The sequence below is a fragment of the Sparus aurata genome, chromosome 1 (genome assembly GCF_900880675.1).
Source record: "Sparus aurata chromosome 1, fSpaAur1.1, whole genome shotgun sequence".
NCBI classification, from domain to species: domain Eukaryota; kingdom Metazoa; phylum Chordata; class Actinopteri; order Spariformes; family Sparidae; genus Sparus; species Sparus aurata.
Window position 1 is genome coordinate 12,298,568 of NC_044187.1, and position 288,358 is coordinate 12,586,925.

The 288,358-nt window shown below is 42.3% G+C and overlaps 2 protein-coding genes across 10 annotated transcripts; both read left to right on the top strand.

Moving 5' to 3' along the window:
* Positions 1 to 89,115: 89,115 nt before the first annotated feature.
* fat1a (FAT atypical cadherin 1a) lies at positions 89,116 to 165,751 on the top strand. 9 transcript variants are annotated; one of them, XR_003985595.1, is made up of 32 exons: positions 91,107 to 91,286; positions 92,879 to 96,168; positions 107,990 to 108,304; positions 120,413 to 120,474; positions 125,597 to 125,926; positions 127,008 to 127,224; positions 128,341 to 128,409; positions 129,003 to 129,142; positions 136,683 to 136,958; positions 137,242 to 137,452; positions 138,050 to 142,120; positions 142,754 to 142,950; positions 143,050 to 143,203; positions 144,473 to 144,706; positions 147,998 to 148,384; positions 149,239 to 149,453; positions 150,831 to 150,968; positions 151,180 to 151,323; positions 153,154 to 153,351; positions 154,085 to 154,681; positions 155,247 to 155,469; positions 155,571 to 155,702; positions 156,138 to 156,295; positions 157,135 to 157,603; positions 158,354 to 158,507; positions 158,898 to 159,008; positions 159,145 to 159,785; positions 160,713 to 160,850; positions 161,128 to 161,190; positions 162,167 to 162,226; positions 162,624 to 162,659; positions 164,134 to 164,175. XR_003985595.1 is itself a non-coding variant. In XM_030430882.1 (30 exons), exons 2-30 carry the CDS (start codon positions 92,907 to 92,909, stop codon positions 164,796 to 164,798), a joined length of 13,944 nt encoding a protein of 4,647 aa, XP_030286742.1. In that variant the 5' UTR covers positions 89,116 to 89,530; positions 92,879 to 92,906. The 9 variants fall into 9 exon arrangements, 6 of the variants coding, with proteins under 6 accessions (XP_030286742.1, XP_030286732.1, XP_030286750.1 ...); XR_003985593.1 differs by having other exon boundaries at positions 162,167 to 162,659; positions 164,134 to 164,247; XR_003985594.1 differs by lacking the exon at positions 162,167 to 162,226 and having other exon boundaries at positions 164,134 to 164,238.
* Positions 165,752 to 176,341: 10,590 nt separating this feature from the next.
* Positions 176,342 to 212,350, top strand: mtnr1aa (melatonin receptor 1A a). Its single transcript, XM_030395968.1, has 2 exons — positions 176,342 to 177,024; positions 210,755 to 212,350. The coding sequence occupies exons 1-2, from the start codon at positions 176,841 to 176,843 to the stop codon at positions 211,621 to 211,623; spliced, it is 1,053 nt and encodes a 350-aa protein (XP_030251828.1). The 5' UTR covers positions 176,342 to 176,840; the 3' UTR covers positions 211,624 to 212,350.
* Positions 212,351 to 288,358: the final 76,008 nt, after the last annotated feature.

Below are 288,358 nucleotides of genomic sequence, written 5' to 3' on the forward strand. Positions count from 1 at the left end.
ATTTGTCTTTCTAAATATGTTCAACAATATAACATCCATTCCATCATCGTGCAGACACAAACATTTCAAGTTCACATTTGCTAAAGATGCTATAACACTGATAAACGTGTGTGTCTGCGTCATCTTTTCCCTAAATTCCAATCACTGCCCATTGAGATATATAACACTGAAAACGTTTTTTACCAAAAGTTGTGTGTACAGGAGGTCAAAAACACAGAGAAAAAGCTATGTTTTGGGAAGTACCTGTGTATGTGTGGACAGGGCCTCAGACAAAAGCTCCTGCAGCTGCAGAGATGCTGACAGCAGTACTGAGTCATGTCCTAGAATTGTGCAATAATGTATATTAATGTTGAATTATGACACGATTCTTTCGTAGGAGTTGTTCTTACATGCCAGAGTGGAACGGCTTTTGAGCAACTCGGGAAAAATATGTATCCACGCAGTTTACCGAGTGTTGCAGTCATCCATCTCCATCTGCTATTTTCCTTGGCAAGACGAGTGCAATGTCTCAGTCTTAAGAGACAGAAGAATCTGCAGTACAATTACAGGTTGTTCACGTTATTATGTCAGCAGGCGTGAATTATCTCCGGTCTTATGGTTTGACTTTCTGAGGTCTGCACAGAGCAGTCATGCTCATGCCGAATATGATTCATATGCATGTTCTCTGTTGGTTTACGTGGTTTGGATGTTTATCCAGATACACTTGATTGTGAGCATTTTGCACGTCAGGATGCACAATTGAGTTGCGGTGAGGGTGACAAAGTTTACATTTTGCTGCATCACTGGAAAACCGTAAGAAAACACTTTTAGCACAGTTGTATGTTTTTTGTGCACCAGATCCCATTTTACAAAAGACGAGGCGGTGAGTTACGTCTCTATATATATATCCGGCTCTCTGCTCTTTTAGACTACAATAGATCAAATTAAACAAATAGCAGTCAACACTCACTGGCGAGCACACAAACGCTGGCCTCTCGCGCAAACACACACGCGAGCACACACATCTTACACATGCACGCCTCTCATGCAGGGTTAAAGACAGTAGCGGCATCGGGTTTGCACTGAGGTCAACGCTATTTAGAGAGCAGACAGCCAGACTCCTGGAGCCGGCAAAGAAAAAGACGGACTGAAATACAGGAGAGACGAGAGAGGGAGGCCTGGTAACCCGAAACCGGGCAATAGTGGAAGTCACTTCACACACACACACACAGGCATGCATGCATTTAAGCCTACATGGATATGTGTGTGTGTGTGTGTGTTTTTTTTAGTGTGTGCGCGTACAACCCACTTTCTAAATTAGAATTTTTCCAAATCCATCTGTGACAGGAATGTGGCAGAGACGTGTATTTCTAGCAGCTGAACAGAAGGCAGCACAATGCCCCCAGTTTTAAGAGCATTTTGTACTTAACGTGAAGAGCAAACAACAACTAGAAAAAGGTTATTGCTTTTACGAGGGGGGGCACTGCTGCTAAATGTAATGAATTTAAAAGAGGAAAATTAGGAGGGATTTAAAATTTGGGACGAATTCAGACAAATTCAGATACCGTTACATTTTTTGGATATGTCCCACTTTGTCAATGCTAAATGCTACATGGTTAATCATCAAAATTATTGATTTATGTAATCAGTATTAACTATTTTACATACCTATTTTTAAATAGGTAATATAATAACGCAAAATAAAAAAAGGCATTATTATATTAGATATTGTGCGGTGACATGTTGATATGACAAGACTGTAGAAATGTTGCTGTTATATTGTGTTCTTATATACAGTGGTTATGAGAAGGCCAATCATGACTCGAGCCAAAGTGCAGCAGCAATGTCAACACACCGAACGAATAGCAATAAAAATCAAATGAAAGAAGGGCCAGAGGAAAAAATGACAACAATTATAGCCATGAAAAGGAAAGTTAAGAGCGAGGTAGTTGAGGTAACACGGTCCATGTGATTAATATGTGTCAGTGTGTTGGCAGAGGCAGAGCTCAGCAGGTGGCAGAGTTCAGCTGGACGACACTCTGGGACAGAAGCTATTCTTGAACAGTGTGTTGCGACCTCAGAGACCACCTGTAGCACTCACTTAGCGTGTTGCTGCCAGTATGTTTATTCTGTAATATGAACCGAAACGTTTGTTTGCACCGAAACAAACGGCTGACGAAACCCCAGTGCTGTGATGATAGCGTGTGGAGCGGGACGTTAATCTAACACCGCCTGAAATAAATACCGTGCCTCAAGAAAGAATTATGGCTTCATGGGCCGTCCTTCGTTTATCCTTTTGTGAAAACATACAGCAATATCACCCCCATATGTAACTATTTATGTGTGTATTGAGACAGTATTCGCTTGAAGCATCAACTTCAACCTAAGTTACTGTAAATCATTAAATTATGTGAAATAATAATTACTTAAAAAAAGTTAAGCTCATGTCATTCATGTCATTTTATGGAAAGTCAGAGAGTCCAAAACATAGTAAGATGGCTTATTGGCTGTTTTAGTTTCATTTAAATGCGGCAAAAATGAGAAACGGTAGGCAGCTCTATGGAATGTAGGTGTCTTTTGGATAAACCGTGTGAAGCTCTGCCTTCTCCAGTCACCTCAGTCGGCACATCTTCACCACCTGAACATATGGACTGTGTTAATTACCAAAATCAGACTGAAATGAATAAATAAGTCGTTTTTCCGTACCATACGTCCATGGTAGGGGGATACCACTGATTGCCGCATTCATTCTGGCAAGTGCAGCAGTCAGTCTTACATAAATATGTGAATGCTGTAGTGACCCTTTTGCGTAATGCTGCATAATGGCTGCACAGGCGCACACTCGCACTGCCAGAGGAAATGTGAATGGCACAATTTTTCAACATATGTTTTATTAGCCTCCCCATCCACAAGCACATCAATTTCTTCATCAGAAAAAAATCCTTTTCTTCGTGTTCCTCTCGGTTGATGCCATGATTCACTGTAAAGAGCCAGTGATCAGCGGGCTCATTCTATACATCAACATGAACGAGGCGCTTCGCACTGACCTTTCATGGTTGAGTGTGGGTGTGGAGAATGCAGTAGATGAGGCTCATCAACATGCACACATTTCCAGGAAGACCGGTGAAAATTATAAAGGGAACACTGCATGCATGTGTGAATTCATGTGGTGTTGTAAATGTGATCATTTTTTTGGCCCAGCGCTATTTTTCGGCTTTTGTTCACATACACTTTTAGTTCGGCTCCAGTGCGCAGAAAGGGTCAATTTCACCCTGAAAAGAAGGAGCCTCATGTTTATTAACCATCCTGCTAGGGCTGGGCGATATGGCCTCAAATCAATATTACGATATATTGAGCAACTCACCTCGATAACGATAAATGAACGATAAGTAACACCCCCCCCCCCCCCCGCACCTAAAAAAAAAAAAAAAATCCGGTGTATTTACAGAAATGCCACTTTAAAGGACTGTAAAACTACATTGTAGCTAAGATTTATATTATTTATTTAGTAGTTAAGAACAACTGATAGGCACACAATTGAACAGCTGAAAAGCACAGATTACTTGAAATGACAACAACTGAACAACTGAAGTTTAAAAGTATTAAATATACAGTCCCTTATAAACAAATTCTAAGCTTCTCGCTTCTCGCTTTTTTTATTTCTTCGAATTGAATCACATGGTTGTACTGCAGGTGGTGGAAGAGGTTGGATGTAAATAAATAAACATTTTGAGGACTTCAGAATCAGAATCTAAGACATGAGACAAAATAGTAGAGAAGTTGACATTGCTGCTTAATAATATGTTAACCTCTTGAGCATTACAGAACTTTTTTTACCATTATTCTCTTTATCATTATATATTTTTGATAGACACAGAATCTGTTTCAGAAGTCAGTGGGTCACATGACATGTAAGCTATTGAGAAAAAAAATCAAGATTTCTGCATATTAATATTCATATAAAATAGAGGAAGCACTAAAGTACAATAAACATAACTGTGTCTCATTCATCCAGTTTACTAATACAATCTGCTGCTGGAGTCACTGGGCCCCATGACATGGAAGATATTGAAAGAACTGCAATTATTTTGTATTAATATATTTATGCTAAGTAATTTGATGACAGTCCCTAAATCAGTTTCCAGCGATTCAGTGCCATGTTCTGGGAGGTGAGCTAACCGTCCTCCTGCTGCTCACACTGGGTGAACCTCAGTAAAGTCGCGGCTGGACCCGAGTAGAGCTTAGAATCAAGCCCGACCCGAGCCCGTGCACGTTGTGTCCGAGCCCGGCCCGACATTATGAGCCCGAGACCGATTTAAACCCGACAACTGTTTAATACGTGGGCTGTTATAACTGACGTTCTCCACTACAATTGCGAGTTGTTTTAACTACAGACATCTTAATGAATAATGCAACAAGTGCCTCACTTAATGCACTCGACAAAGCCGACAAATGTTATTATCACGGCCCACGACTTGTTTAAAATGGGTCCACACCTCCGACTTTCCTCCAAACTTGCTCAAAGTTAATTCTACTGTTTTTATTTTTTTCTTTACATCTTCATGCTCCATGTTGCACTTAAGCTACACAATCAGTGATGCCGGTAACGCGTTACTAGTTTTGTCATTTTCCTTAGTAAAAAATATATATTTTTGCTTTCTTCTTGCGTCTCGGGGAGTGACGTCACGTACGCGAGAAGTCACGTTTCTCAGCATGAGGACACTCACGTGTCAGACCACGCAGAGACACAAATGCAAACAACAATGGAGGGAGGAGAGAGATGCGCGTTTTCTAGCTGGAAATACAGTCATTATTTTGAGTGAATAAAAAACAAAAGACAAATGTTTGATCAATGGACCGGCCTGCCGAAGACAGTGGCCTGTTGCAGCCTTTGAACGCAGCATCATTACACAAACTGTCCGACTCACAGCGAGAGTGGGTTCACTTGATTACTAACCTGGCATAGCTGGTGTCGCATCAGCGGGTGGAGTTTGCCATCAAATTAATGTAAAAAAAGCACATCGGTATATGCCGGGGTAGATTAATCAAGTGGACCTAACATGTCCCCTGTCCCTAGTGGATGTTATGCCTATGACACCGAATATACCGACATGGCCAAAATGACGTCGATTTACGAAAATCGTCGTAAATTTCGGTATAGGTAAATTTTCGGTTTATCGCCCAGGCCTACATCCTCCCATCAAATAAATGTGAACCAGATAAAAAAACAAAAACAAATGTAATGTAAAACTTATGTTTTTTATTTTATTATTTTCGCATATTTTATTTATATGTAGGTTTTTCCGAATGATATAAATAAACTTGAAATGTGTATTTTTTTAGGATAACAAGTGCATTATCAGAATGGAACTATGATCTGTGAGAGGCGAGCAACACGCTAAACATTAAATGAATAGTTTGCAATTGTGTCAGGCACAAACAATGTTTGTTAGGATTTTGGGTTTCTGACAACCTCTGCGCAATTTAACAGTGACCCATGAACATTTTTGCTGTTCCTGACAAATGAGCAGAAATGGAGGGTTAAATGCATTAAAATGATATAAAAAATTGTTTAATTTGCATCTTAACTGTTTGTCAACATAAAATATATAGCACCTATTGTAGATTCAAACAGCGAAATAATGTTAATGATGAAAAAAATCTACATCAATCAACTGTATGTATGTATTTTTTTATATGTATGTATAGACGGACCTGATGTTGATTCCTCATTAATAAAATGATCTGTTACTGTCACACGTTTATTCCTCTTCCATTAGTCATTTGTGTTGTAACAGTTTTCCCTCACCTCCTCTGTGTACATATGTTCCTCTGGCAGTGTGCAGATTGGGAGGCTGTATCCCTTATAGAAATGTGTGCTGAGGTCTTGACAGTCTCGTGATGTTATTTCTGTAAAATTCAATTATTCTGACGCATCATGTGAGAGATGTGAATTAAATTGTCAAGGTTGGAGGAAAAATAACCCATAAGGGATTTACGGGATAAAAAGAGGAACATTCGAGCCGCATGCCAGACATGCCAATATGATAACAACCATGTCAAACTTCTATAGCTGGTTGATTTATTTCAGCAGACTGAGGTTTTCTGATTAGTTCCTTCAGTGCAGACTCGTACTGTCAACACTGAATGAGAAGGACAGACACTGCAAGATAAAAGACATATTCAAAAGCGGTGCAGGAGGTGTGATTTGAGTTTCCACTTCATGTGCTTTGAATTTTAATTTGTCTGTGATGAATACAGGCCCCTTAAATGCTCCCAGCAGGGTGTTACATGCCATTTCAGATCTACGGGGTGATGATTGATATAATTAGGAGTAATGGACCGGCCACCGATTATTATACTGAGGAGAATATGATCTGATTCAATGTACAGTATAATATTATATCCCTCTATAGTGTGAGCCTCAGACGGGATTTAAAAGAGCAAAAAAATCGGCTGACAGCAGCTACACTATGCGGAACTCAAAGACTGTTTGTAAAAATATGCCAGCACCTCCAGGACCATGCGATGATTTATTAAGTACATTCGTTATCATCACATTAGGATTCACATCATGTACAAGAATGCCAGTTACTCGGCACTAAACTCTTCACCTCTAACAAGTCAACAGACAGTCCGGATAGATTTGTTTGAACATCTGTACGGATCACCGTAGAGCGACTGCAAAGAATCTCTAATTACATTGTAGCATACGTGATGACTTTATCATGAAATACAGGCACACACACACACACACACACACTAGCTCTGGTAATGTCTGTTTTCAGCAGTTTTTGAACTGCCTTTTTCCGGCCTATCTCCCAGTCTTCTGCTGATCCTTTCGGGGTCACTCATCCTCCAGAGCTGCTCATCAGGGTGTTTCTGGGCTCATTAGGTAGAGCTGACAGGCTGGGTGGTGGAGCAGCAGCAGAGCAACCCACCTGCTGATCCTGTCGGGGTCACTCATCCGCCAGAGCCGCTCATCAGGGTGTTTCTGGGCTCATTAGGTAGAGCGGGGGTGCCCTGCCGCTGCTCCACCACCCAGCCTGTCCGCTCTGAACTTACCCAACAAGCTCAGAGACACTGCAGCTGCAACTGCCTATCGTGGTGGTATGTTTACTGGGGCAACTACAGCTCACAGTCCACTGTATCCACACCACTCCTGGCAGTTTGTTTAACACATCCCCTTAACACCAGACATTTTGACACTTCTAAGCAAGGGTAAGAGTATACCGTGGAACAGAATTGGATGTTTTTTTTCAGTAAACACAGATAGCACCGGAGTGAAAACTGCTACTCTGTGATTGTGCAAGAAAGGCAGAGTTTGTGAAAATGTGGGATCTTTTGTTTTTGAGGACTGGCTCTAAAACTTCCAGGAACTTTTGACTGAGCTGTTTAAGACTGAGAAACTCCTTTAAACATGTCTAAATCCAAGTCCACATACAGATTGACAGATAGATAAGCAATAATTTACAATCAGGCATAATTCTTCTGTACAGTGGTCCCTCGTTAATCACGGGAGTTACGCCCTAAAAATAACCCGCAATAGGCAAAATCCGCGAAGTAGTCAGCTTTATTTTTTACAATGATTATAAATGTTTTAAGGTTGCAAAACCCCTCACTACACACTTTATACACTTTTCTCAGACAGGCATTAACATTTTCTCACATTTCTCTCTTGTTTAAACACTCTCAAAGTTCAAACCTTCGTAGAAAAATAAGTACAGTATTATAGAAGAAACCAAAGACCAAAACCTGTTTTCAGGCCCAAACATTTGTTTGAGAAATAAAATATAAACGTTTTCCTATAAATAATTATGATGGCTTTTAGAAATAACAAATTTAATGTTAACACGCAACGTACGAGGTTGGACACATTAGAAATTATCAATACAGTAGTGACTCACGCGTATTTCACAGTTCCTCTGACCGTTACTCTTCGTCCTGGTGCCGCTCCACTGTAGCGTCTTTTTCCACTGAAGGCGTCGGTGCAGGTGTCTTTTTCCGAGTGAAGAACATAGTTATGGGTAGTTGTTGGCGCTCTTTTTTCTTCTGGGCGAGAAGATTCTTATAAACAGACATACCACCTTCGATTATATTTGAGAACTGTAATGAACGAAACATCAAAGGGTCCCATTCTTGTGCAGCTCGCTGAAGTTCATTGGCCATTCTCACCATGGTTGCCAAGCGATCGAGTGTCAAGTGTCCATCCTCCTCATCTTTATCAACACTTGCGTTCTCTTCTTCCTCTTCTCCCTCGTACTCGCTTGGTGGCTTTGTCATCTCTGCCAGGTCGTCATCAGTCAGCGGTTGTGAGTGGGCATCAACCAGGGCATTAATGTCATCAGGAGTCATATCATTAAAGCTATCTCCTCCGAGCTGTCTAGCCAGATTCACAGCTGCGTCTACCGCAGAGTGATGGATCTCATCAAGAGAGCATCCGGTAGGGTTGTGCACTGCCTCTGGCCACAGTTTTTTCCAGCAGGCATTTAAAGTTTCAGTTTTCATCTCCTGAATGGCCCTCTGAATATTTTGGAGACATGATGCAATGGTGTATTCACGCCAATAGGCCTGTAGTAAGAAATCTTGATCCAAGTCCATAGCCGCAACAAGATGTTGCAGGGTGTTGTACGTATAGAGAGCCTTTAAAGCGCGGATGGTGCCTTGATCCACGGGCTGAATCAGTGATGTAGTGTTTGGTTGCAGAAATTCGATTTGCACACCATCATATGACAAATCATCAGTGTGGCCTCCAGCGTTGTCTACGAGAAGAAGCACTTTAAAGTCCAGTCCTTTTCCTCTCAAATAACGCTTGACCTCTGGGATGAAACACTGTTTGAACCAATCCAGATTGAGCGCTTTTGTCATCCAAGCTTTTGCGTTGTGCATCCAGTAAATGGGCAACGCATTCTTATTTTAGTTTTTTAGGGCTCTAGGATTTTTGGACCTATAAATAAGCCCTGGTTTTATCATAAAGCCCGCAGCATTTCCACACATAACCAGAGTCACGCGATCTTTTTGGGCCTTAAATCCTGGGGCTTTGGCTTCGTCCTGCATTATAAAGGTGCGAGAGGGCATTCGTTTCCAAAATAAGCCAGTCTCATCCATATTAAAAACTTGTTCAGGCTTATATCTCCCTTCCTCGATGATCACTTTGAATTTGTTGTTCACATATGCCTCTGCTCCAGCGGTATCCGCAGACGCAGCCTCTCCATGCAGAGAAACACTTTTAAGTCCAAAGCGTTTCTGAAATTTCTCAAACCAGCCCTTGCTGGCATTAAATGGGCTTGGTTCTGCGTGAAAAGTACTTGTCGACGGCCTGGGATCCGCATCATCCTGCTCCTCGCTGACATGGACGTCATCGCTGTCAGCAAAAGTTTCATAAAGCTTTTGTGCGGATGATGTTGGTATCCAGCGTAATGTTCTTTTCCTGGAGTCACTGATCCACAAAGCTAAAGCAGACTCCATCCTTACGATTGTCTTGTTGCGGACAGTAAAAACCCTCTTTGCATCCTTGTTAAAACTTATTGCTGCTGTCGCCCTTATGTTATTCTTCTCCTTCTTTATGTAACGAACTGAAGATTAATTTATTCCGTAATGGCGCGCAACAGCCGCGTAACTTTTACCTTCCTTTAGCATGTCCAGAAGTCCAACTTTTTGTGCGATGGTTAGCATCGTTCTCTGCCTTTTGGGTGCCACCACAGGTGCCTTTGTCGGTGCAGAACGTTTCGTCGACATTGTGGGTTTTGTCAGGGAGAAAACTTGCAAACATACCGCACTTCAGTCACACTGCCAGTGATCAAAGATACTGTATACGTAAATTTGGCAAGCTAAACGCATTCTGTACTGTACAAGAAACACCGTATGGAGGAGATTGATTGACAATGGTCTACAGTCCCTTAGCCAATCAGGACGCAGAAGACGACGTGCGGGCTCTCCCTTAGCCAATCAGGACGCAGAAAACAATGTGCTGTAAAAAAAAAAAAAAAGCATGCAAAATTGCACTAAAAAATCTGCTAAACTGCGAGGCCGCGAAAGGTGAACCGCGTTATAGCGAGGGACAACTGTATACTAAAACAGGCTAGTAAGTTACAGTAAGCACAATAAGGTGCTATAGAAAAAAATGCCTCATACTAACAATGAACTCAATTTCAAGTCGTTGTTCAATCAAAGGTAATCAAATCAATATTGGTTATTGTTTTAAATAACCAGTTGATTGGCTTATTAATGCGTTCATTCAATCACTTGCTGTAAACACACGCAGATCTTTACTAAATTTGCCGCCACATGTTAGACAGCACTACCGGCACCCGTCTGACAATATGATAATGTTCAGTATGTATATGTCTCTTTGTGTGTTTACCAGTTTCATCTTATTAATCATGGAACTATAATCTGCTCCACTATGAGGAATTTTTCTGACACAGCAGCGGTATCCTCAGGGTGCATGAGAAGCATGTGATTGCAATTACTGCACTTGATTCGTTCCCAACATAATGATGTGTTTGAAACGCCATCACACAGTTGGAGTTTCCTTCTTTTTTTGAAGTGCACAGACCTTTGCAAACCACTGGTACACTTGTCTACTGTGATACACCTGTGGATTAAAACTTAGTGTGCCACAGATGGAGGAGAGATGTGCGTTTATATGAGAGATATGTTTGTTTATGGATTTTGGCAATATGCAAAATGTGTAGTTGGTCGATTATAGCCACCACAAAACGAGCAGATTTACACAACTTTTTTCAAAATAAAACTCTACAATTAATATGGGTTCCTGTGTATGTAACATATCTTGAAAGTTTAGAAGCTGCACCAGCAGAAGCTCTTCTTTCCCACAGAAAACACTGCCCCCGAAACACCTCATGGGTAGTCACGCCTTGACTTTGTGACATCACATTACATCACCATGTCATACATCTGCATCATTTATGCCAAGTGGCAAGTTTGGCACACATAAATCCTTTATCACAGCTGCTCTGTTGTTGTTAGTGGTGCTGGGTTGGTTGTGTGTGAGCTGACCAATCAGAGCAGACTGAGTATTTGGAGTTAAGACAGAAGGGTAATACAGAGCTACAGCCCTGGTCAGGATGAGAAAACTGATTTTGAGCACTAAGGCATGTAAATCTATTCTAGTTGTAACCCAAAATACAATTTTGCTATATTCATGTACCAACCAAAAAATGGTAATCCACTGCTCAAGTGTAGGAAGGAGATTCCATTATAACACAGATGTCTGCAATTTCTGTGTATTTGTGTTTGCCGTCTGAATCCTGATGTTTGTTTTTTTTTGTTTGATGAGCTAGTAGAGTTATTTGATCTTAATGCTAAACACACAGAATGATTTATCCTGGATGATTCACACTTCAAGGTATATTTTCTCACTTTACAGTCAAACAGTGTTCTTGTAATATGACTTCAGATAGGCAGAGAGCAGACCATTCTTCCTGGGGAGACTCAGATCTTTCGGCGTTCGCAACAAGCCTTCGTTATTTATGGGTGTACGTTTGGGTGGTTGCATCAGTGCTGGTGAGGCAACGGACTGAGCAAGCTGGTGTAAGGAAGGTGAGCGCTGTGGTTGGGCTGGACTTGGACATTGAGTGGCGGAGAGGTGGATGTGGGACAAGATCAAAACAATCCTGGATAACCTCTCTGACCTTATCTGTGATGAGCTGTGGCAGCTGGGCAGCTCATTCAGCCACCAGTCGTCCTACCTAGGTGCAAAATGAAGCACTTCAGGCACTTATTTTGTGCCCAGACTTTACAACAGATGTGTGCAGAGAAACATATCATACTGCATGGGGCAACTGCATGAAAGGTTTCCTGATCCATGCCACTCCTGCCGCCAATTACGTGTGAAATCAATAGCTTGATGCCAAATTTTAGCTTAACCTTTTATTGTGACCAGCCCAAGATACACCTGCTGTTTAATCAGAGCACTGATATGCCACACCTGCCACGTGATAGGATTATGATGGCACAGGAAAAGGGGCTTAAATCTTGAGATAAAAGTATGTTTATATATAAAAGTATACATATAATACCACAGTACTGTAGATGTATATTCTAGTGTACACTGTTATATCTGACGGCATCGTATTACAACAAAGACTTTATTTGATGACCACTAGGTCACTTTGTTGGAGATGTTTTACGGCCCAGCCTGAGGCTGTGGGAGCACAATATAAAGTACAGAGACAGTGAGCGTAAATCAGTGCACACGGTGAGCAATTTTGTGAGCAAGATATTTACAACAAAGCTTGAAGCTTGACTCCAGGGTGAAGCAGGCCGAAGTAACAAATATTACCTGAACTATCTTCCCAGTGAAAGAATTAAAAAGAAATTGGCTAAACTTAACTCCCTAAGAAGAACAGTAAGTACAGAATACTTATTAAGTAAGGGGCCATAAGGTATCACACCATTCAAGTACAACCTGAGCTGTAGGTGCAGTATGGTTACAACATGTAATCTTACGTTTTGAATCTCACTGCTCCTGTCTGTATTTATCTGTACCTTTGCTGTCCTTGTGCTGCTGTGACACATGAATTATCCCTCCGGGCGATCGATAAAGGATTATCTAAAGTTTATGTTCTTATTTAAGTCCTTGTGGCTCACTTACGATTCAGTATGCTTCATCTTAGGAGCGTCCAACAGCGTCTGAATTCCCCCTCCATCCACGACGTGCTGATGTCGGAGCGGGCCGGGCTGTGGGCGACAAATCTGACAATCACACCCACTCCACACAGCGATCTGCCAGGTGTTTTGAAATAAGGACCGAGCGTTTTCCGAGAGCTTTCTTTGATCATTCTTCACATCCTCACATGACCTTTGTGTGTAGAGCTGGGTGCAACATCACGACTGAAAGTGTGAGGCGTTATCCCCATCTGAACATTTATCTCGTTTGATCTCTGGTGTTGATGGCAGGTTTTCACGCTTGCCTTCGAGTGAAGCCGTTGGGGAGAGCTACGAACACGCTTGCTTTCAGACACTTTCACACGACAAGCTGTACAAACTAGTTTTTTAAGTTCTAGGTTTTAGCTGTTAACCACAATGATCAGCTCCTCCACCATTTTGTCTTCAACACTTCCACACACACTGAGCGGAGTCTATTTCAAGGGGGAGGGAGACTAATGCGGCTCTTTCTGTCCCCTGTAATCACAGAATTTCCTCACTCTCCACACTAATTTGCATACTGTTATTCGAAGACTTTTTCAGGATCAATGTGGCATTTACTTCCTAATGGAACTCTGTAATAGACCAAATGAAGATGGAAGAATCAGCCCCCCTATTGACACCTGTACTATTTAGTTTTGCTTCCATTGTCTTGATTCTCCGTAATGAAAATGGAGACTTACAAGACTGATCCATATTCTGCTGTGTGTCCCACGTGATTCTCTTATTTTTCACTATATTAGGGTACATTGTGGTCTTAATTAGCATATTGAGTTCTTGGAACTGTCCTTTGTGCAATAATGGATTGTAGGAGACCTCTATCACAGTATTCCCAGGCTCATACACAGTGTTCAGAGTTCAGCAGTGAACATTCAATCTGAGCTTCACAGAGGACACAGAGGCTTTTTATATGACAGCAGTCCAGAAGAACCTGAGTTTTGTATTTTCTCCATCATAATAAGCACTAGGGTTTCATATCTCCATCTTTTCCATATCTGTCATTATGGAAAGTTTTCTGTATGAACAAAACAAACGACTTCTTCTGTGTCATAAAACGATTGTAAAGTTACAGCTTCAAGTGTTGTTCTGTAGCCCCAAAAAACAGAGACACAGAGGCTTTGATGAACATACTTCTCTGCAAATACATTTAAAGGTCCAGTGTGTAGGACTTCAGGGGATCTAATGGCAAAAAACGAATATAATATTTATCATTTTGTTTTCATTAGTGTGTAATCACCTAAAAATAAGCATTGTTTAATTTTGGTCACCCAAGAATGAGCCGTTTATAGCCATCTAACCAGGAAATTCTGGATATAGCATTGTGGATGGAGCCCCATTCATTCCAATTAAAGCTGCTCAATGGCGCTTGAAGCCAAAAAATGCTCTGCTTCCTGGGTATATAATTTCCAGGATCTTCCGCGTTTTGTGGCCCATACAGATTGCAGACTGGAGCCGAGCCGGCTAACTGCCGATTTAGTCCCTGGCTTAATTGAAGAGGAGCAAAGTTATTCAATCGTGCTCTTTCTTCAAGACTTCCCAAATGTTGAATGATAGTTCCTACTGGCGATGGTAATCCCACGACATCTCCTCATGCCACCATGAGGCTCACACTTTTGGGTGAAATGTATCTGCCAAATTTTACGGTAATCCATTCAATAGCTGTTCAGATTACCTTTCAGATTTTCACCATTAACTTTTCATCTAGTTCCAGTATCAGACCAATATTTTGGTTTTGGACCAGCCAGCTGAATGCCAGCTGTGTTAGTGGCAACCAAACTGCATAATGGAACATAGAGGAATGTAAATGTTCCATTATATCCAATGTAGAGTTTCAACATTTCCTTGGCTTGTGGAAACTTGCGACATTGATTCTGGCCATTGGGTCGCGTGGATGCTCGTTTACATAAAAGAGAGAGCAGAAAGAAAGAGTGTCTTTAGGATCTTTGTATGGAGCGACCCTGGAGACTGCTTGCTTTGAGCAGAAAACCCAGCCTGACATTGATTCAATAACATGATTTTCTAAACCACATTGTGGCTGACTTAACATCGTAGTCCTGTCTCAAGAAAGCAACTAAATATTCATTCTGTTGCACATTACAGCTTTATCATATTGCTTTATCCGCAAATAGTTTCCTATCTGGAGACTATCTGGAAACTGGTCCATAAATTAGTCAGAGTAATAACAACTTTAGCAGAGAGATGAGGCATGTTATTCTAATCACAGATGTTGCAGACGCTAGACCGCCGAGCTCCAATGGCGATCAGGGGGGACTCTCGTATGCAGATTTCCCCCCTATGTATCTGGATCCAACACGTGTTAACCACCGAAACCAGAACAAAACACCCACAACAGACTGCAAACACATCCACAATACACTCGGAACAAAAAGGCCGTGTGCGGTGGAGGACCTTCTGGCAGCTCTTCACACTGACATGTCCACTAAGGAGTGATGGATGATCCACCGTGGAGTCTCTCTGCAGGCGGAGAAACACAGATGCTCGAGTTTGTCCAGTCCAAATGCTGTCTAAATATATATTTCTAAAAAAAAAACGATCCCTGCAGCCACCCTGAAGAGAAAAACTGTTCAGCTAAAGGGAGATAATTTTTTGTATCGGAGAAAAAAACCCACAAACCATCAAAGCCTCACCTCCCTGACTCATGGCAAGAAATTTAATTAGCGTGGAGTAGATAAAAAAAAAAAAAAAAAAAAAATGAATGGCTCACACGACAATGCAAATAGAAAGAACGTCATGTCACCATGTGCGCCAGTGTGTTTGTGTGTGACAGACAAAAGAGTTAGAGAGTAGCCTTGTAATGAAGAAAAGCTCGGGGATAGAGCTTCTAATTGTTTTTATAACTCACACCATATGGCAGATCAAGCTTGTTACGACTCACTGCAAACTAAAGCCAGGAACTAAAGCTGTACAAATCAAATTTTAAAAAACAAATGTTAGGACGGCAGTTTGCCTGCAAAATACCTCGACGGTGACACAAACGAGGAAAAAAATCCAATCATTTTCTTTGTTAGTCTTTGATCATTGGAGCCGATATGAAATCGTATTTGTCAAGTGGAGGACAGATCCAGGAGGATGCTCGAACAACTCGCAATCACAAGAGATCCATCTGGGATAAAACCACAAATGCAAGAGTCAAACAGAAAACAGTAATATGAGCTGTCGAGTCGATTTGATTTCAGGAAGTGAAAAGGTAAAACGTGGTAACAGGTCTTGGGGAGTACTGCTGCATGTGTGAAAAAAGTAGTTTAAGGCTCCAGATGAAGCTGCATTGTGGGTTATGTAGGCAACACGTTTTAATAAATAAGATGCGATATCTCTGGTTCTGCTGTATCATTTTAAGCTGTCCATAATGTGTCCAAAAGTGTTATAGGAGTGCAACACTACACCAGTGGAGCAATTCATATCCTAGTGCCTACGTTACCCACAATGCAGTGAGCCACTGAGAGGCATCACTGGAGGCAATTTATCTCTTCACATGCAGCTTCCCCTGCAGCCACGTATGCCCCGAGACCTGTAAACACGCATAACATTTTAAAAAAAACAATTGGTGGAGTTACCCTACAATCACACAAGAAAGACTTTCTTTTCAGCAAACTCTGATACGACACTTTGCTGATTTAATTTAAAGGTCAGAGTTTGTCTCAGTGCCAGCCCGTAATTTATGAAACATCCAGAAAGAAAAAGTAGCCCTGGACCTCGTTAATTACGGAGGCTGAAGTGTCATAATTAAGGATTTTGTTCATTCATTAAAAAGGGCCTGATGCCACTGGTGTAGCTGTGGTAATCAACAGTCAAATTACAGTTAGCTGGCAGAAGCCATATGGTGCCTGTAACTCAAAACCTCCAGTGTTTAATTAATCATAAATGTGGCCCAGTGCCTTTTTGCATTTTGAAAGAATGGAATTAAAGCATTAGACTTAATGCTCCCAAGTATCCCTTAAATTTTCTATGGCAATTAGGCTTTTGATAATGCTAATTGCTCATTCTGATCAAACGTTCACTCTCCATAATGGCAATCACGTGTTTTATGTCTTGACAATATAGGTGACCATATGTCGAAATTAGCTGTCACCTACAGATTCATGGGAATTTTTCCAGCAATTAAAAAAGGGTAAGACCTTTCAGATACCTGATGTGTCACCATTCATTCAAATCCGGAGAGCTGAGCCTTCAGTTTAATCTGTAATTAATGCAGACATTTTACAGGCTGCGCCGGATTTTTAAGTACCCTTAACTTCAAATACTTGTGAAGTGAACTCTCCACTGAGAACAAAATTTCCTTGATGGTCATTCAAGTGCAATTTAAGGTTTTAAAGCGTCGCCGCAATCCTCAGAAAAACACTTTTCTATGCAGTAATTTGACTGTTATGTCTATCAACTCTCACTGAAATAAGATCTTTACCAGGACGAGTCGAAATGAATTACCACATTCAGAGAGTGTGTGTTTTATTTATTTGTTTAATAGTATCATGATTACATGAGTACATGATTGTCTTTGTAAGAGCTCCACAAGGGTCATAGCCTCTGAAAAATAAAGAAACAGATCTTACTTTTTTAAGTAGTTTCTCCAAATTTACATCTTATTCTTCCTTCGATATCAGTCCTTCCCTCTTGGGATTGGTCGCACTACACTCGAAAGATGAGATGTGACCCGACTCTCTCAACGTTCATGTTTTTAACAATGAAAAAGGAAAAAAACCAATGTAAGCCAAATTAATCAACAATAGTTTTTGTTGGTATGTGACTTCTACAATGTCCCAACAGTGTACCTGGCAGCTCGATGATATCAGGCAAGCAGGATGCTTCACTTCTGTAAATCTGCTGGTTGTATATGAAGCCGGGTACATGCCCAGTGGGACAGGAAATTTAAACAAGAAACTCTCAACTGATTATGCAACAGCCTCACTTCAGTATGGATGCCTGTACTGTAAATGACCCTCATTAGCAATCAAGACCATCAAAAGAATATTGCTGTTCCTGTATAGTTATTATAGTTATTCTGAATGCCTGTCGCTGGGTTGGATTCTGATTCATTCCGGTCAGATAAGTCATAAAATTAAAGCAGCTTTTTTTTTTTTTTTTATGTCTCACAGCCTGAGGAGAGAAGCTGCTCTTAAACAAAGTTTACATTGTTCAACTATCACTATATTACAGATATTAATCTGATATAGCCACGGGTATCTGCCAAGTATTAAAAATACATTGACTCTTTTTTTTTTTTTCACACTCAATTATACAACAAAGACGATCAAGACTGTGGTGCCACTATTGTCCACAGGAGCAGCCAGAATCAACAAAAAAAGGACGACGGTTAGCGGCACCAGAAAAAGCTCCCATGCAAACCTGCGCCAGGCCCCATTATTGGTGCCTCTGGTTTGGCCGTGGGCCCCATCGGACCCTGCGGACCTATCTCACAGTGGACACATTGATTTGTCAATCGCAGCTGTTACTAATTACATTGACGATTGCTGCAATTTCATTCAGGTGTGCCGCTGCCGGGGCTCCAGCATTGTGTATTCTGGCTCCACTGGCACGTCGACATAAAAAGGGAACACGGCCATCATTCACTTCACTCTGTGCACCTCTGCTTCTCTTTCTACAGGACGAGTCAGAATGCGCTGGCCCGCTGTCATTTAAAAAGACTGTAGGAGATTATGTTCTTGTGCGCTCCGCTGGAGATTCAAATGAACACTTCACACGCCACTCGTCCGGCTGACTAAACCGCTGAAAATAACTTGCGATCCGCGCACACAAATGACGGACGTGAACGTTTTCATCCCGTCACCTTTCAGAATCTGGAGGCACAAGAGGATGAGTGTGCCGGGAGGGTGATGTCACACCTTTAATCATCGATCAAAACAATACACAGCAGGGTTTTTGACGCAGCCATGTGGCCCCACGCAGCCTTCTGAATGAGCATCCTCCTCCATCAGCGCATACAGATAAGTGCACATGTATCAATTAAAGTGTTCTCATATTACAGGCCCACAGATTTAAAATAACTTATTTTGAAAACAGGCTAAATGACACAAATTTCTTTACAGATTGTCCGCTCACAAGTAGCTCGGCTCCTCACCCTGCAGGATTGGAAAATACTGTTGAGATAAACGATACGGTTGCCAGAGGGAGCTAGGCACCACCTTTCCCTCTCACCTCTCTTCTCTCTGACTCTATTATCCTCTGGTTAACACTCACACACACACACACACACACACACACACATAGACACAGACACACGCGCACACACACTGTCTCTCACCTCCTCAACCCTTTTATGCTCATACCGCCATGGCATTTCTTAGAAAACACATTAGCCTTGGTACTTCTGACCAGCGGCCGTGACCAAAATAAACCCAAGTAAGGGGAGAAAGCCTTCTCGACAACAGACTGGTGTCTGAGAGCAGGTTGATGCACTGGTGGAACCTATAGGACCACTTGTTCAAGAAGTCTCAGGGCATTTTGATGTGAAATAGCATATCCATTTTATAAGGGGATGAGCTGACTGATGCATGTCTGAATAATAGCATTACTAAAATAATATAATAACCCCACGAACAGCCCAGTCAGCAAATAAAGTGATGGCATTCTGTGTTTCTGCAAACCACACATAGGTTCAAATCTGTATCTGTATCTACATTTCTTTAATCATGTTACGTTCACATTACATGTGTGTGAGCTGACTTTTACATCAGGGTGTGGAAGCATGAAACCATTTGATATTTCTAAAAGACATTGGGACCTTTCTCCAGCCATGCTTGTGGCAACAGTGCCGGATATTTTTGACAACATCTGTGGGCGATTTCCAGCCGTGTTTGCGGCAACAGAACCAGATATTTCTCACAATACATTGGGATGATTTCCAGCCGTTTTCGCGGCAACAATACTGGGTTTTATTGACAATATGTCGGGAACAATTTCCAGCCATGTTTCTGGCAACCATACCGAAATTTTTCTGACAGTACATCAGGATGTTTTTCAGCCATGTGTGTGGCAACAATACCTGATATTTTTGACAATACATTAGGGTGATTTCCAGCTGTATTTGTAGTGACAGGGCCAGGTAAGCCAAAACATGATCTTTTCCTAGCCTTTAACAGGTGCTCTTTGTGCCTAACCTGACAATGAGCACACTCTTACAACATAAAACAGAAAATTTAACATGAAGAAACATTCAACATAAATATATATATATATATATATATATATATATGTATATATATATATATATATATATCATGGACATGTGTGCTTCAGTATCACAACTATTGTATAAAACTTTAAAAAAAAAAACATATTTACTTGTACTGAGGGCTCCTGATTACTGTTTCTGTAGTTTAATAAAAACTACATTTTTAGCTCAGAATATTAAATCACTGCAAACATTCAAGTTTTTCGGCAGAGTCGCAACATTTCTTTTTTAACTTCCCTGAGATAATGGAATGTCAGTCTTTATATTGCTTGATAGTTTGTCCTGACGGCTGATGTTTATCAGGGTTTTATCACAGCTCTCTGCCACTCTGCCAAATTTAGGGCGTTTTTAACAATTAGATTAAAGCAGAGTAAGTAGAACTTCTTCTTGGCAAGTACTTCCGAAGTCATTAAGTATTTGAGTGTGTGTGTGTGTGTGTGTGAAGATGACACTTTGGCTAGCTTTCCTTACACTGATGGTACGTAATCACATGCAGCTAAAACAACCGACGAAGCATTGATGGTGCACAGATTAACGTGATGTATTACTAATCTTGCAGATTGTGGCTTTATTAGCCGGTGATTATACGACTAATCTTGTCCTCAGTGAGCAGGCCAAGTGGTTTAGTGCTTTCAAGGGTTATTTCTGTCTCGGTCCACTGTTCCACTGATCCAGTGACATATGGCACACTTGTTAGCCAAGATCTTCAAGCACTGTCAGACTGCGTCATCACAGTTCCCCTTTCCTGAATAACCTTGTCATGGTGGTGAACATGTCAAGCGGATGCACATTCAAATCACAGCACTTTTATGGAAATTCAGTCGAGCTGCTATCAGTGCGCTCCCTTTTCTTTTGCTTAAAATGTTTGAAAGTAGCCGGATGTTTGGGTGAATTACGAAATTCCTCGAGGTAAAAGACTTCAGCCGTGGTTGATTGAACCTGTGATTATAGGTGGGAACAGCATGTGCGGCTTAAAACTGTTGCGAGCGCTCCTTGAGCAGCTCGGATCATCGTCGAGGTCACCGCTACTTTCGGTGACGAAGACACGTGTTGCACCACCTGTGACCGCTTCACAATAAGTGTCTCTCCAGATCAAGCCAGGGTTGGTGAGTAATTCTCAAAGTATTTCTTTCAATATATTTGAAGAATGTCTCTTAACTTCCCCGTCAGCAATCAATAAATCTAATGCTCTGACAAATAAAAGGAAAAATATCCAGTTTTGCTGGCTGTTGTGAATGGAGGAGAAAATGCAGCCAGAATTTCCCAATACTGTACTATACTACCAATACTTTCTAGCTTGATAGCAGTGAGTTGTCATAACAGCCATGTTTGTTGTTTGGATTCATTAAAATAATGATAATTGTTTTCTAACATGTGACTGAGACATGACACAGTACAGTGCAGTATACACAGCTCAAGCCTATTGTTCAGCAGCTAGCTAACTCAGTAGCACAAAGATTTGAGACAGGAGAAAAAACAACCTCTCCATGACCGAATGACACAACACACGAGGCCCGACTCCTCAGGTCAAGACTCTGCTGTCCACTTACATCTGAAGGAGAAAAATCGTTCTTTTGAGGGCAACAAAGTAAACATCTTGGCCAGAGAATACAGATGGTTTGAAAGAGGGGCAAAGGAATCCATCTGTGCCAAACTGGACTGGAACGCCTGTCCTTGAACAGAAGAGGTGGCCTACGACATTGCCAATCACGCACCTACAATGCAGTACAGAGTTCCCTCCCCAGACAGCTTAACAACCATTCACACTGGGGCTCACCTAGCCTTAGCAACCCATATGAAGGCTGGATGATAACTGAAACTCAGAGCTCACAAGTGTCCTTAACGACTCTGTAAGGACACTCTCACGCAGAGTTTAAAAGCCTGCAACCCACCTGGATGACTGAGAACCTTCATCAACATCAGTAGCACAAAGCACACACCCTTTGCCAAAGAACAAGTGAACAACAGTGACAGACTGTTGTTCAGCTGCTAACCAAGTAGCAAAAAGCACACAGCCCCCGAGACAAAGCACAGAGCCAGTGTGGCAGCAATAGACTCGGCTTACGTTAGCACAAAGCACACACCAAGGGCTGTTGGGAGTGACTGGCGCAACGCATAGCCTCTTTGGACTGAGGGACATTCGTGACAGCTATTTTGCATGTGTTTACATGATTGTGACATTTAACAGAGTTGGTAATTTGTGAATGAGAACTTGTGGAACGTAGTGAAGTAGCCACTAATATATATCTCTCTGCTGGCCAGCGAGAGCTATGGGGCAATCAGTGTACGTGGAGAAAGGTAGTACATGATAATGTGTTTAAGAGGAGTAACTCTGGCTCTTCCTGGTTTCTCCAGTCTTACAAGTCCAAATTTAATGTGAATTAGGAGGCTTTGGACACGTTCAGTTCAGCTCTGAGACCGTGCAAAGAAAGTGAACATTATGCGGTGAAGTTGATATCAATGAGACAAAATGACACTGGATTACATGCATGCATTGTTTCTTGTAAATCCCTCGTACTTGTGAAGACAATTGGAATCTAGTGTGGAAATGGCGGACCCTGCCACGCACAATAAAAGCTTTAATAAAAAGATGTCATTACATAATCATCAAATTAGTAGCACAAACAGGGTTTAATTCCATTAAAAATATTACAGATTTTAATTGTAAAGCAGCCAAAGCAACTCATAGAAATGACTCTTAATCTCATTTCTCTTCATGTTTCATTCGGTTAATTCGACCATAGGAACGAGACGTAGTTTGCACTAATCCATCACAGATCATCTAAACAGATCCTGGAGCCTGGCATCTGACAGCATCCGTCATTCCGTATACTGTAGTGACTGGGGCTCATAATTAACAGCTGTGTCAAGATTTGTGTCCATAAAACCCATTAAAATGCAGCAGACGCGTCGTTATGTTGAGCAGCCTCCCTTCGAATGATCTGTATCCCGACGGCTGCATTCTTTACCGATACGTGTTCATGAATCACAGTTGTCAATGCTTTTGTAGATCGCTGATGACTACATTCCCACTGAACGCAATCAATTACTCTCCAGGCCTGTCGATACATTAATCAGGCTTTAGAGGGCCTATTAGTACTGATCAGAGACCACCGCCTGGACTGCATCCAATCAGGGAGAGCGACTCGGTGATCAGCAGGGTTTTCACTGAGCATTTAATTTGTCTCTTATCCTCCGGCACTTTTATATTATTAGTCTTGTTATCAGCGGAGGGATCAAAGAAAGTCCCTCGGAAAAGAAAAAGTTTTGTTTGGCTTCTTGTTTGTCACCGCTCCAAGCCCATCAGTCCTTTTATTCATTATTCCGTTATCTAAAAGTTCACTGAAGCGTCCTCGTGTTTCGTGAGTGACAGAGGCTGAAATCAGGACAGCCTGATGTTAATTCAATAAACGTCTTTACTGTCACTTATCTATTTGTTTTGATCTCCGGTGCGTGACTTGTCATCATCTTGGATCACATTTTACAGGTAATTTGCTGTGTTTCCATGTACTCTTTTTCTTTCACGCAGCAATCAAACATCCTCTCCGTATGCCTTGTCATCTTGAGTCAAAACTCCATCACAAGGACCGAAAGAAAAGGTCTCAAATTAAGCGGCTGATTAGAAACTATTACTTAATTATATACGTACCGGAGAAAATATAAAAAGCCTTTTGTGCTTCCTTATGGAGGCGTACTTGTCATAACTGCGCTAATGGCTTTGTAATTGTTTTGGAGATTTAAGTTGACTTGAAACCGCTCAGTGTGATATATTAGTAACTATTAAAGTCCTCTGTAATCACTTGAGGGAAGTAGGAAGATGGATTCTAATTATATAAGTACAGAAAATTAGTGCTCTTATAGTTTATTTTTAGCTCCATGTGAGCTCCACAAGGTTTCTGTGTTCTCAATGAAATATGGACAGTACGTTCAAGAACTTACTTTGTGACATCACAACTAGTTTGGAAGACAATCATGCAACTTACAGTTGTGATATTGAAACTTGAGAATACACAGAAAAAGCAGGCACCCTCCTTTAAACATTTTTAAAGAAGTTTTTAAACGCATGTATGATTCCATGACAAGTTTATTATGTGTCTATAGGAGACCTTTAAATGGTGTTATCAATGTATTTGTGGATGTTAATGGTTATTAAAAAAGGATCTTGACAAAATATATATATATATGTATTTGATGCAAAATTCTCAAAAATGAATGACATAATGCATTGCTGAAATTTCGCTTCACAATGACACAAACAATCTCTGTTATCACTCTCCTGTGCCTCAAAACCGCTCATCAGGCCGAAGCTAGCTGGTTAGCATGCTAACTTCAGCAGACATCTCTGCAACACAGTACATGGAGCACGCTCAGGTCTGGCTCCGAGCTATATTACAGATATTTTAATTCCCTACGAGCCAGCTCTCAGCCTTAGATCCTCAGGCGGGGCCCTCCTAACTGTTCCGAAGTCGAGACTAAAAACTAAAGGTGATCATGCCTTCGACATAAAGGCCCCTCGACTTTGGAACGCCCTGCCTGAGGAGATAAGGCTTGCAGGAAATCACTTCTTAAAACCCATTTTCATAGACCTGCCTTCATGTGATGTGGTCCTTCTGTTTTTATTTTTATTCCAACTATCATGAGTTCTCTTCTACTTATTGTATCTGTTTTATTTATTCCATTTCTATTATTTCACCCACGTTATTCATTTGCATCATTACCTCTGTTACTTTAATTATTTCATGCAATTTATTTTTATCGTCTTTTGTATTTGCAATTGTATTCTCGCTTTGCCTTGTCAAAGCACTTTGTAAACAATGTTTTTAAAAGTGCTATACAAATAAAGTTGTTATTAAAGCCGTTTTTGACCTAATGTCAACACTGCTGTTTCTTTACATTCTGTTAATAATGTTCATTTTTTTTTTGTTTTAACCTAAATTCTGGCCATATCTTACACACTGCCACAAGAAACATCGATCTGTTTTGTTTTTGTTGCTTTATTTCATATTAGGGGACCTTTGTTGTCATCAATAAAATGCTTGAAAGAAACTCACAATGCCTGTTGCTCCTTGTAGTCAGGAACTCGATTTTTGTCGCTACACAACAACACAATACACCCTCTTTCTCCTGACAGACGTCATTCAGAGACCACATGAGCTCTTTGTCAGTCGCATGTAAAAATAGGCGAAGTTAAAGTTTTGACTGACGTCGCTGTTTTTCCTTGAAGGACAGTTTGCAAAACGTATCTACTGATTCTTCATACAAGCAAGTAGAGCATCACTTCTGCATCTCAAGTCATTTATTATCCCCAGCAGGAGCTGATGATAAATGTTTTGCAAAAAGGTTCAGTTTCGTCCGCAGCTGGGACTCAAGGTGGACAGAGTGATTTAAGCAGCCCTGCAGGGGAAGGCAGTCACTGTCAACAAGCTAACATCACCAGAAGTGGCAGCATGATAAAGTGGGCCTCCAATGAGGCTGGAAAAATGAAAAGTCGATAATGCTTTTATGAGGGCCTGAATTACATTTTCCAACCATCTGTCAAGTGTGTTTTATTCAAAAGCGAAGTAAACACGGGAGAGTGTGTGCTTTTGTTCTCAAGTCAAGGTTTACCAAATGCTTCTGTGACACCTGTCCCGCCTCCTCGCCGTTATTGCTGAGGCGACATTGCATTTCATATCAAACCTGATCATCGCTGCTTCCTCTGACGCCAACTTTACCAAATAAGAAATCAATTCTCACTGCGGTGTGAATTTATCATCATTTCCTGGCTTTGTGTCTGCTGAGTCAATCCGCTTAGATCGCTTCCCCTTTAAATCGCATCCCTTAAACTGATTTTACTTTTAATCTGCTCCACCTCAGGAAGCAGAAACTTTTGGATGAGAAAACTTCTTCTCAGACATAATCCATATTTATAACCAACACCGACGTTGTGGTTTACATTGTGGTGGCTATGACCTTCACAGACCCTTTGAGTAGCTGCTCGATGGAGGGTGAAGCTTTGAAAATGTCACGTAAGTCTGATAAAAAAGAAACGCATCTAAAGGTTTTGATTCAATCTGCCGGGCGATCTCTTAGAATGCGACCCTCTCAATTCATTTCTGCAGAAAGTCGTTAGACTAGCTCCCTTTCCCTCGATCGCTGTTTATATTCAGTTTGTCAGAAACGAGAGAGCGACAGGTGCAAATCCTGCTAAACAAATGGATTGGGAGCTCAGTGCCCAGCTCAGCCATGATTACCTCCCATAAGCCCTATCAGCTGATGCCTCTGAGGCATGCGTCTGCTTCTCTTCATCAGCAAATCCACCGAGTGGGGGATCCGAAGAGGATTTGTTAGGCTCTAGTTTGGGTTAATCTGTTCACAGGTAAAGATAATAGCTAATCACCGGCAGGACGGTCCGCTCAGCCGCTGAACCGGTTTCCTCGTGGGCGGCGTGTCAGGTGGAGTTCAGTTCCGCCAAACTGCTGTAGCCTACATTTTGTCGACCTATATCTGAGCCCTGTACACGTCACGAGTAAGGACAGCGGCAGCGACTGGGTTAGTGGGTCGACAAGCTGCAGTTCGTTGGTTGCAACATAACGTGAATAGTTTAGAGAATCAAAGAAGTCTGCAGTAGCTGGTGTCAACTGAAGTTCAGGGTCGGTCGGAGTAATTAATCACGGTAACTTTACGAACTGTCACAATGAGATGAGAAATGTGCTCGCCGAGGTTGCATTCAATTATTATCTGTCAGCTGACGGGGGGGAAAGCGTTACATGATTCACCTGTACGCACAGCTGACAGATCGTTCAGCTACGGACACATCTTCTCCGGGATTATTATGAAACAAACCACGGAGTTCTGACCATGGCTAGGGAAAAAGAAAATCATCCTGGCAGAATATAAACCGGCCATTACCCGGCAGAAGATGTCAGCGAAGGTCATTTTTAGTTGGAGCTCCATCGCAGAGAAGTGGGACAGTGCTCAATCCTGCAGAGATCATGGTATCCACCACAGGCCTGTCAGTGTGGCGGCGCAGCTCTGGGAGTTTGATCCTCAACATGGTCACAGGCAGAAATATAAAATTGGATTAGAGCTGAAAAAGTATGGTAGCAGCCCAGAGTGTGTTTGGGCAGATCTTGTTTTCTTCTGCATTTTCAGTGCACGATATATTAATAATAGATCAAATTAGTAGATAAATAGAAGATATTCTGTCGTGCATGTGAGGCGGGCCAAACTGTTTTCATTTCTGCTCTTTTCTAATGAAGCAGATGGATCAGTTGGACGTCTTCCACTGGTCACATGCATCAACGTGAAGGAAGGAATTCATAATCAAAAGATATTAAAGTACTCCAAATTTGTGCGTCTATTTCTGATATAACATCTGTTTTTGTTTTGAAGTCTTACCAGATTTGAAGCTTCATTCTCATTGTTCCGGAATAAAAACAAATATTTTGTCATCTCTGCAAATGCATTTCTGTATTATTAATGTTTTGCCAAAGCCCTTCTCAGAACAGCGATTGCTGAATAACCCTTTCTGTAAGTGTACAAAGCAGAATTTCATTTCTGCACATGCCAAACTGCACAGGGTTGTTTTTAGCCTTTCCAAAATTGTAAAAAGCAACAGAACAAATGTGTAGGAATGGATTAAAAGATGTGTTTATCTGCTCTAAATTAAGCTGCAAATGGTAGTATGTCCCGCTCACTAGCTTACCTTCGTCACTGTTAACCCAGCATTAAAGGAGTCATCACCCGGAAATCGCAATTTCTCTCGTTAAATCATGCATATTGGTGTTGGACCTCTGTTGAAACTTGCCTGAAAAGCTGGAGTTTGAAAGTGGCTAATTTTTTTCGCTGTGGCTCTTTTTCCGAACAGGAATAGCGCACAAAAGCACGAGATTTTGACTCTGCTCCTGTGGTGACGTTACTACAGGAGGCTACTTGCATAATGCATCGGCTCACAGCCGTCCTCAGCCAGAGTGAGCACGCTGAATCTGCTTATTTCTCTGTCATTTTCACGCCATACATCGTGACCGCCAGCATTAACACTCAGGTCTTACATGTAAAACACGAGTGTGAAAAGTAAGAAGGCAAAAAAAAGAATTTACCATTCAGAGACATCCTGCTGTAAACGTGTCTCTTCCACCGTCTCTGCCTCTTCACTCTCCCGTTCGGTTTCCGACTCCGGCTCGTACATAAATGCCTGAATTCCGTAAGGTTCGTCATTTAGTGTGTGCGCCATACATATTAATACAATGCACATCCGGACCGGTCAAAACCTTGCGCATAATCTCGCGTGACAAAGTCGCGGTATGAAAAAGTGTCAGAACAAGCTCTATGTTTGATTTATTTTTTATTTTTTTTCTAATAAGTTTTAAGAATTGATCCAAAGCGATCCAAGAGGGACAGGATATGTAAAAAACCAGGTGATGACTCCTTTAAGTTCAAGGACGGAGAGCATTTTGTTAGCTTTCTTATGTGATAAATGAACGTACTGGTATTTCACCACTATGTGGGAGTCAGTCCTCTGCTAACTAGTGCTGAGGTTAACGTTAGCATCTCTGTCTTTGTTTATAGAGTTTTGATTCAAAAAATGAACAAGGTGAGGAAAAGCGTTCGTTACCAAGTATCAGAATGGAATAAAATAAACCAAAAAAATGTCAAGAAAGAACATATTTTCACACTTTTTTCCTTATGAAACAGAAAAATAAAGACTTTTGAACTCGAGTGCCTCTCTTACTTAGATGAGCCTTGTTAATCATTGTAAAACACTTGTTATTCAAGCTCAAATTAACGAGCTCCGTGGCTAGCTTAGCTACTTGCTAACAGCAGCTAGTCAGTGCCAAGGCCCCAGGGAGAGTGCCAGGCTTGGGGCCCAAAAAGAAATGTTCTACATGAGCTTACCTTGTGAACGAAGTGTCTCTCAAAAAGTGTATCGCTCTGTTTCTTTGAGCGTCACAAACCCCAGCATAATGACTCCAGTCACTGTCAGAATTTGAGCCATTCACTCAAATAAAATTAGCTGGATCGGTCTGTGTTTAGTCTCTAGTGCACACGCTTTATGGGCCCCACAGTGCAGAAGACCTGGGTGTGTTTATTGGCGGGAAGTCGAGCCTTTTTGGCTTCCTGTGCCTCTGAGCAGCTACAACAGGAATGAACGAAGCTCCGTCTCCAAGGCTAGGCCCCTGTCGTTTGGGAGTTAACGTCAAATTCAGGCAATTTGTTTTTTTTACAAATGAAACCTTTTACAGTGTTTCCAGCCACGTTTATCATCTGAGATAACACTACATTCTACTACTCATTCTCTTTTGCAGTGTGAAACATACTGTCAAAAATTCGAACAACGCAGCATTAATTCAATGAGGTATGTAAGCTACGTAAGCCAAACAGAGCGACGCTAGAGTGAAATAACAAGAAACTGTGACATCTTCCCCTACAGTGTGTCTGCTTATGACACAAAGACTGACAGGGGGCCTAATTAGCTCTACACTGTGATACAATGCTGCTCCTATATTTCCACATCTTCTACATGGATAATTAACCAGTGAGGTTGCTGACTCTTCGTCCGGGACCTGCACAGCTTTAACCGATTAGCATGATATCATGCATGTAGCATTCGTGTGCATATTTCAAACCCCCTTTTTTTTTCATAGTGTGTTTAAATTAAGCCTGCTGGAAACATTCAAAATGACAGCCAGAGACATTTTCCCTGTCTGAAATCAGACACAGGCAGATAAGAACACAAGTCTGATTGTTTTTTCTTTTCGCACCAGGCGGTGTATTGTCGCTTTGTGTTTGGGCTAAAAGAAATGAAAAATCGTGAATGCACAATCATCCGTACGATCTTGAATATTTCTCTGTGACTTTACGCGTGGAGAAACCTCAGTAACCATTACACTCCCTCCAACATGCTCATGTTCCTCTCCCTTCCTTATCAAGTGGCACACAGCTTCGAATGAACAAGGTGGCTGAAAAAGAAGTCTTTTGAAGCTTGTTAACAGTTACATGGTTACAGTGGGGGAGCTCCACTAAGGGTGCTCTGTCTCCAGCGACAGCCGTTTGGAGATTCATTTGTCATCATCCATCTGATCCTCTCTGCCTTCTAATTAGGAGGGGAATACAGGGCTGCAGTGTCTGCGAGAGAAAAAAAAAACAGGAGAAAGAACAGAGGCTGAGCGTTCCTCTTTGGATGCAGAGAAAAGGCTGTGAGAGCTGTTTGTGACAGCGGGGTCCTGAAATCACAGTCATTGTCTGACGAGCCATCGGGGGCTGATAAATGACTCTCGCTATTACAATATTCTCCAGCTAAATGGCTGCTGAACAGGTTGGTCATGGACATGGCAGAATAACTGTCCATTATCACGAGTACCCAAGCACGTATAAAGAGCTATACGTTTTAAAATGGTCTGGTTTCTATGGTGTGCAGACAGTGCTCCGTGCTTCGAGCACTGAACCATAAAGTCATAAATCTGGCGTGAAAATACACAGAGGAAGACGACCTGCGCAAATATTGAATGTACTGAATATGCCGGTGGGCAGAAAGTAATTAAGTACATTTACTCTATATACGTTTCAGAAGGAAATATTCTATTTTCTACTATACTACATTCATTTGAAAGCTTTAGCTAACAGGTACTTTCATTTTACATATAAAAACATGCCGTCAACTTATAAAAAATGTTGTTCTGTCGTAGATTAAATCCCTCGCGTCCCCTCGCAGGTGTTTTCAGTTATTTTGCTGATTAGACCTGCTGCGGTTGGAGCTCTGCTGGGATTTATGTGGGGGTCATCCTGCACTTATAAGACGATGATAAACTTGTAATAGCCCTGTAAGTAAACTAACAGCCCGTGAAGTCCTGGCAAAATGACTTTTTATCTCGTTACACACAATAATCACTTGTACGTGAGTTATTGTCTTGTGTGCATAAGATAAAAGAAATAAATCATCTTTCATGACCTTGGAGCCTCCAGAATAGTGTGTTTTTTGAATTGTTACTGGTTTGAACACTGTTGGAAACAGTTGGTATAAAGTAAGTGCACAACTCGAGTTTAGATGTTTTAAAGCAGAACTGAAACTTATTATATCTTCAAATGTTGCTTTATATCATTAGGAAGTAAATGTTGATTGCGCAGTGTATAGATTAATGTAACCATCTGCGTTTTGATTGGTATCCCATGAACCCTGCAAGACAAAATAATGCACCTGGGCATGAAGCCTCCAGGGGAAATGAAGACTGACCTGCAATCCAGTCAGGTTGGCAGCCTGGCACCATTTCTGACTACTTTCACGTCTTAATTATACACTTAATTACTGTGTAAATTCACCTTTTGTCCCGTGTTATTACTATTTGCGGAAAACGGAAACGATGCAGCTGTCTTTGACACAGCGGCGCCAACATTCCACCACCCAATATATGAAAATAGATTCTGAGTAAATATGCAATTAATCGATGTAGTAAATCACGGGGTGGTGTCAGTTCTGTATGTGTGAATAATGTGGTGATTATGGACGAAGCGATCGTGATAAATGCGGTCATTGCAACAGCGTTTGTGCCATATTTAAATGAAACACAATGTCCTGAGTAGACTGATAAATACATTTAATATATTTTTGTTGTCGTGTTTGTCCTCTGAAATATAAAAAAAGCACATTCTTTTCAACCAATTTCTATACATTTGTTTATCTTACACCTTCCTGAACTGTGACTTCCTCTTCTCACCCTTGCTTTTCCCGCTGTCTGCTGCAGCTGTCCCCCCTCGGTGTTATAGGGACATGGCGGTCAGTCATGTTGGTTCCCTGCAGTTTCAGATGACCTCTCTGTCTGTCAGACACTTCACACCTGACTGCCAGCTGAAATCCCCGTATTATGGCCAGCGGTTCCCTGCTGGGTCTTGAAATGCTCCATTGAGCATGAGGGGGGTGTTTAGAGTCGGTATGGTCTTATTCTGAATAACCTCTGCTGCCTCCTCACGCAGCCTCACACAGAGAGTTTTAATGGATTGGTGGTTAGAATAACAGAGCGCCACAGAGACAAGGCTGGTTTAGGATAAACCCTGTGGGAAACGTTGTTGTGATGTCAAAACTCAGAACCTTTGACCCTCTCATACGGTTTGAAGGCATGCGTCTTCTCTCCTGAAAGTCACTGAGATGTAGAGCAATATGTTTAGGCAGCGCCCTGTGTCTTAAGCAGATGGTGCGACATAAAATGTGCCATCCATTACGGGCTGCGGTGCTGTAAATCTACACATGTAGGAGACCCCGCACCACATTTCCATGCTGCATTTCATGCCACACAAGACCTCCGAGTCGATGCCCATGTCTTAGATTTATTTCCACAATTCCAATCGGCTGGTGTCATGCTCACTGACAGCTATTTCCCCATTTGGAAAAACAGCGGAGGCAATCAGACCTTTGTAGATTGGATTGAAATGTCGTATTTCAGTGCCGAAAATGGTTGGAAGCATTTGGAAGGAGCGTCCAGGATATCTGTAAATTATAGGTGAGGGTTAATCGCTCACACCTGGTGTTCTCTGAAAAAGAAATGTAACATCACTTTTAAAGCATTTTGGACTGCTTTGGACTACAGTTGGACTAAAGTTTGATTGATTGATTGATTGATTGATTGATAGATATATTTTAGGGCTTTTTTTTATCAATGAATCTATCGATTTTTAGGAGAATTATTCTAACTACTATTTTTTGTTACTCTCTTTTTATAACAACAAATTTACCCCAAATAACAGTTTGAATAAAATGACACCTGTCATTTATATTTCAATATTTTATTATGTGCAATCCTAACCTAACAATCAGAAGCAAGGCATGTTATTTTGCATGGATAATTACTACAGAGGGTGCAAAACAGACATTTCTCTGTGTAGCGTTAAGTTTTACTTTGACTTCAGTACTGTTATTTCTAATCCAGCGATGAGGACAACCCATCACTAGTAGGACCAGTGGGCCAGCAGCAGAACAACATAGCAGCTTTGTCTTTTGGCAAACTGATCAGTGGGGGTCCATGGCCGCAGTACTGCTTACTTCATCCTGCCCTAGCCCTAATATTTTTATTACCGTATACTACCATGGGGCATTTCTGAGATGTATATTTTAAATGACAAAACAAACAGAATTTCCTTCAATACTGGAATTAAAGTTTATGTATAAGTTGTGGAAGTCACCTCTCTTCCTCCTTCAGTGTCAAACCCGCCCCTCCACTCTTAGTCCCAGTGCTCATCTGGACTTTGGAATTTTCCAGACCCGGTCATGGTTTGATCTTTGTCATTTCCTCTGATCTGCCTCCTCAGCTGCAATTAGTCTTAAGATATAATTATAGATACCTACGACGCAGGTTTTGATTTATAGTTCAGCATCGGATTTCGCCGGCTAATGTGACCACCTCAAAACCAGACAGACGTATCGTATGTGACTGGGCTGCGTCCTGCTCTACTTATATTCCCCGCAGTGTGTGTCTTAAATAAGTGAGGTGTATCCAGACAAGTTTTATTTCAGCTGTCTCATTACCAAATAAGTGACTGCCGTAGTGTCATCTCTTGGTTTGCATTCTTTCATTTACTTGGATTTTACAATTATGGTTTGAAAAAAATCTCAAGGTTATAAAGCATTGATTTGTTTCACACTATATGGAGGTATAAAATCACAGGAGCACCTTAAGTTGGAAGTTGTTTAACAGTTGCCGCCTTTCGAAACAAACAATGAAGCTTGCTAGTGAGTTTTCTTAATCTTCCTTCGAGTTGTTGTTTCCTATGTAGTCAACCCTCTGTTAACGTAGCATCAGCTGACGGTAGACAACGTCAGCTACCTCGCTATGTCAATGGGCTTCTTTTTAAACATCGTCACTTACCTGAAGGGGAACGTTCGTTTAAAGGACAAGCAGAGGAAAGATGCTGAGGAGTGGGGCAGAAGTTGGAGCAGAAAAAAAGCAGTTGAAGGTTATGAATATACTCGCTTACTGCTCTTCCTCACCTGTCCACCAGCTGCCTCGGCCTGACCTTGTCCTCTGCCTGTCCAGCTCATCCCAATTAGTCGTTAACCACAGTAAGCTGCAGTGAACTTCCCAGTTCTCATACTTTGTCTCTGCCTGATAATCAATGCTTTCTCCTGTACCTGTAGCAGTAAACAGCTCTGTTTCCTGAATGTCTGTTCTCTGTGTGAATTCCCTTTCGTACGGTCCCACTTGCCTGCTGGTTCTGTGTATTTGCTTGATTTCAAACCTGCCTGCCAGTTTCCGACTGGAGGCCTGAACTTTGAACCAGTAGGACTGCTTCAAAACAACACCTAAGTCTTCCTTTGGGTCCAATTACCTGTTGTCAGCTGACCTCAACTGAGGCACTGCTCCAGAACAGGCTGTAATTGTGGTATCCGTTTTGTGTCCTTATCTCGGCCAATTAGCTAGATACCAAGGGATCGAGTAGATCAGAGTCAGTAGGAGTTTAAAGCCACATTATACAACCTTATATACTGTATATCAAGCTTGTTTAAAATACAATCACTTAGCCAAGGACACACATTTAAATCAGCCCCGCTGTGTTTTATAGATTAAAGCAGAAGTTCCCTGTCGTTTTCTTTCAGATCCCTCTACTTCTGATTCAGAGAGAATAGAATAGATTTGCAATGTTCCTGAAAAGCAGCTAAAAACTTTAATTCTTTGAAAGTCATTGTATTTTTTAGTCATGCAACAGCATGTCTCTCTCATGCTTTTTTGCATCTATCAAATAGTATTTTGATATATTTAAATTAACCTGGAAATAGACAAGTGTTGATTGCACACTTCCATGGCTGTGGAATCATGACATTCACTATTTTGCCACCAGGCTAGAAATTCCTGGGGAAAAATAAAGGCTGACATGTTGTCCACTCAGGCTGGCAGCCCTGAGTGGAAACGGAAAGCATTCACTTCTGCGTTTGTACAACAACATTGTGAAAAAACAATCCTTGAGCAAATGGATCCGCGAAAAACAACTGTCACAGTTTCTACAGGCTTTCTCTATTGCCAGTTTATAGCACGGCAGTCAGGAGGCAGTTTTCAAAAGATTGCAATCTGGAACGCAGTTCCAAAAGTTTGTGATTTCAGGCCCCTCAAACAGTGTTGTCATGTGATTCAATGGCCAAAAAACAACAGAAGTTTACGGTTTTATGCTAAAACTATTGTTGTGCAAAAAACGAATAAATAATTTAATGTTTTGTCCTGCGTTGTTGCCAGTTGCTGCTCTGAGGAGAATGGAAAGTGATCCGATTGTCTTTGCGACAGTGGCAAGGATAATACCACTTGGAAATCTGATTCGGCTTCACTTGAAAGGACCAGAGGTGCTATACCTAAACAATCCCATATTTAACGAGCCAATAGTTATCCCTGTCGTCTTAATTTGATCACAAGACTATGCGTGTCTGTTCAGCTCCGTAGATGATAATGATGATCGATTCCATCGTACTTTTGCCGTGCTGTAATTAATCACAGCAGCACATCCCAGTGTTCGGGAGCAGTAAGCTTTAAGTTTATGCTCGAGTCAATCTGTCACAATCAGGTGGGGATGTGAGAGGGAGCCGACGAGCAGAAGCAACGCTGCTGGTCAAACACCAGCTGGAAGTTTGGTAATCACCACCTGGACATGTTTTTCTCCACAGACTCTGCATCGACCCTCATCATCTTCCTGTCTTGGGTTTTTGTACCTGTAAAGTCTGGAGCTGTTAGAGCCAGATAATTGTCAGCTTTACGTCTTTCACAAACTTGTCCGTGTTGTTTTCTGGCAGTGTAGCACCAACGCATCAATATCCAGATCCTAAGTATAGTTTGTCTCACGTGCGACTGTGGTCAAACGAGGTGATTGCGCTTGTATGTGGTTGATCTCTCTGTGGACCACTCCTGTAATCTAGGATTCATCCCATCTGTTAGTCCTGCTGAGACTGTGTGAGAACTTCCAATTGAAAAACGGAAGGCGCGCGACCACGTATGCACCACTCGCACTCGGCTTTCCTGAAATGCGGCTGCTGCTGTTGTAACACAAAAGTTCCCATGGCGGTTAAACATGCTATCCACATCCAAGGTGTTCTGAGAGACACCGAGTCCTGGAGCGGTACTTTCGGTCGGAAGAGGAAAACAGCAATAACAAGCCACAGATGAAAGCTAAGATTAAGGGTGGAGAGGCAGCAGCAGACGCTTGCTCCTCAGATAATTCAGGTCTAATCTATGCTCTGCAGGTGTGCAGTTAGCACCAAGAAGGTGAGCCAAGCACCTCTACAAAGATTTACTCTCAGCGCTCACTCTGAGTTATCGTGCCAGTAGGAACCGCGGACACACACTAGCACACCCAAACACACACCGTAACACGGATGATTTCAGATCGCCGCGATTTAATTAAGAGCTCCGGTTTAAACAAGTCTGATGATCGTCAGAAATTAGCATTCAGACAAGCGTTGTGAATCATCAAGCTCCTCAGATGTAAAGCTTTTGTTGTGCAACGTTTTATTTCCTTTGTTGTGAACCTTTGTGTTTCGTAATGACCTGCGCATCACCTTGAACCTTGATTATATAGAAGATATGGTGATTGAATCAGGTTTGCATGATAGATGCGTGATTAAAATGAACCAAACAGAGAGAAAAAGTGTTAAGAGTTTTAATGGGCATTCAGACCAGGTGATGAGGGATAAAACTCACTGATCAACAGACACAACTCAAAGATTTCGTAGGAGCATTTAATATTAAAGATGGATACAGCTTATGTACAATAAATACAATAATAAAGATGCAAGTTACCCCATTTGAACAGGTGCAGGAAGGTGTCAATCAACCCCAGTCACGTCCTGTGGGGGTGGACCTTTAACTGTTGATGCTGTTAGCAGGAGATTTAACCTTCTGAGGCGATTAGATTAAACTAACATCCTCTGTGCTGTAGCATCACTTATTTTGTATTAATTAAAAAAGAGTAAAGATGATCAGATAAAAGACTTTTCCACACCTTCAGTGTAAAGCGCCCTGTGGATCTGAGGCTGCACACCGGCTCAAAGGAAATTAAAAATATAGCTCGGGGCCACGCAATCATGTTTTAAAAGCGAGCACTATCATCACAAAATCAATGCCGGACAGGTAACCAATGAAGAGATGCCCGCGTTTCGTCTTTGCAGCGTTTAACGTCCTCGCCAGTGCATTCGGCAACGTGGTAGAGAAATGTGGCTGATGGCAGGAAAAAAGGGGATTGCAGTATTTCAAAATGTGCTGAGAAAACACGGGGCTGATTTTTTCGACGGGTCATCAGCTGCTTAGAATAGCTTCATTTATGCCACCTGCTCCAAATATTCTGTGGAAGAAAATGTTTACCACTTTCCGTAGTGTCTACAGAAAGCTACTTTGAACAATATCACTGCGAAAGAATCTCATCACAAAATAATCTCTTTTTAAACAGCCAGCCGTTTCTATTTTGCTCAGCAAAGTTTGTTTGGTATTATTTTTTTTTTAGTTCCCCGCTAGTCAGCATTTCCCTCACCATTTTTCCTACCAATTGGTTCTCTAAAAAACCTCCAGCACATTCTTATGTTCCGGCTCAGCAGGATAAGCTATAAAACTGCAGTTCATTTGTCTCCTCCGCAGATGGAGTATGTAGATGGCTACGGCCTCGTTCCGTGCCTCAGTGCTGGGGGCTGTGGTGTGGTATATGGTCGTGTTACTCAGCCGCCCCCTCCTCTGCGCAGTTAGCCAGCTCTCAGCTGGCAAACTCCCCTACAACTCCTTTTCCCCCACAGGAGCACATGCCAAATGGACCATATGTATGTGTGAGTGTGAGTGTGTGTGCACGATAAGTGAGGTAAAGAGCTTCAGCTGCTAAAAAATGATTTAATGGAGTCCAGTCTGCAGGTACATTTTTAAAAAAAAACTTCTGTAGCACAAAATGTAGCCATTTCTCAACAGCATTACTCCAATGGCATTATCAGTAGCAGCTCAGTTGTGTGTCCACGTCTCACCAGAAGCCGTATGATCTACATTCATCTCAAAAGGATTGTTATAGTGACTTGACCTCCAACTTGATATGGATTACAGCATAAGATAAGGTGGGAAATATTGGCAATTCTTTTCAAGAGAAGAGAGCTTAGGTATTTTCAAAAGGTTGCAAGATATTTCTTTGGGCATTTTAGAGTAAAAAGGTTGCAAATGGGTTCAAGTCGTAAACTCCTAATCCTAGCCATCTAAATTGGCAAAACTGATTGGGTTCCTATTTATGGTCCTCACAGGATATACCGAAATATATCTGGTGATTCTCTGACTCATCGACTTGTTTTAGCTTTTTATTACCTCATGTGATTTTGTGTTTCTTGAGGTTCAGTTTTCAATCTTATCTTGTGACAGTGCTTTACTTATGCTCTGCCTCGGTTTAGGCACAAAAACGCACTTGGTTAGGTTTAAGAAAATATCATGTCATGGTTTACAATACCTGTTTTGTCACCACAGACACAGCTGGGAATTGTCCTGAGATCTAGTTGTGTCACCCTTACAAATGTTGGAAAGCAGTCTCGAGCTGCAGTCACTGGCAAATGTACAAATGTGAACGCATCAGTGGTTTGATGAAATTGACTGCCGGCATTTTACTGTACTGCTGTACATTTACTGCTTATTAGCATATTTGTCATTGTTGCTGAGAATGTTGCCATGCTAACACTGGCATTTAGCTCAAAGCAGTGCTGTGCAGTTATAGTTTTATAGCAGGGTTTGCCAACCTGGTGATAGCAAACATGGTGCCCGCCAGAGCTATGCATAATACATGCAAACTATTAAATCAAAATCTACAGTTACAATTTTAAACCCTTTTTTTTTTTTTTTTTTAAGGGGATGTTATGAAACACTTTGCCCTCCATTTTTCTCTCTGTCCTTGAAGTTGCTCTCACTTCAAAAAGGTTGGTATTGCTTGAGTGTTGATGTTGGAAAAACTTTTTAATTCTTATTTTTACAAAATTGCTGCATGTGAACAAAGTCTGGTTGAGGTTAAGCAACTGACACTTTGTTAAGGTTCAGGAAAGGTCAATGTGATTCACTGTTAAGAACTCTGACTTAGGAACGTGCAGCTGGTCATGTTGTGGTGAAGGCAGAAGCAGAAAATGTGTGCTTAAGCTGATCATCAGTATTGTGTGGTTGCTTTAGTAAGCTCTAACCCCTGTCGCTTGAGCCAGACATTGACCGTCAGTTGTGCCATTCAGGTCTCAGTGCCGCAGACTTTCCCAGTGAATTACCTCTTTATACCAAAGTGTCACACTTAGAGATGGATGTTTAGAGCAGCATATTCATCCTCGCTGAATAAATCTTTCAGATGCCAACACGCTCAAGGACAGGGACTCCCTGAAGTCACGAGTCGTCCTTCTTCTGAAGTAATGTTTGCAGCTCTCCCGAGAGTAGCTGCAAACATTTTCCCTTTGCCCAACAGACTTTTAATTTTCGACATAAAACACAATCTGTACATTCTGAAGAGACTAGATTTAAATGTGTCGGACTTTGAAAGTATTTGCTTCCACTGGCAGGAACTCAAAGTGACTAGTGGCACATGCTTGAGATTCAAAATTTGTTTTGTTAAGAATTCTGGGTTTGGGTTCATTTGGGTAAACCTGTGCATCTGCGCCGTCTGTTGAATACCACTTTTTGGGTTTCGGATCTGCCGTCTGTTTATTTTATGAAGAATTCTGAAACAGGCGCTACATAGTCAAAATACAAGGTGTTTTTTTTTTTAATAATGAGATTTATGTGTCCTCGTGGGAGATCGAGCCATGGTTGCCTCGGATACTCTTGTGTTTGTTCCTGAGTCCTGTTACCTCCTCAGATCTCCGACTGCTGACGATCTCTGGTATGTGCCTGCAGATAGAACATAATCCAGGTCAAACAGAAGACAAGGAAGGCAGAATGAATCACTGCTAATGCAGCTGGGGATGGTGGAGCAGGATCTTTGGTGACAATTTCTTTTCTTTAACAATGTAACATCAACCCAAGAAGGTCCGGGTTGTCAGGAAGTTGAGGACATTTGATGAGCTGCTGGTGAGAGGAGTTTTCATTGCTGAAGGCGAAGTTCCTATTACCTTACATTAACATTGTCCTGCAGACAGTCTGCAGATAAATTGTGGTTCAATTTTACACTGCCTTGTGGGCAAAGTAAGAATATGATTCAAACTTTGCAGTACAGTAGCAGATCATCTCCATGTACCTACCTCAGTTATTTTGGGATTTGATTTGTTTGTACTCTCACTGGGCTCTTTAATTTCTGTTCAAGAAGTAGAAGCCGCCGTTATAATTTAAATTGTGCAGTTTTCTCTGGCACAAGAACACTCATTCCTGATGTTTTAATCCTTAATGTGTTGCTCACTATCAATATGTGTGTGTGTTCATGAAGACATCCAATTAAACTTGATCCAAAGTGACTTGTATATTTATATGTTTGAGTCCTGCAGCAGTGGCACTATTTGCCGGACGACGGTCTGTCAACACCTCAGTAAGAAAGAAAAACCTGTCTGTCCGTCTGACTTTGACGTCACTGAGCCGTCTCTCTTGAATCCCTTCAGGCTTTACAGTCCACGTTAATGCAGGGTGTTCTACTTTGGTGTGGGCTGACGATGATGACATTCACAGGCTTTATAGCGCCACAAACAACTGCCTCCTCTTACATTTGCTCCACAAAGAATGACACCGTGTTAATCAGAGAGCTTGAAATGGCTTCTAATTAAGTCAACAAGACGTCACGATCTTTGGAATCGCACAAGTTGTTTCCGGTGAACCTGCTAAAGGTGGGGGTATTCAGACAACCCAGATGCAAAAGTCAGTAAAAGCGTGCACTTTAATGTGTCTAAAGTATGTTTTTATTCTAATGTTAATGATCTCATTGGAGAATGTCACCTGATGCGAGTTGGTGGATCGCAAATCTCAGGAAAATATGAATTAGTGATTGTTTTTGCAATGCCAAATATTAGCACTGCAGAACAAAGAAAGCCTGTTTTGCAGGGTTATGTTAAGAAACTAAGGTTTCCATGTTTTTTCATAATAAAGCAGTTGTAAGTGCGGTATAAATATTTTGAAACTATGTCTTCAAACGAGCCCTGAGGACTTCCAGAAGTTTGTGGTGTGATGCCCTCAGCAAGGCTTTTTGAACATTAAGGCAGGCACATTTTATAGAAGACACCAAAAAATAAAACCAGAGAACTGATAATGAGCAGAATATGGGACCTTTAAGTGTCGAGATGTTGAAATAGTAAGTCCTATTTGAAATGGAATACTTGCTTTGTGGTTTTGTTTCGTCCCTGATGAAAGCTTGATCATGCATTTATCCCGTCTCTATAGCCAATTTCATGCAGGCTTAACCATTTTTTGGAGTGAGGTGCTGTGCATGGGTGGATTTGTTTATGTGAGTGGGTTTCATGTGGAGAAATAAGTGGAGAAGGGCCAACTATTTTTGAAAATGATTAAAACACTATATCCTGCCTCTTATCACGATTTTAACGGCGCCTGTTGTTTATTACGTAGCAAAGTCTGGGAACTGTGTTTAAACCTTTTTTTAAGTTTAGTAATTTAGTAATTTAATTGAATTTCATTTTACTGCCGGTCTTGGCAGTGTGCAGAATTTATTCTCGAGGGGCTCTGTATTTGACCATAATACACTTCTTAGATGAGGGCTCTGTACTCAGGAATGGATGGATGGTCAGAGCAGAAGCCAAATGGACACGGAGCCAAATTGTCTCTGGTGCCTTTGGAGAGAGAAAGGCGCCATTGTTGTTCATCTCGCCTCCTCCAGTGTTAGGCTCTGGGTCTGTTCCACGGATGGATGCTGTGCTTTTCTCTTCACACCCAGCCATGACTGAGAGCCTAAATAAAGAAATACGAGCAGGAGGTTTGCAGGATAAAGAAAAAAAGAATCTTTGTCTCTGTGTACATTTTCAACCATGCGCACTCGAATAAAATAAACCATTCAAATGGATTTCGAAAGCCACCCGTTTAGCAATTTGACAAACATAAATGAGCCACGTCTCTCGTTGTGAAGCAAAGACAACCGTTTTTATTTTTCAGTCCCGATCGCCAGACTTAAATGCGGCCATTGTGCTATTCTGCAAACTGCGGATGTGCTGGATTTGTGTATTTCACACACGCATCATATTGATACTTGCCACATCACGGTCAGTTCACAAGTCCGGAGGGCGACGGTATGTGGTGGCGTTACAGCCGGGCGCGACAGCTTCCAGGCTAGAGACTGTATAAGGATATTGCTTCTAAGGGTTTCAACATTTATGAGTAAGAAACAACCAGATATTTTAAACCAGATGTCACAACAATTTTTCGTCAAACTTTTGTTATTGGCGACAGAACCAGGTGAGCCAAGACACGGTGTTTTCTGAGCCTTAACCAAGTGGTTTTTTGGGCCTTAATCTAACCAGACCAGGCACAGCGCTGTCCCAGAATAAAATTGAAAAATTAAACATGAAATGAAACACTAAGTTGCAAAGTAATGAAAGAAAGTTTCGACATGTCTGGTTTGCAGAAACCTACCTCGCCTTCACTTATTCTAGCAATTGGGATGGCTTTTGAAAGGGCTGTGTTGAAGCATTCTATCATGCTGCACTTAACTGCCAGTCTACGTTTTTTTTTTTTTTACTCAGTAAGACTGTGACCTTGTGCTGAAATGAGTTTGTAATCTGTCTTTTGAAACTTAAATAAATGGAAAGGCAATTTTGGCATTCAAAAACAGACGGACAGATCATTTTAATACCTTTACATGAGGGAAGAAATGCGTTAGAACAGGGTATGGAAGAACTTGACATGCATGATAATTAAAGCTGGAGGGTCGTCAATTACCATCACACTTGAAGTGGTTCTTTTCTCTTTCTTTTTTTTGTTGCTAACTAGCAGTCCATGGTAGCAGCAGATGAATCATTCCCTCGACTGTGCGGCAACAGTTCAGCTGCAACTGACTGGACACGAAGGTGACTGCCTCATTTGACTGAAGGGCAGAAAAAGGCTAATAGACAAAAAAAAAAAAAAGCGAACCATGTGGCGAAGCTGCTGTTTCCAAGGTGCAGAATGATCCGGGAACCTCAAGCCAACGTGGACAAGAAATGTGTTCAGATTTGAAAATCTACAATTACATGACAATAAGGGAAATTCCAGCTACTGAGTAGACATGTGGTGAGAATGTTTTGTAAACTGTTCCGAGCCCAAGAATAAACTCTAAGTTTCATCACGAGACATCAGAGTTGATGAGTGGTGGACCGCGTGGTGAGACTGTTTTTACTCATTCTCAATAGAAGAACAACTGCCTGTATACCTTGATTGCTGAAATGTGAGTAATGCTTTTTTTATGATGAATTTCTAATTAAATCATAAGAATCGATAAGAAACTAGTGGTAAGTAATCATAAAATCAATCACTAGGCCAAGTGGGTTGACTCACTGACCACCTGTAGTTGAACCGCAGTTCAACACCCTGGGAAGAGCTCAAAGGTGCACTATGAAAGAATTTTCTACCTGTCGAATTCATACTCAAATAAAGGGGAGCATATCACCAGAGAAACCTCTCACTGCTGCTAACTGTTGCTGCCATTAGCGTGTTAGCCCAGTTAGAAATGCAGCTAGTGGTCCGTATAGTGAGCCCAGGGGAGTATTTTTGTTTACAACGCCCTCGATTATGTGGTTGGCCTCGATAATGTGGTTGGCATGCTAACTTTCAGTAGATATCTGAAAACTGTTATTTCTTCTCATTCTTCCATTTTAGTTCATTTTTTTAATGCTTTCAACTAAAATTATTCCATATCGCAACATTAAGCCCCCCTTTGAATTTTAACAGAAAACATGACGAGCAAACAAATTGTCAACTCTGAATGCTAACGTGCTGATGTTTGGCAGCCTTTCATTGTTTGTCATGTTCACCACCATCTTAGCTTAGCATGCTAATGTTTGCTAATTGGCACCAACACATGCACAGCTGAGGCTTATGGGAGTATCATTCAATTTGAAGGAAGCGGGTCATAAACCTATGTATTGCATTAATTGCACATTTGACCTGATGATGATGCTAGATGACAAGTCCGGATCAACAGAGTTCATCCAAAAGAGACCATGAATGTGTGTAAAAAGTTTTCAGTGCAATCCATCTGCTAGTTGTTGAGACATTTCACTCAAAACCACAAATGTAAACCTCAAGGTGACACACAAGGTACGTTAAGGAATCACTTTATGCATTATGATTCATCCTCTGGGGACCTTGAACGTGTGTTCAAAATGTCACTGCGATCCATCGGTTAGCACAAACTCCTCACACTGGAGCTGATAGTAGAGTATTTGTGCCGTCAAGGACCACTCAGATGATATGTGTGACCTTGAGAAACTCCCACTCAGCCACTGTTGTACAAGCAGACTTACCTTCATGGAGAAATTGTTCTGTATAATCATGAAAAGAAGCTCGGATAACATCGTGCATATGGCGTTCCATGTAAGGTGACAGTTCTTTAAGCCGTGATCCATGATAGTGATCTAACGGTCTGCGGGGTCGGGAGGGAGGGAGGGGCCGAACCTTCCGGGCGCTTTGTGACCTGAACATGTCTCGCTGATAAACTGTCAAGGGGGGTCCTGCTGAACTATCTACATTCAGCAGAGGTGAGGGATGCCGGTGGGACGGCCTTGCTATCATCATTCATCACTGACAAGCTGGTCTGCAATCCATATTTGTTTATCGCCAATGCATTCATTCTCGGCGGATTAAATCATATTTTAATCTATACTGTAGACGCTGTCATTTTAATTTTGGATGATGAAAATAATATATTGGTCACTGCCTAAATATGGCCGACCCGGAAAATAGACATACAAACAGAATTTGCAGCAGTTTGTAAAAGCTTCTTTCCCTCCCTTTTGAAAATGTCCATTAAACACTTTTTTTTTTTTTTTGATGTACTATTATAATCCCAAATTGGGAAATTCTTTTTTCCACTCAAATTACACACAGGTGCGCACACACAAACACACACATGCAGTGTAGAGGAGATGAGCGAAGGGGCAGCCACACATGCTATGGCGCCCAATGAGCAGTGTTAGGGGCCGGTGCCTTGCTCAGGGGCACCTCGGCAATGCCCAGGATGTGAACCAGCACTCTCCAACTGCCGGTCCACATCATTCTTTTTTTTTTTTTTTGGTCCGGGTGGGACTTGAAGGTCGCCGGTTCAAGTCCCCAAGCCAAGTCCCTACGGACTGAGCTATTGCCGCCCCTTTGTCTCCTGAACAGAGAAAAAAAGCAACGCAATTACCTGTCGTCGTCAATTTTTCCACCACCATGTTATTACTGGAATAACCCTGACCTTCAGACATGTACTGCACATAACTGCAGGCATTTCCATGTCCAAAAGAACATCCCCATACATGAAAGTTGGCATTCACGTTAACAGAAGTAACAGGGAACCTCACTCTACGCCGAATGTTGATGTAATGTGCCCTTTTTTATAATGTGCCTTTTGTGTAAAAGGGAATGGAAAGGCAATCCAGTCCTGGCCAACACACGGAAGTTAATTTAATCCAAAAACGTTTCTTGTGAAGTGACTTAAAAGTGACAAGGAGACGTTTTCTCTTCATATTTTTCTCACCAGCCGCCGATGTTCTTTTGCATAAATTTTCATAACAATATCTTATTTCTTGGACTTGATGTTAAAACAAAGACTTGATAGAAAAGATCACAAAGGAACAGAGTTAGATATGCCTGAGACATGAGAAAATTGGAGAAAAGAACCCGAGTAGATTTTGAGACAAATAGGTTTTTGACAGGTCCACACATTTCATATTAAGTGGTCAGAAATGTCAAATTACTAAATTACTAAAATTATTATGTGCGGTGTCCTTGAGTGCTTTGAAAGGTGCCTTTAAATAAAATGCATCATCATTATTATTATTATTATTATTATTCAGGAAAATTCCAACTGCTTACTTCTGCTTCTGCTCCAACTACACTATTCAAATTTAGATGGGAAATTGGAATACGGTTGCATGTATGCATGGGGATGAAATTGCAATGAAAGTCAAATGAAATTTGTTGCATTATTTTTTCACAGAAATTCAGATAGGACACAGAATAAACAATATCCCATTATTAATAACTGATTTTGGAGATAAAGAATACATTTAGGTAGCTAATGTGGTCATTTTAGGGACATTTCAAAGACATTTCAAATATGTTACCTGGTAATTAAAATGTAAGATGAGGAACTTTATAATGAAGTACACTTTGTTGTTGCTCCATAACAATTCAGAGGGAAATGTACTTCTCATTTCATGTCATTTATTTTAGAGTGAGAGTTACTTTACAAATTTGGATTTTATATATGACTACTATACTACCTGTATGGGAAAGGTGCAACAAGCCCGTTCGGCTCTACAAAGAATTTTAGCGTGTTCTAGCTCGTTGTTTTGGATTTGTCTCCACTTCGCTGTCTCGATTTACTCCCGTCACTCTCATCCACGGTGCTCTCGGCTGCAGTTGTTCCCAGCAAACAACTTGAAATGAGCCCTCGGTGCTCTATCTGCTCGCACCAGCAGACTGCAGACAGACAAAGTTGGCAACTAGCCGGTGAACACAGTGGAGCATTTGGCTGCTAGAAAGACAGATATTTCTCTGAGGAGTTGCTGGAGAACAAAAAAAAATAAATTAATAAATAAAAAACGGAAAGTGAATATTGGATTTACATTCATCGGGTCACCAGAGAAGTGACTCAAAATGAATGCTAGTGTCGCTCTGTGTGTGAAGGGTGTGTAAATATGCAAGTGTGTGCTGACATGTTCGCCACCAAATCAGTCATTGCCTGTTTCAAAGACTCTCAGTGGCTGCTTTTACATGTGTTTTACAGGATCATGATGCATTTGAAGACCTGGCTCAGCAGCAGACTCACCTGCCCACCCTGTAGTTTCATATTGTAGCAGATTCAACGGCCAATAAAAATGTGATATTGTTTTCCTTTGCTGTATTGTTTGTTTCACCTAAGTTCTTCCGCTGAATGTTTTCATCTTGTCCACCTGATTTGAACTCCCATGAAAGTTTAAGTGTCGACCCTCGATGGCCTTCTCCACTCTCGTTTCACCTCCAGGGAGAAAATCGCTCGTGGTGCCTCCACGGCAAACAGACAGTAAATATATAGATAATAAGACCATGAACAGGGAGGGTGCTAGATGTTGTGTGGTGTCGATCTCTCGGGAGATGATTACTGGATCTATACGGCTCCTCGCTGGTACACTCCAGCGCGCGGTTGTGTGAGGTAAGAATTGATGTGAATAAGTCGTCGGTTTACCTCGCACACCTGAAAGCCGCAGGAACCCGGCGGAAGCCCGCTGCGAAAGCCGTAGCTGAGGCAACATCAAGCTTACTCACTTTTCAGTTACTTCCATCTATCACATGCTGAGCTTCCTTTGCTGTTTATCCTCTGTTTTGAAACAACAAATGAGTAATAGGACGGCGAAATCGCTGAAGGCTGACCCGGGCACCGGAGTCTTTTAGGACTAAATAAGCCCGGACAAGGCACTGTTCCAATAATGATGTCCTTGCTTTGTAATTTGTTGTCGTCCCGCACATGGACACAGAACCAGCAATTTTCAAAGGGCTGTTCGCCAGAGGAAAAATGATGAATATTGCATGGCTTGTTTTGAGAGGCCTTTTAGAAGGTAATTGTTCCAGAAAAACAACTAATACATCTGCTTAAATCGGAGACATCCTCTTTAAGGTATTCAGAGCATGCAAAAGCCCGTCACTAATGCATTAGTAATTATCTCACTTCACACGGCGCTACTGTCTCAATTTGCCGCGCAACAATGCCAAATTTCCGACCTCGCTATCTCCTCGACAAAGCAAACATTAATTTGTATTTTTCCAACTGACGCTGTGGATATGCATGCGGCGGCCGATAAGAAGGCATTAATAAATTGTTGTCCTTTTTGAAGCCACCGTTTGAGCAAAAATACCATTTAAATGTCCACAACTGTGCTCATTTTTTTTTCCTCCACTGAAAGTCAATATCTCACTAACTCCGGCGATTATTCACTAATTTATGAACTCGCCGTCAATGTCAGTCAGGCTCAGTGAGCACAGAGAAACCAACGATCAAATAACATCGAAAAGTTCACAAATTAGAGAGTTTGTCAGCAGAGCTTTCGAGGCAAAAGTTCAGCAGATAACGGCGAACTTTTACCGCAACATTTTCCCACCCAGTAGGGACATTAGATCTGTTGGTGCCGTGATAAACCTGGCAGCTCAGCGGCACCGTTGCAAAGATGCACGGTGCCACTGTGAAGGGCTCTCTCGGTGTCGAGCATAAAAACAAACTGAAGTGGATGTGAGTCATCTATGTTAAGTACAGCACAAATTCCTCCGAAAATGACCCACATGGGTATAAATCAGTGTGACTGTCGCTCTGTGTCGGCTTCCCACTTCCAGAGCTCCCACTCACCATCACTGCACCGCGGGGGGTCGTAACAGTCTTGGTGGGAAATGAACCGCTGCACTGCAGTCAGGGGAACCTACAGCGACAATGCTCATGCTTCATATCATAGTACATCTAGTTCCTAGCTACCTTTAATAATTACAATAATGTTCTCAAAGGGTAACAAGTTAATGTTCAGCTATAAACTGGTGTCAGCAACACTAAGCGTCTTACTACTCAATTACCACACACGTTTCCTACAAACTGATCAATCTACAAGTTGTAAAGTCAAAGTTAGAATAGTTTGTGACTAAAGTCGGCCTGTAAAGACGGACCGGTGAGTAGACGAGCCTCCGCATTCAGCTTGACGACGTTTAATGTCCCCGACAACTCCTGCAGTCTGATTTCTTAGCAGATGCTGTAGCTCAGTCTGTAGGGACTTGGCTTGGGGGCTTGATGGTCACCGGTTCAAGTCCCACTATTAGTAGTAGGAGAATGCTACTTCACCTCCTGGGCATTGCCGGGGTGCCCTTGAGCATGACAACGACCCCAAAAAAACACTGCTTGTATAAAAATGATAACTTAAATTTTATCTTGTAGAACAAGTGCAAAAATGCAAACTGATTTCCAGATTTTGGGACACATCACTTGACTTGACTTGACTTGTCTTATTTATTTTTGATATAGGGGTTTTTTGATAATACTAACACAATATTGGGGAAATGTAAACATGTAATGTAATGTGGGATCTCGTCTTTGTCACTGTAATTACAGTAAAAAAGGGGGGTTAAATATTACGAGTTATTTATGCTGTAGGAGCAAACATAAGAACTAATGTGACTTTTGGCATCTAAAAAAAAATCTGAATCTGTAACCTTGAATGGTAAAGAATGAACGTTAACAGTCAAAGTCTGTTCAGTTTCTGCTGTATACATTTTTGGATGAATTGTTCATTGTCCCCTCGGAGCTCATACGGCAGCTTATTTCTGTTATCTCTGTTTTTTTTGTTTTTTTTTCAAATGCAGTCTTGATAAAGATGCCAAACTGGTGATGAATTAAGATTATCATCTGAATTGAGTACTGTAATCAATAATGTGTTAATCAAAAATACGCTTTTTTTCTTATCTATAATTCACTTTGATTAAAATAGATGATATCCATTTTCTGATTTTCTTGCTTTGGGTACGTTTTTGTACAAATAAAACTGATAACTGAACTTTCTCTTGCTGGTATAACTTGATTATGCCACTTTCTCGAAGTGGCCCTCGACTGACAAGCAGAGAACCTGAATGTTTTCAGTCTGTTTTGCTTGAAGAAGTTGACATAAATATGGTAAAACTCTTTGGATTCTAGTAACCCCTCAACGGCAAATGCAGCCAAAAACGCCCTCTTTGTACAGTCACCTCCAGGTTAATTAACACATGGAAAAGGAGCCATCTCCCCTGACTGCCACTCTCGGAGCCGTCTCCTGCCAAAAGCAGCTGCAGGTGGGCCAACCAATGAGCACAAACAAATCCTGCCTTTGTAGGTCACATTAATTGCATCCCACTCGAACAGAACATATCAACACCAGGTGCCGCGACCAGGAGGGTGTGTGAAGGCTGTGGCATCACACACACATTTGCCCACAGTCATCATTGTTTGTCACTGTCTTTGTTTCAAGAGAAATTTCAGCGCGACGGGGTGCCAGGAGAAGACTGGAGAGACTTCCGAGACGAGGCTGCTCAGACAAAAGCGGTTATTCAGGGTTGTGGCATGCATTTGCACTTATTTAACTTCATGAGTGTGATGGAAACAGAGGACCAAACAGGCTAAATTGGTAACGTTTGAAACGTCGGTATTAGCTTATCCAACAATCCACTGAACCTTAACTGTTTCCTGCTCATTTGACCTCAAGGTCGTGTCTCATTTCTGATGTGGTACCATGAACGATAGCCCCTCTCCACCACATACTCCCATGATGACCATCGATGCAGTAAATCTAATGCTCAGGGAGTCCCCGCAACAGAGCCGGCGAGTCTGCGGGCGGTGAGGAGGAGGAGGAGGAGGAGGAGGAGGCGCGCACCAAGAGGACTCGCCATGGAAGGTTTCTATCACTACACAGTCAGTTCTTATCGCTTTCCCCTTTGATGATAGGAGAGTGGGGGAAGATAATGTCTGAAGGTCAACTCTCAGCGCCGAGCAGGAACCTGATAAGGACTGAGTGAGAGAAACCTTCCAGTCCTGACCAACGACTAAAGCACTCACAAAGACACAGAATATTTTTTTTAAAACACAGCTTACACGCTGTTTCTAACATTAAGATAAGCAGCTAGTCTGTCGGGTGGATAAAGCTATAATGACCCAGGAGGTTAGCATGCCCTAGCAGTGGTTGAATGACATTTTAGACCTGCTGTTGCTAACACACTTTTAGCTATCCTGTTTAACGTATTTTTGTTTTCGGGTCAAAATCATTTCCAATGGGAGTGCTACGGGCACTTTGACGATAGCATCAAAATCGCTATTTTAAAACACTAAGAAGGCTCGACACAACATGAAACTTTGCTCATAGCATCACCAGGGCCTCTACACATGCACACGAGCACTGAGAACATTGTTTACTAAAAAGAAAGTTTTTGAAGAACTCACGTTAGCAGATGCTTGTTCCGCTAGCCGCCGTCCTGCCAGCCAGAAGTATCAAACTCTGAATGCGACTTAACATGGAGGTGAGTTAAGGTGGACCGCTCCTAAAGCTTAGTTCCATATAAATGCACAGATAGTTTGTTGCTTGGTCGTTAGCGAAGACTAATATTGACCTTTTAAGTTTAAAAAGGAGTGTGAGAAAAGTCAACATGCTTTTAGGTTGCATGTTGGCGCAAGTTTCGCTTTAAGTTTACGTTCCACTCAAAAATTGCCAGCAAGCTAGGCTAACTAGCTTCCGGACAGATTCGAAAGCTAGTTAGCCTAGCTTGTGGTTTCCTGAATCCCAGTAGCGGTTCGCCTACTGCATACCTCCCAACCCTCCTGACCTCATGGGACACTCGCCTTTTAATTTTCCTGTCCCTGTTTTCTCCGATAATTCTCCTGATTTCGGACAAATGTTGACACACCAAATTTCAGATGTCCCAGCAAGAAGAACTCTTGTTTCATACATAAAGCTTTAAAGAAATCGGGGCGTGCATTTTGTGAAATTGCACTACCTTCATTCACCAAGGCAAATAAACACAGAGGCTAGCAGGGAATCTATGAGGGGAACTGCTTGATATTACTTTAGGCCACAGGGGCATATTACTCTGTATTCTTTCCAGATAATTAAAATTAAAATTAAATTAAAACTATTAAACATAATTATTCTGTTGCAGTAAACTTAAAGCTGCTGGAAGCTAAGTTCCTGTTCGCTTTGCTGTCGCTATGAACGTGGTACAGTTATCACCAGATGTAACAGCAAAGAGGACGAACGCCTCTTTAAGGAGTTCTCCGTCCTGATTGGATAACCTGAGCAGGGATACCAAAATGTTTTATTTTTTTCCTTTTTTTTTTACTGCATGAGTGGGGGAAGGAGAGATCTCGAGTCTCGAGGTTGGCAAGTGTGGCCGCCTCTCCTTCGTGTGTCCAGTTGTGGTGATAGCAAACGTCCAGACTGTCAGCAGTCACAGCAACAAGCAACAACGAGTCAATTCCTCACATCCTGACACAAAGTAATGCGGGGTGCTCGCGTCACGTTGAACCGCGGCTATCGGTGTCACACACACAGCAGCATTCAGATGATTTTTATCTTTCCTCGGTCCCAAAGAAAACATGTTGTTACTTCGCGCTACACCAGGACTACTTATCACACTATCACACAGTCAGAATGCCTCGCGGGTTCTCCCCCCTTGCAGGTGTTCACCGCTGCTTAAGCAAGAGTGAATCTGTGGAAACAGTAGACGGCACTGCCTTCTGACCACACGGTAATATTTGGGCAGCTGTTCAGAGTTCCCACAGTCAGAGTTGAACTGAGCAAACCTTTGTAATGACACAGCCTGTTTTCTTAATCTGTCAGTATATTCATTTAACGAATTTCCCATTTAAACATTTTTTTATTGCCTTAATGCCGTTTGCCATTGTCAATAGTTGTGAAAGGAGAGGCCTATAGAGTTACAGGTACAGGAGCGTATTGTCAGATATGTAATTAAATTCCCCTTTTCTTTAAAACACGCTCGGCCCACGCACAATAGCAAATCCACCGGAACCAATCAGTTGTTATAAAGAAAATAAGCCAGTTATTTGGTCCTTATTGTATCCATATTCAAAGATGTGGGCTGTTCTCCAGTGATAACAGATAGCGGCGGAATAATATTATCTCCCCCTTTTGTATCTGAATTTAAATGTATTTGAATCACAATGGGAATGTGCGATATGCCATTCCGCAAAGATAGAAAGAACATCTCAAAACACTCGGATCTGTGTTTGTTAGCTGCATCTCATTTATGCGCACGTCTCAATGAGCGACTGAACTGTTTTCTTAAATGGCCGACGCCTCAATCCGCCCATCACTCACGCTCGCATTTGCAGTAACACATTTCTAACAATCACGTCGCTTCTTTCTCTCTCTCTCTCTCTCTCTCTCTCTCTCTCTCTCTCTTTAAAGGGCCTCGAATGCTTTCAGGCCAAACAGTTGTGAATTTAATTAAGCTCGTGTTATCATATTTCTTTTAATGTTGTCTTTTAATCCTCACACTGTTTCCCCTTGCAGCGGCAGCCCCTCCGCCGCGGAGACTAATGATCACTTCCCACAGAGAAAAAAACTTACAACCCAAGGATTTTCTCGCCAGTGTTGATATTGAATTACCAGAAACAATAATAACTATAAGGAGCATATTTTCTATAAGGTGCTCCAAATGCTACAGTACAGTTAATAGGCTACAGATTACAGTTAAATTGGACGTTAAATACTGAACACCCACATGCCAACAAGTGGATGGATTGTTCTCTTTGGGCTGAGGACATCAGCTTCAATGCCCCGGTAGCGCCTACAGCAGTGTGTACAAGTGTGTGTTTTATAGAGAGATTCAAAATACACACTGTGCGTCGCTCTTCACCACCCTTGCGCAGGGCTATGGCGAGAGCAGTCCAAAGTCAGCTCCACGGTCAACACACTCGTCAAACACAGAACCGTGGTCAGTGGCCTTAAAGGTGCTCTGTGTAAACATTTGAAGCAATTTACGTCATTGAATCCCTTTTTTATCGTTCATATGTGCAAGCATTTTAATGTCGCCGTTGCCCAGACAAGCCTGTGGATGGTTTAAGATGTTTTTTGTGAAGGACTTGGGTCTATTTCTCAGCACGGTCCACGGGACATGACTTTGTGCACGTCCTCGAGTGCCTCGTCTCAGTGCCAACGGAGAGCAAAAGTGGCCAACGTTAGTGTTCGGAAACCGAGTCCGCTAACATAAACTAACAACAACACAGAAGTCCCACAGACTGAGACGCATTTTCCATTTTCCCTACAACACTAAACCCAGAGTACATAATCAGCACCAGCTATTGCAATACAAAGTCATTTATTCATTTATATATTTTTGAATTTGAAAGGGTTTTATGAGTAAGGAAAAGCTCGACATGGCTTTAATAGCTCAGGGGGTATCCACAGTCCATGATGGTGAGTAACACTGAATGCTAAAAGCTCCACAGGGCAGCTTTAAGACACGTTTGCTGGTTGTTAAGTTGAGCGTTTTCTGCAGCTTTGTTGTTTTTTTCTTGCTCCCAAAACAAGATTTCCAACACGACTGAGCAACCGTTCCTCAATACCGATCCTTCTAAGCTCGGCCTTTGAGGGATTGTTATTCAACTAAATATGGCCACAGTGAACCCACCTGTTATATTCCATCTACACTGCAATCAGCCCAGTGTTTTAATAATGCCATAGAGACGGCGGGATGAGTACGTTACACGATCAGTCTGAGGGAAAGACGATTTTAGAGGATGGGTTTAGCTTTTCTTTTTTTTTTTTGCCGCCCGTTTTTACTGTCACGATGCAAGTGAGAAGCATCTTCCAACAAATGATAAGTGCGAAAAAGTAAAAAACCTTTAGGTCAGCATTGCGGCAAAGAAAGGCAGCTTTACTCTTTCATGGATTTAGCTTTTGATTACATTTTTATAACGTCCAAATAACAGCAAATAAACCCCCCCTACTGATCGTGTCACGCGTGTGTTTCAAACGTGGTCAACAGCGGTCGTGAAATGTGGAGGGGAAAAAAATTTGCTGCGAAGTCGACATTTAACCGACAGTAAAACTTCACAAATAAAATTCTGGGCAGGGAACAGCCGGCTATCTGTGAGGGAGTGAGGACAGTGTCTGCTTTCTAACCAGGTAGCCAGGTTTTTTATTTATTTATTTATTTTTTTATGAGCTTGATGCCTGAGTGAAAAATAGGGCAGGAAGGGAGGAGATAGAAAATACCAATACTTAGACTGACTGAAGGAATAAAATGAGAAAAAGGAGCAAAGAGAGGAGGTACAGTGAACAAGAGAGACAGATAATGCCTTATCTCACGGCGGTCAAGGGTACTTGCACCACAAAGTCTGACACTGCAAATAATCCCAGCTGGTAACTCTTTAAAGTTTCAACTCTTCACCACTGAAACTGTATCATCCCCCTTCGATCTATTTTCTTTTATTTAAATAGACATTCTTAAAAACTGACCTTGCAGTTTTCTCGCTGCATGCTGTGTGATGAAATTGGAATTGATTTTATTGATCTCAGGTCCATATGCATCTGAGTTTCCCTCGGCTGCCGTAACCAAAGACCGAGCTGCAGTTTCTCATTTAAACTGCAGAGGTTTTTGCGGGCGATCATGATGGTATAGATCTACTGATGAGGATGAGCCGGCCAATAATTGGAAAGTCCAACTTCACCATCGAACCCGCCCGATACGTATCGCTTTGGTCTTGTCAGAAATTAGTAGCATCATGCGGGTTGTGCAGTGAACAGCGTTTCACTTTGTCTTGTGTTTTGGTTGTTTCAAGTCATTGCATCAGTGCGGGGAATCTATTAGAAGAAGAAGAGAGTTGATGGAGTATCATTGACTTTAACATTAGCGTATTCAGTGACCATGACAAGTCCATCCACCACTGACCTGTAACATCCACAACCTTATTTTCTGCCGTGCTACATTCAGGGCCCAAGACTTTTTGCTTTCCTCCCAAGTCAATCTGGCAGCACCAATCGTTTGAACGACTGCCTCAAAACTGTTTGTGTTGTAACTGTGCAGGAGAAGCATTTACGTTGCAACGTACAACAGCATTGAACACTAATCACGAGGTTGCTGAATGGTCCAATATGGAATTAATTGCATATTTAATGGGCAGCACCACTGCCAACAACCCCAGTGTGTCACAGAAAAATTAATTGGCAACTATTTTGATAATTGATTAATCATTTGTCAGGCATAAACGCCAAGAGTTGGTTTGTTCCAACTTCCGAAATGTAACGATTTGCCACTTTTCTTCTTTGACGTTAACACCTTTCTAATCAGCAGCTGGACGGGATGGCGGTGGCGTTATTTCAAGCCAACAAGGCAGACAAGCTGATTGCAGTTCAAGTCACACCACTGGATATTTTTATAGACTCCAAGGGATATTTCCAACCCAAATTTTCCGAGGGAAGTCAGACCATCTCCATCCATTATCGCGGCGACCAAAACCAGTAATTTAAGCCCAACCAAGTTAATTTCCTAACACTAACCGAGAAGTTTTGTGCAGAAACGTAACCGGGGCATACCCACAGTATTGTGACAAGGTTGCAACGTAAAGAAACACTCAGTTTGAACTAAACTGTGGTTTTGGAGAAGCATACTTTAATAATATTTATTCTTCTGATTCAGTCGCAGTCTAACATACTGTGTGACACCAGACATGGAACTCCCATTCGCAGAAGTTTTACACATTAAGCAAAAGAATTAAAGGAGGTTCACGTATGCAGTGTTCTATGCACAATGATTTATCCATCCGTAATGGGTCTAAAATTAATCAGGAGTGATGATAATCCCACTTAACTGAGGACTCGTTCCTTATCTACCGCAGCACTCGCAGCGTCCTCAGTCCAAATGAATTTCTGCCCAGCTGTTCTTCTACATTATTAAGGAAAACTGGAAGGAAAAAAAAAAACAGAATGAAGAACAGCTCAGTTTTAGGCCTGTAATTAAACTGCGTTCTGCTCTGAAACCAGGGAGCAACATGTCACTGATGTTCATGAGATCCGTAGGCTCCATGTACCCCACTGAGGATCCTTTGAGATGACACCCCCCCAGCTCAATCAAACAAATGTGTGCTCTGTGTGTGGGTACTGTACCACAGGAGTGATGTAATGTTCTAAAATTAGAAATCCACTTTTTTTCATCTATTAAAGCCAGTATTCAAATGTTTTATCATGGCCTTCGCGCCTCACTACACCTTTGCTTCGCTGTCATCAGGAGTGTTTCACAAATAAATCTGTCCGTTCATCTGCCTGCGTGCCCCCCTTCCCAAACCATTTGCATGTGCTCACACCCACACACTCACTTTTTTTCTCTTTTTTTCCCATCCGCAATGAGATGCGAAGATCACTCGTAAGAGGCTCTCTGCGCCCCCTCATCCCTAATATCAGCCGGCTCTGTCTCCACTTGAAACGAGTAGTCGGCGGCTGGCAGCAAGTCTGGGGCGATGCCAGAGAAGCTTTGCGGCGGTTCAGTTTTCAAGTTTTACCACATCAGCCCATTAGGTCATACATTTATTACTCATGACAGGCCAGCGAAGGGAGGAAAGATAAGAAGAGATGAGATATCCCAAAAGTCTGAATTTCTTCTGAGGGTGAAATAGACAGAATATACGTAGTAAGGAAAGGAAAACACCAGCATGCTTTCCCTCCTGTCTGATACATTTTCCATGTCTCCCTCTTTGGGCTGAGCTGAGTGTGGTTCTTGTAAATCAAAGTCATCAGCCTCATAATCCCATGTTAAACCATTTGGACAGCGCAAAAAGGGGATGTGGTTCAGGTAAAGGGTAACCACTTCAACAGATAAGCTGGAGGAAAGATTGCGGTCATGTCAAAATCACTGAGCCCTGAGGCAATTTTCTTCCAGATTTGTTTTTGTTCGCCTGGCCTTTTTGTGTAATAACGCTTGTGTAACATAAACCCTTTAATTCACTATCAAATTATATCAGGCTGTGAGAACAAGAATGCTGCAGTGATGTCACATGTATGTGTAAAAGTTTAAGGACCATAAATTAAAAAGAAAAAGTGGAATTCAAGCTCACTGAAATGTATTTGAGTAGAAGAACAATGATTAATAAGGTTTTGGGCCTTTGAAAAGTGGATGGCTGGCATCCATGCTAACGCTTTTCAGAAGTGGATAAAATGTTTACAAAAGACAGTCAACATCGGATTTTTCATTAGGGACTTGACACCTGAGTTCCAGGCTGGCTTATAAAGCTTGTGAAAGGCCTACAGTCACACCTAAGTGATCCAGTGAGTGGATCCAATAAACGGTGCCAAAGCTTTTGAAACATTTCTTCATGATACAAATCATAGCCAAATGCCATTATGTCGGCATCAGAGATTTTTTATAATTCATTAAACATTCATTTATTTCTTTCGGCCACTTGGGGTCAGTGCAGCAAGCTGTAAACACAAGTCTGACATATTATCACCTTATAAATGCAATATGATGGATCAACATGGAGCAACATCAGCTTTCATTCATTTGTATCTGTCCATTCACTCTCCTTTTAGCTCTAGTTTAAGTAACAATGAAGTGTTAATTCAAAACATGTTTTTTGCTGTTTGCTGTTCTTCCAAAATGTATCAATATTAAAGTGTTGATTGTCCAAAAAGCACCAAACTCGACACTGCACTTGTTTGGGTTGTCAGCAACAAACCGGTCGAGTGTGAAGCAGATCAGATGAACGGCTCTCCAGATATGCCAATAACAGACAGACAGACAGACAGAGCTTCCTTGCTTTGTAGTTCATCTTTATTCTTCTACCATGTTCACCAGCTAGTCATTAACTTTTTTGCAGGTTGGTGCTGGACTATTAGCTTGACAGGAAATGCTTTAAGACTGCTAATAAGTTCCATAGAGCTTGGGGGGGAAGTGATCGAGAACCAGTGATAATTCTCTACGGGTTTGTCACTCGTGACCCCTTACACATTGAAAAATAGTTATGTGATCCATTCTTCATTTAGAAATAATGATTAGAGCTGCTTTAAGTTGTTGTTAGGATTCAGTTCCGATGCGCGGTGTTGGTAGCTTGTGAGGCTGCAACGCAGGTGATGCCCACAGCTCATTATTTTTAATTAGCCCTAACTTTTATGTCCATCACTACTGTCCTTTACCAAATACACGTGTCAACAACCGTTTGATCCGCCGATAATGCCACGAACGCGTCCAGAGTTCAAACAGAGGCCTCCGTGTTTTGATGTAACAGACCGTGTGCTCGCTGTTTAGTGGGAGATATAATAAATCAAGATGATAAGACTGCAAAGGACCATTAAGAGGGTTCACTTGTTAATGTATAATAATATAGGCTGAGTTTGGCACGGTAAATAATTTGGGTTTGTCGCTTTTAAATGAACAACAAAGGTGAAAAATGTTGGATTTTTTCCATTTATAATGTAACTTTAAAATAAATCGAATGTCAACATTTCTGGTTCGACAATGCAGCCTAAGTAAGGAGGACTCTGCTGTGGCATTCAGGCACCATTTTTCTAAGACGATACGGAGTGATTCCCACAGGTTTTGTTTCCCCGCCGCAGCAGAGATGCGCCGAGGCACGCAGGTCGACCGTGATAAATGTTCAGCATTAGAGATTATAGAGCAGTCAGTTTAATGATAAGTTGTGTTGCACTAAAAAAAAAATGACTTTGGTCTATTTCCTGAGGCTCACCTTATTTATTAGCAAGTACATGGGCAGCATAAAAAAACAGCCAGTTGATTGCTGGTTTCACATCACTGCTTTTGTCCATCAAGTGACCCGTATCTCACACACACACACGCGACTGGTACCCTGATCTCAAGGTGGATCATCCTCACGGTTGGCAGCAACATCCCATTTGCGGTCGACTCTTGTCTTGATGCGGGTCAAGGACTCAGTTGAAAAGGAAACGATTACCACGGAGAGTAGCCTGCGGGAGTATATACAAAAGAGGCTCACATTGATCCGTCTGCACAGAACCATTGAAGTCCACTTTTTTCCTCTTTGTTGTATGGAAATTAAGGCTGAATTTTGTGTGCCTGACATCAGGATGTATCCAGTTTGGATTTGTGGTTTGACTCTGCCATCTTTATATAAAACTTTTTTTTTTTAAAAAGCCAACAAAGCTGAAGAACTCTGTTTGTTTTCGCAGGTGTGCCATTTCAAAAGACTTCCCGCAGCACCTCTGAGATTTGATTTATCAACAGGACACAACACATGGTGAACGACGGCATTCTGATGAGTGTTTTGCCTGTTTGAATTTGTCCTCCATCACCACATATGAAACTGTATTCTGGGGCAGATGGCTTCCAGTGGAGGCAGTTCTTAAATCACCCATTTGATGTGCCAGTTAGGAGCCGCTGCAGTCCTGAATGTTATTGGAGGCAGAGGGGAAATGTAAAGGACTCATTAGGGTTTAAATCCAGACAGGCAGCAAGGGAGGGAAGACGAGGGGAAAAGGGAAGGAGAGAGTGGAGATTGTCGACTTTACAGTTTGCCAATGACGGGGGGGGTGAAATGATCCAAGAGGGAGTCGGAGTAGAGAAGGAGGCAGGCAAACGTCCTGGGGGAGAGCGAAAAATGATTATGGTAAATGATAGACAGCTGCAGGGGTCGGATGAGCTGCGATGATAAACGATACATAATCTGAGGCACATGAAAATCATGGCTCCGCTTGATTGACAGATAGGCCAATTGGTGGCCGACGAGTGGGGAAGGCAGGCTACAAGTCAAGACTGAGTCGGAGTCCATCATTCCGGCTCCCGATTTATTTGTCAGAGATAAATCTGTGTGCTCAGTATGACAGACGGAGTGGGCTGTGTGCAGCACTCAGGACGGAAAGAGACGGAGTGCACTAACTCTTCAGCGTTCACACGGGAGTCTGGTTCAAAGGTCCGACTGGGATGAATTATAACAGAGCCATCCTTAGTGGCCTGAGGTAACTTAATCAGCGAGGTGCGTCTCGCAAAGTGCTTTAAGACACACATCATGGAGTCGATTCAAAAAGTTCAGAATAGACACAGACCACTGCTGGCGGTTGAACCGCTCTTTATTACATTCAGCACGGCGTGCGAGTGTTATTACAGAGAATGAAAAACACTAAACATTTTTACCGTTTAGGGATTAATGGAGGCACTTCAGGGCTGATGTGCCGGATAAAGCCTTTATTAACAGAGTGGCTCTAAATGTTTTTCATACTAAACTGACTTGCTTCACGCTTCACACAAAACGTGTGAATAGAGGAGGGGGGGCTCTTCACGTCCCGGTGTCAGCGGTGTCGGCTTTTCAAGTACTTCTTTTGAATTTTTTACACTGTACTTAAAAATTTCATCTAATTTGCGATGTGCTTGAGTAATCACTGCAGTGCGACGATATGAGCCACACACTCACTGTATATAGAGAACAACCGCCCGGTTAATAGGGGTATTATTGCGAGGCTGTTATTGTGTCTGCTCACTGTGCTCTTACTTTGTCACCATGAGAGCTAAAGAAGGAAAACAAAAAGTAAACACATCATCTCGATTCATCCATCCCAACTTCACTGAATTACTATTTATAGTCCAAAGCAACACTGTACTACTGTAGTACTTACATGATACTGAAATCTGTACTTAAAGGGTAACTACACCAGTTTTATACGTGTTCACAGGTCTTAGGGAGTCCACACATCTCCAGTGATGTCTCTCTGTGGCCGAGTTGCATTGTGGGTAATGTGGGCACCAAGTTTTGACAAGGAAGAAGAATGTGTGGAATGAAAAAGGTAATATCTTTGGCTCTGCTGCATCAGTTGTGATCATTTGTTTAGAAACTACCCTTGATGACTTCAAGTGAGTGTAATGCTGGACCGGCGGGCTGCTCTTCAAAACTGTCGCCTTCATTACCCACAATGCAACACGGCCACTGTAGGACTCATTATGGACAGTTTAAAAACAAATTATCAAAATTGACACAGCAGAACCAGAGATGTCAGCTTTTTCAATGTCACGCATTCTTCCTTATCAAAACCTGGCGCCTGCATTACCCACAATGCAACACAGCCACTGAGTGACATCATTGAATGCAGTTTACCAGCTTAAAGGCAACTTCCTCTGAAGCCACAGAAGCCTTTATAGTACTTTGTTTTTAAGGTGTGCAGTAATTCTCCCCAAGATCTTTAAACACACTTTGATGTGTAAAATTGGTGAAGTTACCCTTTAAAAAGTATAGCATTACTCTTCGTATTGCTACACTATTTTTCAAAAAAATTTAAGGAGGTTAAACTATGTAAAGAGAAATTACTATATTATAACTACTGACTTACACTTAATGTGTTTTTCCTGTCCACTAGGTTCATTCAATGTATGTATGTGTACACAAACTGTTAGTGTGTACCTTTAACCCTCCCTGGGTGTAGAAACAGCTGTTGTCACTGCTGTACAAACAAAACACGTCCATTCGGAGCCATTAATCAAGTGAAACCTTCGGTAGCCCGTATCATATATCATTCAACATAAACACTTCCTGCTTTGTTACTGAGTAACTCTCACGGGCCGGCGATCGGAGCTTTGCACGAACATAGTCCGGTGCCCAAATTAAAAGGCATCATCACAATGTCCGTGGCGTACGAAACATTTAACAGACGTGGACTTTGTGTCGCGGTCGGCTGTTCTGTGAGCAACATGTCGAACAGCAGGAGAGTCCATTGTACGGCTGATAAAGGAGAATCGCCCTTGGTGAGTAATTGCCTCGCCTCCTCCAAACGTCCCTGCCCAAAGAGGTGAGGCCCGATTCTTATCAGAGAACAGAGGAAACTCTAAAGCTGCACTTACGGCTGACTAGTGCCGTTGTTCGATTCCTGTGGAAGGAGTAAATGAGCTGTGAAGGTGAGGCAAGAAAAGAGAGGGATCGACACCTTTCCACCATGGAAATGTGTTTACACTAAACCCTTCCACGTTACATAAGTCAGCAGCTGGGTAGTGTACACACAATACACACAGGAGCACACATACACACACACACACACCTTCCCAGCAGATGGAGACTTCATTATACGTGAAGAAACAAGCCCCTTTGTTTAGAGCAGAAGCAGAGCCAATTCTGACCACGGCAGAGGACCAGCAGTCTATTTCCAGCAGTAAATGAACTCCGTGCGGCATGTGATCTGCCCTCGGTGATAGTCTAGTGTAGTTTATAGACGTGATCAGAGGGATACTGAATTATTTTTTCATGGTGTTGTTTTTTTTTTTTTTTTTGTTTCTGTTAGAAGAAAAGCAATATGCGGGCCCTTTATAGAGACATCACACAACATTCTCTGCTCGCAGTGGTATTGTTTATTTAAAAAAAAAAAAAAAAAAAGATCCCTGTGCTGTTCGAATATGATTATATGTGTGTGTGTGTTTTTTTTTTCTTATTTCCCTGTCGCTCTGCAGCTCTGTAGTGTTCAACTGACGGTCCCTCAGCAGGTGGAACTGCATGCTGCTCTGGGACTCTGGGCTCGGATGTTGCAAACCACAAATTTGTCCCAACGAGCGAAGAGCGGCGAGGAAATAGATTGTTCACTCCGCGCGCTGGTGTACCGGTGGCCGCCAGCCCCGCGACCACAGAGACCACATTTCATTACCGCCATACTGCTCCTTTTTGCGGCGCCTCGGTGGAGCCAAACACGGATACCAAATATATGACATTGTTTCGATTGCACAGAAGACATGTAATACCTTGTAGGAGTTATAAAGAGATGCGGGTGCAGCTCAGGAATGCAGCGTAAAACAGATGTTGTTAATTAAAGGTCTCGTGCACTTCTGTTAACTGTCGGGAATAAATTAACTGCTGGATAACATCTGAGAGGCTTGTATTGCGCGATGCTAACGGGGGGGGCGTTCGTGCGATAAAATCTGTGATGGAAATTTGCATGTGTGAGATTTAATTAGGGCAATTAAGGTAGAGTACAACATGGAAGAGGATTAGGGCCACTTTTTTGACAATTTATTCCCAGAACCCTGACTTTTTTTTTTTAATTTTGCCTTTAACCTCAGAGTTCACAATTGTTTTTCCACAGTGGCTGTAATCCTCTTCCTTAGTGCAAAGTATTGTAGGCCTCATGTTCATTTCCTCTCCCTACCGATGAGTAATAAAAACGCAGTTAAGCAAATAACAGAAAGGTGCTGGTGAGACTGAGACAACATCTAAGCTCGAAATTCTTCATGTTCACCGAGCGTACATCAATATTCTCTACATGCTCTGCAGCGGTTCCCAACCTTCCGCCCTTTGCGTGCTCGGATACGTTCCAGCCCCCTCCGTGACCCCTGCGCAGGAAACATCGGGGCCAAGAAAATGTACAAGTGAGGAACGTTGTGTACGTGGAATCAGTCAATTACACTTGTGGCATGGCCATGGCCAGGTGAGGCAAGTTTATCCATGCTGCAAGAACAATTTCGCTCAGGCATTTCAAGGCGCATTCAAACGATGGATATGACTTCAAGCATAAAAGGAGAGGGAAGGTTTAAACACATTAAAGTATGAAAACAGATATAAATCAAAGGTAGATCAGGATAAATGGATCACTGTTGTTAATATGAGGCAACTGTTCGTATATCAGACCTGAAATGTACGCGGCAGTCCAGTCGCTTTATTTGTGTTTGCAAGGATCCTTGCAGCAGCGTTTTAAATGAGATGAGTCTCTTCAGGGAGACCTGAGAAAAGACTGTTGAGCCCACTGGAAATAAAAACGTCTCCCTGAGTCAGGCCTGGATATAAGTTCTCTGATTCACACTATGTTTTGAAGATGAACATCATCCCAGTCGCCAGGACAAAATGTTGGCAGGTAATGTTTCTGCAAACCACTCATTTTTCAGCATTCAAGGGAAACCCACGGACAATCTCCAGCCTTGTTTGTGCTGAGATGTGCATTTAAAGCCAAAACGTGTTTTCCTAACCCTAACCTAGTGTTTTTGTGTGCCTACACCTAACCGGAACATAAGCACAATGTTGTCATTGAAAGAAATGTAAAGTTGCACGATAAATAGATGTAAAGTTTACATATAACCGTGGTTTTGCATGATAGGGTTGAGATGATAGTGCATAATGTTCATGCTACATCAAATCAGATCAAGTTTTCTCCTTTTCTAAACACAGGCAACTGCTCTTCTATGTAAACATATACTGTACGGATGTACATCTCTCTCTCTCTCTCTCTCTCTCTCTCTATCTCTCTCTCACATCAGCAGTGAACCACAGGAGAGTGAAATGTTAACATATCCGTAAATCAGGCTGGAATACAGATGTGACATTTACAGATTACATCTCTATGACAGTCTTGCCCTCATGTGTGAGAGCGAGGTCAATCAGTGACAAAGACGTCTGCATGTTTCTGCCTCATTCACTGTTCTCTAGACCACAATGACCACTCCTGACAACAACGCTCATCTTTTTACCCCTGATGTGTTCTAACATCATACTGCCAGAGTGACAGAGTCTCTCTGAAAAGAATCCCGGAAGGTTCAACAAATGGATGAATGGATGGTCGGATGGTTGGATGGATGGATGAACAGATGGATGGATGGATGGATGAACAGATGGGTGGATGGATGGCTAGCTGAACAGATGGATGGATGGATGGATGGATGGATGGATGAATAAATGGATGAAAACATTGCTGGATAGATAGATGATGGATAATGAATTGATCAACAAATGGATGGATGGATGGATGGATAGATGGATAAATGGATCAACAAATTGATGGATAGATGGATGATGAATTGATCAACAAATGGATGGATGGATGAACAGATGGATGGATGGGTGGATGGATGGATGGATGGATGGATGAATGAATGGATGAAAAAATTGCTGGATATATAGATGATGGATGATGAATTGATCAACAAATGGATGGATGGATGGATGGATGAACAGATGGATGGATGGATGGATAGATGGATAAATGGATCAACAAATTGATGGATAGATGGATGATGAATTGATCAACAAATGGATGGATGGATGAACAGATGGAAGGATGGGTGGATGGATGGCTGGCTGAACAGATGGATGGATTTATGCATGAATAAATGGATGAACAAATTGATGGATAGATGGATGATGGATGATGAATTGATCAACAAAATGGATGGATGGATGGATGAGAAATTATATTGCTGTCTCATGGTGCCCATGGTAGGCATCAACTCACTAAAACTGAAAAAAATAGGAATAAAAGAATGTAATACCGTTGATGCGTGTGTGTGTGTGTGTGTGTGTGTGTGTGTGTGTGGAGAAGGCTGCTGCCCCACGAGTACCATTGTATCTCAACAAACCTCCTTTTCTCTTCTTCAGAGGCTAACAAGTGATTATGCAGCTAAATAAGCTCACAGGCCGGATGAAGAGGAGTCTCGGAGGATGCGTGTCTCACCACGCGGCGCAGAGCTTTGTGGTCTCAACACAAACACACACCACATGAGCGCGAGAGGGCTTCCCGTATAATAAAACAACCTACCAAACTATGAGCGAGGCGGCCACACACACTTCTCTGATCTCATTATTTCTGAAAAGATACGCTGACACATTTCTTCCTGAGACTGAGGGGTTTTTAATCCGACACCTCAATACCCGATACCCACTCGAGTTAAATTCTGCATTCAACAGTGTTTATGTTTGAGTTAAGCGCATCATCTATTAAAAAAAGAAGACTGATACATCTCATGCAAATATTCCCAGGGTGGATCCATGCAGTATTCACGAGATCGAGGCTTTGAATTCCTTTTGGTGAATACAAGATTACGCCCGCGCTAACAAGTGCGCTGTGGATGCGGTGTGCTTAATGGTCCATTGAAGGTGCAGATGCAGAGAGGTCAGCGCCGATGCCCTCCGATCGTTTTTCCCTCTCTTTTGCATACACATGCGCGACAAGCCGATGCCAGCTGCTGTCTGCCGCTGCCACGACTGTTCCTGAAATATGTGTGTGTGTGTGTGTGCCGTGTGTTTGCGGCACCATATCACATATTTTGAGCACAATATTAGAAAAAAATTCACAGATTCACGTCCCCCAGGAGAGTTGTTTGGATCTCGGGTGGGATAAATCTCCTCATCCTAATTGGCCACTTTACAAAAGGAAATGAGGTAGTTTTGAGAATTGCTGGCAGAAGTAGCAGTGTAAACAACCTTGGCAAATCAGCTGCTTGTTTATCTCACGGCAACATTGACTCTCAGCCTCTCGCGCTTTTCTCGTCTTGTTTGTTCCCCCCAGATTTTCAGCTCTCAATATGTAACATTGTATCATACTAATAATACAAACAACCGATCATTCCGGGTGTTACGAGGCAGCCGGTCCGCTCTAGGATTGGACATCAAGCCACACTCGTGCATCTCCACACTGTCAACGGAAGCTCACACGTTTCACTAGATATCTAAACTGGAACGTGCTTTTTCCTCGACACCCTGACACTTATTTCGTGTGAACTTCAAGAGAATACTTTGTACCTTGGGTGAGTAGTTTACCTATCAAGTGCGTACGAGACGAGATGGAAGAACACAGTTCCCGGGGTCCCCTCTCCTTGATAAAGCAATCCTACTAAAACTGTGGCACTGTCAGCCTCGTCCAAACTTTTAATGCCAAGGATCGTCTCCTCATCTCTTATATCACCACGCTGACAGCTCCAACATGGCAGTGTGAGGAATCAAGCTGGCAATACTTTTATACTCATCTTCCTCTTGGCAAAAAAAGACATTAAAGGACCAGAGCCAACAATACATTGATCTGACCAACTGGGTTTGTCTGTGTAGCCAAGGCTTGTATATTAGCTTGTTCCTCTGTTGCCACTGTTGTCCAAAAACTTAGAAACACATCAGTGAGCTGCAGTGTTGACTGAGTGACAAAAGTTCAATAAATTAATCCAGTTCATTTGGACTCGATGAAAGCTTCCTGATGAATTAAATAATAACTGGTTTGTCTTCATCCGTGGCTTTTTAGTTTGACTTACTCAGCCAAGAATCCAGAGATATGGTTCCAGGAATATTCCAAGATATGATCCACATATGATGATATCCATATTGAGTCACAGATTTCATGTTCAGAGGACATCCAACTCCCAGTGTGTGATCATTTTTAAACCATCTATCTATCTATCTATCTATCTATCTATCTATCTATCTATCTATCTATTTGGGGTTCATGTCATCTCAGCTAGATATAAAGTATGAATACAGTTTGAGTTATAGGAACATTGAGCTTGGATATTTCCATACATGAAGTGAGGTCATATTTGGACCACATACATGACAAACCTCGTAACGTATATGTCCTCATGGTGTATACTGAATCCATATTTGACCAGACCAGACATGAGCCTTTTCAGCAAAACTCAAGAGTATGCATCAGAAATGGTCCAAATTGTCTCGAAAATCTCAGAGTTATCCAATTTAAATATTTAAGTATTCTGGCTATTTTCATGCGGAGGCTTTCTCAACAATAAAACTACATAGTTTTTGAAAGTTTTACATTCTTTACCAGCAGCCAATGGGCTTGGGGCTGAGTGCCATAGACAGGGAACGTAACACTGTTGGTTTTGCTTCGTGCACAAATATCCAGGGATGCTCTAAGATATATTTTGTGTGCAAATCTGAACCAGATGCGGATTTAGAACAATTTCTCTTACCACTGTGGTGAATTCAGGGGATGGTGCACCCTTAGCGGAGGTATGCAGTGTTTCAAGAATGTATTTTATCCCCAAAAATAGACACATGAAGGACTGGCGAAGCTGGATGTTGATTGTGACTTCAACTCCCACAACATCCATTAATCAGACAGTGACTCTTCAGGCATACTTAGCATCAACTTGTGATCAATACTCTGTCCTTGCTCCACACTTGGAAGTTGAATGTTATTCTCACTGCTCTGATTTGCCACTTCTCTCCACATTCCCCATCATCCCCTGCCACCACCGTCACAAACTTGCACTCTGGTTCCCTCCCCTCAGGCATAAAGCACCGGGGCTAATTTGCTCTGTCTGCGCGGCGCTTTGAGATCAAACCTATCAGGCTACATTGTGAAAAAAATGGCCCGAGGCGAAACAGGTCTGGAATGAGGAGAGAAGCTGGAACGCCTGTGTCGATGATAGTATAACTGTGGGATATACAAGATAACAGTGATCACATTCACATGCAGGTGGCCATGAGCAGCGCTCTTACAGCTGTAATCAAGTGCAGTGGGGTGTAACATCGCTGCCCTCACCATACCGTAGTGTAATACACTTTTTATGTGGGAGTTACCAACGGCCAATGCTCCATTTTCTGTCATATAGCTTTGAGCGCCTGAATGGTCCACACACACACACAATCGCATGCACGCACGCACTCACACACACACACACACCTATACAACAAATGAAGACATCACACATACATACTAAACAGCTGTCTTACAGTTTCACACTCCCTCCAGGCTTGCAGATGATGAATGTGAGCAGAATGTAACCTTATTTAGAAAGCACATAACATTCTCTAGATGGGGAGAAGCTGACATTTTCACTATCCCAACTCCACTCTTTTAATGTTTTTGAATGTGATGTCAGCCTCGCTTTCAAGGCACATTAGAAAGACTTCAAAAACAAAATCTGTGTGTTTTCTTTTTTGCTTTTTTTTAAACATATTTTGTGAGAAGCTTGGCGCTATCTGTCTGTTATCTTCCATCGACCTTCCTCAATCCTTTCATCTCTCACACTCTATTTCACCATGAGTTCTCATTTCCATAACTAAGGAGGATACGATTAAAACCTCATGCCATATAGAAGGAAACGCACGCGTTAACGAGATGTTTTATGACTTGTGCGCGAGGGGGCTGACAGAAGAGACGCCCTGAAATGTTTCCCCCGAAAGATGAATTATAGTGGGTTTTTACAGGTTGTGTTTGCCAGTCATGCTGAAGCGAAACCCTTCCCTTATCCTCAAAATGACACGTGTGAAGTCAACTGTCATCAGGCTGTGCAGCACGTATGTACAGATCACGTCGGTAATTGACTGTTCACTAAGCCTCAGCTCCTCAGTTACTGCTCCTATGTCTGTGAAGCTTTTCATTCTGTAATGGCACATAATAGTTTATAATGACATAATGACAGCGCCACATTTACATGTTATCAAAATTAACTATGAAGAAAATTCCTTGCACTTTTTTAACAGTGGGTCGGGGTCAGGTTTACTCATTTCTACCTGGCAATGGTTCAGCTGTAGCTGGCTCACTCTGGTAATGGAGACGGTTGAAACGCCGTCTCCTGCTGACTTGTTTTAAAACAAGAATCCAATAAAAAAAAAAAGGGGGTCTTAAATGTGCACTCAACGGCCACATACTTAATGTCATGTCCATGGCGAACATCAGCATCTGCACCTTTTAGCTGGAACACACAAAAATAAAGGTTGTTCTTGTGTTGCAGAGTGGATTGGAACCAACACGGTGAATGTGCCAGTCATAACATATGAAGCTGAGGTTAGCAAGACTAAAAAAACCCGGCCAGAGCAAGATCAACTTTAAAAGTCTCTACCCACTCCCTTCAGGATTGCTCTGTTGCTCTCCTTGAGCGGCAGGGAGCTGTGCATTAGCAGCTAGCTTGCTAAATTCCACAAGCTCTCTTAGCTGTTTTATTCTGATAAATACATCAATAAACCCCTCTTTTAAATGCTACAGTCATAAAAACACAAGCAAAATAGCTGTCACGAACATACTACCTGGCACGACAGTTGCTCCATCATGCTGTAGCTGTGTGCTTTGTGCTTTTGTGTTAGCTAGCTGCGGAACAACAGGCTCCGGTGCTGTGTGCTTTAAGCGTAGCGCCTCGTTGTCATAGCTAACCATATATAATTAGCATTACCTAATCTCCCACATGTAATAAAGAAACCTACTGTAAGCACTCACCACTGTCAAGCTAGCATGTTAGCAGGCTACTGGAAAGCTTTGGCCGCGTTTCCTCTTCATGCAAATAATGTGCCATCCCTTGACATTGAACGTATGTAATGTAGCTGGATTATGGAAATACTGACAAGAGGATGTACCAACCAAGCTCCTGAACACCGAGCATCTTTTGTTACTACTGGCCCATGCACACTGTGATAATGAGGACAAATCGAAAGCTTGGCGGGAGTGCTATGCCTAGTTACGGTTACTAAGCTACCATTGAACAATTGCTGCTCAGGGGAGGGGCTTAGTGAGGCGGCAATTAATGACAAAATATAAAGCCTACATCAATGCATGAGTCACATTTTTATGCTTTTTTTTACACTTTTTATTAGATATTTAAACAATGATAATTTGTGTCACAACTAATTAATTAATAGACTATGAAGTATTTTTTAGTACTGCACACTGTTGTAGCGGTGCCTCTATATCTGAGGCACATACTTTAATGTTAACTAACGAGCCAAGTGAGTTGGTGTCACTGTATTCTCCATAGGATAGATTAAAGCAGCTGATCAAGGGATCTGGAGAGCAGAGATCACATTAGAATGAATTGTAAATTAATTAGGCCTATTTGTCATTGCCACGACTGTGCTGCGGAGCTGCACAGAAATCTGTACTTGTTGATTCTAGTAGCTGCAGCTGTGGGGGTATCGGATTTCCCCGGAGTGTCCGCGAGGCGCAGGCAGGCTGAGAAAAGAGTGAGCGTCTGGCGGCTGAGGTGCAGACAGACACGGCCCGCTGACCTTTGAGCCAGTTGCCGATCCTGCGGGTGGCGGCATGAGAGTAAATAATGGTGACACGCCTGTCACCTCAGGGTACAACTGCTCGGAAGCTCGCGGGGGGAGGAAGCTGTCATAAAGTCACCGGGGGCCAGATTGGGTGGTCCTCTGCCTCAGCTGAGGGGCACTTCCATTTAGCTGTAGAGGAGAGTGAATGGACTAAATGCACCGGCAAGGAAAAAGAGCAATTTCAACATATCCTTCACCAATAAACATAGCTGCTGAGGCATTAGCAAACAGAGTGGCTGTGTAAAAGCACAGCAGACTCCAGGGACCGTGAATTACACATGTTCTCTTCATGTTTTGGTCATAATTTAAAGCTGAATGAATCAGTATGTTCTATATTCAAATCAATGAAATGTGCAGTATGTAAGAGGTTGCTCATAATGATGCACCCGCAGATTAATTATTGCACAGCTTGTTTTTTTGCCTCTTCAAGCTCATCGTTTTGCTTTTACTGGATGGCCGGGTCACAGTGTTCTCATCAAACCCTTTTTCCATCAGCAGCAGCAGGCAGGCACTGATAAAAACAACTCCAAACGGCCGAACCAAGGTGCACGCAAATGAAACCGGCAACTAGCTGGTTGAGAAAGTTGATCAGTCTTAGGTACCATTATACAAATATAAAGATTTATCCTCCATATAAGCATTGTTCTTTCATTTCTGCGTCCAGAGTTCATATCACTGCATCTGCAAGACCACCGTAGCTGATAAAAGGTGACCACAGAGGAAGACGCCGAAAATAGCGGATATTGCACTCTGGCCTACGAAGATAAATGCCTAATTCTAATTCAACAAAATCAATTCAGTTCATTTGTCTCCGTCCGCTGCCAGAATGGTCCCAGCACCAACATGCTACTTAGCAACTTCAGTGATCAATAAAAAATAAAAGGCTGACAGAGATTTATGGCGGAGGCACCGTCTTAAGAATAAATGAGTTGGAGGGGAAGGGGAAGCATGTGCCTTTTGTTCGCAGAGTGTGGTCAATACTGGGGAAATGTATAGGTCGCCGGTGACAGTATAATTGTGTTGTGGCAATTCTCGACTGCAAGCTCACGGCACCGATTTTTCTTGTGTCGCTGGAAATGGGAAGTTGTAATTCCAGATTGTTATCGTCGATGTGGTTGAATCGGAGACCCTAATTGTTTGATTCTTTTTTTTTATCCAACTCGGTAGATAACGGCCAGACACCATTTAGCTGATGTGATCTTGATAAATCTTGACAAGAAAATCCAGTTTGTGAGATAAACAGTTTGTGCTAAAGAAAAAAAAAATACACATTACAGATCATCAAGATTTAGCATTGCTATTCATTTAGTGGCCGGTGGGCTACTGCTTGCATATTACTGATGGAGGAGCCGATGCCCTCACCTTTACGGGGTTACTATTACTTCTCATAATGGGGACCAGCAGACAGATAAACGGATAGAGATCCGATGGGAAAAAAGGGTTTCAGGACATTTTCGCATTAGTGGGTTCTAAACACTAAAGGATGCTTTCAGATTGGTTCCTGTGATATACTGTTTAAAGAATAGGTTGCCTCTTAAATTTGGTGTGTAAGTCATTATTCCTCCCTGCATTTTTGCAGCAATGCCCATTAAAAGTGTTTCCATTTTGTAATTACCTTTTTATATAGTAGTTTTAGTTTAAGTGAATGAATAAATGCGGCCCTGAACAGAAGAGTTGTGTCATTGTCAGATTTGAGAAATGAAATGTTATGTATGACTAATTTATTCCATATCTAGGTTTTTACCAAAGTGCTTAAAAACAGTCGAAGTGAAGCAGCTTTTTAATGAACTATTTGTAAATTATCCTAATGGAACCATGATCTCTGAGAGGTTAATGACACCATTGCACTAAATATTGAATAAATTGTTGGTAATGTGGTACTTTTTGATGATTAAACATGCGCCGGATCATAACGAACATAATAGGATAACTGGAGGGTTCATTGTTGGTGACGGACTCTGTCATTCCGGGGCTGGATTTGAATTACCTATCTGCGCACAACGGATTCACAGGTAAAGACATGCAAAATGTACAACTGGCGACAGAAGGGGTGGCTTTTATTTTGATGCAGTCACAGAAAACACAACGTATTGTCACAGAGGTTATCACTGACAGTGTGTGTATGTCATTAAAAAATGTATTTACAAAACAAGACATGGTCATCTGGGGGATTTCTTGACAATAGATCTACAACTCTAGTTGTGTTTCTGAAGAAGTAGCTGCACAGTGACTCCATGCTGTAGTATTAAACCACACCTACCGTCATCACAGACGTCACGAAATAAACCAGGATTGAAATCGTAAAGTGGATCTTCAGACATCAAAGTCTGTTTACAGGTCATGGTAGCACCTCTGCATATTTGAAAAAAATAAAAATAGAAAAAAGCCTCTAGAGGCTCCGAAGCGAGCTCTGCAAAAACGAATTTAAAAAACAAAAAAAATCCACAGGTGTGGAGTTTGAAGAATTCTGTCTGCTCCCCATTTGAATAAAATATATTTTATTAAGAAACCATCAGGATGGTCCCTAAAGTGTGCCGTGGTTAGCATTTAAATGTGTTATTCTCAGAGGGAACCTAAACTGAAGAACACAATAACATATGGCCAAGCATAATGCTGCAGGAGCATTACCCTCCCCTTGACTTGTGGGTCACAACATCAGCATCTGTGAAGAGAATAAATGTATAAATATGAATTTGGTTTATGTCTTACCATGAACCCACAAGCCTCAGTCATGTGCTCACGGTCCTTTAATGACATGCCTTGATGCCCGAGTCCCGGCCGTTCAAACGCTGAAAAAAGACTCAGGGCATAAACATGCCAGAGATTTTAAAAGGCTGAAGATTGGACTGCGTGTCTCACTAGCCAAGGGCAATTTCAGGGTGGAACTAAATGAATGATGATGATAATAACGTCTCAGGTTACCCCTGCGGTTCTGTGAAATATTTCTGTCCTATCTAATGTATTTTTGATTCTCCAGTATAAGTGATGTCCAAAGGCTCTCCAGTCACTGGTGCCCAGTTTGCTGCATATCGTTTGCCGGGGATGAAATAAAAAGATGAAATATTCACTTCAATTTCACCAACTTTGCGAAGGCAATGACATTTTCATGACTTCTTTACCGCTTATGATAAAATAGTTATATTATTCTTTATCAATATTTTAACTTCCATCCTGATGGCTTTCGCGCTTCTCACAAAAAAGATACAGATTTACCTGCTGCACACATTATTGCGAGGATATTATTCTTTTAAACTGAGCGCTCGGACATTACCATACGGTGAACTAATGACCATGTGGATGAAATAAAACCCATTCATTAAATCTGACAATTTCATAACATATGACTGCAATGACTCAGCGCTGCGCCACGTTACATTCTCTACATTATCCCGGTTTAAAGACAACTTGTCTCCCTCACTACGGGTCCGGATCGCTTCGGTTTGTCTTCAATCCCACGGGAGTCGGGAGATAACTCGGTCTGATCAAAGAATTTGAATGAATCATTCTGTAGTCTGTGGGCCTTTAGCCCCGGGGAGAGTCACAGCCTGATTGGATTTTCCACTTTCAGGAGCAATCCTCTGTAATGTCACTGACACCTCACTAAAGCAACACTGTCATAGTCTGTTATCTGGTTCAATATTCTCCTATTGGCATTTTCCTGTCAGCGAAAAAAAAGAGTGGGGGCATACTGAGAAAATGAGACAAGCGAGGGAATATTCCCTTGTTATTACCAGCCAGCAGGAAACAGAGGGAAAAAAATGGTGCTATGTTACACTGACACAAATACGAAGCGGCCTTTCACTGCGGGGAGTCGACAGTAACAGCATTTTGATACAGGTAGCTTTACAAAGGAGCACATGAAGCGGTTAGATCCACGAGTACAACAGCACTTCATCAATTATGTCTAGAGACTAAACATGCAGGCTTATTGACTCTCATGGGAACTCTGTCTGTTCAGTTGGCTTGTGTGTGTGTTTGTTTATATATATATATATATCATATCCTAAAGCATGAAATCTCTGAAGGAAATGTTGACATAGAGAGCTGTTTTAGGTGGAAAATGGACTATACCGGCTTTTTGTGACTCAAAAATATAGAGGGTATAAAAACTGTCCAATTTTCCCCCTTTCTGCATTTATTCACCTGAAAACGCTGCCAGCTTAAAATAGTAGATGAAAGCTCGTCTGCAGATTATTCACGGCAGTCTGTCAGTTGTACTTACGTTCATTTTCCCTCTCAGCTGGAATTCTCCCTCATCATAATGTATGAATATCGGATCCCCTCGGAAAAATATTGAATTGATGTACCTCCAAATCAGAATCTTACGCTTTCTTGCCTCTCTTTTCTCATTTTGGTGTTTCCCTTCTTTCAGTGTGATGCGAGTTCGACATTTGAACGTGAACGTCATCTTAGTTTGACCTAGAAGCTCAAAACGACGACAGCTTTTCCATTTTATACCCCTACTAAAGTAAAACAGTAGAGATATTGCCAACACAGTGCAATGCACCCAGCATACAGTACCGCCCTAATGTTAGCAACATTTCCTATCTAGCATTGCTAACATTTGCTAGCTCATGTTTCCAGCGTAAGCCAATGTTTCCTAGCGTTAGCTAATGTTCGTGAGTGCACAAACTGGCAACCGCTTCAGAGGGAAAATGATTTGACATTTGTTGACTTCAGCTCAGCGTTAAACACAATCTCACCCATGAAGCTGACTGGGAAAACTCCACTCTCTGGGGTAAGGACAACACTCTGCAGCTGGATATTGGACCCCAGACTGTTTGGATTGGCAGTCACACCTGCTCTATGTTAGTGGTCAGTATCGGAGCCCCCCCAGGGCTGTGTGCTCAGCCCCCTCCTGTTCACACTGACCGCACTCCCAGACATCAAGAGAACTCTACTGTGAAGTATGCGGACAACGACGGCCATCATTGTCGTCCGCATTACAAACAAAGATTAGAGTTCATATCAGGAGGAAATCAAGCAGTGCACAGAGACCAATCTACTGCTTAATTTCAGCAAAGCTATGGCAAAGAAGGAGGCAAAGACACCCACCTCTGTGTACATCAGTGGAGCTGAGGTGGAGCTGGTACATAATCGCCCACCAGCACGTGCAGCAGAAGAGACTAGACAATGGAGCAAAATTAGCAAACCTGAGTTCACCGTGGGGAGGGATGAATACATTCATTTCTCTCCTTTTGTTCCATAATTTATTCCACCGAACCGCGTTCAAACTGCGAGAGCACAGTTGGGTAGATGTAGGTACCATGTGTAATAATATATAATATGCTACAAGGCTCGGTTAATTAAAAATGAGATATGAGCCAGCTTGTATCCTCCAACTCATCTCTGACATGATGGGTGCGATGAGGGCTGTCTTAAATTACTATAGAAAGTTTGTCAGATGTTAACTTTTTGAACATGATTTTACTACCTAGAGGTACGTTCAACTCAAAAGGTTATTCAGCTATTCAATATGTCGTTTGTAAGGGATATTCCTTATACAATGCGGATATTCATTCTCAGATTCTCAATTAATCCCTCTGTTTGCTACCGCACATCTATATCACAGCTCATATATCATGTGTAAGATACTCAGTTTCAACCAGCGGACTTCTTTTTCTCGCCTCCGTCTGTACATCAGCCTCTTGACATCACAAAAAAAAACACCTCGTTCCTGGCAGTTTCATGAAATGAGCACAATTTCGTAAAAAAAAAAAAAAAAAAAATGATAAGCTGCTCTGTGCAAGAAAAATGAGAGAATTATATTTTTCAGTCCCGTAAGGATTATATGGCAGCAGAGCTCCTAGAATAAGGCAATAGACTGACACTGCAGTGGAGTGGTAGAACGAGAGTAGCTGCAGAGGTCAGGGTGACGGATGGTTTGTATAACATGCAGCTCCTTTGAAGCTTTTGTTTTTAGAAAAAAATACCTCACCTTTGCATACGGACTTGCTTCAGCTTTAATAACGCAGGTGAAATATTTCCTCGATTTCATGTGTATGGCATGGGATCCGTCTTTACGCTCTCTTCCCCCACAATACGTGTTTTACATTTCGGTGTTTGTGCTCATATCTCCGACTCGTGCGAGGCTGTCTCGCTGCGCTGACAGTGCTGCTGGCCCACTCTGGGAAACTGCCACTGTGCGGAACAGCCTGTTCCCAGGTGCAGTCATATCAAGGCTTCGCACAGGACAGCGATGTTTGAACACCCTAATCCCTCAGCCTTCATTCTTCCCGAACTTCAATCGACCGCCGCTGTTGCCACTTCCCCCCCACAACAACTACCTCTGTAATGTTTTGCACACAAGCCCAAAGAGGGCCCGGTCTGCAGGAGACACTCGTTAGACCTTCAAAGGGGAGCCGAACCTGCTTGATGATAAAACACTGTTTTGACCCGTCTCTTTGAAGAGTGCTACAATACATGAACTGTACCGAAAGGCCGGAGCACACGTGCGCTGCGCAAACCTGCCCGTCCACACACACACACACAGACACACACACGGGCATACATACAAAATGACACAGGGAAAAGATGGATAGCAGGAGCAAGTATAGTCCATTTCGCGGCAGCCTTCAGATCAATCCAAAAAGGAAAGGGCAGGGTTCTCGCCCTATCAGTATAACAGAGTCTGTTGACCTTTTTAAATGAGTGAAAGATACGCTAAGGTAAAGCAAACAGTGGTTTGTTTGCAGCATCATGGCAAGCTGTATTGATCCCTGTTCTGGGGAAAAGGTCATGCACTTGAGAGGTGATTGTTATTAGATAAGCAAAAAAAAAAAAAAAAAAAACAGACTGTGAACTTTTCAGTTTTTTTGCCGGCACGAAGGCTGACAGTGACATTTAATTGCATTAGCTCAGTATTATGTCAGCGCCGGATGTTCGTTTTTCATTAAATGCACATCGGAGTGTTTTTACATACTGCTTGGCATTGGCCGAGGACATCTGTGCTGAGTCAGCGGCGGAGTAGTGTGTGTGTGTGTGTGTGTGTGTGTGTGTGTGTGTGTGTGTGTGCGTAGCAGGTCATTAGCTAACGAGGGCCAGTCTAATGTCTGTTAAATAGCTAATAACTGCAGTCTGAGGGCAGGCAGCCAGAAAAGAGATGAATGAACTTCTCAGGCTGGTGCATTAAAAGGAGAAAATCACTCGTTCTTAAAGCGCGCCCTGTATTTATTCATACTTACCAAAATGTTTTAGGAACCGGTCCAGTTGATGGCCTCAGCCGGGAGCCGCGGCACAGCTGCGATGGTGACGATTTAATCCTTCGGGGCAGCTCCGACAGTCAAAGTTATGCTAGATGTGCTTGTTCTTGCCACTGACAGGCAACATATGTGAAAAGATTCCCGCAGAGATAGACCTGTTTGATGAATGACGATATCCTTTTTTCGTAAACGGAAACACGAGTCTCGTTCAATTTCTTTCCAAATTCATGGCTGAATATTTAATTGATCTAGATGAGGCAACAACTGCAGCAATTCACCTCTCGCGACATTTCAGAGCGAGACTTCTTGATCAAGACTGTTTCTGGTCACTACTGGATTGTTTCAAGACATTTACACATTGATACGTGTAGATGAGGTTTAAAAATACCGGAAATCCCCTTTAATGTCGATGGACCTTTGCAGTCCTTCAGGCGATCAGTCAGGGAGATATAAAGTCTACTTGTCTGCTTCTCCTTTTCTTTTTGTCTTTTCCTTTTTTGGATGTGGAGCTCAAACATAAATAATTCAAGGCTACCAAATTGTTATTGGCATATAAACAAACCCCCTGCTCTAATATATTCTCTCTACAGGGGGCACCCCTCAGGTGCTGTTCCATCCTTGCATAAAAATGTCACGGTGAGCCGATCACAATTTTATATACATCAAATTAACCGATGCTGGACACCAAAACATGGAGACACGTTGGGATTTAATCTGATTCGGCTATTAATTTAGGCTCCTAATAGCTGAGCTGTTACCTTCTAACATGCTGATTATGACATCTATTGTTTAATAAGCGCATATTAAGGGGGGATGTACTGAGGTGTGCTCGCTGTGACAGGCAGGTGTCTCAGGCTGTCACTCTCCACTTGCTGCCTGTTGCTCACTTGTTCCCCCATTTGCTTAACTTAACAATCTCCAACTGCCGAGATGACAGCGAGCAAATCAAACTCAACTCCAGACTTCGAAACATCTGCTCACAAAGTCACATGCGACATCACAGACGCAATATTCTCATTTTCCTACCATGTACGACATGAAACGTGTTCTGATGCCAGATGTGAACAGCTGTCCCGCTCGACTAGGATTTAAACATAATCCGGATGCACGACGTACGAGGGCCCTCGGAAGCCTTCATCTGATTCCCAAGACTCCTGCACATCCTGCTTAAAAGGCACCTTTGAACGTATGCATTACGCCTTTACAGCCCCAGGGCGCGGTTCAGTTAAAAAAAAAGCCAGATGCAGAATGAAATCTATGAGCATGAGTTACGGTACAACCCTGTATTGAAAATCAGTTGGCTGACTTGACTGATATATTTGAGCTTTCACGTCCTAACATCACAGCGGCATTACCAGTTCCAGCATTTACTACACTTACCAATTTGCAAACGTTACAGTGGGATTACTGAGTAAACTTGCCTCGAAGGCGACAAGTCTATTCTGCAACAAGTGTCAAAATGTCAGCAAGCATTGTGTGTGATGTCGCTGTTTGAGGGGCAGAGGGTGGAAAGTGATGTGTTTAAAATAACCCTGAGCACTCCGAGCAGGCACATTTTACCCCATTATATTTAATTGAATGACAGACAGTGAAGAAAGGGCTTTCACTCATGGAGCGGCTGACAAGCTCCTGCAGCGACGAGAGTAGGGGGGAACTTGATGAAAATGGAATGAGTTATTCTTTCAGGGTCTTTTTAAATTCTTTTGAAATGTTTACATTATGGAGAAGTGGTTTAAACAAAACATGACGCGATAATGACCCGTAGCGCCATGGTTTGTGCTGCGAGTGTTTGCTCTTACTCATCCCTCCGTGCTGTCCTTAGCTCGCCGGAGTGCCACTAAGAAAGAATGAATCCCATCAAACATTGATGAATGCCACTCTCCACCTGCTGCTCCACTGATTTGCATCTCTCTCTCTCTCAGTCTCCCGGCACTGTTTTTCCAGCTTCGGGTCTTGCGGGAAGGCAGGACTTGAATATGCGAACACACGTCAATTACAGCCCGCATCTTAAGAGCCGGCTCATCTGGATAAAATGTTGGATATTTTAAAACACACGAGCGTGACACGTCCACGCACGCACATGGTGCCACCAGCAGCCCTCTCTGAACATGTCCTGGGGGCAGATCATTTGCCATGAGGCACTTTGCTGTTTTCCCGCTGCGTGTGTCTTGTGAGGAGAAGAGACAGCACCGTTATTCACCTCACGATATCAGTTTCTCGCACATGATGCACCGTGAGATTACATTTTCTTGTCCTATTAGTAACAAGCACCACCAATATAGCAGAAATATCGCTCTATTACAAGTACGCGTGCTGGTATTAAAGTAAAACCAAAGCGGTTTATGTATCTCCAAATCTTCAGTCTTAATTATTCCCAACTCTCTGTGTTGTTCTGCTCAGTGCTCGTGGTCACCTGTTCCTACTGTTGGCTACAAAGTGCAGATAAAAGGTTTGGATATCAATTCAAATTGTACTCAGCAGTAAATTATGATTTTGAAAGTAACTAAGTAGATTATTTGATGTAATGCATACTATGGTATAAGTCAAATCACAGACTTGGAAAAAATACCTGAAAAAATTACTCAATAACCCAATTTGAGTAGTTGTACTTAGTTACTTCGACCCCTGGTAACTAGCTGCAAGATGCAAAGTTGAAACAATATTTCTGTCTGGCAGCCCGACAACCATATCGACAAGCTAACAAGCGCGGCAGAGCATTTTATGACAACTGGCTACTGTCGCTAAAAAGAGTTAGCGCCAGATTGTATTGTAGCTAGCCCTTAAAATCACCCTTAAAAACAATATAATAAGCTAATGCTGAGCTCCTTGGTCTTACGTGTAAACGAGTTAGCCGAACATGCTAACATTTGTAGCTTACATTTAAGCAGAAAATAACTTACACAAAAGTAACAAAGTAACATAATAGCTGACGTGCTAGCAGGACTTTCAATGCTTTAGGAGTGTTAGCGAAGTGGGCTAAGCAATAATGATGCTGTCTGTAGTATTTACTCGATTAAGACACTAACCTAGATTTTCATGAATGAATGACGTGCCGTGCCAAAAGCTCTTGCAAAGAGGATTAGCGCCCTGTTGCCATGGAAAATTCTGGTTCAGATTAAGTGTCAGGATGCACCGGAAGTCGCCGATGATTCATTCAAGGTGCCACGGGAGTTTTTTAAAAAAAGACACCATGCCTTGCTTTTTTGCTAAACCATGAATGGTCAGTTGCTGCTCAGTGGTTGAGGTTTAACACACGGTTCATTTAGCTGAAACGTGATCCACAATCTGTGCCACTTGTGTCAAAGAACTGGTGATTCACGCATTTCAGCAACAGGAAACCCACACTTACACAAGTCTAATTTGTACCTGCTGTGAGAAGGGACTCGGTCTGAACACGGTGGCCAGTTTGTTTACCGCGGATTGCTCAAAATATTGTCTGTGGGCAAGGACCGCGCTCCAATCCTCTGATGTGACTGTGCCAAGGACGCACACACGTTATTCCAGCACTTAGTCACACGAATGTTCTCTGTTTTGTACACAAGACTGAGAGAAAAAAACAAAAAAAACAAGGGAAAACTTTGGTCCTTTTTAGGTCCTTTTCATTGACTCCCGGGAGCGCGATGACATCCCCCAGATCTGAGGATTAGGAAGCAGTGCGAGGGCCTTAGGGCATTCCCTAAGCCGTCTAAATCTGAGACGCGATATGGCTGCTATTAGATAAGCAAATGTGTCTGTAAATACATAATACATGACTGCCAGAGGACCATGATTGGCTTGTTTTTTTTTGTACAAAGGATGCGATTGAAGAGCGAGGCGGTGTCTTGCAGAGACCCAAATGAATACACTGTGAAGTACTTAATGGTTCCCTTTTATTTGCAATTTTCTGTTTTCTGAGCACCAGTTTGTTGAAGAGAAAAATGTGGGCTGGGTGAGAGTGAAAGGCAACATCATCCTCGGGGGGTGGGGATCAAAGCAACCCCCCCAATCCTCCGTATCACTGTCTTAAAGCCCCGAGCTGTGAGTGAACATACAGCATTTGGGCGTCTGTTGTTTTTGAGTGGCTTGTTGACATGTGAATCTGTCCGTGCAGAGGCAGAATGTTTCTGACACGGGCGTCTGTTTCTCGCTGATATATACAAATTCACAACTTTTCTTCATGGCGACGGGAAAATTATCTGCGCTCCCAGGGTGGGAGATGAGTTGTGTGTGTTAAACATGAAGCGGAGCGCCGCATCATTTTAATGTGCTACAACAAGAAGATGGAGGTTTCTCTACAAACACGAGCCTCCATTACAAGGCTTTGCTAATCCATCCATGCAAATCCATGTCCAAAATGCGCCTTTTGTGTATAATCCCGACACAATTTCCGTGGGATTAGGATTTAGCAAGGGGGAGAAAAAAATGACTGTTGGAATACAGTACATCAAAAATATCAGTCAGTGTTGTGTTCAATTTGTTGTTGTTTTTTTTATATCCCCTGCAGCCTTTATATATTACATCACATCAAAGAGCCGGCCTCTCAAGAGGGAGACGGCCAAAGGAGGTGTGCTTCAGGAAAAGTGTAACTAAACACTGTATGTTCACATATTCACTGCTTACGCATGACAATAACACGCATACTGCGGAAGATATTAGTTTGCGTCTTAAAGCAGATTATAGTGCTTTAACTTAAATCATAGCAATTTATTCTACTTCAGTCGAGCTCGTCGCCTCGCACGGACGCTGTGCGGATACACTGCAATGCATATGGTAAGCAGTGATGATATGCTTAGCCCACACACACACACACACACACACACACACACACACACACACATACCCTCCAAAGATATTATCTCCCCGAGCCACCTACTCCATCAGCCAGTCAATCAGCACTCCACAGCCAAGAGTCTGCGGTAAAGAGGAGGAAAGGTATTGTGACACGTGGATACTGTTTTTCCGTGCGTCTGAGCCACGTGATTGTACGATGAAGATAGACACAACTCACTCTACCCCGACAGAATCTCGCTAGCTTATTTTAGCATATAGCCCTGAAAAAGGGGTAAATAGGTAAACCAGCCCAACAAAATCTTGCTACCACTAAAACTCACTAATTTACACAAATTGTTGTTCTTACACACAAGTTTGTGTCAGGATCAAACAAACGAGATCAGCCTGTCGTCATCAGATAAACATCCACAGAGGCAACTGCTTATTGTGACCCACATTTATACCTAGTGTTCGGTAGTGACCTCCAGTGGCTGCGGTAATAATTACTGAAGCAAAGGAGGAAGTCAGGTAACAGAGCTTAAAGAACAACAACGTCCAGATAGCGAGGAGGCTGTGGTGGGTCAGACAAACACAGGAAAGTGAAACCAAAAGTCAGCGTTAAATTATTTAGTGGCGTACTAACATCATGTCATGTACAAAACACAACGTAATGTTACCTCAATACAAGTGACCTAGTGTAAAGTCACGTAACGTTACGCACCGCAGTGTAGTGTAACGTAACATACAAAAGTTAAGTAACATAATTATTTGAACACAAACCAAAATCTTTTCTTAAAACTCACCGTGTATTGTTCGTAGCCTAAACCTCTCCAGTTGCAAATTTGTGATGAATTTCCGATATGCCTGCTGCCGGTACGTTCTGACGCAATTGTCGTGTCGTTTGGGTGATGGCGATAAAGGTCGTTGTGGAAGCTACAACCAGCTACATGGTTATCATGCATTTGTACAACATGCTGCGTACACGTCACCTCAGTTTTTGTTAGGCCTCACCAAATGGGTGTAACTTCTTCATTAGCAGGCCAGCCTGAGCCTTTTGAGATGCTAGTCGGCAGATTGTGTTACCACTGGACGAAGTGAGACTGTTTTCCCTCTTTCTAGCCTTCGTGCTCAGCTAAGCTAACTGGCTTTAGCCTCGTATTCATAAAACAAGATATGAGTGTGGTGTCAATATTCTTGTGTGATGCTGAGCAAGAAAGTGAATAAGCATGTTTCCGGTATTTTATGTATTTCATACCTAATTTGAATATATAAAAGAAGACTCAATGAAATATTGGAAAAGGTCGAATCCTCTTCAGTGCAATTTCTCTTACACGGACTGTGTTTTCAGGTCTAATGAGGTGAACAGTCTGTTTACCCCCCCCAAAAATTGAATGTACTACTGTGATCCACCTGGGGACATCTCCAGGGACAGCCATCTTATTTGGATTATGAACCAGTGAATAACAAAGAGCTTTGAAATGCAACCTCAGTCCAAACCAAATTTAGAGTTTATAAACAGGGAAAAAAAGCAGAGTGTGTGTGTGTGTGTGTGTGTGTGTGTGTGTGTGGGGGGGGGGGGGGGGGTTTGATTTCCCAGGAGGCGCGGCACAGGTTTTTTCGTGATGGCCTTGCATGCAGAGAGAGAGGTGCACTCATCTCTTTCACACGTTTTTATTCTTCACTTGCATGCTCTTTTAAAAAGCAACAACACCAAATAAATAATGCAGCAGTGTTAACCCTCCGAACAGGTCGCTCCAGATATAGCACAGCGTCTTCTTGTGTCAGTTTTTTAGGTAATTACGGAAGCTGCTGCAACCGAGGGGGCTTTGCTAAGATAATCTCCTGCTTTGCTTGAGGCAGCAGAAGACTTTATTTTCAGAGCACAGCAGTTTGTCTCCAGCTGCAGGGGGAAATTTCAATTGTTTATTATTACATATCACGCATTTGTTATGTTATTTTTCCAAAATAACGTGTCAGGTACATTGTGTGGCAAAATAAAGCTTCATTTTCAAGCCAGACAAAAAAAAAGGAGAGAGAGAAAATGAATTCTTTGGGTAGTGGTTCTTTGTGATAATGTATTCCCTCTCTGCACAGAGGGTCATTGTGAGAAGCGGGGCACCAGCTCTGGGAGGGTCAGGATCTTTACTTGAGGACAGCACAGAGAGGGTAGATATTGAATTATTCTAATCTCTTTTACAGTTAAGCTTTGCCTCTGGATTCAGATTCTACACAGATTGGGTGGTGGGAGGAACAGATACCTGGGTGCTCCATTGCTGCAGGCACACTACAAATCATCTGTATCTTCCCCTGATCTCGATCCAGTTTCAAGTTGCACCGGGAACCCTCAGCTTAAGACATTAGTCACGGGCAAAGGAGAAGTAACTCACTCGGCACGCCAGTCGGGGCCCATTCCTAACATCTCTCAGCAACATGAGGACAATCTGTAGTGGATTAGTATGATTTTAAGAGGAAATTGAGCCTGCAGTATGTTACATGAGAAACAATATGCAGCATGCTGCACACTGTGTCAGAATGAGGCATTGAGACTGAGAACGACACACGAGAATGACACACGATGTAGAGACATACCTGACATGTCATTCATTAAGCTTTCACACTCCGAGCAGTCACAGTGCAGTGGCGGGATTAGCAAGAAGATTTACTGAAGTAGTGTTCATGACTAATACAAGAAACTTTAATTTTTTTGGCTGATTCTCAGGGGCAGTTCTAGGGGGGGGGCAACAGGGGCCAGTGCCCCCGTAACTCTGAGTCTGGGCCCCCTGTGGCCCCCCTGACAGGGAGTCTGCATTAATAATACAATGACAGATTTCTTGCAATAATTTTGTTCTGAAGGGAAAGGCAGAAATAAAGTGTCTCAGCAGTTTACTACCCAATTAATATTGCTGAAATTGTAAACACTGCTTTGTCTGAATGAGGGATTTATCCTTTTTTCCGGGTTGTATGTGCCCCCTAACAAAAAAGCCGGCCCCAACCTGGCCCCCCTATTAAAACTGGTCTAGAACTGCCACTGCTGTTTCTGGCGGAACCTTTGGACCAGAGACGCTGCTGGTGAAACAAAGTAAACTTTGTTTTAGTGCGACACAGCAGCGTCTTTCCTCGGGCACTGAGAACACGCAATTCATCCTCAGCGGTATGTCATACAGCGTGCTTTAGTTTATGACTTATCTAACCCGAACAGGTCAGAATCCAACCCAGTGACAGGCACTCAGAACAATTACAATAATTATACGTAGCCAGTCTTATCACTGACAGTATCGTTTGCTCATGGAGGTCATGGAGGTATACAGTTAGCTCTGTTTCATACCCACTTAAAGGTTCCTTGCAGTATGTTTAAGTACAATTTGGAGGTGCTACTTTCTACTCTTTCTACTGCACTATATCTCATAAAGGAGACAATGTATTTTTTACTGCACCACGATTATATGACAACTTCTGCATCTAAACTGTATGAAGAGCTGATGAAATACAATGTGTAGGTAACACTTTATGATAACCATCATTAACGAATGGTTGATTTATAGTTAATTAAACTTTAGTTAACAGTAATTTCACTGTGGACAAACGATGAAAGGCTTTATGAGCCATTTATTGAGTAATTGTTTATTGTAAATGTAAGACTTGTGTTTCTAATACTTAAAGAGTGTGTAGTTCATCTATAAACATTACCTACATTACCTGACTGATAAAGGTTGTATAACTAAAGTTTAATTTACTACAAATGTAGCTTGTAAATGTATCATTTGTCATCAATCAAACCAACTTACTTTTACTATGGTAACATTTTCCATGCAGAACTTTATCATAACAGAGTATTTTTTTTACAAGGTGGCGTAAGCGCTTCCACCTGGCTCCGAACACTTCCCTCCACCGCTGTCAGTCTATGAAGTTGGCTTAACTTGTGATTAAAGGCGGCTGGAGATGGTCCCCAATGCAAACACTATACATCCATAAGGTCTATACGCGCACCAGGACCTGACCCCCAGCAGCCAGGACTGCAAACACTCGGGCGAGATCAAAGCGGTGGAAGCGGCCCAGGGCATCACCTGACCTGAATTCAATTAAAGCTTTACAGGCAGATCAGAGGGGAGGCTAAGAGAGGCAGGGGGAGAGAAGAAAGCCGTTTCAGATACCTAACATTGTCTCGAACAAAACTGGGAGCGAGATAGCGGGGCGAGCCGGGGAGAGAGGAGAGAGATGAAACATTACACACTTGCTCCCTGACACACACTCAATCTTTCCCTCCCCCCTTCTCTCTCTCTCTCTCTCTCTCTCTCTCTCTCCCCCCTTCTCTCTCTCACACACACACCAAACCCATAGGTCTCGTTCGTTTACTTAGCCTGTAGGCAAATGTGACTTTAATGAGCCGGTGCTGAATGGACATTAGGCAGAGATTCTCACGCTGGACTCAAACAGCCCACCACCACCACCACCACCACCACCTCCACCACCCCGCTCTCCCTGCTCTGGCATTTTTTGGCAGCCACTTCACAGCACAGTGTCGAGTTTAGCCGTTAACCACATGTTCCAGGAGCTGAATGAAGACATTCGATTCTCGGATGCTCAAGTGCATTCAGTGATCACTCCGAAAAAACAAACAGACTGCACAGCGGTTTCGCAGGAAGAGGGCACGAGAACGGAAGACATAAATGGAGAGGATTCAGAAAGCGGTATATATGAAATAAAAATCTGTGCAGTGATGGAATGTGGCCAATTTAGGTGCAATTTAGAGGTACATGTACTTCACATGAGTTTTTCCTATTTATCTACGACACCATATTTCCACGCAACCACATTTTGGAGGCAAATATTGTACTTTATACTCAACTACTACTATGACTTTAGTTACTTGTTGCAGATTACATTCTGCATCAGAGCCAAAGGGTGTCGCAATACCGTGATATTCAAGATAAGCCTGTGAATATTCATCTTTTGTTTTGTGAGTTCATCTGATCGCCTTTTCACTAGTAATTCAAGCGCAGTTGTTCTTTCCGCACACTTTTAACAGTTACGGTTACAGAGTCTCCATCTCCCTTCGCGCTAATTTATTCGCTGATAAAAGGAACACACGATAAAATTACAGATGGATTTGATGAGGAGCATTATTTTCTCTCATAATGTCTATAGGTATCACGATACTATCGTTATCGTGAATGCGTTTGGTCACAGTAATGGTGTCGTGACAATGTCAACAATGACTCAAATGTATCTCTATAGGAAATTGACAACAACATGAGTTGACCAAAGTTTGACAGTAAGGGGCAACAATCAATCAACCAAAAGTATATAGTGTTCACATACATGAAAATATATCTTTAATTTACTCTTACTTGTACTTCTGAACATTTACTGTCAGAAAATGGCTTATGATACTTATGTACATGGAAATATCAGATTACTCAAGCTACTATTTGTGAAGGTGAATTCCATTTTTACCAAAACACGATATCTTTCCTTTTAGTCAGTCGGGACTTTGGCGTACTTTTTAAAGCTCATGCTGCTGTGAGGTGCTGGCAGTGCAGCTAGACTGCAGGTCAACACACTGAGCTGTGCATGCACGGTATGACGGAGGAATCCGTGACGTCAGAGCTCAAGCTGTCCGCTGTCTGATCCTGACATGCACCTACTTTCAAACCGCGGTTGCTTGAATGACCTCCTGTGTAGAAATGATATTTAAAAAAATAATGGCCCTGCATAACATAGCAGGTGTTTTGATGGCTGGTGTGTATTGAAGAAATGCATCATATGAGGCTGTGCTGAGGGAGACAATAAGCTCCATGCGCAGGCTGCAGTTTGAAATAATTCATGAGAACCAGCGAGATTCATCAGCAAAGCGACAACAACAACAACAAAAAAAACATATTGGCTATTTATAACCAAAGACAACATGACTTTCTCCTTCAGATGTTGGTGTGACTTCCTTTCACCCCGCCCCCTCAGTTAGCTCCGTCACTTTTCCAAACGGGACTAATGTAGGCGAGAGAAGAAGAAGAAAAAAAAAAAAATCACGACTTTGCCCTTTACTCGAGTGGTGTTTTTTGTTGTTCTTGACTTCTGTCAGAGTTGCGATATTTCCGACATCACCTGAAGGCAGCAACATGCAACTCCACCTGAACCGCTGTGGAGGAGAGCAGCGAGGCAGCCCCGCAGCGCGCAGCTCTACTGTACCCAGCCACCAAGTGTGATAACTCTGAGGCTGCGAGCGGATCGGAACAGAAGGCTCAGAGGTCTGTGAGGCACCGAGGAGGAAGAGGGTGACGGATTCTCGCCAACAGACAAGCCTCGCTCAGCTGAGACAGAGAGAGAAAGAGAGATGATCGCGGCAGTAAAATACATTCACCCCCAAAACCGCCAGGATTTATGTGAAGTGAAGTTTTGAGCGGCAGCCGGCGATCATCCAGCTGGTCTGGTGAGTAGCTCTGAGTGACATTACGAGCGTCGAGCTCGCGCTTTGGTTTCTAAAAATTGACTCTTGAAACTTTGCGCTCAACTCGGAGCATCTTTGAGAGGGCGGCGAGGGAAAAGTGTGTAATTCTGGCCGACTTGTGCCAAAACATGCCAAACGCGCAAATACGCACGCCGAGCGCAACTCACACACCGCACACAGGAGCGGTACAAGTTGGCGACTTTGTAAAGCTGCATGCAAGCACAGGCTTTTTTTTTTTTTTTTTTTTTTTTTCCTGCAGGCGCACCGGCTTGTATCACTGCAGTCCGGGCAAGAGCAGTGAGACAGCGCCATCAATCGCACATAGCAGCCACACTCCTGAGCTCCCGTGGTGGGAATGTGCTGCAGCTTTTGGTCTGAGGAGCAGTCAGCATGGCTGTGTGAGGAGGGGGGTTGATGGGATCAGTGCCTTCATGGCGAGTGCACCTCCACCATCAGTCACCCTGCTCTAATGCCAAAATGCAAAAAAAGAACACACACACACACACACAACTCCATGACGCGCTGCTGGGCACTATATTTTCCGCCTAACCCAGGCTATTAAAAAACAATCACATTAGTAAGAATAATGAGAAGATAATCTCCGGAACTGATGTTAAAACACGTTTTGAAAAATAAAAATGCAGCAACACGCGCGAGGAAGTTTGCATTTGCAAGTGTTATTAATCTATTTATCAACATCAGTGACGCCCGGACCGAGCAGACTTCATCCAGCGTTTCAGGCTGGCAGCAAAACGATGATGTGAATTCACGGGTCATTTTTCAACACAGCGAGCATAAATTATTGTCTAGTTAAAAAACTATTTCTGTGGTGTTTTGTTTCCCCGCCGCCAGCTCCAGGTCAAACTAAACTCTCCTTTTTTGTTTGTTTGTTTATTTATTTATTTATTTATTTCCCCCCACAAAACAACCTCGTTAAGGCGCGTAGGTGCTTTGGGCTGCAGCTGAGGAGCTGAATATTGGATTGAGGTTGGGCAGGACGGAGGATTTTGCCCTTTTGTGAGTTGATCTCACGTGGAGTGTCCGGTTACCTCAAGAGTGCTTAGTTGGAGGCTCTTTCAGTTGAGCTCAGGAGCACATATGAAGATGAAATTGAACTATAAATTAAGCATGTTTGGGTGGGTGGGCGGGTGGTCGTTTAATTGCATCTCATATGTAGCCGAATAACAGATATGGTCACAGCGAGCAATTTGAGCAAAAAAACCTAACGACAATTTAAAATCTGCGTCATCTAAATGCCCCATCATACAAGTGACGTTTTTTTTTTTTTAAAGGGAGGCTCGTGTCACAGAAAAAAAAAAGATTAAAGGTTAAGTGATTTAAAACTGATCTGATTTACTTAAACACAGCTTTTTTGGGGCCCATTAGAACATTTTAGACAAATCTATATAACGCAGACACAGTAACATTAAAGTCCCCTGGTCCCGGGTTCACAGCGGAGAGGTTTTTACCCCGCTGCCAGCCGGTAAAGTAGATCCGGACGTGCGCAGCGCGGAGAGATACAGACCAGCTCCAGTGTGGGAGAGAAGGGGAGGCGGTGAGGTGGGAAAGAGAGAGAGAGAGCGCGAGAGAGAGAGAGCGAGGCTGCCTGCTGCCTGCCACTGCTGGTAGATGGAGTAACGGAGAGAGGGGAGGCAAGTCCACGTATTACCATGCCGAGATTTGGACTACAGAAACTACATGCAAAACCTCCAAATATACGAGACTTTTAAGAGAAGAGGTACGTGAACGGTTGTTCTTTTATCCCCCAACTTGCCGTCGCTTTTAAAAGTCGGCGGCGTTTGAGCTTCTGCATCTTTGTGGCGTTTCAAAAAAAAAAAAAAAGTTGAGCTCGGCTATTGTGAGAGAGAGAAACCAGCTCTGTCGGCTCCTCTTGTTGAGAAGTTTAGCCCTCAAACGAAAACTTATCAGCTCCGTGTGGTTTTCTGACACCGCACACATGGAGGTTTAATGTTCATGAGTTTGCGCGTTGTTGTTTTTTATTTGCTGGAGAAGAAGTGCGAGGCGGTTTTTTTCTTCTTCTTTCCCCCCCGAGCTGATTTGTGCTCTGCGCTTGGCTGCCATCGTCTCGCAGAGTGAATGGCTGTAGTTGGGGGATGGGGGTCAGAAATGAAACAGTCTGGAGGCTCCTAACTTCTTCAAACACTTGTCTTCAAGAAAGCTGCGGAGAAAAACCCGAACACAGCGAACGCTAAATGCGTTTTAATTATTTATCGCATGTGTAGAAATAAACCTTATAGGAGTTTCTGTTTCTTGCTTGGAATCTTTTTTTGTGTGTTGTGTATTTTTTTTTTTTTTTTTTTTACAATGGTCGCCCGCAAGCAGATGGTTCTTTTGTACCTGCAGGCGATAGTTTTTTTTTTTTTTTTTGGTGACTTCAGCTCCACTCTCGTCACTTATTAACCCCACATAAAGCATTAATAACTAAACCTCGCTCGGGCCATTTTGACACGCCAAAAGTAAATATTGTAGGTATTTATTTTGTTATAATCTTTCTTTTTTATGAGCGGCTCTCCTGCGTCCTGCTTTTTATTTGACTTTGTAGGCTCCGGACTCCCACGCAGCCCCGAGACGTTGTAAAAAAGCGGCTGTAAACGAGTGAATGTGCAATTTTAAAGCGTTTCCAGAGTCATCTCCTCTGTGGTTTCTTGCAGTGATTGCAGTTTCATGAGATGGGGAAAGGAGCGATCACGTGATCGTTTTTTCCTGATCACTTTCTGTGTTTGCTTCTGCACCTTTACAAGTTATTGTATTACACAGTTGAAGACGCTTGGGTCACTTAATATTTTTTTAAATCCACAGCCGGATATCACATTGCATTTCCAAGAAAGGCAATATTAAATGTGCAGCCTTTCGCATCAACAAGGAAAAATAAAGATGTTTTCATGGTGCCAGTTGTGTCTCCGAGCTAATTAAGATGATGTTTTGGGATAAATGAGGCTCCTCTGTTGTGAAGTGTGGCAGAGTTGGCATCTGGCACTGTGCAGACATGGGAGCAGTGCAGGCTCAGATCTCCTCACCTGACTGACTGCTCCTGCGCCTGCTTTATCTCATTTCCACATGGAACCTATTTAGCCATTTATCTGCCCAGCCATCACTTGTAATGATATTTAAAGCAGACAGGAGAGTGCTCAGTGAAGAAATGGATATGGCTTGAGGCGATCTTTCCGAAGGGGGTGATAGAACAAAATGATGATTTCAATGTGGTTGGCTATTATCTTAATTGTATTACTTGTTATTCTCTCTACCAAATGTATTTTGCATGAGAAAGTATTTAAATGCTAACTGTTCCGTTTTGTATGTTTTTTCCAGGTGGTTCTGTGAACGTTACGGTACGATAATGGGGAAGCACTGGGTTTCACTGCTTGTGCTGCTCCTGCAGCTCCTCTGTGACTGCGCAGGCAACCAGAGGACGGCGAGGGCCGCCACCATGGAATTCACCCACCCTGTTTACAACGCCACCATATACGAGAACTCTGCTGCTAAGACTTTCTTAGAGAGTCAAACCAAGATGGGGATCTATATCGCAGACCCAGCCTGGGAGGTACGGTACAAAATCATCTCTGGAGACAATGAGAACCTTTTCAAGGCAGAGGACTACCTGCTGGGAGATTTCAGTTTTTTGCGAATAAGGACCAAAGGAGGCAGCACTGCTATTCTGAACCGGGAGGTTAAAGACCACTACATGCTGACTGTTAAAGCCTCAGAGAGGAGCTCTAATGTGGAGTGTCGCACTCGAGTGAAGGTGCAGGTACTGGACACGAATGATCTGAGACCTCTCTTCTCTCCGACGTCCTACAGCATCTCTCTGCCAGAGAACACGGCAATACGCACCAGCGTCGCCAAGGTCACAGCAACGGATGCAGATATCGGTACGAACGGAGAATACTACTACAGTTTCAGAGAGTGGACGGACATGTTCGCGGTTCATCCAACAAGCGGCGTGGTGACACTGACCGGCAAACTTGACTTCTCTGAGACAAAGCTGTATGAGTTGGAGATCCTTGCGGTGGATAGAGGGATGAAGCTGTACGGCAGCAGTGGCTTCAGCAGCATGGCCAAACTCACAGTGAGGGTGGAGCAGGCTAATGAGCATGCACCTGTTATCACTGCCGTCACTCTGGTACCCTCAGATGCAGACAATGACCCCACTTATGCGATTGTGACAGTTGAAGACGGTGACCACGGACCAAATGGAGAAATTGCATCATTGAGCATTGTGGCCGGTGACCCTCTTCAGCAATTCAAGGCTGTGAGGACCAGTCCAGGGAGCAAGGAGTATAAAATAAAAGCCGTCAAAGAGGTAGACTGGGATAGCCAGCCGTTTGGATATAACCTCACTTTACAGGCGAAGGACAAAGGCAGCCCCCCTCAATTTTCATCTGTTAAATTGGTACATGTCACTTCGGCGCAGTTCAAAGTGGGCCCTCCTATATTTGAAAAGGCCGTTTACAGAGTCAATCTGAGCGAATTTGCCCCTCTTCATACACCTGTCACTATGGTAACAGCCGTGCCAAAGTACCCACAGCTAAAGTACGCTTTTAGACACAAATCTGACAAGAACAGATTTACCATCAATCCAGATACCGGCTTAATCAGTACTGCAGGACCAATCAATGCTGATTCTTCCCCCCGATTTGAGCTAGACGTGATCACCACTGACAAAAAATCGGCAACAAAAGTGATCGTTGACGTGATTGATGTGAATAACAATGCACCTGAGTTCCAGCAGACATCTTACAAGGCCACCGTTGATGAGAACGTACCCACAGGGACCAGTGTGGTTACGGTTAAAGCCACCGATCTCGACAGAGGTGAAAACGGCTACGTGACCTACAGCATCACCAATCTGAGCCCTCAGCCGTTTGTCATCGATTACTTCTCTGGTGTCATCAGTACAGCGGAGGTCCTAGATTATGAGCTCATGCCAAGGATTTACAATCTCAAAGTCCGGGCGTCAGATTGGGGATCCCCTTTCCGGAGGGAGGTGGAGGCATCAGTCACCGTAACATTAAATAACCTGAATGACAATAAGCCCTTGTTTGAAAATGTAGACTGTGAAGTGACTGTGCCGAGAGATCACGGCGTGGGAGAGCAGATCACAACAGTGTCTGCCATAGACGCTGATGAACTGCAGCTAGTACGGTACAACATTAAAGCTGGGAATGATCTTGACCTGTTTGAACTGAACCCGAACTCTGGCGTGCTCTCGCTGAAGCACACGCTGAGTGAGGGAGAGGCAGCTAAAGTGTCCCTTCATAGTTTACAGATCATTGCGACGGACGGCGAACACGAGACTCAGCCAATGATCATGAACATTACTGTCATCACGGCACGCAAGCCTGTCCAGTTAAAGTGTGTTGAAACTGGTGTCGCTACCATGTTGGCTGAAAAGCTACTTCAAGGCAGCAGAATCCACTCGCAAACAGAGCCGGATGACAACTTAATGGACATGCACTCAGTCAACCGGTACTCTCCCCAGTTTGTGGAGACTTTCCCAAGTGTTATTGAAGTTAAAGAGGACCTCCCCGTCGGGGCTCGGATTGTCCATTTAAGTGCCACAGACTCAGATAGCGGCTTCAATGGGAAACTCGTGTATGTTATATCAGGAGGAGACACAGAAAGCCGCTTCATTGTAGATATGGAAACTGGATGGCTTTTAGTTTATTCTCCTCTTGACAGGGAAACAACTGACTCTTACACCCTTAATATCACAGTTTATGATCTTGGCATACCGCAGAAATCCTCATCACGCCTCTTGGGGGTTAAGATCCTAGATGCAAATGACAATAGCCCTCAATTTCTGCAGGACTCGTACTCTGTTGAAATAAGTGAGAGCACACCTGTTGGGACAGAAATCATCCAGGTGGATTCAACAGACAAAGATCAAGGAGATCATGGCGTCGTTAAATATTCAATTTTGGGAGGCACGGATCATTTCGCCATTAATGAGGAGACCGGTGTGGTGACTGTGACCAAGCCATTGGATCGCGAGCTCCATCCAGTTTACGTCCTAAAGATTGCGGCACGTGACCAGGCAGTGAACGAGCCTCAGTTAGTGTCCACTGTGCCGCTTAAAATCACTTTGGAAGACGTGAATGATAACCCACCTAAATTTGTTCCCCCTAATTATCGCGTGAAGGTGAGGGAAGACCTTCCTGTCGGTACTGTGATCATGTGGCTGGAGGCTCACGATCCCGACGTTGGACCATCCAGTCAGGTACGATACAGCCTCATCGATAACGGAGATGGGAATTTTGAAGTAGACAAACTCAGCGGTGCTCTGCGCATCGTGCAAAATCTAGATTACGAGACAAAACAAGTGTACAACCTGACAGCAAAAGCTAAAGACAAAGGGAAGCCCATGTCCTTGTCATCAACCTGTTTCATTGAGGTGGATGTGGTGGACGTGAACGAGAATCTGTACAGGCCTTTGTTCCGATCGTTTGTGGAAAAGGGATTTATAAAAGAGGATGCGCTCATTGGGACTTCTGTGATGACTGTGACAGCTGAAGATGAAGACAAGGGACAAGACGGAGAGATTCGATACTCCATACGCGACGGATCCGGCCTGGGGATATTTACCATCGACGAGGAAACTGGTGAGTCTCTTTTTTTCTCAGTTCCTCTATAGAACAATGTGAAGATTGTGCTACTCTCTGAAATAGGCATACATCATCTTGAAATAATTTGCATAAGGAAAGTTTTATGCAGCTTGAGTTTATTCAGGCATATCAGAGTGTGGAACAGTGCAGTAAAAAGGAAGACTAACATGAGGCGGGTGAAGTTCCTGATTCCAGTCATTTTTTCTTTGGGAGAATTGACGGCAGGAACAGATGGGTGATCTGTCTCTCAGACCTGTGTAGACATTCCTCAGTAGTTGCCGCAGTAGTAAAAGATTCTGAGTGATCTCACCTCCTCTTTCCACACTAATGTTAACATAGTTTTTTTTTTTAAATGCACTCATTTCCTTTAATAATTTTAATTTCAAAAAGTGGTCAAGGATTGGCGGTTAATATCTTCCAGCAAAACTTTTAAAAAAAGTTTCTCATAACCACCAATTTTCAACATTGTACTGGAGGCAGGTTTTGTTTGCTTGTTATTTGGAAGAAAATATGTTAATACTTGCTCAGCTGCCCCGAATGATTTTAACAGCTGACTCAAATTAGCTCAAAATAAGCAGTCTGGAATTCCAGGAGTTCCTGCCCAAAACCTAACAATCACCTGATTTGGATGTTTTGGACTTGGCTGGCTGCCCTCCTTTTTAAACCTGGTATCCACATTCTCGGGCGGCTTAATGGGACTTTTTTTTCCCCCTATTTGAAATTAAATTTCTCTCTGCATTATACATATTTAATGTCTAAATGAGGCAGGGAAACTTAATGCATAATACATTGATTTCTCTTGGCACATGTAACCTCAAAGGTTCATATCTGCATAAGGACACTGGGATTGGAATTTATTAGTCTGCTGCTGACTTCTACTGTTGTAAAAGTACTTTATATCTTTAGTTTAATGTTTTTTTTTCTGCAAATCAGGTATATGTGAATAATTCCGCAAGTTGACATGAAGTTCCCTCAGTGAACCTGTTGGGAAATACTGTCCTCTGCAGCATGAGCAGACGAGCCGTTATGAAGCATCTGTCCTCCAGAGCAGAGTCAGCTGTGGTGTGTTTGTGATTGTTTCTGTGGTGGCGGTTTGATATTTGATTTGTATTAAGATTTAGTTTTATGAACAGAGATGCTGTGATATTTAAAGCTGGATCTGTCTGTGCTTTTGTGAAAAGAACGACAAGTGCCTACTTTGTTGTGTAAGTTCAGTTTCTTTGTATTTCTGTGCTTTGTGCTCATTTTGATTAGATTTAAATTGGACTGCAGTGCTACAGTGTAAGTCTTTGTGGGGCCACATGCAGGCCAGCAGCTAGTACGTTTTTAACTCAAAATCTTGTGTAGGGTACAGACTCATGGAGCCAGGTCTGATCTTCTACTTAATCCCAGAGGCCTATATTAAGTGATTATCAGGAGGTGCAATGATAGGATTGTCCTGGGTTGGGTCCTGTTATTATGGATTGCATCTGAGGTCAGTAGACAACTAAATACAGCCAAGGTGGTAATGCCCCTCCTATGATTTCACTAGATGAAGGGTGCGGTCTTTAAGGCTACCATATGCATTTAGAATATTTTACCTCTAAAAGAAAAACATAAGCACACCCGCCTTTATACTCAGCGCTGCAGCTGCATGTTGTGAATCTTAACCAGAGTGTTTTAAAATGGTTTAAAATTGGAAAACAAATGAAAAAGCGGCGTGAGGAAAAATGCCAGGAGCCACACACCTTCAGTTATGGAATTTGTGGGAAGGAGAGAGGGAAGTCTGTTCAAGTCTTTTCCTGTTTCAGACGACGCTTGCAATCCTAAACCCACGCAGTTGTGTTTGTTTTGAGTACACGGCCTATTGCATGGTTTTAGCTATGTTGTAGTGTTTTGTTTGTTCTATTACCAAAGTATAAATTACCATTCCTTCAGCTTTTCCCTCTTACAGTAGCATCCACAAAAACACAACAATGCTATTTTATGGGTAAATAAAAAAAAAAGTGTTGCTCTGCAGTGGACTCAGTGGTGTCTGACGCAAGAAGACGGAGTGATTCTCACAGAGTAGGTGTATCTAAGTATTCTGAACAAAGGTTGTATTTCAGAATGGACCGTGCTTCCTACCCACTTGACTGACGTTCCATAACCACAAGAGGAACAAACAAGTTATTTGTTTGTGAGGAATGGCAGTTCTATTTAAGAGTGGTTTTCTTTGTTTTGCTCTTTATTGACTGCTATCCCGATATCATTTACATCAATTTGAAGTAAAACACTGGTATGCAAGCCACGTCTTCTTCTTCTTCTTCTCCTGATATGGTTCCTTCCTGTCAGACTGCTCAGGGAGTCCATGGCAACTGTTTGCCCAGACATTCTCTGTGTTATTAAAAGCTCTGTGGTCGCTGGCTCGGTGCCATCTTAATTTAAACTTACTCTTATCAAGACTCTTTCTGTTTCTGGGCCCCCTCTCATGCTGTTGACCAAATGTACCTTTCCTCGCTTTAATTGTAAAGTTTGCAAGTGAAGTCACGTGAATTTTGACTGACAGTGACCTGAAATACCAGGAGCAGCAAAACTGAACTTTGACATACTAAGAGCAAGTTTATGTTTAACTCATTAACTACGTGGAGACTCGGCGGAAACAGAGCAAGCTGGTCATTCTGCCCTGATCTATTCATCTAACTTTATAAAAAATGTACGTGCCTGCCATGGTTTGCTAGAGGTTTTAGTTCCTTCACCAGCCAGCAGTACTTTGTTTTCCACCATTTTGTGCTGTGGAGGAGGCATACTCTGTACTTATGAGGGCTTGTGTGCCAAAAGTGGCTGGCTCCAGCTTTACATATTGGGGCCCTAGAGGTCGACCGATATGGATTTTAAAGGGCTCATGCCAATTTTGTGTGCCAAGTGTGGCAAATGGCCGATGTAATTGCTTTTTTTTTTTTTAACATTTCCTCTTTAGTAAAGCTCTGCAGCTGGTGCCCTAAAACCATGGAAAACAATTTTTAAAGATGTTAGCTCCCCCTGGCCGGACACTGACAGTGTGGCTGTAGAGTAATCCAAAAGAGCACTGTGCGCTGTATGTGGGTCAGTACTGAGGAAAGTTGTGAGGATTATAACTCCTTGTGCAGAGCCCACAATTTAAATATAGCCAAAGAAGTATGTGCGTTTACGGGGTCAGCTAATCAGCTGAACCCATCTGAGGTCGCCTTCCACTCCTAGTCATAACAGACGAGCAATAAAACAATACTTATCATGAGGAACGCAAGCAAGTCTCCACTCCTCAAAGTACACCTGACTCACATTCATCCTGACACACCTCACTTCAGGCATCATTCAACAGATCTAAAAGGCAAAGGTTTATCTTATTGTCAGTGAGTAACTGTCTTTTCATTTCCTATCGTCTGGGATGACTAAGGGAGAGGGTGCAGATCAGGAAGTATAGTCCTCATTGATCACAAGTTCAGGCAGACAATTCCAGGAATATGGGAGGTCAAAGAAAAAGAGACGCCCTGACAAGGCTGCCTTTTTTGCAGCACTTTTAAATAGACCGTTGCATGACTTGCTGTTGTGTTTGGTGAAAAATGTATTGAGGGTTTGAGTCGAAGGCTCTGTGGCTCTGCCTTTGGACAAAACTCCCACACTAGGCAGAAATCTGCAGTCAAAAATGCCTCTAGCCAAACACTGCTACTAAATTAGCCCCAGAGCTGTAAATGCAAATGTGTTACATTGTCAAGAGGCAGGCAGAGATGATGATGGGCAGTGCCTGATGGAAAATAAGGGAGGTAAAAGGTACGCTGCTGTTAAACCAAGTTTTACACCTAAATTCTCTTCTATCGATCTGTTTTTTATTCGATCAATATACTCTGATTTCAATTTTATGGAATATCACACACTCCTTGAGTAAATATCATTCAGCTTAGGTCAGAGGACAATCAATTTCTGTGTCTGCTGCACTTGAAAGTGAAGGCCATGTTGCACTGGAGGTGATGATACGGCGCCAGACACAGCTTACTTTGAAAATTGTGTTCAAAGCAAGTTGTGTCTCAGCTTGAAGTGAAATCATCCAGTATACAAGGTGACCATGGCAGAGTGTGTTCAGCCGAGATGAGACGCAGACGCTGATTGTATAAAATATGCATTGCCCTTTCTCGTTGGATAATATATGCATTGCCCTTTCACTTGAAGCTGTTTGCAGCCCGTGTTGTAAATGCGTCCTTTGTGAAAGCAAATGAAACAGTTTGATGCGTAATGACAAAGTCCTGTTAGTGTGTTTTCCATTTCCAGCAAAAAAAGTGAGTCCTTCCCCTCTTTTTCCACTGTCCTTAAGTTAAAGTAAAGCAGTTCTTGACGATAATGAAAAGAATGTATGCTTGTATTTGTTTATAGTCTGTCTTTTGACACACGTATAATTTGCTAAAAGTGAAATCTGTCACCGTCTGTCCCTAATTTACAATCCACCGCCTATATGTTTGAGATGAAAGTGGAACTGCAAAGTGGCACATGATTCCAAATAGTCTTTGCTTGAGTGCTGTTACTGTGGAGACGGGACCAGGAATGTGCAGCGGGACAAAGTTGATTGTAGGTTGCTAAATGAAAAACACACTTTCCCTCGTTAAAAGATGTTGTTCTCTCAGTCCATTAAATCTTTTTAAAGAAACTTAAGGCTGCCTTGTGCAGAGGATGTGCTTCATTGTGTGTTAACAGTTGTCATGCTAAGACTCTCATGAATTAGATTTATACTTTCTATTCCTGTTGATGTAATAATATCGCAGACTTTAAATTTTCTAAGCAGTCTCTCTCATAGCCGGACATCCACAAGTCAGTAGTGATGTTAAGTACCATTGCTTATTTGATTTAATGTTAAGACAACGGTTTTATTAAACACCTTTAGTTTGTCATAATTTCATACTTCACTGGTGCTAAGTAGAACAACTGCCGTGAACAGCTGTGTATGGTGTTATGTAGAACAAACAGCAGTGATATTTTAAAAAACATTAACATTTTCCCCACGGACACATCTGGGCATATTCACCAGGGGCTCTCTCTCTGCTAAATTATGGCAGAGATATAAGAGATACTGACATTCTTTTATCCTTTTATTCAAATTTCAGTGACTATTTCCACCATTTATAGCCAATTTCATGCTGTCTAATACTTGACAAGTGACAGCCCTGGCCAGAAATACACTCAGGTGAAGTGAAGTGAGTGTAGAAAAATACATTTTCCGGTCTATCAGCCCTATAAGTGCTATGGCCATGTTGGCTTTTTATCAAATTCTTAAAGTTTTAGTCTTCGCTGACACATTTTTTTATTGGTTACTTTAAGCATAGTGATGACTATAATGCTGTGCTTTTCTAACAGTATTTTAAGGGATTTTTGCCTGTATTACAAAGTGGACATAATAATAAAAATAATAATCCAGAATCCAATTGAAAAATCCCAACGGCTTTCTGTAGAGTGAACCGGGGCGATGCATTCTAGTTGTGAATTTTCATCTCTTAGTCTTCTCGTCAAGCTGTCAGCAAAAAAGGGATGAAGCAAACTTCCAAAAATACTGAAGCTAACAGCATTTTATTTGGTTATTCGAGGTTTTGTTGTTGTTGAAATGTTTTTCTGTGACAGTTAAAGAGGTATTGATCTGTGGTCTTGTACGGTGGTGTTTGGCTCAGCTACATGGACGGGAAGCCCAGAGGCCACGAGGGCGGTACCTGGGGAGATAGCATGAATCTCGTCTCACATTATCCTCTCTTGGGAAAATTGTTTGCCGTCAGCTCAGAGTCAACATGCTCATTTGGCCACACTGGGTTGCTGTATGAAAAGGAAATACAGAGAGCTACAGTGTAGTAAGGTAGAAAAAGGGAGGGGGTATAGAAATAAATGAAGACGGACTCCTCATTGTTATCAAGGACACAGGCAGAGAGCTCTTCTGAGCTAGGAGGTATAGTAATTGCTGCAAAATAATAGTGTGATATTGAATCAAGAAGTATTGCTCTGAGGCCTGTTCAAAGGCCTTTGAAATAACGCTGTTCCCAGTAACAATGGAAGCTTTGTATCGTAAGCTAAGTCCCAAGAGCTATCTCAACTGGAATTAATAGGCACATTTTAAAAAAAACGAGCAAAGAAAAACCTATTCAGGCATGCATCACACAGATGTAACAACTGTATCAAAAGATTATTTTCAGTCTCTTTCTAAGCAGTCAGTGCGCAAATAAATAAATATGTTTTTTCTTTTGACGTGAGTCGTGAATTCAGTATGGCTAAAGAAATTCTGAAGCCATTATCAGTCCTGGCTGTGTAACAGTTTTCTACCAGTTAAACAAACAAACATAAAAACAAGAGGATTACACTGACGTATAGAGTGTCAGTGTTCTGCATTGTTAGGCTGGCAAAATGGTGGAGCTTGTCTTAAGTACCATTTTCCCCTTAAGCCAGCTGTTGACAGCCATTTTTCTGCCAGTGCTGACAGTACACAGTACAGCGTGCGCAGTAATGCGCGAAGTGGAAAAGTCTCACTGGCTCAATAGGCTGAGATATTAAAAGAGATAAGATAGACAGGTTTTGTGTGTGATACTGTGTCATCGCTATGATTATCTCCGAGACCTATCCAAATTTATTATGAGCCTTTTGTGGCCTTCAAACAAAACAGAGGTATTAATGTGAGTCAAAGAGCCGTGGTACTTAAGGTAAGCCTGCTCATAGTAATACGTGGAAGTGGAACATTAAATACATAAATAGATCAGATTATTGAAAATCTAACACCAAAGTGTTACTCAGTAGAACACATACCTCCACCAAGGCCCTACATTTCCTTTTTGGAATCACACATAGATACCAGCCAACTAAATACAATACAAGATACTTGCTTTATTCCCTGAGAAATTAACACAATGTCGAAGAACGCACTACTCCACAATGTTAAATAAAGTAACAAAGAAATCCTGGAAATATTCCTTTCATCTGGACCTGCACCAAAAGTTAATGGGGCCTTTTTTGCGCCCTGAACCTTCCTCTATCAAAGTTTTGTGAAAGTCAGTTCGGTAGTATTTATGTAATCTTGTTGATGAACCAACCAACCAATCAACAACTATCAATCAACAAACTAATGGACACTGGTGAAAACAAAACTCAAAAACAAAGGTATTGCTAAAATAGGCATCTCAATGTATATTTAAACTTAACTAAGTTGTCTGAAGTTTTCTAAAAGTGGAAACTTACTCATTACTAAAATGAAATGGGTTGCGTCCATCTAGTTCTAACGTAGAGATTAGTAGTTACTGAATAGACCAACTAACTGCCAGATGTAACTGTTGCATAATTGAATAAAACAGATAATAATGAACATGGTTTAAACATGAATACATGCAAATCTATAGTAATGATGTAACCTGGTAAGATTTTGAATGAAAACTGTACAACAGTCTTTGAAATGACATTGAACACATATTTCCCAACTAGAATAGTTAAGTGATATAGTAAATCACTAGTTTGAAACTAACCTGTGCCACCCAGCACATCTTTCTCCAATGGCATAAAAAAATGTCTTAAATTGAAGGACAAATAAAGTCTATCTATATTAACTTAAATCATCTTTGGCTCAACCAATAACCACTGCATCATATTGCAATGAAATGATGAAACCAATGCTCCAAGCAACTCTTTTAATACACAACAACACAACATATTTCTGCCTTGGACTACACTTCAGATCTTTGAGTTTTTCAAAGGTTTCAGGCATTAATACCAACAGGCTTAACGTCTTTGAAGCCTGGATTTTGGCTACAGATGTCTGGGAACTATTGGGATGATGTGATATTAAGTTGCTGGGTAACAGCAAGCTTAGTTGAGGACTCTTTCTGTTACACCAGGCCCTACAACGTGGTAGAGGAATTTGAAGCATTCTGCCAGGGCTGTGGAAAGAGAGGTGGGGAGAGAAAGCACTGAGAAAGTTTATGTAAGCATGTGAGCTGGAGGCCTGAGAGACTGAGGAATGTGGGGTAGGGGTGAGCAGAATTAACTGAGGTAGTTCAAAGCAAGCCCCAACTTTTCAGTTGCAGAGTGAGGAAAGAAGTCCAGGTGTTTTTTGAGCTGGCTGCACAGATTCACAACATCTTAGGAGAATTTTTAATGCTTAAAGTTTCTAGTCAGAGTCGGAGCAGAAACTAGAAAATCAGCACGAGACAATCAGGATTTTATCTCAATCTTGTATCTACTGTATTTAGTATCTAGATTTTCTTTCACTTGAGAACTTGTGACATGCAGCGACGAGTTTCAAGCAGCTTTTCGAAAGCAGATTTCATCCCCTTCAAACTGTGCCCTCCCTGTGACTGTAAAGTTTGCAGAGAATGAACTCATTGTGTATCTGCACAGGACGTTGCTTCGAGTACACTCGCACATAAAATACCTGCTGGCCTTGATAATTCGAAATCCTTTGACTGTCTGAAGACTCCACCGCACAGCCACTGCGCTCAAGTAACTTTGAAGAACAAAGCCGGAGGGAAAAGAAAAGAGCAAGAGAAGAAAAGCGGAAAGCAAATCTGGCAGAGGCTGGTGCACGGTCTGTTTTTATTCTGCTTGTGGCCTAAGGGCAGGTTTTGCTTCTGCGTTAGTGGGTAGGTTAGTTATATGGGATGGGTGTGGCAACTAAATCCTTCAGATTCACCTTTCAAGTGCTTTGTTACAGACTGTCCTGTCAAAGGCCATGGCATTGATAGATTTTAGCGCTCTGTGCTATCGTACAAATGTATGGTAATTTGTCTGCCTTTGAGACAATTGCGAGATAAATATGAACAAAAGTGCCCAAGTTGGCATTTAGCTTGAAAAGGCCAAAGTGTGTACAGTAACATTCCTCTCACAGCTACCGCTTCATTCAAGTTTTTTAACAACAAAATATGAAGTTATCTCCTGTACGCTGATACGAGACGAAGAGCTGTGAGCAAAAAGCATGACCCTGGTGAAAGTGGAATTGTTCTGCTACGCTGGTGTCTGCCAGTCAAACGGAGGAGCACTCAAGCATGGGCACCTCCTTGGCAGAGGCACAAAAGATGTCTCATACTTCCCCGTGTGCCTCTTCTTCTCTCTTGTACTTTGTCTTATTAACACGTGTGCCTGTGCACACATGACCACCTCTGCTCCGCTGCACCTCTTCCCCCTCACACAAACCTCTCTAAGCATTTTACCTTCCCATTCATTCTCATCTTTGTTTAAAGGGCTTTCTCCTCTAATTCCCTCTCTGCGGGAGTCTGAAACATTTATCCTCCTATTCATTTGTGACTCCACTAAGGACGGCTCACATAAGCATCTGCATTTCTTTTATTTATGTCTTTCTATACATGTTTGGTTCCACTGGCGGTCTTTATTTTCCACCGCCTCAGTAATATCATAAATTAGTCATTACGTTGTTATCTTTTTGGCTAAATCATTGCAATCAAACTATAATGTTATATCTGTAACTCTTATTTTATGACTTCTCCGAATGTTTACTTGTGTTTCTGCGTATAGTCAGCTTTAAGCCATCACTTTGATTATACAGAAACATCTAATTTGCATTCTTGGTCGACGGCTGATTTTGTTTTTGCTGGGGGACTCTTGGCTTTAGGAAACATTGGGGAGCTACCTATTTTCCTTTGCCTGACTACCCTTCTTATTACATGCCTCAAGCTAAGTTGCGAGAGCTGTAATGATGACTAATGACAAGAGAGGATCCCAGCCCCAAAATGAAGGCTACGCTAAAGTAAAGCAGGGCGAGAGAATAAATGAGCTGTACCCTCTCACACCCCCCTGCCGTGTTGAATTTGAGAATTTTGTGACGAGTCATTTGGAGTGCTATCTGCTTCCTGAGAAATCTGTCATTACCCAAGGCGAGTTGTTTGTCTGCTCTCAGTTACACCCCTTCATAGAAGTCGATCGCGTTACTGTGTGCAAACAAAGGCAGCCGCAGCAGAGAGAGAGTCTACGTAAACTATTTGAACCTTTGAAATGTGTCCTTGTGTGTATGGTGCAACCCTTATCTGGGCCAGCGGTTACTGCCTTATTGTTGTAAATCGACAACACCCACACCCAGTTATGATACGGGTGTGCCTATACCATGAATCACTTTTATTAGTGTCAGATGATAACAAAATCAAATAGAGCAATACATTTCTGTTGTACTCATCCAGGTTATACTGGCATCCCAGATAACACAATGAATGGTTGTCATTGTAATGGTAGTCAGGGTTTCCATTGTTCCGAAGATATTTGTGTGTTTTTGTTGACCTTCATCACTTCTTTAGAGTTTGTTGATCTAATGAGACCTCACGTGTTCAAGTCATCCAAGCAATATCGTTGTTTCATTATCAGCAGCTCCACACAAATTTTTTTTGCCCTCAGAGGACATTGATTTTTGTTTTTGTCAAAGCAGCAAAAGGAAGTCATATCAAAAGGATATGACTGATTACAGTGAATAGCCAATCAAGATGACTGCCTCGTTATATTAATGTCTCTACTTAATGTCTTTGTCTGAAGTCAGTCATCTCAAAGATGTGCGTCTTCCGTCAGAAACAACATAAGTAAAGAAAAAAGAAAGCACCTTGCTCTTACGTCAATGAAAATTGATGAAAACAGATGTAAATGTTCTCATTCATTAGCTGGAACATGAAAGCGGTTATTGTGTCAAATCAAAAATGACAGCATAACCACTGTTTGTTTCCAGAAACAGGACCACATGTCACCTTCACTTTGAGATGCTTTTCATGCTTGTATAGAATTAAAAATAAATTAGTCGTCATACATTGGAAAGATGTAGGCACGTTTAGATCTGTCAACAAGGTTATGCTTGGACCAGGTAATCTGGTCAAATGATGAATGACAGCAGCAGAAATTAAGATATTGCTTCAGTATGGTAATAACTGGATTATTCCTGTGCATGTAAACACATTAAGTAACACTTTTCACAAGCAAACTAACACATGTGCACACACCCTCTCCCTCAAACACCTATACAAGCACCTATTTGAACACACACGGAAAAGTACACACACACACACACACACACACACACACACACACACACACTCTCACACACACACACTCTTATCCCTCTCCTATAGTCAGTCCGAATGTACCTACTGAGCACCTGGTGAGTGCTTGTAAGTGGGGTCGGGTGGAGATGAAAAGCACTAAAGCAAATTCACTCCTGTGAACTTTGCTGTTAGCTTTTCCCCAGAAAGATCAGAACGTTCACGCTGCTGGCCAGTTTGAGATGATTAAACATCTAAACTAGTGCCGACAGGTGAATCACTTACATCTGTGTCCAACAGAGCTGCAATGCTTTAGTCAACTAATGACAAATACGTTTGATGACATTAAAATGTACCTGATTTTTGTTTTATACGAATAACATTTCCTGCCGCAGTGCACAGAGGTGGACGTGCAAGACATCTTTGTGCTATTAAACCTTGTTGCATAGTGCATTTAGAATTTTAACTTAAATTTTTACCATTGTCAATCTTTACAACTCGCAGACCCTTGAAAGCTCTTTTGTTTGCTCAGCTGAAGTCTACAGCCCCCACATGGCAGTAAAAAAAACTTCCCTGCCAGTGAATGTAAACAGGAGAGCACCAACTGGTTGTTAATATCACAACTTGACATGTTTCACTCGAGGTGTCTTCAGCTAACCTTACCCGTTCGGGGGGGAGGGGGCTATGTTGAGGCTTATCTTCTTTTCATTGCCAGAAATCGATTTCAGAGATCACTGATTGTGCAGGCAGTGATGTGAGACTAAGGGCACGTGTTGCACATAAAAATGTTCCCTGACTTGATGCAGGCTAAAGCGTTTGTTTATGTTTCTCTTGTCTCTTAGGTATTATCCGAACACAAGAGCTGCTGGATCATGAGACGACACCTCACTACTGGCTCACAGTCTATGCGATGGATCGCGGCGTGGTGCCGCTCTCTGCATTTGTTGAGGTCTACATCGAAGTGCAGGACGTCAATGACAATGCACCGCAAACCTCCGAACCTGTCTACTACCCCTCCGTCATGGAGAACTCCCCTAAAGACGTGTCAATCATCCAGATAAATGCAGTTGATCCAGATGCCAAGGCCAGTGATAAACTCACCTACAGGATCACCAGCGGCAATCCCCAGGGCTTCTTTGCCATTAACGCCAGGACAGGTAAGATTGCTATTACTGTGATGGCAATTCATGTCACTATAAATTGCATCCTCAGAGCGAGATGTCCCTGATATTGTATCCGAGGACGAATGAATATGGCTGCTAGCTTGAGAAAGACACTTTAATACGACAAGAGAAATCAGCTCCTGTACTTATATAAGTCACTGCATTTTGCAGTGTGCAGTTTATCTAACCAATGGTCCAAATGATTAAATATTAAAAGCAGTAGCTTGTTATACAGCCTTATATTGCAAAGGTCACAATGTGTTCTTTTTAGTATGTAGGTATCATCTGGGATATCCTGACTTATTGGTACATATGAACTATCAACAATTCTAAAGGTCATAGACATGAAGCATAAATGAAGAATTGTGCTACATATTAAATTATCTTTGAGACTTGGGGAAGGTTTTGAGATGTTCTGTAGCGCATGACCGACAATCTGCTGAGCTTCTACTTCCCTTGTTTTTTTTTTTGTGGAAAGGAAGAGCAGTGTGAACACCATATTTTAACCCAGGACAGGAGTGGGTTGAGCCTACAGGGGTTTTTTCCACTCTAACACTCTAAAGTGTGTTCTCATATGGTACTCTGGAAATGGTGTGATGATTAATATTTCATCGGGTTCTTTTAAAGTTGCAGGAGCAGGCTATGTTTAGTTGAATAGCAGAGAAAATACTTGTAATAGGTGCAAAGTGAAGCTCCATGTGTGCGCAGAGCCTCTCAGTAAATGTACAGATTTATTCTCGTGATGCCGGACTCAGGACTCAAGTGTGATTCCATTGAAGAATTTGCTCTCAGTTTGTATAAACCCATTTGGAGCTATTAAGTTTACTGGGGTCATTATACAAATATAAAATAAACCAAGGACATCAGTTAGAGTTGATTTAAATTACTTCCATTTCTCCCTAACATAAATCACAGCAGCAAAATGAGACGGTTGAATTCTGTATCCGTCTCTATAAGTGCCAATTACTGAATTTGTTATTCTTTCTTACATAGCTTACACACGTGGCTTATTGCAACGAATGCAAGTGCTCATTAAACTGAAATGAGGAATGCGTAGTGAAGCAGTTGCTCCAGTTTGTCCTTAGTGACGTGTGTGGTCCTGTTTCCCCGAGGTTGTCACATCAACAAACTGGAGTTATTTTTGCTGGAAGTGGCAATGTGAATTTTCCGACCAAATAAGGGTTGATCATGCAGCGTGTCTCCCAAACAAGCCTTGCAGTAACACCGGGCACTCCTCAATGGACAGGAAAAGAAAAGAACAAATAAATGATAAAGGAAAATGGGTAGGTATGTGGACACTGAAGGTCTGTGCTTCGTGTACATGCATGACAGGATCAGCTAACACAGGCTGATAAGAAGTCTGGGAGGCTGAAGAAGTGGAGTCGAATTGAATGTTTATCTTCCAACAAAGCAGTCATACATGAAGCTATTTTAACAACATAGGCAGTCTTTCAGCCGTGAAGAAAATATCTCCACCATCATTTAAATCTCCAAGATGAATTCTCTTTTTTTAGCCATTCTATGGACGACTAGCCTGCCATAATATGGTGCCATAACTGGAAATGCATGTTTACACTGAAGCACCTGATGTGAAACAGAATGGCTTTGTTGTCTTTAATTTTTCAGACAAGGCCGAACAGTAAAGTCACAGTACATCACATATTCAGTAGGAGTTTTTATGAGGCTTATAGTCAAGTCCACTGTGGGAAGAACCTCTTTACTGTAGGATTGACTGTTTATATGTGTCAGAGAGCTCTCTGAAATGAAAGAACAAACTGGTTAGATGCAAGACACTGAAGCATAAGGATAAAACCAATTCATGCATATCAAAGCATGTTTAAACTTTTATCACCAGGACACCACCGCCCCCCGCATCGGGTTCAACACAGAGGAGTTTGCAGGAAGAAAAGTTCATTAAATCACTGCTTTGCTGCATTGATTTTCCTTTCTGTTTGCTTTCTTTCTTGTTTTTGAAGATTGCAGCAGAGAGTGAAGGTAGAAATGTAGGTGGGCAGAGAAAACGGGCAAAAAAACAGAGAGCAAAATGTAGCCGGTCACTAGAGAAGACAGTGATTTATGCAGAGTGCCAGTCAAAATGACAGCAGCATGATTATACAGACTTTTTTTTTATTATTTGAGAATTGGATTAAATGTGTTGAGGAATGATTACAAATTCTATTTCATTTTCTATCTGTGGTATTAAATGAGATCAAAATAGGCCTGATATCTGTCCACATTATCAATTCAATATGGCATTCTCGCCGCTTATTACAGGTTTTTGAAAATGTTTAAATTTACAACATGTAAGTCTCTGTAATTACATGTTCTAAAATTGCATTGGAAGCATAGTCCCTGTCTTGGCATATCTACAAAGCTCAGCAAAGGGGTGGGAAAAAGGAAAAGACGTTAAGGCCTATGTTTTGTTTGTGGGTTTTGGAACTTTGCAGGCATGTGTTTCCAAGCTAACTAGCTAGCCCTCTATCATGGTCTGCAGTCTTGTGCAGATTTCCAGGCTGCCTGTTTCAGACACATATGAAGGCTTCGCTTGACGCCTTGGGTGGCGTCGGTTGCCCTTTTTCCGCAGCAGACCCACAGTGGCTCAGTGAAGTCCAGGATGAAAGGCTTAGGCCTCCTTTATTTCTGCCAAGTAAACAAATCCTGCTGTTTTGGCTGTTCTCTGACTTTAGTTTGTCATTAAAGTGCAAGGCCAGCTCTTCTCTCTAGCAAACGCTATTGCAGCCCCAACGTCTGAGAGCTCAGAACTTAACGGTTTGATATACTCTTGCTTTGGAAAGGATTGGAACAGGGATGAAAAAAAAAAAAAACAGAGGCAGAGAGCTGTGTGGGGTGAAAATTGTGCCAGTCAGCTGGATATGAATTATGTGTTCTAAATCAGTACGAGATCAGTGAATTTGAATAATGCTGTTGGGGTGTGAAATTTTAAAAGATGAACCAGTGTTCAGTTGTCTGGTGGCACGGATCTCATCCCACCCACAGACATGACCGTGGTTGTTCCAGGCTCCTGAGCCCTGATTTGGCAGCTGAGGAGAATAGTTTTTTCCTGGCTAAACGACTCAAAGGCTCGCTATCAGCAGTATCTCAAAAAGATAAGGGCTGTGGAGATAGAGATGTGTAAAATGTCACCTGGTTGTGTTGTAGCGTAGTCAAAGGTTGTTGTATCATTTGGGTGTAGATTTAGAATAAGGATGGTTCTTCCACACACACAGCACTTGAGACAGCCAGCCCACCAGCTGTCTAGTTTTATTTTTCTCTCTATAGAAGAATTGTCAGATCTCTAGGCTAGTTCAACTGAGGTTGTTGACATGAGATGCCCACCTCTTCTGTGGGAGAGCGAGCAGTGTTCATTACCTGGTGAATCACTATCTCTCTTGCTTGAAATGCTGTTACCATGCTGTGACGTTGTGGATTTCAGCAGAGCACTTATGCAAGAATACACATGTATTAGAAAAGAGCAACAAGGCAGGCCGTGCAGTCAGGACACAGGCAAACAAATACGCACAAGAAGTTTTTCATATCGAAGCTAAGGAGAGAGAGATGGAGCAAAGATCACTAAGATAGTGATCTTATCTTGCTGAATGCTCATTAATCTACTTCCTGTTGTACCTATTCTACATTTCTGTGTAGTAGTAGTACTATCTAGAGCCTCTCTAATTGTCCCAGTGTTGTTCATTGACTTTTTAGAGCATATTATCTTTGTTCTATGGTGACAGGATATATGAGATTTGTGCTCAGAGCAACTAAAGCTTCTGTTGTAACTCCACCCTATAATGATGGCGCCTGAACGTATTCGTCACCAGACAATGATGTAGTTATTGCTGACAAGACCATACCTTCAATAGGATATGACTGACTGTACCTGATTGTGTTAGCCCTATAAATGCGGTTTTCATCCCAGTGGTTAAACACAAATAGAGAAAGATACACCCAGGCGAATTCTTTCAGTCGTATTAAACAATTTTGGCCCATCCCTTTTCTTCGCCTGCAGCCTGCAACTCATTGTTATCAATCGAAAAAGGAATGCCTTGGGTATTGCATTGGCAAGCTTGGATACCTTTTACAAGTTTTATGAGCATTTGTCATCCTCAGGGCGGAAAGAACAGGTAGGGGAAAACAGCAACTGGGACTGCAACTGAGAATCATCCACTTTCTCTGAAGCTCAACTCATATCAACTTATAGTGACACCCTCTGTGTTTGATGGAGAAAACACCCACACACACACACACACACACACACACACACACTGGTGTTACAAACACACTGGTGTTATCAGTGGCTTACCAAAGCCCCAACGACCATCAGGGGAAGTGAGATAGGAAATGGATATTTCCAACAACTTCCTGATGTTTCCGGTGATTAGGAGGCCAAACAATTGGCACAGCTTTCAAAAGAGATTGTGAAAGGAGAACGTGGAAATGAAAAATTGGTTTTCCTCTTAAAACTTCAAAGAGCGGTCATGGTGGATTATTTGGTGAAGATTTAAGTAACCATATTATCTTTAAACAAATCCAACCTGGGATCTTTTTATACAATATTTTTAAAACATGACATTAAAGCCCCTGTACGGAGTTTTTAACTGGATATAGAAAAGTCTCTGGTTTCTGCTGATGTGTCTCTGTTACCTACAACAGCAAATGAGCCCATCAGCGTGAAGATACGCTTTTTCTAAGTAGTCTAATTCTATACCTCTGAAAGGCATTGGTCGGGTCGGACCACTGACGAAACGATTTACGGCAGTCAGACCGGAACTGACGACATTCAGGATACGGCATAGCTGTTTTGTTGCTACGCTAGCCAGTGCTAACCGAGCTAAAACTTTTGTCATGGCTGATAATGAGACAAAGAAAAGAAAAAGAATTAGAACCGAAGACCAACGAAAGGCAGAGAGGGAATCCGATCGAGCTAGGGCTAAAACACGGATAAACATTGGCGATTCCTTCCAGAGATGGAGAGAGTTGCGGGGCTTGAAGGGAGGGTCGGATCCATAATTCGCCCGATTCCTCCTAGACAGGTTTGTAAATTTTATTTCATTTATGAAATGTAATGCGGGACGTAATTTACAGCAATACATGAATTCATGTTGTTACAACAAAGCTGGCTAACGTTACCACTAGATTAGCTCTAGATACTACACTCGTGAAAACGACAACAAACGTCTTAGATCACGCATCCATTTCAGCTGTGTGTATCAGCCCAGCCGACCTGCAACGATGCATCGGTAATATCCTCTGTCATTATAAATGATTCAGTTTCTTACTTAGAACAAAACATCCATCACAATCACTGTGACTTTGCTGTAACGCTAGCTCTGTAGCACCGTGGGTAATATATATAGCTGGGAAATTGCAGTGCAACAGCAGCATTACTTTGTTTCACCGGCGGCATATTATATTAAGTAGAAATACAAATAGACACATTACCTCGTCCATATGCACGCTGCAGATAGCTGCTAAAAAAAAAAAAAAGTTTTCAAAGCAAGTCCCGTCGTCTTTCCGACGTTTCCAAAACAAATCTACACGCGCCGGCCAGACAAACGTCTTCACGACAGTGGGCGCTAGAGCTCATGGGAAATGCAGTCTTCATTCCGGCAAAACACTACCGCTTTCGTCCAGCGGGGCCGCCAAAATCAACACTAAATGAAAAGTCTGTACAGGGGCTTTAACTCTTTCTTTCAGAGAGTGCCAAAGATTGCAGCATCTTAGCGTTGTGGGTGTCTAAAGTTTTAATTAAATCTTGACTTGTTTCTTAGACCATAGGGCTGAAGATTGAATCGAGAAAAACAAACACATATTCACCTCTCGACTATAAGAAACACCACAGGAGTGAGTGTGATAGACTGTGCAAAGTAAGGCTGGAAAAAAGAATGTGCAAATGCCAGGTCGACTGAGATAAAACAAAGCTTCGCGTACAGTCAGACAGCTGAGTGGATTTAACACTGTTGCTGACATTACAATATCACGACGCAGTGACCTTACAGTGCGCAGTGTTTTAATTTGAATGTTTTATTAGTTAAAATGTTCCTACTCAAGGGTTAGGGCCCTAATGTGGAAGCGCTCTGAGACACCACTGGTAAATGGACTAGGTCACCATTGTTGCTACACATCAAAATGGCTCACTGACTCAAATGAACCATACAAGTGAGCACTTCAGATGTGAAAGCTGTAGAATGCCTTGAAAATACAAAACAGTTCAAACTACAAAAGGGTGAGCAGTGGATGCACATTACAAGACAGCAACACATTTGACCTTACGTGTATTATACTGTGTAAATTCCTACCTATAATTTGCCACAGAGAATTTTATCCAGCGCCTAAGCTTGGTGACGCAGAGTCTACTCGCAAAAGCTCGTTTATGAACAGCTTACCAACCAGTGTCATGCTAGCCTTAGCCTGCCACAATAGTTCTCCAAGCTTTTTTCTTTTTCTCTACTGAGCTAATTACCCCCCCAGGGTATTTTGTCCCTGGGGCTGTACATTATTTCATTCAAAAAAGTGTGTTGTTGAAGAATTAAGCTGTCTAAGCTAACGAGCTTCCTAACTCTCAGTCAGCAGGCTTTGTTTCTAACAGGACACATTCAAAAAATTAATTCTATTGTCATATTGTCTTCCAACCATTAAGCTTTTTCAAATCAATTGACCACAGTTGAGGTTAAATAACAGTGCCTGAGTATTTTCATCGCCGGGTAGTTGAGCCATTTTGGTACTTTTATTGGTATGAATAGGGCTACGGTTCTATGGCTGTCCTTGAGAGCGAGACATTAGTTAATGACCACAGAAACATTTACTTTCAGACTTAAAATACGTACATATTTGGTCTCTTTCCATGTTAGATCTACAGTTCCTTGCTAAGGATTATATTTGGATCACCAATCAGCCTTCCTCGGAACTCAGAAGCTCATCTTTTTACATTTTTATGTTCAATAGTGAGCAGTTGATTGACAGATAGATTTATTTTTAAGGCATGGCCACAACAATACAACTGAGGCTGCTTTACATGTAAATTTGACAGATGCCTGATGACCAGTATGAAAACTAACAAGGTTTTGAAAAAGGTGAAAAGGTAAAATAACTAAACAAGACTTTCTTTGAGAAAATATGCCAAGCAATATGTATCAAAACCAAATAATCTGCCTGAGATCTCAATGTGCACAAACGTCTCTCCTGCACAGCCCACACAGTCTCATACTGTCACTATCTGTGCTGCCTTTTCCTCAGCTGCTCCACTGCTTCCAAGCATCCCATCCACTTACACAACTCCCCGTAACATTCACTTTCACACACACTTGGGAACCCGAATCCCCCACAGCCCCCAACACTTCCATGACGTGCTTGTCTTTTCAGATTACAAATAAGCCCTGCAGCTGTGAGGTGCTGATACATCTCAATCCTAATGTAAATAATGCTCCCCCATTCAATGCCTTCTACTCATTTTCACAAAGACCATATGTATACATCTATGTGTTTGCATTAGCTTATGCAGGCTCCCTCGCAGCATTTGTTAAATTCTGTGTGTTTCTGGACATCACATCGTGACATCAAGTCAGGCTAAACTGCTTTTTAAATGGCGTGCCACGCATTGCCTTCCCTTGAAATAAAACTGTCAGTAGGTCTTGTTCAGCAGTATTTTGGTTATAAAGCGACAAACAGCTCCTTCTTTGATTTAGCAATCCCATCTTAAACTTCCACAGTCCTTTGCATTTTGGTGTCCCATAGTTTTCATTTGAAAGAATAGATGGCATCACAAGCAGTGAAAGCAGATACTGTTCACAGTGTTGTTTTAGGCTCCAGAGGCAGACACTTAACTCATAATGAGGCTGAGAATATTGATATAGTTGTCTGAGGTTGAACGTTGGGTTTCGGAATAAGGGATGTTGCACTCCGTGTTCATTATTTTCCGCACGCAAGAGAGAAATAACAGGAGTTTGAATAATTAATTTTCAGAGCTTAGTGTCAATTCATCAACAATAAACTAAACATCTCAAGGACTTTTGAATTACACAATGACTCTGGCAGCTTCAGACATCCAGCACATTCCTGATTGTCTGGAATTGCAGCTAAATGCGTGTCGCATAAATATGTGTGTCACTCTCAAGACTGCTAATCACAGCAGCAGTGCCCGGGTCTGAACCGGCCCCAACAATGTCCTGGACTCCTTAACTCCCTCCAGGCCTCCATTTTGGAGCAGTGGTTGTAGCGCTCAAGGACATGGTTGAGAGTGCCACTGCTGCTTTGCTGTTGTTTTTCTATCCCTCTGAAAACAGCATGGCTATAATTACTGTCGGCCCAGCTCAGCCCACGCCTGAGGATGGCTTTCGTGTGTGTATATATGTGTGTGTGCATGTGTGTGTGTGTACTTGTGCGTGCGTGTGTGTGTGTGTGTGGGTGTGTGTGTGTGTGTGTGTGTGTTGTGACAAAGATTGTGGGTTGGAAGTGCAGACTTCTCTGGTGAGGTCTGGCTTACCAACCAAACATTTTACAGTTCCTTAACGTTTACGTAGCGATATAGAGGTATGCACCTTTATTGGCTGGACCACTAGCGCCAGCACAGCCTTACATAAAAAGGGCCGTTCCTGGTCAGCATGAAGCTTTTGCATGAGTGATCAAACTTGTGAGATGAGTTAAAAAAGATTCGGATTGTGTCAAAGTTCAGAAGTTGTGAATTATTTTCTGAATATAATATCAGAGATTTGGTATTAAAGTGGGCGGCAAATCCTGTGGTTGAGAGATCTGGCAGCATGCCGGACAAAAATGGAGCAGAAGCAAACCAAAAGCAGTTTTAGCCACAACACAAATAGCTTCTCTCATCCACAGTAGATGCAACATGTTTTTTGCATTTCAGAAGTGATTCCACACCCATCAGACATCTTGAAGTAGATGTTGGTTTCATGCGTCATCAAAATTCTTAAATACTTTGATTTTAAAAATGTGAGAGGGCAGTAAAATTTAGTTTGTGGTTCAAATCTGTTTCACCAAGAGGCCATGACATAAAACTGCATCACTGACTGTTGCTGAGCTGAAACAAAATGAATTATCATTATTGATTAGTGCATTGAAAGATAATGTATAATCAGCAGCTGCTTTCGCAGGAGATTGATCATCATTTCACAAGAAAAATGCAATTTAGTATCTCCCTTCTTTCATCCAATTAAAAAATAATCTGCTTTTTTTTGTCCAATAGGATGGTAAGACATAATGTTGGGTTTTAAAAATTAGTGGTGGACGCTTATGAAGAAAATGCTGGCATTTTGTAAGCCTTAGACTTCTCAGTACAGCCGTGGAACCCACTTTATGCGATTTGAAAAGAGGAACGTGGCAGACAATAGGATCAACGGTAGAAGCTCACTAATTACAGGATTGTCTGCTGCATTTGAGATGTGTATTAAGAAAACACAGTTTGTCAGAAAACGTCACAGCCCTGCTGTGAGAAGGTCAGCTCCCCGCTGTTGCCAACGGCACAACAGTATCTGGAAAGAGTCCCATATTTATAAAATACGCTTGATATTTATGACACTTTGCCAACTGTATCTCCTCTCTGGACAATAGACTTTCAGCAGGAAATAGTACATGAAAGCTGAGCGTGCTCCCTCGCTGAGCCTTGTTCAGCACGTATCCGCAGTGGAATAAGGACCAAATAACTTTTCACTTCCTCTTTAGTTTTGCTTTCCTAATTGCCTGTGCACTCTCTCCGGCTCATTTTTTCGAAACAAATGTCCTATTCTCGTTTCAAGCTGGTGGAGAGAGATTACTCCTGAACCAGAATAATTACGATTGTCGGGCAAGCATGTGCGCCAATCAACAAACAGCATTCAGAAACATCCTCCCGTGTGCCATTAACTCCGGTGTGCCTGCCGCTGCAGCATCAAAGTGTACATTATGTTTGAGATATAGGACTTTCTGCAGAGTGTGCAAGTCAGAAGTAAAACCAAGTTTCTCTTATCATGTGTGGACGAAGGCCACTGGTTTTGTGGTTTTTTTTTCATGTTGTGTTTGTTTCTGTGATTCTGCACTGAGAGTATAGTGTTTACATTACAAGCGCGGCATCTGTTATGACTCCCAGTCAAGCTGTGATTAGGCAGCTGATTTGTCGAGGATTTATGAATCAGAAACGTCGACTCTGTGTGGATAATACTGTCATCTGTATTCTGCTCTATAATACATGAACAGAGGAAAGGAGTTACCTAACACAGCACACAGGGGAGCTTAAAAACATTATCATCCATCAGCTCCAGCCTTGCTAAAGCACATGAATAATTAGTCAGCGTGGTGTGTTTTGATGTGGCACAGCAGAACTATTAGTCCTGATAGTAATAATCTACAGCTTGCTGGCTCATGTAACCCATGCTGATTCTTAGCAAACTTTCTTGCAGACTCCATGCATCACTGCAAAGAGTGATTCCTGCAGGTCGTGTAAATCTACTAAAGTTAATTTGTGTTGTCAGTTATGAAGCACTCAGTGAGGGGGTGTTCTGTATGTTACACTGTTGAGACGAGGAGATGGTGGCAAGTTTTCTCCTTGTGTTGATTCACATTTTTTCGTGCAGCGGGTGCTATTTTATGTTAAAGTAAGATTAACATCTAAATGTGTTGCCGATCAACATGTAGCTGTGTTGTTGTATGCAGAGAAGAGAAATCGGTTGCACCTACAGGAAATGTTTTCCCTAACAGAGTATCAGTAGACCTATATCTTTGCAGCTTGCTGTGAAGATTAAATAAAGCCTAAGAAGGAGAGGATAAAAAAAGGGGGGAGCAGAAGCGCCTCACTCATATGCCTCAATTGCAGTGCTGAGGGAGGGCTATTTCAGGACCTGTAAGTTGTGGCCTGCTATTCTCGTTGCAGGCATATGTGCCATTGATGGGTTTGGGTTTCGGAAATCCTTTGCTTTATGCTAATCAGGCGCAGTGTGGCAAGCAGACAGCTCTGGTGCGGTTGAAGTTGGCATGTCTACTCTACACTCAGCGTCTCTGCAAAGTTGCAATTACATTGGTAGTGAGAACAGAACACTGCCTATAACGTAGCCATGTAGCGATATCCTTCCCCCCATTTATTTTTCTTCCCTTCGTTTGTGAATTTGATTCTAAAGTGGATTGAACCGGAGGAACTGAAGAATCAGACTTGTTTTTTCAGAAGCCTGGCTCAACAAAGCCCCTTCTGTGTGACTGATGTCACACAACATCAGTCCCTCCACTTAAAATGAACACCAGCGCTCAAAAAGACCCTTAAAAAACGTCAAAGAGCAGCAGGTTTTTTTTTTTTCCTGAAGTTTCCTTTTTCTCAGTTTCAAAAAGTGCTCGAGCCTATGGGGCGATGTGTGACTGGCTGTCTATTTATTCAGCTTGTGGAAGAATTAAACACAGGGTGTCGGGGCTGTGCTGCTGTTTGGACACTCTTTGCAGACCTTTGTGATATTTCACATATGTAAGGCGGTGTGGTGGGCTGTCTGGAAACTGGCTTGACAGGGAAGACCTACAGGGAGAGCACTCCTCCAGATGTAAACTCTTAGCTCGAGGGTGACTGATGAGATAACCAGCAGGGTTCACATTATGTCACCCAACAGTGAGTGGGAGGAATTTATTTTGTTTAATTAATCAAATCTTATTTCTGTTTGGGTGTTTTCTGTCTGAGAAGTTTCTCTTTGGTTCTCTGATTACAATTTAAAGACGAGGAGAGGAGCTTCAAATTCAGTTAGTCCACCTTATAGCCTGGTTTTGTTCTGCTGAGGCTACCGACCATAAACAAGTTGGCTGAGTCGGCCATTTTACAGATGAAAACTAAAATAACAGAAGCTGTGAGACTTCTAACCTCCCTCAAACACATCTGTGGGATTTCTTTTCTGTAATTTGTTTGGAACTTTTATAAACTGACATTTACACTCTGATATCTCTGCGGGGCTCTAATACTCCCTAATAAATCAGCCCAGCCCATTTATCTGTTGGCCCCTTGAGCAGCATTTACAGTCATATTAAGCTTGCGATTCTATAATTGCTTTATTATGACAAAAGTGGTTATGATTTATACGGTTGTTTCTTCATGGTTAATTCTCTGTCTGTGTAATTAATGTTATTATCTTTGACTGTCTCTTACAGGTCTGGTTACGACTACTTCAAGAAAGCTGGACAGGGAGCAACAGGATGAGCACATTCTTGAGGTAAGCACTTTATTTTGGCACATTTTCAACCCTGAAGAAGGAACTGGAGGTCAGTTTTGGCCTCTCTTTCATGAGAAAATTATTAGTATCATATTATCAGATTCCTTCGAGGTCAAAACTTTCAATTTTCAGTTTAAAGAAACTGAGATTCTCAGTCTTTTGAGGAGGTGTTGTAGGAGGTGCAAGAAGGGTCCATTTGGAATCGTTCCTCCTTGTTCTGATTTCCGGATGGGGTGGGAGAGAGAGGTGGGAGTGATGTGGGAGATCCTGGTGACTGTTCCTTTGTTCTTTCCCACTGTTCCGTCTCGTGGATGGAGCAAGCCGGGACAGGAAACTGTTGTCAACCCTACAGGCCGATGTCTAAACTTGTGGGTTTTAATTGAGCAGGGCTCTGTTCTCTCCTGATGCTTCCCTACCTCTTTCTCGCCACAGACCCAAGGTTGATAATAGCTGTTTTAATTTTGCTTCCGGTGCTGACAGGGAGCAGATTGGACACCTTTTAATTACTGTTAGAAGTTACACAATTCAGCGATCACTGGGCGACGGTTAATGCTTGTGCATCTGGTGCGAGAGCGGTGTTGTATTTCATACTCTGATTGTACATTGCACTACACTAATTGCATTACAGGACTGAGAGTAAATGATAGGGAGGAAGCAAGAGAGAAATAAGGGAAAACCATTCAATTTTAAGTTTAGCCGACGATTTAAATTAAACAGAAAGGTTAGAATTAAACCAACCCGTTTAATTTGTAAAGACTAGAGGGTATCAAGGTCAGAAAAAGGTTCCCATGCAAACCCAAAGCTCCTTACATCACGTGGTTTGCTGTAGATCTCAAAGTGTTACCTCAAACATGTGGCTGAAAGCTGTTGAATGTTTTGAACTGGTGTCTGATTCAGTCTTTGTGTCTGTTTGAAAAAAAAAGTAGCTAATTCCTGCAAATCCGAGTTCATGAATGTTGTTATTTTTCTTCTTATTTGACAAAATGCCTCCAGACAGACATTTAATAACCACATTAAAGACTCAGCTTAGACTCTTGCAGTCTTTAATGTTAAGCCAAATTCAACACGCCTATTCTCTTTGTGTTAATATTCTTGCGTTTCTTTGTAACGTTTATTACTAAAGCTTGCAATGATAGATACTCTAATTCCACTGCTCAAAGAAGCCATATTTTTCCAGCTAATTTAAAGCTTCTCTTGCACATGCCTGTTAAATTCATATATGAGCAGCAGGGATAATTTCAAGCAAGTAACTTTTGACCTAAATAGGTAGAAAGTGGCTGAGCTGACACGGCCTGGGAAAAGCTGTGTAACCAGGGCAACTTTAGAAGTTTGTTGGTCACTAGGAATTCAGCAGGAAGCTCTTTATTGGGCTAAACATTGGTGTGGCAGCACGGACGCCTAAAGCCTACAATTTGCCCTCCCCACAACCACACACACAAACACACACCTTGGTGTATCCGCAGGGCAGCTAATCGAGGGCTAATCATGACTCAGAAGAATACATGTGTGTGCACATGCCTTTGTGTGTGAACTGGGTGCTGGCACAGCAAATCAAATCCAAGTCTCAGCTAGTGTTGAAGTTTTTTGTACGAGCTTGTTGTAGGAGAAGAGACTGAAACATGTGGGGCCGTGTGGAACATGTGGAGCAATTAGGGTGGGGGCTGTGTCAGCATTGTTTGCACCAAATGCCAAGAGGAGGTGGAGGGAGCGCAGGGGGTTTTCAGCTTTTTATGATGAGATGGATGGGGGTTGGTAGGCGGTAGTCGTGTGCCTGTGTGTGAAAGAGAGAAACAGAGAGAGAGAAAGAGAGCTAAAGGCAGAAAGGCAGTGAGGGAATTTAAGAAAAAGGCAATGCAGCTCCTGATGGTCTGAGTGTGGGCTCTAGTGGCAGGATGAGAGGCCTCCGTCCCAGGAAGGAGGAGGGGTGGGGGGTAAATAGCTAAAGTGGGACATGCCAGGACATGCTTAGGATTCAGGCTGGGACTGCAGAGGGAACATTAGAATGGAAAAGCAAAGGTGAATGGGTTGTTCACATCTGTTGTCTGGACCGTTTCCCAGCATGCAGCTGGCGAGATGCAGGGTACAGCCCCGGACAGGTTGTCAGTCTGGCTGATTTGATGAGGATATTCAATCCTACTTAGTCTGTTTTTTTCTGATGAATTGTTTAATCTATAAAAATGAAAACACACCAACATATTAAGACTGCAGTGATGTAAAGCAGCAAATCCTCCCACCAGAATATGAAATCAGTGAATATTTTGTTCATTTTCAACCTCAATGATGAGTTATTAATGCAGATTAATGAACCGAGCCCACGCTATATTAAGTCACAGTTATGACACAAAAACAGTTTAGATAGAAATACTTTGCTTTGATTAAGTTTTGAAAGTTAGTGTATAGCCTTTCTTGACTAAATATTTCCAGGCACTATGAACCCACTATTCATTCAGGCCCTATAGGTTCCTGTTCCTTTGGGAAGAACTGCTCCTGGAGCAGGAGAAGGCACTTTTATTTTTTTTATTTTTTATTTTTACAAGAACTAAATTGTTTCCTCTGGTCGAAATGCTTTTGATTAAACTCCTCACCAGCTTCAAGTCCTCAAACAGTTCTTGGTCCCTCGGGAAAGTTCATGCAGTGGAAACAACCCTGAGAGTAACGAACTTGTAACAATGAGATATTGTTTTTGCTCTGTTTAATTCTGGAGTTATTACAGCAGGCATGTGTGTCTGCTCTGCAATGCACGTTTGATAATTAAAAAAGAACGAGTTGCTTTATTTAAACAACTGGTGTGGAACGCCAGCGTCGGGTAAGTCTCCACGTTACTATCGCCAAGCACAACATACATTTCCATTGTAACTGACTTTAAAAATCCTGCACAGTTTAGGCCAGTTCCCTGGTTATGTTAATTTACATCACATGCATATTACTTACATTTGGTTGCTTAGATTATGTTTTGCAAAACGTCAAAAGAACATAATGGGTTGGCTTAGTCCACGTGACTTCGGAGCGGTGCTATACAGATGTAATGAGACACACTCCCTCTGATGTAACTTCTCTTCTTGTGGTTTGCCTAATTATCACACAAAAGGCTTTTGATGAACATGTTCCAAAGAGAGGCACATGGTGATGGACAGCTGGGTAGCAACAGTGCGAATGCATGCGAATGAGGTGCTGTGCTGGGACATTTCAATTCAATACTTTATGTCTCTTTCCAAAGTGCCACAGGGTGTTAAAATATAATTAGGGACATCAGGCGCTATACCTACACGTATTAGGCCAAAAAGCTCATGTGATCGAAATGGAAATGTTCATTATGGAGAGCAGAATGGGCCCCAGCACATCCTCCCTGTAATAGACACTTACTTTCAGGTTTCTTGTAATCCCATTTAATTAATTCTGCTCATGTGAATAGCACAGACAGCTGCAGACACTGTGAGAAAAACAAAAACACATTACTTTAGTAATTGAAACTATGGGACCAAATGGTGTGTGCATTGCCCTGGACTCCTGACTGGTTTTAGTGAGGCACTTAGCAGATGGTTTTAAATGACTGTGACATTTGTTCTACCCTTCTACAGTATTTTGCAGCTGGAGGCTAGAAATGCTCACATCTTTGCCAGCACTCAGACGCCCCTAACCTGCGAGTGCATTCTTCTTGGACTAGATTTTGAAATATTGTGTTTGTTTAGGTCAACCCGTGGCCTTTTGCTTTTGATTAAACTCCTCAAACTGTGCATTCAGATGTCCGAAGAGACATAATCATGGCACCGATTACAAAGTGTTAGCTTGTGCCGCCAGTAACGCTTGATGTCATGACTTAAATTAAGGGCCCATTAATGATTTAGTTGCGTGACGCTGTCTCTTATACAGAGTACTTCTGAGGTTTAAAAAAGCCTCCCGGCCTTCAGTGGAGGGCAGTAAGTCTTAATGTTTATTAGCAGTGCAAAATCTCTGTTTGGAAGTTTGACACACACAGCAGCAGACTCAGTGCAGCTGGTGCTATCAGAATGAAGAGGTGCAGCTAATTAAAAATAATTAGCTCTGGTGGCTTATTTGTGCACCAGCCATACAAGCTACTGTTATCATGATCACAGGCACAACACATTAAATGTTATTTCTGATTAGGAAAGTTTTTAGTTCTCTGTGGCAACCTCCAGATGAGACTAATTATGTTTACCTGAATACACCAACTCTAGCTTGTAACTAGTCATAAGAAAACGTCTCTCATGCTAAATCAAAGTAGCTCTCTTACCTTATTTTGTTTCTAAATTATCTGTTAATTAAACTGCCATGTGCATAAGAGCTGATACTGAAAAGTACACTCCAAATCACCAGATTTTACGGCTTGTGATGGCGTAACTTTATGCATAAAATTGGCTTATTTAATGCTTATTAGAGTATAATAGGGTCTCAAAAGACTGAAAGCCGGTGCTGCTCCTTACACAAAATGTAGTTGGACCGCTGAAAAATCTCTCTGTAGCATGAATGAAAATGCATAAAATCTTATTTAATCTATCTTGTTCCTACTGGATGATTTTGCCTCTCAAGACCCAAGATTGGTACTTGTAGTTCTGAAAGAGTCCTCTTTTTTTTGCAAGATCAAGAGGTTTTTTGTTAAGACAGTAATCATGCTGTGAGGTGAGATTATTAGGTTAAAAAATAAAGAAAACATCTCATCGTATTTGGGAGCCTGTCATTGATGTGTATTTACTTTTTTTAAGTTAAGAATATGTATTAGAAAAGACCTCTAGACAGCAAATCTCAGAGGGCACTGCCTTTAAATTTAGCTGCTAGTTGAGTTGCACTGAAAGAAGTGCAGTGAACGCATGAAGGAAGGCTCACACACATCCTTTTTGTTCTACTCTTTCATTAACTTTAGACTTTTGAATGATGAATTTCTAACACAGCTGTCTGGATCTTTTCAGATTCCTGCAATACTTGTACATAATGTTAAGTAAATAAAACTGTTAAAATAAACGCTTTTATGAATTCCACAGTGTGATTATAGAAGAGATTCATGTTTTTGTGACTTCAGGAGATACAAAGTTCACAACTCAGATAATATTTGCTTTCTTGTGGTTGAGCCTTCTTGGTTTGAGGTTTTGTATTGTTTCTCCCCCAGATCACAGTCACGGACCATGGTGTTCCTGCCAAATCCACCACTGTCCGCGTCATCGTCCGAGTCCTCGACGAGAACGACAACAGGCCGTTGTTCCTGGAAAAGATCTATAAGATCAAGCTCCCAGAGCGGGAGAGGCCTGAGAGAGAAAGAGCCGCGAAAAGAGACCCTGTGTATCGGGTCATTGCCTCTGATCGTGATGAGGGACCCAATGCAGAGATCTCTTACAGCATCGAGGAGGGAGACGAGAATGGGAAATTCTTTATCGAGCCCAAGACCGGCCTGGTGTCTGCAAAAAAGTTCTCATCTGCTGGAGAATATGACATTCTTACAGTGAGTATCTAATCCCAGGGCTTCTTCCTGTCATCAGCCTGATAGTCTCTCAGTGAGCAGAAATTGTTTGTTTTTTTAGAAACGGATGGTTGTTTTTTTACTGTTTTAGTATTCTCGTCTGTCTTCCTTTTTTATCAGTTTCTGTGCTAAAAAATGCAGTGAAAAGAGTCTCTGTAAAAGAGGCCAAAAGCTAATTGGTCCACTTATGTTCAGAATATAAGTTTCAAAAAACCTACTTTAAAACTTTAATGATTGTGTTCCAAACACCAGCCCGCAATATCCCAATTGGGGTCTAATTGCTACGGATATACACTATGCCTTCTGTATTTCTACAATCTTATTACTGTGGTACCTTAGTCTTCAGGATCCAAATTTGTCAATGTGACACTTCTTTTTGGCTGTCACAGTACAACACTTGATAAAATCATTTTCTGCTCATCATGGCAGCTGTTTTTAGCTGAGTATCTTAGAATTTCTGGGAAATAAATGTGTTATATATGTGTGAAAATGAATGTAAGCTGTCAATCTTCCACCTGTGAGAAGATTACCTCAGCAGGAATTTACTTTTTACACAGTTGGCCGTGGAAACTGCTGTGGTGATACTTGGTTTCAGCTGATTTTACCCAGATTTTATGTGCTAACAAGTTGTGTTTCCTGCTGCGAGAAGACATTGCTCTCCACAGTTTACAGTAATTGAAGCCCCCACAAAAGGTTGAATCACAATAGAACAGCACACAAAAGGTGTTTTGTCATTCAGAATATGAGGTTCTGTTTCCGTGTGGACAGCTCAGAGTACGGTAAAGCTTTTACGATTGAAACACAACCCACTTTGAGGCTTTTTGCCTCAAATCAGTGGTTCTTCCTAAAGTATATAGGCAATGTCTATAAAATGAAATATTGTGTGCTGGTATGTTTCATCTGTAAGCATTTACAAGTAAGCTACATACCAAACTTTCCTTTATAGTTACTTCTAAAGTGTTTAAGGCATAGGATCAACCAGAGAGCTGTGCAAAAACTGATTTGCACCAACATGTTCAAGAACACTGTTTAACACTGCCCACATTCTGCGCCTCTCTCTCAGATTAAAGCTGTCGACAACGGACGTCCTCAGAAATCCTCCACTTGTCGTCTGCATATTGAGTGGATTCTCAAACCAGTACTGCCGGCCGATGCTGCTCCCTTGCTTTTTGAGGAGTCTCCCTTTACCTTTTCCGTCATGGAAAGCGACCCTGTGGCGCACATGGTGGGCGTCGTCGCCACCGAATCCTCAGATGTTCCTGTGTGGTTTGAAATCACAGGTACTGCCTCCCTTCACATGAATCTCTGTTGTTGTGTGTGTGCATGCAGAACTGTACAAATGCCTTGTAGGTAGAAAAACTACTACTGAATGACTAACATAGCGTTTGTGTGTGAAAATGCTGGGCAAATATGAAAATATTCTTAAAAAAAGGTATTTGAGAAGATAATAATATTGTATAGTATACAAGGGGTCCAGGTCTAGGAGAGAAGTCTCTGGCAGCCACCTTAGCTGCCTTACAAAGCCAGCAGCTATATATTTTGCAAGAGTTTGCCTAATGGTATTTGTTTAACAATAAGTAAAAATATCATAATATAGAAATGTATAATGTAAAAAAGCAATTAAAATGTCGCAGAGAGAATAAAATGTTAGCTAAAAGCAGGAGAGCTATACCAAGCGTAAGCTACCGTAGCAGGGAAGAAAGATACGGCTAGCTTTAAAGCTAAATCTAAATGTACTTGGTCCATTACTATTATTTTGCTTAAGATAACTTTATTCGTGTTTAAATATATGAAATTGTAAATTTATATTGATTTAAATGAAATGTAAACATTTTTAAGTAGATATTAATGAAAATAACACATTTTCAAAAGATTGTCGTAAACTGTGCAGTATCTGCATTTTTAAAAATGTCCTATGTAGATTTTATTTCAGTTACTGTATGAAGGTAATCAGTATAAACATGCATTAAATGAAGGTACAATCAGTTCCGATTCTTTAGCACTTTGTCAGCCAGCCTAAGATAAACTGCTGGTTTCTGCTTTGTTATAACAGTTTTATATAAAACGATTGTAGCATGACTAAATCATTGTATAGCCAATTGAAATATCGTACTTTTCTTTACAACATTAATTGCCAACTCTATCCTGAAGTGCTAAAACTGAATTTGTAGTTTCTTGAATGTGTTTTTCTGTTGAACTTATGATAGTCACTGCATGCATGAGAAGACTTAAATTGACTGCTTTGAGAAGTGCTTGTCTCTTCTCCCTTCTTCCCAGCCTGTTCTTCCTCTAATCAATGTCTGACTGACACGTCTCTTTTTCTCCTCTCTTTTCTGTGCTCTGCTTCTGCTTTCCTCTTTTCTCTGGAATGTTCTGTTTGGTTGGATTTTTGCAAGACGGCATAGAGGATTCTGAGATGTTTTACATCCTTCAGATGGCTTGTGACCACAACTGTACAGCAGAAGGTAGCTGCTGGGATCTCCTAATAGGCTGTGCTGTATTAAGAGATCATCCTACATTGTGTGTTGGTGCTGCCTGTTGGCTGTGGTTGAAGTGTATTGTGCCACTGGATTGATGTCGTGCCGAATTTTTCCCCTTAAACCTGTGACCTGATTAGGAATCTCAAGAGAGCCAGGAAATCCCCCTCTCCTTACCTCGTGTGAATTAGAGCTCCATCTTATATCCACTGATTTATAGTTTATCCTTGAGCTTTCTTTTGTACTTTTTTCTTTTGTGTATCAAAGGGTATGTTGTGTTGTTAAACATCCGTCACTTTGTATTTGTGTACCTGTATGTGAGCACAGTCTTACGGTTAAAATGCATGAGCAAGCTTTAATGTGGATAATGTTTTTATATAGAGCAAGTCTGCACACTATGTAGCCTATCTATATATTATCAAGTCAAAGAAAAGCACAGCAGTAAATTGATGTTTGTCCATCCATCTCAGCACACCCATTCAATGTTTGTGTAACCTTGCTACATGCAGACAACCAAGCAATGATGCAGCTCTAATCTTTTGTCCTTCCTTGTTGTTTTTGCAAAAAAAATGATTCCACAGGTGGTAATTACGACAGCCGCTTTGACGTGGGCAAGGCCAGCGGAACCTTGATTGTAGCGCGGCCCCTGGACGCAGAGCAGAAATCAAATTACAACCTGACGGTGGAAGCCACAGATGGGACACGAACTGTCAGCACCCAGGTAATTGAAACACTAATGAAACGGTTGGAAGCTGATGAGGCAGTTGTCCTGGTTCTGTTTGTCTCATGTGAGAAATAGAGGGAGCAAAGGGACGGGTAATGAGTGAAGCGGTGGCCAAACTGTCCTGTTTGTTGGGATATGTTTATGTTGTGAGGCTATCGCTGCTTCCAGCTCGGCCACGACAAATGACAGTTTATACGTGTGAGTCTCATTACATCTCTACAAGACCTGACTTCTAACTGTATGAAGCTGCCTCGGAAAAAAAAAAAAGGTAATACAAAAAATATGGGATATGATAAGGCTGTTCTGTATGAATACATTTTATTATATTGTCTGGTGGTGCCTGGGGGATGTGGGTGAATTGTGTTATACTTCTGAACTTACTGTTGTATTTTAATGTATCAGCTCACCACAAGAAGACAGATCTTTTGATAGAAGCATACAATTTCAGACATTTTCAATAGTTACTTATTCACTTTCTTGGCGAGGTTGTATATGAGAAGATTCATAACACTCTCATATGTGTTGAATATTAAGCTTCTATACCACTAGCAGCTGGTTAGTTTTTCCCTCAATTTTGAGATATCCTGTAGACTAGCCATTGTTTATGTAGTGCAGATCTGAGGTAGGAAACAGAAGTAAAAGGACATCAAACATTTGCCTTAAAAATGCATAATAAGGCCATATTTTACAATGGTTATGTGGGATTAGGCTCGCTGTTCCCACCTGTTTGGAGCCTTCATGACAAGATAAACTAACTGCCTCCGGGCTGTAGATTCATATGTATCGTACACACATGAGAACAGTATCAATCTTCTCATTTAACTAATCGATGAAAGCAAATAAGCATGATCACCAAATTGTCAAACTTCATTAGATTTAAATAGAATGATCAGTTATATTTCTAAAGAAAGAAAGAAAGAGGCAGAAGGAAAATTCTTTGAAGATGTTTTTTTTTTAACTGCTTTTCAAACCCATGATATGGAAAGACAATGCTCCTCCTCCACTGTTCTCTGCTGTCCCAGTTGAGCGTTGAAGTTTAGGAATCTTCCATTGTCTCATTCCTGACGTGGGGCTGCTGTGATGATTGTGCCGTCTAGCCAGAGTGTACATTCTTAAGCCCCCTCCTCTTCCCTCCTCCCCTCTGCTGTGTCTTTCTGAACCTGTGAACCTTTGTTACTTCTCGCGGAGTGCCTCTTCTGAATGGACGCTAAATTACCAAACATTTTACACTCATACATATACAAGTACGCTCATGGCATCGTCTGGAAACTGCAAAATCAAGTGTAATGAAGCTTTCATGAAGAGGAAAACTAAACAAAATAAATGATTAGATACCGTAGATCATATGACCTTGTGTGAACCATTTTGATAAAAGATGAAACTTCCAAAGCACTTGCATACTTGCATTTTAATTTATTAATATGCTGATTTATTCCTGCTTGCATATAGCTTGCTCCCCAGCTGATACCAAAGCCGAACCGCCATGATAAAAGAGTTTGAGCATGCAAGTTGTCTTTGGTTTTTGTTCGGACGGTCATGCCTTGTCCATGAGATTTTGAACGTTTTTACATGATAGTTTGGGTCATATGGGACGGTGGCATTCAAAATGTTTTGTCCTTTGTCCTCAAAGGGGAGCTTCAGAGAACTGTAGCTGGAAAAGAATCTATTTGTTGTCACTCTGTATGAATAAAGCCTTTCATCATCTGGCTGCTGTGCTCCACTGAGCCTTTGGATGAAGCGCCGCCTTCACTGGCATTTTGCAACTCATCCGAGGAAGCAGCACGTCCTTTAGTTCAGGGCAGAACCTCAAAAACAGCCATAAAGCGCCTTTTTTTTCTCTTTCTCAGCCATGATTTTCTCTCTCCATAAAGCACTTTTTAAAAAGTCCTGGCAACAGACACTTATTTAAAAGCCTCTCAGCAAAACTGCACGCGGTGACATTTTAAGTCAAATTAATCACATTCAAAGGTTAACCTATTCAGAAGGTCTTATTCTCAGCAGGCCTTGATTCTCAGTGGAAATGGCTGTACCAGCAACCCTTTCACACTACAGGGAATGTTTTCTTTTTTTACCCCACAGAAAAGCTATGAAATTGTATGAAATGCCACAGTGATGTCATGTGTAGTAGCCACCACATCATGAAATCTGATTTTACAAAACATCAATACTGCATTACACGGCCACAATTCTCTTCAGTGCTTTAGTGTGTCGTCTGAGAAAACAGTCTATCATTATTTTTCAGTCTTAGTCATGTGTCAAATGTCTTTGTTAGGTTTCATCATATTTAGTCATCCTGTTTTTTATTGAGTCAAGTTTTAGTTGACCTGACTTGGCAAAACAGTAAGCATTTACAGGTAGTTTAAGTCAGTAAATCTTTCTAATCAAGTTAGTCTTTCTAGTCATCAGATCATATTGAACAGTTCAGTCAGTCGAGTCTAGCCAAAACCATTCATCTAATCATTATCTGGCAGTTCAGTTTTTTTGCCACTTTTATTATTGCCAGCTTGACTTACCAGCTTGTTTACGCTAATGGACTCTCCTGACTCATTCGGCTTAAACCCAAAATGCCGCCACTCCGGAGCTTTTAAGTGAGGCAAGTCCAATGTCCTTCTTCTTTGAAACGTCCTGGCTGAAATTATGCAGTCACTGGGAAAAACACCTATTAGCCTCAAGTAGCACATTATCTTCACTTCACCTGGCTTCATTTGGCGTAGGCATGTGCCCAGGTCTTGCAACGGTGGAGAAAATTCAGCTATTTGTTCTGGAATCGTGTTGGTTAACATTTTGGTGACAGTCGTATGAGGATAAACCTGAGCGTGAATGCAACAGGCGATATTGAGGTCAGCCAAAATGATCTAGGTCATATACATGTATCGATATGTGGTTAAGATATGATAAGTTGATAAGCTGGTTGTCGTGACAGACTTAATGCTACGTTTTGTTAAGGACAGCCTCATCATCAGCTTTATGAATCCCATCTCTACGAGCCATCACATCTCATTTGAACCCTCACACAAGAAAAATGGGTCAAAGAATAATCACTTGTACAGTATGTCAGTAGAAGCTTATCGCCTGCAACAGTGTGCTCTTTCTTACTGCCTGCACACTTTGAATGTGCACATTTTGTGACACATTATTAATAGAGCTGTGACTAGCTGTCATGCAGATAGTCGCTAGTGTGTAATATACAGTCCTGCGTAATCAGCTGACCACTGTAAGTCAGCTGTTTTCCGTAGAGGGAAGGGATTTACTGAATTTGTGTGCTGCATAAACCACACCATGAGATTTAGGGCAGCTGTCCAGGATATGCTGCGAGCCAAATAGGTGAATGAAAGAGGCATCCAGTAGCAGCAGAGACAGTAATTACCCACATTTTCTGGGCTAGCAATAAATACATGCTTGAATTTCAAAATGTATTGTTGTCAGTGACTTTTTCCCCTCACAAAAGGGTTGTGAGAGAACCGTGTCATGTGCTGACCTCCTTGAATTAAGTTGCCTTTAGCGTTGCCTTTACATTACCTGATACTTGATTGTGTTGAATGTCAGCAGCATACCGAGTGCTCCATATTTCAGCTAAGCCATCTGAGTGTTTTGGCTACTAACTTGTTTATCCGACAACATTGTTCAGCAGTAACAGTATTTGCTCAGTTAGCGGGGGTTAACAGACACTGTAAATGTCCCTCTTGCTGTGAAGTGCTGTCTTTGTAGCAGAAAGTAACCAGTAGGGCCGAGGATAAACCACACTGAAATGTGTCGAGGGCAGTTCATCTGAATATTATCAAGATTGCAATATCCAAATCATAGTGAATGCAAATGTACCATTCCCATTAAAGTCATGATTTATGTCACAATTGCAACAGTTGTCAAAATAATCACAAAATAAAAAAATGTTTGCAAGAAGATCAGCTCTATTCTTGAGGTAAGTTTCCTCGTTACATTTCAAGGAAGACCAGCAATAAAACAATCTCCACCAGATTGTACAGTATCTGTAGATTATAAAATACAGCTTTAGTAAAATCAGTTTTCTCTTTCTTTGCAATTTAAAATTAATCCAAGAAAAGCAGTAGGACATCATATGCAAAAGAGCTGGTAGTTGTTATTGAGTATGAATTTGTTTTCTCCGGGGAAAGCTTGCTGTTTACCTTTTAGAACAAGTCATACAACATTTCACCACAGATTAGATATATTAGATCACACACATACAGTGCACCTCGTGAAAGCTCAAAGTTGGACTTATCTATTCCTCAAATCAAAGTCATGTGGAAGCTGTGCTGCCAGACAGGCTGGCCTATTTTCTCTCTCCTTGGAATTTTTTTCCTTTCTTTTTGTTCTCTCTCTCTCTCTCTCTCTCTATCTATCTTCCCCCTCTCTCTCTCTCTCTTTCTCCATCTCTATCTCTTTCTGTCTTCCTTTCTGATTTTTCTTCCTCTCTCCGTTTCTCAAAAAGCTCCTCACTTATTGGCCAGGCATGCAGAGATGATGATTATTCTGTTTGGGAAGAATAAAGCGCAAACAAGGGCGCTGGATCTCGATGGGTAGTGGGCTGTGTTAATCCTGTTTTGGGAACATGTTGGAGTGCCCGGTGCCAGTGCCCTGCCTTTGCCCAGAACCTGCCACCTGGCAGGGGGGCTTCCTCTCCTACGCACTGCACAGGAGGACAATGAGCACAATGAAATCTCCCCCGCGTCCTGTTCTGGATACACTGCACAAGGTGTTTCGTTATTCAGAGGGCTCTCTTTGTGGTCTCTTAAGCATGCTTTTGTTTTCGAATGTCTATTTTATTTTCAAATGGCCGTGACAAACTGAGCCAAAGTATAAATAATTTTAAATCCAATCTCATTGTCCAGAGGTGATATCAGCATGAAAGCTCTTGGTCTGTGGGAGGTCTATGGGAAACAGTCGGCCCTTCTGTTACAAGCTTTCCATTTGACCGTTGTAGCTCTGTGAAGGCGTCTTTGAAGGATCAGCTGATGTAGACAAGGGGTGCTGCATTCTCGCTCGGGCACCTCATAGCCAGGAGCCGCGCCAACAAGGCAGCCTCGGCATGCAGCCCAGCCTCCCTTCCCCCAGTCTCCAGCTATATGACATCCTCTCTTGGCCATGCAGAAGTACCTCAAGCTGTTCTGCTCACAATCTGTTCTCGGTCTCCTGTTTCTCATGTTATCTCAGCCCACAAGACTCTCTTTATGTCGAGGGTTCACCATATTTACTCATACTTGCATGCTTTTTTTCCTTTTGAATCAAAGCTGACTACTGTATTTAGGACTCTTTTTCACCTTGACTTTTTTTTTTTAATAATAGAATTCTCAGCTCAGTGTGTTTTTTTCATTCTCACCCACAACCTGAGTTTTCTATATTTGACCATTTCCCTCAGATTTCTTTGGTTTTCCACTACCACTTCTCTTTTTTACTCTTGTCTCACCCTCACAGCACTTTTTTTCTCTAGTATCTCCATCTGTCACGTCTGTGTCTCAGTCCCAATCTTGTTCCTCCCGAGCATTCCCAGAGGAAGCCTTATACAAAGACTACAGAGCTCTCTTCCACAGCAACATTTCTGCTGCAGTCAGGCTGTATCATGCTGTTTTGTGATGTTTGGGGGGCAAAGTTCCTTTGAAGTGTTGTCGAGCCTCCTTGAAAAGGGAAAAGCAAGTTTGTGTGCATACGGGGGTTGGGGGGTTGAATAGCCTTTTGTGTGCTTTCTAAACTGTATGAAATAGTACATTGTGGACAGACGAGGATACTACTGACCAGGTTCCATTCCTTTCTGCTCCTTGACAGCACTATCTGCTGTCGCCACCTTACTCACTATTCACAAGACGTGCTATCTGACGCTGGCCAGATTGAGACACATTGGACAGCCTCTTTGTGTGGATGTATGTGTGGAAGTGCACAATGTACGAGCCTGTTTGTGTGTGTGTGTGTGTGTGTGTGTGTGTGTGTGTGTGTGTGTGTGGGTGCATGCATGTGCATCTACGTGTGCAAAAGGTGGATTGTGAGACACCAGGGACCTGGTGCTATATGGTGTCTGGCATGACATGAGAAGACATGCTTGGAATGAGATAGATTGCCAGCCTGCTGAGGTTGCTACATGCACCAGAGGCCCAATTTCATGCTCTTTTTCAGGGTGGACATCAGATTAGAAAAGTGTATTTATTTGATATTACACGTCCTGATTAGCGGTGTGACATGGGTCGCTCATGACACATGTCTTGTGGCAAACGGCCAGCTTACAGCACTGACAGACAGCATGCATCCCAGCGCTCCCCCTGCAAGATGACATCTGTGAGCCTCAGCAGCATTGCCAACATCACAGCACACAGCAGATTGTAAATGTTATCAGTGCTGTCAGGTTGAGTCTATATTTGTCTCTGATATAGGCTCACACTGCTCAACAAACAGTATTATGACAAAAAACAACAGTGGACAACAGTGGGACAAATCCTGGTCAGCTAGTGAGCTGTCAACTGGTCAGAGGTTTTTGCGACTTCAGCCCCCTCGACTGTTGCTGCAGCAAACAGCTCGTCCTCGTTGGTTTCCTTATGGGACATCACCCCCTTGTGTTTGGTATGCAGGTGTCTAATCTGGGCTGATCCCTTTGTTCCCCATGTTTGGCAACGGTAGAAGCCCCTCGCTGGTCTGGGAAGCAGAGATGGCATTCCAGCAGCTCTCCATAATCCTCTGTCGGAAGTCCAGTAGACGAGTGGCTGGTGTTGATAAAACATGCTCCCAGTGGAATTTTACAGTTTGGGGATGTTGTCTTTGTTGTGTGCGGGGAGAAAAAAAACCCCTCAGTGACTGCACTTTTGGCTGTCGAAAGCGTGTGGCACACATGTGTCGAAATTTGTTTCACGGATTTAAGTCAGAACAAGTTGTTTGTGAATACATGAGCAGGAGATTTCAAATGCAAACTTCGCTCTCCTAAAAGTTATATGTGTTACATATAATTAATGTCCATGGGTAGAGGTCTTCTCAATTTCCACAGTTGACAGTTCACTGTCATATAGTTTATTACACATATACTCTCAGTTTAATCACCGGCTCCTGTACTTAGCTCAGACTACATTTAGTTTCAATGTGGTTATTCAGCATTGATTTCTTGTTTTCACTGTTGGCTGCATCAAGTGGTCATTCAGTTAAAATATTGCTTTTGCCATCATATGTATCGATCTGGTCTCTGTCCACACAAGGGTGCTTATTACTGAAGAGCGTGGGTGAGGATTCTAAAGGTTCCTGTGTGTGTGTGTGTGTGTGTGTGTGTGTGTGTGTGAGTGTGTAAAGTAAAAATAAGAATCATATACACATCCTTTGACCTTTTTGAGTTCACTGCTTTCTATTTTTTGCAGCATGTACCACAGTTCTCTTAGAGTTTTTAGTATTTTCCTGGAGCAATTTTCCTCTGACACATGACAGTCCCCTAGTACATGGTGACAAAATTAGAAAACACAATCATTATTTCACATACATGATTTCTAAGATGATTTAAGTCAAATAAAAAAAAAAAATCTATGTTGACTTTGATTAACTTTTTTTCCTATAGGTGCTTATCCGAGTCATTGACACCAACAACCACCGGCCAGAGTTCTCTCAGAATTGGTATGCAGTAAATGTCTCCGAAGACCAACCAGCAGGGACTGAGGTCCTGCAGATCAGCGCCGTAGACAGAGACGAGAAGAACAAACTGACCTTTACACTCCTGAGCAGCACTGATCCCTTCAGCCTGAGGAAGTTTAGATTAGACCCAGGAACAGGCACTCTGTACACCGCTGAGCCACTGGATCATGAGACTATGCATCGCCACGTCCTTACCGTCATGGTATGACTCAATGACACCTGACAATTCAACAATAGTCTGATGAATTATATTATTTGAAGTTACTCCAAGTTTATTTTTGGAATTATTTACTTCATTGTAAAATTCAACATCCATGAAATTAAGATTAGCCTGTCTGTTTCTGTACTAAAATATGAATAATTTGCTGTTTTATTATGTTTCTGTTCAGGAATTAGTTGTCCCTTGAGGGCTCTCACGCTCTTGTCTGCCTCTGTTTTTTCTCTTCTCGCCTCTGTCTGTCGGGAACAACATTTTTCTTCTTTAGGTTCGAGACCAGGACATCCCAGTGAAAAGGAACCTTGTACGTGTGATTGTCAACGTGGATGACACCAATGACAATGCACCCTGGTTTATAGGCACACCTTACTCTGGCCGTGTGTTTGAATCTGCAGCCGTGGGCTCGGCTGTGCTCCAGGTCACAGCTCTTGATAAAGATAAGGGCCCTAATGCAGAGATCACCTACAGCATTGAATCAGGTAAATGCACAAAAAAGTTGCAGACATGTCCTTGGTTTTTGTTTCATTGCAGAAAGCTTTTGCCGTTAAGTAATGCAAATGTAATCCCCTTTGAAAATGCGTCATCTTGAGTTCTGCTGCCCACTGGATCTTGATCATGAATGGAATACTTTACAAAGAGTAGGAGACTGTTGGAGACTTTGTGTAGAGGGTCTCCAAATACGTGGGAGATGAGCAAATCCCCCCTCAGAATTTCCCACGATGACTTTCTCTGACAATAAGCTGTTATATGAGAACAAGAAGCATGCGGCTATTAGCTTTTTGCTTGAAAACATGCATATTTGAAATAGCTTAGATGACTTAATGTAATTGAATTGTGGCTTACTTTGTTTTGACTCATACTGAGAGAGTCAAAGACTGGCTTTGGAAAGGACATGAAGATATTTAATGTTGAAAAAAAAAAAAAATGACATTACAAATGCATAACGATCACAGCTTCATGACACACGCTACATGTGTTTTCATTTTTTTATATACTTTTGTTTTGCCGCATATTACAAGTCAGAATGAAAAATGGGCAAATTAATACACTATTCTTCTGTCTTCTCTATCTTACAGGAAACTTTGCAAACTCATTTGCCATCAACCCTGTTCTTGGGACAATTACAGTGGCCAAAGAGCTCGATCGCAGCAGCAAGACCCTGTATGAGCTCACTGTCAAGGCATCTGATAATGGAGTTTCTCCACTGTCAACCACAGCCACTGTGCAGATTGTGGTAACAGTTTCTGACAATGCAGCACCCAGATACAGTGAAAAGGAGTTTTCTGCTGAAATCAGTGAATCAGCTCATCCTGGAAGTTTTGTCAGCTTGGTCACTGCTGTCAGCCAGTCCTCTGTTTTCTATCAAATAAAAGATGGCAACATCAACAATGCATTTGATATAAACCCAAACTCAGGAGTGGTTGTGACCCAGAAAGTTTTAGATTATGAGACCACCCCTCAATACACGCTCATCATACAGGGCACCAACATGGCCGGACTTGCGAGCAACGCGACACTTCTGATTCACGTAAAGGATGAAAATGACAACGCTCCAATCTTTCTCCAGAAGGAATTCAAAGGCGTAATCAGCGAGTCGGCCCCCATCAACAGTGTTGTTCTGACTCATGAAAACTCCCCTTTTGTCATTCGAGCCTCTGACGCTGATTGCGACCAGAATGCTATGCTCATTTACCAAATTGTCGAACCTTTTGCGCATAATTATTTCGCCATTGACTCAAGCACGGGAGCCATCAAAATCACAACAGCTTTGGATTATGAACAGAGGAGTGTTTTCCGCTTCACGGTCCAGGTCCATGATCTAGGAATGCCACGCATGTTTGCAGAGACGGCAGCCAATGTGACCATTGAAGTAATTGATGTTAATGACTGTTCTCCAGTTTTTAGCCAAGAACTGTACGAGACAAACGTCATAGTGCCAACATACAAAGGAGTGCAAGTTATTAAGGTCAATGCTACAGACTCAGACTCTGGGCCTAACTCCAAACTTCTCTTCTCCATATCTGAGGGAAATATCGGTGATAAATTTAAAATGGATCCAATCACAGGCATAATCTCTATTCAGAACGTCACACAGCTTAGGAGCAGATATGAATTAAAGGTGCGGGTTTCTGATGGTAGGTTTGCCGCTGTTGCTACAGTAAAGATACATGTAAAGGAAAACAAGGAGAATAAACTCAAGTTTACCAAGGAGTCCTACAAAGCCTCCGTCCAAGAAAACTCCTCTGAGAAGAAAACACTAGCAGTCATTGCTGCTGTTGGGAACCAAGTGAATGAGCCATTATTTTACCAGATTTTGAACCCTGACAGCAAATTTGAAATCAGCCGCACATCTGGAGTAATCTCAACCACTGGGATTCCATTCGATCGCGAAGCACAGGACCAATTTGATATAGTTGTTGAGGTCACCAGAGAGGACAAATCTGAAGATGGGGCTCATGTACTTGTAACCGTGACAGTGGAAGATGTGAATGACAACAAGCCTATGTTTGTTAACCTTCCCTATCATGCCCTGGTCCAGATGGATGCAGAGGAAGGCCAGATCATCCGACAAGTCACAGCAGTGGACAAAGATATGGGCCAGAATGCAGATATCCGTTATGAGCTCAAAGAACAAGCGCACTTTGAAATTAGCCGCCCTGGTGAAATCTTCCTCAAAAAGAAATTTGAGAAGGAGTCGCTTAACACAGACTTTGTCATTGTTGTTATTGCAAAGGATAATGGAGAGCCAGCACTCTCAGCAGAAATTGAAGTGCCAGTAACAGTTGTGAACAAAGCAATGCCTGTGTTTGAGAAGGCTTTTTACAGCATTGAAATCCCTGAAAACATTCAGCTACACACACCTGTGCTTCATGTACAAGCCAATGATTCTGAAGGCCCTCGTATTGTGTACACAATCTCTGAGGGTGATCCTTTCAAGCAATTCTCAATTGATTTCAACACAGGTGTAATTCATGTTATTCAGCCGTTGGACTTTGAGACACATCCAGCCTACAAGTTAAACGTTAGAGCCACAGATTCTCTGACTGGAGCGCACTCTGAAGTATTTGTTGATATCATACTGGAAGATGTAAATGACAACACCCCAGTGTTCCTGTCAAAGGCCTACTATGCCAATATATCAGAGGCTTCTGTCATTGGTACATCCCTTTTGCAAGTTGATGCCAAAGACGCTGATACTGGCAATAATCAAGAAGTGTTCTTTCAGTTGGTTGAGGAAAAGGGGAAGAGTTCTGATTATTTCACTATCGACCGTGACACAGGAATAATCTCCACAGCTCAAGTTCTTGATCATGAGGAGATCCAGCAACACAAGTTGAGAGTCCGTGTTGTGGACGGAGGAGTCCCAGCACTTTCTAGTGATGTCATTGTGACGATTGACGTTACTGACCTGAATGACAATGCTCCCATATTTACAGAGCACACTTACAAAGCTACTGTTAGTGAATTGGCCCCACGTGGACACTTCATCACCCAGGTCCAGGCATCGGATGCTGATAGCTCAGACCAAGATAACTTGGAGTTCTCCATTAAATCTGGTAACGAGGAGATGAACTTTTCCATTGACAAACATACGGGCGCCATTGTCATTTCCAACCACCGCAGACCACATATGCAACCTCTCTACAACCTCAATGTGTCAGTATCCGACGGTGTATTCAGAAGCTCAGCTCTCGTCATGGTAACAGTTATTGGTGCCAACTTCCACAACCCCACCTTCTCTCAGGTGGACTATGTGGTCGAACTTGTTGAGAACTCACCTGTTGGTACTTTGGTAGCAGAAGCAAAGGCGACAGATGACGATGAAGGCATTTATGGGCACATAACATACCAGATTGTCAATGACTTTGCAAAAGACAAGTTCTCTGTCAATGAAAATGGAGAGATTTTCACTCTAGAGAGCCTTGATCGTGAGAATAACGCAGAAAAGGTTATTCCTATTTCTCTCATAGCTAAAGATGGCGGTGGGAAAGTAGGCTTTTGTGTTGTCAATGTCATTCTCACAGATGTCAATGACAATGCCCCACAATTCAGGGCAGCTGAGTACAAAGCCACCATTGCATCAAATGTCCCAAGGGGAACCTCTGTGGTGAAGATTGCTGCTTCAGACATGGATGAGGGAAGCAATGCTGACATTGAATATTCAATTGAAGCAGATGTTGAAAACGTGGAGGAGAACTTTGAAATCCACCCAACCTCTGGGGTCATTGTAACTAAAGAGAGTCTCATTGGACTTGAAAATGAGCTCTATGCATTCTTCGTCAGGGCGAAGGATACTGGGAATCCCCCCAAACATTCTGTTGTACAGGTTTACATCAGGATTGTTGCACCGGAGACTCCAATTCCCAAATTCACTGAAGCACATTACCGCTACACAATTGCTGAAGACCTTCCCATTGGCACAGAAATCGATGTAATTCAGGCTGAGAGTGAGCAACCAGTGCTTTACAGCCTTGTGAAGGGCAACACTCCCGAGAGCAATGAAGACGAGGTGTTTGTTCTAGACAAAGACAGTGGAACCTTAAAGCTTCAGAAAAGCCTCGACCATGAGACAACCAAATGGTACCAACTCACTTTACTTTCCCAAACCAAACATGAGAATTATGACCTAGTTTCGTCTGTCAACGTAAACATCCAAGTAAAAGATCTTAATGACAACAAACCTGTCTTTGAGTCCGACCCTTACGAGGCTGTCATTGTGGAAAATCTTCCAAGTGGGACTCAAGTAATCCAAGTCAAAGCCAACGACCAAGACTCTGGAACCAACGGCCATGTCATTTACAGCCTCGACCCCAAGCAGAACTCCCAGGAGATCTCTGAGCTGTTTGCTGTTAATAGTGAAACTGGATGGGTGACAACCTTAAAAGAGCTTGATCGCGAAAAGATGGAAAAATACACAATCGCTGTCCTAGCAACAGACCAAGGCGACAAAGTACAACATGTTACTGGCACCAGGGTGGAGGTAACAGTCGCTGATGTGAACGACAACCCGCCACGCTTCACCGCAGAGATCTACAAAGGCACAGTCAGCGAAGATGACCCTCCTCCCAGCGGGGTGATCGCTATCCTCAGCACCACAGATGATGATTCTGAGGACATCAATAAACAAGTGAACTACTTCATCACAGGTGGGCGTTTATTATTTTGTAAAATAGATAATTAGTAAGCCCAGAGAGTTTACTCTCTACTCCTTTGTGTAACAGTTTTTCATAAACAGCTTAGGGGGGATTATCCATTTATGCCACTTAATATGATGATAATATCTCATCTTTGAAACATTACACAGTCCTATTATCTGTTAGGAGTCTAAGTTATCGCCTAATCTGCTGAAGCTCAAGGCAAATATTTAGGTCATCAAAATACAGAAATGTATAATTAGCTGAATAATGCTTTGAAATAGACTGGGGAAAAATACTTCCTCTGGTGCTAATTAGCATGTGTGAATAACTTGTCCAAGTCTGGAAAATATGATGAGCAACCAGAAACCAGCACTGTCATTGTTTCATGTACATTTTTTGTAGTTTCTTTGTCTGCAAAGATTGCTTGTGTACTAGACGTGTTTGATTTCGAAGTGAGGATTTGCTGTCTGTACTAGTGATGAGCAGTAATTAAGAATTACTGATTGATATTTAGTCAAATGTAGTTGAATATTCAGGACAGATTTCTATCCTTGTGTCTTTTTAATGACTCGGGCTCTTTCCTGCTCTCCTGCTCCTGAGTTGTTGTCCTGAAGTGGTATATTTCTTTCTAACACTAAACAGGAGGGGACCCACTCGGCCAATTTGCCATCGAACACATTCAGAATGAATGGAAGGTCTCTGTCAGAAAGCCTCTGGACCGTGAAGAGAAGGACAATTATCTCCTTAACATTACTGCCAGCGATGGCATCTTCACTGCCAAAGCCACTGTGGAGGTCAAGGTGCTGGATGCCAATGACAACAGCCCTGTATGCGAAAAGGTAAAGTCACAGCATTCAGTTTGATGTGCTCTTTTCATCCTGGTATTCTATTCAGTATCTTTACCACTTTAATTTTCTTCTTACTCCATCCCTCCCCAGTCCCTGTACAGCGAGAGTCTCCCAGAGAACTCCCCTGCCGGCAGGCTCATCTTGCAGGCCTCTGCTACGGATGCTGACATCCGCTCAAACGCCCAGATCTCTTACGAGCTCCAGGGAGTTGGCTCTGAATGGTTCATCATTGACTCTGATACAGGTGTTTATCTGCATATACTCTATCCGTGTGATTATTTTTTGTCAGTGTTGCTGTCAGTGTAAAATAGTATTAGGGGAACATGTGTGTATATATATATATATTTTTGCTGACAGTTATTGAGTCAGATTATGTTCCAGTTGTGTTGCAGGTTATTCTAGATATGGGGGAGCAGGAGTATGTGGAACACACATGTTAAAGTCTCCCACCAATCACTCTTGGGCTTCTGCTTCAAGCCACAAAATCAAAAAGGCAGCTCAGCATGACAGCAGTCTTACATTCTGCACTCCAAGATTTGAGAATTGTTATCCCTCTGCACAATGCTACTGAGTTTTTTATTAGTGGTCCTGTGTGTGCGTCTGAATCATTATCAGCAATGGCAGAGTCGAGCATGTTTTCTTGTGCCCGGTTGTTATTTACTTATTCGTTTTTAAAAGAGCCAAGAACATTTCCCCACAGGGCGGCTGAAAGACCCACAGTGGCACCAAAATACAGAGTTGCACACTCAAATTGAGTTTATGACTGTGATACTTCTTGCCTGCAAATAATTTCTTTTAGGGGACCCCTCTTAAATCAGACATTACATCTGGTTGCCAGGGTGAAAAACACAAGAAATTAAAAAATGAAAAGACAGTTCATCATCATCCAAATTATTTTAAAACAAATTCAAAATAAAAGCACAAAACAAGTAGATCTAAACAGCTATACCGGACATCTGCAGCTGTGTCGAATCCAGGGGAAGACAATACGACAACAAAACCATCCAGCTGTCTTTTGGCAAGCCTCAATATTGAGTTTCCAGCAGCAGCGCTACTGTTATTGGGTGGGAATGTTCTGTTTTTTCTTCCTCAGTGCAGACAAGTGGGGTTATTGCAGATGAGGGTTGCCAAGAGGCTCTGGAGTTTTCCAGAGAGGTTGTGGTAACGCTGGCTGTATCATATCCCAGGACACTTCCAAGCTGCTCTTAGCCGCCAACTCTGATGGGTTCCTTCATCAGGCCGCTCTCTTTGCCATTTTTTTGCTCCTGCTGGGCTTCAGTTACTTATTTATCCGCCTCTTGTTTCTCTTGAAAGCCATTAGATGTTTGGATGCTTTGTACTTGGTTAGTAGACATCAGACAAGGGGGTTACAGCGCTTTGAAGTAAACAAAGTTTGTCCTCTCAAGCATAATATTTTGCTTATACTGATTTTATGTCTTGTCTGTAAATTCAGTGTTATAACGTTGTTCTTTAATAGCTAATAACATGAGCGTGTGTTCTGTCTCACCATTAGGGGAGTTGAGGACCTTACAGCTCCTGGACCGAGAGGAAAAGGATGAGTACATGTTCAAAATGCGAGCAGTGGACGGAGGAGGGCGGTACTGCGAGGCTGACATCCACATCACCGTGGAGGACGTCAACGACAACCTGCCCCAATTCTCATCAGATACTTATACCATCACAGTCTTCGAGAACACGGAGACGGGCACATACGTGACAAAACTGTTGGCAAACGATGATGATACTGGTGAGAAACAATTTTTCCATGACTGCATTCAAAAAAAACAATCACATAATGTACAGTGAGGAAGCTGGATCTATTATCTATTATATTGGATTCATTATCCCTTATCCCAGAGCCTGTAAATTGGAAATCCTTTGAGAATTGCCCTGTTTGAAAAATCTGCAGCACTCAGAGCTGTAACATCATTGCCACAGCGCAGTGAATAAATAATCAAATATTAAAACTATGTTTAAAATAAACAGAGCTCTTGCTGAGGCAATATAAAATTAATTACGGGTACAATACACTCAAAACTGCCTGAACTGTATGCTTAAAATGCAATTAATGGCTAATAAAAAAAGCAAACAAAGGCGTAACTTAATGTCATAAAACAAAAGCAGCACAAGATACATTTAGAAGGGTTTTTGGCATTCTTGTGCATGTGCTTCTCTGCTAATGCAGAGGTTATTATCCCTCCTTTATGCAACTGCATTACACTAAATGGCATGAGGGAGGGATAACAAATGTGGATTTTCATGAATGATCAAGCCCTCAAATTAAAAGCTCCATTACACTCTAATGAAATTCTTCTCTCTTCAAGCTGAATTCTCAAAAGGGTTGATTGCAATTTTCCATTTGCCTGGCGCAAACCCACAGGGCCACATATTTATCTGAGGCGTCTTCACCTTTCAGCAAGCACTGCAAACTCCTTAGAGGCTGGCATGTGGATAAGAATGAGAACTTAAACCATGCAGTTAAACAGTGATTTAAGCTCCTCGAGACTTTATCCAGGAAGCCATCGGACCTGCTGCCACTGATTACACCTTTAGTTAGGCCCGGCAGGACATTCTTGCTTGAAGAACCGTTTCAGCCTGTTCCCTCGTCAAAGGATCAACGCCCTCTCTTTCTATTCCACTTTTGCGGTTCCTCCTTTTTGGCTGGACTGACAGCTTGACAGAATGAAAAGGGACGGTAGAATTGGGTCGCTCGGAGTATAAAGCTAAACGGTGAAAGGAAAGAGCTGGTACTAAGACATTTCTTCCCCGAGGCTTTGCTGGCACAAAATTTGCCTCAAATCTTAAATATCAAGGATAAGGGAAGCTGAAGGAGAGGTGGGGAAAAAGGTGCTCCCTGCAGTTTAGCCAGCGGCAATAATTATTTAGAGTTACACTGAGTGAAAGCAGCGGGGCATTTGATTAGTATTTTTCTCACGTGTTCCCATATCGTACTCATTGAGAGTTATTTTCTTGTATCTTGTATTTTTGGATTTGGATACAAGCTTACACCACAGCTGGCAGTTCCCAAGCAAAATGTACAGTACAAAAAAAAATAGGCGTTGTAGCTTTGACCCAGTTCACTATGACTGCAGTTAAATGTCTTTGCAGCCAACCATCAAAATCTTAAGCCTACTGTAACCCTGCTCCTAAGAGAAAACAGTTGCCTTATCCTCGGTCGATATCTGACATCATACCTCTGCAAGGACTCTTGGAGAATGTTGGCGCTGGCCGTTGTATGCCACAGCCTCTATGATCTGCCTGCCCATTTAGCTCAAAATATGTTTGATACTTGCCCACGTTGCTGCTCTTCAGTTCAGCCTGCTGTTACAATCTCTGAAAGGGAGCACTTATCAGTGTGGAATGGTTACGAACCAGACAGACACAACAGACCCAAACTGTCGCCCTTGATCTTTGATAAACTAAAGCTATGCGAGTACACATTCCTTCTCTGATTCTGCTTTGTCCTTTATCGCTCTGCCTGGACCCGAGTGTCATCTCTTTGCTGTCTGTCCTGCCTCGCTGTGTTATTTATTTTTTTCCTTCAATTTCTCATGTTTCTCCAGTGTGGAGGAATTTAATCATTTTCTGCTTGGTCCAACTTGGTCCTGTGCCAGGTTCATACAAGTTCTCATCGATGTTGCCTCCAATAATGTAGAGATGTATTAAAGTACCAGCTGTCCTCAAAATGAAGTCTGTCTGTGGATCAGTGTGGAGTAAGCATGTTTGCTTTTAGCATATACAGAGATTTACATGAATAAAGGTGCTGTAGAACGTTGTCTTTAATATAGGGCTGTTTGATTGATCAATCTACTGATCATTTCCTTGAGTAATTACCTCTGCCAAGTTATGTTTTCATGCGGGTCTGATTAATGGTTTGACTGTTGGTTTGTCAGCAAGGCTACAAAAAAAAATGCTGAACAGACTTCCACAAAATTTGGATGTAGGATGGGTGTCGGCCCAGAATAGACCCCATTAACTTTGTGAGATATGATGTATTTCAACATTTTTGTATAAATTCTCAGGGGATAATACATAACAAAAAAAATCTGCCGTGTTTAGATGTCTGGTATCTATGAGTGAGTGCCATCCTAAATCTGGTGATCTTAAATGATGGTTAAGCAGTTATGGGTGGTTTAATGTGAATTTTCTTACTAGTTTTCTTCATTAAAGCAGCAGAAATTCCCACTTTAATTTTTGGCAGCCCAGAAACCTAATACAATTTTCTTTGTTTTGTTCAGTCGTCTGTCCGAAGCGCAGATAGATACAGTTTAATCATCATTTATGGCAAAGAAGTCGCCAATTACTTTTCTATTTACTTTGATATTGAACACTCCTGCCTTGGCAGCGAGATGACCATGTAATCATAAACATATGGGCACGAGGCAATGTAGCCAATCGAGATTCTGCACAATTCACTTAACCACCATTAAGCAATTGTCTCAAGGATGATGAGATCAGATAAAAGTGATGGGAAACCATATAAGCAGGGCTCCCTGTGGTAGTCTCTCCAGAATGATAATGAGATCCACAGAGGATGGGGGCACTTACCTGATAAATGGGAATATAATAGCGTATTCCAAATGGGGGCCACCTGCAGAAAGGCTTTATGATTATTATTGTGATCCGTCTCTGTCTTGTTGCTGGGAGCGTCTTGCTAGTGGGAGGACATGAGTTATGAGGACGGCATGGATTGGACGTTTACAGCTCCTGTTTATCAGTGGCTGCGTGAGAGATGGATGTTTTGGAATGAGAATAGAAGGTGACGACTTCAATCATTCAAGAATCAATACATCAATATAAGAATCAATATGCTTGTTCACGCCCTGTGCTCAAAGGGGTATTTCTGTTTATGTGGCTATCAATCTTATTGGTGAGGACAACATTTTTTTTACCAGCTTAATTGCAGAGATGTGTGTAGCAGGACATCAACAGACTGACAGTCTGACAGGTGCCACATTGTAACCAAGAGGAATGTTTATCAAAATACCAAAAATGATGTTGCTAAAACCCCTGAATTGTTCTTTGTCCATCATTCCAGGTCTTAACAGCGACATCCTCTACTCATTGCTTGATTCTGCGGATGGATTTTTCTCAATTGACGAGCACACCGGTGTCATCAGCCTGGAGCGTCCTTTGGACCGCGAGGTGCAGGCCGCATACGAGCTGAAAGCCCTCGCCACTGACCAGGGCTCCCAACGTCTCTCCACGGTGTGCCAGGTGGTGATCTCCGTCCTGGACATCAACGATAATCCTCCAGTGTTTGAGCACCGCGAATACACAGCTACCGTGTCTGAAGATGTGACGGTGGGCACACAGTTGCTTAGAGTGCAGGCTGCCAGCCGGGACACTGAGGCCAACGGAGAGATCTCTTACAGCATCATCAGCGGGAATGAGCATGGCATGTTCAGCGTGGACCCACGCACTGGTATGTGGTCTTTTAGCTTTGCTTTCCCTGTGCTAATTGCTTTTCTTGTCCTACTTCTAATCCAATTATATTTGATATTGAGTTCTTATAAAACCTAAGTTAATTTTACCAAATCAAATTAACTTAATCTGTCACTAATGGGAACCCAGTGAGTTTTTGACCAGTTTTTGTAGACACAAGCATGTAGAGTTGCCCATATTTGGCCGGTAAAGATGCATAGCAGTGTGCCAACAAAGGCACAGAAGAAGAAGGCTGCTAGCAGGCAAACATGGGTGTGTACACTGCACAACCTAATATTTTCATGAGGAACGGAATGCCTTCATCGGGTTTCTTATTATTCAAGGATTAACACAGTACACATTGTTGTGTTTCCAAAAGACAATAAACATGAAGCATCATTAGGAAATCCCAGACATCTAAGAACTCACTTCAAACTGTTCAACCGTCACTGACTTTAATTTGAGTTTCAGAAACTGCACATTAATTTGTCTCAACAAACAAATAGGATACTGTTCTGTTGTTTAGCCGCAAGCGGCAATGCAAGTTAAAGGAGCTGAATTAAGCATTAAAACTTTGAATTTCAAATGAGAGCAAATGACGGATGAAGATATGAGAGTATCAGGTGCATGTTCGGTTTATAACTCCAGTTATAAACCACTTAAGTTATAGCAGGAACTGATAAGGAATGAGTTACAGCATTTAACCCACCTGCAAACAAGGCTGCATATACAACAGGCACATTGATTTCAATATATACAGATGATATATTGGTACTGTTAACTGTACATTGCTGCAACATGACAACACCAGCTCTCTGTACCTTGCTTGACTTTCTGCTGTCTCTTTGTCCTCAGGCGACATCTTTGTGATTGAGCCGTTGGACTACGAGGTCTCCCATGAATACTACATCACCATCGAGGCTACAGATGGCGGCTCACCACCGCTCAGCGACATGGCCACTGTGAACATCAACCTGACTGATGTCAATGACAACGGACCTGCCTTCAGCCAGGACGTCTACACAGCCGTCGTCAGCGAGGACACCGAGCTGGGAAAGACTGTGATGATGGTGAGAATACACATCCCATCTTTAGGGTCATGTTTACTTACAGTAGGTGTTCGTTGGGTGACAACTACAGATTGTCACTATAAATCTGTGTGCGGGGTGAAAGACTGTTTTCATCACTTTCTCTTAATCATCCTTCAATCATTCACCTTCTCACTCAGTCGTTCATTTACTCCCTCACAGCTTCTCCTCTCTGCCTATTACTCACTTCATACACTATCGAATATCTGCACCTGTGGCAAATCACCATCTGGTGGCACAGCTAAATTAGGACCAATGCTCTTCATGCTCACTGCACCCCTGTTCTCGTGCATTATCTGACACACATGCTCACACAGTTTAATTGAAAGGCATTTGACTCATTAAGCCCCCATCCAAGATAAGGCTTTTTCTGCCTTTTGCATATTAAATTTTCGCTCCATCTATATCTCTTTCTCCACCCTCCCCTCATAAAAGATCCCTGCTTATGGCCATTTATCCGTGTGTCTAATGTACCTGAATGTAAATTATCCGTCAGAAAATTAGATTTTAATACCTGCCATTGTCTCATACTTGTAAATCTTCTCCGTCTGCTGATTTCCCCGGGGATCCCTTTCAATATGTGATGGTTGGTTGGTTTTAAGACTGTGCGTGTGCCAGTGTATCTGTGTGGATGGTGCGCAGGAGAAAGAGAAGGTTGTATGCATCTGTATGATGTTGCGATATTAGAGTTGCAAGTAACGATTATTAATTGTGATTAATCATTCTAATGTTTTATCTATACAGAGTCAGAAAATAACTAATTCCAGTTTCTCATCCGACATGTTGTGATGTCTTCTTTTGTCCAAAACCCCAAAATATTCTGTATTCTATTATAGTGAAGAGAGAATGAGACTATGGAGGAACCAAAACAAGAAAATGTTACTTGAAAAAAACTCACAATGATGAGTAGTTGCTGATTAATTTTCTGTCGATTACTTAATGTTCAGCGTTGCAGTAGTGCTTGAAGTATTTGTCTTTCACAATAAATATTCTAAAATAAAAAGTAATCAAAGATGATTGTAATAACATCCTAATTTAGTAAGAGTCTTACTCTCATAAACCTGGTTGGTTTGTCTTATGAGAATGTTTTTTAACAGTCCACCAACACTGAAATCCTGATGGTGCATTAAAATTCATGATTGTTTTGACTCACTCACCAGCTTTCTCTAGCGGAGCAAAAGAAAAATAATCCTGCTCAAGATAATTGTGTTTATATAGGACTACAGTGATCTCAGCAAGAAATGTGTGAAAGGTCAGAAGTTTTTCTGACCTTTCACACATACAGTAACATTGTCACTAGAAGCCACCTTTGAGGATTGTTGGTTGATCTTTTTTTTTGTTTTTTGGATTGATTCAAAGGTCTTTGCTGAGGATTTGGACGGGCCCTCTTACGATCACGTCCGGTACTCCATCGTCGACGGTAACCAAGGCAGCCCATTCGTCATCGATGCGGTCAGAGGAGAGCTGAAAGTTGCTCGCCAGCTGGACAGAGAGAGAGTAAGAGAAACGGCAGACACAATGCTGACTATACAGATAGAGTTTAATCCACCAAGCAACTAATTGCCCTCAATGCAAAATCCAATCGGAGTCATGTCATGCCTAATGGGGAAGCTTGTTTACTGATCTCCTCAGCATTATTGCTTACAAAAGCAGCTTTCCTATGTATGGTAATTCTCTCTCTCTCTCTCTGTCTCTCTCTCTTTGTTAGACTTCAGGATACACTCTGATGGTGGTGGCCTCAGACAATGGGGTGCCTCCTCTCTCCAGCAGCGCCATGATCAACATCGACATCTCGGACGTCAACGACAACCCACCAGTTTTCTCCCAGGCCAACTACAGCCTCATCATCCAGGTGAGGCAGGGGAGGGTCAGTGGAGACGGCTGATTAGAGGAGAGGATGAGAATAAGGTGTATGGGAAGGGAGAAAGAGAGGGGGAGGTGCACGGGGGATTGCAGTGGACACAGAGAGGGATTAACAGGGAGGAATAATGGAAGACTGTGCGACTAGAATGTCAAGAAGCAAGTCTGTGGATGGAGCAAGTACAGAGGTAAGGACAAGGAAGAAAGAAGGGAGGGGGAGGGAATTGCAAGACAGAGGCTGCATCTTAAGTATAAGAATGCAGATAGGGATGTTAGCAAAAGTCTTTAAAGCAGGAGTGGTGAAGAGAAGGAATGTGCAAGATACTAAGCTGGTAATGGATGGTTGACTGGAAAGGAAAAGTATGTAACAATGAGAAGAAGATGCACCTGTATTTATGGGAGATCAAAAAAGGAAAGAAATAATGATTCCAAAGGAAAGACAGAGGATGACTCATTTCCAATTTTTCTGTCTGAGGCGGCACTGTACACACGCGCGGCTCAAGCACTTTCGGATGAAACATTGTTTTTCCCCCTGAAAAAAATCCTGACTGGCTTTATTTTACTCACCGTGGAGCCCTGATCAAAGTGAGGCAAAAATTCACACTCAAACGGAACACGAAACAAAAAAGAAGCAGTACACATACTGTGCACGCCACCAGGATTATCCAGAGTTTCTTTCAACACGGGAGAACAAAAAGTTAGTTCTGAGTCGGGACATGAAAGAGTCAACAGAAGGGACAGATCTGAAGCTCATTCAGGGACACCAAAGACAAAGTGACGTGTTGCCTTTTACTGCGACTCATCAGAAGATGAGCCACAACATTCTGGACCTGGACAACTGACAAATACCGGCAGCAGATTAAGAACAGTAGAAGAAGACATCGGTCATAGCTTTGCCCAAATCTTCAAAGCGGCTATTATCAGTATTTTTATCAGGCTGTCACAGTATCTGATTTTCACTATATGATTAGCACGGCTGACAGAATTCACAATAATGATAATAATCAATGATAGCCACAGAAAATCTGAAGAAAAGAAAAAAAGCTCAGTCATATCCATCTTTAACTTTGTTTATTTGGTCTCTTTTTTATTTATAAATGACACTTAAACTACAAGTGTAGGGAGGTGGAGAGGTGCTTCATAGCCACACTCTCTGCCAAAATAAGAATGTTTCAGCTGCCTTCAAGTGGCCTAAAAAGTCTGTTTATTGCAGTGTTAATCATAGACTGTAGGATCATGGATGTGGAGGTGAAGCGAGGTGGAGCTGAGCAGGGCCGAATGAAGCCTGGTTGCTGACAGCTAGCTAGACTGCAGATGGCTAGCTATCACCTAAAGAGGCCGTACGCTCAAATACTATATTTGCACATTTACGCTTTAATATAATTTAAACAAGAAGTTATAAACTTCCAGTACAGTTGTCATGAATGGGTAAATGTATGCCCCATTTAAAACCATGACTGACGGACTGAAACATGTTAGTTTCTGCTGTAATGTCAAGTGGCCATATGAGGAACTGCAGTTTTTTTGGCATGCCTGCCATTGAGGTTGCCCCTTGCGCTTTTATTTTTTATTAAGAAAGGTAGTTTAAGTTATTGGTGATCGGTCTTAACAAGTTTAAATAGCTTCAGTAGAAAATGTTGTTATTTCAGTAGCCGTTGCATTCTCTCCCCTTGATGTGGGTGCATGTGTGAACTTCTGAAAAACATGACTATGTCAAACATCATAGAACTGAAGAGCTTCAAACATGATAGAAGTTAAGAGCATCAGGAGAGCCACCGCCTCTCACCACAAATATTAAACCCGCCTCTCTCGTATCCCACAGGAGAACCGACCAAAAGGCACAAGTGTTCTTCAACTCACCGTAACCGACCGGGACGCTTCCCACAACGGCCCACCTTTCACCTTTACCATCGTGGATGGGAACGAGGGCGATGCTTTCCACATCAATCAGCAGGGAGCTCTAGTGGCTGTGGGGGCGCTCAATAGGAAAAGTAAAGAACACTACCTACTTCAAGCACAGGTGAGTCACAGCACCGAGGAGAACCAGAGTTGAGAGGTGGTATTGATTGAACCGTCAAGCCACAGCAACCTGATCTATTTGTCTTCCCTCTGTTCTCCTGCAGTACCCTTTCTCTCTCTCTCTCTCTCTCTCTCTCTCTCTCTCTCTCGCTCTCACTAGTTCCCATCTGTTTTTTTTCCTCAACTAGTCAATGTTCGTGTCTGCATATATGTATTCTAAAAAAAGCTTCCCACCCTCTAAAACAACTGTATGCGAGGTGCTGAATTGAAATAAGCATCAGAGTGCATCTCGCAGGAGAATCATAAATCAAAGACATTTGCTTTGAGTTGGCGTCATCACGTGTGTTGCTGGGTGTTGATGTGTCACAACAGAGGAAAGAACAGAGGAGAAAAAAAAACGAGTGGGCAGATGGGATATGAAATGTAAGTGTGATGTCTTGTTACACACGAGATGCACACTCAGATTTGAGTCAGAGTTGGGTTGTTTTTTTTTCTTGCAGAGCTGATGACCATCTGTGTGAAAGTGTGAATGTTAAAAAGCATGATCTGTAGACGGATTTGTTGGCTTTGGTCTCAAATGCACCTTCAGTGTGTGGATGCTGTCAACTCTGGGTTATCAGGGAAAGAACTTGATTGCCCTCTGCTGTTGGAAAAAAATCATGCCTGCAGATGAAACCTCGCAGTGCACAGCAATTCTTTAATGCATGTGTCTCCTTCTCCTTCATCACATTTAGGTGTCAGACAGCGGCAAACCTCAGCTCATTTCTAGCGCCTTCATCAGCGTGCGCATAATTGAGGAGAGCGTCTTCCCTCCTGCAATCCTTCCTTTGGACATCTTCGTGACCACCACCGGTGATGAATACCCCGGCGGCGTCCTGGGTAAGATCCACGCCACTGACCAAGACATCTACGACACTCTCACCTACAGCCTCGCCCCCTCTTCCTCCTCCTCCTCGGATGAGAGCGGTGCAGTCTTCTCAGTGTCCGGCTCCGATGGTAAAGTCATCGCCCTGCGACCGCTCGATGTGGGCCACTACCCTCTCAACGTGACGGTGACTGACGGGCGCTTCACCACAGCTGCTGATGTCACCGTGCATGTCAGGCAAGCAACTCGTCAGGCTCTGGACAACTCGATTGCAGTGCGCTTTGCGAATATCGCCCCCGAGGAGTTTATCGGGGACTACTGGCGAAACTTCCAGCGGGCACTGAGGAACATTGCTGGAGTTCGGAGGAGTGAAGTGCAGTTAGTGAGCCTGCAGCCTTCAGAGCAAGGAGATCTGGATGTGCTGTTGACTCTGGAGAGATCAGGCAGCCCCTACCAGTCTCAGGAGGTACGAGCAGCCATGAGTAAACTTTCAACATGTTCATTTATAGCTGTTATTTTGTGGTTGAGGCCAAAGATGTCATGATTCTCTGTTTTGGGCTGCAACTAACGATCATAAATTCAGTAATCCTTCAGACTATCAAGTTTTTCCAGTTTTAGACAATTGTTCACATTGCCATTTGCAGATTACTTTTTGGAATTGTTTTGTCTATAAAATGTAAGAACAATTGTGAAAAAGTGCCCATTTCCGAGTCCAAACTCCTCAATAGAGTTTGACATCATATACGTCAAAGATAAACAACTATTAATTTTTTTCACAACATTTCAGTCCTCAGATCTTCATCAGGTAAATTGAAGAGGCGGACAAGAAGATATTTTGGTTCTTTTACAGAGAAATCATTTTAGCTCTGCCCGTGAATGTTTGGCATATTTTCTTGATAAACGACTTCCACCATTTTTCATTTATCAAGATCGTCCCCGATTGATTTTCTGTTATTTGACTAATGGACTAATTTCAGCAGTAAAATCCCCTTTATTGAGTCTTTCTGCATTCATGTTTCAATCTTCTTCAGGTCGTCTTCCGTAAGCTGAACTCCTCCGCAGCTGTGATCGAGGAGATGACGGGGGTTCGGATTGTGCGGGTGGTGCAGAAGCTGTGCGCGGGTCTTGACTGTCCGCTGCGCTTCTGCGACGAGGTCGTCTCCCTGGATAAGACCGTCATGTCCACTCACAGCACAGCTCGCCTCAGCTTCGTTACCCCGCGACACCTGAGGACCGCGACCTGCCAGTGTGAAGGTAGAGTGATCACACCTTTTGTACACGCAGATGGATGCACATTTACACATTAAATGCCTGTTAGAAAGCCCTGTTCTGAATAGAAATGTGTTTGCATTTAGGTGGCAGATGTCCTGTCGTGAACAACCTGTGTGAGAGCAGCCCCTGTCCTGAGGGGATGGAGTGTGTGGCTGATCCCAGAGAGACTATCTACAGTTGTGTGTGTCCAGAAGGCAAGACGGGCAAATGCTCTGGTAAGACCACCCACCTCTCAATCTGTGTTCCCTTCCCCCAACCTCCTTCTTCATGTAGTGAGGAAGAAAGTAATGTAAAGAAGTAGTCAATGTTTTGTTGGTTTGTTTGTTTAAAAGGGATAGTTCACCCTTAAGTCAAAAATATATATATCTCCTCTTATCTGTAGTGCTATTTATCCAAAACAAAATAATGTAGTTTGTTGTGAGTTCTTGTGTTTGGAGACATTGGCCGAAAAGATGTTTGTGTACTCTCAAATATAATGGACGGCACTAGATAGGAAGGATTGCTGTTGAGTTTCCACAAGCTGAGAGCCATCTAGTTCCACTAGATGGACTGATATTTCCAAAACCCAGAAACTCACACCAAAACAATCTGAACTGATAAGTATCACTCCAGGTACCTTTTCTGAATACTTGTCTGTTACCTCACGTCAGATGGCCACTCGCTGACGTTCAGCGGCAGCGGCTACGTGAAATACCATCTGATGGAGAACGAGAACAAGGAGTTGATGAAACTGTCTCTGAGGCTGAGGACCTTCTCCAGCCACGCTACGGTCATGTACGCTAAAGGAACCGACTACAGCATCCTCGAGGTATGTGTGTTAACATATTTGTCCGGCCTTATCACTCAGCCGTAACAATACAACAATACATCACTTCTATTCCTTCTGCCTCTTTATTCACTGAAATTTCATATATCATAAACCACATTTATGATATTCAAGACAGACTCCGCAGTTCTTAGCTGTTTTCCATATCAGAAGGGCTTAATAAACACAGAACTGACCCGGGCGCCATGTGTACTAAGACACTATGCTGAAGGGTTCAAAAAGCCATTTTTAAAACCTGGTTCACATGAGGGACTATGGGAATGTGGTGGTGCCTTGAAAAAAATCACACACAGGAGCTATTTTAGTGCTGGGAGGGAAACAGAAAGCAGTTTTCCACACATTCCTTTGAGAGTCTGTCTGGTGTAGCGCTCTGCACACCAGACTTTAGACTCAAACCTGGCCGGCTAAGAGGCAGTTATTGTTGATCAGACTGCCATGCAAGGCTTTTAATATCTCCAAACTGTTACATGTTTTATCTGGAGCAAGGAACAGAAGTTATCACGTTTTCCTGTTAAGCTAGGATTGTGCGATATTATCGAGAGGAATTTGTTTGCCCCTTATCAAGATAATAATGTGATGGTGATAATAAATTGATGCACTCTGTTTTCTGATAGGGAGTGATTCTATTCATGACAGTGTCAGACGTTGATTTATAACAGCGACTTGATGATTTTATCACAATTTCTCCGCCCAAGTTTTTAATCTAGTGCAGTGTTAATCAAAAAGGGAAACAAAGAGCAGAAGTGATGAGATGAATAACCCTCTGAAGTGTCCCGAGTGTTGATCATGTTCCAACTCTGTGTTTTAACCCTCTGAAACAGATTGTAAACGGCCGCCTGCAGTACAAGTTCGACTGCGGCAGTGGTCCCGGCCTCGTGTCAGTCCACAGCGCTCAGGTTAACGACGGGGAGTGGCACACCGTCTCACTTGAGGTGGACGGTAATTACGCCAAGCTTGTGCTGGATCGGGTGCACGCCGCCTCAGGCACTGCACCGGGCACCCTGCGAACCCTTAACCTTGACAACAGCATTTACTTCGGTGGCCATGTACGCCAGCACGCCATGGCCCGCCACGGGCGCAGCCTGCCCGTCACCAACGGGCTCCGCGGCTGCATTGAGGCCATCGCCCTGAATGGCCAGGAGCTGCCTCTCAACACCAAAGCCCACCGCGCCCACGCTGTGCTGGAGGACATCGTGGATGTGGCTCCGGGCTGTGCACTCGCACCTGCTGAGAGCTGTTCCAGCAACCCCTGCACCAACGGAGGAAGCTGCACCTCGCTGCCTAATGGAGGTACGTAATGTCTCGCTCAGCTCGTTGCACTCACTCGGATTTTCACTGGAGCTGTTAAAGTGCTTGTACTTTAGTACTTGCACATTTCCATAGATCTCGGTGAGATAAAGGAGAATTTTCTGCCCTGAATTCCTTACTTGATCATGTGTTGCCATCTTAACTGCTAATCAAACATGGCTCGCTTCCAGCTCAAGCAGTGAACCCATCTTTTATTCAGGACAGGGTATTAGAGACAGGGACCTTTTATCATAGTTGTGTAAGAACAGTGTTGCTGTTCTGTGTTAATTTGCAGTTAATATTCTTTTGCTAATAATGCAAACTCAACACTTCTGCATCTGTTTCGCATTAAAAACCTGCCAGAGGTTCAGGGGGCGTAATCCCTCACCGTCCCTGGAAGGCTTTTTAGTAAAACACCTGCAGGACGCGTTGAGTTTCAGTTACATCAGCTTAATTTAAAGCAAGAAGAAACAGTTTGGTAAGCATATTGTGACTCTGTCATTGTACTGCTGGAATTAATATAAATTATGCAGAATTTATCAAGCGAGCCATTAAAAGTAATAGTCCCAGTAATTTGTTTTTTATCCCCCTGGCTTTTATGCCTGGCTGACCTGTTTACCACCCCAGCTGCCCCCCCCCCAACCCCCTGCTGTTGTTTCCAAACTGACTTTGGTTTGAGAATGTACAATAGTGTAAAGGTGGCCGCTTGCTCAGAGTTTTTGTCGTCTTAAGATTTTCTTCTGAATTCCTCAGGCTACTTCTGCAAGTGTCCTGCGTCGTTCATGGGGACACACTGTGAGATTGGCCTAAGCCCTTGTGCCTCCAACCCCTGCCTGTACGGAGGCACCTGTGTACCTCGTGCAGACGACTTCTACTGCCAGTGCAGAGGGCAGTACTCCGGACAAAGGTAGCACAACTTTTTCTTCTCAGGCTTGATTATGAATAGAAAAAGTTGTCAGCAAGCATTGATGCCATGTTGGTAGAAAGATTTTGCACGTTTGAGTCAAAATGATAATTTCATTTAATACCCATCATTTTACTTCTGATATTAAAATAGTACTTGATACTACGAACAATAAATGTTGAGTTGTAATATTCATAGTCTGAGCCTGAACCTGCATTTCACAAGTCTGTGGGAGTTTGTAGAGCGGTAATCTGCATTCATGAATTATTACTTGACACGGTAGAATATCCTGCAGCAACATAAAACTGGCGTTTGTAATTTTCAATTCACTACGGAACATTAAACCTTTCGCACTGCAAAATCACGTCTCTTATAAACTTGTTTTAAATTCAGATGCCAGTTGGGGCCGTACTGCAGAGACAACCCCTGCAAGAACAGTGGAAAGTGTATCGACAGTCTGGATGGGCCAGTGTGTGAGTGTGAAGCAGGCTTCCAGGGAGACAGGTAAGCCACGTTCCAGTTTAATCCATAAGGTGAACTGTCTGAATTATTAAATATCTGATTACTTGCATCAGGAGTTAATAACATGCAGCATTTCACCTTCGCCCACCCCTCATTAAATTCCAATATATTTGCTCAGGTGCCTGAGTGATGTTGACGAGTGCATCAAGAACCCTTGTGGTAACGGAGGCCAGTGCCAGAACACGTACGGCTCCTACAAGTGTAACTGCTCGCTGGGTTTCAGCGGGCAGATGTGTGAACTCCGCGCCGAGGTCCGCAACGAGTTCGTCTCCACCTCCTGGAACATCGGCCTGGAGGAGGTGATCGGCATTGTGGTCTTTGTTTCCAGCATCTTCATCATGGTCCTCCTCTTCATCATCATCCGCAAGAGGGCCTGCCGCGGCAGGTCAAAGGACGACGACGACAAACATCTCGGAGGTTCAAACGTGCCTCACTCCTTTCTCCAGAGACCTTACTTTGATGCCAAACTCAACAAGAACATCTACTCCGACATCCCGCCGCAGGTCCCTGTGAGGCCCATCTCCTACACTCCCAGCATTCCAAGCGACTCTAGAAACAACCTGGACAGGAATTCATTTGAGGGCTCGGCCATCCCGGAGCATCCCGAGTTCAGCACCTTCAACCCAGACTCTGTGCACGGACACCGCAAGACCGTGGCTGTTTGTAGCGTAGCGCCCAATCTCCCCCCTCCCCCTCCCTCCAACTCAGTCTCAGACAGTGACTCCATCCAGAAGCCGAACTGGGACTATGATTATGACGGTAAGTCTGTTCCTGCGTGCCAGCATTAGTTACCTGTTCCTAGGCCGGAGGTGCATTTAGTTCCAAATAACTTCTATCAAGATATTTCCTGCATTTAAATCATTTAACGCTATCCACAGCATGTTCTTTGTGTTTCAGGAGCCCATTAGTGTGGGTGGCCTTAGTTCTAAGTAATCCTGAACATGAACCTACACCGGAGACTGGATAAATTAATTATCATTTGCTTTCAGTGGAATCCAATCATGATGATATTTAGTGAAATTCTGGGTAACACTATTTTTACGGGTCTATAATTTCCTGATTATTTCCTGGAGGTTTTTGTGGAAAGGATGTAATTTGGTCCTAATTATAGGGCAAACAGAGGCAGTGTTTAATCAGTAAACTTACAGTTCACTCATTCCAATTACTTGCTAGTTTAACCTGTAAATGTTTGTACAGGCAATTTAAAATATATGCAAATAAAGTTTCCTGGAATAAAACAAATAATGAATTAATATTCAAGGGTTTAAATAGAAATCACCAAATGCTTAAAAAAAGTCAACATAACCAACTAAATTCTACTTAAAATAGCCTAACTTTGTCTCCTTTTTCTCGATAATGGTACTAAATTATGGAGTTCTTTCCAGGAAACTTGCCAGGAAGTTGTTAGGAACTAATGGACCCTTAAAATAAAGTTAAATCGAAAATAAATTCCATTTAAATTGTTGTGGTTTGACATCAGTGAAGAGCTTTGTCTCAAACATACAAGTGGAGCACAGCTCATTGAACATGAATTTCATTATATTATGTGATTTTTCAGACATTACAACACAAAAATATACATGTTTGAAATGGATTATCAACCATTTAAATGTAGGAAACCCCATAAAAAATCCATCCATGTACTGTAGGTTAGCACTAAAAATCAAACTGTGCCTCCTCTTCCAGCTAAAGTGGTGGACTTGGACCCGTGCCTGACCAAGAAGCCCATGGAGGACAGTGCCTGTCACCCCTACAACACCAGGGGCAGCATGTCTGAGGTCCAGTCCCTCAGCTCCTTCCAGTCAGAGTCCTGCGATGATAACGGTATGCTGCCATTCAGCTCGTTCAGTCGTTCTCTCTTAGTCACAAACTAACAAGTTAGCTAGGTTTGAAAAATGCCATATTTGATAACATTTTGCACCTGTGATGAGCTTCTTTTCTTTTGTGCGATCAGCCTGCAGGTTTTTTTTTGCGACAGTTATCTTTGCCTTGTTGATTTCTCTGCTAACACTGTTTCTCTGCATGCTCAGTCTGGATGGCCCAAATGGTGACTCTTGGGTCACGTGTTCTTTTCTCTTTCTTTTTGCTGCGGGGGCTTCAGCTCCCATATGGATCAAATCAGTCCACAGATCCAGAACAAGGTTTTAAATAGGGGGTCCAGCCTGTAAGTCCTCAATCACTACCGGTACAGACGGAAGCAATCACAACAACTTGTGCTGTGTAATTCTCCTGGGATTATATATATATTTAAAAAAAAAAAGCATTCTGACCCTGTTCTCTGTTCAGCTGGCTCTCAGACTATCTGTGTTCAAAAGGAGTTTGATGACTTCCCCAGAAAGCAGTTATGTTCTGTTTGAAAATCATTCACAAGGTCGTTGACTTTGACAGCTGTCTGCATTTTCATTTGGTTTATTTACAAGCATGCTTTTTCTTCTTTTCCTTTTTTTGTTTCTCCATTTTTTTCCCCCAAGTTTAGCTACAAACGGATGTTTAAAGCAAACATCGAGGATCATATCGCCATGGTATACACGCGTTTTATTTTATGTTCTGCCTTTTCCTCTTCATATCGTAGCTATTACCCCGTGTCATTACAGTCATCTTGATAGGGATTGTGCTCCTGATAAGTCATCAAAACCTTCATCATTACCTTGAAAATGAGAAGGAATCCTGAATTGAATCACAAATTGAACATTTTCTAAACGAGTCGGTTATACTTCCTCGGGTTTGTTGTCTAAACGCACACAGGGTTTTCTCTGTGTTGGGGATGGAATAGCTCTTATCTCCGGGGAATTCCACTGATTCTTCCATCTGTACTGTCGATGGCACCCCGTAGCATCTCAGTATGTTGTTGTTGTGTGTTATCTTTCACAAACAAAACCCGACACCCTCCCCCTCCCGACACTGCCGCCTTCCACCATTGTCTTGTGCCAGCCATGAACCGCCCTGACATACCAAATGAAAAAAAAAAAAAAAGTCCAGCACTACGACAGAAACATTTGTGGGAAGTGTCGATTGTGTTGGCCTCACCCCCCGCTACCATGAACTCCATGTGTGTGCTTGTTTTATTTTCATATATTCAGAGCATTTGTGCTAATGCTAGCTCTCTCCCACCCACTCTCCTCTGCCCTGCCTCTCACAAGCCTCCACAGTGACAGTAATCCACCTTGTCAACTCTGTTGTTGACACTGTGGAAGGAGAAGGTACTCTTTTATTGCTTCCATCTGCCAGTAGTTTTGTCCTTGGTGTTGGGATGTGAAGTGCAGGTTTATAGAGCTGCCATTATCTTACACTGACAAACCAAAGATTGAGCCGCCAATTAAAAAGATACGCAAATACCAAATTTAACAGGCGCAGAAGTGTTGCCTTTGAGTCTCAGTATTGATCTTTGCCAACTTTTGAACACACACCTTGAAGAAGTCTGTGTAAGAAAATGGCAAACCTGTTGTGCATTAATGAACCTGTCACACTCTTTTATCATTATTTCAGTGTTTCATTGTCCTCATTTCATTCGTGTTCTCAGCCGATTGTTCTCTCCTCTCAGGTTTTAACTTGACTTGTTCTTTTCTCCTTTTCTCCTCCTTCTCGCCTCATATAAAGAGTCTTTTTTGGCTCATGATCTCAAGAACCCAAGAGGTGACTTTTTACATCTTTGTTTGCCTGATATTCACTGGTGTCCCCTCCCCCGATCCCACCCTCTAACTCTTAACCACTAACCCGGAGTTTAATGAGGAGGAGAGGGTTAAAGCTCCTCTGTAAGGCCAAGCCGGTGTGACACCGAGCGCTTTCTGCCTCAGTGGCCTCGTAAGGTGTTCTGTCAGACTTTCAGAGATTTTTTTAATCCCAAAAACACTCCCATGCATGTCTTTGATGCTGTGGCAACATTAAAAAAATGTTAATCCGACTGTTACATGATTAAATTCTGCTCAGTAACTAACTGGAAATGTGACTTGACTGGATGGAAGTTTGTGTTTGTGTGTCTGTGCTACTGCTGTCAAACAAACAGTTCACCCAAAAATGTTAATTCAGTCATTATCTACTCAATCGCATGCTGGTGGAAAGTCGGGTGAAAGTTTTATAGTCCACAAAACATATCTGGAGCTTCACAACAAACAGCATGGAAGTAGATGGGAACTGAAAAAAGAAACATAAAATGTGTCCAGCTCATCCGGCACATGAAAACACCAGACTGATTTGAAAAGACATTATTTACACCCTTCTTTCAGCCATAAGATTAACTGCTTAGCTGCTAAGCTAAAAAAGTTAGCACGCACCAGGTTTGAAGAGAGACTGCACTAGCTTCATGAAGAGAACATGATGACTGAATTAAAATTTTTAAGAGTTGATCCAGGATTTACAGGAGCTTTTCTCAAAACACTTGAAACCCTGACATGTACTGTGTGTGAAAGTGGTTTGGTCAACCCGAAATTTTAAAGATATAATTTGTTTGGTGATGTGGTACAGGTAAGGAAAAGTCCGCCTTTGAGTCACACTGAAACAGAAGTTAGAGTTTCTACATTTTCTCATTTGACACATTTACAAATGATACAGGTGAATATATAGGCGAAGTTTTATTACTAGAGGGTATTACATCAGAATGTAAAGATTTAATTGGATCGCTTAAAGCAGCTCTGTGGAGCTAAATTACTGTTAGCTACTGTTGCTCTCTGTTCCGATAGAGAGTTAACTTTTTGCCTCAGATCTTATTTGTGTGAAGTTTTAGATGATTCTTAAAACAAGAGAGAAAAGGGAGATTTTGCTGTAAAAGATACAAAAAACATTTTTTGTTTTCACAATTTGTTGGCACATAGCAAGACACCTGAATAAAGACTCAAGGAGACAGAAATAGGTGTAGTTTGTTTCATGTCCTTGTGTTTTGAAGTCTGTGAATGTGTCTGCAGTGTGTTAAGAAGTCGACCTCACTCAGTGGTGTGAATTTCAGTGTTTATTAATGAACAACTCATTGTGTTGGTGTAACGTTGTATTGTGTTCCTGTTGCATGGTGTGGCCTTTTAATATTAACATGATGGTGATTGTTAATCATTGCACTGAATGTTATGTCCTGAGCAGCACACTAATGATTGTGTTTGTACTTTTCTCGCTCAAACAGGATATCACTGGGACACATCTGATTGGATGCCAAGTGTTCAACTTCCTGGAATCCAGGAGTTTCCACAGTATGAGGTTGTTGAGTCGCCCGCCCCTCTGTACAGTGACCCTAGTGCCATCGACACCGACTATTATCCCGGCGGCTTCGACATTGAAAGCGACTTCCCTCCGCCGCCGGAGGATTTCCATGCAAACGACGACCTGCCGCCGCCACCTTTGCCAGAGTACGACACACTGCGGCACCCAGGCAAAGATCTGGACCCGGCTGCAGCTGGTCCAGGCTCTCCTGGGGTCCGCCAGCGCCCGGCCCTGCCCCAGCTCTACAGCCTTAACCAGTACCTGCCACAGCACTCCTACTCAAGCGACGCAGGTGACACCGAGGGGCAGGGTGCTGCTTCCACCTCAGCCACGACCACCCCGGCTTCTACCCTGGGCACCGGTGGCTACCGAGGGGGCTACCCTTTAGGTTGTAGTCGGGACTTTGACTCCTCAGCACTGGACAACATGTCCATGTCTCTGTACACGTCCACAGCCTCTTGCTCGGACATGTCGGCGTGCTGCGAGGAGTCCGAGGTGATGATAAGCGACTACGAGAGCGGTGATGAGGGCCACTTCGAGCGTCTGGTCATACCGGGGCTGGACTCCCAACAGCACACTGAAGTCTGACACTGGATCCAAACAAAAGTGCCTGAACCCACAGCTACACCTAATGTTAGCCCGTCACACATCGACCACACTAAACACGCACAGTATGTGTACACAGAAAACACACACACACACACACACACACACACACACACACATCGACACACATGATGAATTGAGTCAAAACAGCGGGGTTGTTGAGACTGGTTGTGAAGGCCAATCGGCTGAGAAGATCTCCTGAAGCTATAGCCGAGACTCTGTAGCATGGTAACATCTGCTCAGTCCAACTCCCGCCCCTTTGAGTCGGCGGTGCCATTGCTTTAAGTCGCTGTCATCATACACAAGAAGTGGATCGTCTGAAGGAACAGCATATTAACGTACAACAGGAAGCGCATCATGAAAAAAAAAATAAAGAATATTTCACCACAACATCTTTGTTTCTATAAATAAAACCAAGCAAAATGTTTTTATACAAGTCCTCATTTTCAATGTAAATTTAAATGTACAGTTTTGATTTCAAAGTTTACTAGGTTTTGTAGATATTCTATGCTTTTATTTTCAACAAAAAAAAGAGTTAAATGGTGTGACATTATCAGCCTTACTGTGCTTACATTCACGAAAAAAGAAACATGAAAAAAAGAGAAGAAAAGTGCGTGGCTTTTCTGAACACAGTGTACTCGTAAAAAGTTTATCGTCTCCTGCTCATTTCAAAAAGGGTCTTCAATGAACGACTGCATATTCTCGTGTTGTTTTTTTTTATTTGTTTGTTTGTAAATTTTGACTTTGAAACCTCTTTATTTTTCCACCAAGAAAATGGGACCCAATATATTTATAGTGCAGAGTTATCCATGGACACGTGACTTTTTCAGGTGTCTATGTGTGTGTGAGCAATGCTATGGTCTTGTTAAGGTTTTTATTGAATACTGCCACAAGCTCACGCTTTCCTACTGGCAATAAATTATTCCTAAAAAATATCCCCCGCTGTCCGTGTGCAGTTATTTCCTCACAAGACTTATGAATAGGAACAAGTGGTTGTTGTTGTGAGGAGTTATGTGGTTACTGTAATTATTGTTTGTGCAGAAAGACGATGAGAAATGTCTGGAAGGCTGAAATATTAATGGATATATTAAAGAAGTCACTTTTACTTTAGTGGTCTTAATGCTGCATTGTTTCCAAATGTATTTCTTCATTTATCTCATATAGAGATCAAGTGGAGCTGGTGTGATTAGTCAAACAGCAAACCAATCTGCAAAAATGGCAAACATTCACTGTTTTAGATTCAAAATTCAAAATTTTGCTTGTTTTCTTTCGTCTCAAAGTGAACAAGACTTTGGGGTTTTGAAGCGTTGGTTGATATATTCACATTTTTCAACTCAAGAAGCAGGCATGTTACTCTGTTTATATAAATCAACATCTTATAGATATCCAATCAAAATATCTGACGCTTTAATGAGAAAGCACATAACTGAAGATAAGAGCAAATTATTTGGCGGACCAATCAATAATGAAATTAACCTTCAGTTGCATCCCTACAGTCACGTATGACAAGTGATAAATTGACAAAGCAAAGAAGAAGAAACTTTTTCCTGGTTTAACTTCAGGTTCAGCTTTTAGTTGTATCTTGAGACAGCAGTGGTTACGGTGAGAGAAACCTGATTCCTTTGTCTGTTTTGGTCGCTTCAAACACAGCTGGAGATGATCTGAGGTCTCGTTAAAAACACCTGGTCTTGCTGGCAGAAACACAGCTGGAAATGTTCCTTAAAAACATCCCTTGGTGTCACGGTCGTAAAATGTTGAAACACAGTGGTTGATCGACAAAAATATCCAGTGGTTTCAAAAGCAGTCCTAAGCTGGCTCGGCAGCCTTCTCGTCTGTAACTGCACCACCGTCCTCTCCACCCGTTAAAGTTAGGAACATGATATGATACAAGAAATGTCCATCCTGCAACAATAAAATGCCAAGTCTTGGTTTATAACATTTCACTGTAACTATCAAGCCTCAGTGGAAATTGATTTTAACAAAGCTTCAGAACATTCGGGGGGGAAAACTGTGTTGACCTCTCCATCACATCTCGCCTCTCCTCAGTCTGACAGCTTGGTGTCACCTCCCTCCTCTGACTCCCTGCAGCTGCTTGTATCAATAAACCCCGGTTGTCTCGCACAGGGCCGATAAACTAACATGACCCCGACACCTCCAGGCCACGGCCCACCAGAACAGTCGCCCTGTGTGTGTTTTGGCCCGGCGCACAGCTCCACACAGGACCGACTGCTCTTCCTGCTGGGCTCTGTGGTGGACTGACGGTGACCTCTTGACCTTCAGTCACAACAGCAGAATCACTCCTCGCCTGACGACTGACGGTAAGACGTCGCGCTCCACAGTCTCTAATGAATCAGATCACGTCAGCATCAGGATGACCGCATGATGATGATGATGATGATGATGAACCACACGGCAGCAGAGTTTGTCCAATCATTGCAGACCTGAGGACCTTAATTCCTGTAAAGTCATTAAAGGATAAGTTCACCCAAAAACGAAGATCGAGACATTGTTTACTCGTCCCCGCGCTGACGGAAAGTCAGGTGAAGTTTCATAGTCCACAAAACATTTATGGAGCTTTTACAGCAAGTCAGCACTCTCCTAAACAACTGACAGCAACTGTTTACTCAGTTTCTAGTAATCTGTCGAGCCTGCAGTTATTCATTTAAAGGAATAATTCAACATTTTGTCAAATATTGTCTCCCTCGGCAAGAAAACAATGGATACTCCAGAAGCAACTGGTCCACGACAAGACTTAGTCCGACACACAACCCCTGTTGAATTAGCTTCATGGGTGCCAGCAGGGAGGGGGTGTTACATTTGGACAGAGCCAGTGACAGCAGAGCTTCCGCTGTCTCCAATCTGTTAGAAATTAATCCGAGGGCTTTCCTGGATCCAGCTGCATATCATCAGTGAGACTGGAATAACTCCTCACCTCTCTCTCTTCAGAATACATTTGGATCTGACAGCTAACAGATTCTAAAGTTATCTTTGTGAGGTCCTAACTGATCCATGAAGCTTCAGCAAATGATTTCTTAGACCAAAAACAAGAGTCATCAGCTCCTTTAAAAAAAAACATGCCTCATTAGGGAAATTAAGCCTCATTAGTGAAATTAAGACAAGTGGGTGTCGTGATCTCGTGATTCTGTTTTATTTTTCCCTGTTTTATTTTGATAGGTTTCATCCTTGTGTGTCGTGTTGTGTTACTTCCTGTCTCGTTTGCCCTCCCCTGTGATTGTCCTGATTAGTTTCACCGGTCTCTAATTAGCCTCCCGTGTATTTAGTCCATGTGCTGTCAGTTTGTCTGTGTTTGTTCTAGTGTTTCACCTGAGTCCTCTGCACTTTATTTCGTTTGATCTCAGTTTAGTTGTCAAATAGTTTGTCATTTTTTGGTTTTTCCCTTATTCCACCATTTTCCTGCCTGGATTCTTCCTTCAGGTCCTTTTTTTTGTAACTGTGCTGCGTTCCAGGGCAAGAGCATCACTTCACTCACAGTATGTCTGTAGAATAAAGACAATGTGCTCCTCTGCCTTTTTCCACCCTCAAAAGAGGCTCCTTCTTCAGAAACGGACAATTACTCGCAGATTTAACTCCCCTTTCACAAACAGCGCTCGGGTGTCTCGTGTGGAATGAAACAGCTCCTCGATCTCGGCAGAATGAGGAGAAACGTATAATCCAAACTCTGGAAAACGAGGCACTCATGTGCTGCTTAATCTCATGCTTGGTGGATCCAATTAACTCCGGGAAATGGCACCAGGTGTTTTTTTCCATTAAATAAATTAAGATTTCTTATACCTATTAATGCATTATTCATATTATGGAATCATGAGTGCATTTGCGTGGGGGAAGGGGAGGTGTTCTGCTTCGAGGGTTGCGTTTTACACTGGCGTCTGCTCGGGAGGCTGCTCTGTAATACTGTGTGACAGCCACAAGATGGCGGCACACAACTACAAGAACCAGCCGAAGGAGGACAAAGCTGGAGAAACACAAGCAGCCTCAGGGATCCTTCTGGCTGAACGATGGAAAACAAATAAGCACATTCATGGATTAAAAAAACCCCACACAGTCTTTATGCGATGTAAACTCGTCATTATTGCCCCAACACTGCTCATTCTACTGCCTGTACGCTCTCCTCTGCCTGTAAAAAGCCTCATGTAGGATGACAAAAAGGGTCACGCACCTTCTATGTATGCCATTCACGCACTTCATCAGAATTGCTCCTGCAGAAAGTGATAGCTATCAGCGTAATCCAGAATTTCTGACAGCGGGATTAGTTTTTCATCAATCGCGACTCCGGCGATGATTCGCTGTTTGCACAGCGTGTGTGCGCAGGGCCGTTAACAAATGCAAGTGGATCGAGGTTCCCGCGTACAATATGCAAATATCATACACCTCAAATATCAAGTCAAGTCGATCAGAAGTGCCTGAGAGGGAGGCGGAGGGATGTGATTAACTTAGAGGCTATCGCGCTGTTTAAACACGTCGGCGGACGCAGTGTTGACCGTCTGCACAGTCACTCGGTAGAGTTACACCGAGAACCCCTCTGAGGGCCACGAGTAGGAGGAGGATGGAGCAGCATTTCGCAGAAAGAACAAAAGGTACAAGGATTTTATTAAAGGAGCACTTCAACATTTCTTTTGAATGAAGATCAGTTCATCACGAGGAAACCCTGAGTAAGGCTGAGATGCAATCATGATGTCACGAGGGGTCGTCGGCTCGGAGACCAATGTCGTCAGTTTACTAACTCACCTTCTGCATTTCTTTAACTCCTAGTTCTCAACTCTAGTTGCCAACATTTCTCCATGAACTGACTCTGTTCAGTGACTCGGAGAGAGCAGCATCGCATTAATCAATAAATCATCAGCTGGACTGCTGCGAACATGTCTACAGAGCTCCAGATGACCATATGCTTCCACCCAGTGTTAGCTCCAGAAACTCCTTTTTCATCCGTTTTACTTTTATATCAACATTCATTTTCCAATTAAAAGTGAATCATTATGCTATAGATGAATTCCTCTACATCTTATGGCAGGTGAACCATTCAAAAGCACTTGGAAGAGCTTTAAAATGTCCCAGACTATTTAGCTTTTTGGAAATTGATGGTCCAAAAAAACATATTTATTCATTTAATCATCACAACCCAAGGTCTAATCTGTGATCTTTTATTTCTGATTTCTAAAAATACCCTGCAGACTATGGTCACACACAGCTGTGTGTTGGCTGCGTACCAATGAAAATTGTTAGCAACACAAATCTTTAATAGGAAACCCTGTGTGACAAACTGGAGGTGGAGAGTTCGAGAGATCTAACAAAAGCAATACCGGGAGATCCAGGACGAAGTATTTTGGGAGCTTTATCCACTAAAAATACGAACATCTGAGCTTCTGCTGCTTCAGTTTTCATCGTTTATTGTTTGACATGTCTCCTGCAAAATCCCCAAACTTTATCCAAATTAAAAATGAAAGATGTTTTACAAACATGAAAAAGAAGCTAAACTAGTCACAACATGAGAAACAAATAAAAAAAAAAAGTCCCCTCGACAGAATACAGTTTCTCAAGGGGGCCGAGACGCCACAGAATAAATAAACAAGAAAAAAAAAAGGGAGAAAAAAAAAGGGATTGTCTGGCGCTGTTCGTCTGTTCGACTGTACCGTTGTGCGTGAGAAAACGTGTGTGTGTGTGTGCGTGAGACAGACAGACGCACACACGCAGAGACCACTGACCCCAATAATCCTCTTTTTCTACCACCATACACATCTCTTTTTCCTGGGTGGAGCTCCGCCGCTGTTGTCATGGCAATGGGCCAAGAGGAAGAGGAGGAGGAGGAGGAGGAGGAGGAGGAAGAGAAGATGGTGTGTGTGTGTGTGTGTGTGTGTGGTGGTGGTGGTGGTGGTGGTGGTGGGGGGGGGGGGGGGGGGGGGCAACAGCAGATAAAAGCAAACACTCTGTGTTTCTCTGTGGGATGTAGTGATGACCAGTGAAGCAGCAGAGACATGCCGGGGCTGTGTCGAGACCGCGCTCATTACATTACTTCTGTCTCCTCTCCTTCATTTTGCTGACAGCTCCCCTCAAATGAGAGGCAGGAATGTATGCGTGTGTGTGTGTGTGTGTGTCTGTGTGTGTGTGTGTGTGTGTGTGTGGGGCGGGGGTCCTCTCGGCACCCTCCTGTCCTCATCACGTGTGAATCTGCCCTTTCCCTCCCCCACACGCAGCACTTCTCTCCCACTCTCATTTTCCCGCTCTCACCCTTCCCCTTATTCGTCCTCCTCCTCCTCTTCCGCCCCCCCAACCACAAAACTCATAACGGCTCCCTGGAACCTGTATCTCTGATTGGCGTGATGAAAACACACGACTGTGCATCTCCCCTCCGTCTCCCGTCTCCCTTCAATCCTCTCTGTTTTACCTAGCTCATGAAGTGAAGGAGCCTCTCAGGAGGTATTTTCAAGAAGACAACGCACATCTCAGTCCGGCTCACTTCGAATCCTGAGGATGCTTAATTGGCACAAAACGCCAACAAAAAAAAGTGAGCGCGTCTCATCTCTTCCGAGTTCCTCTGCACACCGAAGAAGGAAAAAAAACAACAACGACGTGGCGCAAAGCAGGCGTTTTCTCGGGTTGCATCTTTTTTTCCACAGCCTTATCCTGTTTGCTCTTTAAGACCGTTTTAGCGAATGCGAACCCTTGTAGCGGCGGGATGCTCTCCTAAAAGCATGCGAGTCAAAACAAAACACAGTATCCCCCCGCAGATACGTCTCCCGCCCTCTCAGAAGCCTGTTCGTATCTTGTCTTGGGGCTGAGCTACATGTTCCTATGCTTGCTCCTCTGCCGTGGAAATTACTGATTTATAAAACAGACTTCAATTATCCATTAGATAAAAAGTCTCATTGCTCTGGATGCTTATAAAGGCACGGCAGGGAAAACAGTGAATCATGGGCTCCGACGAGGGATACGGGAACTCTGAGCTACTCTCTCACGAGGAGAAGTAGTTTGACGTACATGAAATCATTACTGTCAGTCGTTTGTGTGATTTAATCATTTATTCAAATGAAAACTTAAAGGAAGGATTGCAAGTTTCCTCATTGCTTCGCTGGGATAGCATCCTTGCATCTTCCCCAGCAGACGTGACATTTGTGGCGCCGGCTGACGGGGTCGGCGCTGTAATTTGATTGATGTAATATCTGTGTGGGCGGAGAACTGACTATAGTTCATGATATCACTTCAATTCCGACAGAGAGACACGAGCAGCGAACCAGCTGGTTGCTTCGCACCATCTGTGGTTTGAGCTCTCCCGACGTTGACTCTTTTGACTCTCCGCGTCGCCGTCGTGATTAAGAGTCAGAGAGGCGTACGAGTGCTCGAGGTTGGAGGTCACGGGACCGCCGGTTGCCAGGAGTTTCGACAGTCCGGCCATTTTGTGGCGGGAAGCAATGTGGGAAGAGCTCAAACGCTGACAGACAGATAATTAGGAAAAATGGAAAATGCACGCAACCGTTTCCTTCACGGCCACGCTCGGTGTGTTCAGCAGTTGATTTCACAAAGGCTGCAGCTCATTAGGCAGACGCACTCCGTGAGAGAAGGAGCGCTCATAAGCTACAGTTCAGGGGTGGAATTTCTCAGAGATCACCCAGAAAATAAAAAGGCATCTGATGTTGTTTGCAAACTATTTACTTTTTACTCATAAAACGATGTTATGAATCTCTAGAGCGGCGACGCAGCTGTTAGCGCTGTCACCTCGCGGCGAGAGGCTCCCTGTGTGGGTTTTCCTCCGTCCGAAACACACGCAGGTTAGGTCACTTGGCAACTCTAAAGATTGCTTGTAGGTGTGAATGTGAGCGTGAACGGTTGTCTGTCCCTGTGTGTCAGCTCCGTGATTGACAGGCGACGTGTCCGGGGCAGACCCCCGCCGCTCCGCTCCAACTAGATGGATAATGGGATGGAAATGTTTGGCTGATATCTGAGGGAGAGCAGGCGGAGCTGGAGATGGTGGCCACGTGGATGTAGACGCTGAGGTGAATGCAGCCTTAGCGTTCATTGCCGGTTGTGTTCATTAATTATAGTCTATTTTTGTTTCTAGCTTCAGTTATATACTAGCCCATATTCACTGTTTACTTCTCCCACTACGTTCTTGTTTGTGGCTGCTGTAAATCACACTGGGCTGTAATTACTCCTCCTGTTCAGAGGCGGAGACTCTCCGTTCATAACGTGACCTCAACAGGATACACAATCAACCGCTGTTAACGTGTCGCTCCTGTTATATGGTGATTACAGCACGTGTGTCTAAGGATGGGAATTGTTAAGATTGTATGGATGACTGCGCCGTTATCGATCCTTTTTATCGGTCCAATTCTTCATTGATTTCTGATAAACTTATGTTGAGCTCGCTGTAGCAAAGGCTTGTCGTCATCTAAAACGGATATTCATACAGGATTCGTGCGGTTTTCTTAGTCAAGCATAAAATCATTCCTGGAATTTGAGCCGATTTTGCGTCACGATTTGTTTGTCGTCTTGCATACAAAATGTTGTTTTACAGATATTACCAACTAGCGCTGTCAGAGCATTTGACAGCTTTGTATGTGTCAAATCCTACACACCACACTGACAGTTCTACAAATAGCACAAGGGAACGGTGGTGGAACAACAGGCAAAACGCTGCCAAGACAGTCATCACACCAGTCATGTTTGTGGCAACAAAATCGGGTGTTTTAAACAATAACGTGGGACAACATGATCTTTTCCTCACCTTAACCAGACTGTAAGCACAGCATTGTCACACCTTTGAAACGTAAAGTTGCAACGTAAAGAAATGTAGAGTTAAAACACATCCATGGTTTGTACACTGCCAACATTTATTCTGTTGGTGTTCAAAGCCACACTTTGGACCGTTTCTTCCACTCCATCAGGACTCCTTTATATTGCAAGTTTTGAGCATTTTAGGGCAGACGTATGAGTCTGATGTCATCGCTATCAGAGGGATACAATGCTGATGGATTGGACAATTTGGGACCAGTTCTCAACGGATCAAGTTGTGTCTGGGGCACTAACACTAACACAGTGCTAACATTAGCAAGCTGGCTTAACTCTGACAAACTCGACATCACGATGACTCCCCCCCCCAAAATGTTGTAAACCGTGATAAATGCAATGTGGGCTTGTTGTAAAAACACATCTCGTATCAAAGTTTGCAGGGCCACGGGGCTGCGATGTGCTCCAGTTAGTAGTGCACCACGTATTTTGTGAGCTGTCATGACTCAGCAAGTGTCGAAATAACATGAATCAAAAGTGCCTGATGGGAATCATCGCCGAGCCTACAGGCCTTAAGATATCAGTCAACCGCTGCCATGAGAGCAGACGGCCCCGAGCAGCTCGGAAGCTGTTTTTAAAAATATGTCCAAAAAAGTTATTATCAAAAAAAAACCCAAAAACAACAACAACTGCAGTTTCATTATAGATTCTTTACAACTTAATAGAGAAGATAAAATACATGCATGAATCTAACTTGCAATGGATGAAACAGGAGTTATTCATTTCCCAGCTGTCGAACACAAAAGATACTATAATGTAAACCTTCTTTTTTTCTTAATACCATCATTTTCTGTTATTTACAGTGCGACAAAGATGTTGAGTCACAGGCAATGTCTACGTTTATCCAGCTCTAATGAAGTAGCTCAAAATGTTCCGCTCGTTCTACTGATGCTCCTCAAGCTTCTTTTATCATCCGACGAAAAAAGGAAATAACGTCTGAAGATTCGCCTCCCTCGTCCGCTGTTCCCTCACAATATGTTCTGCCGCGCCGTCTCACTAACTGCTGTAATTATTCAAAATGAGTCCGAGCACTTTATGTTGATAAACAGCGGAGAAACACTGTAATGTGTTTTTAAGAGCGCCACAGACGACTGCGTGCGCTGATCAATGTCTGCTCACAGAGGAACAGGCTGACCTACAATGTAACGTGGAGAGACGGATAATGATCGCATGAATGCAGTCAGCAAATTAGTCATAATAATGCGCTGTTTGTACCTTAAATTAGATGACATAAGGCGATAGGAGGGTGGATAAAGGAAGAGTTCAAGAGGCAGCTCAGGACTATTGTGGCGAGTAATTTGGTGATGTTACTGTGTCGGACAGAAACACAGATAAGTGCTTGATCACTGTATTATACGACACTTGCTAATCAGGCAAACACGCACAAACAAAAGAGAGAACTCGATAACTTTGGAAAGGAAAACGAGAGTTCAGCGTGTTCAAACTACGTGTTTTTACTCCGAAGTTGCACGCCTAACTACATAGAAGAGTCAACTTTGTGACGGTAGCAAGATTCAAACACTTGTGTTAAATTTAAGAACATGTATTTATAGATTTCGGTTGGTAAAGCCAAATAGGTCGTGGCTATGTTTTTGGCTCTCAAAGGTTTAAGCACCGACAGCTGCAGACGTCTTGGTGGGTATTTTAACGAGGCCAAGGAGGCGGACAACGCATACACATATTCTGTAGGTGAGCATCTTTATTAACGTAAGAAGAAGAAGAAGAAGAAGTAGAGGAAGACTTTTATGATCTTGTCTCAAAAACAGAGTTGGTGATTAACTGATCTGGCACTCACAAATCGACAGTCTTGTTCGTCACGGGGCCGGTGAAATGTAATGATTATTGTTAAATGGCCTACAGAGATCTGTCAGTTTTAATCTATAACTTTGTGTGTTTGGCTGTTAGTGGTCTGTCGATAAGTCACAAACAAACTGGAACAAAACTTGCATCGCGTTTTTCCTCAAAATCCACAAATATGCAAGTGAATTTAGAGCAGTAACGGGTCAGGCAGGAGTGGTGGCGGGCGAGGGGGGTTCTGTAACATGGGTGAGACAGATAAACAGATAGAAATGTGGCCACCGTTCTGTCTGTAGTCGCTCTCAAACGTGACATTCGGAAAGGACGCTTATAGGTAATGTACAGATTAAAAATAAACCGTCAGATGAGAGTTTTCACCTTTTTTATTATGACAACCTGTCATTTCATCAGAAAGCTCAATAGGCTGCAGAAGTATATGTGTGTATGTGTGTGTGTGTATGTGTGGGGGTGGATGGGTGGATGGGTGACCCATTTATTGTGAGCATCATTAACTAACAATAGCATAATCACCATTCTTTGTATAGAAATCCCAGCCATTCTCAGGGATGCTCGGGCACAACTGTTTTAATTCTCTGTGATAATACGTCTGCACAGTGGGAAGGCGAGTGGTTTCACTGACCCCTTAATTATACAGCTATAATGAATTCTTTGTTAAATAATGACGGGGGGACAACAAAAAATGCTGAATATTAAAACGGAAATGTGTGGACTCAATTGCAAATGTGAAATTTAGATCTAGATCATTGAAACGCTGCAATGTCCTCCAATCAGCAGCGCGCCCGTGCTCGAAAAAGACAACTTCCTGTATAAAAAGGAAAACATGAATGATCCGTCATAATAATAATGAATGGGCTGCTGAAATAAAGCAAAGCGAGCGACCGCAAAGCCATGAATGAACGCGCGTCTGGTAAATGAGGAAGAAGGAGGCAGCAGCAGCGAGGAAAGCGTCTCCGAGCCCCCGTCACGGCTGCAGTTCCGCCTCTCAGCCACCAGGCGTCAGTGTTTCTCCCCCTGACGCCGAGGAAGCCGCTCCTCTCCCGGACTGTTTTGATCACATGCTGGGAAGGTCTGAAGTTGCGGCTTCATGTCACACATGCGTACCGACAAAGTGAATGGCACACGGGCGCAGAAGTGACACAGAGGCGAGCAGAGAGCGGGGACGACTACCAGAGCTGATACAAAGCAGCTGGGGGAAGTCCAGAAGAAGACGAAGGAGAAGAACGGAGAGGAGGAGGAGGAGGAGGAGGAGGAGAAGCGCGCCTGGAAGAGGATGAAGATGAAAGCAGCGGGTGGCTGTGGTAGTATCCCACCACCGGCGTCTCCGAAACCCGGGCTCTGAGGTGGGGAGGCAGCTGGAAGCGGCGTTGAATTTGGGCTGCGTCGGGGAAAGTTCAGCGGCTGTATACAATGGTTATAAATGGGTCTCACCTGAACAGCTCCTCGCCAGACCCCAGCGACAGCGTCCTGAACCGCCCGCCGTGGGTGACCACAACTTTGGGCTGCTTCCTCATCTTCACCATTGTCGTCGACATCCTGGGGAACCTCCTGGTCATCATCTCCGTGTATCGGAACAAGAAGCTCAGGAACGCAGGTGAGCTCAGAGAGGCGTGCGTGCGTGCGTGCTTGGAGAGGCTGGGGAGGGCGCGTGGCTGAAATTCAAGCGACGTTTAAAAACAAAAACAAAAACTCTTGTGAGGTTTAAAAAAAAAAAAAAAAAAAAAAAAGTGGCAACAGTCTCGCGGACTTTGACACAGTTCGTTCATGAATTAACACAATGGCTTTTTTTTAATTAAATGTTTTATTTCGAGGCTGTTTTTGATGGAAACATTAATTTTTTTTCGTCATTTTTAACCAGTTGTCCGAGTTGGTTCTCAGAAATCCGAGCCGCAACGAAGCTGTCCTTTGCTCCTCATGTCATGTCATGCTAGTCCTTTTTTTTTTTTTTTAACATTTATTTTCCCGTGGTGCATTCCTTTAAAATCACTCCCCAAAACACTTAATAATACTTATAAATTCGCGCTAAAAACGGACAGTTCCGCTCGCTACAGCCAGACTTTTTCCGTTTCGCTGACCTACACCGAGAGAGAAAACACTATCGCAATTATTGACACCGTCTGAAGCCACGGGGAAACACCGGCGCTCATCCCACCGCCGCTCACACTAATGCTGCCCAGGCTCCCTCCACTGTCGATGCGTATCCAGCCGGGAGATTTGATTTAATAACGATAATGACAGATTTTTTTTTTTTTTTTTTTCATTTTTTATGTATTACCAGGTCGATGATGACACTCGCGCACGTGTATGTCTGCGTGTGTGTGCTTTGTGTGTGTGTGTGTGTTTGAACCTACACAACCACTTCAACGTGAATTTAATTATGATATGGACTCGCGGATTAAAAAAAAAAAGGAAAAAAAAAATCGTCCAGAGTTTGGACAACAGTGACACATCAGTGTTTGTCTTGCTTCGGCGAAGGTGGTAAAACGCTCATAATTTAATAGTCAAGAGAGGACAGAGGAAGGGGAAAAAAATAAAAAATAAATCCCCAAGAGGCTCCTGTCGTGTTGAGGTACAACACACACACTTTAACTGGCAGCTATGCGTATCATGGCTGTCATCATTTGGAGGCTGGAGTAGGGTGATTTGCTAAATACACTCCTGACATTACCATTTCACTCAGCGCAGAAATGTTAGGGTCAGAATGGATTTCCATCATGTGGGTAGAGAGCCCGAGAGCCCCTGCGAGGAATATTAAGCGTTATCTAGGCTGCGCAAGGATATGATTGACTCTCGCTGAGATTTCCTCCCAAGCTCTCCTGGCTTTTCACGATGATCACACGTGCAACTCTGCAGTAGCTTCGTAAAAACATCTGCAGCCTGAAGAGTTTGTCTGTGAGATTTCTGCGGGATTTCTGTCGAGCGCGTCGAGAAATCGTGCAAAAACACAAAGAGCGAGACAAGGAAGGGGGGGAGAGATAAATTTAGGAAAGTGCTTCTTTTGAAGTTGTTCCCTTAATTATGGATAATCACATGTAAGGAGGTCAAGCAGCAGGGATTTAATCAGGCATGTAGTTAACTTATATCATCCGCCTTGAACGTTGCATACGGTTCGACATTACCGGCTGGAAATACCATTTATTTATTCAGATCGTTGGACAATTCAATTTTTTCCCGAGCACCCTGAGGAAAAGTCCGACGTTCGAGGATCAAAAGGAGCTGATGAAAAATCCCCCAGCTTAATTGGGTTTTTGTGAAACTGTCCGCGGATGACAACGAGTCCCGCGCAGACGGATGACGTGGACGCTCAAGTTCATGCCTTTCAAGCGCATTTGCTACTTTCCATTCAACTTCTGAAGACGTGCATGCCTAACTTAAGGCCATTACAATCTTCTCGTCAAAGAGCCGCTGGCGAATTTGTATGCAAATTGTCAGACATATTGATTGATGCGAAAACTTTTCCATTCATGCTTTTAATCAGCGTTGGAATGTTTTTGGTGAGGGGTCGGCTGTCAGCGTTTGCTTTACAGGCCCTTATCTGTGGGAGTCTGGTGCCGCAGTTGATTGTTTGAAACTACAAATTTGTCTTGGATCAGCCTGAACTTTCAGTAGTGGCTTGTTTTTTTTGACTGCCGCTCTCTCTGTCATCAAAGCATTCGAGTTCCTGTCGTCGCATCGATTGAATCTCCTCCACCAAAAAAACAAAACAGGTTGGCAAGAAATTTCTTGGCATAGACTTAACGCTGTTGGAGATTTCGCAGCAGTCCATCAACAGGGGGATGAATTGAATAATAAGCAATGTAATATACTCAGTGGAGAACCTGGCAGGCACTGTGGCCACATATTGCAGGCAGCAGCAGCAGCACTGCTGTCTCTGCATGGCCAAACCCTCCGCCAGTGCACGAAATGGCCAGTGAGTGAGTTAGCATGAAGCCAGCAACACATGGTGAGCGGTTTGAGCTGCGTGGCTAGATACAGAGTCGGTGCTGTGAGCTCAGCTCAATGCCAATAAATCATCTTAAATGTACCTGTTCTGTTGCAGATAAGGAATTTTTCAAATCATGTTGCAGCAAAAAACAAAAGGGTGCCAGGAAAAATAAGTGTCACAACTGACTATTTCCTCTCAAGCTGTTATTGCAGGACATTAGCTCATGGGATCTATCGTGAAATGGGTTCATGACGCTGTTTTTTAATGACAAAAGAAGAAAACAGCAAACCTGGTAGCCCCTTGCGTGAATGCACGCTCACACAATCCCATCCTGATTGTGTCTATTTCTTCTTTCCATGCGACGCTCGCAGCTTCTCCGCTATGCGTAAACCAGACCCATTTATATCTCGTGTGTCAAAAGAGACAATATGCTGATTTGACATGCTGTGACAAAAAGGGGTTTGCGTTTTGAATTTTTAAGCACGGTGGCAGATGGAAAGTCTGAGCAGTCCTTGTTGGCCGGCAACAGTGGCATCATGCTCTTTTCCACTGGTGTGTTGTCAGCTTGAGTTAGTGACTGAGAACATCAGTGGCCTGTTGAAGGTCTCCGTGTTTCACACCACCTCTGTTGTTGTTGTTTTTTTTGTTTTTGTTTTATTTTGTGCTGCAGAAAAACTCGACATTCAGCAGCGCAGGAGGTTTAAACAGCGACTCACCCACCGCACCGCTCACAGTCAGGAGTGACGCGCTGGACTTCTGCTGCTGCAAAATAAAACCAAAGAGTGCCACAATCAGAGCGCGGCTGTCTGCTTTTGACTGTGACACGCAGAGTTTATCCTTTTCCAGCCTTGCGTGACTTGGCCACGAGCCGACAGAGGGTTATTTTCCGATCTTTCATTACACCTCAAGTATCTGTTACAGTATTATTGCTCTCCGCGTAATGAATATTTTTGAGGCATTAATGCAGAATTAAGTGGCATTTGCCTGTGTCTCCAATTAAAAGATGAACGTTTTAGGTTTCCTAAATATCCATTGGCTTTGTTTGGAGATTCTGAAAGGAAATTGGCTCAGCAGCGCGGCGCTAAAAAGCCACGACTGTGAAAAGACAACAAATCGTCTTCTGTAGATGTCGTACAGTAGATGTTGATTTGGAAGCATCCTGTTTTATTTTCATCATGAGGGGGAAAGCTGTTTGAAAAGACTTGTTTTGTGAGAAACTGTAATCCTTTAGACTAGGGTTTATCGGCACCGCACACATTAGTATCAACAGTGCACGAGCGTGATTAAAGCGGGGTACAGGGAGTTACTGAGGTTAAAGGAGGGTTACGCCAGAACAGAGCTTAGGAAGTGAATGGGACTTGTGGCCTCTTTGCTCATAATGTGTCACTTCCGTCTGATGTACCTGGTCATGTGAATCCATTCTCTGAAGCTGCAAGTGTTTTGATTCACGCTGTGCTCAGGAGCCATCTGCCTCACAGCACGCTGAGTGCCTGTGTTTACCGCCTATTCTGTCTGAAGCTGTGTGTTCAATAAAAACCCCCTCTGATTGTTAAAGTCTAGATGAAGAATGCAGCTGCACGGAGAGGACCCGTGTCTTCGGAAAGGTGGCAGGGACTGTCCTGCGTGGCTGCATAATGCATCCTCCGACAGCGGTATCGATATCGGCTGGCTGTATCATGTGTCCCCACCTCTGATGACATGGCCGCCTCGTTTGTGAACCCTGCTGTGCCCCTCTTTGGCTCACACCGCTACAGTTTCACCCACAGCGTTGGAGGGACGGGAGTGTTGAGCGCATTCCATCGGTGTCAAAGAAGTTCAGCTGTTTCCGGAGAGCTTCATTAATTTGCCATTACAGGGTACCTGCCGCATCCTGATCAAAGCCTTTGCTGTAGTTGTGTCCAACTCCGCTTCACACGTGTTTTGCGTATTGTTACTACACTTGGATGTTTGAGCTCCATTGTGTGAAGTAATGTAGGTGCAGAGTTGAACCCCAACGAAGGCTGTTTTTACATTCTTGCGTCGGAGGAACATTTTCTCTGCGCTTGAGTCTTTAACTTTTTTATCGGGAAGATCTGTTTGAGTCTGACAGACTGAAATCTCGCTGGTCATAATGTTTAAAAATGTCCTTTTAAGCACAATTTGACATGTGCACAAGGTGGAGTAAGCAATTCTGGAGAGAGATTGTTGAGTCTCACCGATGCACAACATCAGTGGTCTCCATGAATTGTTTTCAGGTTCAATAAACACAGATGATATTTGACCGGAAATTCTCCCACTTATCCGGGACATATAAATCTTCCAGGACACATGGACCGGGACCAATTCTTTGCTAACGGAAATCCTGGCTTAAGCTGTAATCCTTGAGATTTCAGTCCTGGTTGATTCGGTGTCAGTTGAAGACTTTAATCCAAAGTGGCGGCAGTCGGGATGTTTACATTACTAACTTATATTACAGCTCTGACGCGCTGACAATTGCAGAGAGAGGGCTGAATGTCAATAAAACAAGATTAGAAACAGTAACCATTATGGAAATGCATCACTTCCTGTGAATCGCTTGCCTGGTCGGTAAAGGTTAGGGTTAGGGTTAACCCTAACCCTAACCCTAACCCTACAATTAAAACTAACTACGTTGACTAAAAATCCCAAGGATTACTTCAAATCTAACTTTAAATCTAATTCTAAGTCAAAACTTGAGACCTTCAGTCAGTTTTTTCAATGAAAAATATGTGAATACTCAGATTCTCTCTTGATTTTTCAATGAGAGAGAAGGAATAAACGTAACTCTGACAAAAGACATTGATATATTTTTAGATTTTTGTGGGAAAACTATTCAAGACTTAACTTTTAGAGCGGGCTATCTTTATCAAAACACACAGGGAGGGGCTCTTCAAAGTTCCTCCTTTGTGAAGCAGACACAGCTTTTCCATAAAGTTCTTGCCGTGTTTTGCAGGAGTTCAAGTGGGCCTCAGAGCTTAAGTTTTGACAGGGGCCCTCAATAACGGAAAAGGCCAAAGGTTAGAAAGTACGCCTGTGTGCTGAAGTTGACATAAGAGGTGCTGTACTTTATCTACTGTATGTTTTCAGCCGAGACATTATCAGATTATGCTCCTGATAAAATAAACGGTCTCTGAGCAGTCGCATATTTTGTGCCTTTCATCACGACTGAAGTATTGGTTTCGGATATGATACCATCCACCCTGTTTGTCCCGGAGTTCGCTGTGATTTGGGCGAAAAACACAAGGTAACGCAAACCTTAATGCAATAAGACAACTTTACCTAATCAGAGCCCGTATCTCTGCTGACGGCACCCTCACCATTCCTACTGTTCGCCGAAAGATATGCGAGGGGCGTGGAAGTCGTAGCCGCTCACTGCGTTTGTCAGTTTCTGTGGTGATCGCTGTGATAAGCACAGTATGGCGGAGCGGCTTAACAGTATCAGGACTGAGGGGAAAAAAGGGCCTCAGTGGGTGAAAAACACAGACTAATTGGGGACCCACAACAGCCAGCAGGTCACGACTTTGCAATTAATTTATAGTTTGCCCGAGCTGAATAAATGATCATTGAGTGGGAGGGGATAGGGATCTCCTTATTTTACTCATGAGGCACTTAACTCCGAGCTATAGATTAGTTAATGCCCCTGCTGTCAGCCAGGACACGAAAAAAAAAACCAGAGCGCATGCTAACGTCCCCCCAAGGCTGCTCTCCACCTGATAACTTGCAGTCAGCACTAACTCGTTTCTCTCAGCGCTCCTCTGTGTCCTGAAACATGTAAAAGACTTCTTACATTTTCATTAATTAACCCCCCCCCCCCGACTTGCATATCTTTTATGCACTGATTTCCTGTCAGAGGGGCTTTTTTGGCTCTCGCAAGGATTAAAACACAAACATCGGATCACTCATAGATCTAATTAGGCGGGAGATATACGCGCTGGCTGTGGTTCCGCTGCCGGGGACTGTGTGCATGATGTTATCATTGTTTGTGATGCCAACCTTGTCCGGCTTGTTTGCTGCCGCCCTTTTTACTCCTGGACGCATCTGGGGGGGAGAGAGAGAGGGGGAGAGAGAGAGAGCGGGTGAGATAGAAGGGCTTTACAATAGTGCATGACAGTGGAGATAAAGAGCAGCAGATCGGCAGCGAGCCTGTCATACGAGGCAGACGCACGGCGCTCAGATTTTTATTTCCAATGACTCGCCATTTCACACGTATTAGTTTGTTGCTTCCGCCGCGGGTGACCGGGTTCATGCTTTTGTAATATTAATAGCAACAATCACGGGAAAATTGCACTGCACAGAAAAAAGAAAAAGGCCTCTGTTTTTGTTTGACCGCAGTATTTCAGTGTTGGCAGGTGCCACTGTGTCCTGCTGGGCTCGGGCCTCGTTCCAGGGTCACCTGAGAAAGAAAAATTGACCCAGCAAGTGCCCGTTTGACTTTGTCTACTCTTTACAAAGGTGCCTCGGCTTCTAGGTGATTTTTTTTCTTTCTTCTAATATTTGCGGGATTATCTGCACACACACAGCCCTGCCTGCGGTAATCCACTCTGTATATATGATTTGCATCTGCCGTACGATAAGAATGTAGGCTGTGTTATTCCAGATTTCCTCCTCGGAGAAAACACCTTCCTGTTTCTTTTCTTTTTTCTGGTTTGCATTCTCCGTAGCGTCTCGCATTCCCCCCCTCGCCAAGTTTTCCGCGCCCTCATCTCAGTCTCAGTCTCCCACCTTCTTTGTACTCCTCCTCCTCCTCCTCCTCTTCCTCCCCAGCTTACTCACCCTCACGAACGCACGCTCAGAATTTCTTTCTTTTATTTTTTTTCTTGTGTATTTTCACTTAAATTTGACCTTCCAGGCTTCATATTCCATGACACCCTGTCTGTTTGCATCACTCTGATCCAACACCCCCACCGCTCTCTAAGGATGTTATGTTGTCAGACCGCATACCTGTAGAAGAATTCTGCCAATAGCGCTTTGCGTCAAGCCAGTCGAGCAACAAGACGGTTATCACACAAACTCCGCGGATTCCTGATTATATAATGGCCAAGTGGGCAAAATGAATTAAGCTTGTTATTTTTGATAAGTGTTAAACAATGACCAGCCTGACATGGTCGAATTTAACAAGAACGGGCGCCTGGCATCTGGTCTCGTCCGTCGCCACCCCACTGCGCATGTTTCCCCTCTCTTGTTCTCATTCTGTCTCTGTCCGTCTTTCTGTCTTACAGAGGAGAGTGGGCTCTCACTTCAAAAGAAAGACGTAATGAGTCTATAAATACTTATACATACAAGAGAGCATTTTTGCAGCCATTTAAGATCTCTCCCCCCCCCCCCACTCTAGCTTCCCTTTTCCATGCTTCCCCTGTGCTATTTTTAATCATTTACAATATTATACAGTGAAAACTTCTTTCTGCTTCATAGGAGCTCGGGATGACGCACATGGGAAGCTTAAGGCAGTGAGATCAAGTAAAACCTAATGCTCATCCGAGGGGAACTGTGCATAACACATGCATACTGTAGAGTGCTTACTGTAGAGCAGCAACTATTTGATTACGCACACACACGGGAGAGGCGGCGGAAGCTCAGAGGTTAGAGATGCTGGCTGGTGATGAGAGCGGTGCCAGTTTGAATCCCGCGTGAGAGAATCAGATCAGGGATGCGAGGGGAACGCTCTCCTCTGCGTTTCAAGGTGCCCTTGAACGAAGCACTTAGTCCACCATCGCTACACGGTGGCCAACGGTGGAAAGGCTGTGGTCGGACTCAGCAGCTTCCAGCTGCGAATGCGTCAGATTGCATGATGTTAAAAAAAAAAAAAAAAACTGCTGGAAAAAGAAGCTGTGCTGGGTCAGTGAGTCCTCCTCCTTAAATCTTCCCCCTTATCTCTGTCCACTTATGTTATTGAATCATTAATGGGTCTAAAAACAGGGGCACGGCTCACACGGAGCACTAACAAGCAAACAGCTCAATCAGAAAAGCCTCGTCACTCTCTCTGGGCGCCGACGGGGAGATTCAGCTGAATGGCACGTAATGACGATTATTATGGCAGACACATGAATGCCATTTGATGTAACCCCTACGAACCCCCCCCCCCGATCAGCCGCAGCAGAACCGGTGCATCCGGGCTCAGACACAACACTTCCTACATGCTACAGATGACAGTTTTAGTAACTTCATAGCAAAGACGTGAGGGCAAAGCATACTAATAATAGTCCCGAGGTTGGAGAGATGCATGTTGTCTTTTTAAATTTAGTAACAAGGTTCAAACAAAGCCAAGTCAAAAATAGGAAAACAACAGGTCTTTTGTTTGATGTTTGCTCCTAAATTTGGAACGGAGGTGTCAGAATTTGGAGAACATAACAGAACGTGGAAAAGAAAGAAGCGAACAGCGTCTGAACGCTTAAATCTGTGTTACCTGAGACATTCATGGAGACGCGTATTTGTTCCTTCAGTCCGCACAAGGCAAGATTCTCCTCTGAAACAGTCTCATTATGTAATAACCCGACGCAAGAAAAGTTTTCCGTCTGATTCACTGTGGAACACACTGAAACGAAGAATCAAAGCTTATCTCAAAGGGACTCTATAATCAGTCCACAAGAAGCACAGTAAGCATGATGTTAAACTTTTTAAAGCCAGAAGACGATCAAGCGGTCTTCAGTAAAATCTTGCAAGTCTTTGCAAATTGCGAGAAAAACTCCACAAAACCATTAAATCACAGAAGAATGTCTTAAGATTTTTCATTTTCTAGACTGTATTCCCAGTTTTTAATTAGCTTGAGCTGTGAAACGAGGTAAATTGAATAGAGAACAGTCCAAAAACTGATAACAACATTGACCTTTGTTTGTTTTTTTATGGGGACCTTGTAAATTAGGGTTATTAAAGCTGCTCTAATGGATATTTTTATATCACTAATGGATTATATGACTGTGTGAATATGAAAGGAGACACCAGTTGTAGCAAACCCACAGAGAATTACCGCCAGACTCTGCAGTTTCCTCTAGCTCGGAGCAGCTTTTACAAAGACATTGAACGTATTGTTTTGGCTTTTATGGCCCGCAACTTTACTGTCTTGGTTCACGCTCACTGCTCTCAGCAATGTTTCTCACTATTTCCAATGCAAAGGAGCTGATAAAGCCTCTATATGCTATCTGCCCGGCACCGAACAACAGACGGACAAAGTTACAGACTACCTGGCGAACACGGTGGAGCATCCAGCTGCTAAAGAGATAGGAAAGAAGAAAATATTGGACTTACAGTCACGTAGGGTGGACACAAACAAATCACGATTGATTATTTTTTTATGAAAAAAAGACTAAAATTCTCTGATTCAAGCTTCCTCATGTGAATATTTTCTGGTTTCTTTACTCCTCTGTGACAGTAAACTGGATATCGTTTGATGATGTCATCTTGGGCTAACATTTTTTTATTTTATAGACCAAACAACTGATGAATTAATCAACAATGGAAATAAATGTTCTGGTGAACAAACCAACAGTGACTAAAGCTGCAATAACTGTCGGATTGACCAGTTCGTTGATCAAATGAAAATTATTTGCGTTATATTTTGATAACTGATTAATTGTTTCACTCATTTTTTCAAGCAGTAATGTCAAACATTTGCAGGATTTACTATTGTCAGCTGCTGTTACTTGGAAGTTGGACTGTTTGTAAAGAAGTAAAAATAATCAGGCAGTGACATTTATGTTCTGCAGTCAGCGGTTACTCATCAGCCAACATCTACGCTGAGAGAGATATAAATATGAGGATAAGTTGAAAATATGCCACTATATATATATATATATATATATACATACAGAAATACACTAGTCAGGCTCTGAAGAGATGCTTAGAAGTGCATGTGTCAGTGCTCTTACTCTGCATGCTCAATACTTACAGTTGTGTAATGATTTGTTGTTATCCAACAGTCGATCCTATCATTAACTGCTGGTTTGAGAAAACAGTCACTCAACCGTTTAATTCCGTCTAATCACTGATGAATATTTCCAGTATTAGATCTCTATTATGCAGCCCAAGTCCAATTTAGTTTCTCTTTGTCTCTGTTTTGCATCGCTAAAGATCGCTTAACTCAATATCCACTTCATATAACCGGCTCCATTGTAAAGACTCGTGTTGTTGAGGACTCTTGTTGTGGGACACATAAGTGCCAGTGACTCCTACACTTCCTTTTACCCGCAGAGGGAAGAGAGAACAGTGATTTATTTTTTTGAGTTTGTTTAAAGAAAATACCTTTTGAGCAGCCGTTTTCTGCTAATACAAGTCAGAGTTGGCAGTGCAGAGGTGTGCTCTAATTCTCAAGAGGCAGATTATGACACATTCTTCGTGTCCTGTCATGTTTGTAAAGTAATTAGTTGAGTCCTACGAGTCGCTCTAATGAGCAGGAGCTTAGTGTGCGAGATTTCCTTATCACAGTATGCTTTTGTTTAATGACCCATAAACATGCTCCCTGCGATTATTGTCTAAATGAGTGTATTTTGTCACACTTTCAGACACATTCACTTGGGTTCACTTCAGCGTTCCTTGGGCGCCGTCCAAAAGCAATAGGAAATTATGCAGTAGGAAGTCAGACGCTCATGCTGTTCACTGCTCAGTGAACTAGTCCGAGCCTCAGCTTCTCTGAGAATATGAGGATAAACTCATGTGGCATGTGGTATTATGAAAGAAAATAAAAAAATCTGATATATTTCATGGAAAATATTGCGCTGTGATAAAATTGTAGATGCGAGTAGATGTGTATGATATCGTTGCTGCTTGGGGACATTTATTAAAACACTCTTTGCTGACTCCGCTGCCACGGTCGACCTAATATCTCCTCGAATCCAATTTTAACTAGAAGCGTTGTGTGTGATTCAACACCAGATTAGACTTTTTTTTTTTTTTGTTTTGCTGCGGTTGCTGTTCACTGACTTAAGCAGAAGTAGATGTGGCAAGTTGAGCGGTCGCATCAGAATAGTCGGTGACAACAAATGGCAGTTTAAAATAACAAATAACGGTGCAACACAGATTTGTTCTGTCTGTTTATATGTACGGGAGAATGAGGGATGACATTCGGTGGGCTGAATGTTTATTTCACTTATGCAGAGATGCACCTTTTTTCCACTCGTAATACTCAGCGGCACGGGCTCACCCTCTGTATCTGCTCCGAGCTCTAATGAGAGGATGGCGGTGTTTTTGTTGATGGTGGTGCACGATGAAAGCGTGTTTGAGGATGAGGTCATTAGGTATGGCACTCGAGTATTTCCATTTCCATTTAGAGCTGGTCTCAAATTGTCGGGTGCCCGAGAACTGTTTGGCTCCGAAGCCATCAGCTCCTCTATCGGGGCCTGTGCATCACCCAAAATGACTTAAGTTGCATTAAGGGATTTTTTATTTCATTATTTGGGCGATCCACAGACAAAACAAGAGCAACAGAACACAGGGAACATTGTCTGTAACCATCACGCTGACAGCTAACTGTTCACTAATTGAAGTCTTGTTTCTGGCCTCCTGATAAATCAAAACTCAATATCCACTTATCTTTTAGTCCCGTTTGATTAACCAACTTGGTAAAAAACCTGATAGATAAACGTGGCTAAAACATAATTAGAGTTACTAGCAACCTCTTCACGTCACACGGTCGTAGTTTGGTTCATTGTGCTTATCAGAGATCCGACTCAAAGAAGCTTTAATTCTGGGAACTTTGGCTGCTGCAGAAAATATAATCAAGCATTTCGGTACATTTTACTATACTTGACAGGAGCATCCAGTGAGTTACAACACTAATCAGTTCCAGTTCCAAAAATGTGTAAGTGCTTTTGTCAGCTTATGGTAAAAATATGTGATGTTGGAGGCACGAGGGTGTTGCAAAGTGAGGGGAAGGAACGAAATATTAAATCAAGTTTATTAAAGGAGTCTTATGACTGTCATTGATCTCCAGAGGCCAGTTAACACTGAATTGGGAAGTAAATATAATGTAACGTTAACATTAAATAGTGGTAGTGTTCATCTTTTTAGTTTTACACCCACACCTACTTGTACTGGACAACATTTGCACCAATTAAACCAAGCAACAAACCATCTAGAGACGACACTGACAGCCGTTCACATGTAGCTCTCCCATCATGATTATTAATGTTTTTATAATAATAAGAAGAATGAGAATAGATTAACTGTTTCTCAAATGATTGTTTTGTTCAACCAACAGCCCCAAATCCAGAAATATCTAACTTACAATTATGTAAGGCTCGGCAAGTTGATTTGCATAGCGCAATTCAGACACAAGACACCTCAAAGTGCTTTACAGGGGCATTAAGATCACAGCAAATGAAATTAAAAATTGCATTTAAAAAATGCTATAAAACAAGTAGGAAGACATCAAGAAACAAAAGGTTAAAACAAGTTAAGAAATAGGAAAATAGAAAAGCTTTAAAAGACTAGAAAATAAAAGTCGGAGTGCAGTTTGAAGCCTTAAAATGTCTTCAGTGAAAGGCTGTGGCAAACAGAAAGGTATTCAGTCTCGATATAAAAGAGGTGAGAGTTGGAGCAGACCTGCAGTTTCCAGGGAGTTTGTTCCAGATATGTGGCGCATAACAACTGAAAACTAAGAAAAGAACCAAATCATCCTATTGAAGACATTCGAACAAGTGATGTTTGGCATTTTTGCATTAAAAATGACAAAGGAGCTTATTAAGTACCTTGAGAAAAACCTTCAGAATGTACAGTTACAGTAAATACTTTCTGAACTCAGTCAGATTGATGCTCCCAAGCTGCATCATCAAGCGAGTGAGTCTTAACTGGCAACCACTCCATGAGATTATCATATAATGGCTGGAATAGTGAGAGGAGTCTGAGGTCGTTAAGTTGGTGTTTTCACAACAGCATCAAATCATCCCCAGGTTTTTTTTTTGGGTCATGGTCATGTAAAAAAAATCCCCTGGACTAGATTCCATGTAACCAAAGCGGCGACTTCAGTTACATCAAATGGTTACATCAGAGCAGATTTTTGGCCCAGAGTCTTTTGTCAGGACGGGGGAAGTTACATGGACTGGTGTGGAGTTGGCGATATGCCCTCGGGGGCAGAGGGTGATGATGTTGCCAGAGGATGCGAACATCTTCCCCGCTGAAGGTGAAAAATGTTTGGAGCCGTGCGTCAAGTTATTGTGAAAGCAGAATATGAGAATCCCTCGTCCCCCTCCTTTGTAATTCAATTAGGTTTCAGAAAAAGGGTGCAGCACACGCTGTCAGGCAGAGGCTTAAATACAGTATCATCAGACCCAACATGAGTAATTGATCATTCATTCATCATCTGTGTCCATTAATTCCACATGAGCTAAATCATCCTGTCAAGAGGCCAAATTACTGCCCAACGCTGTAATTTTAGGCCAGTTTAGTGTGTGTGTGTGTGTGTGCGTGCATTTGTGTGAGTGTGTGAGCGGCTGTGCCTGTCCCTGTTAGGTCCAATTTAAGATTCAGACCGAGGACATTTTTGCAAAATGAGGTCATTTTGACCGAGTCTCACTTCTTCACATCTGCGGTTAGACTAATACAATAAGAATAAGAAGTGGATTTAGGTGAACTTCAGGTGAAGGGTTGAGGTCAGACACGCCGTGCTGAGCGTTAAGGGAAGGATAAGGGGCTTAAGAATGAACTTTGGCAGGGCACTTTATGCATGTGTCTAAACTCTCAGGCGTAGATGTATCGCTTTCTGTCAATGACATGTTATTTAAATACATATCTAATTACTATCGAGGATTTAGTCATTGTTGTTTTACTTTGCTTGAAAGAAGAATGATTTAATTTGAAAAAATATAAACTTTAAGAGCTTGTATTTGGATTTGAAACATTTAAAGTAATTTATTTAATTTCAGTAATTCACAGTATTTAGCTTTGGCTTTGGCTTCTATTTTGTACTGTACTGTTATGATGTTACTGTTTTGCGTCTTATGCACTGGATGCTTGTACATATGGAGATCAAGGAAATTAACTTACTTAACTGCAGTTATATGTTTCTCTTGAAAACAGCATATCTCACAGAGACGGGCCTTATTGTTATATGACAGATCTAGCGCTGTTCACTTACTGTTCATTTCCCCCAGTTGCATTTCTTGTGGCTGTTGACTCAGCCAATAGTCGCTTTGACTGACAGAAACCACCCAGCATGCTGCCCTGAATTCACAGCCTCCCACCTCCAAGATGTCCTGATTAGCCACTTCAAATCTACGATGTGGGAAATGAGCAAAGCTCAACCTTTAAATGAGGAAGGGTTAAGGTCGGACTCATATTATGGATACTAAATGCCTAAAATGTGAAAGTGTGTGTGTGTGTGTCTGCATGCTTAAATGTCATCCTGGAGTCACTGTTTGAAGCAGCTTTGAGTACTACGGCAGGTGTTCATATGTCAGCGCGATGGCATCACAGCCATACAATATGCAGTCTCAAAACTTTACAGGTGTGCAGCTGAGATCACAATGATGGGCACAGTTGAACCCATACTGATGACTAATATGTGATCCAATTGCAAGATGGACTCAGTTTTATGTAAACAAAACAGATATTAGCTATAAGTTAGCAATGCTTGCATGTTGCTGAGACTGGTTTGCTTATTTCCCAGATTCCTTTAGCTTGAGCTCCACAAACAAACAACAACAAACACAAAGAAAAAAGCTTGTCAGCGCGACGGTTCGCTCGGTCCATTCCTGAGAAACAAAGAATCTAATAGAAATATCACATGAGGGGTGGTGTATCCTGATTGCATTTGTGGTGTATGGGTCCATATTTCTCCCACCAGCTTGTTGATGTCATTGTTGCAGAATATTGTGTGTGTTTGTCAGTCATCACAGACTGGTAGAGAGACGGTTTCTATGTCATGTGTGGGCGGGTGATTGATGTCTGTCTCCCAGCTGCTGCACTGTGTGTTTACACGCCATGCTTATTTTTCTGTGAGTTTATTGTCGGCCCATGAAGCTTCTTTCCACAAGCGGATACAATTTCTATGTGCATACGCTTACGTAACCAAACACACACACGCACTATGTTTAAGTGAACTTCTGATCTTGTCATCATAATTAAGATGGGAATGGCTACACAGGATGCGACGCGCGGTCTGAGTGACGCGCAAATGTAAAAAGCGCTGGTGATGCGAAGAAAAGATAGTGGGTTTTTAATATGGGGATTAGTGAGAATATGACATTCTGGCTGCTCTGTATATGACTTTGAAGCAGAGCTGTTACAGGCAGTAAATAGGAAATTAGAGACTGTGTCCAAAGCTTATGCTCAGAGTGACATTCAGAAAAAAAAAAAAATGGCAAGATAAGCCCTTAACCACAGCAATAAAATACGGCTCATCTGTTCAAAGCTCCTCAAATGTATGGTATGTAAGTCTGGAAACACAGTAAAAAGATGACATTCAAAAAAAAATGCAGAAAGAATCCCAACTATGGGATAAGGAGATTACATTGAGCTCTTTCAGGTCAATTGGGGCCAGATAGGATGATGGAAATAACTGCTGCACAAACTAATCATATATAATAAAGCTCAACAGATGCTAAAGCTCTCGTCTGACCTCAATTTTCCATGGGAACAGAAACAATATATCAAAGTATACAAACGAGTGTTGGCTTTGGGAAGTCACAAAACTCATTACATTACGGCGCCGTCCGACCAAACCGCCATACGATCCTGCGTCTCGTCCGCGTACTCATATTTACATTTACAGAAGAAAATCTCACGGAACAAATGGGAATTCACAGAGTTACAAGGGCAAGACCGAAAAGATGGAGAGATTGTTAAAAAAAAGGGACAACTCTTCTATAAATATTTTGATATCGAGCAAACTAAAAGTAGCTACGGACTATGCAGGGCAACGGGTGCAGTAACCTCTTTAAGCTCCTCGAAACGAAACATGTCAGTGAGCACATGGAATGTTTGGTATGAACCCTGGCTCTCACACAAATAGCTCTGGGCCCTGACAGTTAAGGCAGATGCCACCGGCTTTGTTCACCTTTTGTTCACTGGGGAAAAAAGCCGTAAGCAATCACGTGTTGTCGACGTGTTAGCAAACGTGTCATTGCTGTGAGTTAAAGCAAGATTAACATTTATTCTTTGTGGTCTGTTTTTGGTCTCCAGCGACTCCTGAAGAAATGTCAAGCTCGTTAGCTGGTGAATGATGTAGTATTGTCATACGTTAGTCACCCCTCGCCCTCAGCACTCAGCCCGGCGCCTTTAGTTTTGCACGTTCTAACCCGGGAGTAGGGTGTACGCTCATTCTTGGAGGCATAGAACGGTTTTCCAGAGAAACACTTCAAACCGAAGGCTATCAGAACTGTCTATCGTTTTGATGTATCCCTTTCTTCACAGGCATTGCTTATGTCTTGGTAGCTAACTAGCTAGTTGGCTAACATCACATTGTGACCGCAGACTTGTGCATGACATTTGGACGTATTTCAATTTTGATTCCATATGACGCCCCAAATTTAACTCAAGTCCATCAGGGAAGTTGATGAACTCTGTGGCGCTCCTCTAATAAGTGTGCAGACTGGTGAGGGTGGGAGTGCGGGGGATGCTAATGTTAGCATTTAAGCGGTGCTAGGGGCCGGTTTATAAAGTAGTTCCCTTTCTTCTTTTGATGACTTGATAGAAAGCACGGATGATCAGTGCTTTTCTTTCTCCATCAGACACATGGCAAACAGCATTGTGATCATCCCAGGTAACCCGGTTGCCATGGTAACCCAAGAGAAATCCCCACAGCTAAAGGCGGCGTTTTGGAAATGTCCTGTTGCAACTGATGAGGGTGATGAAGGGTTGTCCCAGTTCACGGGGGAAGATTTCAGCCACCAGCCCCTGCAACTCCATCTTGAGGTGTAAATTGGCACTCAACAACAACGAGTAGGGGTAAAAAAATTGGGATTAAGGCTTTTTTTTCTACCGGTTGGTGCTCAGTAAACGGCATACAGAAGGTTTGTCAGAACAGCATGGGAACTGCTGGAAGTGGGGTTGATGAAAATAGCGAGAGTGAATCGAAACAGAAAAGCTAATGGCTCTAGAAACCTAAACAATGCGTTGAGAGCACTCAGCTGAGGGAAACTGTTGTTATGGATGATATTTCTCCGTGGGTTTGTTTCTACGAGCAACCGTATTAAGTAAATATTGATAAGGCACAAAAAGCAAAATCGAGAGGTCATCAAACACATCCACTTATGTGTGTAGAAACATAGAAACATGGTGGCCCTCCAATATGTGGCAGCAGATGGCTTTGGGGTACTGGTAGAAATACTGAAACCAGGGTCTTTTTAATTCCAAGCTGCAAATATTTCCCCCAAAACAAGACCCTGAAATTGCACAGCAGCTGCCACGAGAAAGTGGAGCAAAGAGCACACACACACGCAGCCACAAACACACACAGTTCGTGTTTCCATCACTTCAGAGAACATTACGTTGACTTGCATTCGTTTCCCTGCAGATGTACCGAAAACCCCTGACCTAACCCGAGTCTTCACCCTAAAATGTAATGATTTACTTTATGGTGACTTGCGTTTCCACCCCTAAAAGGAAGGCAAGTCTCCACAATGGGACTGTAAACAGATTTATCTCCCCACAGCACGAATAACGCACCCACACTCACACAGATACACACTCAGCATCAGCTGTGCAGTGTGATAAGCTCTGAACTTCCACCATGTATGAGACTGCCTCCACAACCAGTGTAATTTATATTAATAGTTCACTGAAAATAACTTCAACTGCAGGCATCGGTATTTACTATCACAGAGTCTCGTGCTGTCACGTTTGAATTAAATTATCAGGGGTAATAATTGGAATTGGTGACGTTAAAAGTAATATAGAAGTTATATGGCAATAGAACTTTCTGCTCTGCAGCGACCCTGCCAAGTTCACTGTCAGTTCAGGATGTAATGTGAGGCTTAGACGGCGCGGCGAACAATAAGGGCACGGAGGTCGGTTATGTTGACGGGTGTTCATACGCCGTACAAATATTTGGCTTTTGATGTCATTGCAGGTTCCCTTCCTGTCTATTACCACTAATTAATTTAATCCTGACCAACATTTTGTTCCGAGTTCAGTAAGCAATTCAGGGTAGACTCCCCTGTTCTTTAATGTTTCACGGCCATTTGTATTTCAAATTAGGCGAAAAGGTTTCCTTTCATTTCGTTTTTCAGTGATTGCCTTCAAAGTGTAAGCAGTGAGAGAGGAGGAGTGGCTGTGTTGTTAAGGTGAACACTCACAAAAGGGAAGGACGTTTAAATTCAGAAGTTGGCTTCGGATAAACAGACTGAAAGTGGTTTATATTAATTTGGCAGCTCCTAAAAGTTCGTGCAGCATTCCTGTGAGCACTATAGCGACGCGTAAGACATGTTCTGTATTTGATAAAGATGAGTTACAAAAAACATTTCACAATGTGTGATTTCAAAAATTGCAATGCTCACAGAAACTTTCCGTGTTTTGCTGTGGCTTAGCTCTGATTTTTTATTTATTTTTTATTGTACAATAACCTCAGTAACCTTGAAGCATGATGAGTGTGCTCATTTCATAATGAGTGGCAGTAACTCCTCATTAAATGCTTGCTTTCCAGGGACCTAAATGACATAAATGGGATCAATCCAATCTTCTGACAGGATCAAGCTGCTTGGTAATTGCAAATGGGAATCCAATCCACCCTGTAATTGGTTGCTGCTAGTTTTTGTGTGTGTGTGTGTGTGCGTGTGTGTGACCTGGTGAAATGTGAGCGCCTGAACTAGGCTGCATCCCAGTGTTGACAGTGGCACTTTTTTGGGGGAGAAAAAAATAAATAAGTGAATAAAATGATTAATTATTCATTTGATTGTCGTTTTAGTCTATGTTTACTTGAGAGCACAAGGCACGGTGACCCCAGACACAGTAAATAAGCCATGACTCGTTGACTAAAGCACAAACGTGCATAACACAAACTAGATAAAGAAAACATCTCCGCCAAATAGAAGAAAAACACAATCAATTACAGAAACTATGCAAGAATCAGGAAAGCCAGCTTCAGTAACTTCATGAGGCACAAACCAAGATAACAAGCGTGTCCCAGTCATGTTCATCACCTTGTAGCTGCACCATCTTTCTGTAGTCTCTATTCTCTCTTTATTTACCTCTGTCTAGCCAGTTTACTTGTGTTTTCTCACATTTCTTTTCACGTTATTTTGTTACATTTTGCACTGTTGCCCTGCTCATAGCTAGCTGTGTTAATAATGCCTAACTTTGAGGTAATGAAGCATAGAGTCTTTAATGGAGGGAGCTAATGTAGCTTATTAGCTGTGTTGCACCATCCAGTTTTTCTTAATCTCTCCCATTGTATGAACTGCTCAAACAAACAAAAATGGAATTGTTTGCAGGCAGCGGTGAAACAGGAGATGAGCATATGTCTTTGGAATGAACTGGGTGAACTTTTGTCCACTTAGTGACCGAGCAGTGCACCTCGCTCTTGGAGCCTCTTTTCCCTTTCTTCAATAGCCTTTTATTTCATGAAACAATGTACAATCTTGACTGAAAGCCAGGGGGAAATCAACAGCAAAGTACGTAAAAAAAAAAGAAAAAAGAAAGAGTTAGAAATCAAAAAGAAGTTATTGTTTCCTGAGCTTATGGTGACTGACTGGCCAGCCACTGTCGAAAGCAGAAAACTAGTAATGATCTCAATTTGACCTAGAAATCTCAAACTTCAGTTCAGTCTTGCTTTACAAGAGTTTCTATCATCCTTCCTCTCCGCCTCCCTTGCTCACTCCCTCAGCGAGGTTTCTTTTGCACTGTAGAGTTTCCACAGTTATCGAGGGTGTTCCACTGTTACCCGAGGACAGCAACCGTAGAAAAACAATGCCGCTTCCTGTTGTGGTTGCACAAAAGAAGACGCGTCCTCAGTGACTAAATTTGACCCTTGATCCAGTCATTTTAGCATAGCATAGCATAGTGAAAACCAGGGTTTGGGCACAATCTATACACAGATGGTGTCATGTTTTCTACAGACATTATACTGTGCAATCAATATTTACTTCAGACTGATCAGTTAAAGAGATAAGAACATGTCTTTTGGCAGTTTTAGCAGTGCTCTTGACTTTCTTTATCAAAGTGTCAGGTCACATGGGCACACACACACGAGCGGGATCAGATAGTGAACACACAAGCAACTTCAGATTATCATTTTCAGAGGTGAAACATGGCTCCGTTCAGGCCTAATATTCTCAGGCATAGAGGCTGTTTGTTATTATGCACCAACCTGCTGGAGTTTCAGGACAAAATAAGAGCAGAATCTGTTGTTTGAACACCCTCCATGTGACCGTCCGCAGACAGTCCCTCTGTTCATGTAGCTATACAGTAGCCCTCTGTCTGTCGGAGCTGGATGTGTATAGGCTCCTCTTACATAGCCCACTTTTGTTGGTTTTCTCGAAATTTTTTTGCTTTGTCTTCTGGAAATGAAGCAGTATTAGGAAAAAGAGGACAGATCTGCTTTTCTGTTGTTCTTTTTTTTTCTCCACCCAGTTGAGTTGAAGGTTGAATCTGTCGAATCAACGCGGCAGATTTTCGTTGTTCGGCCGCATGAACTGTAGATCCAGTTGCTTCAGTGTTGTTGTTTTTTTTTGTTTTGTGGAGCGTAATCTGTGGTTTTAGGTTTGTGTGCGGGATGTGCGAGGGAGAGAGAGAGAATCCGAGATCACTATACCGCAGCACTCAAACTTATCCCGTGTATCCTGGTTGAACTTTTAGTCTGTCTCCCCCTATCTGGGTCAACCCATCAGCCCCCCGCCAAGCTCTGCACTGGTCTGCCTTTCAGACAGCTACTCTACCTCTCACACTGGAATTACCTGTTGAACACTGAGGCAGGGTGGATGGGGCTCAGAAGGCACCTTTTATGTGAGCAGGACAGGTGGGGTAACAACAGCCTTAACAATCTTTTTTTTTTTTTTTTTTTTATTTCTTTGCAGATAATTTGTCTGCATTGTGTCCAAATGTGTAGTGCCTCAATTTAGCTCTTTGTATGTCATGAGGGATGAGGGATTGTCACTCAGGAGAGTGCTCACCTTTATTCTGCTGGTTGTACTCTTGTGTGCAGGTCATGTTTGTATGTGCAAAGGTCCATTTTGCAACAGTGACGCTTTTTTGGGGAAAATTGTTCTCTTCTGTGACTTTGCTAGGAAAAAAATTGCTTTCAAAGCGAAGCCTAGCTTCACACAGGTGACCAGCGTCGTGTGCGAAAATGTTTACAATTGTGAAGGATAAACTGCAGCACGGTACAGTGTTTTTGATGCGTTAATAGCCATAATGCGGTACATTTTATGTGAAAATAATTAAAAACAAAAATTCAAGTTCTGATGTAATTTTAATCCCCAGAAAATCTGACACGTCCCTGATTTGTAAAGTAAAGATTCCGCCACAAATTCTCACAGAGATGTGATCATATCAGTCCGGTGCAAATTGGCATTTCTGTTATATGGGGTCATATTTTTAGTCCTTGGCGAATAGAGCTTTAGATGGTTTTTAGTGATTCTGGGATAGCAAATGCCGATCTGTTTGCTCTAGACTGAAATATCTCAAGGAGTATCTGATGGATTTTCCATTAAATTTAGTACACACATTCATGGCCTCAAGAGGGTGAATCCTTAAGACTTGAGGCGATCCTTCAACTCTTCACCTCGACCCAGCATTAGAGACATATTCGTGTTTTTGAGTCACATGTTGCGACAACTATTGGATGGATTCTAAGCAGGGTTATTCAGACCTGCTTAACATCGGCATGTTAGCTTTGTCGGTGTTAGCATGTCGGCCTGCTGACGTTGCCATTTCACTCAAAGCGCAGCCTCACTGTGCTCCTTGTATGGCTGTAGCATGACTCTTAGTCTTGCTGGGAAAAAATGCATCTGAGAAGCTGCATTATTTGTCACATTTGGAAGGTCTGGGCACACATCATGCACACTAAACCTGTCAGTCTCACCGGGGTGACGATCATCATTTTAGTGCACGAGAAAAGATGTGCATAAAAATGTCATATTTGATTTGTGTCTATCACAGCCTCAAACAGATGTTTAGAAGAAGAAAAAAAAGGCAGTAGAATTACAGCGTTAAGGTTTAATTACGTAACTAATACATCACAGTTTCTCTGAACAGCGACCAGGGATTATTCTGCATCAGCAGTCTCACGCAGATGGGGAAAGGCATGACTTCCACGTCATTCACATGTCCTCAGTATCAAAGGGTTAAGGCGTTCTGGATTCTAGCGTCAGCAAAATAACCTGCACCTGCCACATTAATGACAGTTTGATGGAAGTGAAACTCAGCAGAAATACCTTCATTCAACTAGCGCGCAGCTGCAGATGGCGCTCCAGCGTGCATTGTCCTACTTTATTTGATTTGTAATCTTAGATGATGACAGTAGGAAAGGCTTCATTGCATGGAACTCAAAACAAATGTTGTTTAGTTTTTCTCTCCTTCATAGCAGATGCTGGAGCTGGATCGCACAGTGCGGCTGACTGGGGAGCAGCTGGAGCACTGTAAATCTTAGCAGCACCAGCAGCTACAAGAGCTGTGGCCACATGGTTCACTCAACGCGCAGCTCCTCGGGGGATCTAAAAGTACAGTATCCCCCACACACTGACCTGATGTTCATCAAGATCAGTGTGACGGAAAGAATTGCGCGTGCTCCTATGACTAAAGGTGACAACACTGGTCTTTTAACGCAGATGTTAGAGTTAGAGTTAATTTTCATGCCTGGTCTGACAAACAGGTTAATTTTTTTTTTTCACGTCCTGTTTTGCCACTAGTTCATGACACATGGAGACTGTGTAATCAGATTGACAACATGACATTGGACAACTTGTCTAGGGGGCTTTATCTGGAAGACGTGACTGGACCTGTCAGGCTGTGTCAGGCCACCAGCTGTGGGGGCCTGGCTGACATCCAGTGTGACACCACCCGTGGTGTTTTGTCATCTCTGCTCCCTAAGCAGAGAAAGTAAGTGTGGCAGACAGGTATTTTCACAACACATGATCCTCAAAATTGCAGCGGTGGCTGGAAGAAAGAGGCCCCGCAATTTTGAGACTGAGACTGCTTATTTACGTTTCCTAAGGTTTGACCTTGTTGAATCTGGCGTTGCACCCAAGTGCGATCACCTGCAGGACATCACAGCACTGCCAAGAAGAACAGGAGCTCATCAGCTGGAATGCTTGCGTGCTTAACTTTATCTAAAATGTGTAACTGTTAGCAAAATTCCTCTCTTATTGGTGAAAGAAAGTGCCCCACTGTTTCCGAATGTGCGCCGGACAAAGGACATTGTGTGCTAATCTGAGCGCATCCCAAAGGAATATCCTGGCCAATGGGAAGAACTTTCTCCATCTGATAAGAGAATCACACCGACCTGGATGTCATGAGTCAGGAAGTAACTCTGAATGTAAAACACAGCCCACAAAAAGACACGTTGTGTTTTGGTCGTTCAGGCATATTAAGCAACTGACCCTGTTTGTGTGTTTGTGTTAACTGTTGTGATTAAAATCGGATCCTGACATTTAAATAGTCTCCGGGCTACTTCCGCCAGGCTGTTTTTATGAAAACAGTGGCAGCGCTTGATGCAAACTAGAATCGGGCTGGCAGTGCATAATGCTGCTTTCCGCTCTGCTGTTTATGATCGGTACTTCCCTTAGACGAGAGGGCACTTGAGGTCAGTCTGTAAATCCCTTCTTTCTTTTGCCACACCAGGGTAGGACTAAAACCCCCTCTACCTAAATCCATGTCAGAAGTGCTCCCTTTTTTCCACTCTTCTCTCAGCAGCTGAAAACAAATTCCCTTTAAAGTAACGGAGAAGGCTATTGACAGACTCTGTCCGCCGGCTGTTTTATGTTTTATTATTAATGCACTGTATGTTCGCTGTGTTTTTTGTATTCATCCTAGACTCTTGAAATAGCTTCTGTAAGAGAAGTGAGGAGATTAAACTTGCCGAGAGTCTCATCATCCACGCTTGTCACTGGCTTCATTCATAAACACAATATCCGCAAATCCAATAGTGACCCAGGGACATAATCACTCTGCTTCTTCACAGGGATGCCTCCATCTCCCTCTCCCTTTGTCTCTCTGTTTTTATTCTCCTCTCCCTCTCTCTCCCTCATCCTCTCCGTTCCTCTTCCTCTTTGGATTATTATTAATGCAGTTCAAGCAAAGTTCCAACATCACAGTTGTTTTGTGTGCATTTTGTCACATTTCAGGAACTGTCGCCCCAGCTCTGCCGAACGGAGTGCCATTATAATCCATCCCCCACCTCTCCTCCTGTCATAGCGGTAGCTGGAAGATATTAAGAGTGAATTCCACAGGACCTCGCTAAATGCCCTCAACACAAAAAAAAGCAAACATATTATATCCTCTCATTCATCAAGGACTCATCTTTATTCGAGACTGAATTTGCTGGCACAGATACTGATCGCTGAATCATGTATGAGTTGCGGCGGCTCAGTAATGATGAAAGAAAATTCACAGGAGGAAGGATTTCTTCCAGTATAGACCAATATAATATATGAGGTCATGACGGCCAGGTGATCGAATGTGAAACCACATGAATCGACTGTGTTTGTTCAAGAAGGTGTGGCGGTAGGCGTAAAGTGGACTATACGTCGGATTGTTGTGGCGATTGATTTTTTTTTTTTCTCTCAGTCAGTCACAGTTTTTTTGCCGTAGCTTGCGTCAGTTACAGGGTTCATGACGGTTCAACAAATAGTAGTAGTAGTAGTAGTAGTAGTAGGAAAGTAGGAAAATGCATATAAATGAGTTATAATTGACGTTGTTTGTAGTTCGAGGCATCCTATCAGCAGTTTGACAGACCTTTTTCTTAATGACGGCCTGCGGGGAAAATGCCTTTTGGGCCACTGGGCAAAACTGGAAGCGAGGCTTAGCAGCACCGTAGAATCCAGGGCTGTTATATCTTCATGGTATTTAGTGTGTGATTACTCGGGGAATCACCAATTTGATAACTACCTGCTGCCCTTGATGGCGCCTCTTCCATCTTGGCCTCTTGTGGACAGCACTGGGTGTGACAGGCCCGGTATTTTTCAAGGTCATTAAAATCCCCACATATCTCCGTACTGCCATTAAATTAAAACCAGATATTTATAATTGGAATTCCCAATATGAGATGTGCATTTGACTATACATGTAGTGTCATTATAATAAGAATTTACATATATGCTTCAGGATATTGAACGTATTCACATTCCTCAGGTGTCATTAACATACATTTAAATGAATGTTCTGCAGTAAATTCTGCCAAGGGCAGTGGACTAAAGGCCTTCACGTGCTTTTTCTCCCTGTTCACTCCTACCTCGGTAACCTCCCCTGACAAGGTATGCAGTTAGACTTGACTTCTGACTGTGGGTAATGAAATGCCTGCAATAAATCATTAGAGTAGCGAAGCCACAGTGTGTCTGGGCAGATGTATTCAGGTGTGTTCCACCTGCTGCTCACCTTCAGCACATGCACATCATATGATGAAAGCACAAATGTTACAATTCTTAAATTAAAACAAAACACCCAGATTTGTTCTTCTCTACTGTTAAAATGATAAGTCTGCTTGACTTTACCATATGCAGGGGCACTTTCCAAATTAGACATGAAAAACACATATCCGGCCCGCTCCCGTTTGATGGTTGTAGAGATCGGATACATTTTTAGGGAAAGGGGATTCATGTTGTCTGAAGCAGTTTTGGAATTGCAGTTATTTAAAGTTATGTTTGACTCATTTTTTAGGCAAAAAAAGGACTTCAAACACATGCTTTTTCTCCCTGTTCACTCCTACCTCGGCAACCTCCCCTGACAAGGTATGCAGTTAGACTTGACTTCTGACTGTGGGTAATGAAATGCCTGCAATAAATCATTAGAGTAGCGAAGCCACAGTGTGTCTGGGCAGATGTATTCAGGTGTGTTCCACCTGCTGCTCCACCTTCAGCACATGCACATCATATGATGAAAGCACAAATGTTACAATTCTTGAATTAAAACAAAACACCCAGATTTGTTATTCTCTACTGTTAAAATGTGATCTGAACTTGTGTCTTCTTCCGTTTTAAGAAAAATCGCATCCGATCCATATTTAACATTCCTCAATGTAAAGCAGAACAGTTGGTACACAGTTGTTCGCACAGACTGCCGGTAGGAGGAAGACTTGAAAGGAAAAGATAAGCCAATAAGGACCTCAAAAAATGATAAGTCTGCTTGACTTTACCATATGCAGGGGCACTTTCCAAATTAGACATGAAAAACACATATCCGGCCCGCTCCCGTTTGATGGTTGTAGAGATCGGATGCATTTTTAGGGAAAGGGGATTCATGTTGTCTGAAGCAGTTTTGGCATTGCAGTGATTTAAAGTGATGTTTGACTCATTTTTGGGGCAAAAAAAGGACTTCAAACTGAATCACACACAGAGAAGCTTGTAGACCTTACGTTTTATTTTATTACAGTTGCACTTGTAATTCAATATTTGGTCGTGAGCTCCATTATATTTACTGACCTTGATATTTTTTTGTTAATGGAGTCTGTTTGTCAAATTGTTGTATTGGTATTGTGGTGCAATTTATTTATTTGGGATATTTTGGTACTTGTTACATATTCCAATTCCGAGGGATAATATATCGTCCAACAAAAGTTAGTTGTTGTGACAGGCCTTATTAGTCCGTAGTTTTATTTATATTGCACATATAGATACTAGACTACAAGATTAATATATTCTTCATGTCACAGAAAGCTCTTTTACCGAACTAAACAACTGTGCAGTGAGGGCCGCGGTCAGAGAGGTGAAAAATAATTCAAGGTCCACTGACAGAACTACAGAGTTTGCTGAGATGGCACATTTTGAATGACAACAGACAGAGCAGCACTTGCTGGGCGACATGTCAGAGTACTGAGAGACGACACTGCTGGAAAAACCGGCATGACTCCGAGAGCAAAGCACTGAAGTGATGCAATGAAAAATGAAAAAAAAAAAAAAAGAAAGTCTTCATCTGTAATCCAAAGCAATCTGGAGGAAACAGACAGCTCACCACCAGTCTAACAACATCCCTGCTGTAAAGCGTGAAGGTGGCAGTCTCATGCTGTGGGTGCTCTTTTCAGTGCAGGGCGACGGGAGGACTTGGCAAGTTGGAGGAAGAATGAATGCAGCAGAATTGGAAGCTTTTTGTCATGACACAGACTAGATGCATTGAGTCTCACTGATTAAATGCACAGTGCTTGGCCAGGAGGTGTCTCTCAATCAAAACAATAAGACAGAGATTGATGACAAGAAGTAGCGTACAACCATGGAAGCCGATGAAATTGAATAATTGTGCTCTATCATAAGTGAGTGTGAGCATTACAAACAATGTTGTGTCCAGCTCGTCCTCATCAGAAAAACGACCGTGTAGGTTGACTGTAAAAGCAGCTTATTGCGACCCATATGTACATTTCTAGTCAGGCGCATACCTCCAGTGGCCATCGTAATTGTTAAGACAGCAAAGGAGGATGTCAGGTGAAGTAGTATTATGCAGGAGGACGACAGTGTGAACGGATGGTTAAACAAACACAGGACTTTCACCTTGGAGGCGACTGTTCAAGTCCAATGTGAAAACAAAAGTTAACTTGCATCGAGTAAACCCCATAACCTAAATTGCATAATTTACAGACCAAATTTCCATCGAAACCACGGTGCAAATTGCGACCGTTCAACAAAGTTCCGGTAAGGCTATCACTGGTATGCTGCTGCAGCCGTTTTGTTTTGGAAGCAGTAATGTAGTTTTTTTTTGTCATTGGTAATCAACCTACTCAGTCATTTGGATACAAGGATGTGTTGGCGTGGCTAGCTAATTCAACGACTTCCTCCCCTGCCTCTCTGTTACACAAAATATCCCCTATTCGCCTGAATTTATAGCAACCAGATGAGGTAAAGGGGATATGTCTCCATTGACAGACAACCTATTTAAACGCGCGGTTACCTTGAATAACATTAACAGATTTCTGTGGATGTAAACACCGTTGGAAACATTTGGGACTGTACAATTCAATGAATTATAGTTCTAGGTCGTGTCATTTTTGGACATTCTAATGCATAAACATTATGTATTTTACCTTTAAACAAATAACATCTGTTATTGGATGAGAATTAACAATAATAATACCCAATCATGGGGAATTACGGTGTAATTTTGCTGCCTGTGTTTATGTTGATGTCAGTCGGGGGAGGTCACCACTGTGAGTAGAGGACTGAGGTAACTAAATTACAGACTGATTAGTGTGTGCCTTCTGTGTGGATATAATAAGCGGAACGTATTAAGATTATTTGATTGGATTTGAACCAAGAGGGAGTAACCTTCTTAATTTTACCTAATTTGATTTTTAGTCAAATTTGTGAATGGAGAAGAGCCAAGAGGCGGAGCTCGAGCTATTATACAATGGAGTCAATGAAAAAGTACAAGCAAAAGATTAAAGAATGAAATAGTCTCCTCTGACTGCACTTAAGCTAAGCTACATATCAAATCACAGCCCTGCCATATCGCTGCAGTGGCCTCAGGACAAGAAAGTGACAGTCCTGGCATGACCCAGTAAAAGCCAGGTCTTAAATCCCTTTGGAGAATCTGTGGAAAGACCTCGGCGAAGCTGCTCACAGAGGTTTCACTTTCAGCTTGACTGAACCAGAGTAACTGTGCTCTGAAAAATGGGACAAAATCCTTAATTCAGATGCTCCAGGCTGAAACAGACTCAGAAGTGTCATTACTGCCAAAATGTGTTTTCAGAGTATTGACTGGACTGGTTAGAACTCATTTGCATGGAATGACTGTTTGTCATTGTCAGTATGTCTGGAAAACAAAAACCTTTTCTTTTCCTTTTTTTACATCTCCTCCTCAAAATCGAATCAACATATTCCATTTTTAGATTATGCTGCAACACCATAAATCGTCACAAAAAAAAAACATTGAGCTGGCTGGACACCGTCTAAATACACTGTATATCTTTTAAGCTTTCCGATGTGTCAAAAATGCATTGCGAGCGACAGCGGCAAAAAAATAAAAATAAATAATGCTCAGATGTGCTTCACTTGTACCTAAATCCTAACAGAAATTGGTTAAAAGTGTGGGATTGCAGAAATGGAAAAAGAGACACATCGCCAGGCCATATCTCTCCTCGAGCCAAATGAAAACTCAGAGCGATGCGTCAATCACAGGACTAGTCACAGTGACAGAGACAGTGAGTGAGAGAGTCCAACAGCCAAAAGAGCCAGCTGCCTGTGGGCCTTTCACCACATGACCTTGTCAAGGTCAAGGCTGTTAATACTGAGTGACTTGAGTTTAAAATCCTGTAACAGGGTTGTTACAGTAAAGTATAGCCAAGGGAGAGAATGGGAGCCCCTTAAAGACAACTGCTTGCACCGCTTGTCAACACCTTCTTTGGACACAAAAAACATGTTCTCATTTGGCACCGTGCACAGAGCCCCACTAACGGCAGCCAGCCCTCATCTCTGCACATACACACACACACACACGCTCTGGCTTGTTTTTGTCCCTTAGGAGGCCCTTACATTGTCTCACATTAATCCTCAGAGTTTAACCTTAGCTATATACACTACACCCCCGACCCTTAGCTTTACAATAACCAAGCCATAACCATAAAATTTTAATGGTTTATCTTGCGGCAAACAGCTGTTTGTCCACGAATGAGAGTGGAGTCCCCATATTGGCACTGTGTACAACTGTCCCCAGGATGTAATTAATACAAGTGCCCATACACATGTTTGCAATCTATCTTTTTTTATTTATTCATTTAATGTTTATTTGAATAGGGACACGTATGTAGCATAAACTGATGCCACACACCACGGCATTTATAGCCCAAGCTAATTTGCAGTTCCCGTCCCTGGATGGGTTTTTAAAGCCCACAAGAGACAATACAAACACCACCTCAGCAATAAATATTTAATATTTGATATAGACAGAACAGTAGAAGACACAAACTGTAATACAATACAATAAAACAAGAAGCACACGATTATTCATGAGTACATGACTGATTCCTCCTCAAAAGCTGCTTCAATTTGACTTTTAAAATGAACCATGTCAGGATCGTGTTTGAGTTCTGCAGGTAGGAAATTCAACAGAAAAAAGCTGTTTGTCCAAATGAAGATTTGAGAAGAGGCACGTTACGGACCAGAGACCACAGAGCAGCTCAGGAGCCTGATTATTTAGCCATATTTATACATGAAATTTGATGAAATTATCAAAACTGAATATATTTATTTGAACATGGTTATGATGTGATCTTATTGGCTTTTCCTAAATTGTTATTGCTGTATTGCATATCATCATCAGAGGCTTAGTTGTTGTTAGCTGTAGATGCCGCTTATAACCACGAGGTTACATGATAACTTAAATGTGAAAATATCAGCTAGTGCACAAAATTTGCATGCGGGTCTAAATGAGTGTGCGTTTACTTATTGATATATTCCATTCCCTTATTCTAGCCTTAACACCGCACTAATCTTTATTATGTTTACAGCTGATCAAGTGATTACTGATTACTGTGACAGGTGTAGGTCAAAGTGAAAACAAAGAAGTCAATAATATGTCAGTGCTATTTCAGTTTACCATGTGATCATGTGATCTTGCCAATCCATCTTGCAAGGCTTCAAGCTGTGAGCTTGTGGCCGAACACAGCGGTTGAACCAACCAGGGTCATATGAACATGGGTGTACGCTCCATTTCTTTTTATTTTTCTGCCACCGTCTGGTTAGGTATGGGGAACTCAAATACCTGGTAAGGTAACAGGTTTGGGTTGAAATAAATCCTTTCAAAGCATTAAACGTTTCTGTTTGAAAGGATATTTCTCACATGTCTACTTTTCTGGGACTTTTATACCCCTAAAAGCTGTGACATTACAAAAACGGGATTGTGCAATTTTTAATGATGGTCCTGGAGCAACAATGACTACGGTTTTCCAAGAACACCAACACAAAGATATCAGATCCTGATGGGCTGCATGACGACCAGCAAGAGAAACGACTGTTTGTTTGAAACCAGAAATGATGGCTCTTTTATAGGTTTGTGCTGCTGTTTTAGCACCAGTTATCAGAACTAAAAAAGTATATTTACTTGAAAGAAGAGCTAATAACTGCGCTGGAGGCTTTTCTTAATGGAAAAGATGTTTTCATTCTTTTGTCAGTTGGCCATTGTAAGAATTCACCAACTCCCTCCCCATGTGGCAGCGCTCTCCTACTGTTTATTTGCTTGGTTAAAGTTAGCCTGTGATAGACAGTGACGGACAGATGGTTCTTCCAATCACCTGCCAAGACATTTTTCAAAGTGCCTGCACTTTTCTTGACAGTTTCTTGCGGAACTTTTCCAGATGGTTCTATGTAACAAACCATCTGGCACGTCAGATAATGTTTCCCTGCCTCCAGGTGGCCAAAATCATCAATCATCGCTGCCTTAAGTCATCATAACTACATGCCCTAATCCAACACTTATACTCACCTTAAACTAAATCTAATTCTAACCTGAGCCATAAAAAGACTTGACAGGTACCACATGGAAAAATGTGAGTCCTTTCTCTCAAGGCCCTCTCAAAGGTAGATGTATAAAATCACACGCACACACACATACCATAAAGCTCTCTAGCAGCCATGGGGTCTTGTGACAACAGCAGGTGTACCTAATTCCATATAGAGGGCAGCTGAATGACAGATATAAAAGGACAAAGCTTAATTAATAGCCACATGATCCCGGGCAGGAGAATGGTTGGTATGTTTTATGGAAGATAAGGGGCCACCGAGCTGATCAGTAGCATGGTTCTAATGCTCAGGTGAGACTGACAGGTCTGCCTGCAGGTCGGGGGATGGTGTCTGATACTGACAGACCAACCGTCAGCGCAGAAATGAAATTGCCTCCTGTGCCGCAGTGATCGAAGAGATATACGATGCGCTTATTTCCCATCTGACATGCACTAAATGCATCTTATTATCTGTGACAGGGCATTGTCGCGCACACAGAGCTGGATGTGGACCTGTCATTAGGCAACGTGATGTGGCGCTTACTACCTCACATATAACACATTTCACTCGTATGTAAGTGGCAGCTGTGAAAACGCTGTGGCTGGATGTTAAGATCCTCCGACATCCCCATGACAGGCCACTCAACAGTAAATAATGCTAAAACACAGAGGTCTGCATAATCAAGGAAAACTGGAGGCACAAATAAGTGCGCGCACACACACACACACTCACACACTCGCACACACACATTCAGAAGTGAGGCTGTTTCCGCAGAGTGTTAAAAAGATATTTGCTCTTTTGTCTCTTTCAAGTGCATGTCATGTATTTCACTTAGTAAAGGTTGTGGATCACAGTCGCTGTCTGTCGCCTCTCTGCATGCAACACTGTGCTCTCCAACAAGCCATGTCTAATTCTCCCATCAGTTTGGGGGACAAAGACTACACTTGCGTGCCCTTGATTACCGCCCAGCCTGTAGATCATGTCTGCCTTGAACGCACAATGCCGAGTCCTTGCTGGCAATTAGAATGTGCATTATTTTGTGACAGGGACCCCCCTCCCCTTTCATTATTCTCTGACATCAAATGGTGACAATTAAATGCAAGTCGTGGGTTCACGCACGCCAAGTCATCAGGGAAACGACCGAATGTGTTAATGCATTCACTTGAGCGCACATATGCACAAACACGCAAACAATCAAAATGTTACGGATGCATTCCCCTTCCCTCTCAGCGTCTAGCCTTGAGGCCATTTCCCTGTGGCTTATGTAACGAGGTAGCAACAAAAACAAATGGATGTCTCTAAAGGATTGCGCCGGTGTTTTTGCATGTTTTAGCATATTTACAAATCATGCACTTAAATTACTGGCAGCCATTTTACAATGCAGACCATTGCTTTTTGGATAAATAAAGGACTGTTTTTTAATTAAACTGTCTGCGCTGTATGAAAATGAAGATCCTTAAATCTTCACCACGAAAAGCACTTGCACTGTGACGGTTTTGCATTTGTCCGAGTTAGGAGTCTCTGGCTCTACTGGATAAAGGCGGCAGGGACCGATAAATCCAAGCATGAAATTGAAAACCACCAGGGTGACATTACCAGTGTTTCTCTCTGATCTATATCATCGATATTTTTCAACCGTCCTCTGTAAGTTGACATTCACGCTGTTCTTTTTAGACTAAATTCCTGATTACTGACACAAACGGCTGCTCAAAAGATGGAAATGCGCTAAAAACTAGCAACATAGTGCCACAGTCCTTTTTCAGGCAGTTCCAAAAATGTCTCTGAATGAATAATTTGGCTCTCTTTGTCTCGCTCATTTGGAATGACCAGTCTGCTCTGCCTCTGTTGTCAATGACTCATGTGTGCTCCCTTGTCTCTCCCGTGGGTGTGTGTTTGGTCTGCAGGGAACATCTTTGTGGTGAGCCTGGCAGTGGCAGACCTCGTGGTGGCCATCTACCCGTACCCTCTGGTCCTCACCTCCATCTTCCACAATGGCTGGAACCTGGGTTACGCCCACTGCCAGATCAGCGGCTTCCTCATGGGCGTCAGCGTCATCGGCTCCATCTTCAACATCACCGGCATCGCCATCAATAGATACTGTTACATCTGCCACAGCCTCAAGTACGACAAGCTGTACAGCGACAAGAACTCTGTCTGCTATGTGATGCTGATCTGGGCGCTGACTGTGGTGGCCATCGTGCCCAACCTGTTCGTGGGTTCGCTTCAGTATGACCCTCGAGTTTACTCCTGCACCTTTGAACAGTCGGCCAGCTCAGCGTACACGATCGCAGTGGTTTTCTTTCACTTTATTTTACCCATCATGATTGTCACCTATTGCTACCTGCGCATTTGGATACTCGTCATCCAGGTGAGGAGACGGGTCAAGCCGGACAATCGGCCCAAGATCACACCACACGACGTGAGAAACTTTGTCACCATGTTCGTGGTGTTTGTGCTCTTCGCCGTTTGCTGGGCGCCACTCAACTTCATCGGACTGGCGGTGGCGATCAAACCAGAGGTAGTGATTCCCCTCATCCCGGAGTGGTTGTTTGTGTCCAGCTACTTCATGGCCTACTTCAACAGCTGCCTTAATGCCATTGTGTATGGTGTGCTGAACCAGAACTTCCGGCGTGAGTACAAGCGCATTGTAGTGTCAGTGTGCACGGCACGCATCTTCTTCCAGGACAGCTCCAACGACGCAGGGGAGAGGCTCAAGAGTAAACCGTCACCACTCATGACCAACAATAACCAGGTGAAGGTGGACTCTGTCTGAACCAGAACTCAGAGGATCAGTGAGCAGACATGAAAGGATATGCTGTGACTGAGAGTTGAAAAAAAAAGAATAGAAAAAAAAAAAAAAAAAAAGCTGAGTAAGAAAAAATACCAAATATAAATATGAAGCAGCTTGTATCCTCTGAGCTGTCCACAGACTGACATATGGTGCTATCTGACCTCTGAACAATCACAGTAAGAACAGGGGTGCATATTATCTTTGTCTTTTATCAAGCACTTTTGTTTGCAGTACCTGTAGTACAGTAAATATATGATGTCCGTTTTGTTTTCATGTTTACAGTGATTATATAAATGTATCATGCATTATATAAGTATTTATTTTGTATGAAATGTCATGTAGTTAAATAGTAAAGATATATCAGGTTCCAGTAAAAATGAAGACAAAATTCTATCAGGCCAATATAAAAAAAAATTCTGGTTTTGAAATATATCCAGAAGTTTAGAAATGAAGTTAACCAATTTAAATAACCTCATTTGTGACACTGTAACACTAATTGAGTGCAAGCAATGTGGGTTGCTGCTGTCTTATTATACCCTGCAATACATTAGGTGGAATATATATTTTAGTCTCTCTCTCTCTCTCTGTCTCTCTCTCTCTTTCTGTCACTCTCTCTCTCTCTCTCTCTCTCACCTTGTGAGCTCATTATACTGTATGCATGGATATCAGGAACTGTTCATATGCAAAATAAAATCTGATATTGATGGAGGATGTGCGCTGTGTGAAGTTTATTGTAATTCTGTAAATGCATTCAGTAACTTTTGTTAACGTTTGCATTATTTATAAGCAACATTATGTAACTTTTGAAACTTCAAACAACAGCTTCAAAATCATTTGATGGTACAGTTTCTTGTAATATGGTGAATGGTGTGTCTGTCTCAGCCACACCACCCTCCCATCACCTGCTTCTGTAACTTCAGTGAGAGGGCAGGATCACTGCGTTACATTCAGGTTCAAATCAAGTTAGAACTTTTCAACACATAACACTGATGATCTAATGTTTCTTTTGTAGTTATCCCCTAAATAACGTCTGACAAATTATTACAGACCTTGGATTTGTCTTTTACGAAAAGTGGGGTTGCACTCAGAAACTGATGGGGGCACCAAATCGCACAAAATTTCAATTTCTACATAATGTTGCTTTAAACATTATTCTTACTCATTATCATAACAATGTATTCCCAAAAGCAACATCTGAGGTTCTGGTAAAAAGACTAACTAAAGAGAAGAAAATATGATATAAGTTGTATTTCAATTCAGTACAGAACATACCTCTGCCAAGGCCCAACAGTCCCCTTTGACACATCCATCCATCCATCCATTTTCATCCGCTTATCCGGGGCCGGGTTGCGGGGGCAGCTGCCTGAGCAGGGACACCCAGGCTTCCCTCTCCCTGGACACTTCCTCCAGCTCTTCCGGGAGGATCCCAAGGCGTTCCCAGGCCAGCTGAGTGACATAGACACACCAGCGTGTCCTGGGTCTTCCTCGAGGTCTCCTCCCGGCGGGACATGCCAGGAACACCTCCCGAGGGAGGCGTCCCGGGGGCATCCGAAACAGATGCCCGAGCCACCTCAGCTGGCTCCTCTCGATGTGGAGGAGCAGCGGCTCTACTCCGAGCTCCTCCCGGGTGACAGAGCTCCTCACCCTATCTCTAAGGGACCGCTCTGCCACCCTGCGCAGGAAACTCATTTCAGCCGCTTGTATCCGGGATCCTTTTCTTTCGGTCATGACCCAAAGTTCATGGCCATAGGTGAGGGTAGGAACGTAGATTGACCGGTAAATCGAGAGCTTCGCCTTTCGGCTCAGCTCTCTCTTCACCACGACAGACCGATACAACGACCGCATTACTGCGGCCACTGCACCGATCAGCCTGTCAATCTCCCGTTCCATCCTTCCCTCACTCGTGAACAAGACTCCAAGATACTTAAACTCCTCCACTTGAGGCAGGAACTCTCCCCCAACCCGGAGGGAGCAAGCCACCTTTTTCCGGTCGAGAACCATGGCCTCGGATTTGGAGGTGCTGATTCTCATCCCAGCCGCTTCACACTCGGCTGCAAACCGCCCCAGGACATGCTGGAGCTCCTGGCTGGAAGGAGCCAACAAGACCACATCATCCGCGAAAAGCAGAGATGAAATCAAGTGGCTCCCGAACCAGATCCCCTCCGGCCCGTGGCTGCGCCTAGAAATTCTGTCCATATAAATAATGAACAGAACCGGTGACAAAGGGCAGCCCTGCCGGAGTCCAACATGCAATGCAAACCAAGCTCCTGCTCCGGTCGTACAAGGACCATACAGCCCTTAACAGAGGGCCTCCGAACCCGTACTCCCGGAGCACCTCCCACAGAATGCCACGAGGGACACGGTCGAATGCTTTCTCCAAGTCCACACTGGACTGGTTGGGCAAACTCCCATGAACCCTCGAGCACCCTGCGGAGGGTATAGAGCTGGTCCAGTGTTCTGCGGCCCAGACGAAAACTGCATTGTTCCTCCTGAATCCGAAGTTCGACTATCGGCCGAATTCTCCTCTCCAGTACCCTGGAATAGACTTTCCCAGGGAGGCTGAGGAGTGTGATCCCCCGATAGTTGGAACCCCTTTTTGAATAGGGGGACCACCACCCTGGTCTGCCAGTCCAGAGGCACTGTCCCCGACTGCCACGCGATGCTGCAGAGATGCCGGGGGACTCCTGAGGCAGCTGACGGGTACCGGCAGGCCAAGTGTGCGGCAGCATGGGCAGCCGCGGCAGCAAAAACTCGGGCCTGGGAAAAGTTCGGGGAGGCCATGGAGGAGGACTACTGGTCGGCCTCGAAGAAATTCTGGCAAACCATCCGGCGCCTCAGGAGGGTGGAGGTGGGCTGTTGACCTCGACTGGGGACATCGTCGGGCGGTGGAAGGAATACTTTGAGGATCTCCCCTTTGACACAATCAAGCCTAATATAATATCAATTACATTTGAATCCACTAGATCCAGATAGTTATTTGGATTCACATCAAATTATACTCACCAGCTACGTAAATATGCCTTCTTTTTTTTCACTGAGATCCGTTATTCCCCTGAAGATCATAAACATTTAAAATGTCCAATAACGCTCTATCATGCCCATTATATCCTGGATTCGTCCCTTTATCTGGATTCGCACCAAAAGTGGATGGGGTCTGTTTAAGGCTGAAACCCATTCTCAATCTAGGTTGCGTATAAATCTGTCCAATAGTTTTTGTGTAATCTTTGTGACATACCAACCAACTACCACACACACAAGCAAAAACATTTGTTACAAACATGATTTATTATTTAGTCAGTGTGTGTTTTTTTTAAGAAATGTCATCAAGGTTTTTTTTTTTTTATAAATACTACTAAATGTGAACATTCAGTTGCTAACTTATTGGATACACACAGCTAAAACTAGCGTGAGGTGTTTGTGGTGATCAACATCTTTCAAACAAAAAAACAAAAACATTTTAGCCTTGCTTGAAGAAGGATGTGGCGCAGGGCTGTTGAAATAGTCCATTTTATTCAGGTGTACCTGGCATACACTGGCAACTGAGTGTATTTGTATGACTGCATGAACACCTTAAAATTATGTTGTTTGGCTGATCATCTGCATTCATTTTTTTGTTGGCAAGGATCAGCTTATTCTTGGCAAACAGCCCAGCGACAAATCTGCTTGAGCAGAGTGATTTTATCCAAAGTGGAACACGTCCAGCGAATATGATATGGCTTTGTACTGTGTGTCAGGGATTTTCTTTATGCATCATAAGGGCTGTATGTCTGACTCATTTGTGTGGACGCCATCAGGTTCTGTCTGCAAACAAATTTCAAGGTGAGCACATAAAAAGTGCAGATAGGCACAGCTGTCCTTCACAATGTAAAGGACTCTGTGATTGCATAGGAGGCAGGGACGGTATAGCCAACTGTACATCATCAGCGTTTGCATGTGTGTTTCACAGCATGCATGAGCAACCCGGTTAGTGGAACGCAGACAAAGGCATCATGCATCAAAGAGGAGGAGGCTCAACTATGCATTTGAAATCCACTTGGCTTACATAACGGCCACTGACCATCATCCTCAAAGCAAGAGCTGAAAGAGCCGGCTCCAAGCGCACTCCCTGCCCCCTTCTCTATCTGTTTAATCCCAAGAGCTGTGTGCGGTAGGAAAGGACTGAATGGGTTGGGGATGAGCAAATGTAAAAATCCCAGGGATTTACACTGCCCCCAAAGAGAGTTATACTGTAATCTGGGCCCAGAGATTTTTATAGCCAAGGATGTACAACCAAACAGAAGAGGAAAGTCAGGTGTTACATTACCAATGGTCCGTCTTCCATTACAGATTCAGTGCTAAGTAAAGAAAATGGAATGTGTCCTTCACTGTGACAAGGCCATAGATCAGCGCTCTAACAGAGCATAACCCCCGAAAGCAAAACAACAACAAAGCCTACAATGGCTTCAGTGAGATCATTTAGGCTGTGTAGACTTTGACAGGGAAGATCTCAATGACTTGATGAAGAACTGAAGAATATTCATAGACTGAATTTGTGTTTACAGTATCTATTCACAGGCTCTCTGCCAAGTCAGTTTTCCCCTTGGGGTGGTGCTGTGTTGAACTACAGTGTGTTAAAGGGGACTCTGTATGACTACGTCACACAAGAGTGAGTAGATTTTTTTATTTATTTTAGCTTCTTAATTCATTCTTGACTTGAAAACACATACAGTAACTACACCGTGGCCCCACAGACCCACCTCTTATCGCATGACAAAACTTTCATACTGTAGGTCACGTAATTACATTGGATGTGGCCTCCCGCTAGTAAGTAAATATCTTATAATTTTTTGAAATGTGTTGGTATGTTTCCAGGGTGTCAAGTATAAGGAAAAAAATAAAAAGATACCAAACACACATTCTTACCCCCATCTGAGTACTAAACATGAAAAATGACTGTATTTTCAGTACAATCAGTGTTCTGTTTTGTCACCGGTTTACGTTGCTGCGCTGCTCAGTGACTGTAACACTGTAATAGCTGTTCTATAAAGAGACCTTCTATCATCTCGCCTGCACGGTGCCACTGTGTCTTCAGTGTTTGTTGTGGCCCTGCTCTGAGTCTCACTGAAAGATGGCAAAAAAATTGGCTAAGATGCTGGATAATGCAGCTCTGTCCTCCCATTTTTCTCTCACAGACACATAATCCACCAGGGTTTTCAGTGCTGCCACCTGGGGCCCTGAAATTTCCACAGAGCTGCTGAAGGCTGGTATAGGACAACACTGCGCTCCATAGTCCGAGAAAGACAGCGGGGAGAAGATCATAATGACCTCTCGCCAGTGGGTGTTATGTAAAATGACAGGACAATGGTGTGTGTTGAAAAGAGAGGGAGACCGTCAGCAGCCTGGATGTGTTCGGACTAGAAAGACGCAACACAAAACAGCACAACCATAACATATCACTGTGCATACAACCAGCAATCCTTTACTTTTGTGTTCAACTACATATGTTTCTTTTCAGTGCACTCACCACCAGGACAATAAGCCCCTTGTCTTGTATTTGCTTCGTTCTTTACGACAAGAGCAGCAGCTTCCCTTCCCACATCATTCAGCTCTTTTCTCTTGCAGGTTTTCTTTTCTCGCCTTCTCCAGCTTTCATCCAATAATAGAAGTTGTTTTCACATACCTTTTTACCACTTTTCCCAGCGGAGCATGTCAGCTCGGGTTTCTGCTTGACCACACAAGAATGATATGGACTATAGATGGATGGAGAAAAAGGGGAGAATTGAAAGAAATATACCAACATAGAAGAAAAGGAGACTAGCAATGCACTCTGAAGATGCTCGCTGATGATGAATGGAGATACATGTATGAGCCTTTTTTTCTTGGAAGAGCAGCACATGTAGGTGTTGTCTCTCAAACACCAAGTCGACAGGGGAAGCAGCAGCTGTTTGCAAACATGGCGCCTGAGTCAAACAGGCTTATGTTGGTATATTCTTTAAAGAGCTCTTCACCTGCATCTTCAACGGTGGCTGTAAAAGGTTTGTTTTTATTTCAAGGGGAAAAGATGATGAACTTCTGGCTTCCTTGCACGAAATGATCTACTTCAAACCAGGCTGATACTTGTACTTGTTGATTATCCCTGTCGTCGTGGTTTGGTTTGTTTTTGCTTTAGTTATTTCCTGTCTTATTTTATAAGTTCCCCAATCGTATGTCGTGTTTTACATCCTCTCTTTGTCATCTTGCCCCCTTTTATCCAGTTTACCTGTATTTCATGTATTAATCAGTCGTTGCCTATTTTGTTTTTCTTTCTTTGTCTGACAAACACCTGTTCTGTTTCCCAAGATTAACCCTGTGTGTCCTGTATCTCCCTAGTTCCTTGAATTTCTGAATGTGTTCTCAGCGCTTCTTTGGTTTGTACTATTTTTTTTGCATTTTTGTACTAATTCTTGGATTTGCCCCGCCTGCTACTCCTGATTTTGTTAGTTGGACTTTGCATTTTAGATTAGACTTTTGAATTGCAGTTTAATTTTAATAAACCTAAATTTTTGGTTTCACCTGTTTGCCTTTGCGTGCTATCTATCTATCTATCTATCTATCTATCTATCTATCTATCTAACCCAAATGGCATTTGTTTACAATGCCATGATGATATATCTCTTGGTAGAGTGGGAGGAGTGGGAGGCAGAGTCCCCTCAGCAGCATCCCAGGTTTGATTCCAGCCCATGGCTCTTTTCTGCATGTCCAGTATCACTCTCTACCCCTTTTCCTGTCACTATATATGGCGTCCTATCAAATAAAAGCTAAAAGCCAAGAAAAAGCATGGCGAGGCAAGGAATAGTGTCCAAGCATTACCTCCTTTCATCTGGTGGACCTCAAGGATAAGTGCTTGGTCCCCTTCTCTTCTCAACTTTCTCAGCGTACAATTCTGCATTTTATGTGCAATTGCGTTTAAATACTCAGAGTGTGCATAAGGCTTGCGAGAGAGCCCTCCAAGTTATTCACAGTTTCACAAAGTGCTTACGTTTGATGCCATTCTATTATCAGTAATAACGTTCAGAGACAATGATCTAAGACCAAATGAAAATAGTTATGAAACGGCAAACACTTTACACATGTAAGGATCAGTGGTAAATGATTATATCTTCACATGACACACTTAACTCTCACGATTGCAGTATGCACCACAGTGTTGTCTGAGACAGAGTTCTGAGTGTGACACAACAGATAGGGAGATAAGATAAAAGAAAATGTATTGGTTTCAAATTGCAGCTATATTAGAAGTGGACATTATGCACACATCATCTTTTTATTGGTATGAGTGTGTTCATTACTGTGCGTGAGCAGGATATTGCCAGGAAAGGTACAATGATGAATCATATTTTATAAACTGGGTTTCAGGTGGCACTTACAGATTTTGATACTGATTAATTGTATGCCCACCCTTTCTCAGTATACTTTACACTTCCTCTCTTGGTCAGATAAACTGATTGCATGGTTTCTATCTGCTTGACTCTATGCCGATGATAGTCTATTGCATTTGTCCTTCCTGCCAGAAGACGGTACTGTCTTGGCGTGCCATGTTTCTTTGCATTAAAAGATAAAGATACTGTTTCAATTGAGTTTTTGTCAAAAAGGATTATGAAACTATCACATTATGTATGTAACTATCATTTCAGTGTCCCAGCTTACAATGTGTAATGTGAAAGTAGTTGTTTGTTGCAATGAACCCACAGAGAATGATTGCCTGACTCACTGCAGTTACCCTCAAAATTCAGTGGATGTGGCTATGGGATGGTAAATACTGATTTGTCTTCCTTAAACTCAGAGGCAGGAGTGACCTTAAAGAGAGCTGTACCTGAGGCCTGACTCACTAAGCTGGATTACTAACTGAAGTGGTCAATTAAAAAAACCTGTCTGGAAATGGACTGAGGTTAAACTGCTTTTTCTACAATTCAGAAAAGTCTCCTGGCTGATTCAACGCACCGATCCACAGTATCCACTCAATTCTGTATCCCCCGAACCCACAGTGGAAGTGTTTGTCAGTCATATTTTGCGTTAGGGTTATCAAAGGACAAGCAATTACACATACTTTGGCAAATGAATTATAATGGCAGTTCACTCAAGCAAAGTCTGTACACGAAGCCTGTGAAAGAGCCCCCAAGTGTTTGTCAGTTAGATTCTTCAGATTACATTTGATGCCATTCTCTTATCAGTTTAAAGGTCTCAGTCAATGACGAAAGATGACAAGAAAAACCACATTCCATGTTATCTCCAACAACATGAGGCATTTTGATCTCAAGTAGTTACAAAAACAGCATACAAAGTACACATTTAAAGGGGCAATTTGTAAACTATGGCCAGATTTTTTTTGTTTAAAACCCTCATAAAACGAACTGTGAGGAAACAACAGTATCGATGTTGTGTCAAAGACGTCTATGTGATGTTATGCAGCAATGTTCATTGAAGTTAGCATTCGAACCAGCTAGCTGCAGCCCGTCCTTACTCATAATACCACTTTAACTGCAAGGGGCGATAGTCCAGTATTCCTGTAGTTCCAGCTGGTAGATGATTTCCACTCAGTCTAATAAGTAAACAAAATTTACTTAAGAAATGTCAAGAAATTAGATATTTTTACACATATTTTAAGTTAACATATTACTGCAAAGAGTGTAATGAGAAGCAGTACGCAGTTATGCTACCCCCAATAGTTTTGTAGCTATCTTTGCAACTTCATTACAAATGACACCTTTTAATAAGCATGTTTGTGAGTCATATTTTTGTATTATAACATATCATCATAGGACAAACAATTACACATAATTTGGTTGTTCACTTTGACTTCCCCCATCAGCCAAGGTTACAAAGTGTTCAGAGTCCAGTCAGCTAAAGAGGCCACTTAGCTCCATGGCTAACTGAGCCATTTTTATGTTTTTTTTTTTTGCCAAATTACACCTTCAATTACATTTTCAGTCATATATTGCATCATGATGTATCATAATATGACAAACAACTTATAAAGATAATTTCACTTGAGTTTCCTCAAGGAAAGTCTGTGGGATTTAATAGTTACTCCAAGTGTGCATATAACCTGCAAGAGAGCCCTCAAGGTCGAGTCAGTTTTTGCAGTGATTACACTTGATGCCATTATCTTATCAGTTATAAAAGTCTAAGCCAGTGATGGTAGATCACCTCACAAACCACCATGTATGTTATCAAGTAGAACATGATGCCTGTCAGTCTCAAATGGTAGTGAAACAAGAAGCTCTGAAGTAAGGCTCAGTGATAAAAGATTCCATCTCAACATGACACGTTTAACTCAGTGTCAGTGTGAGCCAAAGGGATGTCTGAGAGGGAGTTTCCAGAGCAACACTATGTCTATGCAGCAACAGATAAGTGGATAAGATAAAGGAAAAGTTAAGAGGTTTGAAATTGGAGCTATATTAGCGTAGGAGTAGTGGACATTAAGCAGGCATCGTCTTTTTATTGGTACGAGTGTCTTCATTACTGTGTGCGAGCTCTGGATTATTTCATCCCAGGATATTGCTGGGAAAGGCACGACGGTGACTCACATTTGATGAACTGGGTTTCAGGAGGCTCTCAGACAATACCGACATTTTTCCAGTCCCTCATCCTTTTTATTACTTTGAGATTTAACCTTGCTGTGCGGTACATGTGTTCTGTATCGGACACAAATGTGCTGCTCCCGGTTTGTGACTTATGACGGAGAGCCCTGCAGCCACCTTGGATGTTCTCGAGGAACACTTTCCAGGCGTGTTCGAGACTCATATCCTAATAGAATGAGGTGAGGTGTCTGTGCCCTAATTAGTGTGATACTACTTTTACTTCCCTGAGATAATTAGAGTTAAATTAAAAGTCACTTTGCAGGTGATGTCATTTTGTGCCATGAAACACTGGAGAAGGTGTACAGCTCACTCACTCACACACACACACACACACACACACACACACACACACACACACACAATTGCAGATGACTATATCAAAACCCTTTAAACTCAACAGGCCCTTTCCCCAGAAGACATTTTGACTTGTCATAGCAGGTAGAGCACAGGTGCTACTAATAACACTAAAAACAGCTCTGTGCTATTCAATTAAATTATGCCCCTCTATATGACAGAGTAGCCTATTAAAATTCAATATAGCCATTTCTATAAATAGATCTCTGATCAATATGCAGCATGTATGCTTTAACATATTAACTTACATGAAAATTTAGATGGGCTAGGCTTGATCAGCTAGACCAGTTAGTATGTAAATGACAGTGTGATATAGAAAAATAAGAACAATACACACATTTAAGCAGGATTAATGGGTGTTTTGTGTGTTTGTTTGTTTTTTTGGTGCAGTGTACATTCTTCTTATCAACCCCCACAACCAAAGAGAGAGACAGAGACTGAGGTATGTATCTGCAGGAAATCTACCTGAATGAATCAGTGCAGTGTACATGAAAGTATTCAGGGCACTTCCCCTCTTTATTCCTGGATTACAGACAAGGATGGCACACGTGAAATTGGTTTTTCCTTCCCTTAAAAGCCTTTTCTGCTATAAAAGCTATTTTGCTCCAAATACAGTATTGTGTGTTCTTTGTCTCAAGATTATCCAAATGGGAAAGATAAACCAAAAAAAGCTCTTCTGGTTGAACTTAATTTAGCAACTTTGGCAGTCTTTGGCAGACATGATTAATATACTCTGCAGGTAAGTAAAAAGCCAACAACTCAAAATGTCATTACTTGTGCTTCCTGTCTTGCATTGAACTATGGAGGTTCACAACTGCCTTATTAATGCACCGTCCGCTTTTATATGTAAAAAGTAAAATGTAAAAGTAAAAACGTATTTTTTTTTACTTTTAAAGTGAGTGAAATCATGTATTGTTCTACAACAGTAGTCCAACAGGATGATCACTATTAAACTATATTTGCAAGGAATCTCTGTCTTTGTTGGTCTGTTATTCACATATCTTGACAATCGCTCCTCCGATCTACTCCACACTTGGTTAGTTTGTTGCTGAGGACCCACGGAAGCGCAGTGTCGAATTTTGTGAAATCGAACATGCAACATGTTTTATATCAGAGCATGTGAGCGGAGCTGAGCGGCGAAAATTTCCGTTCCCCCCTTACGTGGGTGTTTGCTCCTTTGCTCCATCGCTCAAAGTTATACCAGACAGCTCCGCTCAAAGACCGCTCTCCGCTCACCTAAAATTTCATTCGCTCCACGCTCGCTCAAATTTAAAAGAGGGAGCAATTCTGACGTTGCACCTATATGACCTGCAGGGTTCTCCCTAGACGGTGGAACAGCGGGTGTTAGTGGACTGCCGCGGTCTTCTCGTAAAAAAAGCGCCACCAGACGGGGACGGACGGGGACGGACGGACGCTCTCCCTGGACGGACGCTCCCCCCCCGGCTGACGGTGCGCCTGTCTGCTTGCTTTTCAAAATATTTTTACAAACTCCATCTCTCAACGAATGACCTCCTTGAAGGCACACGTGAGTCTGTGTGGACTTGTGCATGTCCTAGACTCGTGGAGAGCGGTATCGGAGCAGAACTGGAGCGAAACGGAACCATCGCTCTGGCCTTTGGATTAAAACCCGCTCTGCGGTCCGACTATATTTCACACGCTCCGCTCCCCGCTCGCTCCGCGCTCCGTTCCGCTCACATGCCCTGTTTTATATTAGTACATTTTGAATAGTTGGGTGTTGCTTCGGTGCTCTGAAAACGGAGACTAGCGTGGTGCAACATATTGCTGTGGTTACGAATTGCAATGACAGAAAAAAATCAGATGGTTAAAGGGGCAATATACAAGTTTTATATTTATATTACATTTAAATGACATTTGATATGGAAATGTAAAAAAAAATGGCTAAAATAATCAAAATAATGTCTATAAGTAGAAGTTTTGATATTAAGAGATCTATGTATTTTTGTTGTTGCAGATGTATCTACTGAAGTTAGCATGCTGACCACCTAGCCTCAGCCCTTGCTGGTCCATAGCTCCTGGAGTAGTGGTGTAAACACTTAACATTTTCCAGGTCCAGAGCTCCAAATACAAATGGTGGCCAGTTTTTACCTATTGCACCTTTAATTGACTCTGCATAAGTGGGGAGAAAGAAAAAAAAAATCACCCACGTCAGGGTAAATTCTTCTTTTTTTTTTTTGTTCAACAATTTTAAGAACATGTTTGAAGCCACACTAACATCAGTGAAGCAAGTGGAAATGAATATTAGTCCGGAGCTGTGAGCATGGTGATCTAGATGTCTATGTCTTTAACCACTCATTGCATTATTTACATTGAAGTGCAGTCATATTTCATTTAATGTTGGCAGCTATTTTTAGAATTCCGAGGGAAGCGTAGGCACGAAAGGTTATCTGGGTCGTGTGTTATTCCGAGGCTGTGTGTGTGTGTGTGTGTGTGTGTGTACGTGTGTGTGTTGTTTCTGTGAGGGAGAGTAAAGCTAAATGTGACTCATAGTAACAGGAGCATATAATAATAGACGTTGATGCAGGACGGACAGTTACATGCAGGTTCAACAGTGACGCTGCAAGTTTCGAAACAGAACAAAATCCTTACTACAAGGCAAAGCATTGTTTTGTTTTTTTTAAACTGAAGCTCTGATAACACACGTCAGATGAACGTGCTGAGATGAATTAATGGTTCGGAGTCCTCGGGGTTACCAGGATAATACACTAAATCATGTCAGGACCGGCAGGTTCCTTTTGAAATTGCAAAGTCAGGTGTTTTCCTCCCATCCATATGTACTTAGGCTGTGTCCCAATTCGGAGGCTCGATCCCTTTGAGTCCCCATTTTTGGGCCGAATACATCATAACAGTTTGACAAGGACTGACCCATTTCAATGGATCCTCCACGGGCTACCAAGAAATGCAAATATGCTTATTTTGCAGAATCGGTGTATGCTCTGCAGTCCCCGATATCCCATTATAATAGCACGAACGTCGTCCATTGAAAATCGCTGGAAATGGAACTTCCAGGCGATCATTCTGATCTAATGTCAGAAAATACAATTGGACCACAGTGTGTACAGCAGATATTTGCATTCATGTGCCAAAAAAACTAATGGAATTCATATGGGCACGTGTTCCAGTTCCTCAAACACGTTTCCTTGTTTTTTCCTATCGTGTTTTAAAATAAGAAACACAATTGGATGCAGATGCTATTTCAAAGTCTTTGCGCTCGACTGTTCTTCTGCTGAACGTACCTGAAGTGCAAGTTCAGCTGAGTGCAGCCGGGCCTTTGCTGCCTGGGTAGGTTTTGTTGGTTGGTTGCATCCAGGAGTATGTTTGTGTGACGGTTGGTTGGAGCTGACACTGTCTTACCACAGTGCAAGTCAATGAATGAGATAATACAGTTACAGTGCTCAGGTCAGTGATCATCAACCGAGAGGCTCGTGGAGCAAAATAAAAGGCTGTAAAACCTCTGAAATACACTCGTATTACACTAGAGTACAGCAGGGAATACTACTGTAGGTACCAAACGGCAACATACAACTTTGCATTTGTTGCTTTTTAAAAATGTATTGTTATTTACCTTCAGCAAATAGAAAAGCAGTGCAATAAAGACATGAAATGAAGGGATAGTGAACTGTTTCCCTTTACTACTTCCCTACATGTATGTGGACTCACAAGCATGAGTCATAGCAAAAAAGGATGTTGGTTTAAAATTTTAATGATAAGTTCAAAGAAGCATAAACAAGCAGGCTAGAGCCCAGAAAAGGCTTTCCCAAAGTGATCTTAATGTTTTCACCCGGGTCTGTTTGTTTCTTGATTGGTTTGTCAGCAGGATTACACAAAAACTACAGAACGGATTTCCACAAAACTTGAACGGAGGATGGCCCTCGACCCAGAATAGAACATTTTGGAGCAAGTCCAGACGGAGAAGAACATCCAGGATAACACGGTGGTTTTTGACATTTCTGTTAATTTTCAGGAGCCTTTCAGTGGCTTGTCTCTATGAGTGAGTATACTTTTTGATGCTGATCCCGTCATGGTTTGGGTTTTTAGTTTTGTGATTTCCTGTTTCACTTTTGTCTGTTCTCCCGCCCTTTGTTCTACTCACCTGTGTTCCATAAGTACATCACTCTCTCTCTTTACTGAGAGTCTGCTTGACTCACCTGCTGCCCCACAGTCCTTTGCTCCTTGTGTCTCCCTGGGTTAAGTTTTTCACTCGTCGATTTCTGTTTTGTTGCTTTGTCCTTGCTTTTTTAATTTTTACATTTTTTTTAAATTTATTTATGTATTTTTTTGAGGCTGGGACTTTAGCGCGTTGATTACGATTAATTAATTACACAAAAATTAATGCGTTAAAAAAAATAACGCATTTTAATCGCACTAATTTTTGCACCGCGGAACATTTCTCACTGGAAGAGTTTCAGGGGCAGTGTTGGGAGTAACGCCGTTTAAGTATAATGGCGTTACTAACGGCGTTATTTTTTCAGTAACGGAGTAATCTAATGAATTACTTTTCCAAAAGTTACAACGCTGTTACCGTTACCGACTATAAAATGTGGCGCGTTACAAAGTTAAGTTTCTCATTGAAGCTGACTCGGCTCTCAGCGACCAGAGCGGCAGAGCTGTTGTATTTTCCTCCGTGAGGCAGGAGGGAGGGGCGGGACAACCGCAGAGGTGCTGATTGGCTCTCTAAGATAGAGTGAGAGTTCGTAAGCCAATCAGAAGCTGTGTTCAGTTTACACACAAACCACACAGCCTCGCACACACAAACTAGCAGAGGTGAGCTGCAGAAATGGCGAGTCCAGAGGGAAAGTTAACGTTTTCAAAGTGGAAGTACAGACACTACTTTAACCTCCTTTGTCCACGTCCGTTTTAAGCAGCTCTAATCTAATGAAGCATCTCTCAACTGCACGCGCTTCTACAACACTAGTGACCAAAAACTCCTTTGTTGAAACTGTTGATGATGATAGCAGGTGTGGCTAACGTGAGCTCTGCTAACACAGAAGGACACGGAGCCGTCCGAGCAGCTATGCTGGATGTTTCTGCTCCAGCTTCACTAAGACTTGTGACACAGACTGAACTGAATGCAGTGATAGGCAGGTATGTTGTTGAGAACTTGCTCCCGTTATCAGCAGCTGACTCAGACTCCTTCATTGGCTAAATACCAGGGAGAGCAGGTGCCGGTCTGCCATGCAGAGAGACATTTTCTAAATACATAGATGCAGAGTACATAAAAACAATGCCGAGCTCAAAAGGGGAAGAAAAGAAAGTAACGCAAGAGTTACTTTTCCTGGTAACAAATTACTTTCATATTGGAGTAATTCTGTTACTAACTCAGTTACTTTGTGGGAGAAGTAACTAGTAACTATAACTAATTACTATTTAAAAGTAACGTGACCAACACTGTTCAGGGGTACCGATTATACTGGAGCACCAACTAACGTTCATGACTTAATACAACAACAATGAACGAAGAAGCAGATGAGACTGCTTTGGTTGGCCCCGTGGATGGGAAATTTTGTTTTAAAAAGCGGACGGATGGCAGCGTAGATAAGAGCATGCTATTGCTGCGCTTAATGGCAAAAGAGCGCGCGTCCCATGTGCCAAGGCTCTGCAGTGGACCCAGGTTCGACTCCCGGCCTGGGTCCCTTTTCTGCGTGTCACTCCCCCTCTCTCTCTCCCTGTTTCCTGTCATATCTTCAGCTGTACTATCAATAAAGCCATAAAAGGCCAAAACATTTTTTTAAAATTGCACTGGTCTGTTGGTCTTGAAAAAAAAACAACAATGTTTTGTTGCTTAAGCTTCTGTATTCAGTCATTATTCAATGGCATACTAAAATCCATGTGAAAAAAATTGCTTCTCACTGTTCTCAGGTCAAATATTTATATGCGATTAAAATGCGATTAATTTCGATTAATTAATTACAAAGCCTCTGATTAATTCGATAAATTTTTTTAATCGAGTCCCAGCCCTAATTTTTTTACTTTTTGCTGCCTGCCTTTGTTGCCTACATTTTGGATTTTTTGGGATTTGAACCATCAACTTCATTAAAGCTTGCATGTGTTGACATCTGCCTGTCACTGTATCTGCATTTGGTTCCATTTTTTGTCACTGTGTCAGATCCTAGATCTAATGATCTTACATTATGTTTATGCAGCTATGTATGACTGTCATCATTGACAAGCAACACATGAATGCAACCTTATATACAGCTGTGCAGCAAGCATCAATTGAGCTAGCAACGCCAGGGTCTGATCCCACTATGTTGCTAGCTCAATTTATGCCTGTCCAGTAACTGAAATAGGGCATTTATTTCTCAAGGCTGTGTTACCGTGATGTTTTCATAATATTCAAACTGCACAGTCACAGTGCCAGTGTATGCTTGAGAGCCAGCTGTACAGCAAAGGTCATCATCAAACTGAAGCCAAAAGCACAATTACTGCTATTAGATCATAAGAGGGTCATTCAGCTGGAATTAAATTTGCTATTTAGATAAAAGCAAGTAGATGCAAAAACACATACGGTCAAAGATGTCTGAGTAGAATTATGTTCACATGTGTAATCGAGGTCCATTTCTCAACTCTAATTGATGTTGAGCGGTATACTGGCAGGCAGCGCTCGCTCCAAAGGTTCAGTAGTATCATGTCGAATTTGTAACTACAAAGCAGGACACTTCTCAATATTCTAAACGTACTACAAGGAACTTTTATCTAGTTCTGAAAGAGCCTCAATTTAATACTGATGCCTCTTTATGACATCCATAAACAAACAAGACCCTCAGGAAGAAGAATTGCCTGTCTTTGGGTTGGATCCTGACGTAACCAGGTCGATTAAGTCATGAAGTTCAATATATTTTTTTTTTAGTGCTGAGGATGAATTGTGAAGTTTTACAGACTGAGGAAAGAAGCTGCTCTGTAGGCTGGTGTTAACAAAAACTGCACTTCCTTTCATTGTTGTCGCGTTACATTTATTCATCTTACGTAGCAACACGTAGATAAACGATCTCTTCGACATGCAGACAGCTCTGTAAAGAACATGCTGTGTCTTTCTTTCACTCTCTTTCAAATAAAATGCATGTGCTAACCAGAACACGATTTTTTAAAGAAACAAGGCGGTGAAAAACACTTCTGCTTTTGTCCACAGGGGGCGCCAGAATCAACACAAAACAAAAGTTCCTCGTAGCTGCTTTAACATTCTAGTATGCTGTTTTGTAATACTAAGTTGTAATATTGATGTCACTTTCAGAGTTTGTGGTTAGCCTATCGTAACACTGGAGCAGTCACAGCTTGCTAACATTCCCCAAAATGTTGAATTATTTGTTACAAATACAATAAAGCCAAATCAAACATATTTAATCACACTGATCCGTTCATTCATAACGGTTGGTAATTCACGCACCCAGAGAAGGATTTCATTATGCTTCATACATCTTTAATTATTATGATGAGTTATATACTGGTTATATGAGGAAGCCGTATATTTTCCAGTCAGAATTATTGTGGAGCCGCTGATCATATTAACCCTTTGGACATCTGCCCAGATATAACATTGTTTGTTTATTGGATGATGATGATTTCTTTATAATGGTATCATCAAGTAATTTGGATCCCCAAATCCTCCACCACCCAGTGAGGTCAAAAATTGTTTTGACTTGCCTCATTTAGTCCCTTCTTCCATTATATTCTTCAGAAAGAGGTCCTGGCAGTCTGCATTTTTTGTGCCCTGAAACTCTGAAACCTCTAGCTGTGGTACATTCAACAGAAGTTTCTGTCCAAAATCATGCAGCGAGGCACCAGAAAGGCTGAGTACAGGAAATGATGAATGTACGCCTTTTACAGAGTTTTGTCTTCCTCTTTCCTTTTGTTGCCTCCTCAGGGACTGAAAAGTCCAGGGGCGACCCCGGCAGCTGAGCTGCAAGGTGCACTTGAAAATCCTGGTGGCTCAGAGGCCTCTGCAGCACAGAGTTCCTTCTACAGAGAGTGTAGCTGTTGGTGGCTCAGACAGGTCCACACCTGTTGGATAAATGAAGAAACTTAAAGATACAATATGTAAGAATTCTGCCAATTTTTAAAAAAACATTTTGTTGAGTTGTGTACTAAAATGGCATTATTTAAAATGTTTCGAACAAAACTGAAACCCAGAGAAAACCAAAGTTTAATAAAGGGAGCGGCTCATTTCATTCGGGAGCATATCGCTAGAACTTTAAGAATAGAGGGAGGAAGAACTCTGCAAACACGACTCAGTGTAATGTGAACATTTGTGCCTGAGTCAGATAGATTTTCATTAGCAGTGGTTGTTTTCTGCATAACTCATGGGAGTGTTTATTCCCCCAGCGGTGTATTTTCTGTTGGGGTGAATTAATCTGTTTGCATGTAGATTAAACTGACTACTTTAATGTACATGAGCTGTGAGCCAGCAAGCGACGACACGCGGAGGAAGTGCATGTCTTTGTGTTTGATTGTGGTGAGTTCAGTCGATCACTAAACTCAGGACTCACCTGATGATTTGGTTCTCTCTCGTCCTTTTCCCTTCTCCTCTCTGTAATGTTACTTTAATGAAATCAAATAACATATCCCCTCCAGCTGCAGTCAGCAGTCAAGATTACAATACACAAACACCCAACAAAGGAGGTCACCTCCATGGATCGCTGCAGCAGTCAGATTTATAAACGGGGGAGACGATAAATCATTTTCTTAATCTCCTCTTGATGGTAAACAGCTCCCTCACAATAGAATGTGGTGTGACTCCGGGTGTTAAGTCTTACAGAAGCTCTGAGTCAGCTCCCAACGCCACCTGGCCCTCCCTAAACCACAATCACCAAATGTCTTTTGTTTTGTATTGACAGAGAAACCCTCAGCAGCAGAAATGACATATTGTGTGTTTGGCAAAAGACAATAGATAACTATAACGGTAATTAGAACTTAAAATACCTGCAGATATCCATCCTCATCGGTTTTCCTTCCTCTCACAACAGTTTCCCCAGGGTACGTGGTATGAATGGCGGACAAACACAGACCACTGTCGTGTTCATCCGTTTCACAACAAGAAGCTCGCCATCTCTGCTCCAGAGCCTCTCAGGGACCTCCCGGTGAGAGCATTTTCTTTTGTTGTCGGCGTGGCCATTGTTCCATCGAGGGTAGGTGCCACATGCTCCCAAGCCAAAGTCACCGAGGTGTCTGAAGAGAGCTGTGCTTGTGTAACAGTTATTACCCTGTGTGTGATAACGAGAGCCCGGGTAGTCCTTGTTGACGAGTGACATCTTGCATCTTGCAACAAATGGCAGTCTCTTTCAAGATGCAGTGGGAGACTAGCAAAAGTAGACAGTATATTAGTTATCATCAGCCAACAAAAGTCATTCCGATAACTCATTCTTGATGTATTGCTTGGTTCCATGTGTATGTTATTAGTTCCCTTGGAGGAACTCTCTGCAAGTCACGTGATCTTTTTTTTAAAGTCGCTTTTTCAGATTTGATTTCTTTAAAAACTAAAAGCTGTGCATCTGTGAGTTTGCCTTATTACACTGGCTGTAATGGCAACGGCGCTTCACCGCCAGTTCACCTCTTCCCATGTTTGTGCAGCGCTCACATTGAATAGACACCTTACTGTGCATTGACATCTCAAAGAGAATTAAGGAAGTCGTGATGGTTTTTCAAACGGATAAATCACTGTATTAAAAATGAGTGGATGGTTATTTTTAGCTCTTTTCATTATAAAGTGGCATATTCAGACCATCCAATCTATCCCTTTTCGACGGAGGGATGATGGCGTCTGAATGTGGAATTAGCGCATGCCTCCACAGCGTCTCTGTAAGATTTTTTTTACTTTTAATGACTGTACTAATTAAGAAGTCCTCCTCGGGTCCTGGATAAAAACAGGAAAAGCAATGATGGATGGGTTTGGAGACAAAGAAAGAAAGGAAGAGAGAGAGAGAGAGAGACAGAGGGAGACAGAGGGAGACGGAGAGAGAGGGACGCTCAAGGGCGGCCCCGGGAGATAGTGGTCTGCTCTCTGTTTCCAATCGCAGCGGGGGGTCCCTCTTAGCAAAGGTCCAGGCAGTGACACTGTCTCCTAATGAGGGAGCAAGACAGCTTTTGGACATGCTGGGAAGCCATTAATAGTGTTAACTGGGCTAGCTGGAGGAGAATATATCCCCTATGACATAGCATGTCTCTCTTTCCTCCCTCCTTGGAAGTCGCGCACACGCACATTCATACTGTACACGCCTCACAATCAGTCATTAAAAGGCGAAGACGAACAGATGTGTGGTCATTTCTTCACCTTGGCTCGGCAAGGTCAAAAATCATCATGGGAAGCGATCAGCGAGGAGACCCCAGCATACTGATACAGAATTACAATCTGTTACATCTGCCGCTGAGTGTAATTAAGTTAGATACTTAAGGTCATTAAGTCTTCATTGTCAGTCGTTACGTTGCTAGGCTGTGACTGTTAATTTAAGTGAGAGTGGGAAGCCACAAAGTGCAAATGTGATTCAGGCTCAAATATCAACCTTTGTTTGTAAAGAGCATAAAAATAAACTGAACACTTGTTGTCATGCACACAACTTTAGATGGTGAAACAACCTCAACTGGGGAAAAAAAATCAGACGTCTATTTCACTTTACATTCTGTCGCTCTACACATGTTCAATAAATCCAGTCGGAATCAAAGACCTTCATCTAGTCGACCCTCGGGAACACACGGCACATCTACAGGACAATTAAGTAAACACACGCAGCCGAGGTAGGCAAAGACAAATGGCCGCGCATCTGCTCAGAAAGACGTCGAGGAAGGCGATACTTGTGTTGCGCCCCTGCCGGGCTCACACACTGCACACACTCACCTACAGGAGCATGTCTCAGGGGGGGCAGAGTACCGTACAGGGGCTGCCAAGTCCAAAGTCACCCCTGTCTCAACTTGGCTAGATCTGATGTGTTACGCTGGTTTGTGACAAGACCTCTTCAGATACGTTCAATACCACGTTGATGCTGCCGTGCCCGCTTCTCACAACCGCTACCCAATTACTGGTCATGCTCAAGGGGAGAATTATTCTTTGCTGTTTTTCTTTTTTTCCCCACTGAGCTCACGTCACCGTATCTGCTCTCTCCCGGGTCACTGTGTTACCTGAAAACTGATCTTAATGGTCAATGAACGTGTAAGTTGAGGCGAAAGTTTTACACCTGTCACTTTTTAAAGATGTTTTGCAAATCATGAGGACATTTGACCTGAATTCCCTTGTCACAATGTCATATGAACAACTTTGATGCTATTTCGATCATAATAAAGCATCGGCAACCGAATCCCTGGATGTAAAAGGGGCTGAGATTCTTCCAAAAATGAAGCGCACATTTTGGTTTTTGGTGTCAAATTTGCTGCTCATTTTGTTAAATTTACATTGTTTTTTTTTTTTGCTCTATTGTTCTGCATTATGCAACAAACAGGTAACCAAAAGGCATGTTTGAGTTTACAGTAAATGATGTGAACTAACCCTCAAGGTCAAACACCCCAAACTGAAGCAAACAAGAAGTAATACAGTATAAAACAGAGTGTTGATGTTGGTGGGTTGCAGCGATCAGCCTCCTCGACGTAAAGTTCTGACACTTCAGCGATGTTCATGTTTGCTCCGGTTCCACTCTGGGGTCCACCATGACATCACCAGGAAACAGACTTGGAAACTCAGCTGCCCTTTAATTCATTACATTTGGAAACTAGGAGGCTCACTCGGAGAGAGCCGTTTTGGATAGGTTTCCAAAACAGCTGGAAATTACGGCTGTGCTCTGCTGACTCATCATCTCAGCACAGCCTCAACATTTTGTCTAATATCTCTGGGGGAGTTTAATGCAGATGATTCAGAGTTGGATGTGAGTAAAAGAGTTCAATTATGGGAAACATCTCCCGTTCTTTCAGCTTGCTTGGGAGAAAATGCCGCCAGAAACGTACGGAGGGAAAAACAATTTTATTTAAACCGCCATCACTTCACACAGCTGTTGTCAGTTATAGTGTAGCTCATCTGGGTGGCAAAATACTCATAGAATAAGTCTGTATTTAACATATCTGCGGTCCAGATGAAATGAAAACCACACTCTTGTCATTTTAGTTCAATTTTACTTGTGTTTTCTGGGTTTTTCCTTCCTGTCCTCTTGCGCTCCTCCACAGCTGCTCTGCACCTCCTTCATTAGCCTTTCCCTGTTCCCAGAGTTTTCCCACTCATTACCCTCACCTGTTCCTCCGCCTCACTCCACCTGCCCCCTCACCCCCTCGTCTCTTCGGTGCGTACTGAAACCCTGTCTTCAGCTCACTTCTGTCGCGTTTCCCTGATGTTCCTTCGCATGTTTGCCTGTTCCTTGTGTTGTCCCGCCTGCCGTCTCCCGCATTTGGCTCCACCTTCTCTGCTCTCTTTGTGACAAGCGCAGTATGTATTGATTAGACTTTCATCCTTTTTGAACCTTGTATTCATTTTTTGAAAGGTAATGCCTTGTCATAGCAGTTAAGGCTGAATTCAATATGCAACCAAAACTACGTATAAAAGGGTAAAAATGCACGAGAAATGGAAAAATAAAAACATTTCTTTAAAGCTGCACTATGTCATTTTTGTTCTATGGATAAACAAACTCAATAATCAAACTTTCTTTGCTTTCATGGCTGAATAAACTGACAAAAAAACACAGTTTCACACTGTTTTTTCATACTTATGAACTCTGTTTATATGTGGCGGACCCTGCCACCTTTCCAGCTTCAAACGGTGTTTGAACAGCTCGTTTACTCACTTTTGTGAAACTTCACGTTTGTATCAGAACCTCATTAAATATATAAATTCTGGGTTTGAATTTCACCTTTTTCACCCCTTTTTAAGAAACAAACCTGAACTTTACAGGTTGATAATCCCAGAGTATGTGTTTTTATCCTTTTATTAAAGCGGACGAGTGAGTCACATTGAACCAGCTTGTTTATTTGGCACTGATGTGACTTTGCTCTTCCGCTGTACTGTACGCTGCTGGTGCGCTGTGTGTAACATATGGGGTTAATGAACTGTGTTGTGCAGCACATATGTCTTCTCCTGCCCGGGACAGAACAGTTCTTCCTTTTGTCCAGGTGGCTACGTCCGGGCGAGAACACCCCACTGTGAACGGTGACACTCCAAAGGTCAGTGTGTTATACTTTTATGTGAACATGTTCCTGTATGCGTCTGTGTGTCTGCGGACGCGTTGACGGATGGTAAGTGTTGTTTTTCGGCCTTCGGTGTCACTTTGTAAAGACAGAAAGGCTATCTTGTGTCATTTAGCTTGAGCCTTGTCATTTTTGTCGCAGTTATTTGACTGACCTTGCCGTGTCAGATGGCTCCAAGAAGGTCGTGCGTGAGGACGGTGACTGAAAGACATTATGTTTTAAAACGGGTCTGTCAGAACCCACTTTTCCCCGCCATAATATATGGAAGCAGCACTCACGATTTAATAATTTGGGCCGGTCTTGAAAATGGTCATGGCTCCTTCCATATTTAATGGCAACAGATTACCACTGCTGACAAGGGGGCGAGAACACTTTCAGTCACGCAAGCCAGTCATAAGACTCAAGTAGTGTTTCACACAAAGAGGTCTAGTCGTTTGTAAAAAAAAAAAAAAGTATTTGAGTGTGATAGTGTGCGACACAAACTGAGTGAACTTGATATTATAGCTCGTTATTTAGCCACAGGCTGAGCTAATTAATGCTTGTGTCTGAGTTTCCACAGTAATGGTGCGAGGGGGTATGAAATAGCTCACTTGATCATAGGAACAAGATAAATGAGCAGTAAGAGGATGCTAACAATATGTGCTAACTTGTCTGAAAGAGATAATTGTTCCCTTCTTGCTTGGGAGCTCATCGGCAGTGCTGCCTCAACACTGATTAAGTTATTATGAGAGACATTGCAGTTTTCACCCACAGGAACGTGGGCCGTGAATTTCTCATTGTGTTTCCAGACTAGCGCTGTTTCCTGCGCTTTATCCTCTTCTTTGGAGCTGTGATATGGCGTGCGACTTTGACGCCCGTCCGTCACAAAAGACTCTATAGAAAACTTACCTACATTCCATTTCAGAGTTTCCTTTGTGCTCCGTGGCAATGTCCTTGCACTACATACCCTATGCGCTGCGGGGATTCTATAAACCGTCAACACATCTCTGCACAGATGGAGAGAACACAATGCTCCTGTACATTTACTGCAGGAGATGAGAAGTCGGAATCTCATTTGTTCTCCTCCTCTGCAGCCATACGTCAGGCTCAGACAAACGCTCGTGTCCGGATGTCGTTCACACAAGTGTGAAAAAGAGAAATACAGACATTGAAAATCACCTCCAACATAAACCACCCTTTTGTTATTTGCTTTGTACAGAAGTGCTGAACATTTTCATTTTAAAAAACCCAGACGCGAATCTTGTGTTAACGTTCCTGCTGTACCGCAGTTTTGTTCTCCTTTTTGTTTTTTATTCTTCTTTTGAACATTTTCACGTCCTTTTATCGCTTCTAAATCCCTTGAAAGCAAATATTCTGCTTAGTTCTCACATTTATGCTTCTGTGAGACTTTTTAATTATTATTTTTTAACAATATATTAATTATTACAATAGTCCATGAGAGGAATATTTTAAACATGCCCCCGTTTGAACTCTTCATTATATTTTCAGCAAGAATTTTTATTATTCAAACATTAAACGACTCACATCTCATTTATTTTTTATTTATTTAATTATTTATTTTTGCTTTAGAGGTCATATATCATATTCCTCTTTAACAAGTTAATATAGATGTGAGGTTCTCTAAATCTGGTTTTGTTGCTGAAAATGTTTTGCTGAAAATCCAACACAGATCATCTTTCTACTGCAGCTTGCTTCGATAGTCAACACGTTGGTGCCACTTTCTTTTGTTTCAACAGCTTGACAACGTTACAAATATCCAAACAGACTCATAATTAACAGTTTAAATGAAAAACCAAACCTCAACATCGATGACGAGATGCTTGCGTTCCTCTTCTTGGTCAGAACAAGGCATCCACCTTACCCACAACGCTAATCCACTGCCAAGAGTTGGGTTGGAGATTCAAGTGTATTATTCCAGCTAATGGCCTCGAGCTGCTGCCCTCAAGCAGAGATGAGAAGCAGATAGGCTAAAATGGTCTGGCAGCAACACATTTTTCAGATTTGTTGTCTTCAGTTCCAACTGATATTATATAACTGTGCGTGGCTCCCTCTGGAGCAGCCAAAGGCTTTTTATAGCTTCCTTTACATATGCAGTTGCACTCCCCAAAGCCTCGGAACAGACTTTGACGTATAAAAGCAGTGGAATTGCCCTTTAAAATTCAATTTGTATTGTCATTCGTATGTAAGCTCATGTACTTTAAAAGTGCAATATGTACGATTGTGAAGAAATTGCATGCATTATTCACTTTTGTATACCAATGTATGACTGAATTGTAATGTTAAAAAAAGAGACCTCAACCAAGCTGTCTCAGTTTCCTGCGCCGGTGGACTGATTCCTACGGGAAGGACTCGGGATGAATGGAAAAGACAAAGCATGTGACATTTACAGGAGCACCTGGAAAAGCCAAAGCATGTGACATTTACGGGAGCACCTGAGCGCTTTGTCAGCCTTTTTTCTGCTCTCAACTAAACACAGCACTCGCTAACAATAGCTTAGGAATGGACGTCAATAAACGGCCGGCACCCACAATAACAATAGTGACAATAACGACACATTTAATTTATAAGTGTCACTTTAGGAAGCAAGTAAAAATAGTCAATACATAAAGAAGATCATAAATCATAGTATACGCATGTGAATTAGCCGAAAACAAAGCTCCAGTGCTAAAGCTAACATTACGGCAAAGCATGTAAAACATAGGCTATGATGACATTGTTGTGTAAGCTGACTTAAGTTAGCCAACATCAACTGGCCAGCTTGGTAATGTGCATGACTTGCTAGCTAGCCAATGTAGAAAATCTGGCTGGTAAACTGACTGGGCTAGCTGCTTCCAAATTGCTTTGTCAGCTAGCTGGCGAACCTTACCTTAGCTTGGATGCTAATGTTATTAATAGAACAATATCATCTGAGTGGATATTACCTCCGCCTGGCCTTAGTTCTCCAACGCCACTGCATTAAGACCTGGAAGACTGCACTTCTTTAGAAAAAAACTGATGCAGTGTGTTTATATGAACTTGTTGGAGGAATCAATATATATTATTTACAGATGGAGGTAGGGAGAGAGAGAGAAAGAGAGAGGAAGAGAGAGGTGGGATTACAGTGAATCAGGGGAAGAAAGATCAACTCAGATGGGAGTCAAGGAAAGAGTGATAGAGTGTGAGTGCGTGTGTGGAGTTGGCTTGCCTGCTGCATGGTTGGCATATTCTCAGTTGGATGAGAGGACATTTATGTGATGTCAGCACGCATTAACCTCTCTGAAAATACATCCGAAACAAATAGGGGCACATGTGCCCAGATCCCACCAGCTCTAAGTAACAAGCCTCTGGAAGGAAGGGCTATGCTGGACAAACAGAACAGATCCAAAAATAGAAACGGGAGGATGAAAATGGAAGGCTTCTTGGTGGAGGAGAAAACACAGGCTTTCTAAGATTCTTGACAAACAGCGGATGAAATGTATAATCAGAATAAGGTAGCGGGTTAATTTGCGCAGCTAATTTTTTTTTTATGAAATAGATTACGTCCCCAATTTGCCACATCAGATTTGCACAGACGCAACACATTTGGCGTTCAACAAATCATTTATTTCAAGTAACACAACCTGCGCTGTTTGAGTTGGGCTTATCTTCAACTGTAATGGGACTCAGGCTGCCAAACAACAGGAAATCAGAGACTTTTCTGCGGACATCTTTACAGAGGCCTGTCTACACCACAACGTTTCGGATCAAGCCGTTGCACTTTGACGGCCGGACCTTGTTCAGAGCTGACAGAGCGCGGGAAGAGAGGAGTTGGATTGTGTTGACATCAGTGATCCTTCGTGTTCACACACAGTCACAGTTGTTGGACAGTGTTTACCTGAACTTTTCAATGCGAAGGTGCCGACCATATAATAATCACCATCTTGTTTCCTCCCGAGTACAAATTTAAAAACACGCTCTACAGAATCATTACCTGTGTGGCTATAAACTGGTTGATATATTTTATGAATAACCATATCTGTTCTCTATTTCTAATGCAACCCTGTGTGGTGCAATGACAAATAAATCGCGTCGAACCTTGAATTATTTTTGACGTTTTAAACTCAGTGGCACTGGCTCGTCGCCAAACAAATCTGTCTCCATAGTGGAGCCTGCAAAGACTTCCTCAAAACTTCCGCTCTGTGTAACTCGGGTGCATCTGTTAAGTAAAAAATGCATTAAAAAGAAAATGAGTCTGACATGAGCATCAATATTGTTGCATTTATTAAATTCCCAAAGAGTAGTCCGACCTTCATATATGCAAATGTAGGGTTTCATGCAATAGTTCATTCTATTTCTTGTAATGCAACAATAAATGAGTTTTTAAAGAACCTGTAACTTGCTTTCTCCTCTTCACCCCAGCCTGGATCTCACCTGCCGGGTCGCTGCAGCAAAGATGACCCACTGAATATCTAAAGTGTGAATCGGCCCATCTTAGACGCCATCTGTTGAACGCCCTGATTAGAGCACTCCGTCATGATTATACACTGTATATGTGAGAAGATGAGAAAGCTTCTACAATCTGGACTGAAAGCCACGTTAATTGGCCGTCAGCTAATTGGTCTAAGATGCCAATTATAAGAGTCTGAACGTGAGGTCGTCCTGTCCCCTGAGGACACAACTGTTCCACCCTGTGGAGAAACAAACATTGCATGCTGATGTCAATGACACAGTGTCAACAACAACAGGTTTCTCAGACCCGACATTACGCCAGTACAAAGCCTTCCAGTTCACACTACTCTGTTTAGTGATCTGTGCGTACTCCGACCAATCGCCAATTAGTGTTTAGGTTTAATTGCAATCACAACCACAGTAACTTTGTATTGTTGGCTTGATTGGTTGGAAAGTAAGGTTTGCCCCACACAGTTGGCCTAAGCACTACGTTACAGATCAGCATCAATGGCGCCAGAATAAGGTTTCAGGTGATTTTGGGATAAAGCTATAACATCAGCGTCACGGCGATAACGTCTAAGATAATGACCTCTAACACACGTACTTGCACCGTGTTTCCAGCTGAGTCTCACCTTCGAAAATGCAGTTGCTGTAGCCACAGAGAAGTGTTTCATGCTATTAGGAATAGTCACATTATTTAAGTCCAGATCAGCTCAGGATGCGGTACAACAGTGAAAGACCTTGTTGTGTTTATGTTTCACCAGCGGCAGCAAATAGTCCCTATTCGCACGACGCTACCACGGTGTCTCCCTGCATTCCTCACAGCAGAGTCGGTCCAGACTGTGACGAGCCCATCCTCCCACTACAGGCAGAAGTGTTCGAGCCGCAACGGTGTTAATCATGGAATCGGAGCTTCGTGGGTTATGTAACTAACGTGTAGTGTATTCTGTTCTGTTTTTAGGGTGACTTTAACATCTGTCTAGGGACTACAGATGAAAAATAGCCTCTTGGCTAATTCTGGCGCATTTACAGTAATGTTATTAATGTGCATTGTCCCTGTTTTCAAATAAACTAAACTTTAGTGCTGCATACCGCGTGTGTGTTGATGTGGATCAGATGCTCGATCGCAGAATGTTTGGTTTCATTTTGCTCGCAGTTCCTCGTGACTCAACATCATCAAACGTAACTTAGATTTTTCTTGCATGTTACTAACCCAAGTCGGCGCCACTGATCAGCGTCGCCACGGTACACACATGTTCCTCCCGAACATAAAATATGTGGGTGTATGATTTATATTGCAAAGAAAAATATTTCGGATTTTGATCTTTGACTTAGCTGAGTCAGTGGGTAGCCGGAGGAAGACGAAGGAGGCCATCCAGTAATCTCCATTTTCCTGAACAGAGAAGTGAGATCCAAAGCTCCATAAAAAGGTGAACCTTGATATTAGAGTCTTTTTACTACCGGACGGACACCGGTTTCATATCCTTCGCTGATGAACGCGAATTGTTATGTTAAGCAGTATTTCTCTCTGTGTCAATTACTATTAAATAGTATCTGCTCGAAAGTCTCCGAAAATAAACACTGGAAATCCCTTCCTGTAATATTAGATTCAAAGCCCAATTATTCATATTTCTGCTCTGACACTCTAACAATGTGAATAATTCATGTGCATAATTGATGATGTTTATGTGCATATGCATAATTACAAAGCTATGCTTGCTTAACAGTTGAAAGGACCCCTTGCATGTTCAATGAATGTGATTAGCTTTTGAACTAATTTGACTGTTTCTCATGCCGTCTCCGATAAATTTGGAGTACGCAGACACGCCTGGGAGCCGATGCGTGGGTTTGAATGGCCGCCGGGCGCTTAGGTGTGCTTTCTCTCGCATTAAGTAATCGGCTTGACTCCGCTCTTCTTTAATTGTTACCGCTGCCCTCCAGAGTTATTTGGGAGCGCACCTTGCTTCCTCCATTTCTTCACAGTGATGAAACTGTCCACCTACTCTTTCACTCCCTCCCACTCGTTCTCTAAAACCTCCAACCAAAGACAGTGAGGGCTGCTCTGGCCCTCTGGGCTTTGTCAGCCAGCTCCTGGCTCCCACATTACAGACAGTCCAGTGTTCTCCTAGTACTGCCTTGTGGGCAGAGATGCTAATTTGAAGTGTTCCTGGATGAGACAGCTCGGCGAGAATATAAGCCAGTGTCCACAGAGAAGGACTTATAATGCCTCCATGCTTTAATGCTCCTCTATCAGAAGTGCAAACGTGAGAGCTTGTTTTAGAAACCTGAATTATCCTGGCAGCCTGCGCTACCCAGGGAAAGGTAGCTTTTGTAGGTTGTAGCTCCCAAAAATAGTTTCACACGGCATTGACTCCTACATTTTTAATGCCTGTGCAGCGTGTAATGGGAGGCCAAATAAACAAGTTCCACGATACAAAATGAAGCAGGTTTATGCAAGCCAAATAAAACTGTTTTAACCTGAGGGATCCACAGATGTGACGAACTGAAGAGAGCTGTGTCGTGTGGCCCGTTGATCAAATCTGTGCAGCAGTTGCCTCGGAGTGATATTAATCCTGTAGCAACAAGAACGTCATTTCTGGAATAACTGCAGCCATTTAATCACTCGTCTTGCACCGTCTTAAATGTTGTCGAGGACTGATTTGCTCTTCAGCGCAATTATTGTAATAATCATTCAGTACAAGAACAGTTGGGCGCCGATGAGCCCCATTTTTATCAAGATTATTTGTCATTTTGACTTTATGACAGTAGAGACACTGGCAGAAAACACGTGGAAAGGCAGATGCAGGAAAGACAGAAGGATCCCCAGAGTGAACTGATCCGGGGACTTTGCTGGACCAGAATGACCCGTCAGCACCGTCTCCATTGCAAGCAGCTGTCAAATCATTCACATGATAATTTTCACTGTGTGTGTTTGTTTTCTTATCGCGTCCCCAGCTGGTTTCGCCGCCAAGTAAAATTTTGTGTTGAAGATCTCAACGAGCGCTGACAGTACAGGTATTTATGGCCCCTGAAGCATGAAGCGTGGTGATACTTTTGTTTCGGTGCCACCATAACATCAAAACTTCCTACATCCTATTCATTTTGGTTGCACTACTTTTCCTCTGGTTGTAAATTGGCAAAAAGTTTAAAGCTGAATACTTGTTGCACAGATAACTGAGTGTTTCTCGAACTAAATGCATTTATTCTTATCCTGTTTGAAGATCAGCACGCGGAGTGGTAGTTGATAACAACAGAGGAGCAAATTAAGAAGAAGGGATTTGAAGAAAAAAAAAAAAAAATGAGACAAGACTTCCAATTAAAGCTCTATCTGTAAAAGCAGCACACGCTGAAGCCGTCAGTGGACTCACAGATGTGGCTGCGTCTGCGACCGCGTCCCACTGTCGAGTCAACCGGCTGCTGTTCAGGTTCTCGGTAATGACGCGATTTGAGTTTTTGATTTTACTTGTTTCTTGTTTTATTTTGTCGTTCTGTCCTCATGTGTCGTGTTTTGCTCGTCGCTTCCTCCCTTTGTCCTTTTTCCTGCCTTTTTTTTTTCCCTGTTCACACGTGTTTCATTGGTTAATTAGTCCATGCCTATTTCAAATACTGCCAGCTCGTCTGCTCTGATTTCCACGTCAGTCCTGTGGCGGTTATTTAGGTTTAACGCTCCTTTTCCCCCCAGTGAGAAGATGATTTGGGGGAATGCTGCAGCTATTTATAGTATAGTATAGTCATGCATGGAGAGAGATAAAAAGAGAGACAGAGAGGGAGTGTTGGTGATGGGGGAACTCTGGCTGTGACCCTTGTGATCCTACCTGTTATCCCAGCACTTCCTTGGTTTGTACTTTACTGAGTTTTTGTATTCTTATAGTTCTTATTGTTCTGGATTTTGTTGCCTTGACTTGCCAGCTCCTGTGCTCGAACTTTGTATGTTGTATTTATTTGAATACAGTTGCTTTCTGTCCCTTTACCCTGCCTGCCTCCCGAGTGTCTCCCGTCTGGGTCCTCCTGTTTTTGCCACACGTAACAAGTAACACATGACGGGAATTTGAAGTGGCGAGTCATTACGGGAACGGTTGTTCATCAGCGGCGGTGTTTTTCTTCTTCATGGCTTCACTTTGTTTGAAGCACTTTGACAGGCCTTTGTGTTCGGAGGTGCCGCTGCGCTCTCGTGCGCGACACAGCTGCTCTATTATTAGTTTTAGTTTCAGCCAATAGAGCGACGAGACCACCGCGCTTCTCTCCGTCTACAAGTCAAGCCTTGATTGGTCCAAGGTCATTTCGTGCCCACGGTGTGGCATCCGCCTTGCGTCTCTTGGATGCACCTTGGATGCGTTTTTTTTCCGCTTCCAGAGCGGCAGAGGAGTGAGAATGCCTTGTGTTGCTCTTTCCTTACGCACATATTTGGCACGGACAACGGTTGTTTGTTTTTTTTTTCACTCATGCAATCATTTGTTTGTAGGCTTTGCCAGCTCAGCTCAGGGCCAGCTGTTGTCATGGCAACACCTGTCCCTTCGGATTATAGAGGCTGTCACCGGAGCCAATTCAGCAAAGGGATTTTAGCTGCCTGGTAACGTTTGTGCCTCTTTTACCAGATATGGCATCCTGTCTGTAAATCACTACAAGAAAAAACTGATGAAGAGAGTCTGCTACGGACAGTTGGTCTTTGTCGAAATACACGATAAAGTTTTGGCCGGATCTGCCCGCAACTGCCGCGACATATGCTGCCCAGCCTGTGAGGTCACGAGTGGCGACCCACATTTGAATTAGTGTCTCACCTGCACGGATCATTAGAAGGATATGAGCACGTTTTTAATGAGGGAAAAAAAAAAGAAAGGCAGCAGAGAAACATTTCTCCCCCTGACATCCTTCAGAGAGATCTATGACATACAGATTTGCATAGAGAAAAAGTGCGTGTGTGCCCTGTAGGTAACCTTTGACGTTCAATCACTCAAACCGTGATTGAAGAGATTTAATAGTGCAAGTCTGACAGCTGTGGAGAGAGAAGATGCCGCTCCTTTCCTTCATTTAGGAGATCAAGCGATGTATCCTATCAATTTAATCATCGGATCGTGTACTAACCAGCGTCGTACTCATTTCCAAGAAAATACAACAGAACAACCAAAAGAAAGAGGAAATGCACAAATACGTGTCTGTAGTAGTAATAATTACAACACAGCGCCCGTACGCTTTCCATCATATCTGTTTTCTCACCATTCACGTGTCAATCAGCCGGGCATTATTCATCTATACCGGAGTGGGAAAACAACACATTTGTGGGGCTGGGTGCAGGGAGTTGATGAATTGAAAAACAATGCTCGTCACTCAATAAACAGTGAAGTCTCGAGTACTTAATCTCATGCATATTTAATGAGGAGATATTAAAAACGTGCTCACTCATATTGGGCACGCTGAGCTGCGTGCTGCTGCTATTTTTAGATCCTCCTTCGACTGTTTCTGGCTCTGCACGTGAGGCTTTGGGAATGTCAACAGAAGGCTGCAGATAACAAGACGGAAAATAGGAAATGTCAGAGATGACAGAGCTGCTGTGAGTATCTTTGTGTATTTTTTTTTTTCCGCTACATATTGTCACCATGATTAGCGTCAGGCTTAGAGGTGAAACATTGGCCTTTTGCCTGTCAGGCAAAGGCATGGTTATTTAGGTTTAACGCTCCTTTTTCCCCCCAGTGAGAAGATGATTTGGGGGAACGCTGCTGCTATTTATAGTATAGTATAGTCATGCGTGGAGAGAGAGATAAAAAGAGAGACAGCGAGGGAGTGTTGGTGACGGGGGAACTCTGGCTAATGCCGGAGTGCATTAGCCAGATGTAAAAGTTTGGTATATGGGGGTCAAATACCAGTCTTCATCTGTATCGCCTCCACTTTATAGTCCATTTTTACAGTGAAGGAGTGGGACTCGCTTTCAGCCTAAAAATGAAATGCTGCTGTTAGACAATTAAATGAAAAAAATCCATCTTAAGTCTTAAAAGTTTATTATTCTTCCCGAAGACACATAAAGGGAATCTGCAAATGAGATGAGATCATCTGCCTCTGCCAAAGTGGCTCACTTTCCTTGTCCCCTTTTATGAAGCAAGATATCTCAAAATCTCCTGCAAGGATCAATATTTCATATGATGTGAAAGTAGGTGCTCATAGTGACAACTCTTTTACTGCCCGGTGTTTGTTTTAAAAATGACACAGTTGACTTCATGGACAAAAAGAGTTGAGTTTTGACCTTGAGTCAAGCTCACGGAGACCAAGCCCACCCCCAACTCTCCCTATGCCCACTGCCTTACTGAATTTGGTTGTCTCCAACTGCTCTCATTGATCAACACATCCTCATACTTAAACAACTGAATAGGTTTAACCCAGTGACTCCCACAGCTACATATATTACCATTCCCAAAACAGCACGATTGTTGCAGCGTACCAGCGGCAGGAGTTCCGAATCATTGTTGCATGTTCGCACCTTGGAGAGGTTCAGGCAACAAGTTTGTTAGGCATTAAAAATACTTGGATGGATTTATAAAAACATTGTGTTTAGCGTTCAAACAACTATATAACTTGTGAAACTTAACTTACATGCTGGCATGAGTTAACTACTTTAAAGATCTAGCCCATCGTTGACTTTTGTTTGATCCATCCATCCACCTGCTCTCTGCCTTATGTGACCATTGTCGGTCTTTACATCACGTCACCTGACTTCTGTCTTGGCTGCCATCATAATTACTGCGGCCACAGGGGGTCGCCACCTAATATTAGACAAACACATTTTTGCGAGTAAAAACCTGCTTGCACAGTCGACCTTTTTCTGGTGAGGATCGGCCGCATCAACCTGCTGCCAGAACGAGATGGCAGACAAAGTTAACTAACTGCTAAAAACATTGGAGAATTTAGCTGCTATGGAGTTGGATATTCTACTTAGCAACCAAAAATGCTGAAAGGAAACATTTGCATCCAGTCAGACACTTCAGCGTTCAATGAATGCAAATAACTGTTTGCTAACACGTTCACCCCAACAAGTTTATAAGGTGACAATATGCCAATTGTCATGTTAACAGCTTGTTCTGCTGCCGCCAAGTGGCCAGAAAATACAAATTGATGCTGTTTATACAGATGAAATTGAAAATCGTTGGTATAGACAGATATTTATAAACCACTTAAAATGCCTATTTCTGACCACACAGATTTAATGACACTTTGAATACATTAAAAACTTTTAAAACATTTTATTTTTTTTTCTCTTCCCTTCTGTGAAAAGTAGTTCCTCTATAAACTGTGAACATCGAAATCAACTCTGACATCATTCCCGGAGAAACATGTTGCTTAAGTGTAATGTAATTTTGTGGTTGCAGCAAACTGATTCTTTTCTCTTTTCTTAATCAGAGAATTGGGTCAACTGACTCTTTAAGAGAGAGTTTTGTCAAATAAATACTAGATAATAACCAAACATCTTGCATCCGTGCTGCCAAACTGAGCAAAACATATCCATTATTTTAAACTGTGGAGCCCTTGGCTGCATCCTGTTCTCATCTACTTGGCGTCACCCTTTTTCTTTTAATTTTACTTGTCCCCAATCTTTAGTTTGAAAAAACACTGGCAAGCCTAATGGTGTTGTGTGTCGTACGTGGAGAGCTCAGGTTCAAGAGAGAGCAGAATAATGTCTGTCAGCTTTGCGGTAATCAGCCTGAATTTTACTGGCCTGTTGAGATTTCTCCCGATCCTCACAATTAACATTCCACATCTGGAGCCGGGGCTTTCCATCAGGACGCCGGTTTCAAATGCATTTGAGGATTTTTTTGTCTGTCCCACTCTCAGGTCCACTAGAGCAATAATGGCTGGAAACTAATTCAAAACACAATTACGGTTCAGCTGTCAGAGCTCTCTGGGAATGTCAAATGCACTTAACAAAACAGTAGCTCTTATTGATGGTGGTCTCCTGGTGTCAGGTGTACCTGTTTTTTATTTTTTTTTATTTTTCTCTAATTTTATATAAAAGCCATGATTTTACAGTGTAAATAGATTTCACTTCATCATCTGATTTGTCAGACTTGTGAAATTAAATTGTGAAATCTGATTCAATAAGCAGAGCACGACAGCAAAGCTTCTTTAGATAAATGGATAATGGCCACTCCTTTTGTTTAAGGATCTTGTACTCGTTTCAGTTGCATCGCAATTAGGAGCACTTTGAATTACTCGTAACTGTCTTTCTGAGCATGTCTTAAAGGTGAAATTTGTATAGTATGGCCAGATTTTGAACGTAGCTCAGAAAACACAGGTGGCAGCTTATCCCTCATGATCCAGTTCGCCAGTTCGTCATTACTCTGCACTGTGCACTGTTCATGTTGCGTGGACCTGAAAACTCCCCTGACACAGGCAATCCATCTCAGTGACCACTTCATAACCTTAATTTTATTGCATTAAGGTTAAATGCAAATGAAGTCGTGTGCAAAGGCCGATTCTGAACTCTGTCCTTGCGTTCAAGATCACAACGACGTCAGAGGTTTGACGGACGGATGACACGAAGCACGGAGCAGAAATCCAAACATAAACGTGAAATTCACATGTTTCTGCAGCTATTTCTTTTGTTTTCCTTTCATGCACAAATAGGAACTTGGCAAAAAATCCATTACCGCGTGACAATAAAGCAATAAAATATTAAGTTGGCATTCAATGGATTTGCTGTCTCGGGCATGTTTTGTGTCTTTTCATGTTGAAACAGTGGGTAAAAATGCTGTGATGATCAAAAAATAAATACATCTAAAAGTCTGTTTCTGCTCCAGTTTATGTAATGCTCGACAGAGCTAAATCAAAGGTTTTTTGTTTTTTTTCTGGTTAAGTTCTTTTAAAAACATAAAAGTGTAAACAGATCATTCCTGCTGTAAACGATACTGACAATGTACATTATTCTCCCAATACGATACGGAGGAAAACGTCTCTTGGTCTTTTTCACCTTCCAATCAGGCCGCTCTGATGTGATGTGATGTGATGTGAAATGAAATCGACTGAGCGGTGATGTCATGATTAGTGTGTGGAAATCAGCTCAGCCTGTCAATCATCTTGCCATCACAGCACCCATCAAAGCCCCCGAGAAATGAAAGCCAAGGGCACAGTGATAAGACTGACAGGGAAGGGGGGGGGGGCGAAAAAAAGATGGAGGGGGGGGAAATGGGAAGCTTAGGATGTGGTGGAATTTCCGAGGAGCGGCGGAAAATATTAATGCACGAATATAAGTAGAAACTATATATATATATATATATATCGGGAAAAGACAGGACGTTCAAGAGCAGTCGGAAAAAAAAAGGTGTTTGCACTAATGGCAAATAAAAAGATGGAGTGATTATAATATTCAAAATCTTTGGGGCTTATTATACCGTCAGTCACATTGGGCTTTAGCTCCTAATCTGATGCCAAATAGAACCCTAAATCCTCTCATCTTCATTCCTCTGCTCACTCGCTAATGCAGGCCACTAAGGATCGGCATACATACTGCTGGCACAGATCTTTAGCGCCGACGTCCATTTTAAACCCATTCCCCGGCTGCAAACGCAATGTACCTGTCAGTGTGTAGTTTGAAGGGCATGTGATGGAACAGATGATCCGCTTTCCTATGTAACAAATGTACCGATTGTACGTTTTTTTGCCCCGGGCGCCGCGTGTTTCCCCGGTTGAATGCTGTTTCTTACATGGGCAGCCCCAGTGGGAGACAAACACCTAACTCAGCATTAGCTCCGTGTTCTGGATGCAAGGTGACACAGGCATCGAGTGGGATGACACAATGTGACACTGCACTCCCAACTGGTTGGAAGCACTGAGCGCTGGGCAAAAAAGGCGAGGCATGTAAGATGTGTTAATGTGTTTATATTGCCTCGTGATCCCTCTAGAGCTTTCCCCTTCCTCGTGTCTTACGGCAGAGCAAATAGAGCGGTCTCGGTGCCACAACTGCAAAATGTTCATCCGTCTTTCTCGAACTGTTAATGTGCAAAATGGAATATAAAACTGCAGCTCCATGTCTTCCATACTGATTGAAACCACATTAGAAAGCAGCGATCAGAAATTCATAAAGACTGCAGACATTTTTTTCCAGCCTTGATCTCAGGTTTTAGTCCAATTTCACGCAGGCTACACATATAAACAGACTCCATGCTTGACCGCTCCCTCGCCAGCGGCACACTAAAAATTTGCATTTATTTGCTCGGCCAATCATTGCAAGCTTAGCCTCTTCCCGCAGATGATGACCATATATAAGGGGCACCTTGGCGCTTGGCGTCCACTTTTACTCAGCTGCCAAAAAAGCAACATATACTGTGGACGACTTTTCCTACAGTCATGACCTCATCTCATGCCTGTTCTCTACTCCTCTACTTCCCTGCCGTGCAGTGGTGAGTTGAAAGCCCTGAGTCCTCTCTCCCCTGCTCTTGACCACTATATATCAGAATGATGGGCGGATGGAACTTCTAATTTGGCAGGAAACTTCCTTGGAAACAATTTACAGCTGAGGTTGAAGTGTTCGTACACAGTCACTGTGACACAGAACAGAGCTTTCCCACGTTTATTTATCGAAGTCCTTGGAAATACTACAGATACTACTGCAGGGATCAGACCAGAAAACACTTACATTAATACAAAACTTAAGTATTGCTATGTTTGGAATGTGGCAAAGGTTTAAACAATATAATCTCCGGTGTCTGTCATGCATGAGAGCCAAAAATACACACTTGAGCTGAACTGATGAAATAAAAGTATGTTGCAATTCAGTCTGATTGTCAGGCTAAAGCCTTCTTTACTCAACCAAACGCATGGCATACAGTGATTATTGTATGCGGGAAGCTTGTTGAAGACATGTTTTATTCAGATGTAAGTACTTCCATCGCTTGACATTGTAGTTTATTCTCCTGCCTGCCCTCGTATGTAGCTAATCTCTAAATATCTTCCTTACCGTCTCAGTAAGTTGCTTAAAATGAAATGTCTCTCTCCGGCTGGCTTCTGTTGAGTGTTCCCACTCAAATTGGTCAGATTGCAGGTACAGTACGTTCTTTGTCCAGTGACTTTTACAAGTGGCATACTTTGGTACAGGGAACACAGGAAATTGCAGAAGAGTAAGTGAGGGTTGAGTCAGCCCTTCAGAAATATGTAGGAGAAAGTGAAGTCCCACCCAAGCTCCTCACAGTGAACAGGTTCTACTCCCAGTAGCAGTACTTGTTATTGGAAGGTCACTGGTTTGATCCATGCATGTTGAAGTGTCCTTAGGCAAGATACTGAACCCCAATATATGTATGTATGTATAAATGACTGTAAGTCACTTTGGACAAAAGCCTCTGCTAAATGCCGTAAATGTAAATTCAACCTTCTGTGTTTCTGGATGGGAGGCCAGTGAGGGATCATTTAGCTGGTGACTCCCACTGGTTGCTTCGGGTGTCTACTGTACAATGGGGGGGGGGGGGGGGGGGGGGGGCGATCTGTTGGGTGATGTGCAGAACCTTTGTGAGAGCGTATTTATTGGGGCCAGGCCGGTCAAAGACAGGACATTTACACTGCATTTGAGATGTTTGGAGGCGGTCAGGCGGAACAGTGCACTATAGGCGGCAGAGGGCTGGTGCATTCTCTGAAGCGTGTTTTGGCCTATACAGTACTGCTATAGGTCATAGATGTGACATTGACGTCACAGGACAAAGAGCAGAACAGATCCGTGCGCTGAGGGAGACACTCTGAGCTCATGGGAGCGGAGGGACCCGCTGTCAGAGCGGCTGTTTTAACACGCGAACGTGAAGCCAAGATACACTTACTTCAAAACCCAAAACTTATTTAGTATTCACGGTAATGCTAGAGCCTCACAGTCCCCGTTATAAAATATAAAGATCCCACAGAAAAATAGGTCACGGTTTACTTCTCCGACCTTTCATGGTTCACTTGTTCGCACTACCTTCACCTCCTACAGCACATAGGGGTTGTGTGAAAGACAGTGCCGGTGCTGCAGATGACACACTGGCTGGGGGTTGCGCACATGAGGGGCACAGTCGGTCGGCTCCTCCGCAGCCTCTGCCAGCCATTTTTACGTTCGAACTTACAGTGATCATCCCCGTGTGCATCACACTGTTCATCCAAATGAGAAAGGTAAAGCATGCTTCTAACGTAGGTCATGAGTCTGTCGATCATCTCAAACCCACCTTGCCAGAGGTCGACGAAGGGCTGATAGCTATTATCTGTATTGCTGTAGCGCCACACTTCTCTTCTGTCTTTAACCTCCTCCGTCCTTGATGCAGGTGTGAGACTGGTCGGCCCCTCACTGAAATGATATTGTACTCAAAGTGAAAAACTACAAATTAACATTATTATTCTCAAAAATAAAGATGTAGTATGTCCTAACTCTGCGACTAATAGACCTTTTGTTTTGATATTTTGTTAAGTTGTGTGCTTACTGCACATTATCGTAAATGTTTCCAACAATGTTCAAACTCCTTCTCAACAATTTCTCTTCAGACTCAACCAGATTAAAGCAATATATCATTTAAAACCGACTAAAATTTTCATACCCCTGCATCACCATTCTTGTACCCAGTTTTCTTTATCCATACGACATTCTCATCTTTTTTTTCTTTTTTTTTTTTTTTTTTAGCCCTCACCTGGTTGCACCCCCTGCAGGGAGTATGGCCGTATTAGCTCGGCAGGGTGAAGTGCCCGACAAATCAACAGAAACTGCTTGTGTGGTCTGTTTGCAAAGTATCATTATGTCTTCCTCTCTTTGGAAACAAATCTGCCTTTTACAACAGTAAAAGGCAGCTCCTGGATGGAGATCAATAGCCTGGACTCCAGCAACTCCGAACAGCAGGAAACGTCTAGTGAAAAGTAACATGTAAATAGCAGAGAAAAATCCCATAATCTTCTGCGCTGGCTCAAAGGGGCTGCTGTCTGACGTCTAGTAGGTAGGGAAAAAAAGGGAAATGTAATTCTTTGTGAAGCTTGCTGTCTGACTTGTGCATGTCTTGCAGTTACCTTTTTTATTACCTCTGTATTTTCAGGGATGCTGATGCCTCTAAAGACGACTAGTTACAGATTGGATCAGTGCGCAGCTCAGCGGATCAATTTAGATACAGTATGATTGAAACATTAGCATTCATCTTCTATTTCTGCCTCTTTGAGTCTGCGCATGAATGTTAAATGTCACGGCCATCACCCGTAGTAATCAAGTAATATATAATTATGCAATGCAATAAAAGTTTTCTAAAAATATACCTTCAGTTGGAGTAGAACTATAACCTTTCTTCGATGACTGTCAGCTATGGCACCATTTGTGTTGACATTAATTTATGTGCGGTAAATGTCAATGACATTCAGTTCATCTTCATATGTAATTGATTTAAATTATCGGCGTCATTTACATTCTGCTGTAAAAGCACCGCTGTGTCCCCTCGCATCTGCCCGACTCTCAAGTGATTTAATACTGGGATTAATGATATGGGTGTTTATCGGTTTATTTCATTTTCCATTCCTGTTTTCCTTTTGCAGAAACACGCTGGATACGGTTGACCAGTAAAAATACAACTTTCTTATGTCACTGTGGTCAAAAGGAAGAGGTCAGAAGACATAATACTACGGAGGCAAACTTCAAAATCCTCTGTCATGTGTCATGGTAGTCAAACGCAAATGTCATACAATTATTTTTTTTTCAGTGAGACCAATAGCTTTTAAAAAAACAAACAAAAAACAACAGGTACAAGGTCAACTACGCTGTATGATGAAGAACAATCTTTGACTCTTGCTGGTGAACGATCAGCGGTTTGGAAGAATCAATTGTGAAAAAAATCTAATTCGGTAATTGCAGTGCAGTAATAAATTGCTTTAAAAACCTAATTAGTGCAGCTTTGAGACGGCACGACAGAAAAATCCATTAATATGTAACAGACATTTTATCTAATGACAACACAGGAACAAAGATTTAGCATTACTGACGTACTGTTTTTAATCGCTGAGGCCTACATTACACTGTACGTTAAAACATTGCGGTGACACCAACAGATACAAAATGTTTGCAATCATACAATTTATTCTTGGGTACACACTTCAAAAAGTTTTGTTTTCCAGTCGATGGGAGTAAAGGTAGGCAGCAGAGGCTTGTTTGAGTAGCTGAATGTTAAAATATCTCAGTGTTTTTGTCGGGGAGGGATGAAGAGACGAGTGGGAGAGAAAGAGATAAAGATGCATTAAGGATTAGATCCGAGCTCTGAGCCTAGTTCATTATCCCAACAGCAAAGCCACAAAAGAGGAATAAACAAATACTGTGATTCATCTGTTGGTTATTTAACGACTCCGCTATTTTCCTTTTCCGTATTTCTCTGTTTTCTCCTTTTGTCTGTCAGTGAAGTGCTCATGTCGGAGCATTATTTAAGCTCAAGACCTGCAAACCAAACTCTTCTGTCTACAGCCCTCAGCCCCTTTTGTCCCGTGTCAGTGAGAAGATCTTTGATCTGTACGTATGTGTGCTTTGTGTCTGAGTGTTTGTATTTTCCACACGTGCCGTGTGTTGCCAATCATGAGTGATGCTGTGCTCAACATTAAATAAGCACTTCATCCTCTATGATTAAGTAACTCCCATTCATTCTTTTCTTGAAATGAATATGGAGCAAAGGTCAGCGAATTCTTCATTTACACTGAAGCCTTCACTCGGGTAACGCAGGGCCGTGTGCTGTGCTCTGACAGCAGCTTGGCTCGTTGAGAATCTTATTCATGTTTCTCATTTCTGTGTGCTAATTTCTATATTCTGCATGCATCGACAAGTAAATGCGACGCTGAATGGAGCGGGAGCAGAATTTCATTAAAAACAGGAATAACAAAGAGATGTGAAAAGGCTAGGAGAGTCTTTACAGCCGGCCAATATTTGTCAGAGGTGATGTTGGTTACAAGGACGGTTATATAGTTTGTTGTTTGTTCAAATGTCTAATTCTACCCGTGTTTATATTTAAGTGACATGGACCTTTTGTGGCTCAAATGCTATTATTAGAATCAGGTTTCAAATCATATAAATGTAGGAACTTTGACAAATCATCGTTGTTTCTCTGCTACATGGAGGAAATACAATGGATGCTGAAAATCTGGACTTCTGGCCTCCACAGCATGTTAGATAACTCATTAGCTACCGTAGCGTTAGCATTCAACTACTTCCTGGCTAATGCAACCATTTCATAATGTGACGCGATACGATAGGAAAGACAACGCACATCATGCCTTTTTTTTTGTAAGACCAGGAAGTAAAACACACTGGATGTAATCAAGCTTGGAGTTTACTGCAGCATAACATGAAACACATTTCCGCAAAGATGTGAAAATTGTAATTTAACAGAGCAGGCACTGTCACTGCTATTGTGCTTCTTACGCTTTTGTGTTGAACATATCGGGGTCGGCTGAAGAGACGACAGTTCACGTACAATTGCAAGCTTGACTACTGCCAGTCATAAATGATTGTGTCCAAGATAGAAGTTGATAATTCAGAATGTATTCACACACTTCTTATCATACCTTTTTGAAGTGTGATTGAATCCTAATGGTAGCTGTTGTCTAACGGTAGCTAAGACATTAACAAATGTCGCCTTGGAACCATGAATTTTTGGCCTGATGTCTCCTCTGGATCCTCATTATATATGTGTCTTTTCAGTCGCAGATCAATCGAGAAGCAGGGAATTTCTAACAGGGATCCTTATATTTATGTGCCTTGTGTTGTCACATGGTCATGGCTGTGCCATTATGAAAACTAGACTTCAGAGCCCTTCCCAACACTGCACTTTTTTTGAGTTGTTATGCCTCTATTTCATTATTGTTGAGGAAGAAGGGCAAGAATCACCTGACTGCAGGACTCCAGTAGCAGTATATGCAAAGTAAAAAATGTAACATTGAACCAACCTGATGCCTGGAGACTTAAATGGAGTGACACAGCCCTCTTTCATTCAGGTTTGTTGAATACAAGCACTTAAATGAAAGGTGTAACTGCATGGATCGAAGCACTTTAACCTACTTAAGGTCTTGACAGTACTTTTGTCACCGGTGGCCATGTTGAGAAAGGTTTTTTCCATCGGTGAGAAGAACAGCACGCTGACAGAGACGGATGAATTGACGATTTCATCTTAAAGCCAGAAGAGGTGAACGGTCCTACAGTCATTCATTACACCAAATTTGTTCATGGAATTCGATTATTTTTATGGATTTTTTACTGCATTAGGAGGAAAGTAGAAAACAAATGAACACTTCGAGGTACTCAAAAGTCCATCATGTGGTGGAAGAGTGCTTTGGCAGTATACTCAGCTGGTCAGCTTATAAATAGAAAGTAGATGATCTCAATGAGCCTTCCATTTCAAGGAAACTTCACACTTCTCAAAAAGGGTCTGCTGCTCGGTACTCAACCGCTCCACTTTGGAGAACATCTTCGATTGGTGGTCACATAAGGACAATGCATGGTCCTTATGTGACTGCCATGTCCATGCCTCAGAATTAATTATGAAGATCATCTGTGTGCTGAATAAGATTGAGAGTAAAATGTGACATGTCACATTGGAAAGGTGTTAAAATGCTAAGCAGCTGAAAATGAAGCCTTGTGGGCTTAACACTTGAAAATGAAGGGTAAAGGTCAGGCCTAGTGTCTGGGGCAAAGAGTAAAAACAGAGCCAACACTGTGAAGCAGGTGAAACAAACTATACCCAGGAGGAAGTAGCCAAGTCAGGTAGCTTAAAGGGACAGTGTGTAATATATCAAGTATTTAGCGCCATCTAGCTGTGAGGTTCTACATTGCAACACTCCTTTGCTCACCGCTCCCGTTCTGAAGACGTTGGAGATGTTCCGGAAGCTACGGAACGGACAAGAAACTCATTTTCAAAATATGGACTCTTTCCCAACAGCGGAGAGTATATCTACTGATTCAAGTAATGAGGTAAAGATGTAGTTAGTTATTGTTATTGTTAGTGATGAACGCTTTCGCTGAGCTCCCTCTCAGTTCCGCAGTCAAGCTGGCTCTGAGCGAAAACGCGTTTAGCCTTACTACGTAGTACCACGTAGTGCTTTGTGTCTCTCTCGGCAGTCCATAGTTTTTTTAAAAACCGGAAAGACATGGCGGCCTCCATAGAGCTTGCCCGTGCTATGTATATTCAGGTAATTCTTCGCTTAGGAGGATGAGTCAGATTGTTGACAGAGGTAAATGTACACCAATGAGGACTTACTTATGAACGAAGACGTTGATTTGAGTTAATAAATTACTTAAATCGTTACACACTGTCCCTTTAACTTGGGATTTTACACACTATTTAAATGCTTGGGACTAAACTCGGTGACTGGAGGTTGCTCTGCTCTTCATGAGAGGTCGCAGGCGTGGGGTGGTTTGCTCATAAGTTACGGCTGCTGGAGGATCCCTGAGAACTGTTGACCTGAAAAGATGGATTGAAGTTAGACTTCAGTATTCTAGGCTTCCACAACTTACAAAAATGAAGAGTTGAAAGGAGACATGCATCAAAAAATCTAAATCAACTCTATAGTTTTGACCAGGTAAAATCATGTAGTAATCATGTAGCAAGGCCGTAGTTAAGACTAGGATTAACTTTGGTTGGTGCAACCGACATAAAGTCCATTCTAAAGATCGGTCTCAACAGAGAACGATTTAGCAGTTAGGCTTAGTAAAGACAAGTTGCAATCCAACCCATGGGGGTAAAGTGGGGGGGGGGGGGGGGCAACCCCATATTTCTGGCCCTCTTCCTCGACCACGCCCATCTACAAAACTCGACCACCATTTGGATCTCAACTATACACCAGAGACGTTGTGTGACTGCACTTGCATCGCTGTGATGCTATCATGTTGACAAAAACCTTTCCGCAGACAAACCGACACATAACTATAAGACTTCAGCCCAAACTATGGCACTCTACTTACCACTCTACTGTTTGTTTCGGATGTGAAGGGCTCCGCTGTCAACTCAGCAATAATATGTAACGTCCATTTCAGCATTTAAGATAAATCTTGACAAACTCTTCACACATTATCACATACTGTGACTTTTTGACTGTTGACGTTTGGTTGGGTTTTGGTACAAAAACTACTTGGTTAGGTTGAGGAGAAGATCATACTTTGGGTTGAATGACCTACATTCAGTCTCATCGGGTGTGAGAAGCGCTGTATTGGAGGCAACTGGATGTTCTTTTTTCTTTCAAAGAACTGAAACACATATCCAAACAAAACCACAGGTACAGCAAAGTGTTTGCCGGAAACGCCTGGTGAGATGATTTCAACCCGCACCTCTGAATGTTAGTGTTACATACAATACATACATATACAACTCTGTCATAGACAGTGCTAAAGACATATATAGTTAAACCTGTCAGGGATGTGAATGATAGGAGATGTGCACAAAAGATGCCTCTCAGAGCAACAACTACAGAGTGCATTCATGAACACTATGGGAGGAGAGGCCAGGTGAAAGAGCCTGTGATGCTGTGGAAATGTATGGGACACGTCGATAACATGACTGTGCTCATGAAAAGACTGGATGTGAGCTGAAACTTATTTTTTTTTTACTATTATCATCTCTAATGGGGTGAAAATAAATGATCATAAAATTACACCACAGAGCGCAAAGATTCAAAGTGCTACAGAGCCAAATGTCAATGACGGTGAGTCCATTAATGCGAATGCTTCGAGCTCTATATAATGCATCTGATTCAACCTGAATGTTTATGAATTAAACTGCAATGTTTTGTTGGCATCTCAAAAAGAAACTGCGGGTCGAGCATGGAAACAGTAGAAATGACCCACATTCCCATGGATCAAATATTAATGACACGAGCACACCAGTACAAATGAATACACTGATCTCATCCAGGACAAGTTTATATAATACTGCGTTTTACTTTGAACCGCCGAGTATTGTTTTGCAATAATTCTGTATGGACAGAGCTGTGGGCCGCCATGTTTGCACAGCTAGGGGGATGAAGTTTTTTTTTTCCTCATTGCAGCTGTGTGTCTGCTCTGTGTTAACTCTGACATGTGGGGTCATTTTAAAGTTGTTGGGAGCATCTCTAGAGACTTGTGAGGTGAGCTGTGTTTAAAGTGAGATCAATATTAAGAAGCCAACATATGTAAAATCTATGGGGTAGGTGAGTTTTTTTGTTTTTTATTGTATTGATGACAATAGTGACAATAAACGTACTGTTGATAACTGCAGATAATAACCAGAACCGGCTTCCTGTTTAGTGTGAAGCTTGTTACATGCTCAAGGTCAGTGAACTCTCTGTGTTGAACCATTAATTAACCATTTTTGGCTGCCAGCTGTTAGTTTCATCTTTTTCTTCTGCTGTCCACGAACCACAACGTCCCTTGTTTCACTCCAGATGGGGACATTTGATGTACATAATTCCCCTCTGTCCCCTCCTTTCCCTTAATCGCTATGCCGTAAATCTAGTTCATAAAAAAACGGCTCTGTTTTTTCTTCTTGTTCCTGTCGAATGTTTTTTTCACATCAATTGCTGAAAGTGCAAATTTTCTCTACGCTTATTGACATAACAAACAGCTGGTCAGACAATCGCGGACCAGTATATAAGTGTGATGTGGAAACTTGAAGCCCTCAGCGCAAAGTACACTGAGAGAAGAGGAGGAGAAGATTCCACTTTTTAGGATTTTTATATTGACTTTTTTGCCTGTAAAATTAAATAATTATATTTTAAAACATGACTCTGGTGTGGTGTGACAGCAAGTGGACTAACCGAGTGAATTTTGGTTAATAGATATGTGATTTGTGCATGATTGCAAAAGCTAAATTACTATTAAATCCGTCTGCTGTTTGTGAACTGTTCAGGAAGAGTTGCTATAGACTAATTGATCACTTGTCTATAGGCCTCTTTTTATGTTAAATCTGTTCAAATGAGGCAAAAAGCTGTTAAAACTGCCGTGCTGTCCATGAAATGTGTTTGACAGCAGTCCCACTGTTATAATCCCACAATCATAACTGTACAGGACGCCTCCTTTTCATTCCGTCTCTACCTGTTTGTCATTATTCTTGACATGGGGTCAAACTGGCAGTGTAATGATACTAACCATGCCAGTAAGCAGGTGTTTGTTTTTTTAGCTCTTTGTGATATCAAAGAACATAAGTACACATCAAAAGCATTAAAATGATGCATTAACTGCTTTATTGTATGATGATGTGCTGATGATACAGGATGACTATACTGATGTCACATGAATGAGTTACCTGTCAGTCCTGACTTCATGTTAACTAGTCTCACTAGTTCATTTGTAAAAAGGTCCATGTGAACACGAGCACCGGACCAGAACAAAAAATGCAACATTGATCAACTTTTTTCTGCGGTCCGGACAAATGAAGTGAAACTACAAGAGTAAATTCAACCCAAGAATGAATAAAGGCAGTTTGAATCCGTAATCCCCGCTGTGAGTGCTTAATAAAACACACTCTTATACTCGAGATCTCTCAATTTCCCCGAACGTTTTATTTAATATCTTTTGTTTTTTGACCCGATTTGTGTATCGCCGCCCTCGTGTTGTTCTCCCACTGAATGGAGGACTGAAAACTACATGCGCCTGTCAATGAGCTGTCTCTGAAGGATACTTTGTGCCCATGTGACATTTAAACTAAATTGATTTATCATGTAGCACAGTGAGGGGATGCTGTCTGTGTGTGTGTGTGTGTGTGTGTTACACACGGTGCACATTGTTTCACGACTCTTAAATCTGACCTTCTCCACTTTTTAAGGCATCAGATATATCGAGTTCAGCCACACAGACAGTACTGGGAAGTAAATGCATTGTTTGTTTTACTCGTTTCATGTGAGCTGTTGATAATTTTATATATATTTATAAAAAAAAAAAAAAACAGCAACATCCTTATTCTTTTTAAGACTCTATATCTACACAAAGGATTAAAATCCTGCTAGTGCGTCCTTTCATTTGCTACATTTTTGCTTTTACACTGCGTGCTGTACGTCATTATATAAATGCAGAATATACATTTTCTGGGACCTTGTTGAAGGAAAAGCACAGATGTAGCTAACAACGTTAATGTTGACTCTTCTCCATTTTAGCCCAGCGAGCCATGTCAGAGAGCCAGCACACACCACAGACCCTGAAACTGGAAGACCACATTGGAATATATCCACTGTTAATGACATTAATCACAATTGCTATATTTCTTTTTATGTCTCAAATGATCTATGAACAGTTGTGTGGAGTCGCTGCTCAGATTTTCTCTCCCTTCACAGATTATTTAGCGGAGATGTTGTGTGTATAAATGTCACGTGGTTCCGCTGCAATTTATTCTTACCTGTTTGCCCAGAACACCGACACTCATAACAACCTTTCGTGCGGTGTAAAGTTAATTAGCGCTGACATATTCAGTCCATGCAGTCATGAACGTAGTGTTCATTTCCATTCTTACTTTTAGTGATCTTGACATTGCTCTAAGCTGCAGCGCAGACGTGGTCTCTCTCTGGCCTGTGGATCATTGCCTGAATTAAATTACACTCCTGTCACTGTTTTAGTAGCTCTATTTACAGTTGCCTGCCTGTTCTCTCGTTGCCATGAACACAACCCGAGAGTTCACGCTGAAAGATCTGTGTGTGAAAGACAAGGACGAACACGCAGGGACAGTGTTGTTCATTCTTGGGCGTGCATGCACACAAGTGGATGTTCCTGTCACTTCGTCTTCTTTCTGATTGTCACTGTGATGTCTCAGAGCTGTCCATCAAGGAAACATGGGAGATCAGAAGGGAAACATGGTCCGTAGCAATGCCTCAGACCACTGAGACGCCACGGGCTTTTGGCATAATGTTAAATTCTATGTCATCTTGTTTATACAGTCATTTTATGTTCTATCCTAGGTGTTAAAATGGTATGCAAACAAAAAAAAATCTGGTAAATTATGCATGACAGCAGGATGACTTGCCCTGCACCATGTGTTTACCATTGGGGAAATAAAAAAAAAAAGAGAGAGAGAGCAAAGGATTATCAAATACAAGCCAACAAGGCCCAGAGGGACAAAATACGATCCTTGTATCATTTATGTGACATGTTACCTTTTGCAGAGACAATGTCTGTCAGTGGAAGGGAGATGAAATGTACTTAGCATAAACAGTAAATATTTGAAGCGCTGGAGCTCCACGCGACTTAACTTTGGCATACTTTTTAAAAATAGCACCATGTCTGCAAACAGTGAATAATTCAAGAACATACTTAAAAGCACACATGCATGTTTTAGCAATCGCGGTCAAATGCAACTTCTCATACGACATTCTGTGGTTTCGTTGAGAGGTAGTGTGTATAGTCTGACTGCTCAAAGACGACAGAAGCCATCGTATCATTAGTCCAGGTGAAAAGATTAGAACTAGATTGATTAGAAATTATTATTTAGCCTTGAAACTTCCAGACTAAGACGTTATTATGTCTCGAGTGCATATGTACGGCGCCACTGTCTCACTCCTTCCACTCAAATGTACAAACTGCTTTTTATGCTTCACTAAAAAGACTCCTTGCAGTTCAGTTTTTTAATGAATGCTTTCACTGGCTTGATTATATATGTGTTGTTGGTGCAGAACAAAATGGCAGTCATACGTTTTGAAGGTAATCAAATACATGCTGGCCTGAAAGAACCCTCAGTCGCACAGTGATGTTCCAATTCTGCACCTTAATGGGAGAGTTGCAACAAATGAGAGTCTCATTCAAACCTCCGCCTTGCTGAGGACAAATTATCAGCCGGTTTGCAGAGAGGCAGAGGCACAGACCCTTTTATACTCTTAAATGAAGTTGAGATTACTTCTAGAAAGTGTCCTCGTGGAAGGGCTTGAGACAGAGCTGCCCGATTTCTTTCTTTCTTTCTTCTTTCTATCTTTTCCTTCTTTCTTTCACCAGAATAAATGCTGGCAATGAACATTTCTGCAAACCCCGGATGTGTTGAAACTTAATATTTCTTTATGTTGCAACTTGCGTGATAACGCTCTACTTAGGCTCTGGTAAGGTTTAGGCTACAAATAATAAATGGTTAGGGTTAGTGTAAGATCATGTTTTGGCTCAACTTCCTGTGAAAAGTATCCTTTTTTTTCTCCACAAACACAGCGGGAAATTGTACAGAGGTCTTCTAAATATAAACAAATGTCGAAATGCCGTGGTCCTTCATTTTTGGTGAATCTAGATTACAGTCCAGTTACTCCAAATCTCCAATCACACACATCGGACCTGTCAAAGAGTGCTGGGACAAAAGAGAGGTGTTGCTGAGGGGGAAATGGATGAAGGGGGTAGAGTCAAAGTAGATAATGTTGACTGGTAGAATTGGCTCCTAAATTTTTTTATTTTCTTTTAACTTAGTAGAGTTTAGAGTTTAAGTTAGAGTTAACTGGATTTGGCCCCAGTAACCCCTGTGACCCCTTGAAAAAGGGGGGAATAAAAGCGGACACATCCCTCACGGAAAAAGCGGAAGAAAACTAAACAAAACGAAACAAAATTTATTTTTGCAAAAATCGGAATATAGCTATTTGTGGTCTTATAGTAACGTATATCCATGTGTACTTCAGCTTGCGGTCTTGCCAGAGGACTGGAGGTTGATGGACAGTACACATCTCCTTTGAGGTTTACAGAGGTGTTTGTTCCTCCAGAGGGCTGAATAGAAGGTTTGTCCTCTCCTGTCAGGGCCCTGAACTGTGTTTGTCAGAACTGTCTCTCCTGTTATAGGAGGATGAGTAGCACTGTTGGCTCCCTTTAAAACAAAAAAAAAAAAAGCTCAGTGTCTAGTGTCTTTACCTGTTTAAGAGGCACACTTGTACTCTTTAGCAGATGTGAAGGTGCTCAGATAAATCCAGCTTTTTTGGGTCCACTCTTCTGCCGTAAGTTACCCAATATACACACATCCCTTTGTGTTTTGTGATTCAGCGTGATTTGTACCGGGAACACAAACAAACTTTACTTTCAAAGCTTTATAGAGCTCATTTCTCCCAGAGACAGCCTCTGCATACTCATCGTCTTTAAGGAGATCGAGGTTTGTAGCTTTTCTCCTCTTTCAGACACGAATGACCTCATTGTCAGCATCCATCTGCTGATGTATGACCGCTACCTTTTTGTTTGCAGCCTGTATGGCAATTTGTAAACAGGATGAAAGCAATAAAAGTACTTCATCTCCTTGTGACAATTGCCTCAGGTGAGTCTCTCGGTCACAGGGACAGTTGATGTTCTTTGGCCTGAGGCAGATACATACTGAAACCCATTTTCCCTTGTCCTTGGACCTGCCTCCTGGCTCTTCAGACCTGGCAACTTATCATCATCTGCTCAAAGGAGAATATTCCAAGGCATGAATAGTCAGCACCAAAGCTGCTTGGGTAGCTTGTTGTTTTTTCAATCCCTCTGTATGCATGACTTGGGTATTTGCCATTTGAAGCAGTACCTGCCGCTGTGCAGCTGGGTGGCTTCCTGTGGAGACTGCATCTGTTCATGTGCATTGTCTCGCATTGAGCACAAATGAACAATGAATTCGGACATATACTGCAAATCCATGAATTTGTTGAACAAATAGATTCAGGGTTGCATTGTCTGCAGGGGTTCCATCCAACCAGTCCTCTCCAGCGCTTCTAAAGCTTGGTAGGTGCTTCTGTATCTGTACTGTATGTATTTTCCAATACAAAATAAGTCTTGGCTGAACTAATCTCTTCCAGTAGTTCCTCATTCTCAGTTTAACTCTTGCTTATATATGGCTGCAACCACGTTCTGGACAGAGCTGTGTTCTCTCTGGAGGTAATTATGCCCCCCTGCCTCCTTGCTTCTCTGTTCCTCAGGAAGTGCGAAAGAAATCCGTCACCATCTTGAAGGATATGGCCATTCCCTGAAATTGGCTGAAGAGAGGACAAGGAGCACTCTACAATAGGCTCTCCTCAGAGGAATGATACACAAGAGCATCCATCGCAGAAGTCTTTTACTGAACCGACACATTCCGATATTGGAAAACTATTAGCTACTGGATTTTTGCAGTTCAACTGGAGGCTGCATCTGATGAGGCTCGTGGCAGAGTGCTCAAAACGAGGGTCATGCCCACAGAAACTACCCGCTCCAAACGTGACATAACTGCAGTATCGAACAAATCTAATGGATCCAAGATACAAGCAGAAGTTGTGGCGGCAAATGGTGTGTAAGTCACAGAACCCATATGTGGAGCCAATGAGAAAAATGGTAAATATTCCTCCTCCTCTTTTATGCGACACCCACTAAGGACAGACATACTTTTTTCTTTTTCGTGGATTGTCTGCTTTTTTGCTTTCTGTGTCTGAAAGGTTCATGCAGAACATGATCTCCTTCCTCTCCTAAACAAAAACTCCTCTGTAGAGGTCAAAGTACGACATGCATTATAGAACTGCGTATGAAAAATGAAAAACTATAGAACCTCATTGGTCAATTAATTAAAACTGTCTTTCATCCCCCCATCTCTCTGGGACTACACTTTGAAGCCTCCGGGAGTCAGCCGCCTGTGACCACAAAGTGACGCTTCATAAATCATCATATGTGATTTAATTAACTATCATCTCAAATCTTTCTCCGCTGTCTGCCTTCCACATCTTACTGTGGACTGTGGGACAGAAGAGGGACTATTTAGCTCTCTAAGCGTAAGACTTTTACATAAAACGGCGCGAGCTGTGAACTAATCACATGGACAGTGAGTGAAGACAGCGTTCTATCTTTCTTCATCTCACGCTCTCTCGCTCCTCGAAAGAAGATGGATGCTGCTCCACAAGCTGCTTCCTGGAGGGACGATGATGGTTGTTTAATACTCTAATACACTGGCTAATGCTGGTTCTCTTGAAACGAGAAACGAGCCTCTTGAGAAATGCTAGCAGTGCTATTAGTCATTATGAGCTTGTCATCTTTTCTGAATCTTAATTTTAAAATCGATTTTAAAATGTTTGATGATTTATTTTTTTAATTTATTTGCTCGTTTTTTACTCCTTTACTGCGTGGTGTACCTATCAATTGTCTATAAAACGTCCTTGTCTAAAATTAGATGTTGTTGTGAGTCATTTTATAATCTAAAGCTTCACAGTGCAGGATTCTAGTGGCAACAGTTTGTTATGACAATGTGACGCCAATGTGACGCCAATGTGACGCCAACATGTCGCCAATGTGACGCCAACATGTCACCAACGTGTCGCCTCTGGACATCCACCTTAATATCTGGTTCAGTTGTCGATTGGTTTGGGCGGGGAGGGCAGGAATGTGCTACAGCCTTTATACCCCTCTTTTGGCTGGGGCGGCTGGTAAAGCTGGTCGTCCAGTTATCGGGAAGGTGGCTGGTTCGATTCCCAACTGCCCCCCCGCCACACATCGAAGTACCCTTGAACCTGCTAATGAAGCCCCATAGTGAAGATAGTGGTGGCACCAATGTGTGAATGAGTGAATGTGAAGTGTTGTAAAGTGCTCTGAGTGGTCAGTAGACAGGAAACGCTATAGAAATAAAGTCCTTTTAGCATTCTCTCTCCTTCTCTTCTTTGCCGCAGAGGCTCTCTGAACTCAGTCCTACATCCATTTGTATGGAGCAAGTACAATAAATAGATTATGATCTCGTTCAGAATAAATACACACAAGCTTTTCAGTATTTGTGTCCATGTCGTCTGTGTTGAGCCACAGTACGAGCAGGCAGTTATAAGATTTAAGTGGATAAAAGAATCCTTGCTGTCTGCTCTTCCTAATCCGTTCTCTCACACGGTTACTTTTTTCTTTCACTGCCGTGTATTTCACTGCAAATTTTGGCGTCGTCGTTTCCGTGTCACATCTCCGGGGCGTGACCCTGTATTTGCGCCGATCGGTCCTGTAGTGTGCGAACGCCAAATGACTGCAGGACTCACAAAGACAAGACGGAAAGGTATGTAGTGTGAACAGGACAGCGAGGTGACGACTTTAGAAGTCGTGTGGTGTGACCGAGGCATATTGGAAACCTGCCACTTCACATTCAGCGTATCTCTGCCTTTCTGATTTGAATATGTGACTCTTGACTCCTCTGTCTCTTTCCTTCTCATCCCCTGAGCTTGTGTCTACTCAGGCTCCCCCCTTACTTCTCTTCATTAGGGTAGCTCTCATTTCTCGTCCTTGACCCCAATATCAAACTCGTTCCTCCTAAAGCACTTTTAGCAAACTCATCCAGGGTCAGAGTCAGACTGCGAGTGTTCAGAGACTGTAAGAGTATGTCTGAGGTTTATGTTTGTTACCTCTCTGTGGCTGATTAAAGAAATCAGACATGGCTTAAAGATAGCAAACAGTATTGTTCTCTGTGTGTGTGTGTGTGTGTGTGTGTGTGTGTTTGTGTGTGTGCGCGTGATTCTGTATCTCAAATAACAAATTGCAGGAGAATCGTTTCTCAGCCTAAGGGGGGCAATCTCATTGAGACACGTTGCTAAAGATACGTCCTCTTTACAGTTCGCCTTGTGGCAGACACAGAAGGTCGGTGTACCGTCTGCCCCGTGTCACTAAGTAACTTTTTGTTATTGAGCGTGTTTTTAAAAAAATAAACTTTTAAACTGCAAAAGAGAGAAGACAGTACGCTCTGAACAGGTCACACTCCAGCCACACTTCATACTATAGTATAAAACAGAAATTTTACAGGGTGACTGTGGCTCAGAAGGTAGAGCAGAGGCAGAAGATGGTGGCCTGCTCAGTAGCCGACAGACCAGACTGTGGTTGTACACCCAGCATCCAGGTGTGAATGTGATCAGGGTGTTACTGAAATGACATCATCGCTCTGAATAAAACAAAGACTAAATGATTTTGAACACCCTTGGGTCTCGGTGCTGCATGACCATGGAAAACAAAGATAATGGCGGTTTTCAAATGGTAGAAAACCTACAAAACAACCAGAATGCACTGTGCCTCAATAGATAAAAAACACTCCTGAGGGTGGGTTGTGTGTGGCAACAGGAAAAAGTAAGGTGGCCAGCTGGACAATGAACAAGATAACGGTGCATATCTGATCAGCGCTGCTTTGTTTTAAAGTTTGGGCAGAGGTGTTTTTTGGCCACCATATTCACAGTACAGGAACGATATGGTGGCCAAGTTAGGTTAACAATCTGTCTCTATTGCAGCTAAACCGTATTCTCAAATATGTGTCTGAGAACAGTTTAGGAGAGAAATAGGCAGTGTACCGTAGTAACAGAATCTTGGTTTACACCAGTACTGCCTAGTGTGGACAGTTTCCAGTTATAATCTTCGGGTTCAAATCAGTTGCATCAGTCAGAGGATTTTTGCCATCATGGAGAGAAAATCATCACTGTTCATTTGCATATACTACCAACAATGAAGCTACTTGAATATTGTCCCAGTTTAAGTACACTTGTACATAAGTGGCTCAGTAATTCAGTAAATGCATGTAGTTACTTCCCCCCTCTGGTTCCATTAGCAGAAACTCCTCTGCAGATCAGTGCGCTGACATTTGTATAATTACTTGAGTCACTGAGGATGAGTCTGTATTTAGCTAAAAACTTACAGCTGCATCAATCTGCAGCTGCAGCCGCAGAGCTGCACGCTGACTACACCAGGGTCTGCTTGTACTCATAGAGCTGGGGTTATAATGTGTAACCTTTTTCTCTATTTCACACCGGCTGTGCCCTTTAATGGACTCTATAGAGCCGATATAATCACTGGCTGCCATGACACTCACATAATATCTCCATGCCTTGTGTGTCACTGACAGCCATATGTTATTGACTGCAGTAAATGGGGGGAATCAAGCCAGCAACACCTCACTGCACCCTTTCACACACTGGAAATTGTGTGTGCGTGCGCGTGTGTGTCAGTGTAAACACAGAGAAGGCACACACACAAAAACACAAAAAACCATTTCAGATGGAACAGGCTCAGGGCAAGCCCAGGGAGGAACGACACACCAGCAGTGAACAACAGACCCATCCTTATCACCAAGGGAAGGTAGTGGAGGCAGTGACAGTGAAAGGTGGGCTAGTGGTGACTTCACACAACCCCGCTCACGACATCAAGTCCCCAAGAGACAAGACTGCACTGAAGGGCAGGGCACAGACCAGGACATTTTGACCAGCCGGCCTCAAAGTGAAGATCACAGCTGCGTTTCAACAGGTAGATAACATTTAGATAGAAGCCTTCTTTTACATGCAATACGTATAAACGAGTACATTCTTAGATTGCGACGCACGAAAGAGTTTATAGTCCCCGCTTTTTCACAGCATACCAAATCCAATTTTCTTTAAATATGTTTGTGAAATGCTTCCATGAGAAGCAAAACCATTTAGGCATCCAAATGAGTAGACTGAGGACATAAAACTATAAAATGCTGTGCTGAAGTCATAAACAAATCCATATTTGATAAAAATGTCCATCCCTTCACCTGCATACAAAAAGGCCTCATCAGCAGTCTTAGTTCTGTTCCAGTTTGAGGGCATCAGTGCTAATCCAAAGAAATAATTCTACGGAGTTTATCATTTTGAGAAATATGTTCATGTGTTGAGTGCTGAGTGCCAGATGAGAAGACTGGTACCACTCTCATATCTGTCTGTTAAATATTTAGCTGGCACCAGCTCAGCTTAGATGACACAAAGAAAGGGGTAAACCGAAAATCTTCAGTTCAATATGTTTAAAAGCAGCAGGATGCTTGTAAACTCAGCCTGCCAGGCGCCGACTCACTGCAGAGCGACCCCTAGGCAGACGTATTGGAATCCTTATTTTACATGTTACTTACACTTTGGAGAAGAAAGACTCAGTCGTGAGCCGAGGAGTGAAGAAAGAAGGCAGTAGAAATCAGCCTGACAAGGACATTTTGAGCTGTTTTTTTTTGAGTTGAGTTGTCCAGCTTTCTTTCACTGAAGATGTATTTTGTAGGAAATGGCCTACACGTTTACTGCTGCTCACTATATTGCGATCGCTTCTCTTTGCTGTCGCCGTCTTTGGCTGTAGCAACTCGCTGCCGTTTGCAGGCAGCTCAGTGAGAGCTACCAGCTAATGGTCCCAGTGTCTAACCGGTGTCCCAGAGTATGTGGCAGGACACCAGACTGTGACTGACAGATGCCAGTTTGAAGACGGGGGGAATACAGAGGTCATTTACAGCGCCTCTGACCAGCACTATGACCCTTGGGATGAGAAGAAACTGCAGCCGTGGGCAGAGATGCATGAAGCAGCAAACTCACATTGTTTTGGAGAGTTTTATTGTGTTTGTGAGGTCAGACAGTGTTCAGGCTTGAATTCAGACAGTGTGCAGTTGTATTTTTTCCTGTTTAGTGAGGAAAAGAGGTATACAAATATCTCTTTTCTTAACATTTTTGTTACAGCATTTACACAGTCATTCTGACATTCTCTTTCAAATTGCCCTTTCAAAGCAGACCTGGGGTGTTCGCCTCCAGCCATTCAAATGCACAGCTCCTACCTCTGAGCACAGCGCACTTGACTGCGCTTTACATTCATGAAACGAGTGCCTATAGATTAGCTCACAAAGAGCAGGTCATGTCAGATGTTGTACATCAATAAAAAAAATCAATATAAAAAAACATATCTCTATTGTTTTATTCCCTGCAAAATGCACTGTGCTGCAGAATACTGCTTAGAAATGCATGATTTTTTTATTTTTCCTAAAACTACACAGGTGGCCTTGGCTGCTATTTTTAACAACTCACTTAGACGTAGTCCCTTAGCAACTAACAGCCCTGTGAAGCTTTGAGGTACTTTGTGTTGAAAGTTTATTGCTTCAGCTCTGCCCTGTTGTTAATTGTCCACCACATAATTCTGTATTTCTATGCAAATGATCTGTTGCCTTGTCCCTCTATTGAATCATGACAGAGTGGTTATTTTGCTATCGGGCTGATTGTGTGTTAATTATCTGAAGGTGTTTTCATTTCAAACAGAATGTCACAGCCCTATCACAATTTTGCTCTTACCCTTGAACTGAGTGTTCAGTGTTTGGAAGATTAAAGTGTGTGTTGTAAAATCTAGATTTCAAGAGCACATTGAAACAATGATACTGTTTGCCCTCACATTTTTATAAGAGCTAAACATTTACGATTGCATTTGCTAACTCAAGTGCTTCTTTTTCCACAGTTTTCCTATAAGAATGATGTGTTGAAATGTTGAGAGAATCTGTGCTCCTCAAACATAAATATTAGTCCTCCTTTTTAAAAACCAGGTCCAAACCTGTCACCATTATCTCCTGAGAGAAATAACAGCATCTGTTGCCTCAAGCCTGTGTTTGGGGCCAAGTGAAGGCAGAAATTAACCAAACTCTGTGCAAGAGAATTACAAAAAATGAAACGCAACACACAACTTTTCTCCAGCACAGCATGTTATATTTAACGTTTTTAGCCATCTTTCTCTCATTAGGGTGGCTGCTTTCAGTTTCTTGGTGGAAACAGAAATGCAAGAAAAATATATATTACCACAGATATAGAGCAGAGCAGACATAGCAAGTCTTTCATCTGAACCCATCGATGGGAGTAAATGTTAAACATCCAAATCTCCAAATCTCTTACATCTGTTAATATCAATGGATAATAATGTGGTTGAGATATGCAACTGTGTTATTTGAGAACAAATAGAAATCCAGCAAACAGTACAAAAATTGCCTCAAGTCTAATTCGTCTTTTAGCCCCTCTTAAAATAACCCAAGTGGGCCATATCTGTACTTTACCAAACTCTATTTGATATTCTGATGAACTGGCTGAACATGGCTCCAGCAAGAAGCATGGCCAAAGGTTCCTCTCACTCTTTACTTTTAATTATTGGTGTTCTCAAACGCTGAGCTTGAGACATTTTTAACCTCATTTTGAGATAAGGGTAATGGCATTCAGTCTGCGATTCCCTCCCTACATCATTTACCAAGGGTTCATGCCCCTTTCAAATACATTCAGTCCCTTCAGGCAGATTATTCCTAAATAGGATACCATCTTCTTTTTGCTCCTTTGATAGTTTACTGACCAAATTTCTCTTTGGGAATGTTTAAAGACCCTTCAGATAAAAGCCTGCTCTCTGATTTGAACAGGTCCTTGTGCTCTGGTTGTGTTGTGAATATTTTAAGACTTATAGCCACAGTGAGGAAACCAAAGTAATGACTCTACTGATCTCACTAACTATGTTCTATTTTGAAGTGGCGTCTTTGAAAGAGAGTGTCTCCTAACGGCTATCCTATTTGAAAATTTGACAAGACAGATCCTGCTCTTGTTAGAGTTGTAAATGACATCATGTTGAACACTGACTACGGACAAAGGTCAAGGATGGTCCTTGCTTTTTTTCTTCATGTTTATGGAGAAAAAGCCCAATGACTGCTGGGTTTGTCCTTAATTATTTGTGAAGTGCCTTAAGACTCAGTTCTTGGAGTACATTTTTTTTCTCTGTCAATGCACCTCCCGGTCACTTAGATGGGAAACGAGTAGAGGTTTGTGGGATGATGTAACGTCTCCTGATTAAATGTCAAAAGGTCATAGAGCTGGTCAGCACTCACATGTAAAACCACCGCTATTCATGATTTGGTTCTCATACAAAAACAACACTGAATGGCATTCAGTAGAGCGCATACCTCTGCCAAGGCCAAACAGTTCCCTTTTGTCCGTTTGTGCTAACTCATAGATACCAGAACACAGATACATGCATTATCCTCTGAGTAGTTCACGAAAATGTTGTATCACACATTTTAAATAAAGTGAGGAAAAAAAAATCTTCGATCTAGGCCGTTCTCCAGATCCGCACCAATCCGAGTTTATGGGTTCTGTTTTGGGCTTAGACCCGTCCTCCATCCAACTTCTTGGAAATCTATTCAGAAGTTTCTGTTTAATCCTGCTGACCATTGAACCAATCAACAAACAAACAAACCAACAAACAGATGCGGGTTAAAACATAATCTCCTTGGTGGATGTAATGAAGTGCAATCGAAAACATCAAAACAGCGTTTGTGCCGAAAGAAGAAATGTTGCGATCAAGCAGCATTTTTCTATCCCAACACATTTGGCAAAAAAAAACTATTTAAAATCCAAACAGAGCCCAGAACCCAGAAGTTGGCTTACTTGAATTCTCCCTAATGGCTCCATCTTGTGCTGTATTTGGAGCATACGAGCTTCATTCATTCACTGTCAGTGTAAGCTTTGTAGTGTGCAACACAGTCCAGCGTCTTGGAACGTATTTGTGATGCTCAAGCTGTTTGGCGATTTTCTGGAACAATTAAGGAGTGTAAAAAGAAGCTTTGGGAACATCTCCACTATCATGATGCTGATGTCTTTTGTTGAATGTGGTCAGTGGTAAATACAGGAAGTGATGAGACTTTCCAATGATAATTTAACTTGGCGCGTCAGATGGTTCGTTACAAAGAACCATCTGGGAAGTCGTCCTTGGAAACATTTTGAAGAAGAGCACGCATTTCTAAAATGGACTTGGCAGGTGATTAGATGAACCATCTGTCCATCGCCATCAATCAGTGGCATAGCATGACAACTCTGACATAGCAAGAGAGTGCTACCAATGGAGCCATGTTGGAAAGTCAAAGTTTTACAGAAGTCAGCCGGAAGAAGAGTGTAAACAATTTTTCCATTGATAAAAAGCCTTCAGTATCTACTTTCCTCTTTTTTAAAGTGAAGAAATACTCATCAGTTCTGAAATGACTGATGCTATAGCAGCATCTACACCAGCCTCTGTAGGAGCTGCCATTATTGTTTTCAAATGAACAACCACTTCTCTGCTGGTCGTAACACCTTTACCACACCTGTCAGTTGTTCCTCAGAGGACTCTGATTGGTCCAGACCACTGTGATTGGGTCACAAGCACCTGAACCCTGGCAAGATGGATTCATGTGATCCTGCAAATCTACTTGCCTTGGAAGGCAAACGATAATCAGTTGGTGTAATGCCAAATAACTGATGATCATGTGTTTCCATGACCTTTGAGTTATGACTTTCATAAAATAAGAGTGTGATGCTGATATGTATTTTAGTTTTTGCTTAACAACTTCAACAATTCGTCCACAGTAATGTCTAAATTTATCACATCACCTTAATATAATTATAATCTGCCATTAAAAATGGATTAATACATGTAAATTCCTACAAATTGTACCATAGAGCCTCTCCAACATGGGAGCCCTTGCTTCACATCCCTGTGTGCTTCTTTTAACTTAGCTAAGGGCCGGATAAGAAAACACTCATATGAATCATTTTTTCATTGGCCAAAGAAGTTTTGGAAAGCACTTGCATGCCAACTGGAAGCACAAACTTCCACACGGGTCATTTTAGGTGGCAGTGACAACCCATTTTGTTATTTAGTGTGCTGTGTGCCTGTTTATTGATGTTCAGATGCTGTGCTTTCTTTTGGAATGCAATTCACAAATTACAGTTTCCAGAGAGAGCCATTCAAAATCAGCAGATCATATTCTGTGCCTGATCTCACAAGCACAAAAGGATTGAAGTGCTCCTTATAGGAGTCATTTCAATTTCACTTTGTTTGGAACATATGGAGCACACGAATGGACAATGGACAGATGGATTATGATGCCAAGGATGTCTGAACAGAATTTATGGACGCCTTGATATCACTGAACCAAGTTTTGTAACGACCATCTTCACAATGAGTTCTCATTCTCAACTCATTGAATACAGCAGCTTGATCAGTAGCCTTCAGCTTGAGAATATGGCGCTCTTACCTAACCTTTCCAACATCAGTTTTGCACATGAAGGTCGCTGCGGTCAAGCGATAATACATCATATGCAAAGCCTGTTTAGACTTTCAAAATACAGCTTGCTTGCGATGGCCAGAACTCAAAAATGGACTCAAGCTCAAGGATCAAGTAAAGTCCAAAAGCCCTTAAGTTCACACGGGAGTGGCAGTACAGACAGCAGAGGAGGGCAGGATTCAAAAAACAGTCCCAAGCAATAAACTTTGATGGATCAGGCAAAAATCTAAGTCCAAACAGGCCGAGGTCATACACTGGAAAACAACTATGAGCAATGATTGCTGGAAGATTAATCTGCTAGAAGAGAGCTAAGATGATCTGGCAAATGGGTTGTTACAACTGGGAGGATAAATTCTGAACAGGTGGTGAATGATACTGGGGTGGAGCGAGTTGTCACATTGTTGGTAAACAGTATGAGTTTTGGACTGTTATACTGTCGATCTTTGGCTCCCAAATTAATTGGTTAGTTTGAGGAAAAGATCAAGTTTGGTTACAATAACTACGTTCAGTTTCACAAGTTATGTAACAGAAGTAACATCAGTATTTCTCTCACCAGAGGAGGCTCGTCCATAGAGGCAGAGGAGGTTGGTCCTCCTCTATTTTTGAGAGGCAAGAGGAAGATCAATTTTTTTTTTAAGAAAGAGTAACTGGTTGAAATAAATCATTACCAAATCTCAGTATCATTTATAAAATATTATATATATATTATATCATTAAAAAAAGTTTCTTCTTTGGAAGAAAATCCACTTAAAACGGTTCAACAGTGACAGCTGCAGACGGAGGAGACAGAGCAGTCTGTGAGAGGAGCAGGGAGCAGGAAGGTGGGGGCTAGAGGAGGACGGAGGGCTTCTGTCCTCCGTAAGAGGGATCTCCTTCCATTGACTCAATGCATTTAAGATTTTTTCATGCTGATCCATGATTGGCTAAGATACGTAATTTGGCGCGCTAAGGGAGGACGTCCTCCCTTACCAATCAGCAACCAGAATACAAGATTGACAGCAGGTTGGTCCAATAACAGTTCCCAAATTTCATTCTCACATTTATACAACCGTAAACAAAAAATACTACTGTGTATTTTACAGCTTTCACTGCCAGCCATGCTCGGACAAGAAATATGGAGTTTTCAGCGATATTGGAATCGGTTTCAAGGAAATATAAGCACATTTCTGAAAGAAAAAAAACTGTTAGGAGAAATCAGAGAGAAGTTTCGTTTCTTTCGTTCGTCCTGCTGGAGGACATAAAGTTAGCGGCATGACCGGGACAGCAACACAGTTACAGAGCAGCAAGAAAGTCACTGTCGTGAAGATCATGTATTGAGTGCCAAGATAGCACAGGGGGTAGCACAGGAACCTGCTATTCAGGTGACTTGGGTTCGAATCCTAAAGGAGATAGTTTTTTTTTTTTTTTTTTTTTGTCTTGTATATTAGCTTTTTAATGAAATGTTTTTTTTTAAAGAAGTCTTGTAAATCATTGTTTTATTGCTTAATTTTCATTGAATATAAGAAAGTAGGGTTAATTGGTTGGCTTGTATAAAATAACATGACACCGTGGACTGGTTTTCCTCCTGTCCTCCCCAATTTTTTCAGTCACCAGCCGCCACTGTCTCTCACATAACGTAAGTTTCGTCATTTATGTACGTTGACTGACTCAACATAACCTAAAAACAAATCACATTTGATTCATAACCACTGAAAGTTAAGTGTATTATCCATTCAACCATCCCAGTCACCTCCTGATTCTAACGTTTTTGAGAAGGGATATTCAAGAACTGACGCTATTGGGGCAACAACAGCTACAAACTTGGTTATGTAGAGTCACTGAACAGACTGCTGTATTCGACACATTAGGAGTTAGAACTGCTTTGTGAGATGGTAATGGAAATAACGTCTGGGTTATCCTAAATAACTGGGAAACTGTCTTCGAAAGACACACATCGGTCGAATTTTTTTTTTTCCCACACACAAACCTGCTTGCATGCCTAGACACCTCCAGAGGTGAGAGTTTTTATTGCCTGCACTATGTTTTTAATGCACACAGTCACCATTTCTTGTCTTCTTCCTTTGGCTCACATCAAAATGTAGCGCTGAAATTGTGCTGCCCTGACTGTACACAGTCTAACCTGGCAAAGTGGAAGTCAAAAGTCAAAACCAAAAAGCAATTTCAACCTGCCCTGTCAACGTAATATCATTCCCCCCTTGGGTTACAATTCCTCACACACCTGGAGTGAGCGATGGTGTTGTGGGAATGCAGGAGTCTAAATGAAAATACAGCACAAAAAGCCAGAAATCTCATCATCTGTAAAGTGGTTTTGAATCATTTTGATTAAGGTAGATTATATTAGCGATATAAAATAGATGGGATAAATATACTGCAGCCATTTTGTCTTTCAGACAGTAGGAATCAGACCAGTGTCTATTTATATAGCTCTCTATTTTTAGCCACAATGGTGCCTCAGAAATTGACACGTTGAGAAGCTCCGCACGTGTCAGACTCAGCCTCGGAAGTTCCCCCGTCTCTGCTTTTTTTTGCGCGCATCTTTCATTTTTCCTTTGTCCATCCTTTTTCTCCCCTCTCTCCCTTACAGTATGCCTGACTCATTTTCTTCCCCCCATTCTTCCTTTACCTGCCCTCTCATTCAAATCCTTCTCCCACTCGCCCCCATCCCTCCCCCTCACCCTGCTCTCCATTCAGTCGTGAAGCACCGACTACACAGTCACGTTTTGCTTCATACTTTCACAAACCCCTGAAGGCAAGCCATTTCAGGATATTTCACAGCAGAGCAACACACCGACTCTGTCACTCTCATGGACCGCGAGCACACAAGCCAGCTCGCCAGACACGCAACACACCCCAACACACACACACACACACACACACATCCTGGCTTCTTTCTGCATCACACGTGTGTCCTTAACCTGCCACGACTGATATGGTTCTACCACACCGAGACGTTTTTTTTTTTTTTGTGCGTGCCGCCCCCAAATAAGCCGAGCAGCGACATACGCAAGCAAGGATGGGATTTGCTGGGGGCAGGAAACAACGCAATTCATATATAGATTCATAAATGTATGAATGCAGCGGAGCTAAAAATACCCCCCCCCCCCGCGCACACACACACACACACCCCCGACTCCCACTCTCCGCGGCCAAAATCATTCAGCTCATGCTTCTGCTTTGCTCTCCGAGGAGATGGGCTAAAAATAGAGGTGTTTCCCGTGCACGTTCCAGAATTATTTCCCTCACTCTCTAAGCCTCTCCTCCCCTCCCTCCCCCGTCTCTCGCTCTCGCACGCACACACTCTCCCTTTGCTCTTGCAGTCCTCTGCCAGCCGGATACACATACACAACTCACAGCCATTTAAATTGGCTCCTTAATTTATTCTGCTGCATGGGCAGGGGAGTCATGTTCCTTATCTAGACACACGCACGCACACACACAAATAAAATCAATTCAATTTGCCATTTGTTAATAGCTGTTTGTGTTCCAACAGTAATGGCTCGAAAACATATACAGTATTCAGAGGTTGGTTCGTCTGTGAGAGGGATAAACAGAAGACCTAACTTTAAGAAAAGAATGCAGTAGGATTCTGTTTGTACACAAACACATTAGTTTTGCCGCTCACGTTTTTGAAGCCAGTGTTACCCAGAGATCGGCCATGTGCCTGTGGTGGTGGTGGTGGTGGGTAGTGGATCTGTACTTGCCGATCTGAGAATGAGGCTCTATCTAACTAATCTTTTTTCAGAATCGCTGAAAAAGTTTGCCTGCATGATGGTGGCTTTAATTGTCCACCTTAATGCGCACACGCTGGCTTGCCTCACCTTTCCTTTCTCTCTCTCCCACGACGTGTCTGCTCTGTTGACTCCGGCAGTACGTTTTATCAAGTTTTCCAACCCTGATTCCATTTTCACCGCAGCAGGTGGGCGACGTGTGGAGGAAGCTAGTCATTAGTGATGTGGCCTTTTTTAAACAATCGAAAGCAACGTGGCACCGAAAGAAAATGGAACAACCAGGTGCACCTGCTCGCACAAAACAACGGCACAAGCAGGCCTACATTAAAAAGAAGAGGGATGTCTCTGTGTTCCTCTGCGGGGCCAGTGTAAATGTTAGTAGACTGGAGGGGTAGATCGAGGGCAGTGTGACCACGACTTAATTAATTGTGGGTGGCGTCACTCTCTTGGATGGATAAAAATGCCAAGACTGGCTGCCAAATGTTCCTGGGCAGCCAGCCCAGGTAAAGTCTTTGTGTGGAAAACACCGGAGATAAATGCAGTGCCAGGTTTGTGTCGAGTCTTGTCCTTATTTCCTTTTTATAAAAAAGTGATATGCATTTGCACCTTGTAGAAGTCAGGGCGTCAATTCATTTTTTGGTGTGCTACAGTTTATTGTAAAAATCAGGCTATTTCCTTTTGCAACATCTATACATACAGCAATAAAAGAAATACATCAAAATCATGCTGCGAGATAACTCAAACTGGCCGTGACACTCTGGGTAGACAACTGGCGACTGATTGGAATTGCAGAGATATGTGAAATCTACAAATGTTCTTTTATTCCTTGGGTCATTGTCAGCCGTTACCCTAATGTTTAAAGACGAATGGGCTATCAGCTCTGCTTTTTTCATGCACCGTGTTGCTCGTCTTCAGTAAAACAAATCCAGTACAGACATTTTACCAACTGTTGGACTGACTGTAAACTCAAGGTGGCATTTTATTACATCTCTGGCTCCAACAGGTGAACGAGTCTCCAACTTTACGTTAGTGTAATTTTTGTCATTAGATGAAAGCATCAAACATGAAACTGTATGAGGTTATTTGTCTTAGAGGTTGACATGGTGGTGGGAAGGGGAGGCGGTGTGTCTCGTTTGTTTGGAAACCATTTTTTTTTTTAAAGAAAAGGTTGCACTGTCACATTGAGCATCTACTGTAGATAAAATCAAGAGAGACATAGTTTAAATCCTCCAATTTAAAATATAAAGTTGACAGAAGCACTGTATCTCTCATCAGTTTCACCATAGTAAGATTCAATATCTGTATTATAGCATCTACAGATTTAACCAATGACAATTTAAGACAACCGAGTTTTACAGTCCGTACGTCAGAGCGCGGTACAAAAACGACCCTTTCATTTTATTTGCACTCACAGTCTTTGTTAAATTAGAATCTGATTTACTAAGACTGGGGCTAATTAGAGAGTCAGCGACTGCAGCTGTGTCTGTGTGTCTACAAAGATTTGTTAAACTAATGCAGCGGGAGGTATCAAATGGATGTGTGAGGAAGGAAAAGAAAAAAAGGAATGGAAGGACATAAAAACACAGCCCATAAAAAATTACAAGCAACAGGAGTGCTGGATCTATAGTGCATTACAGCCCAGTGAGAGTCAATCTTAAACTTAATGGCCAGAAAGCCACAGCTTCAGTCTTTCTAAGGTGTAAAACACTCACTTTTTGTTGAGGGTTATTATTACTGCTCTCTTCTCCTTTCGAAGAAGCTCTTATTTCTCTATTTGAACGGAATCGCTGCAGATTTCCTGCATTTTATTTCTTGTGATGAGCTCAACCGTTTTTTTCTGATGTCATGTTGATTTCTATTTGGTAGGTTAAATAAATTCTCGCTTTCCCACCAACCAACCACCCTTTTAAATAGATATATATAAAAAAATGGAAATTTGCAGCTTCATAGACCCACATATTTTTCCGCGCAAAACTGACCCCAGTAAATTGCATGAACCTTAAATCCAACGACCCGGCAGAATGTGCACTCACCCAAACTTATCCTATCTCCTTGGTATTTGTATGATCCCCCTAAATGCATAAGCAATAAGGAGAGATGTGCACTCAACTGATTACTCTCTAAATGTACTACACAGTCGCCTAGTTTTTCTCATGATCACGTTTTTTTTCACTGTAGCCTCGCAGGGAATATCTGTGCTGACCTGCACTACTGTGGTCCATTCCATAATGATCTCCAGTCCTCAGCCAAGCCTTGTCTTAACTGATTGGCTCGACACACACGTGGTCAGGCTGGCGAGAAAAAGAGAGAAGAGTTGTTTTGGATGTCTTAATATGTGCAGCCATCTTTACCATCTGTGGCTCGTAATTCAGAGATTTTGATCTTTTCCTTTTCGCTTCTTTTCTTGTTCCTAACTTCATCTCACGGATATCAAGCTCACTCTTAACTGATTTGCTATCCTTTGTCTCTATCATAGAGACTGTCTTCCCAAGAACAACAACAACATCAGTCGTTTCTGTAAATGCCCTAAAATGACATATTGGGGTACTTTGTGTTCAAGTGACAAAGCCCTCCAGTCAAGGGCAGATATTTCATAAACTGTTAGGGGGGGAAAATAAAGAGAATCATTTCTCAAGAGCACATCCTTAAGGGGACATCAAAGGTGCCACCAAAGGCACTGTTGTATTAAATGTATCTAGAGGAAACACTGATGAACGCTTTTAAACTACACTGGATAATTGAAAGGGGAAATAACTTGTATTTGTTATAGTTGACCAGACCCCTGTGAGGCCTATGAAACAGGCTCACAATCCTCACAAACTAGAAAACATATAGTTTTTCATCTATAACAGAGCAACTGTTTTCAATGCACATTATTATATAGTGTATATATGAAATTATATGGTTACAATGATATAGGCTATATAAGGTGGAACTTTTCCAGTATGTCACCCCTGTTGTTTATGCGTACGCCTCTAGTGGCCGTGCTCTTTATGAGAGGGGCACAGTAAGAGTCGGGGTGATATTCAAAGTGACAAAAGCTAATTGTCTGCATCAGCCAAGAGCTGTGAAGGGCTGTAATGCACTGCAGAAGGATTTGTGTTTTGTTTATGTACTGAGGTCAGTTACATATACTGGTGTTGAAACAGCACTTTCTGAGTATAAAGGGAGTTCAAATTGTATCTGACTGTTTGTATTAATGGATGAAAAAGTTGACATGCAGTAATATAGAAAATTGAGGATGTAATGCTTTGAGATCTGTCAAGAATCATGTGTTCGAATCATTTGGTCAGTGTAGATTCAAACCTCTAGCAGTGATGAGTTCAGGTTGTAAGAATGAGTCAATAAAGCATTAGACCTTAACTAGATCACTGTTTGTTTTCCCTTTCCAACCAATAGTCCTTAATGTTTCTGTAACAGGACAAGTTATGTCATCCTGCCAATAAGGGCATCAGAAATGCTGCTATATTTCATTCCAAAGGAATGGGACAAATTAAGTATTTTTCTTTTTAATTAGGAGAAAAAATGTTGTCATCAGAAGCGGATTTAGTGTTAATTAGGTGCAACTGCAAACTGAACATTTCCTGCTGCTGCTGTCTAAAATGTAAAAGCTTTCCACCTGCAAACTAGCAGGTGTCTTTTATGTGAATTAGCTATAGGAACTTCAATTTATCTGTCACTGAGACTAACGGGGCAAACACCTAGTACTGACCATTTGGTTTATTTTCAATAAACCAAATGGTCTATTCAATATGGAGACTATTTTGTCAGTGGATCCGTTTAAATAATGTAGGGGGGAATAGTACCAAATGCAGCAGCTACAATGAACTGCTAACATTACTGCTTTTTGTGTGAACCAGTACACCTCCCACACTCTTAAACAATGTCTTTCACGCCGAGGTGCTGGAAATCCATTTCCCAGTACTATCCACAGGGTCAAATGTGGAGAAAAAAACACTGTATGTTGACTTGTGCAAACCAGAAGACTGTACTACTGGGCCAATATTACATACAGAGGACATAAATCATTGCTCTTGTCGGAAAAAGGAGAAAAAACATGATGAATTAGGAGCAAATGATAATAGAAAAAAGAACCTGATCGAATATAACCGATATAAGTCCGACATTAAAGTAAGAGACAAAAATTTATGAAACATTCAGTACATTTTCTTTCCATTTCACCTCACAATTTAACCATAAAATGTCAGTGTAAGCACTTGGACAAAAAATGATAAAGAAAAAAATCTATCTTTTATCTATCTATCTTTTAATACCATTAATTGTACAAACACCTAGTACTGGTTTGTCATAAAACCCTTTTTGTATCATATTTTCCTGATGGTTTTGCTTAGGCTGTAGCTTCAGTGGAGCTATATGAAGAGCGTAGGAGAGACAATTTGCGGCCAGTGCCCTTTAAATGTGTTAAGGCATGTTTGCTACTGGTAGCAAAGAAGCAACACGGTCACCTGACAACAGTGTTAGCTTGGACCTAATGGAAAGTCCGTGTCGTTGCGAAGCTGATGCCCATGAGAAGAAATTAGGTGTTGTGAACGACTCGGGTTGCATGAGCAGAAAATGGGACTTGATGTGTTTTACATCGACATATATTCTGCCCGGTGCACCTGAGGTGGTCACTGAGTTTGTCCAAGATGTTAATACGGTGCCTCCTGACTAAAAGCTTCACCAAGGTGCACTTTGCACAAGTTATCATCTTAGACTATGGCTATGTAGCAGTCACTGTGATGGTTCTTTTATCACTGCTACTCCTGCTGGTAAGCAGTAGAACATTAGTATGATCTATTCTGCAGTGATCACAGATATTTTGTAAACTAAAACAGTAGATCTGTTGATGTAAAATTCATGCTCCCTTTATGTACAAAAATAGATACTTACGTTTCACACAATATAACCCTCACAACCCACATACTTCCATGTGTCATTCATGTTGAGCAATACAGCCACTAGAAGACCCTGCTCCTGGTCAAATTGCTCCAGGACCTCCGCTTTTCCTTCGCCATCGCCCAACTCATTTAATTCCCATCTAATCTCCTCCCAGCTGCTCCTAAGTAACTTTCTGTCTCTGGGCTGAGATGAAGTAACATCATCATCTCCTCTAACGTTAAGCATGAATGAGCCTTTAGGAGGTGAACACAGGTGCCTGCATCACTGTTTCCAAAGATCTTATCTTCTGCCCGTCCAGATGTAAACACTAACGACAGATTTTCCTGGAACAAGATTTCCAAAAAGTCTGTTTTCAATGACATTAATGTTTTATTTGTGTGTACATTAAGCTCAAATGCATAGAAAAAAAGATGTGTTTTAACAAATATCCATATGTACATATGGACAAGGCCTACCTATGAGCATATCACGTATTTTGGTGGACGATGAAGGTGCTTAGGTGTATGTTTGTATTTACTTTTATGTCATTAGCCTGTGGACTGTCGAACGTTTACTGCCAAATGGCCTCTGGCTCTGGCTTTGGCTCTGCAAGCTAGGATGATGTTAGGGGATTAAGGGAACTGGAATCTAGCAAGTCCATTACTGTACATCTTTCACAAATATTGACATGGCATGGGGAAATGGATAGAACATAAGAGGTGCCAAACCAGGGAGAAGGTCAAAGCTGCACTTATAGGGTTGATGTGGCTGAAATGATGTGGACCGTGCAGTGTTAAAGACCTCCTACAAAAACCGGTACCCAAGGGGAATCCCTTGGAGGTCAGGAAACAGTAGTTTTGCCCCTGGAAATGGGAACAGAGCCTTTTTGACATAAAACAGCATGGCAGCATTGGCTTCATCGGAAAAATGCGTGGTATGCCCCAGTCAATATGTGTATTGTGTGTCCGGAGCCAGGGAAACCCCAGAATCCCCAGTTGCTTAGGTGCATTGATCAGATATGGTGGCTCAATGACATGCAAGGACAAACCAGTACCATTCTGCAGTTGACGGAGCATAGAGGTGTCCATCGAGGGCCCTAGCTTCAATGGCTTTGGGTAGGTTTCTTGGGAATCCATGACAGGATGGCCAGGGATGAGTACAGGAAGTTGGAATCTGAACACCAGACCCACCTGAGATATTTCATTAATCCCAACCTAAGGGTGGAACAGGGGATGAGAGGATGGGTTGCTCTGTAGTGGACTACTTGGTTTGACCAAGTATCATGGCCTCAAGATCTTCATCTGATCCTGGCACCTGGTTGCCAGGGCTTTCACTCTCCTGCGCTCCCAGAGGTATCCGTCAATCCAGATGGCAGTTGCGATGAATTCATCCAGGATGGAGGGACGGGTCAAGAGCAGCCAACTCGTCCTTGATCACATCAGAAAGATTATCAATAAAAGTTTGATAATCACAGGAGAGAAGTGAGCTGAAGTGTTGACCTACTCAGGTGCTGCTGTAGGCTTGAGTGAAAGCAGCTGAAGTTTCTCAAGGATGGCATCGTGAGTTACTACACGTGTGTCGATGAATGGTTCTGGTTTGGTCCAAAAGCTCTTGCCTCACTGACTCTTAGTTTGCTGGATTAATTCTGGCCAGATTGTACTGTAATGATACTGGCACAGTACAAACATAAACCTACAAACATGACACAAAGTATTAAACAGAAGAGCACTGTCCACAGTCTTTAATCCAATTGTCAGGCCAAAAGCAGCAAAGAATATGGCAAATTTAAAGATCCAGTTATTCATTTAAGAACTGATGCTTTGAGATGCCTCCGACCCAACCTACAATCCCAATACATCCATATTTTACCAGATGGGAGTCCAAAAGCATCAGTATTGCACAACTTGGACTAATTGGACTTTTAACCAGAAAAGGGTTTGTTTCATTGTTGGTTATCAGTGACTGTAAAGGTGATATAGCCATCCATATATCCAAATATCTTGAAATGTCTCTTTTTGTTTAATGTTTGAGACAAAAAATTATGAACAAAAAATAAAAGACGTTTAATAGTGCCACTTCTGGATTGTAAGATCGGGGAGGGTTCATGACAGACAGTCTACCTGTGAGACCCTACACTCTGCACTGTTAATGTGCTAATTCACATTTGATTAAGTAATACTCACAGAAGAACCAAGCTAATCCTCTCTCTTTTAAAAGCAACAAAACAACCTTGGGTTCTGTTGCACTACTCAGTCTATTATTTACTCGTCCATTATTTTCTCCACCTTATTAGTGTCAGACAATGAGATGAAGTGGGCATACACTGTCGAGGACACTTGTGGTTCTAAGATGGACTAGCTGATCCCCGTGTATTGGATAACAAATTAGGTTTTTATGTGCCCTACTTGTTTGGTGTTGCGTGTCTATTAAACTTCATGAGAAGTGTACTTTCATAAATGGCAATGACCCACAAATAATATGATGGGAAAATGATGAAAAATGTTATTTGTGATAGGTATTTTAAGCATATGGCGTGTATGCTTTGTAGTACATCTGAAAAAGACTGTTAAAACACACATTTTACCTTTAGTGTCGTCAAACACGCGTTTTTGGAAATCCCTCTGAGTCACACAGTGGTTGAAGTAGAAAAAAAAAAATTGTCGTGCGTATCAGTGAGAAGCATTAATGGGTAATTCTGTTATATGTAAAGCAGGGGCATATTTGTTATGTAGAGGATGCATACTTACAAAAAATGTTGGAACTGCTCCAGTGCATCACTGGTCGTGTCTAACCAGAAATACATGAGTCACCATCCACAGTCTGCATGTAGTGTCATCTGCAGCACATTTAATGAGTAAAATAAAACTGTGAACACAAAAATTAAATTAAATTAACAATGTAGAGAATACTCCACCAACTGTTTAATGCTTCATTTACTGCTACTTCTTTTTTCAATTGTAACTTCATTTCTTCTCACTTAAAACAACTTATGCCAGGAAATGATCAACTACAGTATAAACATAAGCCAGTTAGACAGTTATAGCTCAACTCTGTGTTATCGGCATGCGCATGCTGTGCCCTGTGATGGTTTAGAGACTATTACAGCTCAAGCACTGCTGTAAATCACTCTGTAATTTCTGTTTAATGAACGCTCTATAAATATAATGGATGAGACGTCCTTGTACATGTTTGTTTTTCAAAAAAAAGGAGAGAAAACCTGTTTTGCTTCCCAATCACATCATGGCTCTCACTAAAAATAGCTTGAAACCATCACAACCAAACAACAGCTTCTATCTGATTAAAGCTAATTGTGGTCCTGGAACACCAGCTCAATCTATCTCTGCGCACGTGCACAGGCACACACAGACCATAACCTAGATTTCCTCATATTGAGGTAAACATGGGCTTAAGAATAATATGACTCGCCTGACATGTTCAGCAGAATAATAATGGAATGGTCAAGCTTCTGTCGGATTAAGGAAGCCACCTGCCTGTGTTTTCTTAAATTTTTCTGTCAACCAGTCAGCTCGCCTGCCTGTCGAACTAATCTTCTCACAATCACTCCATTGATCGGACACCCCCCTTTGCTTCTATATGCCCGATAAAATGTAAACAAAAACATGTTTTGAGAGCAGTAATAGAGATTTGAGGTGTGTGGGCTCAAACAGGAGATAAAAATAAAGTCGTTCAATAGCGCGGTAAAAATATATGTGAAAGAAAGCTGACAGTAAGCATTTGTTCATGTATGGAGGACCAAAACTGGCACGTTAGAAGAAAAACACACACTCACACACACACACGTTAATCAAGTGTGTAAACATACTATTTGACAGTTCATGAGGATCCTTACACTCCTACGATTAGCATTTTGAGAGACAGTGTAAGCCAGACTGTAATTAATGTACGAAAGCTAAAACAAGATGCATGAGTTCTGCACCCAGACCTCTTGGCCACTGCACCAAACAGCAATGTTTACGTGTATGTCAGTATGTGTGTATAATGTATGAGCGATGTGGAACATGTTTTAAAAACGGACAAGAAAAAATGAAATACAATGGAAGGAGAGTCTCCATCCAAGTTTCGTTGAAATACATTAAGTAGTCGATGCGTAATCTTGCCTTCACCCGTGTCAATCTTGCAAACTGACACGGATGAAAACACATCCTTCTCGGTTGAAGTGATACAGTTACTAAATATATCTCAGCAATAACGTATTAAATCTGCAGTCAGTAGTGTAGTGTGGGTGTTTGGTGCGTGAGAAATGTAGATGTTAACCTAGACTACTTATAACCTCTCAACCAAGAAGGAAACTAAACTCAGTCCAAACCAAACAAAACCAAGTTGGGTGCCTTGAAGGAAAGAGCAGGGAAGCCATTGTGGAACCACCCATCTTACATAGGCTACACACAACTGACTTCAATTCTTCAATAATATGGGTGTAATTATAATATAATCCAATATAATCACGGTGAACCTGAAAGGCAGATGCAGGCAAAAAAAAAAAGCTGCCGAAATGAGCCTGAGCTCTTATGATTGCAGCAAATTCTCACAGCCAATTGAATGCAGCTAAGCCCCCTTAAAATGTATACAATCGGACACTTAAGGAGCGACCAAGCCGTTGCCATCTCATACTAGAATATAAGCAGGTGAACATTTGCATATGTACAGCAGAGAATGCACAATGACTTCAGAGGCGTAGTCAACGTCTCGCCATTGTTTTCCAGATTACATTTCTCTGCCTTGCCATCTTGGGAGAAATCCAATGCCTTCCCCAGTGAGATGCCTTTTTGAGCTTCAATTGTGAGAATCGCGAGGCAGAGTAGAAGCCATTTTCTCTGTAGCGGCACTCTGTGAGCCTCCAAAGGCCAGGCAGATTAGCACATTAGAAACCATTTTATGTAAAGAAAGGAAAAAACGGAAAAAGAAAACGGGTCAAATTCGGCTTGATGGATCAGAAATGATGACGTTATTTAGGTTGAAGTGCCGACTTTTAGGGTGTCTAAGAGTGCTCTTTTCTGGGGAAGTCAATCATCTGACTTTAAGTCAATTGAGTATCTGTCTCACACGCTGAATACTGAAATCAGATTAAGTGTACTTTTCAGGTGGTTATTATCCGTGGCTATCTTCTCAACTAATCTTTAATGATTATGCAAATGTATTCAATTATTTTTTGCTCCATCCACAGAGGTACAAAAGGGCTGCAAAAACAATATCTTACTCTGATGTGTGTGTAGAAACCTTTGAGTTAAAGTTAATTATTAAATGAATTACATTCAGTGAATCAAACTAAACATTTTGGGAATTGCACTTAATTGCTTTCTCGTCGAGCGTTCGGCGAGAAGAGGAATGATACATCTCTCTGTTAATGTGAAATGTGGAGCTGGAGCCAAAAGGATGATTGTTTGTTGAACATAAAGGCTGTGATCGAGACGGCGCTCGCCTCCTTCTCCAAGAAAGTTCAACATTTCTGACAACCTGTTGTTTCTGATTTGTTTAACTTGTACTGAAAACACAACTGTGAAAATTACAGTTGTGTTTTTAGGGGGAGTGCTGTATAACAATTTTTCTGGATGAGCAACAGACTCCAGGAAGTTTCACATTTATATTTTTGTACGGTTTAATCAAAGAGAACAGAGCACTTTAATTAAGCCCCTTTCACACAGCCAAAGACAGAACGAGGGGTCGTAGTTGAGACAGATTAACAGTTTCAAATCGAAATCTGTCTCGCCTCCACCCACAGCTGGATGATTTAAAAAGCAGCTAGCAGCACTTAACAGCTAAGTGGAAGAAATGAGCAGAACACAAAAATGCCTGCAAATTCGAGCGCCAATGAAGTCCAGAAGCTCCTTACCTGCCAGCAGAGGATGAGATCAACTGCAAGATGCTGAGGTTGTTGTGTTAAATGTCATGC

What these genes read in the sequence shown, in the direction of transcription:
- mtnr1aa (XM_030395968.1), top strand. Translation starts at nt 176,841, where the DNA reads ATGGTTATAAATGGGTCTCACCTGAACAGCTCCTCGCCAGACCCCAGC. An exon ending in CAAGAAGCTCAGGAACGCAG is followed by an intron (nt 177,025 to 210,754) that starts GTGAGCTCAGAG and finishes TTTGGTCTGCAG; the next exon opens with GGAACATCTTTGTGGTGAGC.
- fat1a (XM_030430882.1), top strand. Translation starts at nt 92,907, where the DNA reads ATGGGGAAGCACTGGGTTTCACTGCTTGTGCTGCTCCTGCAGCTCCTC. An exon ending in GGGCAGTACTCCGGACAAAG is followed by an intron (nt 158,508 to 158,897) that starts GTAGCACAACTT and finishes TTTTAAATTCAG; the next exon opens with ATGCCAGTTGGGGCCGTACT. An exon ending in AGAGTCCTGCGATGATAACG is followed by an intron (nt 160,851 to 162,623) that starts GTATGCTGCCAT and finishes CCTCATATAAAG; the next exon opens with AGTCTTTTTTGGCTCATGAT.